This window comes from Cryptomeria japonica, chromosome 9, assembly GCF_030272615.1.
Source record: "Cryptomeria japonica chromosome 9, Sugi_1.0, whole genome shotgun sequence".
Lineage (NCBI taxonomy): Eukaryota > Viridiplantae > Streptophyta > Pinopsida > Cupressales > Cupressaceae > Cryptomeria > Cryptomeria japonica.
Window position 1 is genome coordinate 713,272,081 of NC_081413.1, and position 288,358 is coordinate 713,560,438.

The 288,358-nt window shown below is 36.8% G+C and overlaps 1 protein-coding gene across 13 annotated transcripts; it reads left to right on the plus strand.

The window, feature by feature from the left end:
- Nucleotides 1-99,920: 99,920 nt before the first annotated feature.
- Nucleotides 99,921-232,969, plus strand: LOC131048540 (protein ANTI-SILENCING 1). Of its 13 annotated transcripts, none has more exons than XM_057982520.2 (12): nucleotides 99,922-100,116; nucleotides 123,134-123,571; nucleotides 161,249-161,417; nucleotides 161,522-162,633; nucleotides 162,724-162,750; nucleotides 162,875-162,967; nucleotides 183,544-183,622; nucleotides 206,537-206,642; nucleotides 231,564-231,684; nucleotides 231,886-232,002; nucleotides 232,148-232,245; nucleotides 232,446-232,969. In XM_057982520.2, the coding sequence occupies exons 2-11, from the start codon at nucleotides 123,170-123,172 to the stop codon at nucleotides 232,220-232,222; spliced, it is 2,301 nt and encodes a 766-aa protein (XP_057838503.2). In that variant the 5' UTR covers nucleotides 99,922-100,116; nucleotides 123,134-123,169; the 3' UTR covers nucleotides 232,223-232,245; nucleotides 232,446-232,969. The 13 variants fall into 13 exon arrangements, 10 of the variants coding, with proteins under 10 accessions (XP_057838510.2, XP_057838503.2, XP_057838506.2 ...); XM_057982523.2 differs by having other exon boundaries at nucleotides 232,503-232,969; XM_057982522.2 differs by having other exon boundaries at nucleotides 232,148-232,238.
- The last annotated feature ends 55,389 nt before the right edge of the window (nucleotides 232,970-288,358 follow it).

A 288,358-nucleotide genomic window follows, 5' to 3' on the forward strand; every position in this document is an offset into this window, starting at 1 on the left:
CCTTTATTGGTTAGCATGAGGAAATAATTTTACTTATCTAACTCTATAAGCCATTCCATGAGTTTTTGGAAAGAGGCACTCTCTTGACATTTTTGGATGAGCTCTTCGATGATATTTGTTTCCCCCACATTCTCATATTCATCAAAAGGATTAGACTCCATTTGTCATGTACTTGATTATGGTGGTGGATCCTTTCCTTTGTTTCTCTGAGATCGAGTGACAATGGGCATCAATATATCTCTATAGTAGTGAATTCTTCTTCTTCTATTGGGGTTCTTCATGGAGTTGGAGGCTTAGGTCGAGCTTTGTTGTATGTGATGCAAAACTTTGGAAATAAGGTAGTATTGATCCTTCCTCCACTGTTAAGGTGTTGGTTGAAGGCTGCCTTTTGAATGTAAGCCCTGCTTCTCAAAGGTTCTTTGTCAAATTCGTTGGTTTTTCCTTGGAGATACAACCACATATGACGTAAGAAAATGTGATGTGATTTAAAGAGTTGAGGGTTGATGTAGAGAAATTTACTCATATTGGCAAGGACCTTAGGACTAGGTTGTTTCTTCTTCAACTTAGTCTTTTGATGAAGACTTCTTCTTCTCAAAATACGGGGAGTGGTCATACAAAATGATCAATGTTGATGTTTATGGTTGATATGGATACTTTTTTTTGGATACTCAATTTTACTTGTCAAGTAGAGGTTTAGTTTGATTTGCCCCCACGACAAAGTGTGCTAAATGATATGAATCAAGTTTCACGATGTAGAAACTTAATTTCGCAACTTGAGAACCTAACTAAGTATTGTTTTGATAATATTTGTTGGATGATGGAACCCTTGATCACTCTATTTGATACTCCTTAATCTTGTTGGATGAAGTTTGATCTTAAGATAGTTGAAGATTTGATTCCCCTTCCAAGGATGCTTAGTTGGATTTGGAAATTTTCTCTCACTTATGCTCCTTCCTTATTTGCTATAATTTTTTCTATCTGTGTTGGATTTGTTAGAAGACCTAAATGGGTGTCTGAAACTGGTTATAAATTTTTCAACAGGTTGATGGATTGCTCTCTATTTTTTGCCAATTTTAATCATGCGCTAAGACAGAACCTTGAAGCGCTAAAAGATAACCCCAATGTGCTACAAAGTTTTCCAGATGCGCTATGATGTCCCTCAAATGTGTCATCTATCTCAGTCAGATAACACAAATGTTGATTCTATTATGCGCTAATATGTCCTTCATAAGCGCTAATATTTGATCTGTATGCACTATCTTATGGTCTCTAAGCGCTATACTGATTCTCTTATGCGCTAAAAGGGTGATTGCATGTGCTATCTGATTTTTTACCAGTGTTATGTTACTCATGCACTAATTTGAAATGTATAAGCGCTAAGTTTTGGTTTGAATGCCTTATTTTATGGTTGAGATGCCCTATACTGATGCTCTGACGCGCTAACTATCTGAATTTCTCTGTTCTGATGATTTTGTTGAAAGTTTGAGAAATGATCTTTGTGCTTGATGGATGATTTTCTGATAAAATGATTTGAAGAAACATTAGACATAAGTACTAAAAGTTTTGCCTCTACTAACAAATAGTGTATGTTCTTTTGAGGATGTGTTCAAATCCCCGATGTTTTCAGTGGTTTTGATACAAAGAAGACATATCAAACAGACTCTTTATTCAAGGGTCATTGATAATATCATATCCCACTAGTCTCGATACCTCATTAGCTCAAACAACCTTGTCACCCCCTAGAGGGCGCCTGTTTTTTTGCCTTTTTCTAGAAATTAACCCAAAGTGAATTGCTTCACAATTAGGTAGTTATCTTGGGAGATATATGGTGAGTAATCTTGAGGGCGGATTCTTCCCCACCCTTGCACTATGATATTGCCAATGTATGGCAACTGACTCAGCTCAAAGCTTCTACTTCTATGGTTTTTAATCAGTCTTTCATTCAGTCTTCAGTGATAAACTCCCTCGGGAGGCTTCCCAACCTTTAGAACAAAGGCTTTACGTATCTTAAAGATACTGGGGGAAGGCTAATTGCTGAGCAAAACCGTTGGAGGGTATTTTCACCAGCCTCCATATTTGATTATAGTGGGTTAGAATGCTTGGCAATAAAGTCATTTCCCACTTGGGTCGTACCTTTCTCACTAGCCCCCTCAAGGCTTTGGGAAGGCAGACCCTCTGAAGTTTGTATTTGCTAAATTGGAAGAAAGATTTTTAAAATGGTGTATTTGGCTTTTTGATCACCCAATTAAGGGGAGAGCATATACCTAACACCTTCAAAACACAGAATATACACTTTCTTTTTATCCAATATCGCAGTTATTTTCTAAAAAATCTATCTTGGAGATGTTGCTCCAAAATACTTGTGGTTCTTTTTAACCCGAATAGCAATGTGTGAAGGTAGTAAAACTTTGAAATTTTGAAAGTAAACCCTTGTCAACAAAATGAGTTGCCAATTTAAACAACAACGATCTCAATTTTGAAAGATTTTGAAATGGTAAAGTGAAGGTTCTTTTTAAGCTTCCAAAACAAAGGTGAAGTTCATTTTAATGAGCACCAAAGTAAAGTGATGTTCAATTTTAACTTTGTGCAAAAAATGGAAAGTTTGTTTTGTTCTTTTTAGAGCCCAAAGGAATGTGATTCATAACTTGTATAAAAGAAAGATTTGAGTTTGTGGTTTTTTTATCCTTGCAAGAAAGAAAAGATTGAGTTTTGTTTTAAGCACAAAAAGGAAAGCATGAAGTTCATTTTATGCATCCAAAAGAAACCATGAGGTTCATTTTAAGCTTTTTATAAGAAAAAGAAAGATGATTTCTTTTTACTAACGTTGAAAGAAACCAAAGAAAACCAAACTGATTCCTTCTATTCCCATACAAAACTTGTTAGAACCTGAACACAGTCAGTTAGCAAAAATCCAATTTTGATGGTGGGCTTCACAAGCTTAAATTATGTTTTTGTTACAAAGTTTTGCTCTCTATCTGGTTATGCGCTAAAAGATGGGACTGATGCACTAAACAATGGTGCCTATGTGCTATTCTAATGCTTGGAAGTGTTAATCTGATACTCCTACACATTGAGATATCATAAAAGGTTATGCACTAAAAAGAAGATTAAACACACTGAAAGATGGTTCCCATGTGCTGAAAGATAAAATGGATGCGCTAAAGTTGACTGCATACATGCTACAAAATGTCTCAAATGCGCTAAAAGAGTGTTCTGGCATGATTGCAATCTTCAACCTGCACAAAAAATGATGTTATTTTGGGGGACATGCCCCACAGTGGGCGCCAAAGATGTATGCGGGAAATTGTGGTGATCAAAACATCAAGTTTGAGATCAAAAGACCTACATACCAATGAGACTCTTGAGTGCAAATATGAACTAATTTAAACTAGTCTAACTTCCCAAGGTATGTCCCATTGTTCTCTATCTCATAGGATCCCTAAAGTCAATGTTTTGCTCTCAGATCATTGAGAAAATGACTTAGGAATGACAACTCCAAGAAGGAGTGATATTGTGATCTATATGCATGAATGCATTCTAAGGTCTATATGATATGTTCAAACTATGATGTTTAAGCTAATATGAAGATAATGATATGATAAAGATATCGGTAAATTATCCTAACATGATATACTAGCATGGATATACTATGATCTGAAATGCTTCTAAATGCTTAGATGCTATTCTAACAAAGAGAGGCTAAAATGCTTGATACAATTAGACTATAATGTAGATGCATGAAACTTGGATATGGAGAATGAGGAATGTGAGCTCTATTTATAGATAAAATAGGGCAATGGATGGTTAAGATTGAATAATCTTAACAATGGCTAGGATTGAAAGTTACTCGATCCATGTTTACAATTTTCACCAATGAAATGGTGACAATTGTCAACAAGAGGTGGCTTGAGAGGAGATGCAAAAGGCATTAAATGCCTGAGAAGACATGAAGGTTACCTCAGGAGGTTGGGTGAAGGTTAGGTTAGGGTCATCCATTGGATAAAGCTTTTACCCAAGGGGTAAACTCTTGTGCAAAGGTTAGATAAGACAACAAGGGTCAAAGCCATGCGTGTTTGATGAGACCCTTGGGTTAGATAAGGGTTAAGTTAGAGAGAAAGTCTCTAACCATGAAGGGAGGTTGAATTAACCATTAATGGTTTGGAAGACTTTGGCGACAAAAATCGTAAGAGTCCTTCCATATTTGGAGGAACTCAACAAGTTAGCTTGTTGAAGAAATAAAGTCTTTAATACATTTGGAAGACTTTCTTCCAAATTTGAGAAGTGACCTCCTCAAACTTAGGGAAATGATATGATTAGAGGGATTAAAGCTAATTGATTAAGATTAGATGGGTTCTAGAAGAATGATTAGGAGGCAAGTGGGAAATGTAGGAGAGGGCAAGTGGGAGAAAAAGAATTTTAAGTAAAATAAAATATTTTATTTCAACTAAAATAGATGCAACTTGCATAAATAAATGTGGGTTTTTTTTATAAATAAATTAGATTTATTTATATGCAAGGGTCAATTTAATTAAAAGGAAGAAAGGGGAATTAATTAAATAAAGTGATTTATTTAATTAAAGGATAGAAAAGGTTTAGATGAATTTAATTAAATAAATTGAGTAATTCATTTAATCAAATAGATGAAAATGAAGAACTAAATTAAATAAGATTTAATTAATAGGGGGGATGGGGTTAAAGTAAATATTTATATTTATTTAAGAAGGTGGTCAGATTTATATGTCTACAATACATTATATAAAATATAATAATAAAACAAGTGCACGTAGTGGCAAGAACTTGTTGTCATAGTATTGTAATAAAAATATTTGTTCTAACTTTTAATTTTTTATAATTTTGAATTGTAATAAAAATATTTGTTTTAATTTTTTAATCTTTATAATTCTGAATCATTGTTACTTTAAAATTATATTAGTATAATTATATTTATGTTATATTATCTATAACTCTTTAAAAAATCCATGGTGCGACGAGAGCCTCTGCAACAGAGGCCATGAAGCGGAAAAATGATGAATCAACAACAACTTCCATGGTATGGGCTTGGGTCTGGGAAGAAGTAGATTACTAGGGCTGGCAGTGTTGGGTCGGGCCTCAATTGTGTGTCACAGGTTGCTGGGGTTGCAATAGGGGTGAACTTAATTCCAATTGGGGTTAGTAGATTCATCTTATATCAAGAACGGAAAAAAAAAACCCTAACGACTTTCAATGAGGATATGGTAGGAATGGAGACCGATTTCAAGATTATGGATAATTCAGAACCCAACCAGGAAGTCAAGAGGAGATTGGAAGATATCTACTAAATTGTAAGGGCATGTTTTGGGGTGAAGGGATTTATAAAATCAACAGAGGCATTGGGGGGGATAAGATGAGCCCCTAATATGTTAAAAAATTGGGGAACAAAACTATAGCTCTCCCCCCAAATCTAATCAAGATGTCTGTATGATGACTTAAGAAGTAGGCACTATTTGTTAGATGGAACGGGTTTAACGGGGCATAGGAGGAGATCTTAGCATGGTGGAGAGAAACATTTCCAAGCAAGTTAAGCATTATACCTTTACAAAAATGATTACTTACTAATAGAATGTATTGATGGAAAGATGAAAATGGATTCAATGTATGGATCTCCTATTTTTTTCAAATGATGTAGTTTTAGTAGGATTGATTGGAATCCTAGTTTTGATGCTATAAATCATTTCATAGATGAATATCCTCAAAAATTCAAATGAAAATGGATTGGACAGGGAGAATACATAAAAAATCAAGGCAATTCCTACGTCAGATAATGAGATGAGGATATAAGAAACTATTGAAGCAGTGTAGGAGACAATCCCTAAAACATGTTGGGTGCCCCCAAAGGTGGATCCGATTCTTACAAAGAACCCTACAAAGTTAGAAGCGGTTTGTAATTTTCTTGGTCTATCCCCCTCAGCTAAGTTCAATTAGGAGGAATTGAGGGAAGCTAATTTTAAATTGATTCAGAATGTCTTAGAAAGTGAAGGAATAGAAGACATAGAATAAGATAGTCCCCAAGAATTAGCAGATCATGAATTAACATGTCAAGAGGAGGATGAGAAAGAATGTATGGGGTTATTCTTATATTTCCCTCAGAGGGACAAAATAGACTGTGGTATAATAGGTAGAAAAAGAGAGGGAGAAAGTCCTTAGCTGAATTAAGATTAAAGGATGGCTTTTCTCTAGATCAGAACAAGATAACAACTATGGTAAATGCAGGGAAGGGGAAGATCCTTCCCAAGGAGATATGAAAATCCTAACGTGGAATGTGAGGGGTCTCAATTCCCCTAACAAGAAGATGTTAATCAAGTGCAAGTTAAAGAAAGGTTAAGAAGAGATAGTGCTCCTGCAAGAAACTAAAATGAGTAAGGAGGAAATGGAAATCTTTAAAAAGGGGTTAGGCTTTCGGAGTGGTGTAGCTGTCCAACCTATTGGAGCTTCAGGAGGATTAGCTATTCTATGGAATCCCAAAAAGTGGACGTGGATGTGATACTGGAAAGTGATAATTGGATTGTTCGGTTAGTCAGAAGTTTGAGAGGGGAAACAAAATTTAGAATTATTAATGTGCATGGTCCTACACAAACAAGAGAGAAAAAAGAACTTTGTGATAACATAGAGGAACATTTGGTAAATATGAAATATCCTCACACTATAATAGGGGGGATTTCAATGCTATTCTTCACTTATCCAAAAAAAATGGTGAGATTTAGAGGGAGCTTCAAACACAAGTTGATTTCAGGGAGTGGGTCAATAAGAACAATCTGATAGATATCAAATGTGGGAGTGGAACCTTCACATGGACCATCATCGGAGAGGTTTTAGTAGTATAACAAAGAAACTAGACAAAAAAAAAATTCAAAGTGGATCTGCTATCTTTTAAAGGAGAAATGGCCTCTACAATTTAGGCACAGGTTGGGTCAGACCATTATCCAGTTGTTCTAGACATAGCTGAGGAACATAGACCTTTATGTAGCCCTTTCAAATTTGAAAACATGTGGATAAAACAAGAAGGTTTTTTTGACCTCATTGATAATTGGTGGAAAGAAGAAACTTTTATAGGATCATTTTTTTTTTAATTTTGTTTCCAAAATAAATGCTATAAAAGAAATATTACTCAATTGGAATAGAGAGAAATTCCAAACTATCTTCACAAAAAAGAAGGATGTGGAGGAAGAGCTAAGGTTGATCTCTAAAGAGGTCACTAAACGTGGTGATAAGTCCGTGTATTGACATGTTTTTTTATCAGGACTCTTAGGTTTTTGGTATCTTTTGGGTTGCATTGTGATAGTAAAATATTGTGAATTGACTATATGTAATCCATGTTTTAAAACTGAACTTAAGAAATCATGTTTGAACCTTGTCTGTTAATTCCTGTAGCCATGCCAATTTATTCCTGCAGCCAAATGGTTTGTCCCTGTGATATGCGGATTATTTAGGATGATTTCATATGTGAATTAATGAATGTATTAGTTAAGTAAGACACATATGCATGTCCTTGTATATTGTTTCTGTTTTAGTGCAAATAATAATTGATGTTGCGGTGGAGAATTCTCTCTCACGCCTAATGACTGGGGAATCACGTCAGATAGCTGGAGGTCAAATTGAAGAAGATTCAAGCGAGCGCGATCTATGGCATAATCAGAGTAGTTGTACTTCGCCATGGGAGTTTAACTCCGGTGCATGTTTAATCTACAAAATATCTCTTTGGCGTGCAAAGACTGTGGTTCGATTTCAGATCCATAGTTCTTGCAGCCAAACTCTCTGTTATCCCCTTCATCTGACAACGATCTGCCTTTTCTTCTGGGCGTAATTGGAGTTATCCATTGTAGTTTGTCTTTTCTTTATAATAAGCTCTTCCTTCTTTTCTAAGAGTTAGATAGAATGGAAAGGGATTGAGCAGAGTTTTTGTCAAGTATTCTGAATTTTTCTCTTTTTGAATATGTAATCATTCTTCAGGAAGAAATGAATAAAAATATCTTATTCTGATCTATTAAGAGTTCTTTGCTGAGAGTTTGATATCACTCATCTAAGGGGGTCCACTTGGTGAGTGATCCCGTGTTTATGATTATTGAAGTTAGTTTTTACTTAATTGCAGTAGAAGTTCATGACTGGGTTGTTCCTGTAGCCATTGGAAATAGATCCTTTGACTGTTCCTGTAGCCAAGGCAGAACGGTGTGATTTCTGTTATTTCCATTAGTTCATTTCAGCAGAGTTTTGAAAAGCTTTCATTTAGTCTTTATGATTTCCATTCCTACCTTTCTTACAGTAATTAAGAATAATCATTTAAGGAGCTTAGTGCATATATATTGTAGACCCATTTCAAGTTTTACGTTCCTAGATTGACAATTAAATGAACACCAGCCATGAGAATAGTAAACTTTACCATATGAATGTCCAAACTTTGGATTGAGATTTCAATTAGAGGTATTATTGTCATTATAGTTGGGGTAGACACGTGGTATGAATACAAATGTATTTGATAAAGAGCGTGTGCTCTTGGCTGAGTATCAGGACCTTTTATCTAAGGAGGAATTTTTTTGGAGGTAGAAGTCCAGAGAAACATGGTTAGAGGCAGGAGACAACAATGCAAAAATTTTCCAAGCGAGTACTAAGGCTAGGAGGGGTGTGAATAGGATTTTAACACTAAGTCATTTGGGTGCATTTTCCGACGAACTATGGAATTTCTTTTGCTTTGTCAAATTTTACAACGCAATTTGTGTCAGATTTCCTTTTCTTTTTTTAAACCTTGCCCACGTTTGTCGAAATTCTGACACTAGTACATTTGGAGCGGTTTTTCGATGATATTTTCCAACGAGCTATGGGATTTCTTTTGCTTTGTCAGATTAATTTAATTTTTTTTAAATTACCTCGTGTTCATCAGAATTCCGACGTGTTAAAATTTCATGGATTTTACTTGTTGATCAGTATATGTTGGTCCAATTATTTTCATATCCTCTTGATTTTTCTTACTCATCGAGATAACATAAGTCGTGACCTCTCTTCCTGTTGATCGGTGCGAGTTATCCCGCTAGTCTCATCGGGCATCAAGATAGCTTAAAATGTGTTCAGGCGATGGGCATAATTTCCCCAATGTCTTTTCCCTTGGTGTAGCTCCTCCTGATATGTTATGTCTCCTCAGCATAAGCTTTGACCCTTTATTGTTGTAACCTTTGCCGATGCATTTTACTTTTGCCAGTGTCTATCAGGATAAGTCTTACCGATAGCATCATCGACTATCGACAATACAAGATTTCTCTATTGCCGCTAGTGTGCATTCTATCGATGGACTTCATCGATGTATTCTATCCTGATCACATGCTTCTACTTGTTTGTTACCATCGGGATGACTTTTGTCGATAGTGCAGATTTTGTATTTCACGTCGGAATTCCGCCGAACACGCGGTATTTTAAAAAAAAAGTAATTACGCGTCATCATTATACGCGAGCTCAAGGTGCAAAAATTGGGAGGAAGCAGGCACAATTACTACAGATAGATGCTCGACAACAACTATACAAGAGGTTGGTCCTTTCGTTCTTGCCATCAAGATTGTTTTGCAAGTTCCTTTGCTTTCCTTGCATTCTCTTGTTCACTTTGTTTAATTGTATCCGCTTTGGCAAAATATGGATCCTCAACCTCCTTAACCTCTCCATTTTGTGGTTGCCAGTTATAAAGACAACTTGCTTCATAGCTTCTAGAAGGGTCAAAAATTCTCTGCAACTATAAACCCTTCGAGCCCTCAAAATAGCCCTTTATATGGAAGCAAATTTTTGAGGTCCAAGGCTAGCTACAAATTGTAGAGGAGAAAACATCCATTCATGTGATGCTGCTAGGTTTCTGTCAACACCAACTTGGTTACTATAACCATTACCTGTTCGACGACTTCATACTTGTCATCTGGACTAAGGAAATGTTCCAGTGAATGAAGCTTCAATGATAATATCTCTTTGCTAGGGCCACATAATGTTACAACCATGGCCAATGGATTCAGAAGATATAGACCAAGAGCCACAACCCGCCTCACAATCCCTGCTGTAGATGTTCTTCACAATCCCTGCTGTAGATGTTCTTCTCCCAGAAGCATTGATTGATCTATTTTTGATATTTTAAAATTATCATTTATCCATCAAGAGATCCTTACTAAAGTGTTAAAAGATTCCCATGTGCCTACTAACATTCATCCTACCCAATTCCAAGCACTAGTATGCCATCTACTGCTTTGGCAAAATATGGATCCTCAACCTCATGAACCTCTCCACTCTACGGTTGACAGTTATAAAGACAAGTCGCTTCATAGCTTCTAGAGGGGTCGACAATTCTTTGCGACTGTAAACCCTTCCAGCCCTCAAATAGCCCTTTGTATGAAAGCAAATTTTCTAGGTCCAAGGCCAGCTACAAATTGCAAAGGAGAAAACATCCATTCATGTGATGTTGCTAGGTTTATGTCAACACAAACTTGGTTGGTTACTATAACCATTACCTATTCAACAACTTCATACTTGTCATCTGGACTAAAGAAATGTTCCAGTGAATGAAGCTTCAATGATAATTGTTGTGTGTGTGTATTAGGATACCTGTAGCTTCAACACAAACACTCAATAGATTATTACAAGCATGGTTAGCAAATTGAAATCAAATGAAAGATAAACCATGAAAAAGTGACTTATCGCTTCCTAAGAGATGTGAGTGTGGATTTGCTCTCAGATCTAGATGAGAAATCCCAATGACTTGACTACACCAAAACGGAGGATTTAAAATGATATGATGTGCAAGCTAGATGAATGCATGATTAAACTAGATTGATCCAAGAAGCTCATTAAGCTAATGATATGCATTGATTATGTTAAATGATAGATTCAATTAAGCTAGATGAGAGATTGATTATGCTATATGATTAAAGAATTATGCTAGAAGATGATCAAATTAAGCTAGATCTAAGATGCAATTGCCTATAATAACAATGCTTCAAATGAGATGAGATGGGATCCTCTGTGCTCCAAAATGGGGGATATTTATAGGATTTACAAGGCCAGGGTAAGGTGGAAGTAATAAATGGTCAAGATTGAGTCTGAAAATATTAAGGGTCAAATTGGAGGAGGTTGGATAAGAGGTTGGAGGGAGGGACACTTGTCATCTTTGTGGTGACAAGTGTCAAGGAATCTTGCTCACAAGAGGGCTAGTGTCCAAGGGAGGAGACATGTGACATAAGTGCCATGTGTCTCAAGGGGAGAATATCAAATCCATGGGAGGTTAGGATAAGGAGGCTAGGATGAGGAGGATAAGGTTAGTTAAACCGAGGATTAGTTGGAATGGATTAGGTTAGGGGGTGGTTAGGTTAGGTGGTTAGAAGTTAGGAGGCATGTGGTAAATTTGAATTTAAAAATTCAAATAATAGGAAAAGGCTAATTAACTTTCAACAACTCATAAATTGATTTGTTTTAATTAATTAGGGGAATAGAACAAATGAATTAGATGGGGGGAGGATTAATTTTTTCAGTTTAATTATTCAAAGGGGACTATTGAAATGAACTTATTAAATAAATCCTTAGATTTATTAATAAGTAGGTGAATGAGGAAATTCAATAAAATTACCAGTGAATTCAATTAAATTGGAAAGGGGGATTAATTAAATAATTGTTTATTTAATTAATTATCTTCGGACTATTTTTGGGTGTATACATATTGCCCCTCTTTGAAGCGAGGTGTGATGACGCATTGATTCAAAGAATAATCTCATTTTGATGATGTTGATGTGATATTGGTTCAATAGGATGCACCATACATTGATTGATAAATTGTGATACAATGATGCCCCCTTGGGAGATCAATTGAGATAATTGACCTTTGGAGTGTTTGAATCTTTGCGAAATTGATTTCTCGATTAGAAATGATTTGATTTTTGCAACGTTGATTGATGAAAGTGCGAGTTCTTCGATCACTATGATGTGGTTCTCGATGTGATGATTGGTAGAGCTTGATTGAATTGATAAGAGTGATTAGATTGATGAGATCGAGATCTAGTCTGGTTTCAGGAATGACACCTCATGTATAAGAAAAAGATGATCACAACGTCTGGTTTCAGGAATGATATATCCTGTATAAGACTTGATCAAAACATCTGGTTCTAGGAAAGATGCATCTTGTATAAGACATGATAGAATGGATCAGATGAGATGGATTGATAGAATTGATAAGATTGATTGGATAAAAAACTGACATTTTGTTGATATCCTATTGTAGGAAGATTCATATATACTGATGTTGGCATATTTGAGGGAGTAGCATAAGATTCACATTGGGTTGACAATATTTGGAGAGAGATGAGTCATCGTTCTAATTATGTATACACCTATGATGATACATGAACGATTCCTACAATAGATTTGGCCTTGGATAAGATGAGATTTTATGATCCTATGCAAGAATGAAATGCAAGCCAAATGCAAAGCTGCGATCGGACCAGTCATTGGGTTATTGCGTTTTGTCATCATTGAGATTTTTAAAATGTGGGAAGTGAGTGCAAACATCGATGGTATAATTGAACCATGATGACTTGAGCACTAAGTTCTTGGATTTTGATATTGCAAGTTAGCACAAGCATCAAGGTATAATTAAACCAAGATGACCTGAGTGTTGCTTGCGTAAAAGAGGTAGTATCAACCATTTCTATATGCAAATCGGAAATGTCCTCGATGATACTCCGATGATCATGTCCTAAGACAAATTTGCACATATTAATGATTAATTTATAAACAACAGACAAGAAAAATATCATGTTCCTTCCTTGTTCCTCTAGTTAGAGACATCCTGGAGTCATTGAGAAATCATGAGAGCGAAAATCAAGATATAAAGTTGAACCAAAGTGTTAAAATCACAAGTCAAAAGATATCATCCATTGAAAAGTGTGTGATGTGCTTAGACTAACATGTGATAGCTTGATGATTGATAATTTGATCATGTGTTCAACGTTGGATGTGCCTCAGTTTTTTGCTTGACAAGAGATGTCTAACTATTGCTCTACCTGTTTAATTAAGCTCAAAACGATCGAAAATTTTGCCCCCAACTAGGTGCAGGATTTTGCCCCAAGCCTAGAAACAAATTTATTATGATATACCCAATGATCCAAACCATGGTGAGAAATCAGCTACGATGTTTGCGTATGTACAAAGACTTATTGGTGGATATGAACAATGCTGATGGGAATTAATGCAAGCAGATAGATGCGTGAACTAATAGATGGAAGAGCTAGCTGACAGATAACGCCTGTTGTCAGGTTTTCACCATCTGTTTTTACTGCACTTTTTCTCATATTTGATATTTTTTAATTTTATTTTTCTCTGTTTTTGTTGTTTTTGTTGTTTTTGTATTTTATGCTTTTCCACTATTTTTTTTCCATTGTTTTTTATTTTTTTTGCTTTTTCTCTTTTAATTTTTAATTTTTCTACTTTTTCACTGTTTTTGGATTTTTCTGCTTTTTTACTTTTTTGGGGATTTTTCTATTTTTTCAAACATAAAACTTCTTCAGATGCATGCTATTGATGGGTTCTTCAAGTTGATCCTCGTCTAGCGTTGATAGCTAATAGGCTCCTGACTCGAATATTGTTTTGACCACAAATGGACCTAACCAATTTGGTTCAAACTTCCCTTTCTTTTCTCGAATTGCCCGGTTGCGTGTATTTTCCTTTAGTACTAGTTCTCCAACTTGAAAGGCTTGTGGTTTGACCTTGTGATTATAACTCTGACACATTCTTTGTTGATACACCTTTAAATGATCAAAGGCATTTTGTCTTCATTCATGGATCAATTCTAACTCTTGCAATCTAGATACTCTTTGTTTTTCATCTGGGATAAGGCCTTTTATGATACTCGTAGAGAATGTATCTCTACTTCTATTCGCAGTATTGCTTCTGATCTATAGATAAGAGAGAAAGGTGTGACACCTGTTGGTGTGCAGATACTGGTACGATAGGCCCATAAAGCAGGGTTCAATTGAATATGCCAATCTTTGCCCGCATCATTTACTGTGTTTTTGAGGATTTTCAGAATAGTTTTCTTTGATGCTTTTTCTTTCCCATTCCCTTGTGGATAGTAGGGTGTGGAGAATCTGTGTTGGATCTTGAATTTTTCACATAGCTCTTGTACATCCTGGTTCTTGAATGGTCGCCCATTATCAATGATAATGGTCATGGGTATGCTATAGCGACATATGATGTAGTTCAAGATAAATGTAGCAATTTTTTTACCTGTGATATATATGAGAGGTACTGCCTCAATCAATTATGTGAAATATTTTGTAGCCACAAGATTGAATTTGTGACCATTGGATGAAGCAGGATTTATCTTTCCTACTAGACCAAGACCCCATTGGCAGAATGACCAAGATGTTGCCAAAGCTTGAAATTCTTGTGCTGGTGCATGAATTAAATTTCCATGGATCTCATATTGTTTGCATGTTTTAGCTACCTGAAAAGAATCTCGGTCCATAGTTGGCCAATAATAGCCCAAGTGTATGCATTTTTTCAAAAGGGTAAGACCATTTGAATGAGTGCCACAAATGTCGTTATGGACTTCATTTAAGGCCTTCTCAGATTCTTCTTGCTCGAGACATCTTAAGAGAGTACCGCCTAGACCTCGTTTAAAAAAGGGTATCCATGACAAAAGTATAATGGGAGGATTGGCGAATAAAGTTTCTCTTTTGGTCCTTTGATAAGTCAGGAGGGAGGATATTAACTTTCAGGTATGTATAAGTTTGGCCATAGCGGGAGGAATCATTCCCAACAAGGTGACAGATAATTTGGGAATTAGGACAATTATGAGCCGGGTAAAACAACTCTTCCACCAGGAATTCATAACGCTCTTGATTTTCCTGTGTCTGAAGTAGAGAAGCAAGTGTTGCCATAGCATTTGCTACTTTGTTGTCATTCCTCGAAATCTGCTCAAAACTTATTTTGACAAAGTATTTATTGACATCGTCAACCATCTTCTTATAATGCATTAGATTTTCATCCTTTGTTTGATAATCATCATTGATTTGATTGATGATGAGCTGAGAGTCTCCAAAGACTTGAAGCTATGTAATGTTCCATTCTATGGCCATTTTGATTCTTGTGACCAAAGCTTCATATTCTGTTGTGTTATTAGTACATGAAAAGCTTAATTTGTATGCTTTTAAAATTGTATGACCTTATGGTGTGATGAATAGAATGCCTGCTCTTAATCCATGTTGTGTATATGAACCATCAAAGTACAATTGCCATGTCTTTGTGGTGACCATTAGGATATCAGGATCGAGAAATTCAATGTGTAAAGGACGATCATCTTGAAGCGATGCCTCTGCTAGTTGGTCTGTAATGACTTGCCTCTTGATAGATTTTATGTCCACATATTCAATATAAAACTCGCTTAGGATCATGATCCATTTTTCTAATCTTCCTATTAATGTCGCCTTACTGAGCAAATACTTCAATGGATCGATTTTAGCAATCACCTTGATGGAGTGAGATAGTAGATAGTGTCTCAATTTTTGAGAAGCAAACACTACCGCCAAGCATGCTTTTTCTGTTGGTGAATAGTTGAGCTCGTATACCACTAATTTTCTACTGATGTAGTAGATGGCTTGTTCTTTTCCTTCATTATCCTATTGTGTGAGCATAACTCCTAATGATACTTCTATGGTTGATACATATAGTAACAATGACTTTCTTGGAATTGGTGACATTAGGACGGGTGGTTGCATGAGATAGGCCTTGATCTTGTTGAATGCATCCTCACATTGATGGTCCCACTTGTTTTTAAAAACAAAAAAATATTTGCATGGACGAATTGTAATGATTTTAAAACCAGAAAAAATATTTGCATTGGAAATTTCAACCTATTTTCAAACCATAAAAAAAAATATTGGCGATTTCAACCTATTTTCAAACCATTAAAAAAAAATATTGGCGATTTCAACCTATTTTCAAACCATAAAAAAAAAATATTAGTGATTTCTAGATATTTTCAAACCATAAAAAAAAAAATATTGGTGATTTCAATCTTTTTCCAAAACGTAAGAAAATTATATTTGCACCTCAGCAATCCCCATCAAGTCATTAAAACACGTGGCACACAGTCGTCAACTCTCTGCCTGAAAGACTGCCCATTAGAAAATCTCGCGACCTAGCGACAAGCCCTTACGACTCTATCTCCAACTCGCAAGCTGAAAATGCTAATCCTTCATAACCTCGAGATCTAGCGACTGAGAGGAACTGAACCACCACTCGCCAATTCTCGACCACAAAATTTTAAGTCCTCATCACCACAACAACTTTGAGATAGTGCTAATGTTAACCCTTGTTGCATACTCGCCAACATAAAATTGTTTTTCTCTTAACCGCTAGCACTTCACTCGCAAGCTCGCGGCTTGATCAGGTCTTCAGACATTTAACTTCGCGAGATAGCGATAAGCATAAAACTTAACCATAAACTGTCTAGTTGCTAGCTCGTGACCTAAAAATGTTAACATTAAACAAACATGAGAGCTAGCGACAACTGTATGAAATGAGTTACTCGCTAACTCTTGTGGCTATAATGTATGACATCAGACCAACTCGATACCTTGCGACCAAAGTAATTTCATTAACAATCTCCATCTCGGTAACATAAAATGCTAACACTCAAATAGCTAGAGACCTCACGATGTAAACCCAAACCAACACCTTCAGACATTTTACCTCGCGAGATGGCGATAGCCATAAAACTTAACCACAAACTATCTGGTCGCTAGCTCGCGACGTAAAAATGCTAACATTAAACAAACATGAGGGCTAGCGACAACTATGGTGGCAAGCTAATATGTACGAGGGATTTTTAAGGCTTGGATACCGACTCATTCCTGAGGGACTAGTTTGAAGGTTTCTCCTGAGTCAAGGTTGATTAGACAAGTGAGGACGATGGTTTCAGAGGCATAAAAGGATTGGATAGCTTCTGAGTTAGAGATGGGACATCATGGATTTCTCTGAGAAATTAGAGGTTGCTTTTTGTCACGGATTCTGAAGTAGAATTTGTACAATCAAGGAGGAATAAAATCAGAACAAAATCGTTCACATAAGATGAGCCTTAGCATAATGCAATGGACTTGATAGGCATGACTTCTAGAATCTAGAGTCATGTTGAAAAGCACCAAAATGATGATTTTTTACGTGAATGAGCATCACCAGATGAAGTGTTAAAAAGTTATAAATACAATGGAGTGGTGACTTAATTGGTAGAAGAGAAAAGAAACCTTTTTCATTTTCTGAGAGTGGTTTTTATCTTAGAAAAAGGAAGATTATGTTTGAGCAGGATCGTGCATGGAGTTGTTGTGTGCTTTGTGATTCCGGATGGGTGTTTTTTGTTTTCTCCTGTGTGAGTTTGTTTATTGTCAGAGGGGTTGTGAAAGTGAGAAGGATTGCCAGAGGGGGTGTGAAAGCCTTTTCTTATCAAGAAAGGCCACGCATGGCACATCCTATGCTTCTACTCTACCACAGGATGGCAAGGGGTTTAAAGAAGGAGCCCGCAGAGGAATGAAAGAAGGATTTGTTTGCGTGGGGAGTGGCAGCTAGTCATCTTTGTGACGACATGAAAGTTGTGACCCCTCCCCAACATATTACGTTTACCCTAAAGCTCTTGTTTCCACTTTCCCTGATCCTGTGCATGAAGGCTTGAGCTCCTCTTTCCATTTTCTCCGTTCCTAGGCATGAAGGTTGAAGCTTCTCCTCTATTTTAATTTTTAGGGGTGACTTTAATTCTTGCTAGGTCCCAGTATCCCTTCCGAGGAGGGAAACGATCTATTGGACAAAACGTAAATCATGGTGATAATGGAATGGCTCAAGTAGTTTTGCTTCTGAAAATCTTGATTCACGGCCAACGCATGGATAAAGAATATTTTGTAACAGAATTTTGCATATGGCCTTTTAGGCCTAATTGCTGAGAGTAAATGTTTTTTTGACATGAGTCTCTTGGCCTGAATCTTGTTGCTCCTTTTTCTTCTATAAAAAGGGAAATCAAGGCCATTATAAGGGTTCCTTTTGGGGGGGTCTCTTGAGGGTTCCAAAATTCTGGTGCCTTTGGGGTTCCTTTTCTAGTTCGAGTAGTGATTCTAGACTCTAGGTGAAGGCACTGAAGGGAGCAAGTTGTATAGTCATTTACAAAGCAAATGAAAAGCATTTAGTGTCAAGTTTTTTGCAGGTTCTTGAAGGAGTTATATATAAATTTATTTTGTGATGAAAGTAGTAATTTTATTCAATATAAATTAAATTTTGATCTATTTCTCTCCAGTGTATAATTTTATCTCTTTCAAATGATCAGAATCGTGCATTTTTTCATTTGTTGCATTGTTATGGCGTATGTAATTTTTCATTTAATGCTTCCTATTATGCCCAGGAATGCATAATTTTTGTTAGTCTAGAATCATATTAAGGATTCACCTGAATCACCTCATTGTAATTGGTGGGTGGAATACTTAAGGGAAGAGGGTTTTGAGGTCCCAGAAAACTTGTCAAACATACCGATCGATAAGATACAGGAAATCTTTAATGTTCATAGCAGAATAATGGCAAGGATACAAAGGTAGAGATACATGTTGATTATAGGTATGAGGAAATGCCAACTTTATAATTATGGAGGAGGGAAAACATGTACATGGTAGTCTTAGAACACCTCCATATATATTACATAAACATCCATAGCATATAAAATCATAAGAGTATTAATAATGAAAGTATCAAACACCACAATAGATAAGAATACAACATAATTAGTAAAACATGCATGCAACTCAATTAAAGGGAATATCTTTTGAGGATCCAATTCCATGATAGATGTTATAGACAAATCACACTTTCATAATCAAAGGCAAACAAGAAAACATATTCACCCACAATGAATCAACTATTATAATTGGAAGGTCACTTCACCAAGACAACATCAAGACAATTGACCATTGCCTTATCCTAGGGCATAGAGTCACTTACAATTCAAAGACAACTTGATAATAAACTTCAATAAGATTCATTTGCAAATAAATAGGAATGAATATGCCATTACATACACAACCCAGATTCATACAAATGATATAATCATCAGATTTGTATTTAAAAAAATGATTCATACAAATGATTTAATCATCAGATTTGTATTCCATAATCTGCCTTGCAGACACATAAATTGAAAAACCCTTGACCATTCAATTCACAATGAAAACATAAGTTCAACACAAAGACAATTATAAGAAGATCTTAAACTACAAATGATATTGATATTATATTCATAATGATATCATAAAGTAAATTCAAAATGTGATTCAGCTATGCACTTATCAAATTCTTGTACAGTTGAACTATTAATATATTACAACTATATCAGAGTTTTCAACATCAATAAAAGTGGCCAACTGGCCCATCCCTCTCAAATTAATCTTGGAATCCTTTTATAAGATGAGGATGCAACAAGATTAGAATTACTTTGAGGAATCTTGGGTAGCAACCTGACATTTCTTCTTTTGCTTTAGCATGGCTTGGCACCTGTCCACCTCTTTGTCTGTTGGCCAACTGAATGCCTTTACCTCTTCCAACTTTGCAACTGAATATGTCCATTTGGCATCTGTAACTGCCTTGGCCTCAACAATAAACTTTGCATGGTCAACCTCAACCTTGAGCAATGAATCAAGCATACCATTAAGGAAATTAGCATCAACCTAATCATCTATATGCTTGATTATTTCTTCTTCCTCCAGAATCAAATCAAATTTGTTGGTCCAATCAAAAACAGATTTCAATTCTCCATTACTACCATAAATTGAAGGCACCAATTTACTATAACGTTCCCCAAATGTCTGCAATTTTTCATTTATAAGCACATCCTTCCATGTGAAAAATGCATAAGCTGCATTCATTACCTCCACCATGTATTTAGTGTCACTGATCTTGGGAGGGAACTCATCACTATACAACATTGCAGTATCTAGCTTATCCATTAATGTGCTTCTTCCTAACCAAACATTGAACAAAGGTCCAAGAAAACCAACAACCTCAGAGGATGTTTTACTTGCCTCTTTCAAAGAAATGTGTAAATTGTATGTGGGAAAATTGGTTCAATGAAACTTATATTGTGAAAATATTCATAGACTTCCCCACACACCCATGGGACTCTTGATGCAAGTTATGGAGCCATGAGGAATAGCTCAACTTCCCAAGGAGTGTTCCATGGCTCTCTATCTCACAAGGTCCCTCAAGCCAATGCCTTTGCTCTCAGATCACTGAGCAAAGTGACTTAGGGATGACAAATGCAAGAATGAGGGATGCTTTAGATCAAATTTAGTATGAATGCATCCTATTTATGCACGATTATAACAAATTAACTAAATTAGATGATAAGATGACAAGGTTAGTAAAAATACTATCCTAATATGATATACTAGTTATATGATTTAATCTAAGATGATAGAAATGCTTCTAAAGTGATTATTAGATTTATTTCTATTACAAAGAGAGGCTAGATGCTTGCTAAAATTGAGTATAAGTATGATGCTAAAGACTTGGATGATAGAAATTGAGGGATGAGGGCTCTATTTATAGAAGAAATAGGGCAATGGATGGTCAGGATTAAATGATCTAATCAAGGGTCAGGATTGAAAGTTATCAATCCATGTTTGCAAATCTCAACAATGAAATGGTGACAATTGCCAACATAAGACTGCTTGAGAGGAGAAGTAAGAAGCATTAAATGCTTGAGAAGACCTCATGGTTACCTTAGGAGGTAAGGGTTAGGGTTAGGTTAGGGTTATCCATTGGATAAAGCTTTTGCCCAAGGGTTAAACTCTTGTGCAAGCGTTAAAGGGATAACCATGGTCAAAGCAATGAATGCTTGATGAGACCCCTAGGTTAGATGAGGGTTGAGTTAGGTAAAAAGTCTCTAACTATGCCACTAAGAGTTAGTTAACCATTAATGGTTTGAAAGACTTTGGGGACAAATTTGTAAGAGTCCTTCCAAATTTGGGGGTATTCAACAAGTTAGCTTGTTGAAGGCATAAAGGCTTTAATGCCTTTGGAAGAATTTACTCCAAATTTCAGAAGTGACCTCCTCAAATTTAGGGAAAGGGGATAATTGAAGGGTTTAGGTTAATTGATTAGGATTAGAGGGATTCTAGAAGAATTTAGGAAGAGGGTTAGGAGGCAAGTGGGAGATGCAGGAAAATGCAAGTGGGTGAGGGATAATAGGATTTAATTAAAATAAATTGCTTTATTTCAATTTGATTGCAAGTGAGGGATTAAATAAATTAGATTTATTTATTTGGGGTGAACTATTTAATTAAATGTAAATTTAATTAAAAGTAGAGAGAAGGGATTTAATTAAATAAAATAATTTTTTTGATTAAATGATATAAAGGGCTTAAGTGAATTTAAATAAATAAATTAAATAATTTATTTTATTTAAATAGAGTAATGTGGATGATTTAATAAAATTAGATTTAACTAAATAGAGGAATGAGATTAAAATGAATATTAAATATTCATTTGGGAATATGGGCATTTTTATACGTCTACACAAATCATGCACTACCATCAATTTTCCTTTCAATACATTAATCCTGTGTTTCAAAATTCCTGACACAATAGAGATAGCCTTGAAATTTTGTTCCTTTTCAAGATTTTCAATTTTCTCTGTGTATTCCTCCATTTTTGTTGTCACATCAGCTGGTATTTCTTGTACTTGTTCTGTAATCTGTATTGGAGAGGGCTCATTTGCAATTTTTTCTTTCAACTCCACTAACTCTTCCTCTAGAGCGCCCTTCTTCATCAGTGTCTCTTCATATTTTTTTTAAAATGTGATCAATTGGTTATATGTTTTTGTTTATCTTCTTGACAAATCCTCTATTTTTGATAAATTCATGAAAGAAACTTGAGTAAAAAATGAGGCAATCTCCGTGTCACTTGTGTTCTGCAAATTCCAGATCATTCTGTCAGCTTTCTTTTCTACTTGGATATTTAGAAGGTGGGGCTTTTGAGTGGAAGGGGGCAAAGACCAAGCAGCAAGTGTCTTTGACTTAGGATTAAATCACGATCCTCTTATTACATCTCCAATTTCAAATTCAGTTTTAAACATTGGGTCCTCTTGCTTCCTAATCTGATCAATAATAAAAATAGATTGGATATTGCAGTCAGGCATCATAATCATACCAGTACTCTTAATCAATTGTCTTGCCTATTCCACATATATTTGCTCCCTATCAGGATCATATTCCTGCGGTGCCTTGATGATCTCCTCTTTCTTTTCTACATTTCCTTCCTCTATGATCAGATTTTATCTTAATTGATTTTGTTTCAACCTTGTCAAGAAAAATTTAAATTCATTTGACTTAATAAAGTCACCATCTTTCATGAACTCATTTGACAACATCACACACTCATCAAAGCCTTGAGCAAGGGCTTCATTTGTTTCTCCATGTTCTTCATTCTGCCTTGCTTCTTTGAGATGTGTCCTTATTTGATGAAAGTAGTGTTCGTGTTCTGTAACAATTGCTCTAGCAGGGTCTCTCCTCACAATTGCATCAACCTCTTTGGTTTTTTGTTTCTTTGCAGGTGGCACTCAGATAGATTGAACTTCATCCCCACTCTCTACATCATCAGTAGACACAATAAGTGGCCTCTTGCCATGTGAAGATTGTCCATCTTGGGGGTCTTGCTATTGAGCAGCCACTTCTGGAATTTTAGGCATTTGTTCCATTAGAGTTTCATATAAACTCAACATTTTGTTAATCCTTTCCAGGTACCAGTTATCAAGGTAAAAACCTAAGAAACTAGGGTCAAAAACCTTCAATTCTGCTTCAACTCTCATCATTTTTTTCCATTTTCTTCTCCTTTCTTGTACTTCCTCTTTTCTCAGCATCATCGAATGGTTCATGGTCCTTTATTGTGGCCCAAGGTGTCATTTTTGGCAATGCACGTTTAATAAATTATTCAGGATCACAGAATCCAGACACAACATTAACCAGCCTATACTGTTTAAGGAAATTGTTTACTTCATCAAAGGAATTCCTACCAATGGTAAAATCAGACACAACCCAAAGCCTAGGAAGAAAAGAATCCTTCCTGTGTCTGTCAAAGTATTCTTTTTCAATTAGGGTCAATTGCCAAATAAACTCCATAAAAGCAATCCTAATTGGAACAAATTTTGGTAAAATATGGGGAGACTAACAGTAAAGTTATCAAAAAAGAAAAAGTCCCCCCAGTTATGTGAAATAGACAAGTTTGGAACATACTGGTAAGGTCTCAAAACTCTCCTAACATTAATTGACAATCTTTCCCTATTTATTCCTAGCATTTCCATAATTGGCAAAACAATGCAATTTTCAAAGAAAAGGAAAGAAGAATGGGGAGAACTACTTTCCCAAACCTGGGTCCATCTTTGTATTAGCATTGAGACACCCAATTCTTCTTTGAAAAGCTCCAATTCTTTATCCACTAACTCAACATTATAGAACAAGATTAAATGCATCAACAATGAATAATGCTTAAATGTAGGGTTGGGTGCACCACTCTGAATTTCAACTAGAGCACTATGAATGTGTTCAACCACATAGCCCACATAATCATAATATTTGTTAACATCTAGGTGTTGAATGTCCATAGCCATCATCACTAATTCAGTTGACACTGTTGAATCTCCATCAAAACCCAACACTCTGCATAATCCATAGATTGTACAATGCATATAATGGTGGAAAGGTGTGATGTCAAATGGTGGTTCGATACTATCTGGAATTATAACCGGTTTCCTATTCACCCTAGGCATGTATTTGGGAATTGCATGCTTCTTGATAACACCTTTGTATTTGTCATAATCCTCTGCAATCTGCTCCAAAACTATTTATGTACATGCAACACCAGTAATCTAGAAAGCTTCAATGAAGCTATCCCTATTAATTGAAACTAGGGGGGACTGGTTCTTTCTTTTGATTACCTCAGATACTGGGCAATAACATTTGTCCAAATCTTTGATCAAATCCACATCAACATACACATCTGGCACAATCAACTTTGCCATATTTAAATCCCAACGGTTTGACATCGGGACACCCTTAACCCTATTATTCCAGAAATAATGAAACAAAGCAGTACCAGTCATATGAAGTGTGGTCAGGTTTCTACATTGGCTCCATAAATATTTCCATGCCAAATCATTTGTATTCAAAGCAATGGAAGTCCCTGGCAGCAAATCTATAAATTCTTCTTTGTATTTCTTATCCTTCTTTTCCTCGATGACCTTGGGCTTGGAACCTCCAATTCCACTCGCCGCCTTGCTCATTTTAGCTGCAGGAGAAAAAATTAACCATTTTTCTAAAAAATTTCCACACCCAACACTCTGAATTCTCCAACGTTGCTATAGAGCTCAATTCACTGGATTACCTCGAAGATAGAATGCATTAATGCAAATATACAAATTCTTGGCTCGATGATGCAATTTATGGTATTTGGGCGCCATCACTTCTCTCATTAATTGGAACACTTGCATGAACTAGCTACCGTGGCATTAATTCAAAGCTAAAGTACTGGAGCGAAATTTGAATTCATGCCCTTCTATTTGATTGGCAATTGCCATTCAAAACTTTTACAAAACTTGGCAAACAAGTCCACGTGTCAATCCCCATCTTTAATCGCACACTTGCAACTAGTTATAACAATTTGGAAAGTAACCGGTGAGTCATTGACAATGCTACCAAATCCTCCTAATCACAAGCTCACAACCCCTTTTATGAATCCTCAAAGAATCTCGCGAGTGAGCGACAACCATTGATCTTCATCAAGCCCTTTAGTCGCAACCTCGCAACAACATTTGTAATATTCTTTCTTTACCTGCGAGCTTGCGACCACTGCAAATCTAACAAAATAACTTATTTCATCACAAGCTCGCAACTCAAAACTTAACTTGACTTAAACCCTTGCGAGCGCACGACAACAAGACACTTAACCGCCATCGCATGCTCGCAACACTTTTTGACTTAAGACTTATAGACCCGTGAGCATGCGATGGCCACAAAATCAGACCAAAACTTACCTGTCACCAGATCACAACATAAAATGCTAAACAACTTCAAAACCTGTGAGCAAGTGACAAAACCAACTAATTTGTGATACCAACCACATCGCATGATCGCAAATTAAAATGACTTAACCGTGAACACCTCGCGACCTTGCGATAACATAAAATCACACCCAGTCACAACCTCGCAACATAAAATGGTCAAGTGCAAAACATCTTGCGAGGTAGCAACAACTAAAATCTCCCAATACTTGCAAGCTCGTAACTTAAATTGACTTGATGATAAAGGACCCGCGAGCTAGCGATAACCATAAAATCTCAAACTATTTATCACTTTACTGTAACGACCCAACGAGTACCAACAAAAATTGATGTTTTATGTTAATTAACTTCATAGACAGGCGCGAGCAGTGGCACACATAGCATTAATGACTTACCCGCTAACTCTCATGGCTATAATGCATGGAATCAAACTAATTTGAGACCTTACGACCAAAGCAATTTCACTAACAATCTCCAGCTCGCTAACATAAAATGCTAACACCCAACAAAATAGAGACCTCGTAATTTAAACCCAAACCAACACTCGCTAACTTGCCACTTAAATTGTTAAACATGAAATTTATCTACAAGTTAGAGATGAAACATTAAACATGTCTCATTGTCTTACCAACCATTTGACCATACTTGACGTTGACATGGACAAATAAAAAGAGGACAACTTGGATTTTCAACGCACGACAACTTTGGTTTACTAGCCAACTAAGACCAAAAACAAACACAAAACCCTAATCACCATGAACATCATGTTAAGCATTTAATGTAGAACAATAGAAAGGTTCTAACAATTATGCAATATGAATAATTTTATGGATCTTGTGACACAAATTGTTGCATTTCATGCTCAACATAATGTGGAACCAATTTACTACTAATTCAATTGTTTACTAATAATTCAGAAAATAAATTCTAATTGTTTACTAATAATTCAAATTCACAATTAAAAATATGAAATAAGTATTCGTTCTGATTGACAAATTCAAGGAATACAATATCAAAAATCATCAATGACAACTATAGTATTGCAAATTGTAATTACTAATATGACTCAAGAACTATAGTCTCTATAAACTGACTGCTAATTCGCTTCAGTGACTCAATTCGAGGCTTCTATATCCCAAATGGACTCAAGATCCAGAAACTGACTAGTACTAACACGTTCATCTTCATTCTGAGTCGAGTATTCAAAAATTTCTTCGTCTTCATGCTGACTCTGAGTCTGTGATCCATCATTTGTCTCAGCACTGCCACTAGCAGTAGCACCACCAGCTTTTAAAGTGTTGCACAACCCTCGTCTTTCACGCATGGAATTCCGGATTGTCAGTGCCCTATCATATGTAAAATCTCTAACATTATACTGAGTTACAAACAACCTCAAGCAAGTTTCCAAATTTTTGTCTAATTTGTTTCTGATCTTTGATTTCAAAACCCCTAATGCACTGAAAACTCTCTCATCTTCCACCGACCCCAATATCATTGTTAGACATAAATCAACAAGTTTGAAATATTCTGGTATTGCAATACACAATAATTCACTTTGATCTATCATTTTCCAAAGCCTTGTGATTTATCCAGGTTCAAATGGATTCTCCAAGTCAACCAACTGTTGTTTCATACACAATGCAAAGCGTTTACATTGTTTTTTAAGATGATCTGAATTTAAAATTCCTTCTATTGGTTGTCCATTGCAATATGCATCTTTTGAAAATGTCAATATCAATTCCTCTAGTTTTTTATGAAACACCTTTGCGTCATTTGGATTATTTCCAATTGAATGCCAAAATTGAGGATACTCACAACCCATTGTTTCAAGTATTTCTTCTTGAGGGAATATTTCACGAATCTTAGTTGAAAGTTCATATGCAACAGACTTCAAATTATCACTAACAGATTTAACAATCCTGTCAAAATCTTCCTTTTTAATTGGTAGTGCTCTGCCTCGCTTGCCCGTCTAAGATTGGTGCATTGGTATTTGAAATCCTTTTACAAAGACACAACTCATTTTTTGTATTGAAATGTAAAAAAAAGTTAGCATGATTCAAATCTGTAATTATTTGCCACCTAAAAAAAATTGGGCTTTTCTCTGTTAGATTTGAATATAGACCATCCAGGCCCAAGCATGTCATTTTATGTAGAGTGTTATACTCATTGATATACATAGTTTTGTCTTGGGCTTTCTTAACAAGTTTTTTCATTGAATCCAGCATGGGGAGAAGACTAGCTAAAGTTAACATAGTCTCTATATCACTTAACTTATGTAAGAGATCAGGAGCTTTGTCTATTGTGAGGTGTTGCTCATACATTAGTCTGATCAAGGATTGATATTCTATTAGAACTCATTCTCCTGGTCCATGCAAGGAGATCCATCTGGTCTCAACATCCCTGAGAAGCTTATTTCCTATTATTACTCCCTCAACAAAAAAATTGAAATTCTACAAAACGTTTAGGACTTTGGCAGAAGTATGAGTGGAGCTCGTGGACCAGATCTTCAACTTTTGACACTGTAGAGAAATTGCTTACAATTCTATATGCTAAGTTCATTCGATTGGCCATGCAGTGAATGCCAACCATGTATGGTGCAATACTAGTTTGTAAGCTTGCGCAAAGACTGGTCCTTTGACCTTGCATTACTACAGCTCCAACACACACCAACTTCTTGGCAATTGTCAAGTCATCCATACTAGCAATTTCATTCAAAGCTTTCTTAACTTCCAAATATAAATTTCCTGATGTTGAATTTCCCCTTATTTTACGAACACAGAGTAGATGAGCTCGATGGACGTGTTCTTTTACGATATACACATGCATACAGACCCAAGCAGTGTTATCTACCACATTAACTTCATCTATGGATAATGAAATGAATTTTGACTCTTTTACACTTTCTTGTAAATTTTTCTTTTCCACCTCAACAAGACAATTTGCCATTTCCCATCCAACATTTATTGACCAATGTGACATAGGATAGTGAGGAACATTCAAAAAAGATAATAAATTACTATATTCTGGGAAATCTTTCATAGGATTCCCTCTCGACAGAATATGAAATATAACACTCATTTGAATAGTCATTGCCAGGTTTGCATCTTTCGCTGCATGTTCAAGCCCAACCTTGATTGTATTTCCAAATCTACTATTAACAATCAATGTCATTTTGTGGTTATACTCTTTATATTTCACAGCATACTTAACATCAAGACACTCTTCCTTTGATTTCCATCTTACTACTGGTGTTTCCTTTCTGTCTATGATCTATTTTTCATAAACATTACCAATATGATTTTCTCTGGTGTCAAGCTTTAGCTGCATCTTCTTCTCTCTTTTAATTTTCTAGCTACAAATCTTACACCTACATTCTATTGGTTGTTCGTCATTGTTTGGGACCGGTTCAATGAATGGGTACTTTTCTACCCAATCAATCTTAAAACTCCTTGTCATCTCCCACTCCTGCCCCAGTTTTACTTTCCTTTTTCTTTTCTTCCTACCAACATCATCTTCAGTACTAGCATTTGCATCTGAGTGAATTATCTCATTGTGTGCATCCCTTAGAACATCTTCTGTCGTGTTGGTATTCTCATCCTCATTTGATGCATTTAACTCAATGACAATCCCACCTTGTGGTGGTGGTGAGCTACTGTGAATGGTTTCTGCAACTACAAAAGTTAATGGAGCAAAAACTTTGCCAATTCCAAAGTAAGACTTTATGGTAGTATCTCTAAGTTTTGGGTGTTTTGATGGCCTCCCAATCCCTTTAGTTTCACTGCCCTGAGGAGTCTTACCCTTCTCTAACATCCCAATTTCTTCACCACCCTGAGGAGTCTCAGTCTCACTCTTGTCTGACATCTCAATCCCTTCACCACCCTGAGGAGTCTCTCCCATGTCTGTCTGTGATTTCTTGAGTCTTGACCTCTCACTACAAATTAAAAGTTAAAACTAATGCTATCAAGTATGAAGAAATGATTACTCACCTTTATGCCTTCTCAATTCTCTGAATCAGGAATCAGGAATGCCTGGGCCTGTGTTGCAGGATTGTAACTCTGGCCCTCCACCCTACAATGAACTTCGACGTTCCAACTCAAATTGCGGAATGTGAATCGAGAGCTCCCAAATTTACTAATCAGACATGAACAAATTGTAAGAAAGAGTGTTTCAAACTTTCAATTGTATTTATATCAATCCATGCTTGCATTTTTGGCAAATTGCGTGGGCGTTTCAAAATGCATCTTGATTTAAGCAGGGTAAAATGGGTCCTCGAATGCTTATAATATTTTAATTGATATTGTAAAATTTTCCCAATGCGTGCAATGAATGTTTAATTTACCGTTGGCGAATTAGGTCTTGGTTACATGGTCGTTTTACTATTTCTGGTGAATAACAGATGTGATCTAATACCCACGTCCGAGTGATTCCAAGCAAATATTACGGGCATGCACGTCAAACGGTGTGTAGTCAATGGCAAAGCCATAATACAGTGGACCGCTAACCCCAAAATTTTGGGCGATTTGACCACTATGTTGCCACAGACTATTCACCATTTCCTAAAAAAAAACGTGGAATTCGCCAATTGGCGAAGATTCACCACTAAAAAACTCTCTGGATCTAAGTTGACTGATATTCAAGGGAGATGTCATTAAAATGATTGCTTTGACCTTAGCTGGATCTACTTCGATACCCCTAGCTGAAACAATGTATCCCAATAGTTTACCTGAAGTAACACCAAAGACACATTTCTTGGGATTGAGCCATAACTTGTATTGTTCTAACCGGTCAAAGATCTTTTCTAGTTTCCTATATCATTTTCTCTATTGTATGATTTGGCCAATATGTCATCCACATAATCTTCCATGAATGTATGCATCATGTCATGGAATATCGTTGTCATGGCTCTCTGATATGTAGCACCTGCATTCTTTAGTCCAAATGGCATGACGTTCTAGCAGAAAGTACCCCATGGGCATGTGAAAGTTGTTTTTTCTTGATCTTCATATGCTATTTTAATCTGGTCATATCCTGAGAAACCATCCATTAGAGAAAACATGGAGTGTCCAACAGTTAAATCCACAATGATGTCAATGTTAGGCAAAGGAAAGTCATCCTTTGTACATGCATTATTGATATCTCTTAAGTTTGTGCATACTCTGATACTTTTATCTGGCTTGGAAACAAGAACTATATTTGATACCCAATGAGGATATGCTACAGGTCTGATGAATCCTACATCTAGTAATTTCTTTAGTTCTTGTTTGACAAGAAGAGCGATATGAGGATGCATCTTACTTTATTTTTTTTTAACTGGTTTGGCTCCTGGACTGACATTTAAGTGGTGCATAATAAGATCTGGAGCCAACCCTGGCATGTCTGCATATGACCAGGCGAAATTGATTTGTCATCATTTGAAGAAGTCCATATATTGTTGCATTTCTTGTTCTGATAGAGAATTTGTTGGATGTAGAATCTTTGGTTGCTCTGTTGTCCCAATATTAACTGCCTCTGTTGGTTCGATAAAAATGGATGAACTTTCTTGATAGTATTTAGGTAAGGTGTCAAATCTCCCATCTTTCGACGCCTCGAGGAGATTTTCACTATTAGATGTGTCCCTTCTTTTTACTTTTTCTCAATCTAATGTTGCCAATAAATGGTTTTCAGCATTAGACTTGATATTGTTTTCTTTATTTTTACTTTTGCGACTGGGAAATTTGGCACCCACTTGACTAGAAGATGCGTTGTTGAAATTCCTGGTGAAATTTTTTTGTGGGTTTGATTGCATTAAGATATAAGGATATGACATGGTCATTAGGAAAGGTATCAATGGCAGTATGTCTTTCATTTTCCCAGTCAATAAGTTCAGGATGAGTTAGAGGTAAGGGGTCCTCAGGTTGAGATACTTTGAGGGTATTAAGGGTCATGATAGAGATGTCAAAGTTTTCAATATGTATTTCAATGTCTAGAATGATACTCATCAGAATGATCCCTCCCAAGTAGCTCTTGATTATCTTTGATTAAGTCCAAGTCAATCGAATGTGATTCTAGTTCAAGTGGGCTAGTTCCTAACGTTTGTCCCGCATACGCATGAACTACATCGACACCAAAATCTTACTCTAAGAAAGTTTCTTCCGCTAATTGTTCATAATGATATGAATCCCATTCCCATTCATTAGAATCTATCTCACTTGCAGCTTGCAATCTGCAGATTTTTTCAAATAGCATTTGATTTGTTTCTTCTATTTTTCTTGCTATATCTTTTCTTCTCTCATATTGAGCTTCCCCTGGGCTGATATTGAGTTATGTCAACCTTGCTATCATCTCTCCTTGATTTGTACTAGTTTCTTGTTTGTTTTGATTAGGAGTTAACGCTTCTTGGGAGGTGCCTTTAATTTGTTTTTCATGCTGATTAGCAGCTTTCTTCTTTTCCCATTTCATGTTTTTTTATTCTCATTGCTTGGCAGATGTTTCTTCCCTTTCAATTGCAAGTTGTTCTTGTCTTTTTTCATGTTTATCTTGTTGTTGGCTAGAATTTGTGTCCTCTTGTAGAGTAACTTGCCTAATCAAACCCTGCAACTGCAAAATGTCATGTGTGTGAGGTAGGATACCTGCAGCTGCAACACAAACACTCAATAGATCATTACAAGCATGGTTAGAAAATTGAAATTAAATGAATAATAAACCATGACAAAGCGACCTATCGCCTCCTAAGAGATGTGAGTGTGGATTTACTCTCAGATCTAGATGAGCAATCCCAATGACTTGACTACACCATGACGAAGGATTTAAAATGATATGATGTGTAAGCTAGATGAATGCATGATTAAACTAGATTGATCGAAGAAGCTAATTAAGCTAATGATATGCATTGATTATTCTAAATGATAGATGCAATTAAGATAGATGAGATATTGATTATGCTATATGATTAAACAATTATGCTAGAAGAAGATCAAATTAAGCTAGATCTAAGATGCAATTGCCTATAATAACAATGCTTGAAATGAGATGAGATGGGATCTGCCTATTAACAATGCTTGAAATGAGATAATATGGGATATACCTATAATAACAATGCTTGAAATGAGATGAGATGGGATCCTTTGTGCTCCAAAATAGGGGATATTTATAGGATTTCCAAGGCCAGGGGTGAGGTGGCAGGATTGAGTCTGAAGATATCAAGGGTCAAATTGGAGGAGGTTGGAGGGACGGACACTAGTCATCTCTGTAGTGACAAGTGTCAAGCAATATTTTTCACAAGAGGGCAAGTGTCCAAGGGAGGAGACATGTGGCATAAGTGCCACATGTCTCAAGGGGAGAATATCCAACCCATAGGAGGTTAGGATGAGGAGGATAGGTTTAGTTAAACCCAAGATTAGGTGGAATGGGTTAGGTTAGGTGGTTAGAAGTTAGGTGGCATGTGGGAAATTTGAATTTAAAAATTCAAATAGTAGGAAAAGGCTAATTAACTTTCAACAACTCATAAATTGATTTGTTTTAATTAATTATGGGATTAGAAGAAATCAATTAGATGGGGGGAGGATTAATTAACTCAGATTAATTAATCAAAGGGGACTATTGAAATGAAATTATTAAATAAATCCTTAGATTTATTAATAAGTAGGTGAATGGGGAAATTCAATCAAATTACTAGTGAATTCAATTATATTGGAAAGGGGAATTAATTAAATAATTGCTAATTTAATTCATTATCTTCAGACCATTTTTAGGTGTATACAATAATATCTCTTTGCCGGGACCACATAATGTTGCAACCATGGTCAATTGATTCAGAAGATATCGACCAAGAGCCACAACACACCTCACAATCCTTGTTGTAGATGTTCTTCTCCCATAAGGATTGATTGATCTATTTTTTATATTTTAAAATTATCATCTATCCATCAAGAGATCCTTACTAAAGTGTTAAAAGATGCCCATGTGCCTACTAACATTCATCCTACCCAATTCCAAGCACCAGTATGTCATTTATCATCCTCTTATCAACTAGCCTTAGATCAAAATGATATGCTACCGAGTGATCCAACCCATAAATTTTTCCCTACACATTGAATTCATCATCATAAAACACAAGGTGAAACAAGTCCTAATGGATATTGGTTCTATCATGCATAATCGTTTTGAGTTGGAAGCTTGAAATATGAATAATTTATCTCATTTTATTTGTTAGTTGCGTATTTTATTATGGGTTAATAGAAATCTAGGTATTATATAAAAATTTAGAAGAAAGTAGAATCTAATCAAACACTATATTTCATTTGATGTTATCAAGAATTTTGACTAGTTTTCTTCATAATGTGTATCTTGTATAGTTTATCTTAATATTGTCTTTCTTGTATCCTATAGTAGTTTTGGAAGAATTATCATAACTTTCATTTGAACCGTTGGATCTTTCTATAAATTAGAGGATAAGTATGATATCAAGAGATTAACTTAAGTGATTGTCTTCATTACAAGGTAAGGGCATCCTTTGTCATGTTTGTCTTCCTCAAAGTATGGTTGGTGTCTATTAAGTTGTTGTCTTGTAAGGGTTTTTGAAGATTGAGAAGAGACTTTTGATGTGTATTAATCCTATTGTTGTCAAGTATGCCTAATTGGAATTGAATGTTTCCAAGGTTTATGTGCATTAGAGGGCAAATGATTCCCGAGATTGTCACTTCAATTAAATAATTACTGAAAACTTTGAATTGCTTGCTTGTAAATGAATGCTTTAAATAAAAGGTTACTTTATTGTAAGTCTGATTTCTGAATTGAGATTACTCTGAAAATACTTGATTAAATTATCTTCAAACAATAGTAGACCAGTCTCTTCACCCCTGACATAATGTTGCAATTAGTCTTACTGAATTTAACTTTGCTCTGAAAGACCAATACGACAGAATGAAGCTTGACATCCAATCCTTCAACCTGATAATCAAACTGAAACTTAACCCAAACTATAATAACATCTACGATAGCACATTGAAACAATCTAAATGAATAGATTTATCACAGGGACCTAATCAAACAATCAAAAAGATAAATACCATCCGAGATGAAAAACACTTGATCTTTGTATTGAAATAAACATAAGATAATCAATTGATTACATATAGCACAATGTCTTTTCACCAGTTTGGCATTTCCATAAAATAAACCCCGAGAGTATTGTATATAATTGCATCTCCGAATCTATCTCTCATTTCATCAAAAGATCCTCTATATATATAGATGAAGATTCAATTTCAAAATGAAAGGGCATACCCCTTCATTCAGAATTACACTAACTAATATCTTAACTAAAAAAAACCAACTAACTGACCCTAACACAACTACCAACATAACAAACATATTACATAAGAATTTAAAAGACAACAATTTGAAACATTCAGAACAAGAGCTAATTGTCAAGCACTTCGCCACAGTTCTTAATATGCTCCAAATAATTTTCCAACTTATAGGTATTTGCATCACAAATCATGTCCTTGACAATGATCTCCAATGTGACAAATCGCTCCATCTGTGCAGTGGTTTCCTTTAACTCTATTCTATTTGTCCGGGCAGCATCAAGAGCAACACCGAGGAGACTCTAGCATTCAATAATCCATTTATCCTTATCCTTAATTTTACCTTTATGGTCAACTAACATAGGAATACCATGTTGGATTACATCTTTACACTCACCATATTCGTTTTGTAATTCTACATCGAATTTATCATGCTTTGCAAGTAGCCTTTCAATTTTCTCAATCTCTTTGGCATCTGCTCCCTCCAAATTATTCTCATTTAGCTAGACCCCAAGTCTATTTTTATCTTGTTATGTGATACTTCATTGTCCACATTTTTCTGAAACAGAACCCAAAAGTCTTCCGAGTGACCCTGCAACTTTTCAAATCTTTTTTATTCAATAAGAAAGAAGCAGTATCAATTCTTACACTTTGCATATGTTTGAGAATTCTTTGATTTTCTTGTTGTAATTCCTCACATTTCTTCTTCCATTTTGAATAATCTAGAGAAACCAACATGGGTTTAGACTATCCACTTCTTTTGATGGCCTCCTCATACATAGCTTTGTATTGATTCCTTTCCCTTACCACTCTAACCGTCTGCACCTTATTGAATTTGGAAATATCTACTCCTATATCTGCTGAGACAATAGGATCAATTTCTCCCACCTTTAATTTCATCATGTGTCCAAAAGCCCTATCCACATCAATGATTGTTGGTCTCTTGTTTGGTGGATACATTGCCCATAGCATTAGTTCTTCCTCATCTAGATCAAACCTTGACCCAATAAAAATGTCATTAACTCCCTGAATATCCAATTTGAATTCCTTATTATCAGAGTACAATAAACTATCAAAAAAAAAAGAATTACTCTCGCCTTTATCAATAATTGTCTCCCTCTCTACGGAGTCATTTTCACCAATTCTTCTTCTATATCCTCTTTTAGTTTCTTCAATAATTCTGCCTTGTTTTCAGGTGTCGTATTTGGGATAGACTCACTCAACCTTTTGCCTTTGAAATTATAAAGAAAAGACTTAAATTCTTTGGATTTAACAAATACATCACCTGCCACAAAAGCAGCATGTCCATCCAAACTTGCATCTTTATAAATTTATATTTTACTTACAATTTGGTCATCTTCATTTAACTCTTCTTCCACATCTTTTGCCCATGACCTAGAAATGGCTTCAGTGTCTTCTGGTTCATTTTTGACATTTCTTCTTCTGACTCCTTCTCCATTAACCTCTGCCTTTTCTCCTCCAATTGTTTGTTTAGGTTATCAATCACTTCTTGAGCCTCTGCATCTTTCATGTTCCTAAATGTATCTTCCGCTTCTAGACTCACATGCAAATAATCACCTAGATTTTGCCCTTTCTTGCAGTAGTGGATATATCCTTCTGGATCATAATTTTTCCTTGCAAAATATTTTAATAAATTAAACTCTTCCATTAATTTCTTTTCAATTACATCATAGGATTTTGTTGAAACAATTGTGAAATCTCCAAAGCTGAGAGTACCTTGCAAGAAAGCTTGCTTACACAGATCCCCAAAGTTTTTAGCATTTGAGACACTCAATTGTCTGACAATCTCCAAGTATGCTATTCAGTCGGGAACACATTTTGGCAACATATATGGATTTTATTCAAACCCATATATCCTGAAACATGTGAAGTCCTTATGGACATACCAATCTTCCTAGTTATGATTCACCATCTTTCTGTCATCAAAATATTTAGGTCTTAAAAATCTTTTAATATCATCTGAGATTGATCCATCAAAAGGAAATCCATACATCCGATAAATTGGATTTACTATCCATTCCTCAAATTTGATATAATTTTATCTTGTGTAACGAATATCCCAAACAGAAGTCCATAATTGAACAAGTTGCTCCTCCCCTTGCATGTTTCTGACATTAAGCCTCAATTCCTCAAGCCACATACCCCTAAAACATCCATAGAATAAGATTAAATGCATCAATAATGAGTAAAACTTAAAATTAGGGCAATTATTATCCCCAAGGTTCAAAAAACCCTCATGCAATCTCTCCACCAAATATGACACATAATCAAATGATCTGGGTTCATACATTTGAATGTTTGAAGCTAAAACTAATAGCCTGATACTCATGAGGTTTGGAACCTCAACGCCTCCTAACTGCCCACAAGACATATAGGTGTATTGGAGGTAATGTCTGAACAAATCAATGTTAAATGGTTGCCTGTCCTATTTTGTAAGTTCTCTCATTTCTTCTTTATGGACAACTAGTTTCCACCCAAGGTATGTAGTGTCCATTCTTTGATATTCCTCTTCCAATTCCCCAAAAGATAGAGGTTTATCAAAGCCAGAATCTAGGTTGAACACTTCATTTATAGTGTTTACTGAAAACCTTATGAAGGCTTCTCCATTTGAAGTCTGAATGTATATGCTCGTAGAATTATAATTTCTCACTAGAATCTCTAAAACTTTTAAATTTACAAAAACATTAGGGACAATTAGCTTACCCATATTTGTAACCCGGGGGTTGTAGAGTGTCACCTCCCTATTTCTCCTCAAGTAATGAAATAAAAACAATTCATAGCCCCTTACCCTAGTCCAAACATCCTCGACATCCTTGTATCTATCTTCCAATTTATCTCGACTAGGTAGATGTTGTTTCGATCTTCTAGACTTAGGGTCAGGCGCTTGCATTTGATCAATCATATCCTAGTTCAATTTTCTAACTGGGGTTTCTTCTCCTATTTTGGATTTCTTGGCTCCTAACTCTGAACTCTTGGCTTATCTCTTTTTCCCTGTAGAACCAGATGCCTCCATTTCTACAACTGTAATTTCTTACTCTACCCTTTACAAATTAGAAGTCTCTATTCTACCAATTTCCTTCAGTGTGTGAGATTTATGTTAGGCAACTTCAATTATATAACAAATGTATTCAATGCCAAACTCGCAATGATTAGCATCCCATAAATTGGCTTCGTGTGAACCTGATGCAAGTATTTAATAAGAGTCATATGCTTTAGTTTTGAAATTTGATTTGACAACGGCTCATAGGCACAGGTCTCCCTGATGTAATTTTATTTTGCCACCATCGGCATAACTCTCTCTCTTTCTTCAATACATTGAGATTACCTATTGATCGACATATGGTCTGATGATATTCATAGCCTCTTGATGTCTTCTTACTCATTGGGATAACATAAGCCGATGACCTCTCTTCCTGCTGATTGGTGCGAGTTATCTCGCTAGTCTCAGAAGGCATCGAGATAGCTTAAAATGTGTTCAAGCAATGGGCATAACTTCCCTGATGTCTTTTCCCTTGGTGTAGCTCCTCCCGATACATTATCTCTCCTCAGCATAAGCTTTGCCAACATTCTCATCGAGAATAGTCTTTCCGATAGCCTCATCGGCTATTGGCAAGACAAGATTTCTCCATTGCCTCTTGTGAGTGTTCTGCTGATGGACTTCATTAGTGTATTATATCCTGATCACGTGCTTCTACTTGTCTTGAGTGTTACCATCAAGTTGACTTTTGCCGATAGTGCAGATTTCAATTTTTTTGTAACTTTTTCTTTTCCTTATGAATACAAATGTTTATAATCTACGCAATGGGTTCAATATAAACTGAACAAAACCTCTAATACAAAAATGGACTACACTATTCTTAGTTAATATTTAAGTTACTTTTGAAGCATACATTTTGGCAAAAATTGTCAAATTGAAAGCTCATCCATATCTACCATATGATAACAACACATGTTTTTGCTTCAAAGGAATCTTGAAAACCATTTGATAAGTATCCACAATCACATATGCATTTTTTATCACTCCAAGAAATGTCTGATAAGATTTCTATCCTCCAATCTGCACCTTAGGAGGATCTCTGTCTCCCTTGCCTCATCTTAGTGCCACCTTCAAGCTGCCCAACTGATGGTTGGTTTACAAGAGACAAATCACAGATGGATGGGAGTTGGTCACCTTAAAGCTCCTTTAAATGTAGCTACTATTGACTTACTACTTGGCCTAGTTTGCAAAGTCTAGAGAATCCTAGTGATGTAGAGAGGCTATGGGATCCCTCAAATCTTTGTGAACCTTTCTAACCTTATCACTACTTTGACATTATTTTAATATAGTTGTTGCTCTTGTGATATGTCAATGACTGTTGTTCATGATGTTACTATGTTGAATGTTTAATGGTTTTGGTTCATTTTGCAGTTTTTATATGTTTAAGTATTTCAATTTGGTATATTATACTGAAACATCATTTCATAACTAACATTTCAAGTTCTTTATAACCAGTTCTAAGAAGACTTCCATACTTGCGACATCGTTTTGCTTAGTTTGTGAAGGTTATAGACCGAAGTTTCCATAGCCCGATTTTTTTTGCCTCTAAAGAAAGATCATGTCAGATAATATCAGCACAAAACAAAAGAAGGAGACAATTGCTAGATTGTGGTCTAGCTTGAAAAGAAAAGGTGATGCAAAATGTTGTTGTCCCTGCAAAATTTGTAAGGGCTTAAAGACTAGAAGAATTATAATCACAACAATTGAGAAACATTGTAGGCAACATGGCTACATTGAAGGGGGGTATGATTATCTTCCATTGGTAAGTTGTTCATTATATCGTTTTAACAAAAAAAAAAATTGATAGGTAATGGGCCAAAGCCAATGAGGTGTACATACCTTACCCCCTTTGGGATTTGAACTTGTGACATCTCTTTTAAGAACACAAGTTCTCTACCACTAAGCCAACTTAGGTTGTACATCGTTTTAATGATTTATATACAGAAGAAATCACTTGATGATGAGATCATGATCATGGTTTATTTATGTCGATCATTTTTATGTAGGTGGAGCGCCCTAGGGCACATGATATGGACTGCCACAACCAGAGAATGTGGTTTTCAAAGTGGAGGAACATGGAGGTGTGAATATCGAAGCTAGAGATAATAATCCTATGGAAGAAGATGATCATGCGCTAGAAAACATAATTGAAGATGATGGTACAAATACATTGACCCATGACACATTTAGTGCTAGTGCAACTGATCATGATTATCAAGATGAATTTGATGTTGTTCATGATGTACCTCTACTTGAGAAGGCATACGAGCCCCTTTACGAAGGCTCCCAAACAACTCTTCTCTCCAATGTATTGTTGTTGGTGAACTTGAAGGCTATGAACAATTTATCCAACATAACAATCTCACGTATGTTAACGTATGTCATATATGTCATCTTTTTTCATCTATTTTTGTTGTTATTTCATTATAGTTAATAAAGGGTGAAAACATGCACCATTAAGATTCTTTATATTAACAAATTATATTTTTGGTTGTAAATTGATAGGTGAGTTTTTGTTACCACTATCAAATATTCTACCTCCCTCATACTGAGAATTATTTTCCATTATGAAAGATATTGGAAAGGAGTATCAAGCAATAGATGCATGTCCCAATGATCATATTATATCTCATAAACAACATGAATTTGCAACACAATGCCCTGAATGTCCTATGAGTAGATATCAAACATATCAACTAATAAAAAAGGTGCCTTGCAAGGTTGTTCGTTATATTCCCATTATTTCACGTTTGCAATGATTATTTAGGTGTGAAAGCTTGGCGCAATTTGTTCGAGGTATTTTTTCATTTAATAGTCATCCACATTAAACTATAACTATTGCAGCAAAATAGTCATAATAATTATGTAATGTTTTTGTTCATTCAACTAGGTAAGTACCAAGTTAAAGATATGAATGTATATATTGAGCCTCTTATTGACGAGTTGTTGGAGTTATGGAATGGTATCACTATGTATGACTTCTCTAGACCAATAGGACAAAGAAAATTTCAATTCCATGCAATGCTTGTATGGACAATTCATGATGCCCTAGGGCTAACACATTTTTGTGGTATGTTATAATGATCAACTTGTGCATAATTATTGTAGTCACATAAATCTGTCCACTTAATTAAATGAATATTTTCTTTTTATTTGATTATTTAACCATCAATAATCAGTTAATTAAATTAATATTTAATTAATTTCATCCTCAAACTCTTATCTTATTAATTAAATAAATTATTCAATTTATTTAAATTAATTCATTAAGTCACACTCTAAATCAATTAAATGAATAAAACACATTTATTTAGGTTTAACCCCCTTTCCTCATTTAAATAAATAAATAAATTTTTAATTAAATCCCTAAACTACCCCCCACTTGCATTCTCCTACAAATGCAAGTTGCACTTATTTAGTTGAAATAAAGTAATTTTATTTTAATTAAAATCCTATTTTCTCTCACCCACCAAACCCACTAGACTCTTCTAACCCATTCTAGATTCTTCTAAACCATTCGTAATTAGCCTAATCACCCTCCCTAATTATTGTCACATTCCTAAGCAACTTGAAGTCACTTCTCAAAGCCTCCAAAGTCTTTGAAAAGCATTAAAGGCTTTATGTCTTCAACAAGTTAACCCTCAAAGTCTTCCAAAGCATTAATGGTTCTTACATAACCATTTATGGCTATTACATAACCATTAATGGATAAACCCAACTCACCCACATGGTTAGAGACTTCCCCTCTAACTCAACCCTCATTTAACTCATGGGTCTCTTCAAGCATTCATTGCTTTGACCATGGTTATCCCCACTAACTCTTGCACAAGAGTTTGTCCATTGGATAAAGGCATTATTCATTGGATAAAGGCTTTATTCATCAACTCAAGCCTAACCTTACCTCCCAAGGTAACCTTCATGTCATCTCAAACATTTAATGTTTCTTCCCTCTCCTCTCAAGCCATCTCATGTTGACATTTGTCATCCTGGGATTGGGTTGAAAGCTCTCACATGGATCATAAACCTATCAATCCTAACCCTTGTTGAGACTACTCAATCTCAACCATCCATTGCCCCGTTTTTCCTATAAATAGAGTCCATTCCTTCTACATCCAAATCTAGAAATCTTGTATGCATCAAACTTATACCAATTTAAAAAGAGCATTTAGAAGCACTTTTCTTTGTTATTTAGGCTAAAATTAACATAAATTAATTAGATACTTTTTCATATTTAGCTTGTTTAAATTTGTATAATCTTTTATCTTCATTTTCATAATCTTGAATCTCCATAAGATATCCATAATAGTGCAAAAAGTTGAGGGCTACACTCATGTGGAACTTGGAGAGGAGAGGAGCAAGGAAGGAGCAACTATGAGCATGTTGGAGGGAATCTTGGAGGGTTTTGTGTCTTTCCTCCGTTTTTGTGTGCTTTCCATAATCTGTTTTATATCTCTTGATATGCATGCTTAGAATTGTAGTTTCACTCATCTTTCATTTTTTATTGCCACTAACAACACTAACGTTTGAATCTTATGTTTCTTGCATCCTTTTCAACGTGCATCAATTATAAATATAAAAATTATCATATTTAATCCAATTATACACGATCTTGTAGGTCTTCAAACAAAGGGAAAATTTGCATGTCCAGTTTGTGGTGCAAAGATTAAATCTCGTTATTCAAAAAGTTTAGGAAAGTAGGTGTTTGATGAGTATAGGCACTTCCTCCACAAAAATCATGTATCGAAATACTGAAAAATATCTTTTCAATGGGAAAGAAGAGACTACATCAAAGCCACGAAGAATGACACCTCGCCTATGGAAGTTGGAATATAATAGAATTAATAGTCAAGGTAATGTCATTCCATCTAATGGTTTATGTTTGGAATTTATATTTTTATATTGTGTTTTGTTTACTGATGATGTAATTGATGATGATCGTCATTTTTTACCTTTTTAACATATTATTGATAGTTCTGATACTTAATGTAAGTACAGATGCCAAGCTAATAAGATGAGAGGGGGGGGTGAATCATACAAACTTAATCTTCCATAAAAACATTAGATTCAACCTTGGTAACATATATTTCAGTAATATATCCAAAACTGCTAAACATGCAAACTCAAAAGCATATAAACATCATAACACTCATAACACCAGATTTAACGTGGAAACCCAAATAAGGAAAAACCACTGTGGGATTTCGGACCCACTAAGAAATATACTCTTCTAGAGTATGCTCGGTTAAAAACTGTTGGTGTAAATAATTATTCATCATGGATATTATTACACTTTACTTAAGTTTACTTAGGAAATGCATTTCATAGTAGTTTGGGTATGAGACACTTGGGTGTTTGTGCCACATTGGGATAGTGTGTGTAGGAAAATTTCCACCTTTTATGGTGTGATCTTATTGTTACACTCCCCATTTAGTGGGTGATCCACCTCATGTGGAATATTATATTGTTTCTCCTACCTACCCATACCTATTTCCTACTTACCATTGTTTCTTATTGAGCCACATGTTATGTTTGTGTGCTCACATATCCATATAGCCTTGCCTATATAAGCAGGCTCATATTAATTGTATGTAACGATTGATGATCCAGTTGATAAGTGTTTTCATCTTGATAAAATACAGCTTATTTCTATCATATATTTTGTCTCTCTTATTTGTGCTTTCCATTGCCTCTTGATCTTGGCAAAATTTCACATGGTATCAGAGCCATTAGAGTGTCATTGGTTTGCTAATTGAGAGAAATTTGGTGCTATTTGTGGTTTGCATTTTGGATTTTTCTATTGTATGTTATTATTGAAGCTTGATGGATCAAATCTAAGGTTACCATTGGATTGAGGAGGTCCAAGAAAGTCAGTTTTGCCTTTTGTTTCATCCAAATCGGACTTCGGAGGCCAAATCTAGAGGCATTTGAAGTTTGAAGCCGCGACATGAATTTTCCAGAAATTATAATTTTGCAGGTGATTTTCAAATAGCTATCTCACTCATCCGAACTCCTTTTTTCAAGCAATTTTTTTTGTTTTGGGGTAGAATTGCATGATCTGTACAATGGTGTAGGATTTTTCTGTTTCTCGGATACAGGTTTTTCGAAAATCATGAAATCTCGATTTTTACAACTTTGGAGGCTTCATTTGGGCTCATATGGACTCCTTTTCAGGTGCCATTTTTTTTGAAAGTGCATATTTTTTCATCTACTTTCATAATATACCATTTGTTTGTAGTAATTTTAAGTAGAAATTGTACTTTAATTATTTGGCCATTTTTGGCATATTTGGTACTTGCATTTTGCTTGGATCTCAGTTTAGATCACTAGCAGTATTTGTTGAAGTCTCTTAGATCTCATTTTGAGAAGTTGTAAATTGAAATCAGAAGTCCACTTAGCCTTATTTTGCAAGTGGCCTATTGTACACGCACTACATATAAAGTGACAAAATCATCATTTTGGGGGGGGGGGGGTACTTTGATTGAGTTAATTTGGGGGGGGTGTCTCTTGTGCTTTTGTGCTCTTGTGTTCCTTCATTTTTCCTGCTATGGGTTCTTCTAAGTTTCCTCTCTTAACTCCTCATAAGTATGCTACTTGGAAAATCGATGTATGGTGTAAACTTATAGAAAAAGGACTAACTCATTACATTGATGGAACTATTGTTGCTCCTGCTGATCCTAAGGTTGATCCAGTTGGTCACTTGGATTGGCTCACTAAAAATATCATGACAATTGGTATCTTAAGAAAGTATGTATCAAAGGATCTCATTTTTCATATTGAGAAGTGTACTCTAATCAAGGATGCTTGGAAAAAGTTTCAAGACTTGTATGGTCAAGTTGATGAGATTAGGGGATATCAAACTGATAATGATCTCACCATGTTGGATCCCAAGAATTTTGATACTATACAATATTATGTCACTAAGGCAAATGAGTTGAGGGCACAACTCAAAGATTGTGGCATTGATAAGAAGGATACTCAATTGATATTCAACTTGATAGGCAAGCTTCCACAAGAATATGCAACATTTGTTTCTAGTTTCCAAACCCATAGGATGATAATGGGTTCAAGCTCCACAATGCCTACATTTAATGCTTTCAATGAAATGTTGATGATGGAACAAACTAAGTTGATAAGCATGGGCATTCTTAAGGCTTCTAAGTCTCAAGCATTAGTGGAAAATCAAGGGAACAAAGGAAATCAAGGAAATGACAACTCAAACAAGAAGAAATGGCAATCAAAGCCTAAGGACAAAGCACCATCTTCTCCACAACAAGGAGATTCATCCTCTTCCAAGAGGGATAACTCACCAAAGAGGAAGAGACCTACTTGTTCCTATTGTAAAAAGTTTGGTCATGAGGAGCGTCATTGCCATTTTAAGAAGATTGATGAGCTCACACATATCATCAAAAAGCATAACATTGATTTGCCTAATGTCTACAAGAAGGACAATTCATCAACTTCCACTTCCTCACATTCAAAAGGAAAAGGGCAAGCATTCATGGCTTCTACAAGTGGGAAGACTCACTCTTTTGGGACAAGAAAAGGAAAATCTTTATGTGCTACTATCAATCATGATTTAGAGAGATGGCTTCTAGATTCAAGGGCTTCTCATCATATGGAATCTTCGCAGTCTATGTTCTCTACATTTGAGCCTTGCACCATGCCATAGATTTTGATGGGCAATCATACATACATGGATATGATTGGGAAAGGATCTATTGACATTGGGGATAACTCCTTCAATGATGTGTTGTGTGTACCCCACTTGACAAACAATATCCTTTCTATCTATCAAATCACACATGGCACAACTAAGAGAGTTGTGGAGTTCACACCTAAGTCAGTTTTCATTAGAGACTTGGAGACTAGAGCTATCATTGCAACTGGGGTGGTTGATCATGCATCTTGGTTATACTCCTTTTCAGATTTTGTTGATGATGATGATTTCACATTTGATGATTCTACACATGATGATCACACTTCTTGTGATGGGTCAGATTTTGAGGAGAACTTTGGGCACTTGAACAAGGGGATTCTCACATGTGACCCTATTCTTGAACCTTGTATTTCATCTCCTCATATTGATATCACATCACCTATTGCACCTGATGATGTGGATAGTGCGACAGTTTTGCCTTCATGTGATTCAGTGTAGCAGGATATTCATTGTCTTCTAGCTTCAGATTCATGGGATGATTACTTGACAGACATTGTAGGTTTATTTATGGAATCCTACATTGCATATTTGGGAGACATCATTGATGACATTCATCTTCTCTTTGATGAAGGTGATCTTTCTTCGATTGTTCCGAGGGAACACTTTGACCCTCTTGTTGATTCTCTACATGATCATTATTTTGAGGTTGACATGATTGTGGATACTTATGTACAACAGTTGGAGGAGGTCTTTGTATCTTTTGAGGAGACATGTGAGTCTTTGGGACATGTTCTACATCCATCTGCACTAGATCTTGGAGTGCCTTTTTCAGCAGTGTGGTACAGTTTACCACCTTTGGAGGGGGTATCTTTTAGCATCAACATGGGGACACTTGAGAATTTTTCAGAGATTCCTTTCATCATGAGTTTTCTTCATACATCTTCCCTTCATGATTGGGAAGACTTCATGAATACACCTTTGGTTTTGTTTCTTCCTAAGGGGAGGAATGTTGTTCGACGATCGTGGAGTAGTTTCTTCATACATAGAGCTTCTATCATTGGTGTAGATTCCACATTGAGGGGGGGCTTCCTAGTCTCTCTTCTTCTTCTTCTTCTTCTTCTCTCATATGGGGGGGGGACTTTTTCCCCTCACATGGGGTTTTGTCCTTCACATACTTCTATGAGAGTTCTTTGTATCTAGTTTTTCATCTCTCTTTTGGGGGAGGGTTTTTTTCCCATTGGGTTTTTCTCTCTTTCCCCGCTTTGTGAGAGATTTCATTGCATTGGTTTTCATGCATTTTCATTTGTACATGGGTACCTAACATGGCCTCGTAGCCGGGACCCATCTTGCATTGCTTAGTTGCATTGTAGACTTAAGTGCATTCCCCTAAGTTGCACTTAAGGGGGGGTGTTGGTGTAAATAATTATTCATCATGGATATTATTACACTTTACTTAATTTTACTTAGGAAATACATTTCATAGTAGTTTGGGTATGAGACACTTGGGTGTTTGTGCCACATTGGGATAGTGTGTGTAGGAGAATTTCCACCTTTTATGGTGTGATCTTGTTGTTACACTCCACATTCAGTGTGTGATCCACCTCATGTGGAATATTATATTGTTTCTCCTACCTACCCACACCTATTTCCTACCTACCCTTGTTTCTTATTGAGCCACATGTCATGTTTGTGTGCTCACATATCCATATAGCCTTGCCTATATAAGCAGGCTCATATTAATTGTATGTAACGATTGATGATCCAGTTGATCAGTATATTCATCTTGATAGAATACAGTTTATTTCTATCATATATTTTGTCTCTCTTATTTGTGCTTTCCATTGCCTCTTGATCTTGGCAAAATCTCACAAAAGCAATTCCTGTTAAAGATTACAAACACATTGCTAGATGTGACCCGGTTAAGGGATTTCCCTCAGATCTGTTAGGATCTTCACCTTGTTAGAAGTGACCTTGTTAAAGGATTTCAAACACTCAATTAGAATGTCACCTTGCTAGAGGGTTTTACAAATAAGACTATTAAGTCCACTCGGTTAAGAGATTTTCTGTCACTTCACAAAATAACAATAATAAAAATCTATCTGCAACTTCACATCTAAAATGCTAAAGAAGATTCTTATTTGCTCAATACAATATAGGACTCATCTTGTCCATCTGCTGGGCTCTATACTCTGTTATACATAATAGGTCTTCAAGCTTCAGTGCTTGGTAATCACTATGTAGCATCCCTGTGCATACACTTGCCCGCATACATTGTTTATCAACAGTTCCCTATTTATAAACAATTTGCCAATCGCTTAATCTCCTTGATCACATTTCCCATGATCAATCATAGCCATCAGATCTTCAAACTTTGTCCAGGTTCAATGTATTCGCCGATCTGAAAATGTGTTACCCCACCTTGGAACTTGCATACATTTCTTGGAACTTGTGCTAGGGTATTGCGGTTCAATCTAAGCTATAGATCTTCCTGCCGATTTTCCTTTGCCATAGATTCTTTAAAGAACTTCATTCATGGCATATGAATCATTTAATCATAGCCAGCTCATCAACTTCCTTCATTAAATAATGCATGTAACCATTTAATGCATTCTGTTATTACTCAGTTGCAACTTGGTAAATACTAAACTTCACTCGGTAGACATTTCACCTTCATTAACCGATAGCAATAACCTTAGGGTTTACCGACTAGGTCCTTTGCTCGGTAACATAGCATAGTATTAACCTTACAATCAATAACATATGTATGATATCAAAACAATCTAAACATCATGATCTCATCATTGTCTAACTCGGTAATAGTTGCCCATTGAATAACTTATTTCTCCCTTTATTCATCATATTCTTTCTTTGTCTTTTACCGACATCTTTATATTCATCAAATCATACTTCTTAAGATATGGCAACATCATACTGAATTAGAAAATCAATTTCTTGACATCAATGACAAAATAATAATATTAAGACAGTAAAACATCCTTGATCAATTTTATCCATAATCATCAACAACCTTCTCAATATCCTTATTGAAATGCCAACAATCTCTCCTGGTCTGTTATAATGTCAACAATTATATGCCTCATGAAGGTCGTCAAGGCATTAATGACCACCTTCCAAAGGGACTAAAGGGTTATCCCAGACAATTCAGTAGGTTGCCCTACTATGAGCAGCTACAAATTGTGCATTTGATTGATACTATGCATATTGGAAAGAATATAACAGAGACATTATGAAAAATATTGGATGAAAGGTGTGACAAAGAAAAAATTGTCAAAATTGGTAGTGACATTTAGGAATCCAATCATGCAATGAAAAATGTCATTCAATCAAATAGCAATGGAGACTAGATTAATATAAGTGCCCTTCCTTGGTTATTAATGGAGTAGCAAAGCAATGCTATAAAAGAAGTCATGTGAAAAGTTCGATTTCCCACAGTATTTGTTGCAAACATAAACAATCTCAAAACAATGAAAAGTGAATTTGGGCCAGGAATGAAAATGAATGATTGGTATACTTCATTAAGGTAATTCATGTTCTTGTGTATTTACTATATATTTGTATACTGCATGTACTTTTCATTGTATTATGTTAGAAAACAATGAAAAATATCATTTTATAATTGTTGCAGTACATTCTACCTCTATCTCTCCCAAACCACTTTGACAATAATGTCAAGCAAGTTATATATGATCTTGGAAAATACACGAGGTAAGTAGTGATATTTGTTCAATTTGTAGTGATATTACTTATTATGTAATATATTATATATTATTTTATAAAGTCTTGTTAATATATTTGTGTCTTTAATCTCTTGTAGGTGGTTGTCATCTAAAGAAATCCATAAAGAAGATATAAAATATTGGAAGAGAAAAAATCCACGTCTAATGTGTCAAATGCAAAAGTGTCCACCTTCAACTTTTTTCAATGCACAAGAACACTACCTCATAGACCAAGTTGAGGACATTGGATTGTGTGGACCTATACACACAAGGTCAATGTGGATGGTTGAGAAACACTTGAAATTTTTTAAGTCTTTGGTTCGAAAAAGAGCACATCTTGAGGGTTCTATGGTGGAGAGATATATGGTATACCAGACTATGGTGTACATTACTGAATACCTTCCTAAACTCGCGGCAAAGATTCATGTAGATCATATTTGGGATCCCAACTCCATTAACAAATTTGAAGGGGAGAACCTGATGGGGAAAGGTACTGTAGACGTATAAATCTGACCACTTTCCTAAGTGAATATTTAATATTCATTTTAACCCCATTCCTCTATTTAATTAAATTCTTCACATTCATCTATTTGATTAAATAAATTAATCAATTTATTTAATTAAATTCACCTAAGCCTTTTCTAACCTTTGATTAAATAAATCACTTTATTTAATTAATTCCCCTTTCTTCCTTTTTAATTAAATTTACATTTAATTAAATTGATCCTTGCAAATAAATAAATCTAATTTATTTATTTAAATTCCCCACTTGTATTTATGTAATTTGCATCTATTTGATTAAAATAAGTAATTTTATTTTAATTAAAATCCTTTTCCCTCCACTTGCATTTTCCTACATCTCCTACTTGCCTCCTTAACCCCTTCTAGATTCTTCTACTCACTTTCAATTTAGCCTAATCCATCTCCTAATTATTGTCACAATCCTAAACAAAGAGAAGTCACTTCTCAAAGCCTCCAAACTCTTTGAAAACCATTAAAGGCTTTATGTCCTCAACAAGTTAACCCTCAAAGTCTTCCAAACCATTTAAGGCTCTTACATAATCATTAATGGTTAACTCAACCTTCTTGCGTGATTAGAGACTTTCTCTCTAACTCAACCCTCATCTAACCCAAGGGTCTCATCAAGCATTCATGGCTTTAACCTTGGTTATCCCTTTAACCCTTGCACAAGAGTTTACCCCTTGGGTAAAAGCTTTATCCATTGGATAACCCTTGTCTAACCTTAACCCTTACCTCCTAAGGTAACCTCCATGTCTTCTCAAGCATTTAATGCTTCTTTCATCTCCTCTCAAGCAACCTCTTGTTGACAATTGTCACCATTTCATTGGTGAGAATTGTAATCATGGATTGATTAACTTTCAATCCTGGCCCTTGTTAAGGTTATCCAATCTTGACCATCCATTACCCTATTTTTCCTATAAATAGAGCTCTCATTCGCTCATTTTGATATAGAAATCTTTTTTGTATCAAACTTATAGTCATTTTGCTAATCATAGATCCCAGTCTTCATGTATCAAACTTATAGTCTAATTAACTAAGCATTTTAGCCTCTCTTTGATAAATCATCATAAAAGCATTTAGAAGCATTCTAATATCATAGAATATCCATGTTAGACTATTATATCATTGCTAGGATAATTAATTAATCTTATCATCATCTTTATGCTAGCTTAATCATCATAGATTCAATAGCATGTATATCTAGGAATGTATTCGTGCTTATAATCAAACATCACTCATTCTTGGAGTTGTCATTCCTAAGTCACTTTGCTCAGTGATCTGAGAGAAAAGGCAGGATTTTGTGAGATAGAGAACAATGGGACACCCTTTAGGAAGTTGAGCTATTCAATATAGTTCCTATAAATTGCACCAAGAGTTTCATTGGTGTGTGGGCCCTTTGAAACTGACTTTTACATTTATGTCACCCTCATTTCCCCTCCACATTTATGGTGCCCACCATGGGGCTTGACCTCATTAATCATATCATTTTTGATGCAGGAGCAAGATTGCAAACAAGCGGGAATGTTGTTTTAGCGTGTTAGAACCTTTCTTTAGCACATTCAGAGCAAACAATAACACATTCGACATGCTATTTAGCACATAAGACCCATTCCCTAGTGCATTTAAACTCTCTATTAGCGCATAACATTTTGATTTCTTTCCTGCATATTGGAGCAACAGTGTAGCGCATTCGGTAACCAGTGTACCGCGTTCAGTAAACATTGTAGGGCATTAGTAACTTTCTATAGCGCATCTGTGCAGCAGTCAAGTGCGTGACTCTGACAGAGAAAAGGCAAAATTGTAACCAAAGTGAAGAAAAATTAGGTTTGTGTAAGCCCACCATGGATTCTTATAGTTTTCACTGACTTTCTTCTTGCAGGTCACTAACAATTTCTTGCCGGTTTAGAAGAAGTTAAAGTAGGAATTTTAATTCTTTCTAGCTTTTTTTTAGTTGGAGAAAAAGAATTCACTTTCCTTTAAGTTTAAAAAGAATCTCATCTTTTCTTTTGGATTTAAAATTTACTACATCTTCATTTGGGTTTTAAAAGGAATTCCATTGTCAGATAAAAAGAACAACGAAACAAACTTTTTATTTTTGCAAGTTAGGCAAAACACTTCATTTGGGTTTAAAAAGAACAACAAATTTGCTTTTCAGTTTGCAAAAGGTAAAAAGAATCACATTTTCCTTTGGTGCATAAAAAGAATTCATTTTCATTTGGCAAAGGATAAAAAGAACCTCACTTTATTTTGTGCAAAGCAAAGAAGTTTTTCATTTCACGACTTTCCTTTTGCTGACCAACATCACGATTTATTTTGTTGACCAGGATTTCACTTTCTTAGATAGAAAACATTTTGCTAGGAAGAGTTAAAAATAACACCATGCCTTTTTTGGAGCAACATCTCTAAATAGAAGTTAGCAAATCATTGCTTTGAAGGATAAAAAGATCTTTGTTTGCTTTGTCTCGAAAGTGGAAGGTATATGCTCTCCCCTTAACTGGGTGACCAAAAAGCCAAACCACTCTTAAAAACTTTCTTTACTTCAAGCATTTTAAATCCTTTAGCAGGTTTGCCCTCCCCAGTTGCTCTTAGAGCACCATTAATGGCCGGTGAGAGGGGAACGACCTAAGTGGGAAATGACTTTATCGCTAAGTGTTCCAACCCACTATAATCAAATGTGGAGGCTGACGAAAGTCCCCTTCAACATTTTTTCTCAGCGATTAGCCTTCCCCCAATATCTTTAAGATACGTAAAGCCTTTGTTCTGAAGGTTGAGAAGCCTCATGAGGTATTTTATCACTGAAGACCAAATGAAAGCCTGATTAAAAACCTTAGCATTAGAAAATTTGAGCCGAGTCAGTAACCAGATATCTTCAATATCATAGTGCAAGGGTGGGCAAGAATCTGCCCCCAAGATCACTCACCATATATCTCCCAAGATAACTACTCAATTATGAAGCAATTCACTTTGAGTTAATTTATGGTAAAAGGCAAAAAAATGGGCGCCCTCTAGGGGGTGACAAGGTTGTTTGAGCTGACAAAGTATCAAGACTAGTGGGCTATAATGTTGTTAATGACCCTTGAATATAGAGTTTGCTTGATTTGTCTTATTTGTTATCTAAACCAGTGAAAAACATCAAGGATTTGAACACATCCTCATAGAACATACACTACTTATTTAGCATAGGCAAAATTGTTATCTCTTTTATGTGTTGTGTTTTTAAGTCCTTTTTCAAAAACCCATCCATCAAAATCCAAGTGTTAAAATTCAAAACTGTAGAAACAAAGAAATCAGGACAATAGTGCATAGGAGCAACATCCTAGTGCGTAGCAATTATTTTGTAGTGCATCTGAACCAAACCTTAGTGCTTTCATCAATCAAATTAGTGCATAACCAGTATCATACTAGTGAAATTTCCAGTAGCGTTTTCCAGCATCAGTCTAGCGCATTTAGACATCAACATAGCACGTTCAAGCCATATCACAACGCTTTCAGTTCAAAAAATTGCGCGTAATCAAGACATATTAGGGCATAACCCATCTAGAACAATCATTTGTAAACAGTTTGAACTACCGCGTAGGAGAGGCAGCGTAGTGCATAGAGAGTTTTCTGTAATACTTCTTAAATATTCTTTAGCACATTCAGTCTCTGTCTTAGCGCATGATCAAAACTTGGAAAAACAGAGAGCAAATCAGGCACCTTGAGAAAATTTTATCGACAAATTTCACATACCATTTCAGGTCCTTTAGCAAACTTAGCAGCAAAACTTTGAATCCAATCATTAGTGAGAAAAATTCTAACCTCAACAAGGCACTTTTAGAACAAGTTTTTCAAATCATCAACTAGCTTGAGATAAGACTTCATCCAACAAAATTAGGAAGTATCAGAAACAGTGATCAAAAGTTTCACCATCCAACGGATTCTATCAAAACAACATACCTAGTTTAATTCTTAAGTTGTCAAATCAATTTTCCATATCAGGAGACTTTATCCATATCATTTGACACACTTTGTCATGGAGGTGAATCTAACTAAAACTCTACTTGATAAAGTAAACTTGAGTATTCAAACTAAGTATCCAAATCCAACATCAACGTCAACCTTTGATCATTCGTGTATGACCACTCCTCATATTTTGAGAAGAACAAGTCTTCATCACAAAACTAAGTTGAAAAAGAGGCAACCTATCTCTAAGGCACTTGCAAGAAGGAATAAATTTCTCTATATCAATCGTCAACTATTTGCATCACATCACACATTCTTGCATCACATGCGATTGTATATCCAAGGCAAAACAAACGAGTTTGGAAAAGAACCTTTGAGAAGTAGAGCTTACATTCAGAAAGCAATATTCAACCAACGCCTAAATCATGGAGGAAGGATTAACCCCGCTTTATTCCCACAGTTATGTATCACATATAATGAAGCTCGACCTGAACCACCAACACCACCCAGAACTCCCACAGAAGACAAAGAATTCATCACGATAGAAATTAACTAAATGCCCGCTGTCACTCGATCTCAGAGAAAAAAACAAAGAGAATTACAACCAGAATCAAGTATGGGTCGTAGATTATCCAACCCTTTTGATGAGTATACAAATATGGGTGAAATAGAGATCACCGAGGAACTTCTCCAAGAGTGTCAATAAAACCCATCATTCCAAAGGCTCATGGAAAGACTTATTGAAGCAGACAAGGAAAAATATCTACTCATGCTAACTAGCAAAGGAGTTAAACTTCCTAAATAATTCGATACCAAAAACTTAAGGAATATAGATGAAAGAATTTTATGAACAAGGTCTAAAAATTATGCCTATAAAGACCAACAAAGAGAAGAAGAAACACATGACCTGGAAAACACACACGAACAAGACAATACCCATGAACACAACCATGCCCGCAATCGGGACAATCTTAATGAGAGAGAGGAAGCTCTCCCTCAAAGTACAAATGTGCCCATGGTCGCTCTTACACAACAAATCCAAATGTTGCAAAGACAAATGCAGGACATGCAACAAGGAACCACGGTGTGATACTCCTTGGATGAGATTTGTCCTTATCCTTTTGACATGAGATTGAACATGGTACCTTTTCCCCCAAATTCAGATATACCAATGTATGACAAGTACGATGGTAAAAGTGATCCCCGTGATCACGTTCGAGAATTTTGTACCATAAGCCTAGAGTTTGCTCATGATGACACTTACTTAATGAGACTATTCCCAAGAAGATTGGGAGGGCAAACCATAGAGTGGTTGTCTAAACTCACACCTCCCATCGGATCATTTGATGAGTTGGTAAACAAATTTACCACGCAATACTCCTATAACGTTTAACACGTAATCACCATGTTGGATGTATGTAACACCAAACAAAAGAACAATGAAACATTCATGGTGTTTCTTCAGCAGTGGAGACGCATGGTTTTGAGATATACTTGAGATGTGCCTAAAAAGAAGAAGATGGAGATATTTATCAATAATCTAAATAGTTAGATGAGTTATCAACTCAAACTCCAATGCATACCATCTTTTGCCAAGTTGATAGAAAATGAAATCCAAGTGGAGGAAGCCTGGATCAAGAAAGGAACATTGAAGTTCTTTAAGGAAGGATTTAACTCGTCAAACACTAACCCCTTTAACAATCCAAACAACAACAACACTTTAGACAAATCCAGATTTTGGAAAAGGAACAAAAATGTTGTTAATGATGGGGTAGTCGATGCTAATAATGTGAAGTCCAAACAACCAGTGTTGGCTTTATTAGGTAATCCACCATCTAACAAAAATAAAAAAAGTGTTAATCAAGCAACTAACACTTATCCACAAAATACCAATCAAGGAACTTCAACATCAAACACCTATAACACTAACCAAGGAAATAACACTAACAAAGGCAACACCACTAACCAAGGCAACAACACTAACATAGGGAATAATGCAAAGCAGAGAGGTAACACCAACACTTTCTCGTATAGACGCATCTACACACCATTAGAGAAAACCTTAGAATCAACATTTCGAGAACTCTTGGTGAATAAGATTATCACATTGCCAGCCATAAACAACTTTGAACCCCAGGTCAAACCACCTTGGTGGAATGACTCACATTTCTGTGATTTTCATCGAAACAAAGGACATCACACAAATGATTGCATGAGGCTTAAAAACATTGTTCAAGACATGATCGATAGAGGCGATTTAATAGTTTATGGTCTCAAAATAAATGGTGACCATGATGCCTTTAAAAAACCTCTTATGAATTGTAACAAGGGAGGAGCTTCCACATCAAATGATACCGAAGGAGCTCGTATATAGGTAACACCATAAATCACATATCAACATATGAAAAACAAATAAATGTCATAAAAATCAAGGACAAACAAGAACATGCATCGATTAATGTGACAATCAGAGCATGAAAATACATCTTGAAAGGGAATACATCAACATCCACAACTATCCCCAAGACTCAATAGAATTTGGTTGATCAATTACGGAGAACTCTCGCTCAAATATCCATACTCAAGTTACTCAAACTCTTGCCAAAACACAAAGATATCTTAGAGCAAGCACTTATCGAGACAAACATTCCTAAAGATCTAGACATTGATATTCCAAGCCATGGTGGCTCATATGATAGGGCCTCATAACGTCACCTTTTCTGAATATGATGATGTTTCCTTGAATGATCTGCATAACACTCTACTCCATTTTCAACTCTTAGTCTATAAACATTGAGTTAAAAGAGTGTTAATAGATGGAGGAGCTGGTCTCAATATCTGTACTTTAAAGCTTATCCATGCATTGAGCTTCTCTAAGCAATCTATTGATCCAAACAAGAAGATCACCATCAAGGCCTATGATGATGAAGAAAGGTCATCCAAAGGAACAATGATACTACCTATTCAGGTAGGACCAATACAAAAGGACACCATGTGCCAAGTCTTAGACACAGACTTAACATACAATATTCTATTGGGTCCTCCTTAGATACATGAAATGCAAGCAGCGCCTGCGACATACCATCAGTGTATCAAATTCTCATACAATGGACAAATTTTTTCCATATCTATAGATAATAACCCTTTTCAACATTGCAATGCTATGGGGGTAGCTCAAGATAGCCTGGTTCCACACAACAAGGAGGCCCAAGCTTCCTCAATATTCAATCATTATCAAGAAAAAATCAAGTCTTTATCCATAGACTTCAAACAAAAGATGAAAATCAAAGATCAAGGCATGGGGGAATACTATTTTGAACCCATGTGTCTATCAAAATTGCCAACATCGCCAAAATCTTATGGACAACCTTCTGCATCAACACATCAGGCAACACAACCCATCACCAAATTTGATGGCAAATTTATCCAATTGGGCACACTAGCAAATGAATCAGAAGAGAAAGGCATCCTTAGTTGGATATACAAGGATGAAGAAGAAGTTAGAGCTGCTACCCTAGAGGTGGCCATACCGACACATCAATATGGAAAGGGATTATAGATCATGCAATAGATGGGATACAACGACAAATGACCTATAGGCAAGCGTCAGGAAGGCATAATAGAACCCTTACAACCTCCTTCACAATTTGCACGAGACAAAACAGGACTGGGATATGGACAACATGTACCACCTAGGCAAAAACAAAATAAGTATAAAAAACCTCAGTGGAGAACAAATAAGAAATATAATGAAAACTCATGGCAAGAGGAACTACACCAAGAAACATAAACAACAAGGAAAGAGCAAGAAAATAAGAAACGACAAGAGGAACTGACCATTCAAAGGGAAGAAGCATCTTATAAGAAAGTGAATCATGTGCAAGAACCTAATCAAACCAAGGCAGACCCACAACCCGAAGAAATTACTACACCTCGAGGAGAAACAGTATATGAACAAATGAAAGGGGTACAAGCAGGCTTCGATTCTGAATCAAAAAAAGCTACAAAACTGTATCAATTGTTCGAGATATTTTCTCACCCTACAACATACCTGTTAGAAGCAGTGAGAGACTCTGGGACAATAATTCTAAAACTGAATCTAATGAATATGAATGGGTAGCTATTCAGATGTTAGTAAAGATATCGAGGAAGATACCATCCATTCACACACACCCGTTTCTCAGGAGGGACAAGGCGCATAATATTGACCACTTGAATTCGGACCATGACATATCTACGAGGCTAATGAGAACGAGCAGAAGCAATACGAACAAGGCTACATCGAAGACAATACCATCGAAGACCTTGACAATATCATAAACCTAACCTGTATCCCATATAACTATAACGATGCCTATATCATCACACTTACCACAACTAATCTCAACCCACCAAATGACTCCTTACCGCTCGTATTTCTTGATCTCATAGACTTGGAAGAACTTGAACACCATGATATACCAATTTTCCCAAATGATGAATCCATTGTCCAGTATCTATGTTCAATCAACCCAGAAACGTGCCCTACCAGCGAACAAAATAACGATCTCTGCAATCATGGGAGTGCCAAGTCTCTTAGTCGCAAAAATGAAAGAAACAAAGGATCTAATGCTGAAAACCAGTCAATGGCAGTATTAGATCACAAAAAAAAAGTAAAAATAAAGGACACATATGTAGGTGAAAACCTTTTTGAGGCACCTAAAGATGGGAGAATTGACATTATTCCTGAACATTATCAAGAGAGGTCACCCATATTAATTGAGACAACTCAATCAATAAACATTGGTACTGAAGCAGCAGTCAAAGCCATACACCTAGCAGAATCACTGACAAAAGAAGAGCAACCGGATTTTATCAAATTCTTCAAGGAAAAGCAAAATAATTTTGCTTGGTCCTATGCTGATATGCACAGAATAGATCCGAACCTGATCATGCATCATTTATCCATCTCTCCAGGAGCTAAGTCGGTCAAACAAAAATTAAGAAAGATGAATCTACATGTAGCATTATTGGTCAAAGTTGAACTAAAGAAGTTATTAGATGTTAGATTCATTCAACCTATAGACTATACTGAATGGATTTCAAACATTGTACTAGTTTCAAAGCTTGACGGAGGCATCAAAATATGCACAAATTTTAGAGATGTCAACAAAGCATGTCTGAAGGATGACTTTCCTTTGCCAAGAATCGACATAATTGTGGATCTAACAACAGGCCACACAATGTTATCATTAATGGACGGTTTCTCTAGCTATAATCAAATCAAAATTGCCCCAGAGGATCAAGATAAAACTGCATTCACCTATTCATGGGGAACACATTGTTGGAACGTCATGCCTTTCAGCTTGAAGAATGTTGGGGCAACTTATCAAAGAGCCATGATGACAATCTTCCACGATATGATGCATACTTTCATGGAGGACTATGTGGATGATTTACTGGCAAAATCATTCACCCGGGCAGAACATCTGGGCATATTAGATTATTTTTTTCAAAAATTGGAGCAATTCAAGGTTAGACTAAACCCTAAGAAGTGTGTCTTCAGGGTCACATCAGGCAAACTATTAGGCTACATCATGTCAGAAAAGGGCATTGAATTAGATCCAGCGAAGGTACAGGCCATCATGGAGATGCCACCTCCCAGGAACATCGGCCAACTTAGATCTCTACAAGGATGGTTGCAATCTATCGGGCGATTCATAGCCCAACTAGCGGATAAATGTCTCCCTTTCAATCATCCGCTCCACAAGAACATACCTTTCAGATGAGAAGACAAGTGTGCAAAATCATTTCACTAGCTCAAGCAATATCTAATGAATCTGCCAGTTTTGGTACCACCAATAGCAAGCAAGTCACTCATTCTCTACATATCAACAACTGAAGTATCATTGGGAGCATTGCTAGCACAAGAAGATTTGAAAGGCAAGGAATGAGCTATATATTACATCAACATATCATTAAAAGGATATGAGCTAAATTATACATTCATTGAGAAGGCTTGCTTAGCCATGGTGTTCGCCTCTCAAAAGTTCCATCACTACATGCTAGCTCACTCAATCAAGCTAGTAGCAAAAACTGATCCTCTCAAGTATTTACTCAGCAAAGCAGCTCTTACAAGACGATTGGCTAAGTGGGTCACGATTCTCAGTGAGTTTGATATCCAGTACACAGAACGTCGGGCTATCAAAGGACGGGTAATTGCAGATCAATTGGCTGAAACACTGCTACCAGATCAACAACCAATACATGTGGAATTTCCCGACATGGATGTACTCACTGTCACATCCAAACAATAGACCCTGTACTTTGATGGATCCTATACCCAACATGGATCGGGTGTCAGCATCTTGTTCGTCACTCCAGAAGGGCACACAATTCCACGATCTTATAGACTAATGTTTCCATGCACCAACAACATCATTGAATATGAAGCTCTAGTAACAGGAATCAAAATGGTTGTGGAATGGAGAATCACATAATTGAGAGTCTATGGGGATTCTCAATTAGTCATCAATCAAATCAATGATGAACATCAGACAAAGGATGATAAGTTGTTACCATATAAGAGAATGGTGGATGATTTCAAATAGTACTTTGTACTTATCACCTTTGAGAAAATACCAAGATTGGACAACAGAGCTACTGATGCAATGGCCACTATTGCTTCACCGCTGCAAATTCCAGAGAAACAAAGTTGTTACGAGTTTCTGGTAGGGCAATTGTTTTCCCCAGGCTATGACAATTCCACATCCCAAGTCATCTATGCCTTAATCAGTTCAGACTCCCCTCTATATGAGACAATCTATGATTATCTTAAGAACAATACCCTTCCACTTGACCTATCTCATAACCAAAAATGCAGCTTCATCTGGCAAGTTGCCCATTATACCTTAACTGCTGACACCCTTTACCATCGAGGTCTATATGGTACTCTTCTTTGATGCCTCGATCGTAACAAATAATACTCTGCCTTACACGAGCTTCAGGAGGGTATCTGTGGTACGCATTCAAGTGGACCTACTCTCGCCAAGAAACTTTTGAGAATGGGATATTACTGGCTGACAATGGAGAAAGAGTCTTATCAATTTGCAAAGAAATGTCCTAAGTGCCAAATTCATGGCAATCTTATCCATGCACCAACATAGGAGCTGCAGCTGTTTACTGCATCTTGGCCTTTCTGTTAGTGGGGACTTAATTTAGTAGCGAAATTTCATCCTTCTTCTTCCAATGGACATAAGTTCATTATCACTGCAACAGAGTATTTCACCAAGTGGATTGAAGCAATCTCAATGACCACTATAACTGGAAAACAAATCGCCTCATTTATTCTTAATTATCTCATTTGTAGATATGGCATTCCTAGATCCATCATTACCAACAACGATCATCCTTTCAAAAAATCAAGACGTATGAGAACTATGTGAAAGATTCAAAATCCAACATCGCTTCTCCACACCTTATAACCCACAAGGGAATGATCAAGCAGAGGCATCAAATAAAACAATCTTGAAAATCCTTAAGAAAACAGTAAATGATGAGGGTAAGGATTGGCATGTACAACTCAATCCGACACTTTGGTCATACATGACTAGTATTTAGACACCTACAGAAGCTACGCCATATTCATTGGTGTATGGATTAGAAGCAATTCTACCTCTTGAGGTAGAAATTCCATCTTTCAAAGTATCTTTGAAGGGCCTCATACCAGATGAGGAATATTAGGTAAACAGGTTGCATGAAATAGAGCTTCTTGATGAAAAATGACAAAATTCCTATGACTATCTCAAGGCATACCAGCAACGAATGTGCATAAGCTATAATAATAGAGTCATCCCTAGGGCTTTCAAGGTTGGTAATCTCGTACTAAAAGAAAATCCGAGAAATCAATAGGATCAAGAACCTAACTAGTTAGGTCCTTTTGTTATCAGCCTATGGATCAGGCGCCTATCAGTTAACAACTTCAGAAGGGGACATTCTTGACGAATCAACCAACAACATCCATCTGAATAAATTTTACACTTGAGTCGTCCAATGCACAGAAAAAGTGAAAAATACAAAAAAATTCAAAAAAATACAAAAAAACCAAAATATCAAAATAGTGCAATAAAAACAAGTAGTGAAAACTTGGCAACAGGCACTATTTGTGAGAGAACAACTCCTCTATCTATCAATACTTATATCATTTACATGCATCCAAGTATCAGCTAATGGCCATCGCCCAACACTTATTCACGCAACATTATCCCGGACATACTTAGCGTAGTCACTGTCCTTGATTATCCAAATATGCTTATCCATATCATATCCCACCATGGCTTGGTGATCAACGTATATATCCACATTGATATATATCTATGAATAGGGGCAGCATTCCTCTCACTTTCAACATTTTTGATAACAAACGAAAAGGATCACAACACGCTAAGGAAACAATGTCAACAACTGCTCATCAGGCTAGAAAACAAGACCATTATCCAACTGAAAAACTTTAACACACACATGATGGATGATTTTTTGAATTATGATTTGTTTACATATAGCATGATGTTTTGACTATTTTGAATCTTAAGTTTTTGAATCATTAGATCCCCTTAGCTACTTGAGGATGCATTAAGCTAGAGAAGCAACGAAGGAATCTGATATTTTTTTGGATTTTTGTCTGTGAGGAGATCATTCATATGGTGCAAATTTGTCTCGAGACATGATTGGAAACATATCATTGAAGACATTTTCTACTTTGCACATGCAAATGGTTAACTTTTGTCTATTTTATGCAAGCAACACTCAGGTTATCTTGGTTCAATTATACCTCGATGCTTGTGTTGCCTTGCAATATCAAACATCCATGTAAGTTTTACTCAGGTCATTATGGTTCAATTATACCATTATGCTTGTATAAACTTTCAACATATCAAAATCTCAATGATGACATACAAAAATAGAGCACAAACAAGTGACTAAACAGGAATGGCAACAACATAATTAAAGTGAGCATTTAGTTGCATATCATTCTTCAACTTGCATTAGTTGCATATCATTATTAAATCATGCATTTAGTTGCATATCATTCTTAAGCTTGCATTAGTTGCATATCATTCTTAAATCATGCATTTAGTTGCATATCATTCTTAAGCTTGCATTACTTGCATATCATTTTAAATCTTGCATTAATCATTATCATACATCTCATTTTCAAGATACATCTCACATCATTATCATTATCATACATCTCCTTTTCAAGATACATCTCACATCATTATCATACATTTTCAAGATACATCTCATAAATCAAAGTAATCAATGCAAATACATCATCACATTCTCATCTCATCATGAATCATACATCATCATCAAAATCAAGAGCATTATTATCTAAGCATCACATCCTCATCATCAAATCATCATATCAATGCATATCATCAATCATCATCAATAACACATGTGGATCAAATAAAATCAGTGCCATATATATCTAAAAAAAAATGGTCGAAATGTATAAGGAATATCATGCTTGTCAAAACACAACACAATGATCAAAATACAACAGAGACAGGTCTCTCAGGTATGACTATCTCTTGAGGCTGACGGTCTCACAGTAGATGTCTCAGTCCCTGGATCTCCACCAGGTGGATCACGTTGAGCAGGCCCCATAATACCTCTTCACTATGTCCTTGTATGACTGCGACCGGATCGAGTGGTTGCATAGCTAGGAGCTCTACAATCTCTAGGGACCACCTCCTCATATAAATGCCCATAATACTCGGCCTTCTTGGCCATGTACCGTATCTCCCTCAACATGTCCCGCATCGGGGCACCAACTGTCGCTCTCTCCAATCTCTTAGCAAGATCCTCTGCTCGACCCCAACACTCTCTCTCTATATCCCGCTCTGCCATAATCTACTTAATTTGGCACCATTGTGCTAACACCTGTGCCTACAGCTCCTGCACTGTGACCTATAGAGCTCTAATTTGTGAATCTTGTCGATGGGTGGGTACCCTAATCTGAACAAGTACCTGTGTCATGGTCCCACCTGCACCTATCCCTGTCTGAGGCGTCGGTAGAGGTAGAACATCAGATCTCCTCCTCTAGGCAGGTCGCCTAACATCCTCTATCCCACCCACCGCCACTAGCACTACACCTACCCTACCAACCCCACCAACACCAAGAACGAGCCCTCATCCTCTATCTAATCCACCACCTCCTCTATCTAATCCATCACCTCCTCTATTTCCTCCTCTCCCTCTATCTCCTCCTCCACCACCTCCTCCATCATCTCCGCCTCCCTCTCCTACCTCCTCTCCCTCCTCATCTCTTTGTCTGGCTCCCACTCGCCTCTGTGGCTTCTCATCCTCATCATCAAAGGCAGATAACGTCTTTATCAGATCAAATATTCCTACCACTACATGTGCCACAAAGTATGCTGCAAACTCCTTTGTCATCTTAGCATCCACAACCCCAGCCCCATAATCCCAGATCTATCCTGCCAGTGTCATGTACTCCTCCATCGCTGCTACGCTATCTAAAGTGGGTCCCCAATCTAGCACATCCTATGACCGACGACCATATAAACAAGCTTCTTGTGGCATCCATTGTTGTCTACCATACTGCCACTGAACATGGCTATGCAAGAATTGCTCAATAATAAAGGGCATCCGCCCGATCAGGTACTTCGACATATACACATAGGTCATCTCTAGCCCTTCCTTTGCCCACACCTCACAATCCATATATGGTCTCCAAATGATCATATCGATATCATTCAGTTCTCTCCGCCAATGCTCTAGTTTGCCCATCTTACGTTGGACAACTACACCTATATAACCATAAACATAAGTCCGACCCACTGGCCTATCCCTATCTGCAAGTGGTCTCGACACAGGAATGTGCTCGTAGGCCCACACCTATAATAATGTCACCCCAGCTGATAAACTTGTGTATCCTAGATACACCACTTGATGAAGCTCTCTGTAAATATGGGCCAACATACAAGACCCCCATGCAAACCTACGCCCATGCGTCACCATATCCTCCAACACCAATCCCCATCCCATAGCTAGTCCCTTCGACCTACGACCGAGACGCTCATACCCGCTAATATGATCATCTTGGAAGATGTGACGGAGAGCCTATGTCCCACCCTCCTCAGTCTGCTCGTACGACAACAAGGCCCCGACTATAAGAATCTGCAGAATCCACTAACAGTCCTCCGGTGTGACTGTTATCTCACTCGTAGCCAAGTGGAATGTGTTCGTGTCACTATGCCACCTTTCTGCCAAAGCTATCAACAAACCCCAGTTAATGATATACCGATGCATATCTAATAAAGAGGACAACCCACATCTCTCAATCACATCTCTATCAACCTGTGATAAGCGCGGAATCAATGACCATGGTCTCGGAAACCGCTCTTGAGACTGAAGCACGCCAAGCTCTGCTTGCAAAACAACAAGTGTCCATCATCAGTTACCAAATCTATCTGATATATCTAATAAAAGGAAAATCAACTTGAAACAATGAAACATCTCAAGAACACATCATACACATATTCACATCAATCCATGAATAAATCAAATCAAAGAACCATATTGAAAATCTAACCCATATCGCCAGCATCAATTCAGACCCATATCAAGAAATCATAAATCTGACCCATATCGAAAACCAAGACCCAGATCAAGAAATCACAAATCTGAACCATATCAAAAATCAAGACCCATATCGAAAAAGCAACCGAGACTCATAATGCAAGCATCAAATCAAGACTCATAACGCAAGCAATCAAATCAAAAATCCATATTAGAAATCAAAGTAGGACTCATAACGCAAGCAACATCAAGACTCATAACTCAAGCATCATATCAGGATTCATATCAAAAATTACAATAGGACTCATATCGGACATTAACTCAAAAGGCAAACATCAAAGATCCATATCAAACTCAAAATCAGGATCCACATCAAAAAACACTCAACTTAGCACTCCATATCGACAACAAGACTCAGAACATCCTACAACAACATATCAGAAATTGAACATCATCACAAAGCAGGACAAACATTGTCTCAAAACCCATAGCAGAACAATCATCAGACACATATCGACATATACGACATCTATCTAATCTATTCGACTCACGACGATTTCTTCCATCCCCTTTTCATCAATTTTGGACCCTATGTGCTAAACCAAGGCTCCTACGCGCTAAGCTACTACTTATGCGCTATCCTTTTCCACCAATGTTCTAGACACTTTACTCTACGCGCTAAAACCCCCAATGCACTAATTGGTCACTCCACTGTGCTACCCTGCTAACCGCATGCACTAGCCTACCCAACGTGCTACTCCATCTACCCCATGCGCCTTTCTGCTAACCCTATGCACTAGAACTCTCTACGCGCTAGCCTATCCTCCTTGTGTGCTATGAAAAGTTACTCAGGCGCTAACCTACCTAGGTTAACCCTATGTGCTAACATGTCTATTGTATGCGTTGCGCGACCTAACCTACGTGTTAAATCGCCAAATTTTGACCAAAAAATTCAAAAACGTGATCAAAACAGACAAAATAAATCAAAAACATGGAGAGATTTCGACCACTTACAGGTCGGCCATAGGAAATGGGTCTCCGGTGTTGCCTGACGCGCCTAAATCTGTGTGAAACATATGGAATCGACATCTTCGTCAGAGCTCAAATGTCACAATCGCAGAGAGACAAGTGTACAAATGATATTTTTACAAGTCACTTTTTACCTTTTTATAGGGCAAAATCAACGAGGTTAATAAGTGGGGCATGTATTTTCCTCACTTTTTTCATTTTTAACCTTATCAATATCATTATTGGAAGAGGAATCAATTATGTGCATTCAACACAGTCAAAATTTTCAAAATGCAATTAATTAAAAAACGCTCATCAAATTGACATTTTTTTCAAAATCCTTGATTCATCTCCCGAGGGGGCATCATCAATATCGTTCAACAAATCTGGAGCATCATACCAACATCTCGACACACAACATCATATCGATCAAATTTTGACATCATATCCAACAAATTTTCTTTGAATCAACATGTGTACACAAGTCACTTCAAAGAGGGGCAAAATGTAGACGTATAAATCTGACCACTTTCCTAAGTGAATATTTAATATTCATTTTAACCCCATTCCTCTATTTAATTAAATTCTTCACATTCATCTATTTGATTGAATAAATTACTCAATTTATTTAATTAAATTCACCTAAGCCTTTTCTAACCTTTGATTAAATAAATCACTTTATTTAATTAATTCCTCTTTCTCCCTTTTAATTCAATTTACATTTAATTAAATTGATCCTTGCAAATAAATAAATCTAATTTATTTATTTAAATCCCCCACTTGTATTTATGCAAGTTGCATCTATTTGATTGAAATAAGTAATTTTATTTTAATTAAAACCCTTTTCCCTCCACTTGCATTTTTCTACATCTCCGACTTGCCTCCTTAACCCCTTCTAGATTCTTCTAATCACCTCCAATTTAGCCTAATCCATCTCCTAAATATTGTCACAATCCTAAACAAAGAGAAGTCACTTCTCAAAGCCTCCAAACTCTTTGAAAACCATTAAAGGCTTTATGTCCTCAACAAGTTAACCCTTAAAGTCTTCCAAACCAGTTAAGGCTCTTATATAATCGTTAATGGTTAACTCAACCTTCTTGCATGATTAGAGACTTTCTCTCTAACTCAACCCTCATCTAACCAAAGGGTCTCATCAAGCATTCATGACTTCAACCTTGGTTATCCCTTTAACCCTTGCACAAGAGTTTACCCCTTGGGTAAAAGCTTTATCCATTGGATAACCCTAGTCTAACCTTAACCCTTACCTCCTAAGGTAACCTCCATGTCTTCTCAAGCATTTAATGCTTCTTTCATCTCCTCTCAAGCAACCTCTTGTTGACAATTGTCACCATTTCATTGGTGAGAATTGTAATCATGGATTGATTAACTTTCAATCCCAGCCCTTGTTAAGATTATCCAATCTTGACCATCCATTGCCCTATTTTTCTTATAAATAGAGCTCTCATTCTCTCATTTTGATATAGAAATCTTTTGTGTATCAAACTTATAGTCATTTTGCTAATCATAGATCCCAGTCTTCATGTATCAAACTTATAGTCTAATTAACTAAGCATTTTAGCCTCTCTTTGATAAATCATCATAAAAGCATTTAGAAGCATTCTAATATCATAGAATATCCATGTTAGACTAGTATATCATTGCTAGGATAATTAGTTAATATTATCATCATCTTTATGCTAGCTTAATCATCATAGATTCAATAACATGTATATCTAGGAATGCATTCATGCTTATAATCAAACATAACTTGTTCTTGGAGCTGTCATTCCTAAGTCACTTTGCTCAGTGATCTGAGAGCAAAGGAACTGACTTCAGGGATCCTGTGAGATAGAGAATAATGGGACACCCCTTGGGAAGTTGAGATATTTAATATAGCTCCTATAACTTGCACCAAGAGTCTCACTTGTGTGTGGGCCCTTTGAAACTGACTTTTACATTTTTGTCGCCCTCATTTCCTGCACATAGGTCCAATGAGGAAAGTGAGAGGTAATTATTCGATATTGTAGTTATTTTTATATATATTGCAGTTAATTTATTCATAATCTTTAATATACTTGAGTTATAAATTTCTAGTTATTTTTTGTACAGTTGCTCAAGAGTGGGATGGACTACATTTGTATGTTGCAAAAAATCTTGATTGGATGACGGTATGGATTCAACGATGTCAACAATTTGGTCGCGCATTAACATGAGAAGGTGTGGCTTCATTGGTTAAAGAAGCTCACTGTAATGGAGATTCCAATGTTACACAAAGGGAAATTGATTTAGCATATGGTTTAAGAGATAAACATATACGTATAAATATATTAATCACCCATATTATTCAATTTTCTTCCAATTGTAATGATGTACATATTATATATGTGTTGACATTTTGTAGGTGAAACACCACAAGGCTATGTGGTGCAAGGGTTATAAATTTTGTATCAAAAAGTTGGATGACACGAAGAAAACTTGTGATTCTGGAATAAGTGTAGTATTTCAGGTGACTAATGTTACGTCTAGAAGTGACATACATCTACGAGTCTCAAAAAATTGATACTATGGGATTTTGGATGATATAATTGAGTGCGACGTTAGGTCCTTCAAATTAGTTCTTTTTGTTGTTCAATAGTATAGGCTACGATTGAATGAAAACGATCCTGACAGAACTGTTATTGAACATGATAATGGATTTACAATGGTTAATACAAGGTCGTTTGAGCGAGATGGAAATGAGCCCTCTGTTCTTCCAAGCCAATGTGAGCAGGTATTTTATTCGAAGCTTCCTCATAAACTGGGTTGATCATTTGTTATTAGATATTGATCCAAGAGTAAGGCCAATAAAGTATAATGTGATGGAAGAAGAAGATATCGAAGAAGTAGAAGATGATGTAGATGATGTTCCTGACAAAAATGCTCATGAAGAAGAACAAGATGATGATGATGGTGATGATGTTGTTGTTGTTGATGATGATGATGATGATGATGGTGATGATGTTGTTACTGTTGATGATGATGATGATGGTGATGATGATGGTGATGATGATGGTGATGATGATGGTGATGATGATGGTGGTGGTGGTGGTGGTGGTGGTGATGATGATGATGATGATGATGATGATGATGATGATGATGATGATGATGATGATGATGATGATGAGTTGGATGAAGAAGAAGATCAATGACATAAATGAAATGTATTGGCATGCGATTAGAATAATATCTATTTGATATTGATTTCTTGATAAAAATTTATTTCACTTATATATATGGTCACATAATTAATTCATTGTGTTTTAAATTTTAATGTCATTACATAATTTCTTTCATGATGTCCTAATAGTAGAACCATGCCACCCATAGGAGATGGAGACAGATAGAGTGTCGCCTAGCCCTCATTTTGTGTGACATTTTTTGAAGTTTGTGTTTATTTATTGAATGTGGACTGTTTATTAGCTATGTGATAGATGGTGATTTATGATACATATGTGATGGATTACAACATCTTTATGATGATAAATATGTGATTTATGATACATATGTGATGGATTACAACATATATGATGGATAGAACATGTTTATGATGATACATATGTTTCTATTATTACTCATATATTTCATGTATTTATTGTTTATCAAATTGCAAATGTAATGCTTATGATGCTCAACCCTTTTGTTGAGGACCCTGCACTTTCTAGATAAACGAAAGGTAAGGAAAAAAATAAACAATGATATTTATGATGTCTGCATATTATTCATGTTGTCTACTATGTAATTTTTAGCATATGTATTATGTAATGCTTATGATGCTCAATTATTGGTGTTGATTATATGTATATATTTTGTCTGATTCTGTCATCTTTGGTGGAAATAGGTAATTGACTATAGATATCGTCAACCCTTTTTTTGAGGACCTTGCACTTTCTAGATAATGAAAGGTAAGGAAAAAAATATACAATGATTATGATGCCTGCATATTGTTCATGTTGTCTACTATGTAATTTTTAGCATACGTATCATGTAATTTTTACCTAACTTAAGATAAATGAATTACATATGTAGGAACCTGAACCCCTTTGACAAGGATCCTGCACAGTGTCATGGAACAACAGGTATAAGTCAATACACCCTATAAAAACCATTTATTAATTGCTTGCTTTCTCTTTAATAATAAGATATGTTTTAGCAACAATATTTTGTCAAAACTTTGATTTTTTTTTCTCATCGAAATCACATGTTATAGCTCATTCCACCTTCTTGGCCCTCCTATATGCAACAAATCTAATACAGTTATCAACACTTGAGGCCCCAGTTGGGCTTATTCAAATTTTAATCTCAACATCAACTTTAGGGCCGACTTCTTCATTTGATGGAGTTCAGGTACCACCAAATAGTTATTTGTCAGATCTATCTTCCTCAAGCAAGGGAAATTCAGGAACAGGAGACGAAAGTGAGACATGTAGTGCATCTAAAAAAGGGAGATCAACTAGAGGTCAAAAGATTAGGATAAAATTCAATAAACACATGCAATTTTTTCTTGCTCAAGGGGGGTCATGTTCCTATGATAATGAGAGCATAGGCGACATTGAGGTGCCCTTGAGGTACAAACATTTAGAGAAACAATGGGTACCCAAGGAACTTCCTCTAATAAACACTGATTTTTGTGTTAACGAGAGGATATATTGCATAGCACCATCGTCATTACATGGTTTGGGCTTATTTTCCATGGACGAACATAAATGTTTGTTACAACAAAGTTGTTTAATTGATGGAGTAGGTCGGACGTTGTTACAATTATAAAAATTGGATGCAGATTGTTTGATATAAAAAATTATGCGTAGGTATGCACTCTCAGCGAAATATATACAATGAAAATATATTGATCAAAGTAAAAGAGTGGCTATGTACATTGACGGAAGGCCAAAAGCAACAAGGAATATTGTAGGTTTTATAAATAGTACACGACTTGGATCAACTAATAAGCAACCCAATTGCAAATTTGAGGAGCGTGAAGGAAATCGTGTATTTGTATGTGCGATAAAATCAATAAGTGTTCCTTCTTGGGGGCATTTCATAGTGGATTCATTTTCTGCAGTAAGACATGTACATGAGGATGCAGAGGCCACTAGTGGTGATACCATAGCAACATTTTTTGGATCTTCCCGTATTTCTAGTATGGGAACGTTGTTGGTCACATATGTGGTGGTCGAAGATTTGCTTCCCATAAAGTTAGAGAAGGTTCCAGGTACTTTAAAATTATTATGCTATATAGAGTAATTGTAATTTACTTATTGATCACTCGTTTTGTACTAATCATCCCATGGTTTGTTTGCAGGAAATGATATTTTTTATAAAAATATTAATGAAATTACATTGGAGATCTTCGGGCCCACCATACGTAAACGGTGGAATGAGCAAGGAAAAAAGTTAAAAGATGAGCTCATAAACCGTTTGGTTGAGTTGTTCGGAAATGACACATTCGAGAAAAGTAAGGTCCTTGACCAAGCTGACAAACATCTAAAGTGTGTGAGGGACCAGTATATGACACATTTAGAGAAGAACAAAAAGTATGAGTGTCCCCCCATGATTCCAGAGAGGGAGTGGAAGGACCTGATTTTGGATGCAAAGGAGAGAGTTGCAAAGAAAAAAGGAAATACACCACCAGGTAGAAGAAGGTATGTGATACTATTAAGAATGTAATTATGTATTAATTACTCTTTATATTTATATAATCTAACATATTTCAAACTTTTCATAGACTGCTCGACACATCAAAGGGAAATAAGGCAAGACTAGAAAAGCACAGGCAACACAAACTCGACTCTAGTGGTTATATGAAATTTGTCGCTTGAATTGTAAGTATTAATAAATGAAATATTGCATCGAAATAATAAATTGCAAATAATTTTTTTAATCGTAAAATAATACAAGCAAAATTCATGATACTAAGAAAAAAATGCAAGGCTCTGAATTCAATAGAGTGCCCACAAAAGATGACATGAAAATTGCCTTCCGAGAGGGCTATAGAGCTATGCCTAAACATCTAAAAGGATTGAGTGCACAAATAGAAGAATCTGATGCATCTGTCAATCATGTAAATAAGCTAAATGAAAATTATTTAAAATTGAATACTTGAGCAATAATCTATTCGATGTTAATTTCCAACATAATGTGACTATATTTGTTTTAAATAATCAAACAATCATAACAATGCACATGGCATTGGAATGCAGGCTGCATAGGGTGGAACACAACCTGCACATGATGAAGGTTGTGGTGTGCATCCCAGTACTGGAGGTATTCACATGCTAAACAAATTTTTTTAATGTAAAGATTATTACAATTAAACATCTTTAATTTAAATTGGTGTAGTAATTAATGTAACCCTTTTTTTTTAGAGCATGTAGACCCTGGTGAGCAAGTTGAGCATGATCCAGGTAGACAACATCAAGAACATGATGGGGGCCCACTAGGTAAAGAGGACCACTGTTATTCCTTTAAACAAATTTAATTTCAATTGGTGTATTGATTAATGTAACCTTTCATGTTTCAACTCTAGAGGATTTAGAGGGTGTTCAGGATGTTGAGGATGAGGCTAGACAAAATGATCAGGAAGATGATGTGGCCCCATCAGGTAAAGAGCACCCCTATAATTTTCTTTTAATTAATGGAATACTTGTAACAATAATAATAAAAGTCATGAATTTAACCCATTTATTTGTTATTGTAGCGGACCCCCCTTTGCATACACGTCCTCATCATGTGTACAAGACTAGGCATACATTAACTAGATCACGAGCACAGGGCAGAAGAACTGAATAGGGGACAAATGATGATGACATCGATGGTCCAATTAGTCTTTACCTCCAAGCTTCAAAAAGAAAGAAAGAAAAAATGATTGTAATCTTATTATATGTTAACAACTGGATTTTATGTGTTAATGAATTTAATTATGTGTTAATGAATGTTAATGAATGATATGTGTTAATGAATGTTACTTGTTAATGGATGTTAATGAATGTTGATGAATGTTATGTGTTAATGAATGTTACGTGATAATGAATGAATGTTATGTTTCATTAATGGATGAAAGAATGTTAGACACTAACGGGGAATCTAGAGTGATATTAGGGGGGGGGGGGGGACCAAATGAGCTTCCACCTTCGCATGGTTGGCCCTGTTAAGTAGAAAATATTAAACTTTTCTTGAAACAAAGAGAACATCAATAAAGTAACACACTTTTCAATATTTTATTATGCTCCACTGTTAATCTTATTAATGCTAAGCATCTTGTTTGCGAGTTACATATTCAGTGTTGTAGGTTGTGAACATGCTTCTACGAGACAGTTCCCCATTACAAGTGAATGCATGCCTCATTGGTTTTGTGAGTTTATTTTGTTCTACAATAGACATACTTTCTCTATTCATTCCTTAACATTTGTTCATTTTGTTTTAGAATAGACACATTGCCTCATTTTGAGTTTATTTTGGGTCAAATTTGAAGAAAGAGCATGCATAAAAGGAGGTGGAACTGCTGGAAACTGATTGTTAAACTAAGTTACTGATTCTTCATTAAAACTCCTGGATCCTAATTCTAATTCTATCTGGGTCTTGGTCCGAGCCTGATTCCCCTTGGATTCCTCCAAGGTCCTTCTTAGGTGGTTGGGTCCTAAGTGATTATTCATCATCTACTGTGCCTAATTTTGGAGCAAATTAATAAAGTAGTGTTGGTTGTAAAGTGTACAATTTAAATTGCTATCTCATATACGCTGCAACCTTTTGTAAGGGGTGTGATCTGACCCAAACTACTATTCAAATTGCAATTGTCATAAATAGACAACCTGTCATTATTGGTGCTATCTGATATTTATTTCTATTTTTGTTGATTTCTTCATACTGCCATAAGGATGTGAAACTGCTATTAGTGATTTCTTATTGGTCAACTGGTTATCATATTGATTAGTAATCAGCTCTGAGATCTTCCAATAGTTATAGTGGCATTATTTATCACTAGATTTTGTCGTCCTACTATCTTGATGACTAGATATGGTATTATCAATATTTTTCTGAGGGTTTCAAGAGCTAATTGAGCATCATTAATCAAATCAGTTTCTACATCTATGCAATTCACTGTATGAGTGTTTACTTTTATTTCATTTTAGTCTGTCATAAACTAAATAAATTCAAGATTACATTTGCTCTCAACTGTTTTTATATCATTGGAGTAGATTTTATGTCATATATATATATATATATGTGTGTGTGTGTGTGTGTGTACGGATGTACCCATACCCATACCCAAGGATTTTTTTTTTTTCGATTTCGTGAATCCGTACCCGATTTTGTATCCGTATGCATACACAAATCGATAACTTTGTTGTTAAATTATCTAAAAGTCATCTTGTCTCATGTATAACCTATGAGGGGCTTCTAATTGATTTAGAACTTATGAAATTGTCCTCAAAACTCCACCTTTTCAAGCCTCAAACTGATGATGAACTTAGAAATCCACATTTTCTCTAAAAACTAATCCCTGAACTGATGAATGATTCTAAGAACTTGCATTCTAACTTGAAGTTTACTTAAATGAAACTCCCACCCTTTAGTCATTTCCATGTGTATGTTTATTATAGTCCAATCTACTAAAAAATACTATCATGACTGCACTTTCATTTCTCATAGAAGGTGATCAAATCTCCATGTTGCATTGTCTAATCTCAAACTTACTGTCATGTGCCTCTGTATTTAAAACTTGATTTTTATCACAATTCTTATTCTTCACTCTTGATTACTAGTCTGCAACACTGTATCACCATTTTACTGAGCCTCTGTGCATGCCTTATGACTATTACATCTTTGAATGCCTTTGAGTTCTTTTTTTTCTTTGATAGACTAGATCTTCTTATCTCTCTATGACTGTACTTTGATTTGCTTTGCAACAAGGCTTTTATGGACTACAATTGGCATTGATGGAATCTCCTTGTATTGCCCTTAAGTTGGAGCCTTGAAATGGAGTGTATGCCTTATGATGGCATTGTCTACTTTGTGTTCTACAATATTCTCATGTCTCCAACTCAGATGATTATCTTTTATGACTAGTATATCTTTGTAAGTGCTTTCTTTGTTAATCATTATCTCCTTGTGATGTGTATGCCTAAGATTGAAATATTGTTCTTGATAGTCTTGTTGCTCACTATTTTGTAGAGTTTTCCTTAGGCACATGCACTATCACATGTTGCCCTTTAAACAAGGTCTAGGACTATACCTAACCCTACACGGTTATCCATGACTGCATACTGAGTTCTAGGTCTTTATCTTTATAATATCCTTCTTTGATAGTATTTTTAAACAACAATATGACTATCTGCATGACTATTTATGAATGCTTTATGTATTGGCTGCAAGACATTTTTGGCATTTACTATTATGACTCCTTATGATAAGTCTTCTCATGCATTCTTGTAGATATTTTATCTTTATCTTCCTGATAATGAAGTACCTACTATGCTTAATCCTTTGTAAGCTCACTGATATTAATCCTTTGTAATCGGCATAAGTCAACCCGATGGTAACAACGACAAGTAGAAGCATGTGATTAGGATAGAATACACCATTTAAGTCCATTGATAAAACACACACTAGCGGCAATGGAGAAATATTGTCTTGTCAATAGCCGATGAGGCTATCGATACAACTTATCTTGATAGACACTTCAAAAAGTAAAATGCATCAACAAAGGTTATGGCGATAAAGGGTCATCAGTGTAGACAAAAGCAGTCGGGATTTTTTAATTTATTTTTTAAATATTGGGGAAGGTCGGAATTTTGACAAACACCACAAGACAACCGATGATGTTTCCATACCTGTGACGACAACAACGTCACAGGGTGCAGCCTCGTTTGTTGTCGTAATCGTCAAAATTTTGATATCTCCTTGAAGATGGTTCATTGACAGAACACACACTGGCGGCAATGGAGAAATCATGTCTTGTCGATAGCCGATGAGGCTATTAGTAAGACTTATCTCGATGGAAACTGGCAAAAGTAAAATGCATCCGCAAAGGTTATGACATTAAAGGGTCATTGACAAAGGTTACGATGATAAAGGATGCAATGAGGTCAGAATTTCGACGTCTCCTCGTCAAACAAACATGTCGCCTAGTGGCAATTGAGAAATCTTGTCTTGCCGATAGCCGATGAGGCTATCGGTAAGACTTATCCCAATGGACACTGCCAAAGTAAAATGCATCGACAAAGGTTATGACGATAAATAAAGGGTCATCGACAAAGGTTACAACGATAAAGGATGCAACGAGGTTGGAATTTTGACGTCTCCTCGTCAAAAAAACATGTTGCAGGTGCATAGAAACTTCCTTCGTGGTGTTGTCTGAATTTCAACGTGAATCCCGTTGTCAGAATCACTGATGAAAAAATAGTGATGAAAAAATACGTTAGAATTCCGACGTTTAGTTGATTGAGTTCTGACAAACGGTCGTCGGAAAACCGCTCCAAATGTACTAGTGTATAAGCATCACTAAAGAGGGAGGAGTGATAGATAAATCAAAAAATATATCAAATGAAAGTGTCAAATACTTTACAACATTACTCAATAATTGGGAAGGTTCCAATTGGGAGGATCAAGTGGAAATGCTCTCTAACAACCCTAATATGGTATATGAGATCCAAAACCAAAAACTAAATTCTAAGTTTTCAGAGGCAGAAATTCATACAACACTTTTTTTCAGCTACACCCAGATAAAGCTCCAAGCTCGAATGGTTGTCCAACAAGGTTCTATTAGAAATATTGACATATCTTTGGGCATGAAATGGTGGAAGCTTTAGAGGCAGCTAGAAATGGGGGGAAATTTTTAAAGGAGATTAATAATACATTTATCGTTATGATACCTAAGAAGGAAAACATTAGAGATTTTGCAAATTTCAAACCAATCTTGCTTCGCAATACTATTTATAAGGTTATGGTCAAATCATTGGCAAGCAGACTGAAAATAGTCCTTCCACAAATCATTTCTGAGGAGAAATCAGGTTTTGTTCTCGGGAGATCCATCTTATATGGTATTATTATAGCACAAGAAGCAATTCATTCTATCCAAACTAAGAAAGTTTTGAGTATGCTCATTAAATTTGATATCAAGAAGGCATATGACAAGGTAGACTGGAGGTTTCTTTGTAAGTGTTTAGAAGCATTTGGCTTTAGCAAACAATGGATAGATCTTATTTTCGATTGCATAACTACCCCAAAATTTTTAGTTATCACATGGAACTCCAATGGGGTATTTTGAGGCTTCTAGGGGGCTCAGATAGGAAGATCCAATATCCCCCTTCCCGTTTATTATTATAGCAGAGGATTTGGGTATAAATATCCAACATGCTCAACAGGTTTGGAAGATTAGAGGGATAAGTATTGCTAGGGATATTGCTGTGGTAACCCACCAACAATTTGTAGATGACACCATGTTAATAGGCGAAGGAAACCTACAGGAAGCATCCAATTTTAAACTCATTTTGGATAAATACTTTAGGGTTTTAGGTCAACAAATAAGTATAGAGAAATCAAAAGTGTTCTTCTTCTTTCTTAAGCCCTCGGACGAGGCCCAGATTATAAGAATTCTAAATTTTCATAAAGGTAAACTTCCTTGCACATATCTTGGTCTCCCCCTTTAGAGTGGCATCGAGCCAATTAACTTGTGGGAGCCCTTTAAAGAGAAATTGGATAAAAAACTCTCCTCCTGGAAGGGTAGATGGTTGACATGGGCAGGGCGAGTAGTCATGTTAAAGACAGTGTTTTCAACATTATATATTTATCTGACTTCATGTTTAGTACTACCAGTAGGGGTGGCTGAGAAGATTAACAAATGCTTGAGGCAGTTCTATTGGCAAGGTTTAAAGGAGAATAAGAAGATGGCTATGATAGCATGGGGTTCTATTTGTAAACCCAAAGTATTTGGAGGTGTGGGTCTTAGGAATCAAGTCTGGTAGAAAAAGGATTTAGGAGCTAAACTAGTGTGGAAACTTTGTGAACAACCGCATCTCAAATGGGTTAAAATTCTTAAGAGGAAAAACCTTATGGTGGAGGATTAGACTGCTATCTTTAGGATAGAATTTCCTCCGAAAGGTTCTAGAATTTGGAACTTTATCCTATGATGTAGGGACCTAATTATGAAAATCTCACTTGGGATGTAGTAGATGGAGCTAAGCCCATATTCTAGGATGACTCATGGGGTGGATATCCCCTAGATAAATCCATGATGAACTCTGAAAGACTTCAAGAAACTTTGGAACAAAGGTGGGGTCTTTATGTGAAGAACTATGTGAATTTTGACACTAAAGGGCAAGCAGTTGGATGGGTCTCGAAAGTCCTATGAGATAGGGCAGACTTCAGAGCTGACATTAGTCAACAAAATGATATATTGAAGAGCAAACATTTGACTATTATAGCTTCCCAAGACAAATTGGTTTGGTGGAGAGAAAATTCAAGAGTATACTCGGCTAAAGGTGGATATAGGGCCCTAATTGGTCAACAAGAGTGGAGACTCTTCGATTTACCTATGAAACTATGCTAGAACAGTGATTGTCTACCGAAAGCAGGCATTTTTACACAGGCAATGCTAAAGGGAAGAGTCCTTACAGCTTAATGGTTTAAGAAAATTGGGTTTAGTAGACCTTCAAAATGTGTGTTATACGTGAAAGAAGAGGAAACCATTGATCAATTATTTTTACAGTGTCCATATACCATCAAATTTTGGCAATGACTCTGTGCAAAGCTAGGGTGGTCAACTATCCTCCCAATAGACTTTTTAAATCTTTTCAAGAGCTGGCCTACCTTGAATAAGATCAAACTTTTCAGTGGATTATGGATAGCCATCCCTTCACTTCTGACATGGGAAGTGTTGAAAGAAAGAAACAGAAGGATATTCAAAGAAGAAAGAATGGTTGAAGGTGCTCTGCTCAATAAGATTGAATTAACTACTATAGAAGTAGTGAGCAACAAGAATGCAAGACAAAATGTAAGAAAAAGAGTTTTTCCAATTGGGATGGTCAAGTGAGAGGAAAGTGGAGGGGTCTTAAAACTCCAAAATTATTGGAATAGGTGGAGAAGATAGTATGCAAGAAAGACTCAGATGTGTTTGGATGCCTCCTCAAGAGGGTTGCTTTAAATTAAATTTTGATGGAACTACTAGGGGGAACCCAAGAATCTCGGGGGCAGGGTGTGTTATTCATTGTTGGGATGGGAGGAAGATTGCTAGTTTGGATATGCCACTGGACATTGGTTCTAATAATCAAGCAGAATTCCAAGCATTACTAATTGGACTGATAAAGTGCAAAGATCTAGGAATCTGAAGACTAGAGATTCAAGGGGATTCAGCTATAACAATCAATGCACCGAGAAGAGAGGAAACCCCTAATTGGAAGTTAAATGCATTGCTTGGAAGAGCTTTGAATATAATTTTTTTTTTTTAAGTTGTCACTTTTAACCATATATATAGAGAAGGTAATTAGATGGCTAATGATCTCGCCATTAGGGCAACTAATGGGCTTAAGTTAGATGACTGTATTATCATTTAACAATTTTCCTACATTTTTGTGTGTATTAATGATCAATGGTTTTATAAGAGGTGCCTCCAGCTCTATGTAATATTGTCTACTTGTTTAGGTAAAAAAAATTTTAAAACTGTTTTATGAGTGGTGGGTCAAGATAGTCCACGAGGGCAGTGTTGGTTATAAATGTCAGCATTCACAAAAGATGTGTTGGATGGTAGGCCTGGCAAGATTAATGCTATCGTCCAATGGAGGAATAAATGTTTCTCTAAGTGTTAATGAAGAGGATATGAGTTCAAATTTAGTGGTAGATATTATTAGATTTAGCACGTAGGTGGAGCTATGAGCATTTATGAGGCTTAGTGGAAACTTATTGAGCAAGCAAAAAATATGATTATATATCTAGAAACCCCAACTAAAAGTCCCAACTTAGGCCCTGTTCAAAATTACTTTTAATTCCTCGTCTTGTAGGCGGTAGCAGATTTTTCTGCGGTAAATGGATTCCAACATCAGATTGGTGGTGGCTAAAAGGAAAATTGCCTACTTGCGGGTCATAATAGATAAAAGGCTACTAGTAGTCACTAAGTTTTCACATGCTTTGTTTATTCATGCTTTGCAGGAAATTCTGGGCATAGAATTTCTTATTTCTACGCATCGGTATCGGGTTAATATTGATATACCAACTTAGTTTCTTGCCACAATATTGATGATTGTGGAACTGAAGATTGAAAGTCATATTTTATGCAAGAGAATATTTCGAGAAGAGTTCCTAGGAGATTTGGACTTAGTTCTGCAGGAGATTGATATCAACCGCACGATACTTCATCCAAAAGATTATGGTGTGATTGAGAGAGACGAGAAGCCGATAAGTCGCCTCCAGATTCTTGTTATTGGAAATGAAGATTTCTGGGAGATTAGAAAGCTCCATATTTGCACAAACTTGGACTTTCTCAAACACCTTATGGGTTTTGTCGAGGATGGGTATCTGGTGGCTCCGATTGGTGATGTGGTGAATGAGCAAAATGGGTGGGTGAAATACTACAAGAGGATCCAAGGACTCAGAGCCGATGATAACGTCTCCGACAATGAGAGTCCATCCTTAGAGAAGGATTGGTATTCTTTGGAATGATCTCTCTTTAGTAACTATGTATACCTTAGTTGGTTTTTGGCTACATTTTGTTGTCGATAGAGAGATAGTAGTGATGTAATTTCCATACTTTATAATGGATATAGTCATGATAGAATTTCAATGTTTTGGGGTTTTTTTTTGCAGAGGATGGCTCTAAAATTCCAGTCCTAGATATGTTTAAATATTATGTCCATTAGGGCAGGTGGGGTCCTTGGAGATTTAGGAATGTGGTCGAAATATGGAGTTCTTCTGGTCATGTATGTGTTTTATGGGATTATTTGTAATCGGGATCGGCATAGCTGGTTTTTGATACATGAAAGCTATATATATTATTTTCAAATATTTTAATATAATCCTTGGCTTAGGCCTTTTAATGAGCAAAAAAAATATTAACTATAACTCTTATTTTAATAAAATAACTATAATATAATACAAATTTTATAGTGAATATATATATTTTACTTAAAAACATAATCCTAATTTAATTTTAAAAATTCTATAATTATAATTGTAATAATAAAATTAATCTCAATTTAATTATTAATTTGTAGTGAAATATTATATTTTTTTTTTATATTTATGTAATATTAATTATAATTAACCTTAATAAAATAACTATCAATAATTATAAAAGTGAAAATAGACATTTTTTGTATAACTTAATGAAAAATACTTAAATTTATGATTAAAAGTTATAAAAGTATTTTTTATATGTTAAATGATTAAAACATTTATGAATTTCAAAAAGTATTTAAAAATAGAATGATTTCAAAAAGATATATATAATATAACTATAAAGAATACATATAATAATAATAATAATTTTTTTAAATAGAAATACTTGTATTTAATTTTTCATTTAATTTAATTTAGAGTGAATCAAATCCCTATAATTAGTTTTATTATTATCTATATTTTGAAATAAAAAAGAATTATTAAAATTTATATATCTATTTAGTAGAAATATTTTATTTACAATATTATAAATAATAAAAAAATGTAAAAAAAAATTAAAAAAATATTTCTTTTTTTAAAATAAAAAGAAATCTTTAAAAAACCTTAAAAAACTATTATTCCTAAAATTTTGCTCATATAACACCAAACTTTTTAAACCAATCATAGTGTAGATAAATAATTTTTATAATATCTTAAATTAAAAAATATAAATCTGAACTTTTCAAAAACCAAGTTTATTTGGAAAGCAAAAATAATAATCACTAGTGGTTGGTGCAAACTAATTGATTAATTGGGCTTCATGAATGGAATAGTATTGCCTACCACAAGTACTAATAAATATAAAATATATTAAATAATATATAAATATTATATATATTATCCTTTATATCTTTGTCAAACTAATAATTCCTTAGTTGAAAATGTATTTGTGTAGATTTGAAAGATATTATTGGTAATATATTTGTTGATATTATTTTTTAACATGAACTTTGTTCTATAATGTAAGCATTTTTATTTAGCGAAAAGTAAGTTAGTGGGATAATAAACATAAATGTTTTATGTCCTAGCACTTATAAAGCTAATTAGCTAATTAAGATATGATTATATATTTTTTTTATCGATAAAAGGCCGAAGCCAAAATTTTATTATAAAATGAGTAATACACCTCCATTCTGCGTGGGCACCGATAGGAAAGAATGGAGGGAAGAAAACCTCCAGTCTAGCCCAGATCCTATAATGGATTAGAAAATCCAATTCATATTTTACTTAAACTAATGCTTACTTTCCAAGAGACATGCATTCCTGTTTACATATATTTCCAAGATAAAATGGAATTATCTTAAGATCAACCTTTATCCAATGAGGATCAGACCTCTTAAGATTTCTTTGCTAAGGTAAACCATGCCATATGTTTCATAGAGTATGGGATTATGCCAGTGCCAGGGCCTGTTGCTCCTTCTAGCTCTTTTTAGAAGCAGTCGAGTTCCTTAGTTCTGCAAAATAGAGCACCTTACCACACCTTACAACCAAGACCATTGTTAGTAGTTCTAGAAAGCCTTGCTAATAAATAAAATGTAAATAATTAAATTTAAATTTCCATACTAAGTAGCTGAAATCCCCTTCCCATTAAGGATATTGTACCTTGATTCATCTCTTATTTTGGGACAATACATCACTGTTGTTATAATACCAATATAAGAGATTATCAAGGGTACAACAACCTGAAGGAAGGGTGAAATAACCAGATATTTTAGAGTAGAAAGACATCATGATTATAATATCAGAACCAGTATCAAAGACATCTTTTTCTCTTATATGCCATCGAACCTTTACAATGCCTGCATAGATCATGATGTTAAATCTAGTGTATTAATAGAAAAAGATGCCCCTGTCCTCCTCCATAACCTAGAAGGACGGAGCATATAACAACAATGACATATTCATATCAGAAAAATAGTCAATTGCCATGCTATTTTAAGCCTAACACAAAAGACCGAATCTACAAAGCTTCAGTCAAAGTAAAGAGTAGCACCAAAGGTCTACCATTAACCCGACCAGAGATCTTAGCAAAGAAACAAAAACATCACACGGTTCCCAGCCCTTCTGATGATTTGGGATCCTTGCCTTATAAATGCATGCTTTTATCTATATAACAAAATTCAGAACAAACCGAATAACTATAAACGTAGATATAAATATATATAGACAAAAGAGGCAAAACACCATCTGACCCTAACATTCTAGTCTTCATTCTAAAGGGGGGTAGCATGGCTCACAGAAAGAACCCCAAAGAGGTACCAAGATCCTAACTCACAAAGAACAGTAAACCTAAGAAATCTAAACCTGAAAACAAGCTCTTAGGACTATTTGAAGGGCCCTATCAGCCCCTGCATTGGCTAATTCATCCGCCCTAGAGTTTCCTTCTCTGTAGATATGATTGAAGGTAGCTTTCTTGAATACCTTTAGAAGGCTTAGAGCCCTTGATAAAATCACATTTAGGTTCCAATTAGGAAGAAAACCCTTTCTTAGGCCATTGATAATAATAGTCGAGTCGCCTTCTATGGCAGGCTTACTAATACCCATGTTTTGACATACGAGAAGGCCTTCAACTAAAGCTAAAAGTTCTACTTTATTATTGGATTCAATACCTATAGGCTTGACTAGCTTATGTAATTCCATCCCAACATCATCATGCAGACAACATCCTATCCCTACTGGACCCGGATTCCCATGAGATGCTCCATCAAAGTTAAGCTTAGCCCACCCCTTTTTTGGGACCTTCCATTTACAAGCTTCTCTTAACTCCTTTTTATTAGATTTTCTCACTCCTACAAAGGGAGGAATCTTCAGACCTGACCATCTACCTCTCATTTTCTCATCCCAGTATGTCATCTAAGAAAGTTTACTAGGAAATTTAGATGTCCAGTTATTAAGAGTTTCTACTACTAAGGCCTCAATTTTATTCACTAGTTGAAGCCAAACCATTTTATTTTCCTTAAAGAGTCTCCTATTGTGTTCCTTCTAGAGTTCCCAAATTACCACAAAAGGGGCCAATTTCCATAGACCTCCAAAGAGGGAACTTTGATGAAGAATGGGCCATGCCTGGAACATACCTAGAATGGAATTAGGGAAAGATGAGCGCCATCCTAATTTTTTACATAACCATAGCCAGCATTGAGAGGCATAATTACAATTGAGGAGGATATGATCCTTATCTTCTTCTACCTTCTCACATAAAGGGCATTTGTAGGGACCCTCAAAGCCTATCTTCCTGAATCTATCCGCAATAAGAATCTTATTTTGGGGGGAAAACCAAGAGAACAGCCTTGCCTTTGGCAAACACATCTTGTCCCAACACAAAACTGAGGGGACATAAGTGTGTAAGGAGAGTTGCTGACTAAGAAGAAGATTATAACCATCTTTAGAGATGTATTCTCCCGACTTCGATCCATCCCAAACAAAAGTATCCAACCCCAAGTTGAAGGAGACCTTTCTATTCTTCAGGATGTCTTGAAGCTTAAGTTTCTCCATTTCTGAGATATCCAATTGATCCAGGGATTTCCACTCCCAACCTTGGTGGAGCACCTAGTGAAGCTAATGGAGCACTTCATCAAATTTTGGTTTGAAATGGCCCATGTTGGTCACAATTGAATAATGAAATTTTTTATTTCCAAAGGGTGTGTTTAGTGTGTTTAAGTTTCCTTTTTGTCTTAGTTTTGTTGTTTGTTGAGTTTTTGGTCTATTTTTGACCTTTTATGCTTTGTAAGCCTATAATGGGGAAAATCTAGAAATATGGTCAAAACTCCTCATAAAGCCTTGCTAGGAATTGAAATATGTTTGTGTGGTTCTAGGAAACCATTTCACATGGTGGAGTTCAGTCTATTTGGCTCACAAGTCAAAAATGCTCATTGTACCAAAAAGTGTCAATGTTGTCAAGCAACATTTTGACAATATTTGGAAAAAATTGAAGGCGGTTATTGGTTTGTACCTGGGCATGATTTAGGTGGTGAGTGACTATTTAAAGCCTCCCACAACTTTGTATCTGGTTGGCATTCAAAGAAAAGAAGAACTCAATACAAAAACTCAAAATTTTGTCCTTTTTCTTGCACTTTTGGCTCCATATGGTATAGCAGTTTGTACTTCCTGTGCATTTGGCCATACTGTTTTCATTTGGGAAGTTGTGTCATTTTTTATTGAATATATTTCACTTAGGTTTGTGTGTTGGTGTGGAGTTTTAGCATTGTAGCAAAATTATTTTGTTTTGACCCTGTTCTCGGTTAAGTAAGGGTTTGGCTTCAATAATGGAAGCAACTTGATTTTCTTTGGCTCTTTCTCCATGAACTCTGAAAGTAAAGTTTTTGCACATATCATTTTTGTACATACAAGTTTTTTTTGGTTGGAAATGACAAAGAAAGTGGTTTTTGTTGCTAACTAGGCGAGCTCCTATAGCCCGACTAGTGAACCTTCATGGTGAAAAATAAAGTTACTTTACAAACCCTCACCAAGTGAACCTTATTTTGGTTTCCAAAGGTGGATTGAAGTTTGGAAAAATCTTTTAAACTATATGGAAGAGCGTGTTTGTGAAAAATCAGTTGGGAAATGTATTTTGAGTAGTCAAAGTATAGTAAGATAATGGTTTTTGAGCATTTTTCCTCTTGAAACTTGGTTGCACATAAAGTGTTTGACTTTATGCTTGCAGGAAAGGAAGTTGGAAAGATTCATAATGATGTTACAAACCTTCTCAAGATATTTGGTGGTTTGAAGAATTGTTTGGAATGGTGTTAAGGTTTTAGAAGACTTAAAACCCTTGAAAACCCTTGTTTTTAGGCACCTACATAGGACAGTGATTGTACGGACTTGTCAGACCTCCTCGTAGAAAAAAATTGAAAGATCTCCATAAAAGGGATCTATAAATGCAAAGTTTTTATGGGGTGTTTTGGCAGTTTGTGGAGTTATAAGCATTTTTGCAGTTTCAGAGGGCTAATTAGGGCTCTTTTCTTGTAGCCCTGTTTTGAGCTTTTCTTCAAATCGGGTAAGAAGACAATTGGAAAGACCGCCAAACCAAGTTGAAATAAGCCTAAGAGGATTTTAGTTAATTTCCTAGACCTCGTCAAGAGGATTGAAATAATCCTAAGAGGATTTTCAAGAGGATTTTTGAGTATCTCCCTATCAAACCCTTAGCTTGATCCTTGTCAATTGGCTTTATGTAACCCCTGATATACTTACCTCGAGAGGATTCAAGAACTGCTCTAGTAGTCTCTAGATTAGAAATCTTATGTAGTGCCTTGAATCCTCCCCAAGAATCGGTCCAAAAAAGGGCTTCCTCACCATTACCCAAGTTCCAAGATAATTGATCTAAGATTATTTTTCTGCAATCAAGCATAAAGTTCCAAATGCGAGATCCTTTTGGAGGAGAAATTTCCCTAAAGATGCTAGTGTGGTCCCTAGCACTAGAATATTTGTGGAATAAGATCTAATCCCACTTGAGGTGGGGAAATCTAAACATTCTGCAGACTAATTTTGCCCCTAGTGCTCTACTCTGGTCCTTAATATTCTTAATCCCTATGCCACCTTTTGACCTTGGCCTAGAAATCTTATTGTTAGGGTTTCAAGCAGACCCGAAGCAAATATGAACTAACAATTATATGCAGATTTAAATACAAAAGATAAAGAAATAAAACAGGACACAAATAACACAGAGATTTAACGTGGTTCACCCAGAATGGGTTACGTCCACCATACACAGCCGTCCAATCTTTCTTATTATCCAGCAAAAACAGTACATCAACCTTACAATGCCTTAAGCATCCCAGCCGCTTATAACATGCGTTTTTAGGGCAACAAACAAAGTCGGCCTTTTTAGGGTTTTATTACAATGTCAGTTTTCATCAATGAAAAATGGCAAAAAAAATTTTCTCGAGGACTGCCGCCCCTGAACCCCTGCTTTTCTCGGGGGCTACCGCCCCCAAACCCTTGCCCGGGGCCCGGCCCTGGACCCCAACGAGGATACGTGCTGAGTGTACAGTACTTTGTTGATTAGTCACCACATTTCAACAATCTCCCACTTGGAGACTGATCAGGCTCCACACCGAACAATCTCCCACTTGGAGACTGATACTACATGACACCACTGTACATGCAACATCCGCTGGATAAAACACTAGGACTTGACTGGTATAAATTCCACAATTATCAATCAAGAAGACCAACAAAAACTGATGAAGAAATCAGCTTCTCCTATGTAATTGCCTTTGTGAACATATCGACAGGATTCTCACTTGTGTGAATCTTCTCAAGCCGTAACTGACCCTCCTCCAAAACAGTCCGGATGAAGTGGTACCTGAGCTGAATGTGTTTTGTCCTTGAATGAAAAGCAGAGTTCTTTGCAAGATGAATGACACTCTGGCTATTAGTATACAATGGGCTATCCTCTTGTGTCAGACCCCGACGAGGATACGTGCTGAGTGTACAGTACTTTGCTGATCAGTCGCCACATTTCAACACTTATCCCAAGCCATGAAGGAGATGTTCCTCTTATCCCCAGTACCCTGCCGGAAGAAAGACCTTAGATGTTTACTCAACTCTTCCTTTTTGGACTGTGGGAGGTTAATAATTGATAATTGATGGATTGACATTGATGCCAAAACCGTTTTAACCATAGTCGCTCTATCTGCAGAGGATAGCCACTTATGTTTCTAGGTTGCTACCTTCTTCTTAATCCTGTCTATCACTGAATCCCACAACTTTGAAGATCGATTACCCTTATGTAAGGGAAAACCTAGATATTTGCAGGGGAGCCTACCCATATGAAAATTCAAAACTTTGCAGGTGTCTTTTTGTAAGCACTCCTTAGTGTTGAAGACCTCAAATTTAGTTGGATTAATTTATTTTCTTGAAGCCTTAGAGTAGGAATCTAGGATCTTCTTATAAGACATGGCTTCCCCTATATTACTAAGTCCATATAGCATAGTATCATCTACAAATTGTTGATGCATAGTAGGATCTAAGTTGCTAGTTATCCTTATTCTTGAGATTTGACTGCTTTCCCTAGCTCTAGAAATAGCTCTGCCCAGTGATTCTGCCATGATGATGAAAAGGAAAGGGGATATAGGATCTCCTTGTCTTAGACCCCTGGATGAGTTGAAAAAGCCCTCTGGAGTACCATTAACTAACATTGAGAATTTATGCGTCAAAATGCATTCAAATATCAAGTTAATCCATGAAGAGGGGAACCCAAAGGCTTCTAGGCATTTGCACAAGAATCTCTAGTCCACCTTGTCATAGGCCTTTCTAACGTCTAATTTTAAAAGCATGCTAGGGGTTCCATTCTTCTGAACATAATGAATGACTTCTTGAGCTATAATAAACCCATCATAAATAGACCTTCTAGGAACAAAACCCGTTTGTTCCTCACTAATCAAAAGAGGAAGGAGTTTCTGAAGCCTATTAGCTAAGGTCTTAGTAAAAAGCTTATAGATGGTGTTACACAGTACAATTGGTCTAAACTCATCAAAATAGTCAAGCTTTTCCTTCTTTGGGATGAGGGCCAAGAAAGTATTGTTGATTTCTTTGAGAATATTACCTGAATTCCTCATACCTTCAAGAGCATCCGTCACCTTCTCCCCTATGAAGGACCAACATTTCTGAAAAAAGCGAGTCGGAAAGCCATCTGGACTAGGGGATTTATCTGGATTCACCTGCATTAGAGTTGCTTCTACTTCTGATAAAGAGAATTTTGTAGTAAGACCATGGGTTTGTTCCTTACTTAGTAATTTGGGTATAAATTTTAGAAACTTGTCTTGGTCTAAATGATGAGGACTCAAATATATGTTGAGGATATTGGAAAAAAAATCTACTGCTTCCTTGGAGATGAGCTTGGGATCTTCCAGCTCTGAGCCATTGGTGATCTTAATCTTAGAGATTCTATTAATGACTCTCTTAAGTTTGACACTATTGTGAAATAATTTAGTGTTCTTATCTCCCTCATCCAGCCATGTTTCCCTGGATTTTTGTTTCCAAAAGACCTCCTCTTTTGCTAGAATGTTTTCTTGTTCAAGAAGTAGTTCCTTTTCTCTAAGAAACAGAGCTTCATCCTTCTCTTTCAATATGACAACTTCATTTACTTCCACTAACTCTGCTTCCACCTGTGATTTCTTGTCATATATATTCCCAAAGTGTTCCCTATTCCATATTATGAGCTTATGCTTAATTATCTTAAGCTTATTGACTACCTTAAAGATCTTGGACCTAGAGACCTCTGCCTCCTTCCACCATACCTCTAAAAGCCTAAGAATATTATCATCTTTCAACAACATTTGTTCAAATTTGAAAGGACATCTTCTCGGTCCTGAGTCCAAAAGAATGTTAAGTTGAATTGGGAAATGATCCGAGCCCAAAAAAGGTAAGATTGAGGCTTCTAAGGTATAAGGAAAATTGATGAGACTGCCTGTTAAAAAGAATCTATCTATTTTTTCTGCAATATTACTAAAACCTAACATTCTGTTATTCCAGGTAAAGGCATCCTTAACCATGTTAATCTCTACCAATCCACTACGATGAATCCAATCTATAAAATATAAAGTAGCTCTAGAGGTTTTGTCTTTGCCTCCTTGTTTCTCGGATTGATTAATAATATCATTGAAGTTGCCTCCTATGATACAAGTTTGTTCCTGGGTACTACTTATGAATTCCTCAATTTCCTTCCAAACCCTTCTTTTGTCCTCATTTTGTGTTGATCCATAAACATTAATGATGAGAAAATCAAGTTTATGTTTAAAACTGGTGACTCTGCCACTGATCCAATTGTCATGAGATTCCAATAATGAGAAATCAATATTGCAAGGATCCCAAATCATAGCCAGACCCCCAGAGGCTCCGATGGCTGGTACTCCTGTAATTTGTTTGAAGCCTAATCGTTTTCCAAAAGAGGCTAAGTCAACTTTCTCTAGTTTGGTTTCCTAAATCAAAACTATAGGTAGAAAGACAACGTTTAACAATCTGTTGCTTGTTAGGGGCATTTAAACCCCTAACATTCCATGATATCATGGTGCTATGGGAAGGACCTTCCCTTTCCCAGCATGGAACATATCCGTAAGTTTAACCTAACCCTCTGATATTCCATCATTAGCTCTTAACTTAGATAGGGACTTCCTGCCTCTCTTCTTACAATGTTTTGCACAATCAGGTGTAACCTTTTCCCCAACCCATTGTTCAAGAGCTAATGTTTCAAAAGTATCACCATTTTCTTTGTCATTTAATTCCACTATAAGGGCCTCTCTATCCGTGACCTTTGGAGGATCGATAAAATTCGTAATTCCTTTCATTAAAACCCTTCATTGTAATTCTACCTCTTCTATATCAACTATTTCATCCAATAAATTCTCCAAGACGTCCTTAGAACCGAGTCACATAAATCGTTGATAATGCAATTCACCTCCTTTTCTTTACGATCCAAACCCTCCACTTGTTCAACCTCATCCAATTTGTCGGGAGCCACCATCGTTTGGGGGGAACCGACTGCTTCCCGACTTCCCAAGGCTTTCACACCAACATCCTGATCAGGAATAGGATTCAAATCCCCCACCACAACAGAAATCCGACAAGCACTGTCATGATTGAGTCCATCCTTATTATCTATAGATAAATTCTTGAACCTTTCTTTTCCTACTTCCACTAGAGCACAAATGCTCTCCTCCTCCTTTGTGTCAATATCCCTTCCCTCGCCATCCATCAAAATGACCACATGGGATAGCAAGGGAGAAGAATTCACCCCCTTAGCAATGCTCTGATCTCCCACAATTTCACCATCCTCTACCTCTTCAAACTGCCTTGCTGGAGGGAAGCTATCCTTAATTACAAACCCACCCTTTTCCATATTGAAACAAATATCCAACTTTGGGTCTCCCCTAGGGTTCTTTTGAAAGGGCATAACCTCTGAGATCGGTTTATCTGCTAAATCTAAATCTAAAGCCCCTCTATAAATTTCAGGGCAAATTAAGAAAGTGGACTCCCTAGTTCTAATTTCAATAGGCATGAGTGAATTAACATTAATATCCATATTAACTATCAATACACAGTCTGAATACATCCATCCTTTATCACTAGTCTCTATTAATTTTCCTAAATGATTATCTATTTTCCTAATAATTTCTTTATCCATTAATTTTATTGGTAAGTTAGGGATCAAAATCGGTCTGTCTACTTTAAATGATTCCAATTTACATGGATTGAAAGAAGGTTGTCAATCTAAAAATTTAAAATCACATCCTTTAAAAGTCAGAGATTTACTTGTTAAGAATTCATTCTTATGCTTGGCATTTCCACAATCAATATAAAGAAAGGCTTTAGACAAGATAGCAATACTTGCTATCTAGTTGAAGGAAGATTTGAACCAATCAGTGATGACCTCTATCGGGACTCCAAGTCCACACCATCTAGCAAAAACCCCGAAAGTCTTGCATGTTTGTTGAAGCCTTTCCACCAAATTGTCATTGATTTCCTATACATCCTTATTTTCTGATTTAGGGTTTATTTCCAAAGTCAGCTTCAACTTTGTGGATTTGGAAGGAAGCAGAGATTTGGGTATCTGACATCCCTCCTTAGATATCCGAGGTCTAGTATTATTAACACCAGATCTCCGGCTATCCAAAAGATTAAATATTTTTTTTGGGCTTGTTCCAGGGAACTGGTTTTGAACAACCTCCCTCAAGATTCTCCAAATGGGTGAATCTATTGGAGATGGCAGGCCTACAGGAGCCTTCCAGGCGGAGGGTATTTTGTTTACCTCTGAAACCTCTTCCTACCCTAGATTTAATCGGTAAGCCCTTTCTCTCTGCCTTCTGAAATCTCCTAGATTTCACCGTCTGCCATTCTAATTTCAGCTGAGGGAGGGGAGCCTAGTTCCCCAAATTACAAGCAAATACAACATATTTTGTCTGCCCAAAGAGCCATTTATGTCGCTCGATATCTGGAAATTTTCGCGAGTATATGCGCAGATCCATTTTTTTAATTAAGATATGATTATATTATTATGTTTAAGTACATTCTTATTTTTATAGTTTTATATTTCCATTAAACTATTTACAAAAGTTAAAAATATTTTAGTACCAAATTATTATTATATTAGTATGTCGACAATCCCTATATGAAATGAACCACCTACTTTTTTAAGTCAATGGTTAAAAATTAAAGAGAAGGATGCAAGAGTATAGAGTTAATCTCAATTGTATACTTAAAATTATATTAATTTATAAAAATATTATGATAAAAAATTTAAAAAAATATATTTTGATATTATTACATAAAAAAATATACATAACAAAAAAATATATCTTTTATTATTATCTTCGTTTGATAAAAAATCTTTTAATATCATTTCTTTTATTAAGATGCTCTATCTTTTTTTCTTATGTTTCTATAAAGAAAAATAAAAATATATTAAAAAAGAAAGAGTCGGCTATATTATGATTTTTCTTCTTCTTGTTTAAAATTTATTTTAATTATTTATGTCTTAATCACAAATAATTCTTCTACTTCTTCTTCTTTTAATAACTAATTTTTATTAAGTAAGAATTTTATTTTAATAATTTATGTCTTCTTATGGAATTATAAATAATAATTAAAAGATATTAGAATTAATTTAATTTAATTTGTTGTCTTATTAAAATTTTATTTATTGTAGAATAATTATATTTGAATTTTATTTTGATTTTTGAAATAAACAATTTTCAATTTAAAATCCAAATTAAATGTTTAGAGTAAGAGAGCAAGAGAGAGAAACCAACTTTTGATTACTAATTTCATTCTAATAATTTAAGGATAGCATGTGTTTTGGGGGAGTTATATTGAGGGTGGCATATCATTTGATTCTTATCTTCATCTCTATCTCTTTCCCCTATCTATATCTCCTCACCTCTCTCTATATCTCTCTCTCATTTCCCCTTGTATCCTTCCCACTCTATTTCTCTCCCTCTCCCTTTCCCTCCCTCTTTTTGTATCTCTCTACTTCTATATCCTCTCTCTCCCTCTCTCCCCTTCTCTATCTATTTGTATATTTTTCTTCCTCTTTATACCTATCTCCACATCTCTTTCACTCACACACACTTTCCTTGTTTCTCCCTCCTTATCTCAATCTCTATATGTCTCTCACTCACACAAACACACACTCCCTATTTCTCCTTCCCTATCTCTATATCTTATACACTCTTCTTCCTTCATCTCTCCTACTCTCTCTATATCCCTGTCTACCTCTTCATATATCACTTTATATATCTTTGTCTTTCTATCACTCTATCTCCCCCTCTCTCATTGTCATTCTCTATCTCTATTTCTCTCTCCATCTTTTTCTCTCCTTCCGTCTCTCCCTCTCTTTCACCCCTTTATATTTTCCAAGGTATATCTACTCTCTCCCCTTTTCATCCCCATCTCTATCTCTTTCTACCCCTATTTATCCCTCTCTTTTTCTCTACCTCTTCCTATCTTATATGTCCCTCACTCTCTCCATCACTCCCTCTTTTTATATCTCTCTACTTCTACTTGTTGCAAATGTGAAGTTGCTTGATGTATTAGTGTGGTTGTCATTGATGTCAACGTACTGATTCTATGTTTCAGTATTTGGTTTTGCTCAACATTTTTTATTTGTTGTAGATATTCTCATGATGTGGTGACATGTCGTTGGATATTGCCTTGAGATTCTACTCTCATGTTTTGGTGGTTCAGAAGCTGTGCTCCAGAAGTCTATGCAGCGATGATGATGATTGTCTGGTAGAGTTTGTAGAGTTCCGCATTGCTCCACATTTGTAGTTCTCTTGTTGCGGTTTTGAATTTATGTTATTCATGCATGGATCTTTGTTAATATGATTCGACAAATGTTGGTGTGCTCCAGAAATGTGTTTTTGGCTGTGTTCTTTCCTAGTCCGATTGACCTCGAATGCTCTATCTTTTAGTCCGATGGTTGCAGCATTTGGATAACATGTCATTGCATTGTGGTAGGGTCCACTTCTCATTCCTTTCCATCACGAGAATGCTTAGTGAAGACCTTTTTTGAATTGTGTTTTATTATCTCCTTGGCCGACTTGGAAAATTCTATTTTGTAGATTTGTATATAAAGAATGGTTTTAATGAAATAAATATATATAAGGATTCACAAAAGGAAGTTGATTGTAAAAGGAAGGCCTATCTTTGTTGATGCAAAGTGGCTGATTAGTATGGTTGTCTACTGATGCTATTTGGTGCTAGTGGCAGTGAGCCTAAGGTTTCTTTTGACATTACAATTGTGTGGCAGTTGTGCCTATGTGGCAGATTCTTTCTTTCTTCCTCGGGGCAATGATTTCTCCTTTTTCTGGCAGTTTTTACCAGGTAGTGAGCCCACCTGCAGTGAGCATTCTGGCAGTGAGCCATCTTTGTAAAAATCACCTTAACTAGTGTCACCCTAACATGTGTTTTCATATTGAGAACTAACATTCTCTGTGGTTTTTCCCTTCTTGGGTTTTCCACGTCATATCTGGTGTTTTATGTGTGTGTTCTTTCATGTTCATATTTGTTTATGGTTAAGTAATCTAAGTTTTAAGTTGTCGAATTTGTTTCTATGGGAAAAATAATACACTTTATTAAACAACTAATTCAGCCCCCCCACTTAGCTGTTCAAAACATTCAACAACTGGTATTAGAGCTTTGGTTCCTAAAAAGTGAGTCTAACTGCTTGAGGAGATCCGATGGTACATAAATTGACTATTCCTACTTTTGAAGGATTCGACTACAGTTTCTGGAGAGTAAAGATGCGAGGTTATTTGATTTCTCTGAGTTACAAAACCTGGAAAGCTGTTGAGACCAAGTATTCGCTATTGGCAAATGGACCTACTACACCAGATGAGATTGAAGTCTATGAAGAAAATGAGCGAGCAAGGTATGTTATTTTTAGTGCTTTATCTAAAATTGATTTGGCGAAGGTTGTTGCATTAGATACTGCTTATGAGGTTTGAGAAACATTGAAAAGTATCTATGAAGAAAATGAAAGAGTCAAGCTATCTAAGATGCAAATTGCTAAAGGCACCTATGAGAATTTGAGAATGGAAGAAGGTGAAGGTGTTGCAAGCTACTTTCAAAAGGTTGATAGTGTTGTAAATGAGATTAGAGATCATGGTGGTGTCTTGGATGAGAAGGATGTGATGCTGATGATCATGAGAATTTTACTAGAGTGTTACAATGACAAGATTTTAGCTATTGAGGAAACCTTCGACCCATCAAAATTCACTAGAGGATAGTTGTTTGGGATTCTAATTGCATTTGAGATGAGAAATTTTGGTAGGGACAAAACAAAATCATAAACAACCTTTAAAGCATCAAAAGCTATAGATGAAGATTCAAATGAAGATGAGAGCCTGGATGAAATGGAAGAAAACTTTGTAAGAAAGCTGAAGAGAGGAATTGTCAAGTACAAAGGTATGTTACCCCTTAAATGTTTTAAATGTGGAAAGATAGGTCATTATCCATCTAGATGTCCAGAAAGAGGATCAAAACAAAAGTTTAAGGAAGACAAATGAAAGTTCAATAAGAAAGCCTACTATGTTAGAGGTGATGTTGGTATTTCAGATGATGAGTCAGATTATGGGAATGGTGATTATTTATTCTTGGTAGAGAAAGATGGACCTAAACCTAATAATTCTAAAATTGTTGAGACTATTGCTTCAACATTACATCTTAGGAGAGATAGAAATAAATGGTTGATTGATAGTGGTTGTTCAAATTAGATGACTGGTGACAAAAGTAAGTTTGTAAAATTTAAAAAATATGATGGTGGTTTAGTTAGAATTGGAGATGATCAAACTGCTGTAATTTCATTAACTCATCTAGAACTAACAACAAACTTAATTTTATGTTTCTTCTCAACTAACCTTTGTGAATCTTCTTTAATGCAACCTTGGTTTTATATAAATTTGGGTGTTGAAAAGTCTTCAAACGAAGTTTATTCGCCAAAATTTATCCAATCAAGTTATTTTCAAGTGTAAATTGTTGATGATCTAAGTTGTAAATCCCAAATCCCTAAGGCTTGGTAATCTCTCAAGTGTTAGGGGTGCCAAACTTGAGAAAAATACCACAAACTTGTCTTCAGGCTGCACAACTAAGAACTAATGATTAAGGTGGGTAAGACCTTCTTTACTTATGGCTTTGCAGGACCAAGGGGGTGTCCATAAGATGTTGGATTAATGACAAATAGAGTGAACATTTCCTTAATGCAAACTGTATACCTAAAGCATAATGTATCCTGATATTGGTGTCACAATATACTTATGTGCTATTTTGGACATGTAAGGATAAGCATCTAATTTAAATATAGTCTATCATATGAACATTTGAAAATGCATTTTATGATGACTCCTAAGGCTATTTTGCATATTCAAGCATTGGAGTAAAACACACTAAACTAATGGAACTAGAGAATGTTTAAATTTATGAATTTGAGTGTGTTGAGGAATATTGGAAAGAGAAAGAAAAAATCATACTGATTCCTATATTGAGTTGGGAAAAAAGTCTATGGAATCACACAAAGCATGTAACAACGAGACCAAGGTGATAGCTTAATCAAGATATCACAAAATACTATGTTGTTTTGAACATACAAGCAAGCTAAGCTCCACACATATCCAAGAAAACAATACATATTTGCAGAATATTAAGTGAATCTACTTAGTAATCCTAAAACATTCGAATTGAATTCTTTTATCATGTTGAAAAGATACCATACAATGTCATTGCATAAATTTTACACACATCTAGCTGAAAAAATAATCAACATGCATAACAATTGAACATGCAAGAGATATTCAACTAAGGTTGATTCTTCCTTCAATTAACCAGACTACAATGATTATACAAATCTATCACAATTTTTGGGAACATCCAGACCATTAGAATACCTAAATGTCTCTACTAAGAACCGGAGATTGCAACCTTACGACCTCCTGTGAATAATTCTCTCTTTGTTCTGGCTACAACTCTCTCTTCTGCTATCTTCTTCTCTTTTTAATCTCAGCCTCTCTCTTCTTTAAATTAACCTCTTTTAACATTCAACCTGGGCGTCAAGAAGAGTTAGGAACCTATGCCATTTCTGCCAACAATATTATGGAGGCATTTGGATTGATCAAATTCAAATTTAAACATACAAAATAGAATGACTAGACATCTCCGCATTGAAAGCTTATGCGAGACTGCTCTATAGGAGAAAAATGCCAGCAAAATCAGCCATTTGGAGAGTGTTTCTGAGGGAATCGTGCCTGTAAACAATAACTATAGTATGAAAGCCGCTTCAACCCTTGGAAGTCCTAACAAGAGTACTTAAATTCCTTCTACAACACTCATGATTTGAAATATGTTTGTTGGGAAGCAACTGAGTATTAATGGCATCCATAGTGTTTGTCGAGGTGGAAGGAACACCATTGGGCAAAAAGAATAGCAATGTCAATGGAACTTCAGAAAGATCCACGCTTGTCGGGTGTCGGTCATATAGTCAGCCTGTAGAATGGAGAAAGTGGGATGTGGAAAAGCTTGACAGGCTGAAGCATTCGTACTTAGTCAAATTTTTAGAAATTTGTAATGAAGAGACATTTGACCATGGCATGGAGGATAGGACGACATATACAAGGGAGTTCATAAAAGATTTCTCATATGAGTTACTATTAGTGGACTACTAAATGGAACAATGTGAACAACAATATTATAAAAAAATAAAGAGGACCAAGGCACATAGAATTTGAGGTTCCAACATAAATCAAATCGAATAATTTACAAACCTTAACAAAATTGACATGAATCTTAAAAGTTAAAAAATATTCTTTTATTCATCAAATCAGTATTCTTGGCAATGTAAAATGGTTTAGAATTAACATCAAAAGTGTGCAATTAATTACATTTATCTCTTTATAAATTTTCAAGTGAGATATTAACACATTTTTTTCTATTTTTCTTATATGGATTCATTTTGGATGATTCTTGTAGCAAGATGGTTCCTCATGACCATCCTTACCACAATGATCACGATGTGTAAATTTATTTTTAATGTTAGTGGAATTCACCTTTTCATCATTTTTATTGACTTTAACTTCACAATACTTGGGTGAGGAAGGATAGACATACATCTCAAGATATTAAGCATGTGAATATGCTTCATTTATGTCCATTAATTTGAAAAGCAATAGAAGTATATGAAGATGACTATAAAGATCCATCCGTATTTCACTAGTACTCCATCATCTAACACATCTTTTGTTGTTTGAATAGCCATATGAAATTCACTAGTATATTCTTGTACACTTCATCCCTATTTTTGTTATAAAAATTATAATTCCATACTCTTTTCCTCTTTGTGACATATTAGGAAGAACCACTTCTGAATTAATTGCTTAGAATGTTCCCAATCCAGTTATAGAAGTAAATTTTGTAAACATGGAATAGAAGGAGAATTTGAAGCAAAGTTAAAGCATTTTGGTTGACCTCAGCGTAGTAAATAAGATCTTTTGATCTAACTTGTGAGTATGAATATTGAACTATGCCTCAAGGCTTCATGTATTCCAATTGTCAATTTTTTTGCATCCACAACTCCTTTGAGTAGTGATATGTCATTTGTGGTCTTCATCTTTAATATAGGTTTACGTGAAAGGCTCTTCTCCATATTGGGTGTTTCATCTTCCTTATTGGAACTCTTGTCTTTGTCCAATCTCCCCACTATGGATCCCATAAGGCTTTTCATGGTCTCCATGAACTAAGAAAAACTTTCAATTTATTCTCAATTTGGGAGAACCTTTCTTTGTGAGATTTTGATGTAGTCAATGATGGAGGGTCTGGAATGGACTATCCAAACTTGTAGCAGAATTCAACACAAAACTGAAAAAAAAATTAAAACATGAATTTTATTGACCAAAATAGAGTTCATACATGCCCTCTAGGCCTTGATATGCCAATTACATCAGGGCCATTGGTCCCAGATTTTGGTGTACAGGCTACCATGGCTTATTACAATGAAAAATGCAGAAAAGTCTTCAGGATCCTATCTCCCTAACTCCTAACCCCCTAACTATGGATGTTTCTTTCCAACTATCATTGAAGGTGTTTATATACTAGCTCCAAGCACCCTGAGTGATATGTGTTGGCCTCCGTTAGGTCGCAAGCCCTATCTTTAGTGAAATGTGTAGGTTGGCTTCAAATAGTTGAAGAAGACACAAAGCTCGATGCAGGTGGGTGCGAATCCATCTGAAGGCTGCCTTGCCTCGTCTCTGTCATGTGACATGTCGTGCAGGCTTCGTAAGGTTTGGAGAAGCTCCACATGCTATCTCTATTAGGGCATAGACCTACTAGGATTTTCAACCATGTTTGTATAGGTTTACTTCACCTTTTTTTCTTCTTAAGCATATGGTTGTAACAATTGATTGCAAGGTCATTTACAAAACAAACAAATTAAGAAACAATAAAAAAGTCTAAAAAAGTCAAACATTCCTTTGTCTACTAGTGAAGTTAAATGACTCATAAAGAGCTCATAATCATCAAATCATGCCAAGCTCAAATGCCTTACTATTTAAGAAGACAAGATCAAGATTATAATTGATGCTCTCAACTCTTGAATTTAATCCATACTAAGCAAAAAATTATTCGTACACTTAAAATATTTGATACCAACACAAAAAATCATTCTTAAACTTCCTAATTTGACAAATAAAACTAACACTAATAAATCAAAAAATAAATTTTAATATTAAATTATAATAAATTTAACTTTAAAAAAATATAAATTTTTTAAAAATGATGAAAGCTTTATTAATCTAGAACGAAACCGCAGCATATCAAAATTACCTCTCATCAATTGTACACAAGGAATTTGTAAGCTTTAGGTTTAGGAATTTTGATACAAAGCCTAACATTCAAAAAACAAAAAACAAAGAAAAACTCATCTTGATATGTTTCCACCAAAAAGGAAATAATCAATAGCAATATGCGCAGAAGACTTCCCACAGGGTGCATCCCATTGTTTGGCCAAAGCCCACTTCAATTTACTTCAGGTGAGTTATCTCCTGTTTCATCCAAAAACTTCTTTTCAAGTAAATTTTCGCAGGTTCAAGCCTTCTGTCGATGCTTACAACTTTATAATCGATGACAAACCGAAGTCAAATTTGTGTCCTTTTGAAAACTAATTTTCTTCCCGTTCTTAATTTTACATATGGTACACCTTAAATTTTTCAGCTTCCCTCTAATTCATATGAAAACAACAGATCAGATATTAGCAATTTAAGATTTTTTTTTTTATAAATTTCAATCTTTAGGATAACCTTCAGCTTAGATGCCACAATGGATGGGTATTTATTCTGGTCAAATTTCGTCAATGATTTTGTTTAAGTTATACCAGACCGAGAGATGCATATTTGCTTGATTTTAAGCTGGGGCATGCTGTTTGCTGATAATGGAGTGAGGGTGCATTCCTTTAAGGGATATCTATTTAATCAATCTTGCCCATGACTTACACTCGATCTCAACAGTTAAGGTAGGTCGTATCCAACTGAGGGGCATGTAGTTGATCAAATTCACAAAGGGACATTTGAAGTACGTTTTTCTCAATTGAGAGATATATTTTCCTCAATTGGGTGATACATATTCTGTTTGATTCACTCAGGACTTACACGTGATTGTGTCAGTTGAAGTATGCCGCAGCCAGAGGGATATCTATTCAGTCAAGTTCACCCCGGGATTTACTTGGCCTTGCTGGTTAAAGTAGATGGCACCCAATTAAATTCCAATCGGGAATCAGTATATTGGTTTAGATCTCGTTGGTTTCAAACACAGAAGTTGGACTTGGAGCAGTTAGACCAATGTACAACAGCCTTGCAGAGTAGAGAAAATCATAAAATAGAGGAAAGAATTTTCCCTTCTCTTCGCTTAACAAGAATTTTACTTCATAGACATTTAAGTATAAAAAAATTAATGGGAACGTGTGTACTAAATAAGATGTATAGGGAAGAAATAAATTTTTATACTAGATTTGGCTTTGATTGTGTACAGTGGAGCTTTAGTGATTTTTGAAGGATGTGGAGTCTTTTACCCATTAGGACACAATTATAGACATAGGTGCTTTCTTTCTTTGCCCATGTGGGGGAGGTCTTCCATGTAATCGTACCTCTCAGTTGATGCACTGTTCTCTAGAGTAAATAAAAGGTGCATTATTCCCCCCCCCAAAAAGTTTAATCCAATTGCATTGTAAACCCTTGCCCATAGTTGAAATATGCTTGCAAACTTGTAAAAAACATTAAGATTTTGATTTATTTTCCTTAAATCACTTGTCCGCTCATTTGTTGATTTTCTGGATTGTATAAACTTTTAGAACATTTTGACGTTGGCCGACTCTGTCTAAGTTTTAGTCTGTCTGTTGGGACCTGTTTTGGGCCACTCAGAAGTTAGACTCGCAGATTGCAAATTTTGCAAACACTTGGGGCCTCATGCTACATAAATTTCAAAGCTTCTGAATACGTTCTTTCCTTTCATATTCAGTCTAAGCAATTATTTTCGGGTGTTCCCTGGCAACGTGTCCCTGAAGGTCAAGGTGATGTTCTTGATTGTGAGACATGGACCAGCTCTGATACCATGTGAGATTTTGCCAAGATCAAGAGGCAATGGAAAGCACAAATAAGAGAGAAAAAATATATGATAGAAATAAACTGTATTCTATCAAGATGAAAAATACTGATCAATTGGATCATCAATCGATGTTACATACAATGAATATGAGCCTCCTTATATAGGTAAGGCTATATGGATATGTGAGCACACAAACATGACATGTGGCTCAATAAGAAACAAGGGCAGGTAGGAAATAGGTGTGGGTAGGTAGGAGAAACAATATAATATTCCACATGAGGTGGATCACCCACCGGAGGTGGAATTATCACTCCACAATAAGTGGATATGATAAAGTAGTAACAAGATCAACACCATAAAAGGTGGAAATTCTCCTACACACACTATCCCAATGTGGCACAAACACCCAAGTGTCTCATATCCAAACTACTATGAAATGCATGTACCTAAGTAAACTTAAGTAAGGTGTAATAATATCCAAGATGAATAATTATTTACACCAACACCCCCCCTTAAGTGCAACTTAGGGGAACGCACTAAAGTCTACAATGCAACTAAGCAATGCAAGATGGGTCCCAGCTACGAGGCCATGTTAGGTACCCATGTACAAATGCAAATGCAATCTCCCATAAAGTGGGGAAAGAGAGAAAAACCCAATGGGAAAAAACCCTCCCCCAAAAGAGAGATGAAAACCATGTATAAAGAACTCTCATAGAATTATGTGAAGGACAAAACCCCATGTGAGGAAAAAGTCCCCCCCATATGAGAGAAGAAGAAGAAGAGAGACTAGGAAGCCCCCCCTCAATGTGGAATCTGCACCAATGATAGAAGCTCGAAGATGAATGAAGAAACTGCTCCACGAACGTCGAACAATATTCCTCCCCTTAGGAAGAAACAAAACCAAAGGTGTATCCATGAAGTCTCCCCAATCATGAAGGGAAGATGTATGAAGAAAACTCATGATGAAAGGAATCTCTGAAAACTGCTCAAGTGTCCCCATGTCGATGCTGAAAGATACCCCCTCCAAAGGTGGTAAACTGTGCCACACTGCTGAAAAAGGCACTCCAAGATCTAGTGGAGATGGATGTAGAACATGTCCCAAAGACTCACATGTCTCCTCAAAAGATAAAGAGACCTCCTCCAAGTGTTGTACAAAAGTATCCACAATCATGTCAACCTCTAAAGATTGATCATGTAGAGAATGCACAAGAGGGTCAGAGTGATCCCTCGCAACAATCGAAGAAGGATCATCTTCATCAAAGAGAAGATGAATATCATCAATGGTGTCTCCCAAATCTGCAATGTAGGAGTCCAAAAACAAACCTGCAATGTCTGTCAAGTAGGCATCCCAATCAACTGAAGCTGGAAGACATGAAATATCCTGTTGCACTGAATCATAAGAAGGCAAAACTGTCGCACTAGCTGCATCATCAAGTGCAATAGGTGGTGTGATATCAATAGAAGGAGATGAAATGCAAGGCTCAAGAACGGGGTCACATGTGAGAATCCCCAAGTTCAAATGCCCAAAGTTCTCCTCAAAATTTGAATCATCAACATAGGAAGAACCAACCTTATCAATAGGACCAAAATCTGAAAAAGAGTACAACTGAGATGCATGATCAACCACCCCAGTCGCAATGATAGCTCCACTCTCCAAGTCTCTAATGATAACTGAATCAGGTGTGAACTCCACAGTTTTCTTAGTTGCCCCATGTATGATTTGATAGATGGAAAGAAGATTATTTGTCAAGTGGGGTACACACAACACATCATTGAAGGAGTTATCCCCAATGGCAATAGATCCTTTCCCAATCACATCCATGTATGTATGATTGCCCATCAAAATATGCGGCATGTGGCAAGGCTCAAATGTAGAAAACATAGACTGCGAAGATGTCATATGATGAGAAGCCCCTGAATCTAGAAGCCATCTCCCTGAATCATGACTTGTAGTAGCACAAAGACCTTGTCCCTTTCCTTTATCTGTCCCAAAAGAGTGATCCTTTCCTTTATCCTTGGAAGAAGAAGCCGATGTAGACATTCTAGAGGGTAGGTTGATTCTATTCTACTCAAGAAGATTCTTCAACTCATCAATATCCTTCTTATAGCAATGATGTTCATCATGTCCCGACTTCTTGCAATATTCGCAAAACAAATTGTCCTTATATGATTTCCTCTTAGGTGAGAATGGTGAATCACCTTGTTGTGGAGAGGAAGATTGTGCTCCATCTTGTTGTGGTTTTGACTTAGGTTGCTTTTGATTCTTGCCTTTTCCTTGATTACTTTGATTCCCTTTATTAGCCATCAAAGCTTGTGACTTTGAAGATTTGAGAATCCCCATCGTGGTCAACTTAGATTGCTCAAGTATCAACATCTCCATGAATGAATCAAATGAGGGAGAAGTGTATGAGGAACCTTGAGATAACCTATGGGTGTGAAAGCTAGATACAAAGGCTGCATACTTTGAAGGAAGCTTGTCCAACAAGTTATAAACCAATTGAGCATCCTTTTTGTCAATTCCACAATCCTTTAGCTTTGCTCTTAGCTCAGTTGCTTTTGTGACATAATCTTGGATTGTATCAAAATCCTTGGGATCCAAAGTTGTGAGTTCACTATCAAGCTTGTAGCCCTTAATCTCATCAACTTGACCATACAATTTCTTAAAAATATCCCAAGCCTCTTTAATTGTTGTATGCTTATCAATGTGAAAAATGAGGTCATCTGATACATACTTTCTAAGAGTTCCAAGTGCCATAGCATTCTTAGTAAGCCATTCAATTTGAGCATTAGGATCAAGTGGTGCTGTAATAGTTTCATTTACATAATGAATGAGTCCTTTTTCCATTAGTTTACTCCATGGCTTAATTTTCCATGATGCATAATTATGAGGAGTTAAAAGTGGAAATTTAGGAGAACCCATAGCACCAAAATGAAAAAACACAAGATAGAGAGAGGCACAATCACACAAGACACCCCCCAAAAATATTCAATCAAGAAATCCCCCCAAAATAGTGATTTTGGCACTTTATACTTAGTGCGTATACAATGGGCCACCTGCAAAACAAGGCAAAGTGGACTTTTGATTTCAATTTACAACTTCTCAGAATGAGATCTAAGAGACTTCAACAAATACTGCTAGTGATCTAAACTGAGATCCAAGCAAAATGCAAGTACCAAATATGCCAAAAATGGCCAAATACTGAAAGTACAATTTTTACTTAAAATCACTGCAAATAGATGGTAGATTATGAAAGTAGATGAAAAAATATGCACTAAAAAAAAAAACCGCACCTGAGAAGGAGTCCATATGAGCCCAAACGAAGCCTCCAAAGTTGTAAAAACCGGGATTTCATGATTTCTAAAAAATCTGTATCCGAAAATCAGAAAACTCCTGCACCACTGTACAGATCACGAAATTCTTCCCCAAAACAAAAAAAATTGCTCGAAAAAACGAGTCTGGATGAGTGAGATATCGCTGTTTGAAAATTGCTTGCAAAATTATAATTTCTGGAAAATTTCCACCGCAGCGTCAAACTTCAAATGCCTCTAGATATGGCCTCCGAAGTCCGATTTGGATGAAACAAAAGGCAAAACTGACTTTCTTGGACCTCCTAAATCCAATGGTAACCTCAGATTTGACCCATCAAGCTTTAATAATAACCCGCAATAGAAAACTCCAAAATGCACAACCCCAAATAGCATCAAATTTCTCTCAATTAACAAACCAATGACACTCTAATGGCTCTGATACCATGTGAGACATGGACCAGCTCTGATACCATGTGAGATTTTGCCAAGATCAAGAGGCAATGGAAAGCACAAATAAGAGAGAAAAAATATATGATAGAAATAAACTGTATTCTATCAAGATGAAAAATGCTGATCAATTGGATCATCAATCGATGTTACATACAATGAATATGAGCCTCCTTATATAGGTAAGGCTATATGGATATGTGAGCACACAAACATGACATGTGGCTCAATAAGAAACAAGGATAGGTAGGAAATAGGTGTGGGTAGGTAGGAGAAACAATATAATATTCCACATGAGGTGGATCACCCACCGGAGGTGGAATTATCACTCCACAATAAGTGGATATGATAAAGTAGTAACAAGATCAACACCATAAAAGGTGGAAATTCTCCTACACACACTATCCCAATGTGGCACAAACACCCAAGTGTCTCATATCCAAACTACTATGAAATGCATGTACCTAAGTAAACTTAAGTAATATGTAATAATATCCAAGATGAATAATTATTTACACCAACACTGATGTCTGGGATGTCTGAGGACTTGGTAACTTGGATACTATGCTCCACTTTTTCGGAACTGGAGCCTGCTCCATCTGGTGCATAAAAATGGAAAAAAGGTAACTATAAGGAAACAAGGCAAAGGTGGGGTAGAGGACCAGGGATTGTCAATGATCATTGCAAATTCAGCAAATTGCATTTACTTTTAAAAAAATTAGCTGATTTTATTTTGTTTATGATAGAAAAATATAAGCTATATAAAATTATATATCATAGAATAATATGCTTCTATTTTATATTTCATTCGATAACACATTACATATTTATAGGAGTGTTGTCTCCTAAATTATAGGAGAACTATTATAACTTCCTCTAACCATTTCTTTCTATAGACAAGACAAGTTATTCTAACAACTTGAATATTACAATACCAAACAATGATTCTTCACACACAATATTTTAATATTTAAATTAACAAACCATAAGAAATATAATATTTCTAGATGGAATTAGTTTTCCACAGTCCATAAATTTGAATGCAAGTTTTTTAGATTAAACTGTGTATATATTTTTAATTGACAATTCAAATCACACCCAAGGATTCATCATCAGGATGATTATTTCCTCATCCTGATGATGAATCAGTGGGCGTGATTCAAAGTGTTGATAAAAAATATATACACAGTATAATCTAAAAAACTTGCATTCAAACATAATATTTCTAACATCCACAATTATGTGAGTTTTTACTATAACTCACTTAATCTCACACATTATTATTCTAATGTGAGCACTAACATTAATTTCTAACACCCTCCCTTAGTGTGAACATGGAAAGAAAGCACATCACATGAATTGTAAACTAAATCATATTCTTATGCACTACATACAAGAACTTATCTCGCTTTCACTTCTAGTGAACTTATCACTGGCCGACACTACTTCCAAGAAGTCTTGCAGTCAAAGGTTCTCTATAGCCAGCTGCTCTCCTATACAATTGTTTACAATATCGATGATGTCAATATTCTTTGCCTTTCAAACTTAACAAGGGAATGTTCTCAATTGTGGTCACTGTTGTTGATTGTTGCCACTTGATCTGTAACAACATAGGAAACTAGCACTGCCACTAGAAGTACGAGTGACTTTAGTTGATTTGGCACAAATAGTTTTGTAACATACAATTTTGCTGCCTCATCGCTAGTGACTAGTGAGAGGACACTAAATGCCCTATAACCTCATGTGTCTCCATTCTCTAGTGAGATTGCTACTTAGAAACTTTGGCTTTGAGGTTCAATTTTATAATGTCCCTGCACAAGATGGACGTCCCGTACAAACCATAATGCATCCAAGTACAATTGAGGCCTTCATTATTTTTTATTTCAACATTGTTGCATTTTATCTTGATAGTTAACAACTCCTGAAAATGGATCCTATTCTAAACAAATCAATACAATTTCACTTTTACACCATGACATCAAATATCTCTTGATACTACATTTTAAGATACTAAACTAACAATAAATTATAATAACAAATATCCAACTATCCAATGAAAATGAAATTGCCAAAGCAGCTAACAAAGGCAACCAAGGACACTTAGAATGCATCTAATATATTGGGGACCCTTTATGTGGTTGGCAGTTTTTTTCACCATTTATTTGTTCTTCAAATGCATTGTCCACAAACTTCTCAATTCTTGATTGCAATGATAAACTACTCAATCTAACATGCTCTTCCAAAGCACAATGCTTTTCTTGCAAAATAATTTTTAAAAATGATTCTTTCTCATCTGTTGGCAATGGTGTTGGCCATCCAATCCTCTCGAACAACAAAAATATCATTCTTTCATCATCTCCATCTATAACTACCAGCCATTAGTTTGCACATTTCTACAGGTGAGTCCTTGCTTCTTATGCTTGTCACATAACCGTCGCTTTTGCAACAAATCATTAAATCCTGTTATCACTTTATTTAAATGACCATAACTGGAAAGATGCCTCTTACTAAGAGCTTCTCATTATTTTTGAACGTTGATAGTAGTTGCGAGCTTTCTTTTATACCATGTTGGAGCAGCCAAAATCTACTTGCAAACTCAAAACAATGCACAAATGAGCAATATGCAAATATGACATTAACACTCTTATGAAATGTACAAATGAGCCTTGCTTATAAAGGCAAGGATGAAGAGGTGAGAACCGAGTTATTGGGTTCGACACTCTTGTACCCCGTGCTCGGATTGGGTCCACTTGGGTTCGGGTTGGCACTTGGGTTTGGGTCGGGTTTGCTATTCGCCGCCAAAATTTTTCATTCGACAATATAATGAATAAAAAATTATATATAGATTCAATGAAAGTTTTTGGTTAAAGTTTTTAAATTAATTTATTGATAATTATATATATAATATAATATCATATAATAGATATTATATTATATAATAATATTGTATATATATATGGACAAACCCAACTCACGAACCCAAAGGGCAAAAAAAATTTGCTCGAACCCATGAACTGGGTTCGCGTCCCCGAACCGGTAACTTAGGGTGAGAAGGTAGGAGTCAAACTTTGGCTACCCCTCCAAGTATGAAACAAGTTGAGGACTTGTTGAACACAAAATAAAATTCCTAAGGTATCTTATCCTCTCTTGAACAAAGTCTCTCAAATGCTATGCTTCGTGATCAAATGAGACAACTCCAAGGTTACGAAATGTCAGGTCTTGACTTGTGGATAAGCTCAATGGTTGATGTGATGATGCTGGAATCACAAGGGGACTTATGTTGTACATGAATGCTTGAATACTTGGATGTTGCTAGAACTCGAGACTAACTCATTTAACAAAGAAAGATCAAAAGGAAAGGTTTTAGAGAGTCTAATCTAAAGCCTAGAATCCAAGAAAAGGGTGAATGATTCAATGGAATCCTATTCGGCAAGGTCTTGCCATCAAATCAAACAATTTGACACAAGCTTAGTGGAATCATCTAAGGTATATTTCAAAGATGTTCAAATTATTACCATAAAAAATTGATACCATTCAAAGCAATGCATAACAATGGACGCATAACAATTGAAATTTAGTTTGCATAAAATTCTAGTTTACCACACAAGGCACACTTACAATCAGCGAGAGGCTAGTGGTATGGATTAGATGGATTCCACACAAATGCATTCAACAATTTTTTTGATTCAATCTAAAATACTTGAAAATAAATTCTAATCTAACTTGGAGGCAATGTGAACCACAAATGCATGCAACACTTAAACAAAATCACCATGAATAAAACAATGACTTGTATTAAAATTTGCAGCATATAACCAACAATTCACAAAAATCTCTCCCTTACAAATGAGAGGCAATGGGGTTTATATTGAGCTTCAAAAGAAATGAATGACTCAAATCGATTCAAGATCTATGGCCAAGATCAAATGATAAAACCCTAATTAGGGTTTGTTACAACCACCATTACACTGACCAATGATAGATGAGGGTAGGTAAGATAAATAATATTTGATATAGCGCCATGAGTCACCTATTCCCTCTTTGAATGAATGTTGACTTGGTACCCTTTGATTGAACGAATGGTGACTGCAATGCCACCTCAGCCTGCCTTGTAGACTTAATCATTTGCCTTGAACATTATTCATGATGCTTGGAATTCCTTGTGATACTTTGCATTTCATCCTCATGTTAGGGAATTCTCCATGAACTATTTCCTCCTTAACATTCTATGACTTTGAAATTTCTTGATTTTGTTCTTGATTTCTTGATGTGAGATCCTTTGTGCTCATGTCCTGAACTTGCTTTTCTTCATTTGTTCATCATGAAGGTGAAGTCTTCTTCATGTTAGATCTAGTCCACATCTTTGCCTTTGGAAATCCTTGTCTTGAAGTCCTCTTTTAATCTTTGAAGTGTTGATCTTCCTTATCCGCATTATTTGAGTTCCCTTGCAATATGCATCCTCCTTCACCTCAAGCCTTTATCATTGTGCTTTCCTTCCTTGTAGCGAACCTGCAAAACAAACAAATACAAAATTAAACACCTATGGGATAACTTGATTTTAACCTTGGCGGGAAATCCATCCGCATACAGATGGATCAGTTCTCAAAACATCTGCATTATCCTTGTCCATTCCTCCACTTGGTGAAAATTTGATGCCCATCTGGACAACTTTGAATTGATTTATCCCTTCTTTTGTAATTTTGCCCTCAAGGGGAAATCCAATCCTCATCAGGACTCATTGTCCTTGAAATTTTGTTTGACTTGATCACTATTCGATGGAGTGGAAATCCGAACCTCATAGGGACTTTATTCCCAACATTTGTCCCAACTTGTGATAGGTAGTCTGAACAATTAATTTAACTCAGGTTCCGATTAGAGAATTTTAACACCAATTCTGTAAAATGTGAAGGTTTGGATTGAAATTTGGAAAATTACCTGATTTTCAGACTTAGGATATGTCTGATTTCAATAAATAAGTCTGAAGACACCTGTAAACTCAGAAAATGTATGTTTTGGTGCCCCAAAAATGAATGTCCAAGTCCGGAAATATCACTTGGAGGTCTGAAAACACTCAGAAAATGACTGATTTTTGATATCAAAACTGTAATAAAAGTTTGATTTTATGAAGACCGAGTCTGAATACGCCCTCCAATGTCTGAAAATACTCAGAAAATGGTGTATTGAAGTCTGATTTTCTGATTCTTAAGTCTGAATACACCCTCTAAAAGTCTGAAAATGGCTCCAAAAAGTCTAAAGACAACCTCGCCAAGGCCAAAATGGCCAAATCTGGGTGCAAGTAGAGGGTTGGTAATAAAAATTTAATTCTGAAGACAAGTTTGAAAATGGAGTTTCAGACTTATATTAACAATGGAAGCTTCACCAAATGTTTCCAAAACTCGCCAAAATGAGTGCACAAGTGAAATCGCCCAAGCGTGGAGGAGTTGGAAATGGAAGTTAGTCTAAGGATAGCTTGCAACAATGGAGTTTCAGATTTATAGCAGCAATAGTGAACCTTAGAAAATGCTCCAAAATGACCCTTCAATCAAATTGCCTAAGTGTGGGATGGTTGGTAAGTTGAAAATGAAGTCTGAAAATGGAGTTTCCAGCCAACCATGAGGTCAAAGTAACCTCCAGCATTAGTCAAAGTAACCTCCAGCAATAGTCAAAGTAACCTCCAGCAATGGCGCCCAGCTGTGATCTGAATAAAATGACAGCCCCTTAGCATCAATGGTGCTTAGCAATATCATCTAAAATTGCCGCAAAGTCTGAAATTTGCACCTTCTATCAAAATTGTGATCTCTCCAATGGTGGTGCTACTTCTCAAAATTGACAAATATGGCTCAATCAGCAACAAAAGCTTGCTGTAGTCTCCTCCAATGGCAGCGCCTAGGTGGAATTATCCTTCAATCTGCAACTCCAGCTCAAGAATGGTGTCCAATGGACACTTAGTCAAAATCGCCTAATTGGGAAACCGCTAACTTGCCTTCAATCTGCCACTTAACTGTCACAATCAGCACTTATTATATTATTTTAGTGCTGGGCAGACTCTTTTAAACTAGTTTTCACCTTGTCAACTCACCACACAAGCAATGTAGGATAAAAATTTGCCCTTTTAAACTTGTTTGGGGAAAATAGATTTGTATTAAGAAAATATTTAATCATTAATAACTGTTGCAAATCATTATGTAGGTGTAAACAGACTGTGATGACTTTCAAAACAATCAGAATTCTGAGACAATGAATTTATATTGTTATTGTTTGATATGAAGAAATATAAAACTGATTTTAATATTTATCAGTTTGCCTCTGTAGATATGAAGATCAACTAATTATATCTGTTCTCCCTTTACTGTATGTATCGTACATATCTTCTTATTATGGGAGGTGGATGTATATCTTATGTCTTCAATGGATCGTGCCTGTTGACGGGAATAATCATTATGTTATGTTGGTATATTATGTTTATGTTGTCGTCGGTAATAATGAGTTACGGCAGTCAGTTAGTTAGCCGACGGGTAGGTAGTTGGAGTTGCGACGGTTGTGTCGCACCCCTTCGGCTGTCATATATTGTACCACCTCCGGGTGTTGGAGGACATGTAATGTTGGCGACACATTATAATATGAACATCTTTTGACATTAATGGCAAGCTTATTCTGGTACTTCTTTTGTATTTGCATTGTGCATTGCTGTTCGATTTCTGTATTCTTCCTGTTTACCCAGTGAGGTAAACATTTGGCGCCGTTGCCGAAATTATTTCGGGAGGGACGGGAATATACTACATGGCACAGGGATAATGGGACAACCATTGCCCGAGGGGACGAGCAGTAACCCTGACGAGGATCACCAAGAACTGTTCGAAGGAGAACGAGCACTCACAAAAGATTTCTCTTGCATCCTTCAAGCGGCCATCGAAACACACATACGGAGGGAAGCCACCATTGAGGCTGTTCCAGAGGATGCTGTGTGGAGCGCGCTTGGTGTAAGCCCGGCGGTGAATCGGTTAATGAGCAGTTTGCCTAACCTTCTGGCTCAAGCATTTTTGGCTCTTCAAAACCGCAGAGAAGACACCTACCGTGAGAACCGACGACAACAAATCTTACGAGAATTTCATGAGCGCCAGGATGACGGACGTAGGGAAGACCGACGAAGGACAAATAATCCTTAAATTGTGAAGGGAGAGAAATAAAGAACACTGTTAGAAGCAGAAGAATTATGTTGATTGTATACAAAAGAATGAATTAATAAAGACGTGTGGTGTTTTGGTTTATGTGTTGTGAAACATGAAATTGTACCACAATTAATGCCCAATTTATTGAATAAAGACAGAAATAAGAAATTAGAAACCGACGAGTGGGAGGCTGCGCAGAAGGCTTTGATTTTGGAACAACGTGTAGAACGTAGACGGAGGCTGAGGCAACTTGCCGAAGGACGACCTGCCGAAGGGTTGCCCGAAGGGAACCAAGGAGGTGTCACGGAAGGTGCAGAAGCCGAGGGGAATTTCTACGCGTCGCCAGACTACTGTAGAGCGAGAAGCCTCGAAGAGTTTCTGGAGGAAACTAGGTTACGGAGAGAACTAGTTGAAGAGACTCGAGATCGGTTCAAAAACTTATCTCTCACGCCACAAAGGGAGGATCACCGAAGGGAGCCGGGCACGGGTGACGGCGAAGGGGAAGCTAACCGCACGGTAGTCGCTCTCACGCCACAAAGGGAGGATCACCGAAGGGAGCCGGGCACGGGTGACGGCGAAGGGGAAGCTAACCGCACGGTAGGTACAAGACAGAACACCGTACCTTTGGTCACCACCACAAGAGACATCAGCGGCATCGGAGGGAGCAGGGCCGGAGGGCAGACACGGCCACAACCACCTCCAAGTGGACGACTTCCATCAATGGCGACCAAACAGAAGTTGCCCAAATTCAACGGGGATAGCAAAGATGATCCCGCACGGCATTGCCGTACCTGCGAAACCATCTGGACAGCCAACGGGGTGACTGACCAGGATGAATGGATGAAGCAGTTCCCCGCCACACTGAGAGGAGTGGCTATTGACTGGTATTCAGACTTGGATAAAACCGGGGTAACTACGTGGGATGAATTGAAGAAAGCATTCGAGAAGGAATTTCGGCTTCTCCTAGATGATAATGAGATAGTCTCGGAAATCTATGGAACAAAGCAAGGAAAGAAGGAGACCGTGCGGGCATATGGCCGCCGGCTAAAGGAATTAGTCGGAAAGATGGAAAGCCAACCGGCTGATGGCTTAAAGAAGCGGTGGTTTGTCGAGGGTCTGAACCCTAAGCTACGACGAAAGATGAAAATTGTGCCTCCGACATCCTACGATGATGCATACAACCGGGCCATGGACTTGGAAAGTGAAAATAAGACGGCCAAAAAGAAGAAGAATAGATCTTCGTCATCCTCTGAAGATGATACGTCGGAAGAAGAGAGTAGCAGTGATGAGAAGCCGAAGAAGAAAGTCACGGCCCTTCAGAAGGATATGGAACGGATGTTAAAAGAGTTTAAGACAATGAAGGGGGCCACAAGCAAGGATGATGAACTGTGGTGCACGGATTGTAAGGAGAGCGGCCACACAAAGGGTGCCTGTCCCAAGAAGGCATTCTGTGACATCTGCCAGATCATGGGACATTCTACGAAGGAATGCCCATACGATCTGAAGGCACGTAACCAGCAAGTGCTCTTTGCACATGAGCAGCCCTCCACATCGGATTCAAACAATAATGCATCTTCCGGAGGCTACCGAGGAAACCGACGAGGCGGACAGGGGAATAATAATAATTCCACCAGAAACAAGGTCCAATACGATGCGAAGGGACGCCCGATGATTCAATGTAGGGCTTGCAATCAATGGGGTCATTACGCACGAGAGTGTAATAACAATGACACCGCTCAAAAGCTATGTCGGTGGTGTGGCCCCGGTGACCATGAAGATGCCGATTGTCCGAAGTCTGGCGTAGGGGCCAATCTGATTGATATCGAAGGCAACACACGAGGTAAAGAAGCCATCCTTGCTCTTACCCGAGGGCAGGCAAAGGAAGCCCGATACCCCCATCCCCGCACGGAGAAGCAGAGAATGACGGAGGCAAGGGAGGAAATAGAAAGGGCCATGAAAGCCCAACGGGGAGAGACATGGACGCTCCCATACTAGGAAGCTCGGCAACAAGTCCAGTTGTACTTCCCGTCAACAGTGCCTCCACAGGGGGTCACGATCATATGTGGAACCACGTGGTTCCACATAGGGTTGTGACCCCTGTGTGGAGCCACGATCCTTCTACACCGGTGGATATACTTTAAACCAAACATCACAATTAGCAAATTAATATGTTAGTTTTTAATACTTACTTAATTAAATCCCAATAAATCACAAGTGACATAAAATTGAATTCTGGGTGCTAATTATTAGATTACGATTGTTTACGACTGAGACTAATTTTAACACTCCCTCTTAGTCTTAGGAGTATAGATCTAAAACTTAATTTAGCTCAACACTAATCTCATGATAATTACATCACCTAGGTGTGAAGAATCATCCTGTGATTCTAAGGATATACTCACTTTGATATCTAATTTTAAGTATCAGCTTGTGATACTAAGGATATACTCACTTTGATATCCAATTTTAAGTATCAGCTTGTGATACTAAGGATATACTCACTTTAATATCCAATTTTTAGTATCAACTTGTGATACTAAGGATATACTCACTTTGATATCCTTGTTATAGTATGTGCACTGACATTAATCTGCTTACATAATGTCTACTATAACTTATCATATTACTGATATTCAAATTGTTTGATTTTTAGTTTATATGATCTTCCAAACATTTATAAGATCGTCACCTTACAATGTTAAAATACAAGTGTTTATTAACTAAAGAATCGTCATCCTTTAGGAATGAATACAGGGAAAGGTTATATACTTCATATACTCAAATATATGACCATGAAGTTTACATAATTTTAGACATCAATTACATTTTAACCATACCAAGATACCTCCTGAAGTGATCAATTTTCACTCTTGCTAGGGGTTTGGTGAGAATGTCAGTTGTCTGATCTCCTGTATTGACATATTCTAGTCTTATTACCTTTCTCTCTGTCATGTCTCTTACATAGTGATATGGGATCTCAATGTGCTTGGATCTATCATGGAAAATTGGATTCACTGAAAGTTTAATGCAGCTTTGATTGTCATAATGAATGATAGTAGACTTTAGACTTTCACCAAATAGTCCTACTATCAATTTTCTCAACCATACGGCTTCCTTAGCTGCCATGGATGCAGCTATATATTCAGCTTTTGTGGAGCTCTGAGCTACAAATGATTGTTTTCTGCAGATCCAAGATACCATAGCTGATCCTAAGCTGAAACAACATCCTGAAGTGCTCTTCCTGTCTATCACGCTTCCAGCCCAGTCTGAATTAGAGTATCCATGTAGGTTCAATGCAGTGTGTTCATAATGCAGTCCATAGTCCAAGGTACCTTGTAGATATCTCAATATATGCTTTACGACAACCAAATGTATTTCTTTGGGTTCAACCATGTGTTGGCTGAGTGCATTTACTGCATAACATATATTAGGTCTGGTAATGACTAGGTGCATTAATGATCCAATAATCTGTCTGTGTAATGTTGAATCTGCAAATTTGGAATCTGCTATAGCTTCTTTTAGTTTATGTAGGTTTGTTTCCATAGGAGATGACATTGGCTTACAATTCATCATTCCAAATCTCTTCAGAATGTCAATGGTATATTTACCTTGATTTAGATAAATACCATCTGGTTTTTGCCATACTTCTAATCCAAGGAAATAATGGAGTAGACCTAAATCCTTCATCTCAAACTCTGAAGCTAGTTCCTGTTTGCATTTTGCAATGAGATGATCTTCGCCTGTAATTAATAAGTCATCTACATATAATATGAGTATCAACATTTCACCTTTGATTATTTTGAAATACAGATTTGGATCAGCAATGTTCTTAGAGAAACCTATCTCTAATAAGTAACTGTCAATTCTTTTGTACCATGCTTTGGGAGCTTGTTTTAATCCATACAGTGCTTTCTCTAACTTGCATACATGTGTTTTAGCATTATTTACCTCAAATCCCTCAGGTTGCTCTAGATATACTTCTTCTTCAATTGTTCCATTCAAAAATGTAGTTTTTACATCCATTTGATGAACTTTCCATCCTTTAGATGCTGCTATAGCCAAGATTGTTCTAACAGAAGTGTATCGTGCGACAGGTGCAAATGTTTCTTCATAGTCAATTCCTTCCTTTTGTGAGAAGCCTCGAGCAACAAATCTTGCCTTATGTTTTTCTATACTGCCATCAACAACATGCTTAATTTTAAAGAGCCATTTAGAAGATACAACTGATTTTCCTTTAGGTCTAGGCACAATTTTCCACACATCATTCTTTAAGATAGATTGATATTCCTCTACCATGGCATCCTTCCATACTTGTTGTTTAAGAGCCTCTTCGGCACTTGAAGGTTCAGCATTTATGAGGTCTGTCATTAGAGTAACATAGCTAGAAAACTTTGAAGGTCTTTTGCTTTCTCTAACTGTTCCTCTAGGTGCTGCAAAGGATTCTGCTTCCTGTACTGTTTTAGTGGCCCATAGTGGTCTCTTTCTGGGATTCTTTGTTGTAGTGTTCTCAAGTTCCAAGGTGTTATCCTCAGGATGCTCCCTTTGAGTTTCAGAAAGAGAATCTTCTTCGAAATTAATGGAATTAGTTGGGATTTCAGGTGTGATGGAACTCCTTGTTTTGTTAATAGCTATATCTTTTTCAAATATGACATCTCTGCTTAATTCTATTTGTCTTTGACCAGGGATGAATATTCGGTAGGCTTTAGATGTTTCACTATATCCTACAAAAATCCCTTTCTGTCCAGTAGGTTCTAATTTAGTTCTTTTCTCCTTAGGTACATGAATATAAACAGGACATCCAAATATTTTGAGATGGCTAATATCAGGTTTAATTCCAGTAAAGACTTCTTCAGGAGTTTTGTCACCAATATGAGAGTGAGGACATCTGTTTTGAATGTATACAGCAGTATTGGTGGCTTCTCCCCAAAGTGCAGTTTCTAGGTTTTGATCTAACAACATAGCTCTTGCCGCTTCTACTATTGTTCTATTTTTTCTTTCAGCAACTCCGTTTTGTTGAGGATTGTAAGGTACAGTGAACTCCCTCTTAATCCCAGCATCTTTACAAAACTCTTTAAACACTTTTGATGTGTATTCCCTACCATTGTCAATCCTAAGAGTTTTGATTTTCCTACTAGAGTGATTTTCTATAATAGATTTGAACTCTTTAAATTTCCTAAGAATATCTTCAGATTCTTTACTTTTAAGAAAATAAATCCAAGTTTTCCTAGAAAAATTGTCTACAAAGATCACATAGTATAATGTGTTTCCTAGTGATGGTTCAGACATAGGTCCACATAAGTCAGAGTGAACTAGTTCTAGTACCCCTTTAGTTTTCTAGAATTGCAAGGAAAAGAGCTTTTAGTGTTTTTCCCTAGTGCACATCCTTTACAAACATCTGAATGAATTGGCTTTAGTTTAGGTAGTCTTGTGACTAATTTCTCCATAGAGGGTAGAGCGCGAAAATGTAAGTGCCGTAGTCTTCTATGCCAAATTTCTGCTTGATCTATGACTTCATGAAGTAAGGTTTGATTTGGCTCATTACACAATTCATATAGGTGCCCTTGTCTGTAACCAATCACTTGTGCTCTTTTGAAGGTGGCTGTTTTTGGCCATGCCATTACCTTTCCTTCTATGAATGAGACTCTATATTCGTTGTCCTCAAGTGCAGAGATAGAGACTAAGTTCCTTTTGATGCTTGGTACAAATAGTACCCCGGTGAGTTGGATTGAGATTCCAGACTTTAGTTTGATTGTACATGTCCCGACACCCTTTACAGGATGTGCAGAGTCATCCCCTATTGTTACCTCTTCATTTGATCCCTTTTCCATTGAGTCTAGTAATTCTCTGAATCCGGTGACATGTCTTGACGATCCACTGTCTATCACCCAAGTGTTAGACTTGTTTGAAGCTTGACTTGATAATGTTGAATATAATACAAACTTCTCAGATTCAAGTTCTGTGTTCCTCTCTACTTTGGCGAATGATGCTTGCTGTTTTACTTTATCAGGACAGTTAAATGACATATGTCCGTATTGATCACATCTATGACATTGGATTTTTGACATGTCTTTCTTATGAAAGCTTTTCCCATGATGGGATTTTCTCTTCTTGAAGTTTCTCTTCTTGCCTTTCTTACGGGAGTCGGTATTCAGAATGTGGAGGTCTTCATCTTTAGTTTTGTGATTTCCCCCTTTCATTTGCCTTGATTCTTCAAGGAGACAGTCATCCCTTAGTTGATCAAATTCTGTGAATTTATCCCTTGCATTTATGCCTTGTTTGAATGATTCCCAGGATTCAGGTAATCCGTCTAGGGTAATCATTGATAGTTCTTGCTTCTCGACATGATAATCAAGTTTTTGTAGTTGATCTCTGAGTGAACCTATCCTCATGAAGTATGAGTTTATTGTTTCACCTTTATTTATACTTATGTGGTTCAACTGTCTTTTTAGAGCTAGGGTTTTGCTTGGATTGTTTATTTCATACGTCCTTTCAAGGGTTTTGAACATTTCATATGCATTGTCATGTTTTAATATAAGTGGTATTATGTGATCCCTTACTGCATCTATCATGATTTTTACAGCTTTATCATTTCCTTCATTCCATATAGTTTTCTCAGGTTCGTCTACAGGTTCGGGCTTGTCCTCTTTTATGAATTTGATTACTTTGTTCTCTTTTAACACTATCATAATTCTGACTTTCCAAGCCAGAAAGTTTGCTGCTCCTTCGAGTCTGTCCTCAAATCTGATTGTGTTCGCCATTTTAGAACTCTTTAATTTTGTAAATTTCGCTTTCAGTCTATTCAGATCTTTAAGTAGTTAGGCTCTGATACCATGTAGGTGTAAACAGACTGTGATGACTTTCAGAACAATCAGAATTCTGAGACAATGAATTTATATTGTTATTGTTTGATATGAAGAAATATAAAACTGATTTTAATATTTATTAGTGTGCCTCTGTAGATATGAAGATCAACTAATTATATCTTTTCTCCCTTTACCGTATGTATCATACATATCTTCTTATTCGATAATGGGAGGCGGATGTATATCTTATGTCTTCAATGGATCATGCCTCCACAGGGGGTCATGATCCTATGTGGAACCACGTGGTTCCACATAGGGTCGTGACCCCTGTGTGGAGCCACGATCCTTCTACACCGGCGGATACGTGGTTCCACATAGGGTCGTGACCCCTGTGTGGAGCCATGATCCTTCTACACCGGCGGATATACTTTAAACCAAACATCACAATTAGCAAATTAATATGTTAGTTTTTAATACTAACTTAATTAAATCCCAATAAATCACAAGTGACATAAAATCGAATTCTGGGTGCTAATTATTAGATTACGATTGTTTACGACTGAGACTAATTTTAACACATTAAATAATTGGTTTTTATTATTAAATAATCATTTGTCAAAACAAAAACAATTAAATTTGGGCACACTTTATCAAATTTAATTCACTTTCACCAAAATTGAATCAATTGGGGAAAATCACCCCATATCTGGATAAAAATCCAGATGAAAATTCATCGTTAATCACCTTAATTGCGCTTTGGGGGAAAATCGACCTCTTTTGGGATAAAATTCCTTATCAAAATTCATCAAACTTGTCAAAAATATCACTGGAGGAAAATCGAATTCCCATTTGGACTCTAAAAATCAATTCATTTTTTCCTTAAGTCCAAAAATCCACTTTGGGGGGAAATCGATCCTCATCTGGATGAAAATCCAGATCAAAACTCATCAAAAATCATACTTGGGGAAATTCGCCATCGTTTGCATAAAAATCCATCAAACTTGTTCACAAACTGTCCTGGGGAAAATCGATCTTCATCAGGATAAGAAATTCCATCTGGATCAAATCATCTTCCTTCCAGGGGAAAAATGTAGGTCATCAGGATAATTTGGGGGAAATTCATCTCCCATCAGGATTTTGAGTAGGGTAATACCATGGGTCATCGGAAATGTGGGGGGAAAAGCCCTCCCATCAGGGTTTTTGACCTTTAGACCACTAAAACATAAATTTTCATCGGGAATTCAATGGTTTCTCCACTCAAAAACATCTGGATACTTCAAATTTCATTATAACGCATTAGGACTTAGCCAAATTCATCAAATTTTGAGCAAGAAAATGGAAATTCCATCGGGATAGAGTGCAAATTCGACATGAATTACCTCCTAGGAGCAAGAAAATAACCCCTAAAGGACCTTTTAACACTTGGGCACAAAAAATATCTCCGACTTGGACACACTAGACATATTTACGCTCAAATTTCAAGGCAAAATTGAGACTCAACACTTAGCAAGAATAAGTCAAAACTCTTAGGCAACCTGACACTTAGGACCAATTTAACAATTTTAACATCCCTTCAACATTCTGACTGACATCCTCTCATAAGCAAAGGCTAAAACTAGGAAACTAGGCAAAAATCTACCCTAAAAGGCGAAAAAGTGGGGGTCCCCATTTGCAATGGGGCGATGTGTGAAAACATCACAATAGGACTCAATGGACAAGTGTCCGGGACACTTGGTGAGTCTATATGCGGTTAGACAAAAGTCTAAACAATGTTTAAGTGAGCTTAAGTGTAGTGTGAATATGAATCTACTAAGTAAGCTAAAAGCTAACTATTTTGATAATTCCTTTTAGCATACTGACAACAAGGACATAAACCCTTGGAAATTTCATATAGAGATTGGGGACGAAAACCCTCAGCCTTCCAGTTGGTGTTTCTAGTTTAGGAATTGCACAGCCTCAGAGTTTAAATTTTTTAGAATAGTCCAGTTTTGCAGTTTCAGTGTTGTCCTAGTTTGCAGGTGAGCATCAGCACTTATCTTGTCCCAGACAGCAATTAACTCCAATGCTCTCTTAGTCTCAGTACAGCAGTTCAGTTACATTTAGTTTCAGCACCTCAGTACAGCTGTTCAGTTACAGTTAGTTTCAGCATTTCGGTATAGTATTTTGGCTACAGTTTGTTCCGGCACCTTCCAGGCAACGATACAACAAAAATGACTTATAGGACCTGAAGGGCGAGACTGCAATCTACAGCACGAACAACAGCATTTTCAGTCTTCAGAATCCTTGTCATAGGAAGACCTCCATCAGGTTGCAGCAGCAAGCCTGTCCTAAACTTCTTGCCCAGTTTCACATCAGCAGTTCATTCTCTTGTAAGACCAGCAGTAGAATTCAAGGTTGGATTATCATAATTAATTCAGTTGTAAACTCATGTTGCTTCTATTATCATAATTAATTAAGTTGTAACCTCATGTTGCTTCTAGAGTTGAAGCAAAGCTTCCACTATTTCATTATAAAGTGGTGCTATTAGATTTTGAAAAGCTGTTATACTCGTTTGTAACTAAATTATTCAAACAAATATTGTTCATTATTAAGTTGACATGACATGATGTGCCCACAGAAGTACTACAAGGCTGCTAAATAAAACCAAAAATTTAGATTGTGGAGAAGCAAACATTATCAACACTGTCGTTGAATCAATGATGAGATGCCAGAGAAGAAAGGACAATTTGATGGCAGTGAGAAAAAAATGAGGGTATATAATGAAAATTTAAGTGGGGACGATCATCATTAAGAAAAAGTTCCAAATTGGAGTACATGCCACTACAAATGCCAACAAAAACCAAGAAAGGGACTTAATCAAGATCACAGCTATGAAAAAATCGACCACTTTAATACCTTCATAGAAGCAATGAATCAAGGTTATGTCGCTAAATCTCTTACATGGATTGACCATCTCATCAAGATAATTGTCCAACTTACAATTTTCTGGAGATCAATAATCACATTCAAAGAAACACCTTCTGTTGCAAGACTTTTACAACCAAAGCCCAAAGCCAAATCAAGCCTAGAAACTGTTGCTTCCCATTCTGCTTTGTTATTGGATTTGTGGCCCAAGAAGAAAGAGCTCCTTGAATGAGATTGCCATGTGTTATCCCGAGGAACCACCCCACTTCAGCCTCACTAGGGTTCCCTCTAGCAGCTCCGTTGAAATTATGTTTTAGGAAGCCTTAAAGAGGAGGCTGCCAAACAACCTTATCATGGACACCAAACTTATAATCACTTTTCAATTGATTTATTACTGATCATTGTTGGTTCCTTAAGTCACCCTGTAAATTGCTTTATTCTGCATAATGCAGTAAACGATTTACTACACGAGTCTCTAGATGAAGGATATCCCTGAAAATTGCCCTGTAAGGAGTTGCAGGTGCAGCCATGTGAGTGTATTTGTAAATCTCAATATCGTATAAGGAGAAGAAATTACAGTCAATACAGACTTTTGAAATAAGCGCATATTAGAATGGAATTCTATCCTTAGCTTCTGTTATACCATATTCTTAAAATTGAAGACTGCCAAATTGATCTCCGTCTTTAGCTCTTTTGTCATCTTTCAAGGTCAATATTTATTTTGCTTGATTTATATATTCTTTTTTAAATTCCATTTCATTCATATTGATTAGTTTGTCCTTTTGTTTGTGCACTTATCTCTGTTATGTTTTCTGTAGCTTATAAGTCTACAAAAATACAACTGCCTAGTAAACATGCTAGATAGAGCTTCTCCTGGAGGAGGATTGGCAGCATCAGTATACTGTCAGGATCAGGAACTTGAACTAATTGAGAATGAATTTCGCTGGGGGCCAAAAGCTAGGATGACACAGGAAAATAATTTAGTATACTATGAATCATTCTTTTTTGAAGGTACAGAATATTCCTGCTTTGACTCTATATACCTTTACAAAGAAGGAGAACCAGAACCATATATTGGGAAGATATTAGAAGTCTGGGAGGATCAGTTGGAGAATAGAAACAAAATGAAGGTCCTATGGTTCTTTCGTCCAATTGAAATTCCAAAATGGCTGGAAGATGAAAGTAAGCCCGCACATAAGGAAATATTCTTGGCATCTGGGAAAGGAAAAGGGGTCACCAATGTTATAAATACACTGGTAAGCTAAAAACTCTAAATGATTTCATTATTGCATGAAGTGTAGTTAAGTTTGATAAAAAATATGTGTTCTCTGCTTTTGTGTATTATTCTTGCAGTCTTTCTGAGCTTAATTTATTTGTTAATTCTCTAAGATTTAAGTAATTTCTCTTGATGTTGTGTCTTTCAGTTGCTTTTTAAATTTTACAGCTTCTCAGCCTTACAGGAAACAGTTGATTTTTTCATTAATTAATACTTCTAAATAAAAATGGTTATTATACTTATCTTTAGCAACATAGTTTTTTTTTTGAACAAAACTTAAAATAGAGTATGCTCTATGAGAAAACGGAATTTACATAAAGGTTTCCTTGAGCTACTAAAGTATACTTTTCAAAAGAACTCACTAAATCAATCATAGATCTTGTTGACCTTGCCTTATAATTCTAAGGTATTCAATAATGCTCTGCATTTTTGAAGGCAAAAGTTCTTAAATATTCAGGAATTTACTATCCTGCAAGTGATTGTTTTTGAATTTCACCTGGATTTGAGCTAAATTTTCCTCATTCACACATGGAATATTATTTAAACTTAAAGTTTGTAAACATCACATCACACTATGAGAACATGACATAGTGGACAAAGTATCTTCATTATGATACTCAAGGTGCAAGTCCCCAATCTGTAAGGCCTTACGTTAAGAACCTCCATGGGTTATGGGTCGAGGTACCTGATCCATCACTCAATTAGGCAACTTGTAGATATACAAGATATTGAGGGAATAGGTACCCGTACAATAGTTGACCCCAATGGCCCCTGTCTGCAACTATGTCTAGACAAAAATTAAATTTGTTGTACCGATTTGAAAAAATTGTAGTATGTCAAATTTACAACCAAAATTTTGTTGTTCTCAGCAGATGTGTTTCAGATTTTGGTCCATTGGTCTATGTTGTTTTTCTTTGTCGTTTTTATCATGTCATGGCAGGAATAATGATCAGGGATTTTCAAGTGAGTGAATTCCAAATGAGATAGTTGAAGAGAAATGCATATTCGAAGCCACAGGGTGCAGTTAGAGTCATATAGGCATTCCTTGAAGGAGATAAATCATGTAAATCCTTATAGGGAAGTTTACCTATTAGTGGAAACTGCCAGGGGATAATGAAAATTCACAATTGTGTTCAAAGGTGTGCACTGCCATGCATAGAAGATAAGTTTCAAGGAAAAACTTACGTGTAGAGATGGTTGGAAGTGCATCTGATAAGTTGAGAGCTCTTTTACCAGGTACAGGTTTGGGAGCCCAGGTGCGGGGATGGGTTTGATCTAGGTCCAAGTCTAGTCTTGGTGTGGCCCTGGGTTCGACTCGGATTCGGCGGACTGTGTGCCGATAATTTTAAAAATAAAAATAAAATTAATCATGTCTCGCCTTTGCCTCCATGCCTCCATTGACTGTCCTCCTCCAGCTGCAAAAGCTTCAGCTTTCAAATATAATTTATTTTGAAGTCTTGTATAATTAGGTTGGAAAATGTAGGATAGCAAAATATTTTATTACTTTAGATGATTAAAATTTAATATTAATATACAATAGCAATAATATATTTTATGTGCTACCAAAACTATAAAGTTGCAAAATATATGATAATATATTAATAGTTTAATGCTGGAAAATGTTTGAAGGCTTTTCAAATATAAATTATTTAATTTTGCTATCGTATATTTTTATTCAATGTTAAAATTTAATATTTTAAAATATTTAAATTAAACTTATATTATAATTTATTTATTTTTATATTATTATATATTACGATTATTTCAAATTAAACTTTTAAACATATTTAATTATTTATTTTGTTTAGAGTTTAACTTTATCAAATATTCAAACATATTAGTATATTAATATTATTGTATTACTCATTTTAAATTTATTACTTATAAATTAAATATATATATATACTATAGCTGTACCTGTATCCGTACCCAAGGAATTTTTCTTTTCTTTTCGCTGTACCTGTGTACCCGAATCCGAATCCTTATCTGTACCTGTACCTGAATCAGCAACTAAAACTATGCAATTCTGTGTCCTCACGCATGCGTATGAGTGCAAATTTCAATCAAAGTCAAAAAACAGGTGACAAGATGGTTGGGACGCATGCCTAAAAGTAGTTGGTTGGAGTTCAGTGATAAAGACATGACAAATTCACATCTCATCACTGTGCACCTGGTAATGGTAATGCAAATTGAAACACAAACAGTCAAAATTTCACATTCTAATGACTTGGTGTGAGCCTTGGAGTTGTCCATGAGAAAAAAACATTAAACAATTGCTGTCAAGAATGCTGGTAAGATAAATAATCTGAAGCAAATGGTGATATGAGAGAAAACACTACTGAAACACCTTAGTGCAATGCCAATATGAAGGAAAATATCACCCAACTTAAATAGCAATGATATACCTTGAAAATAGGTGCTGGAATGATCAGTGGAAAGTCTGGAAACCACTTTGCAATGCTGGTAACTCAATTGTAGGTCTGATATATCAGTGAATACTGCTGTTGAAGGTCAAAACATCCAAAAAGATTTCCAAAATGCCATCTAAACTAGCAAAGAACATCTCTCCAATGACAAACAGCATCAAACACATCCTATGCCACCAAACAGAAACCAAAGACCAAGAAAGGATAGGTGAATCATGCCCAACACCTCACCCCAGGCTACAAGTGGTACAGCCTATACTTGGGCCGTACTATTGTAAAGTCTCTTTAATCCCTAAAATCACCCACAACTTTGCAGGAAATGACCTTCAAGGGGAGCAGCTAGTACAAACTGAGCAACACCTTCAATCTTAGCAGCCAAACAAGGGATAGAAATTTCCAACATTCAAGGTAAAAACTGAGCTGCTAGGACAAGTATGGCCCAACAAGGAAAAACCTTTAATTACCTCAAACACACCAAAAAGTCTGCAAACTGAACTCTGAAAATGTGGCAGCAACTTTCCAAAATCTGCAAATTAAAAACACATAAAAAACCTTCATGATTGGAAACAACAAACTGAAACTCCAATTTGCACGATGGTGATTCCTGAATGAAAACATATTAGTCTAGCTAGGGATTATCTCACAAATCCGAAACTAGAAATCTTAATAGGGTTTCCATCCTCAGAAGATTGTGGAGAACTCTCAGATTCAATTCGACGGCTTAATAGTATCAATCAATAACATATCTGCAAATGAGACCCCCTCAACCTCCTTTTATAGCTTTTGGAGGGAAAATAACAAATTTGAAATAATAAAATAATTCACTTTTCCTACCCAAATCACCTGTTAAAAAATTAATAATATTTTCATGTGAAGGCTCCTTATTTCTCCTATGCGTCCAACTTGAGGGATAAAACACTTTTAAAATGAAAGAAATAATAAATGAAATAAGGAAAGTACTAATTCAAGAGCAATTGTTTGAAGGGAAAGATTACCATAGAATACGAAAACCAAGAAATCCAAGAGCATGCACACCAAATAACCAATAGGGAGACAAGATTTTGTAAGCGGAAAAAGCAAAGAAAAAATCCCCAATATTATGAAAGATGGCATAAATCGTAAGAATGATACAATGTGTGTGTGTGTGTGTGTGTGAGAGAGAGAGAGAGAGAGAGCTCACCTTATAAAAAATTAATAAAATTTTTGTGTGAAGGCTCCTTATTTCTCCTATTCGTCCAACTTCAGGGATAAAGCACTTTAAAAACGAAAGAAATAATAAATGAAATAAGGAAAATACTAATTCAAGAGAAATTGTTTGAAGGGAAAGATTACCATAGAATACAAAAACCAAGAAATCCAAGAGCATGCACACCAAATAACCAATAGGAGACACAAGATTTTGTAAGGGGAAAAAAGCAAAGAAAAAATCCCCAATATTATGAAGATGGCATAAATTGTAACAATGATATAATGAGAGAAAGAGAGAGAGAGCTCAAGCATTGAATGCTTCATGTGAAGATTGAGAGAAGCACCTCAAATAAATAAAGGTGAGAGAGGAGCTGCTTAAGTAACTCCAAAGTCTATACATGCCACTTTTCATCCTATGTGTGTACAAGATGTCAAAATCATCATAAGGAGCTACTACACCTAAGCTTTAATATTCCACAAAATAGGAATAATAGAAATGAGTCATTCTCACACATGTATGAGAATACTCAAACATGACAAACGAGTTGTAGGGCTTCCTTTGGAATATTCCTACTAGTAACTAAGTAAAAGAAACAACCTTTACCAAGTAAAGAATTCCTAACAAAGTTTTCAAATAATAAAAAAACATTAGAACTTAAGTGATAATTAAAATATTTCACCAGAGTTGCCAAAAGCATTGCATTGACTTCAAAATTTGATTTTGATCATACCATGAATAACTAAAGCAGTGGGATGATGATTGGAACTAATTCAGTGACATTAAAAATAGACATGCTCTCCAATAAGTTTGGAGAACACCCTAGGAGTCAGAAATCACTTTTGAAATTGCCAATGTGACTTGTACTACCAATTGGGCTTATTGCCATAAATAGAAACCAGGTATAACTAAAGCAGTGGGATGATGGTTGGAACTAATTTGGTGACTTACTAAAAATAGATGTGATTCCAAGAAGTTTGGAGAACACCTAGGAGTCATAAAACACTTTTGAAAGTATCAATGCAATCTGTACTACCAATTGGGCTCATTAACATAAATAGAAACTAAGAAACCCGAACTTGTGCTCTCCAAGATCTTTGGAGTCCCTTTTTCCTTACCAATAAGCCTTCAAGACCTTAAATAGGCTAATTGTTGCCAAAGTGATTAGGCCTGAGAAAGGGACATTACAATTTGTCGAAGCACTTGGCATTTTTTCTTCATTTTCTTTCTTTTGACTTTTTGAATGGACGGATTGCTGCCTCTTTGCTTTCCTTTTTCTCCTCTCCTTTCTTTTCTATTATTTAAAGTATATTCTTGATTAGGATTCCCTTGAAAGGGAGGATTGGCATAGTCTAAAATAGCTTCTTGCCTCTTCTCCTAACCTACAATGACCAGATCACACATTGCCCCATTGCAAATGGGGACCCTCTCTTTTTTTTGGTTTGCTTTTAGTTTAGGGGTTTGTCTTGGGTTTGTAGCCTTTGGAGATGAGTCAAATTTGTGAAATTTGGAGGAGTCATTTGAGTCAGAAAATGAAGCAATGGTCGAAACAATGCTTTGATGCTACAAATGGGCTCAAAAGGGTCAAAGGAGTAAAATTTCAATTTCTCGGGGTCAATTCTGACAACTTTCTTTTTTAGGAAATTTTGCTTTTTCTTTTTCTAAATTTAGAAAGTTTTGTTTTCGGCTTTTTGGGGCCAATCTGGGAACATGCTTTTTTGGCTTGCTTTTTTCTAAAAATAGAAATCTGTTTTTTTGGAAAGTTGCTTTTTCGCTTTTTCTGAGGTCTTGGATTGTTTCAGGTTTAGGAGAAGTGTCAAGTCAGAAGCATTCATCTAGAATACACCAAGTATGAAATAACTTTCGAATCCAGAGGATGATTTCTAAAAAGCTGATTGAAGATCACAAGAAATTGACTAAGTCTGGAACTTGGGTCGAGAAAAATTTCTTGTTTCCTTGGAATGTTTTTTGAATTCCTCGGAAAAATTCCTTGTTTCCTTTGAGAAATTCATAATTTCCTAAATTCCTTAAAAAAAATTCCTTGTTTCCACAAAAGAATTCCAAGAGCACAAAGTCAGTCCACCTAAGCAAAAAATTAAAAAAAAAAAAAAAAAAATTTCCAAAAGAAAAGCTAAGTACAAGGAGAAATTCGCCCAACTCATGAAAGAAAGGAGTTTGAACTTGGCTAAATTGAAAAGGAAATAAAGAAAAAAGGTTTCTAAAAGGAAGCAAAGAGAGTAAATTGCACAAAGTTCTAAAATAAAAAAAGACAAATAAAAACAAGGAAAGTTCAAATTGGAAGCCTATTTGTGTCTATTGAGACGTGGACCAGCTAGGACTCGAACCTAGGACCTTCCATACGCTGCTGGAGTGCTCTACCATTGAGCTACTGGCCCCTCTTGGACCAGTCCATCGTTGGTCCGGGTGTGGCTTATTTCCAACACCAACACCCCCCTTAAGCCACACTCCTCGTGTGCTTGGGGCTCCTAGCCTGGACCTGGCTTTGATACTATGTTGAGACATGGACCAGCTAGGACTCGAACCTAGGACCTTCCATACGCTGCTGGAGTGCTCTACCACTGAGCTACTGGCCTCTCTTGGACTAGCCCATCGTCGGTCTGGGTGTGGCTTATTTCCAACACCAACAGTGTCCACATTCATTATCCTTCAAAAATTGAAAAAAAAACAAAAAAATTCCAAGGAAAGAATTCCAATTTTCTATAAGTATAGGCCTTGGCCTTTCATTATTAAAAATTCTTTCCAGGAATTTGAACTTTCTAAGTCTCTCCAAGTTTCTTCTTAGGCAATTTAGGAGTTTAATTGCAAGTTTCAAGAAGAATTCAAGACATTCAAGGGCCAACCATCAACATTATCTGAGATTTTTTCTCTATTTATTGCAGGTCTGGAGCACTTCTAAGGAATTTTTTTGAGGTTTTGGCCTCCAAATTCTCTCCTTTCTTTCTAAATTCTTATTGTTAGACCAATGTTTGGCTGTTCTACACCTAATTTTTGAATTTCATTAGGAGGATAGGGGTGCTTTTTGTGATTTTGATGCAGGGATGACCTAAATCAGACATAGTTTTTACAAAGTTTTGACTCCTAAGCTTGAATTTGATTGCTTAATCTAATTCTCATCTCAGAAATTTCTCCAAATCAGGCTCTGATCTTCAAATTCCAGAATGTTTATAAGGTCTGATTTCAAGTTCTAGGATCTTTTTCCAGGTCTGATTAGACCTAAAATTTGAAATTTTCTGAGTCTAATTTTGATTTTCAGAACCTTCATTGATCTGATTTCCACTACTGGAGTCTCAAATTAGACTATAGTTTTCTGAGTCTGATGTCAAGTTTCCAGAGCATTCCTAGGCCTGATTTTCGATTCAAAGTTCAAAATCAGACTCAATTTCATAATTTCAACAATTTTTCCAAGTCTGATTTCAATTTCCAAAACGCTCCTAAAGTCTGATTTTCATTTCTAAATTCATAATCAGACATTAATTCCATAATTTCCAAGATTACTAACTCTGATTTTTCAGTTTCAGACTTGATTAAGTCTGATTTTGAGTTTAATTTCAAGAATCTAGTCAGAAAATCAGTGTTATTTTTTTTGAAAATCTGTCAAGTAGACATCAAGTTTAACTTAGAAACTTTTCATATTTCCAAGAGATTGATGTCAGCTCAAGAAGAGCTTTCGAGAAAGATGAAGATGAAACAAAGGAACCAGTTGGAAAGATGATGGAAGGACAACATTCACACTTCAAGGTGGAATCCAAGGATCAAGGGAACGAAGGACTTACACTTCATCAAGACATTCAAGAAGATTAAGTCATTTGAGGATGAAAGGTTCTACATCTACTTTGGATTTCTTTGGTAGATTTCTTTGGAAAATCCAAAATCAAAAGATTCCACACCAAGGAGTAATAAGTTCAAGACACAATGAGATGAAGAAAATGTTCTAATCATCTTGAATTTCCTTCGGATCAAAAGATATTGCCGAAGCATCAACACTTCTTCATGATGAGGAATCAAATTTGCAAGGCAAGCTGAGGTGGCATCCCAGTCATCAATCAACCAATCCAAGGGTTCCAAGTCAGACGTGTCTAGGCGTAATGAACCAAAGTCAACAAGTGGCTCCTATTTTCTCATTGGTTACCCAAAGTGTTGTAATTTTTCCATTGGCCGAAAGAAGATTTTTTGCAATTAACCCTAATTTGGGTTTTATTTGTTTAATCTTGGCCATTGACCCTAAATCAATTTGGGTCGTTTCTTTGTATGGGGTGCCTATATCGCCATAAAATCGCTAGACTCCAAGTTTCTGTAAAACACACAACGGTTTGGAGGAAATACTTGCAAAATCTCGCGGGTTAAACCCTATTTCTCGAGAAAAACTTGTCAGGAATTATAGGATGCGCGAGGGTTTTCATTTGGTTTTTGAGCTCGAATCTAGGGCACAATGATGGTGCGACTCCAAGGCACAACGATAGGCATGACTCCAGGGCAGACAATGGCACAACTCCTCCCATTTTCGACGATTCCTTGCATTTAGTCAAAATGCCTTTCATTTTATTTTTCAATAATATTTCAGATTTCCTTTAATCTTTGATCGATGTCCAAACCAGATATGATAGAAGATTAAATTAATTGATAACTGGCTTTTAAAAAAAAAAAAAAGATAAAAAACTATAAAGTAAAAATATTAGAATTTAATAATTATTAATTTTTTAAAATATATTTTAAAATTAAAAATTATTATAAAATTTTAAATAGCATTTCATTAATATATGTTTATCTCAATATAATTAAAAAAATAAATTTAATGACATTCGTTTTATATAAATGTGTATTTTTGAAGAATATTTAAAAAAAAGTATTTTCAAATGTTCGATAAAGTTACCGAGTTATTGCCGAGTTTTTTCCCGAGTTTTTTAAGATTTTTGGACTTGCCGAGACATTGCTGAGTTCGATATTTTCAACCATGGTTGGTAAATCTTGTCTACTTTTGCAATTTAGCATGGTTTCTTGGCTCTCCATAGAATAGATTTCATTTTCAAGTTGCTAGATTGAATGAAGGATCTGATAGAGATTGCTCAATGTGGAATGGATGTGTCTTTACTTTTTATAATTGGATGATTTTCAATTATTTTGCAAAGTTAGTCTGGGCTAGTTAATGCAAACTTAACTTCTATTGCTATATTCATTGTTCAATATGTTGGTGAATATAAGTGATATGAAAATCTTGTGAATTCCTCAGAAGATTGCACCGTTCTTGCATAGTTGTTGAATTTGGCGAAGCAAGGATTGGTTTTGGATTCCACTTTTTCAATTTCCATCTCTAGAGTTCATAGGATTAGCTTAGGATTATGTAACATGCTGAAATGAAATAAAACAAATATGCAACATGCTGATACGATTATAACTGTTAACAAGAACATTGCAACATAACATATAAAGGATGAGAATTTTTTGAGTTGAACAAATATCTGGAAGTAACTAGCTCTAACTACCTTTCAACTAAGAATTGCATCACAATGATTTAAACCAAAAACATGAACGGAAGATATGAATGTAATTAACACAATGCATTAAAATGAAAAAGAGAAGGTTTAGAGAGTACATTTCATCTGATGCTAACATTTTGAACTTCAAATCAACATACTAGTGAGGAGGGAAAGTATCATTAGGGCACTTTTCCGACCAACCATGGACTTACTAGTCCCTCATGTCATATCCGACTGGATTGATCCGACCCTTCGCAGGGAGGTAACAAGAAGTGGAATTCATGCCATCTGAGACTTGGTGTTTAGGACCTACACAAGCTAGTCGGCCATACACTATGGTTAACCCCCAACTAGTATGACACTCCTCACTAGAGATGTATCTGGTACTAATGATCTGACGATAGCTTGCAATATGCAGCACCACCTTGGCCAAGGTTTAAACACTGCAAGCACTACTAGACATGCTGTTAATGATCACCACCCTTCTCGAAATAGGTCTAGGGTCAAGTAGGTTCAACTGAACTCATTTAGGTACTATAACCAAACAATTGTTTAATATTCTTTGTTATCAACACTACTGCTCTTAAAAGTTACTGTTAAATTTCTTCTCATTCATCATTGCAAAGACTTGTAATGATCCAACTAATTCCCTGGAATGGCAAAGTAAAGGGCATAAGAGCCGCCAACTGTCCGTTCAACCCTTAAGTTTAGATGGTTCCACCATGCCTGACATGACTCTGCTGTCAAGGCAATTTTGAAGGTGTTCTCTTAAATGGTGATGCTATCTGCATCAGGGTACAATTGTGTCCTTCTACCCACTACCTTCCTAGGGTAGGGTATTAGTTTAATTCATAATCTAGGGATGTGTTGTGACCATTTCACACATCGCCCCATCGCAAATGGGGACCCCCTCTTTTTGCTTGTCTTTCGCTCGCTTTTGCTTTCGTTTTTAGGATTTTGCTAGTTAGTTAGTCGTCTGGATTTAGGGTCAAGCCTTAGGGTTTTAAATTTTGTCTTTTCAAGCCAAAATCCAGTCGTTTTTGAGAGCTTTTGAGCTTCCTTTTCTAGGATGCAAATTTTGAATGCAATGAATTCGCCAAAATGGTCTAATTTTCAATTGGAATGTTGATGCAGAGCTTAAATTTGTCTAAGTGTTGACAATCAAATGTGAATTTTTGTCCGATTGAATATTTTGACCAAATTTTGACTTTTTTGATTTTTGATCCTGGGCATTGGAATTGATTTGTTTTCGCCTCGTGAAGTGTTAAAATGTGAAAAATCATGTTATCTTGGCTTGTAGGAGCAAAATCGCTCCTGTCCCTCAGTGAAGGACAGGAGCTCATTTTCAAATATCTCATCATCCCCGCAGAGTCCAGACAAATTTCGAGTTGGAAGTGATGGAGAACGGCGATATCTTTCCATTGAATATAAATTGAAGATTTTCATGAGCACAGAAATGCCTCCAGGAGGAAAATCGCTCCTGTCCCTCAGTGAAGGACCGGAGCTACAAATCAAATTTCGCCTTGTCCTTGCAAGATTTCGATGACTTAACAATTTGAAAGGGTCCGAAGGAAGATGCTTTGCCAAATGAATATAATTTGAGATACAAAAACGAAGGAGAATGACCTATATTGACCAAATCGCTGACCAGGGCGAAATACCTTATAGCTCCTGTCCCTCTCCAAGGGACCAGGGCGAAATACCTTATAGCTCCTGTCCCTCTCCAAGGGACCAGAGCGATTTCCTTCATTATGCAAAATCTAGACAAAGGTCAAGGCAAGTTTACGTTCAAAAACAAGGAAAAACATGAGATGAAAGCGTTGAATATAAATTGAAGATTTTGAGACGTTCATAACAGTGCTAAATGCCTAGTTCGCTCCTGTCCCTCAGGAAGGGACCAGAGCGATTTTTGTTATAATTGCTTTTCTGGCCAAGTTACAGACGATGTCAAGGCATGGACGAATAGAGTAGAGCGTGACGAATCCATTGAATATAAATTTGGAAGGTGACAAAGTGAAATAAAGGTCACAAAAGGAAGATCGCTCCTGTCCCTCTCCAAGGGACCAGGGCGATGTTGAATGCATTGGCCATTTCATGCAAAATTTACGTAAGGACAAGACTTCGCAATGTTTTAGAGGGTCCAAGGCATCGTATGAAGATAATTCGCAAGAGTTTTTCAACGTCCAAACATTGCCAATCAAGGTGAAAAGCTCCCATCGCTCCTGTCCTTTGGACAAGGACCAGGGCGATCTTATCAAAACACTTACGTTCCTTCAAGATCAAAGCAAAGCGAAGTTAGGTAAGGTGAAGGACGGCGTCTAGAAGACATTGCAAAGGGGATCAAAGTGTAAAGTTGCCAAGGTTAAGGAGAAAACATGGATCGCTCCTGTCCCTCTCCAAGGGACAAGGGCGATGATCCCTTTAATACGCTCAAAACTTCATGCGAGCAAATGGAATAAGCGCAAAAGACACGAACAAAGGATGTTATTCGCCAACAATGAAAGATCGAAGTTAAAAGATGCAAGATGGATGTGGAAACAAGAAGATCGCTCCTGTCCTTTGGACAAGGACCAGGGCGATGTACACTCAAAAGGCACTTAAGCACACACGCAAGATGATCAAATGCGAAGAACCCATCGAGATGATCGATTTTCAACGTGGAGATGAAGAAGTTGGACGTAAGAAATGCAAAAATCGAGACCAAAATGTGGATCGCTCCTGTCCCTCTCCAAGGGACCAGAGCGATGAGGTACGTCCCTTTGTCTTCCAATTTTGGTGCCAAATAAACAAATTTAAATTTCCTTAAATGCTAAATCGATTAAAAAATTGAAAATCCAGTTTTATTTAGCATTTAATATGGCGTTATCTTTTATTAATTATTTTTTTTGCCTTTATTTAAAAATCGAAATTCACATTTAAAAAACGCAAGGCATTAATAATTAATTAATTAATTAATAAAAATCGATTTGGAGCGCTCAATTAAGCAAGTCGGCCTTGTTATTTTATTGCAAATCATTTAAAATCATTTTTAAAAATGGTTTTATTTATCAAGTCGGCCTAGGGGATGAAAAGGTGTGAGCGCTATATATAAGGGGAGTGGAAATTTTCATTTTCACATAATCATTTTTACCTTTCTTCGTGCGAATTGAGGAGAGGCGAATATAGTGCGAAGTGTGTTCAAAGGTGGTGCGAATTCAAACCAAGGGTGGCGCTTAGTTATCAAAGTTTGGAGTGCGAATTGCGTTGAAGACCAAAGGTGGTGCGAATTTCATTCATCCAAAGGGTGGCGCTTTATACATCAAGGGTGGTGCGAATTTGAAGACCACACCAAATGCGAACTTGAGGATACATTAAGGCGAATTTGCTAAAGACTTGGAGGATTTGTTTGAGCGATTTGTCAAGGGCAAATTTGAAGATCATTTAAGACCACGTCTAAGGCGATACTTGAAGATCACGTTCACTCCAAAGGTGGCAAAGTCAATTTTGAGGAGATCATATTGAAGATTATTTTATACCTCAATTTTGCCTAGGCGAATTTTGTTTTTGCATTCTAGAGTTAGCTCTCTATCGAGGTATGGCGATTTTAATTATTATTGCTTTATTCATTCATCGTCATATTTCAAGTTTTGAAATTTTGATTTTTGAATTTCTCTTAGCTCAATCGTTTATTTTAGGAAATGATAACTCTAGAGACTTATCATGATGTTTCCTAAAAAATTTATCTCTCTTATTTACGCTATTTATTGCAAAATCTAGTTCTTATAATGAAATGTTGTGTAGGTATGGCGACCCCAAAGGCGGGAGCATCCACCAGCCGCTCAGCTCTCATGAAAGAAGATCAGAAGACCGAAGAAGTGGAGACCAAGATCGTGTCTAAGTGGAGCAACATTGGAGATACCAATTTGGGGAACTTTAGCACGACGAAGTTTCGAGAGGTCCCTTACATCGGCAAGCCATCACCTGTCGCTCGGAGAATAATAGAGAGTGGCATCATTAAGGCGGCCGGTTTTCCTCCAGCTATTCAGTGCCACGAGTTGATGATCGAGTGTGCCCGTCACTACAATCCACAGTCCAGGACAATTGTGTCCAATGAGGGAAACACTTTGGCGTACCTTTCAGAGGAAGCCATAAGTGAAGCCTTCCATCTTCCAGAGCACAGGGACATGATATACAAGAGCATTGAAGGAGCCAGATCAGTGTACGATGATGATCCAGATGCTTGCCTAAGCATAATCAACAAGAACTGGCTACTTAAGAGTCGTCCCCGTCTAAGCAAGGTACCGAACACACCGCATCGGATTGATTTCCAGGAGGAATACAGAGATTTGATTACTATGCTCAACAGAGTTACAGGAGCACCTCATGCCTTCTATTTTGAGAAGTGGATGTTTTACTTCATCCAGGTGATTGTTCAAGGAAAGGGTACGATACATTGGGCTAGAATAATTAGCCATTGCTTAGACGTACAGTTGAGAAGACTCAGGGCTACTAAGTCCTTCCACATGAGTTCATACGTCATCTATGCCTTAATCAGGAGTGTTGAGTACCTAGGACTACCCCACAGAGGAGTGATTGGAAGAGGACCCGGCGAGGTCAGAGCTTGTGAATCCTATACCTACTTGCATCATCCGCCAGGGAAAAACTACAAGTTAGTCAATGATACTTTCACGATGAACATCACAAGGACGTTGCAAGGAGGGATTCACAACAGATTATCTCAGGATGCCCAGGAGTTCATCAAGAGGTACGGTGCTTGGTTCATTCAGTTTCCCAAGTTCACTTACATTAGAGTGCATGGATGTCCTTTACCCCCATACATGTTGCCGAGGTATCCGACAGACAGAATTGTGTTACTTGAAGTAACAAGGCAATTGGCAGCATATGTGAAGGCATTCAGACACAGACACCAGAATGGAGTTCAGGTACCTATTATTTTGGGTAATTCAGTTGAGGTATGTCCTAATGTCTTAGCCATGGATGACGCAGAGAAGGAGTTAGCCTTGTATTCTTTTTCATCTTTTGCTTGGAGAAATAGTTTTGATCCACATGGACATTTAGAGGAGACAGTCGGTAGAAGATTTAAACATGAGCACCAAATTGAAGATTTTATGATGAATCTCCTAGATGATCTCGAAGTGAAACGAAAGATACATTCTAGATTGCCTTTGGATTTCATCAGGAAATGCAGGATTTACAGAGTGGCCGACCAAGCTCAGGACAATGGCAGGCACATCCAGTCTTCATATGATAGAGAAAGCAAAACAATAAGTTTGAATTGGAATGAGCCCGAGGTCGTGGATTTAGATGATTTGATGGCACCAGTCTTGTCTTGTACTCGCAGATGGGTAGACGTTCAGCATCAGAAGTTGAGAGAACAAGGCATAGCTATGTCTTTTACTTTGGAAGAAAAACCAGCCGAAGGTGGAGCAAGTGTTAGTGAAGGCAATCCTAATCCTAGGAATTCAGGTGAAGATAACCTTCGATGTGCCAGTGAGGGCAATCTCCATTCGAGAGGTTCGAAGAGAAAAGAAAGATCAGAAAAGAAAGAGCCTTCCAAGAAAAAGCAAGGTGCCAACAAAGATCAAGCACCAGGTACTTCTTCTAGACCAGAGAATAGAACAATTCGAGTGGAAGAGTCCATGGAGTCGATGGTACAGAATGACAGACAGGAGGAAGGACAGGCACAACATGTTTCGTCAGATGGATCTCTCCAAGATTATGAGTTAGAAGAGGATAATGAAGTAACATCTCCTCCCAGACAAGAAGAAATAGTACACAAAGAAATTCAAGTTCAAGAGACAAGATCGAATATCCCAGATTGGTTGAAGGAAAGATTGACCAAGGTGATCGTAATTGAGGATGAGGACAGTGCAATTGATTTGGAGAGCCTTGTTGGACGTTCACATGTGATAACAGAGAAGAAGAAGGCTACAAAGATGTCCAAGATGATTCGAGATGAGACTGGATCTAGAAAACTACAGATAGCTACACCGGCAGCAGATAAATATGAGGGTGAGATCCTAGCAGAGGATTATGATATACAGACTTTTGAGTTAGGACCATCCACAGCAGAGCAGACTTTAGATGATGCCACCGACACATTTGAGGCATTGAAGGACAAGTTTAGAGAAGAAGTAGAAAAGAATAGAAAGCTGGAGAGAGAGGTCAGTGCATGGAGGGCATATTTCAGTCACATCAATGAACCTTTGGGACGTCAGGATCCAGTTAGATCACCAGTGCAGGCATTGCCCCTTCAATCGATCAATGAAGCAGAAGGATTCAGGAACCTGGTCCAGCGTACATGTAGTTGGATGGATAGATCTCATACAGTGGCCATAGAATTTGTTACAAGGATGTCGAAGATCATTCATCAGGCTATCCAAGTTCTTGAGATAATCCACAGATTGATGGCAACAGTAGCTGCATTTGCCCACACCAAGGATGTTGTCATCCCTGTCTTGAAAGTAATAAGACATACATCCAGAAGAATTTTAGCGCAGGAGAGGATCTTAGAAGGTGATTCTCACAGTTTGTTTCAGTGGTCAACCTTACTCCATATAAAGAGTGTTCTCTTCGAGGACATCAGTGTTAGATGTGGTCAAGTTGAGGAGGTGATCAATCCGATCCAGGACAGAGTATTTGAGGTACTTCGTACCATTCTTGGCAGAAGGATCGAGGTCGAGACAGATGTGGATATACAAGAATTTGAGGATAGAATCAAGATCATCTTTCGCAAGGACGCAGATGTTACAGATGAGCAGTATGATCAGATGTATGCCACCATGCTCCTGATTGATAGAACGAAGGAACTTGAACCTACTTGGGACGCAGCTCTTCTAGATGCATTCGATCAAGTCATCCACTTAGAAGAGAGTATCAAGAATCTTCCCGAGATTCCAATCACAGAAATCGAAGGAATCGTGACAAAATTCATTGCATATGCTAAGAAAGAGAATTGGAAAGGGAATAAGATTCTAGATGAAAGGTTGTTACAGATGACATGACATCTTATTTCTCATTGGTTGATACCTCCTAGATTTTTGTGCCAAATTTAATATTTGGCTATGTATTTAATATTGTTCAGTAAAAAGGAGGTCATTTGTAACAAACCCTAATTAGGGTTTAGGTGTCATGATCTTGTCCGTTGATTTATTTTCAATCTGGACCTTTCATTGTAACTGGGGATGCTATTTATACCCCCATTTTTCATTTCATTTGGTAATAGTTAATAGTCGAATAGTCAGATAAGAGTGAAATAGAGAGATTAGAGTTAGAAGCAATTCTTATTTTGTAGCAAGATTGAGTCTTGAAGAGAGAAACTCAAGCAATTGTTGTATATGATGACTTGGAAATCAATAAAATATTGAAGTTATGGTGTTTTGTTGCAAATTTCTTAAGTTATCTTCATGGTTGTTGGATGTACTCGAATCACGCTCAATCAAAGTAGTTTGTTAATTTGAAAGACTAAGTGTGAGATTTGATATTTGGTAGGATTCGCAATCCAAACCACTAGCTTCTTGTTGATTGTAGGAACGCCTTGCGTGGTCGACTGGAGAACATTTTGAGTCCTTAACCTTCAAGCATTTTCGTGTCTTGGATATGTACCTTCGTAGTAGTGTCCTTGGTCTTTGATGCATTGAACATCATTATTACCTTAGAAGATCGCACTAATTTCAATTGAGTTGTTATCTTATGGCAAAATTGAAGTTGGTTGAGTCTTGCCAAATCTCATTCATGCTAAGTCATTCATAGGGTTAGGCTAGATTAGACCTCTTAAACCCTATCTTTTGCTTTTTTTTAAAAGTCCTTTAGTTTAGTAAAATCTTTGAGCTTTGAATACGTAAGACCCCTTGGAGGAAACAGCAAATCACATCATACCACTAAAAAGCTTGTCCACACGTGGAGACCCCACTAAAAGAACCTTGGAGTCCATCTAACTGATCCTTTTTGCAGATCTTCAGCAGTTAGAGACTATTTTCTCAAGAGAGGATAAGATACCTATTGGTATTTTATTCTGTGTATGATTGTGTATAAAATACACGTCAACAGGATGGTAATCTCAATCGGATAGTTTATCCTCATTGCTGTTTGACTTTTCAGACAGAGACAATTCTGAAATAACTCAATAAGGAGGTAAGAAATCTTCTTATTTCAGGTCTTAGGAAGAGCACCCTCTCTAATCTGAGAGGTATGGTTTGAAAAATCTTTACTAATTTACTCTACTAATTACCAGTTTTAAACCATACTGATATACACTCACAGGTATATGTTAAAGTACATATACAAGTTTACATAAGTAATAAGTACCTTCACACATACGTATAAGTATTATCAGTTGCTTCAGATAACAGACTTTTTTTTAAAACGACAAGATACATATTGTTCTTATTCAAGGGTTTCCATTTAAATTTACTCAATATCATAAGACTGTTGCTACAGTCTAAGGATTTATAACAGTGAAAATTTATTACACAACTAAACATAGAGATATATGCTGAATAGGAGTCCTATTTAAGAACTCAGATAACTACAGATTGCCCTCTAATTTTATGAAGAAACAGAGGTTCTGCTATACAAGGAGGAGCTGACAGCAGAACCATAACAGAAAATAAGATTTATATTTTCTTTTTATTTGCAGACAACTCAAACCCTTTTCCGAAAATCAGAAGTGCAGGTACTTTAATACTTTTTCTCTCTTTCTAAATCAGAATTGCAGGGACAGATTAGTTATCCTTAGATGTATATATATATATATAAAATTCATCTTTCATGGTATGAGAAAATACATTCAATAACTATATAAACCCTTCTTCATCGATTAAAAGCAGATTAGGAAGAATAAGAATAACTTCCTATTTTTAAAATGCACATAGTAAAATGGAAGAACAGTAAGCTACATTATATTTCTGAGTATCCCATTTTCTAATTATCCAAGCTGAATGTAATTGAAGAAATATACTAAGGTGTTAGGGTTTAAGCCTTTACATGCCCTGTCTAAAGAAGTCCAAACGGTTCAGTGATAGCTGCACGACGATTTGACAGTCACCTTCTCCAATTCCTCAAACTTGCTGAGAGAAATATATGCTTCCAGCGACCTAAGATGAGAGTGCAAAATAAAAATGATGTTCCCAGCAGAAGAAGTGAATCGTTCAATGCATAAACCCACTAATATATTCCCAAAAACGGTTTCCCTCCTCATTCCGCCCTAATACCAGATATTTTCTTCAAATCAGCTAGGAGGAATCGCGCCACAATCGTGCCTCATGCTTCTTGGAGAAGAGTCGACATATCACGCTAAAAGCCCTCTCCCATATTTGAAGCTTATTATTTCAATATATGCCCAAACCATTTACCTCAAATTGCCCATAAAAATATATCAAGGTTATGTGATTTTAATCGTTTCATATGCATTACGTTTTTTTTTGCAAACTTCATTAATAACCCTGTAGAATTATAAATCTATCATAACCAAATAACCAAAAGAACTTTAATGTATTTTGCGATAGGAAGGGAGGGTAAAATGTTTATTTTATATCTTGCCATGCCAATACACTTAGCTTAGCAATATTACCAAAAGGAATTTGACCCATGGTATATATATATATATATATATATCATAGTTTAAAAACTTGTGGACTCGCCATGGACTCGCGAGTCCGTGGGAGCCATGAGTCGACTCGCCATGGACTCGCGAGGCGAGCCGAGTCCATTTGAAAGACTCGCGAGTCTTTTGCACGGACTTGCGAGTCTTTCAGATGGACTCGCGCGACCCAGAAAAACCATCAGGCAAGCTTTAAAAACGAGTTTTTTTTCGTTTTTTTTGCCTTCATTTGGCGTAACTCCCCCCCCTTTTTGACTTTTTTGGGGGTTAAGGGGTAACCCTAATTGGACGTGGGCCAATAGAAAAATAACACATGACGCCTTTATTAAATAATAAAAGTATTTTTGGCCTCGTGGGGCGCTGCCCCTCGACCCCGCCCTGTATCGCAACAGGGAGCGCTGCCCCTTGACCTCGCAAGGGGCGATGCCCCTTGACCCCAACTTGGGGGCGCTGCCCCCAAACCCCCATCAAAAAATATAGGGGGAAATTGCGCTGATGGAAGTAGGGAAAATTTAACCTCCGAGTCTGATTAGGTTCCATATAACAACATAATTAGCATTGAAGAAATCTTGGTATTATACATTTTAGAGTTGAAAGTTTGAAACTATCAGTATGAAATTTCAAATATTGCGCATTTGTTGATCATATGACATGTGTAATGTTTCAATTATGGCTCTTATGTTCTCTAAATGCATTAATTTCTTTATGTTTTTTTGTAAAACCGGTTTTTTTTTTTGCCGAGTCTTTCGCGAGTCTTTCACGAGTCCGAGTCCGAGTCCAAATTTTTGGTTTGCCGAGTCCGTGGCGAGTCTGAGTTTTTGAACTTTGATATATATATATATGTTTCTTTTTATAGATTTTTTTAAAAATTGAACTTTACCCTTTTTGCTAGAATTTTTGTATAATATATTCATATATATAAATATATGAATATATACGCCTTATGTATGCGTGCCTATGGGAGCACGTATACTGTCGAGTATATGTACTCTCATATACATGCTATGCATAAGATATTGTTGTGACGTTTTCACACATCGCCCCATTGCAAATGGGGACCCATGTTTTTTTGCTCGTTTTGCTCGTTTTCGCTTTGCTTTTTCTAGGGTTTTGTTAGTTTGTTAGTTGTCTGGATTTAGGGTCAAGCCTTAGGGTTCTAATTACCGTCTTTTCGGACCAAAATCCAGTCGGTTTTGGGAGCTTTTTGATTTTCCTTTTCTAGAATGCAAATTTTGAATGCAATGAATTCGCCAGAATGGTCTAATTTTCAATTGGAATGTTGATGCAGAGCTTAAATTTGTCTAAGTGTTGAAGATGAAATGTGAATTTTTGTCCAATTGAATATTTTTGACCAAATTTTGACTTTTTTGAATTTTGATCCTAGGCATTTCAAATGATTTGTTTTCGCCTTGTGAAGTGATAAAATGTGTAAAATCATGATATTTTGGCCTGTAGGAGCAAAATCGCTCCTGTCCCTCAGTGAAGGACGGGAGCTCGTTTTCAAATATCTTACTATTCCTGCAGGGTCAAGATGAATTACGAATTGGAAGTGATGGAGAAAGGCGAGATCTTTCCATTGAATATAAATTGAAGATTTTCATGAGCACAGAAATGCCTCCAGGGGAAAAATCGCTCTTGTCCCTCAGTGAAGGACGGGAGCTCGTTTTCAAATATCTTACTATTCCTGCAGGGTCAAGATGAATTACGAATTGGAAGTGATGGAGAAAGGCGAGATCTTTCCATTGAATATAAATTGAAGATTTTCATGAGCACAGAAATGCCTCCAGGGGAAAAATCGCTCCTGTCCCTTAGTGAAGGATCGGAGCTACAAATCCAATTTTGCTTTGTCCTTGCAAGATTTTAACGTCTTGACGATGTGAGAAGGTCCAAAGAGGTACATTTTATCAAATGAATATAACTTGAAGTGCTGTCGGGGAGATCACATGGATAAGCAAGTCCGGATTGAGTGAGGTCCTGATCCTGAAATTTGGCTAAGTCTGGAATGTCCTGACCCTGAAATTTGACTAAGTCTGGAAACTGAAAAAACCTCCAAAAACTAGATTTTGCAATATAACTCCTGGAGGTTTGAAACCACTCTCAAACATCTTGAAAGTATATATGGAATATAACTTAAAGTATAAGAAAGAAGAAACATAAAGGGAAATGTCACTTATACTTTAATGTTATATTCCATTAAAATTGTCCTGATCGAGAGTGCGAAAAGTCAAATTTCGCTCGTGTCCTTCTCCAAGGGTCCAGAGCGAAAAGCGCTCCTGTCCCTCTCCAAGGGACCAAGGCGAATCGCTCGTGTCCCTCACCAAGGGTCCAGAGCGAAAATGCTTAGTTGAGCCATTCCTGACCTTGTTTGGACGAATCGAGACATCAAAGGCATGGTGAAGGACGAAATGAGCATGATAGAACATCCAGACTTGATCAAAAACAATGAAATGATGAAGTTTTGCCTAGAGGGTCAAATTCGCTCCTGTCCCTCACTGAAGGACCAGAGCGAAGTTCTTCATAAGGTACGTCCTGAACAAAGACCAAGCAAATTTTATGTTCGAAGGCAAGAAAGGAGGTCAATCGAACCCGTTGAAGACAAATTGAAGATTATCAAACGTCAACGAAGGACCAAAATGCTTAAGTTCGCTCCTGTCCCTCAGGAAGGGACCAGAGCGATTTTTGTTGTAGATGATTTTCTCACCAAATTTCAACCGATCTCAAGGCATGATTGAATGAAAGGAGGCATTGCGAATCCGTTGAATATAATTTTCGAAGGTGATGAAGTGAAATGAGGCCCATAAGAGCAAAATCGCTCCTGTCCCTCTCCAAGGGACCAGAGCGATGAGGTACGTCCCTTTCATTTTTATAATTTTGGCGCCAAATAAACATTTCAAATTTTCCTTAAATGCTAAGTTCGATAAAATTGAAAATCTAATTTAATTAGCATTTAATATGGCGTTTGACATTTATTAATTATTTTGCCTTTATTAAAAATCGAAATTTACAAATTAAAAAACGAAAGGCATTTAATTAATTAATTAATTAATAGAAAAAATCGAATTGAAGCGCTATACTTGGAGGTCGGCCTTGCTAAATCATTTAAAAATCATTTAAAAAATTGTTTTATATCCTCAAGTCGGCCTAAGGGATGAATGCAATGCAAGCGCTATATATGGAGGGTGAAAAACAATCATTTTCACATAATCATTTTTAACCCTCTACATGCGATCTTGAGGAGAAGCGAAGATAGTGCGAAGTATTTCATGTGTGGTGCGAATTCCATCCAAGGTGGCGCTAGTCTATCAAAGGGTGGTGCGATACTTGAAGATCTATTTGAGCGAATTTGCCAAGGCATTAGAGATCACGTCCAAGACTTGAAGGGTGGCGAAGTTGATATGAGGAACGTTCTTTTGAAGATCACATCAAGACTATCGAATTTCAATTTTGCCTAGGCGATTTTATTCATTTTGCATTCTAGAGTTAGCTCTCTAGTGAGGTATGGCGATATGGATTTATTGTTTTGATTTTGATTGTTGATCGTCATAGCTTAGATTTTGAAATTTTGAAATTTTGTTTTCCATTAGCTCAATCATTTTTAGGAAATGATTAATAAAGGACTTATCATTAAGTTTCCTAAAAATTTGCTCTCTAATTTATATTGCAAAATCATGTTACTAATTTTGAAATGTTGTGTAGGCCTCAAATGGAGATCTCATCAAGGAAAATCAAGCCGGATCAAGGACGGTCTTCGCCAGAACGATCAAGCCAGGACATGGGCGACCCCTTTCAATCCAGCGTTCCAAGGCGAGGTACATCGTCATCCTGCACATCAAGGACAAAAGGAGTTAGGACAAGAGTTAATTAAAGATAGCCTCTCAACGACATCAAATTGAATATCTAGCAAGCTACAAGTGTCAGATGAGGTGGCATCCCAGTCATCACTCCTCCAGTCAGTGTGGTCCACCTCAGCATGTCCAGATTCAATGTACTTAACTCATGGAAGGTGGCACAAACTCCGATGTACCTACCCTGGCTATCCATTGGTCAATTTTTCTAAAAGGGACATGTGTCCAAGCAATACAATTTTATCATTGGTCAAACATTAAATGTTATGTAATGGTTGTAACAAACCCTAATTAGGGTTTTCATTGTAAAATCTTGGCCATTGATCTTGAATTGATCTAAGCCATCAGATTGTATTGTGGGCACTATATAAGCCCAAACATTTCATTTGTAAAAGGGAATTAGCAATAAATTTAGAATTAGAGAGAGATAGTATAGAAATAGTTGAAAGTAGTTAGTGGATAGAGAGTAGAATAGGAGGACAAGGCAAGAAATTGTTGCCATTGATTGTAAACAAACTCCATTTTCATTGAACTAATGGTGAAATATGTCGTTTTCTTGCAATTTGCATGGTTTCTTGTTGAGTCTTCAATCTTAGATGGTAGATAATTAGATGAATGGAGGAAATGTGCTTGATTGATGGTGAAATTCGTATATCCATACTACTAGCAGTTTGTTGATTGCAGACTTGCCTTGCGTAGTCAACTGGAATCGTTCAACCTAAGCTCAATTTCGATTTGTCGCCTCTTCATTGATATGCATCAACTTGGATGGTATCTATGCCTGCGGTGATGATTTGAACATCATAAAGCTTCCCATAGAAGATCGCACTAGTCTTGTGTAGATGTTCCATTGATGTCAAAACAAGACCTAGTTAGAGTTTCATCAAAAATCAATCATTGCTCCTACATTCTTAGTATTAGGATTAGATCCTCTCTTCGCCCTTATCCTTTTTTCCATTTTTTTAATCTAAGTCAGTAAGAGCCTGTGTCCAGCAAAGCAGATCGGAAGTTCAATGTAAGTCCCCTTGTGATTCCAGCAAATCACATCATACCACTGGAGCTTGTCCACACGTAGAGACCCTACATCAAAGAACCTTGGAGTCTACCTAACTGATCCTTTACGCGAATCTTCAGCAGTTAGAGACTATTTTCTCAAGAGAGGATAAGATGCCTTTAGGTATTTTATTCTGTGTATGATGGTGTACAAAATACACGTCAACAGATATATATATTGATATATGTACATATATAAATATATTTACACGATAAGACATGAGCCTCTGCGAAATTTAAATAATAATTAATTAAAAATTCAATAATAATAATAGTAGCGAATTACCATGAAAACACAATCAATATCCTAGGGTTGTGAATCCTAAAATCTCTACACGACCAACCAGGGTTACCTAATGCGACGACAAACGTAATTTGACAAGGTCAATCATGAGACTACCTGACTCAGGGTTAGGGTTTCAGATGGCATAAGTTCATCCTTCTCTTTACCTCCCGACTTGATGATACTTTCCCTCCCTTCGCGGAGGACGCCGATCTCCTGCACACGCTTGGCCAATTCAACTAGTTAGATCAAAATCTTGTCCTATTCTGACATTTCATGAATCCTTAACAAAGGTAAAACATCATGTCATTATGTTAACTATCGAGTCATCAATCTATCGGTTATGATTCATCAAATCACCATTCTAAGCACAATTGACATCATTCAAATATGCATGAAAAACTAGGGCACATTCATTCTATTTAAACATGAAAAACTAGGGCACATTCATTCAATTTAAACATGAGAAACTAGGGCACATTCATTCTATTTAAACATGAAAAACTAGGGCACATTCATTCAATTTAAACATGAGAAACTAGGGCACGTTAAACATCTTGCAAATATAGCATAAATACGGTAATCATTGCATATTAACAACTAGGGTACACATGGGATGTAACATATTACAATTATCTTTCTAAACCCTTCCCCTTTTTCCTTTTTTTCCATGATGTAGAATTGAAAAGAGCTTATCGCAAAATCAGTTTTACAAGTGTTTGGAATCAGCACAATCCTTTGATTGATTCACTGCTCGAACAATTACGTAAGCCCCCCTTGAGATTACCAACAATATCACAACGAATCAACTGTGACTATCTGCATGAATCTGGAACCTTGGAGTTGTCCTTGTGATCACACAAGCCATCTGTTTAGTACTTAGAGGATTTTGACCAAGAGAGAGTAGGATATCTCAGAGGTATTTTATTTTGAGTTGCGGCAGTGCATAAAAAACGCACCAATAAAATTGGTGCTAGAAGGAGGGCTTGAAGTTAAATCAGGATTATCAAGTGGATTCGCGAAAGAAGCTGAAGCAAATTGAGCTTTCAAGTTACATTCGACATATGCTAGATCTCTCATATATCAAAAATAAAAATAAAAGAAAGTGAAAATTTGAAAGTACAAGAAAAAGGTTTTCTTAATGGACGAGGAACAGGATTGTGCCTCAATTGATATTCTCAATCGTTGGTGGAATTTGAATGCACAATTACATCCACGAAGTTTGTCTGAATTCGCATCAAGGAATATTTGTAGAATCCATAACACTAGTGGACACAGTGAGATGCATTGTTTAACATTTTTGTCAAGGATGGAATCAGGCTTGCAAGGGAAAATTTCCTTTTCAAAATTACATGAGCCCGTTGTGTTGGTCTAGGCAGAACTTGAGCCTTCGATTGGTGAAGATGAAGTTTTCATGAGGTTCAAGGAGATGGTCAAGAAGGGGTTAAGTATTGAGTAGGACTTGTCCGTAGAAGACATCTTGCTCCCGTGTTGGTGTAGGATCCATAATACTACCGATTTCGAAGTCACATGTCCATCACGCAGGGAAGCTATTCACGAAGCTAAGGTACAGGTGAGGTTGGAAGAATCGTCAAAGATGTATGCTTGTAATGTCCCCTTCTCATTGATGTCTTTCCAATGGTCCATTAGCCTTTTCCTGAGACCCGTAGGCTATGTGGAATGAAGAATGAGGGTCAAGCATTGATGAGGCGAGAACTTACTATTTTTAGTAAGTCAGGGGTTGGCCGTTTTGGCGATACTGTCCTATTGAGCTCTCCATGCTTTGTCACTGAGTGCAAAGATAATGCTTTTTGGAGCATTAGTTCATGACTTACTATTTTTAGTAAGTGGCAGTATGACATATTTCTATTTTTGGCAGTGGACAGGGTCCTGATCCTGCAGCAGTTCAGTGGTCTTCCTTGCTCAGCTTCATCCTGGTTTTGACAATAATCAGTATTGGAGTCATAAGTGATATAATTAAATATTATTTCCTTATCCTAAGGTTTAATATTTAATTAATTTGATTATTTTTACTATTGATTAATGACTATGGAAATTGCGCATAATGTCTCCTAAGTGTTAGGCAAATTATTATGTCTAGAAAGGGATGCCAATTTTATAATGGGAGATATTATTTTATTCACCACAAATGTTTGCTAAGTCAAAATCGTGGTCTTGTGCTTACTTGGCGTAATTCTTTGACTTATGGTTTGGGCGCCATCCTTGGGTCCACTTGGTAAAGGAAATGCAAATGGAGAAGTTGAATTTGGGTGAATTTGTGAGCATTTGCATTTAGTTTTGGGGAGTTAGAAGTTATAAATAAGAGCCTTGGGCTCCCATTTTGGTTATCATATGAATTTGCATCGTTATGCTGCCGAATTGATGATTGAAAAATCTGAGCTTCTAAGTGTGGCTTCCTAGCTAAGTCTCAATTTCATACTTGCAATATAGTACGTAGCTGTGTCCATGTATTTCCAGTGCTATTGGTGAGTGAGTTGCAGATTGCGGAGTGTTTTGTGTGAGATTGGAGTGTTTTCTGGTTGCTGGTCGCGGAACTGCTGAAACTGTATTTTGCTCATACCTCTTGGCCAGGCGATTCCATCATTCTGGGTACCGGCTCATCCATCTTTCCTGCCACTGGCAATGCATCTTGTAAGTTTTTAGCACCTTATGTTGAGTGTGGAATTTTATAATGAAAATTGAACTTCCCAGATTAGGCGCTGGGTTTAGTGAGTGCACTGGGAAGTGTGCAAAATAAATTTGGGTGTTTTGATAGCTTCCTTTGGGTTTGTTTTCATTGTGGCTGGTGTAGCATTGGTTTAGAACTGATTTTGGGTGAATTGGGTGAGTAATGAGAGAGTTATGAGTGTTTTAGTGAATCCATAGGCTGCTGGTTTTGCATTTCCAGCCTGCAGATTTTGATGTTAGCAGAAATTTCATGCTTATTATTTGGATGTTCAACATTACTCTTCTTCTCTCACTATCTTGATTATTGTAAGGTTAAGTAGTAGTACTTCTAACCAATTCTGGCTTGTAAACTCTCATCCCGTTGAAAAGTGGAAGAGGCTGGCTTGCCGCCTATTTCAATTGAATTGTAATTCAGTCCTCCTGTTGCATAAGTGGTTGAGTTGAGTTTGTTTGTAATTTCAGTCCTCCCACTGAAATATTGCGGTCGAGTGATTTGTGTTTTTTGTGTTTCTCTTGGCTGGCTCACCGCCAAGTTTCTTGCTTTCTTGCTGGATAAGCGGAAGGGGTTGGCTTGCCGCCCAGTATTGTATTCCACTTCATCTTTCAGTAGATTTGAGATCTAACGATCCCTTATTCACTGTATGCTCTCACCTTCCCACATTGGGCACTTGGTGATCAGAAAGTGGAAGGGTTGCATTTTTCAGCAAGTTTTCAGTTTATGCTTTCTAACCTTAACGGGTTATTTGTTTGTGGATGATTATTATTGGTCTAAAAACAAAAATAAAATATCTGGGATATTACAGCGCTATATAAAAGTTGTGGAATGATCACCTTCAACCAATCAACTTAGCATTAGAAGAAGTTATTACTACAACATTTTGTAGTGAAGAAAGCACAATTGAGCAGGACAATCAACTCAATTTAGTCAAGAACAAATTAGCCTACCTTATACCAAGGAAAGAAACACCCATTGAAGTAGAAGTTGAAAAAGTGGTGGAAGATGTTCAAACAAATGCAGCTAATGATCCAACAATCAAGCAAGAAGAGGAAGCCGTCGATGGTACTCATTCATGCTACAAAATGAGATCATAAAAAAAGAATCGCAAGAAACTTCAAGCGTCCTTGGAAAAGAAGAGAAACAAATGGATGTATTGAATGAAGAGTTACAAGTTGTCCCCAACGAATCTAAATATGAAGAACAATTCGAGGGGGCGTTGAATGATATTATGGAAGAAGTGCAAATGGGATCACTGCCAAAATTTTTCAAGACAAACAAGTTTCGGTGAGTGGTATGATCCATCATCAACTTTGGCCTCCTGAGATATTACTTGATGATAAAATTCCACTAGATACTATATTTGAGGATCAATTAGAAGACATTTTTGAAGCTCAACTTTTCGAGGAGACTTTCATTTTTGAAGATATGCTCACAAAGGTTCATAAGGATGCGTGGTTTATGCAAATTGAAGAGCAATTCAAGGTTGTGCTAAGTCCACTTCCAAGAACTGAAGAAAAACCAGTAAGTGAAAATTTGCATGTTATAGATGCAAGTGGAATGATACACGACCGGTGGAGACTTCCTAAAGCGATCGACAACCTCTCTACCTACAACACAACAGTGAACGGTAAACAATGTCCACTTGAGCATGGAGATCCCTAGGCTATCTATTTCCTTCTAATTTTGAAAGTTATTATGAATTTGATTTTGGAGATTTAGGAAGAACAACTTGCATTTGGATTGATCACTGTCTCAATGGATCTCCCCAATTGATAATTTTGCATGAGGTCTTGATTGAATATAAGAGTTGCAAAGTGAGAGATTGTCTCTTCGAATTTAAGGACAAGTTTGCAAGACTTCAAACTGTGACCAATGCCTTGTTACTCTTGCATAGTTTGAGAAATCATCTTAGATCATGTATATACTTAAGTCTTTTGTGTCATGTCTATCTTAGGAGTCTTTTACATAGATTAGTTATAGAATAGGTTTTCTTTTTGTGTGTTTTATTCTAGTAGTTAGTCTTTTGTTTGGTTTGCTTTAGGTTTAGTTCCTTAGTTTGGTTTTGAATAAAGGGATTCCCATTTGTGAGAAAAATGATGTTGCTTCAGTGCACACTTCGACATATCCTACTAAGTTATGTCCGAGGTATTCCTTTGATAAATATTTATGAACCACCTGCGAATTCTAGTTTAACTATTTCTAAATTATCTCAAAGTTAAGATTTGTACTTGGCTAGGAAGGGAATCATCTATCGTGTCTTGACATTGAATTTTATGGTCATTATATCTTACACAATTAGATTCTCTGAGTCATTGTGGTTTCTTAGGTGAAGTCGTGGCTATGAAAAAAATTAAAGTCTTACTTCAGTGCCACCGTAATTCTCAAGTCCATGTGAGCTTCATTGCTCGTAAGCCAAAGTGTGGAAATATGTGAAAAGAAAAGATGTGAAAAGAAAGAAAACAAAATGCAATATCAAGATACTTGGCTTTGGGTGTGCGGAAATCTCCATAGGTGTAAAAGAAAGAAGATAAATCGCCGGAAGTGGAGCAATCTCCGTGAGATTACAATGATAACCTCGCCGGGGCTATGGATGCCTGCTGGCAGCAAGGCTCTATCCAGGATGCTTTTGGAGTTAAGACAAAATTGCACAACTTGTCAAGGTGGAACCAAAGGGTCACCTTGGTCTCATGAGACGGAAATGAACTCATTTGCACACACTTGTGATTGGAAGATGAAGTGTCTTGATGTAGTTAAGGATTCTTCTTCCTTTTTGAGTACCCTTCTTAGCCAATAGGTACGTTAGTTACAATTAATCTAAGATTTCGGCCTTGGAACGGGTTTTTATCTTTGGAATGTTCATAAACATTTATTCAAGGTGGCGCTAGATGTTGTGACGTAATCACACATCGCCCCATTACAAATGGGGAACCCCTCTCTTTTTTTGTTTTGCTTTTAGTTTAGGTGTTTGTCTCGAGTCTCTAGCCTGTGCAAATGAGTCAAATTTTGTGAAATTTGGAGGAGTCACCTGAGTCAAAAAATGAAGCAATGGTCGAAACAATGTTTTGATGCTATGGATGGGCTCAGAAGGGTTGAAGGAGTAAAATCACAATTTCTCGGGGTCAATTTTGACAACTTGCCTTTTTAAGGAAATTTTGCTTTTTGCTTCTTTCTAAATTTAGAAAGTTTTGTTTTTGGCATTTTAGGGCCAATCCGGGAACTTGCTTTTTCGGTCTACTTTTTTCTAAAAAATAGAAAGTTGCTTTTTTGCTTTTTTCTGAGGTCTTGGATTGTTTCAGGTTCAAGAGAAGTGTCAAGTCAGAAGATATCATCTAGAATGCACCAAGTATGAAATAAATTTCGAATACGGAGGATAATTCCTAAAACGCTGATTGAAGATCACTAGAAAATGACTAAGTTTGGAACTTGGTTCGAGAAAAATTCCCAAATTCTTACATTCCCTAGAAAAATTCTTAAATTCCTTAGAAAAAATTCCTCGTTTCCATAGAAGAATTCCAAGAGCACAAGCAAAGTTCGGCTAGGCAAAAAATTTCAAAAAAAAAACAAGAAGCTGAGTACAAGGAGAAATTCGCTCAACTCATGAAAGGAAGGAGTTTGAACTTGGCTAAATTGAAAAGGAAATAAAGCAAAAAGGTTTCTAGAAGGAAGCAAAGAAAGTAAATTGCAAAAAGTTCTAAAATCAAAAAACAAATAAAAACAAGGAAAGTTCAAATTGGAAGCCTAATCGTGTCCACATTCATTATCCTTCAAAAATTCAAAAAAAACAAAAAACCATCCAAGGAAAGAATTCCAATTCTCTATAAGTATAGGCCTTGGCCTTTCATTATTCACACTTCTTTCCAGGAATTCGAACTTTCTAAGTCTCTCCAAGTTTCTTTTTAGGCAATTTAGGAGTTCTATTGCAGGTTTTAAGAAGAATTTGAGACTATAGGAGTTGAGAAAATACAACACCACAGGAGCCCAAATAATCTCTGCAAGCTGAAAAACCTGTTACAAGGAGAAGCAATTAAGCAAATCACAGAAGGAAAGAATACACAGGAAAAATAAGCTCAAAAAGATGAGAGCTCAATAATCTCCAAAATGTATTGACAATAATAATCCTTCTTCATCCAATGAAAAGAAAGAACTCAACCTTTAATAGGTCAAGAAACCCTAAAAGCGAAAACCTAGGTTTGCACATAATAGTTAATTAAAATAATTAATTATATGCACCTAAAGTTAGCTTAAGTGTAAAAGAGATAAAGGGAACTTAAATAATTAAACAAATAATGTTTAATTAATCAAGTAAATACCCGAATACTCTAACACCCCCCCTTAAGCTAGACTTAGGGAGAAGCTAAAACCTAGAACAACTACTGAAAGCAATAAAGATGGGTCCCGGCAACAAGGCCTGATCACGTACCCAAATACAATGAAATCTCTATGAACTGGAGAAATAGAGAAAACCACGTGGGAACAAAACTCTACTCCAAAAAGAGATGAAAAAGAATATCACTGAAGCATGAAGAACCTGCAAACTCTGTCGAAGAATAACTGCTGATCTGAAGAACATCCACTGAACTAGAACATGACTAGGTAGAGAAGACTGTAATCTGCATGAGTGCCTTCAAATGACACTACTCGAATCAAGAGGCAAACAAGGCAAAAACAACTGAAATCGAAGATACAGATGGCATGAGAAACCAAAGCCTGAAGAGTTGATCAATCGAACCACGGAAGCAGTAGAACCAACAGGATAAATCTCCCCATAATGCGGAAGTGGGAGAGGGACAGGAACACTGAAAAGGACAGCAAAAAACAACTGCATGACGAAGAACCAAGAACATCAAAGGTGCTGAGACACATCATCATGAGGCGAATGTCGTGGAAGGAACACTCACTGGACAAAGGAAGATGGCAAAAACAGGCAAACATCAACCCCCTCATGGCACTTGATCAATAGTGTATGTACAACAAGACACAAGATATGGAAGATTCCAAGTAAACAATGCATGATGGCACTTTATCTCAGTGCGTTTGCATAAATACAAGCTACAATGATAAGAAGACTGGAAATAGAAACGTGAATCAAAACAGAGACACCCTACTCAGAAAAGAGATCCCAGGACCTGAAACAACCACAATATCCACCAGAGTGCTGAAAAGCAAAAAACTGAATAAAATGTGCATGGAGTAGAATCTGAAAATAAAACTCGTATTTCTGGAAAGTACACAGCACAAGCTTTTCGAAAATATAAAGTTTTTGAAAAACGGAGTTCGGATGCTCATTCTACGTCTCCCGGAGTGCAAAAACTAGACCTCACTTTGACTGGAAAAAAAAACAGTCAAACAGCAAAATTGGAAAAAATTACCAACACCATGAGGTCGGCCTCGGAACTAGCTTTCCGACGCCTATTCGTTTTCGAAAAAATGACTCCGTATGCCCAAGATAGAGCCAAAAAACCAAACCCCCCTGAAAGAGCCAAAAAAGGGGTCTGGTGGCCAGTGGGTGGTCCGATGGGTGGCGGCCGGGTGGCTGGGTGGAGCAGGGAGGCTGCGGGCGGCGGTTCTGGGCAGCGGCGGCCGGAGGTGAGTGGAGGCCGGGGTGCAGGGAGGTTTCCGGCGGGGGCCAGGGAGGAGGCCGCATGGCGGTGGATCTGGTTGAGCGGGCCGGGAGCTGCAGGGCCGAGCGGTGCAGGGAGGTTGCGGGTGGCGGCGTTGAGGTTTTGCAGAAGCCGGCGGTGGCGCTGCCAGCGGGGGCTGGAGGCCGATAGGGGCCGGCAGGGAGAGGTCGACGGGGTCCAAGAGTGCAGGGGAGCTGGAGGAAATACGTCGGTGGGGGCTGGAGGAAACACGCCGGCGGGGGCCGGAGGGAGCGGGGCCCGAGGTCTGCAGGACTGCAGCAGGGGCAGGGGCCCATGGTACCCTGCGTACCATGGGAACCCCTGCCCCAAATTTTTTTTTTCAAAACAAACAAATTTTTTTTGCAAACCCTATTTCTCCTTCTTTTGATTTTTTTTTTGAATTTTTTTTTTTTAATTAAAAAATCAAAATCCGGCTTGCATGCCGTAAAAAGGCAAAATATTTATTTTTTTTTCAAATTTTTTTTCTCGATCTGCCTGTCAGGGCCGTACAGCCTGGATTTGAGAAAAAAAATTCACCCAGAGGCTCAGAAACCAAAATAGGTCGAATTTTATATGACCATAGGGGTTTTCGGGCCTTCTGAGCATGACGGTGAGGTCCGTTTAGGCCCAAAGTGCTCAGAAAAAAAAGTCAAACCCCAGGTACATAAAAAATTTCTGAAACCCCAGATCTGCTTCCAAAGCAAAAATTCTCAAAACAAGAACAAGCAGCTGCAGATCTGAAGCTCTGATACCATATAGGAGTTGAGAAAATACAACACCATAGGAGCCCAAATAATCTCTGCAAGCTGAAAAACCTGTTACAAGGAGAAGCAATGAAGCAAATCACAGAAGGAAAGAATACACAGGAAAAATATGCTCCAAAAGATGAGAGCTCAATAATCTCCAAAATGTATTGACAATAATAATCCTTCTTCATCCAATGAAAAGAAAGAATTCAACCTTTAATAGGTCAAGAAACCCTAAAAGGGAAAACCTAGGTTTGCACATAATAATTAATTATATGCACTTAAAGTTAGCTTAAGTGTAAAAGAGATAAAGGGAACTTAAATAATTAAACAAATAATGTTTAATTAATCAAGTAAATACCCGAATACTCTAACAGAGACATTCAAGGGTCAACCATCAGCATTCTCTGAGATTTTTTCTCTATTTCTTGCAGGTCTGGAGCACTTTTCTTAGGCAAAATTTTGAGATTTTGGCCTTCAAATTCTCTCCTTTCTTTCTATATTCTCATTATCAGACTAATGTTTGGTTGTTCTACACCTAATTTTCAAATTTCATGTGGAGAATAGGGGTGCTTTTTGTGTTTTTGATGCAGGGATGACCTAAATCAGACATAGTTTTTACAAATTTATGACTCCTAAGCCTGAATTGGATTGCCTAATCTAATTATCATCTCAGAAATTTCCCTTAATCAGGCTTTGTTCTTCAAATTTTAGAATTTTCTGAGTCTAAATTTGGAATTCCAGAATGTTTATAAGGTCTGATTTCAAGTTCTGGGACCTTTTTCCAGGTCTGATTAGACCTAAAATTTGAAATTTTCTGAGTCTAATTTTGATTTCCAGAACCTCCATTGGTCTGATTTCCACCACTGGAGTCTCAAAACAGACTAAATTTCAAGATTTTTCATAGTTTTCTGAGTCTGATTTCAAGTTTCCAGAGCATTCCTAGCCCTGATTTTCGATTCAAAGTTCAAATCAGACTCAATTTCGTAATTTCAACAATTTTTCCAAGTCTAATATTAATTTCCAAAACGTTCCTAAAGTCTGATTTTCATTTCTAAATTCATAATCAGACATTAATTCCATAATTTTCAAGTTTACTAACTCCGATTTTTCAGTTTCAGATTTGATTAAGTCTGATTTTGAGTTTAATTTCAAAAATCTAGTTAGAAAATCAGAGTTTTTTTTTTTGAAAATTCGTCAAGTAGACATCAAGTTTAACTTAGAAACTTTTCATTTTCCAGGAGATCAATAGATCGATGTCAGTTCAGGAAGAGATTTTGAGAAAGATGAAGATGAAACAAAGGAACCAGTTGGAAAGATGATGGAAGGACAACATTCACACTTCAAGGTGGAATCCAAGGATCAAGGAAACAAAGAAGGACTTACACTTCATCAAGACATTCAAGAAGATTAAGTCATCCGAGGATGAAAGGTTCTACATCTACCTTGGATTTCTTTGGAAAATCCAAAATCAAAAGATTCCACACCAAGGAGTGATAAGTTCAAGACACGATTAGATGAATAAAATTTTCTAATCATCTTGAATTTCCTTTGGATCAAAAGATATTGCCTAAGGCATCAACACTTCTTCATGATGAGGAATCAAATCTGCAAGGCAAGCTGAGCTAGCATCCCAGTTATCAGCCAACCAATCCAAGGGTTCTAAGTCAGATGTGTCTAGGTTCAATGAACCAGACTCAATAAGTGGCTCCTATTTTCTCATTGGTTACCCAAAGTGTTGTAATTTTTGCATTGGCCGAAAGGAGATTTTTTGCAATTAACTCTAATTAGGGTTTTATTTGTTTAATCTTGGCCATTGACCCTAAATCAATTTATGTCGTTGCTTTGTAATGGGTTGCCTATATAAACCCCCTTCCCCTCTTTTGTAAAGAGAGATTTTTGAGAAATTATTGTAATAGTACTTCTTAAGTGCTAAGACATAATTCATTGTTCAATTGTTGGTGATAGCATTGCAAAACTAGCCATAAAATCGCTAGACTCGTGAGTACTCGCGGGTCGAAACCTTAGCCGAGTCACTCGCCATGAAACTCGGTTCCGAGTTTCTGTAAAAACGTGCAATGCTTTTGAGGAAATACTTGTGAAATCTTGCGGGTTAAACCCTAATTCTTGAAAAAAACTCGTCAAGAATTACAAGATGCACGAGGGTTTTCATCTGGTTTTTGGATGCGACTGCAAGGCAGGACAATGGTGCAACTCCTCCCATTTTAGACGATTCCTTGCATTTAGTCAAAATGCCTTTAATTTTATTTTTCAATAATATTTTGGATTTCCTTTATTCTTTGATCGATGTCCATACCAGATATGATAGAAGATTAAATTAATTGATAATTGGCAAAAAATAAAAATGTTCAAAAACTATAAAGTATAAATATTAGAATTTAATAATAATAATTATTTTTAAAATTAAAAATTATTATAAAATTTTAAATAGTATTTCATTAATATATGTTTATTTCAATATAATTAAAAAAATAAATTAAATGACATTCGTTTTATATAAATGTGTATTTGTGAAGAATATTTAAAAAAAAGTATTTTCAAATGTTTGATAAATTTACTAAGTTATTGCCGAGTCCAAGTTTTCCAACTATGGTTGGTGAATCTTGTCTACTTTTGCAAGTTAGCATGGTTTCTTAGCTCTCCATAGAATAGATTTCATTTTCCAGTTGCTAGATTGAATGGAGGATTTGATAGAGAGTGCTCACTGTGGAATGGATGTGTCCATACTTTTTATAATTGGATGATTTTCAATTATTTGGCGAAGTTAGCCTAGGCCAGTTAATGCAAACTTAACTTCTATTGCTATATTCATTGTTCAATATGTTGGTGAATATAAGTGATATGAAAATCTTTTGAATTCCTTTGAAGATTGCACCTTTTTTGCATAGTTGTTGAATTTAGCGAAGCAAGGATTGGTTTTGGATTCCACTTTTTCAATTTCCATCTCTAGAGTTCATAGGATTAGCTTATGATTAGAATTATCTTTCTAAAACCTTCCCCTCATTCTTTTTTTCCATGAAGTAGGATTGAAAAGAGCTTATTGCAAAATCAGTTTTACAAGTAATTGGAATCAGCAGAATCCTTTGATTGATTCACTCCTCGAACAATTACATAAGTCCCTCTTGAGATTACCAGCAATATCACAACGAACCAACTTAGAATATCTGCATGAATCTGGAACCTTGGAGTTGTCTTTGTGATCACACAGGCCATTTGTTTAGCACTTAGAGGATTTTGATCAAGAGAGAGTAGGATATCTCAAAGGTATTTTATTCTGAGTTGCATGTGCATAAAAAACTCACCAACAGGTAGTTCCATTGGAGTCCTCCAAACTGTTAGAAGCATTGGCAGCATAGGGGTCTTAGAGGCTTGTGCAAGTTTTCTTGCTATTATTCTCTCCTTTAATTTATTAAAAACAAATTCTTGTGCTTTTTTCTTTTTATTAAGAGGTATGGGGAGTGATGTACAATTGCTGAAAAGAGCATCTTCTCTATTACACTTCTGCCTATCTAGACCAATGTTATAATCATTCTCCATATGAATAGTTTCATTGTTGTTTAATATTTGTTCTTTAGAGTTCTCTTTGTTAATCATTTCAATATCACCATCTTTGTTAATAGCAAGTTTTCTTGCTATTATTCTCTCCTTTAATTTATTAAAAACAAATTCTTGTGCTTTTTTCTTTTTATTAAGAGGTATGGGGAGTGATGTACAATTACTGATAAGAGCATCTTCTCTATTACACTTCTGCCTATCTAGACCAATGTTATAATCATTCTCCATATGAATAGTTTCATTGTTGTTTAATATTTGTTCTTTAGAGTTCTCTTTGTTAATCATTTCAATATCACCATCTTTACCATATATCATCTAAGATGAGTCAACTCAATACCCTTTGTGGTTATTTTTGTCATAGTTACCAACTCGGACTCAGTTAGCTGATTGCTGATTTGGATTAGGAAATTTCGACACAGAATCGACACTTTCAGAAAAGTGCAAATAATCTTTTTTTTTTTTTTTTTAATGTGAACATTTGGAATTTTCTACCTAGATTCGGCTAAACTTGCCAAGTGTCTGAAATTGGTCTGCAGGCCTGGTTTAGGTATGCTCAACCTGCAACTCAGGGGATCGTGCCAAGTTCGGTGTCTATGACTTATCATTTATGTAATGAATCAGTTTGTCATGTAATTAACTGTCCTGACTACAGAAAAAGGTGTGATCCATCACACTTATACCTTTTTAAAATCTGTATAAGGATGCTTTCTGTATTGCTGTAACATCATCCTATACAACTTTAGTACAGTATAATACATTCTCATACATACCATCCCTTCCCTGTACCAGGCTACTAGACAAAAGCTTAATTTGTTTTACCCTTACCGGCTGTTATATTTTATGTATTAATTTAATAATGTTTTTTCTTGAAAGAAAAACTGTTGAGAATTGAAGGAAACTACAGTTTACAGGAAGAAGCTCTGGGTGGACCTGATATTATGGACACAAGTATGCATAACTTGTCTGCATTGATGGAATTGTTAATTCTTTTGCTCCATATTTGTTTTGAGAAAGCAGTGCTTGAAAGTTGAATGTATTGCTGATCTTCTCTGGATTCCAATTAGCTTTTCATGTCATGGATTCTTTTCTTAGTATTTATAATCTGAAATTCATAATTTCTAATGTTTTATGTACTAAAGAATGTCATTGTAGGGAAATGCAAGGTTCTTTGCACATCTGTGGATAATCGAAATCCACAGCCTTCAGAGGAAGACTTAGAAGCTACACATTACTACTTCTATCGAAGATTTGATGTTGAGAATTATACAATTTCAGAAGATATGGATCTTATAATAAAGGACTTTGGAGGTAAATTACAGAATTTTGTATTCATATGCGCTCAACAAAAGCAACCATATTTGATGTTAGTAAAAAATCCTTCTTGTCATATAATTGAAATGCTTTTATTGCAGTTGAGTCAATTTTCAACATTCAAAGTTTACAAAAAACTAATTCTGCTGCTGGTCTATCTGAGGAACATCAAACAAATGAAGGTGAAAGAATTCATCATACTGATACTCAATCCAATAGGGCTCCTATATTGGATGCACATCAAGACATTGCAATGGGAGATGTTCTAAAAGAAGGTTTTCATGAGAAAGCAGATGCAGTGATGCTGTTGAATAATGAAGACATAATATATGATGGAGATGGTATCAGAGCAAATACAGGAGTTGATGACATGGTAATCAAAAGGAAAGAAACTCCTAAAATGGACTGTGTCAATGAGGAAAAGAAAGTCTATAAAAGATTGAAATCCACACCCGACATTGTTGGCAGCTATGATATGGTGAATGGATTTTCTGCAGGAGCACCATTAGTTACCAAGGACACTGTTGAAAGTGAAAGTTTAGATTCTGAAACTGTACCCTTAAGTAAAGTCAACTTTATTGATGGTTCACCAAGAGTTTCTGAAGGGCAAAAATTTGAAGAGTTAAATACCAGACTTACAACAATTGAAGTCTCACACACATGTCAAATGATAAAAGAAAATCCGCAGATAGAGGAAGAAAAATCTAATGAGAATGATTCACCCAAAGGGGAATCAATTGAAGTAATGAAATCCACAAAGACTCCACAATTGATAGTCAACTTAAGTCAGGACTCAGTCAAGAAAGTGGATGACTTAGTAAAGAAAGTGGAAGACTCGGTGAAGAAATTAGACAAACTGAAGAAAAAAGGGACAAATTCTAAAAAATTACCTGACAAGAAACCCAGCCCAACTGAAAATTCTTTAAAAGCTTCAAAAAAATCAACTAATCTGGTATTGCAGCCAGATGGTGCAAAGAATGACAAAGAACCATTTAAAGTAACTCAAAACAAAAGAGATGGTAGGGGTCTCATAAAGCGAAAGATTGACTCTACTAATGAGACATCAAATCTTATGTCTATCAAGTCAAAGCTGGGTGATGATTCTCCTAAGGCTTTTGAGGATTTGATTTTTGTGTCGATTGAGGAAACAGGTATGAAGAAGGAAAATATTTCTGCACATAAGATAATTGAAGTTACAAAGAGGTCAGAATTGGTGAGTTTCTCTTCACCATTTTAGGTTTTCTTGTTGACATGCTTGTAAGGTTATACACTAAAAATGTTTATGCACCGACTTTTTTTCCAGGAGAGTAACAAATGTTTTAAGGGACATGTGAGTATTTACCACCCTTAGAATATTGGCACTCTTGAATTTGAAATAAACTAGATGATTTTTTTAATGGGTGGATGGAAGCATGTCCATTGTGATTAAGAATCAATTTTATTTCTTTTTTCAGCCCTGGGATGAGCATCTTCAAAGGGGTTATGAACAAGGATCAGTGGTACTGATAGAAAATATTGACCCCTCATATACTTCAACAGAAGTAGAAGTGAGTAATTCTAAAAATGGTTTCAATGGCATGGATTGCTTCCTTTACTTTCTGAAATTTGTTTCATATACTTGATAAACCTGTTTGCTCAGATTTTGGAATTTATGAGTAATTGCTGTCATTATAGGATCTGTTTCAAGCAAATCTGGCATGAAAAAATGTGAATTGGAGAATTTTTTTACTGTTCTATTTGCTGCTAGAAAAACATAAGGCTTAAAACTTACTTCCTATGTTCTATGGGGATGCTCCCCACCTTTTGGTTGATGTTGCCATCCCTTGTTCCTGTTCCTATTTCTTTCCCCGTTCTTATACCTTCTCCAATTCCTATTTCAGTTCCAAGTACTTTTTTCTTACTCATATCATTTCTAGGATTTTGAATGTACTTATAGGCTATGTCACCGCATTCGCCAAATTTTCCACTTGAAATTCGAAATATGGCGAACTTATAAAAGGCATATGAAATTTGTCGAATTTCGCCCTAAATTCGGAGGAGAATGGGCATAGGTTTTTCCCATCGATGAATCACCTCTTGACAGGTGCCATTTTGAGGTATGAGGGCCGCCGCTGAATTCTTTGGGGGCTGCAGGCAAACACGATGCTGGAAAGGTTGCCACCGGTAGGGTTTGTGGACAGCCGCGTCGGGAAAGGCTACTGCCGCTGCTTTTCAAAAAAAACATTGTAGTTGCCTTTACTCGTAGAAAACAAATTTTATTCCTTGCCCTCAATTAAACTCTTCAAACTTCGCAAGAGGACATTATTAAATATATTATATATTTAGTATAATATAATTTTATTTTAATATTTTTAATATATTGAAAATTTAATATATTCAAAATCTAATATTTTAGAATATTTAATTTAGATTTTTAATTATTAACATATAAAATTTAATAAATTTAAATTAAAATAAACAAATTTAATATTATTATTTCTGATAATTTTGTAGATATATTATTTATATTTAAAAAAAAAAACAAATTTATATAAAGCGAATTTAATGACGATTTTTTTTCGAATATTTTGCTCCTCTCGCATTTCATCTGAATTTTATTGTTGGTGAATTCGAACTCGAACTTGAACCTGGTGACTTAGCTTATAGGCATCTTTTGTTTTCAAATTTCCACATTTCCTTATACTCCACAAAAGGTTGTTCTGTTGATGTCTTCTCTTTATGTAGGAATTTTTTCACAACGGCTAGATAAATCGAATTTTATCTTTTGCAATTATGCTTTCTAAGTTATCATCTTTATTACTATTTTTTACACAGTGTTTTGTGGAGCTTTTAGTGAAACTTACAATTCTTTTCTGTAATACCTTGCCAAGCATAATTTTCTTATTTATTTTGTTTTCTAAAGGTATTGAACTTTAAATCTGAAAAATGGGTACTTGAGGGGGTCAGGCGACCCTTGGGGGAGGAGGCAGTGCACTTTCCCTAGATACTCCTGTGTCATCTAAGGCTGATAAACCAAATGGCAGGAAAAGACTAGTATTGTATGCCTGCCCTGGTGACCTGGGCTATAGGCAATGTGGACTAGAAGTTTAAGAATATAGTGCTTATGTTCATTTTAATTCAGTATTTCTCCTTGGACAAGAAGTTTAGAATTTTTGAAGTCGTTAATACACTTCAGTTTTTGTCATTTGGGAGAAAGATCCAAGTGAATTATGATATATTCATAAACTAGTTGATTATGGATCAAAATTGTAAAAAACCAATGGTTTTGAATTCAAAAAGCTTTTGTATCTTTCACAACATGAGGGAAAACATAAACGTGATTCACATTGAGATAAAAACTCAAACCATTTTTATAGATCTGCCTAATTTTGGTTAATGTAGGAGTACCATGAATCCAAAAACTTTGTTTATTTCTTTTACAAAAGAATTGGAAATCTCTCATGATTATTAGTTGGAAAAATTACAATTTTTCTTCTCTGTTCAAATTCTCTAGTCTTTTAACTTTATCTTTATGTCTTATATGGGGTATCAACAATATCTTTTTTGACAAAGTTTACATGTATACGAGGAAAGGAGATATTTAATGTCCGTAAATGACCAAAGTAGGTCGGTGGGGCTTGAAAGTTTACCTTGTCACATCAGAAAAAAATAGCAGGGTTAAAAAGGGGAATTTATGAAAAATAAATAAACTCTAGTCACTAAAGTAGATAACATATAACGAGAATGTCCTAAGCCTAACATGGCTAAGCCTCCAAATCATATGATCTAAATAAAGGCAAAGGGCAGTTTTTAAAGGTCATAACCAAATGAGACACCAATTTGGTGTAGGAGGCCCACCTTGTGAAAGCCCACAAGGGGATTGTTTTTTCGTTTACCTTATCTGTTGTTTAAACTTATAATATATTACCAATCTTATTGTAAACCAGGTATTACCAATGCCTTTAAAGCTGGAGGTATAAATAGCCTTGTAAGGTGCTACATACCTGATTAAGCCTGATTATTCCTTAACAGTTACATTTCTTGATAGCCAAAGAAAACCAAAGAAAGGCAACCAAGAGAAATGAAAATCAAAACTATCTGTAGGCTAGAAAGAAAAGCTCAGATACTCCTACATCAAAATTGCAATGAAATTTTACAGCAGATGAATTTGGAGAGAAAATTGAAGGTCATGATCAATAAAGATCTTGTTTTGATGGTGCAACAGAGAAAAATGACTGGATTTTTATCCAAAGCATGGATGTATGAAAAAAATGACACAGGAATTGCGAAAAGGGCATGGGAAGTTGTCAATTTACAGTGTTTGGAGAAAATTCATCACAGCTAAAGCAGATGGGTCACAGCTTGGGCATGTGACAAGGTAGCATTAGTATTTTAGGATATATTCCAATTTTTCTTAATTCTTTTGTAGTCTAAAACCTAAACGATATCCATTTTTAGTCTATGCAAGAAAGATAATTGTATATTATTTTAAAGATAAGGACTTCGGTGATTTTTTTTTTCAAATTAATAAAGGGCTGGAAATTTTTAGGATCAAAGTTGAATTTTTTTGGGAAAAGTTTAATTTTTGGGGTTGCTAGGAAAATGACAAATATACAGGTCTCAGTATTACCAGAGACATAAACATTTGCTGGAAAAGAATTTAATAGTTTAGGAGTCACAAGGTACTAGCTATTTCAGAGTATCGTGAATGTGACAGAGTCCTGTAAAGCACAAAAACTAGACTTACCAATTACTTAGGTGACTTTGATAGACGTCATAGGGAAGCCTTATTGATTCTCAAGTTGTTAGTTTTAGATGATTTAACCCCTAAAGTTCGAAGTGCTACCTCTACACAAAACTTGTGGGATAGTTTGAAAGATAAATATTGTCTCCAAGAAAGAGCAGAGCCCTGTATTTAAAGAATTTGTTATTTTCTACCAAATTGCATGAGGGAGGGTCTTTGTTAAAGCATCTTCTAAAAGTCAATGTATAAAGAATGAAAAAGATCTAATCAAGAATGTTTGCTTTGCTCTGTAAATTAAATGTTTTTTCCTATGCTACTCTAGGATTAATTTAAATTGTTTTAACAGAAGATAGCAAAAAGCAATTAGACTATCCATTAAATTATTTTAAACTAGGAAAATAAATTTTACCAATCTAAAACAATATGGAGTTGATTGAAAACTGTTTAACTGCTAGCTGAAAAAGAATTCTAATAAACTGATACCAAAATAGAAAACAACAAATAAAATGGAACTTGGAGTTGAATGCTGGAGCTTCTAGTGAGAATGCCTGCACAGTGCACAGACATCTGTTCATTGTGTTGTCCATACGACTGCTACAATGTTGGTAAAATCACGTCTCAGATAAAAAATTGCACCTGATTGCACACAAAACAAGAAAGAAACACAACTCCCATTTATGATATAAATTAATAAAAGCTAGATTAAACTATATATTTAAAGAAATGAAATAATAAATGGAGAGGGAAAAGAGAGTGCAAACCCTCATATGATGAAGAATCATTTTATTTTAAGTGTGTTGGGGAAGGTAAAAGCAGTGACAAATCTATGAATGCCACTTCAAGATTTAACTGCACTAGAAATAAAAATGAGAAGGTAAGAGCACAATAACAAGAACAATATCACCTCAAAATGTTTGGAGAAACCAAAATGGACAAATGTTGCTTGTAGAATGCTGCAACCACCATTAAGGAGAGTGTTATAGAATGTTGAAGTGCTCACATTAGGAGTTGTAATGCCAAAGAGTGCTGAAACAGTGCTGGAGGAAGCTTGAAAATTTTTGGTAAGAGTTTGAGAGTGAAAATTGATAGATTGCAAGACTGTGTGTGAGATTTCAAAAATGGGAAGATAGGAGGGAAAACTGGGTGAGTCTATGGGCCAGGGAGCTGTTCTATTCACTGAAAGAAGTTACCAGTTACCTGGGGAGGCAGTAACTAATAAAACACGTAGAAATGGTTATTGAGTGACACACTGTGGTGGGATGCTAGTGTTCGGATAGCCTTAGCTCTTGGAAAAGCCAAACACTTGGAAATAACAAAGTTGACACATTTGGAACACAAGTTTATACAAAAAAGACCATGGGAAGTATGAACTTGGCACCATGAGTGGGAAAAGGATAAGGCAAGGTCCAAATGAGCCTAATGTTATGGGAGATAGACATCCCAAGTGATGTGAAATTACAAGGTTATGCAATTTTCAACGTTACATATTGTGCTCAATTTAATGGGCTTATGACATTGGGTGTTATGCTATGCTTAAATACATAAATGAATTTTTGAAAGTAAATATCATCATAACACCCAAAAAGATATTGTAAAGGATGCAACAAATTCTTCAAGTTGAGTAATTGTGCTCCTAGGCCGAGAACTTGCAAAACATATATGTTGATAAACAAAAAATTCTATGGCAAACAATTTTAGAACAACATATAAAACCTGCAAAAAAAAGAGAGGTCAAAATAATATGCAAAACAACAAAACTGGCAAATCATATAGCCTAATAAATACTTAACATACATAAAAGAAGGAAAAACACTAACAAATATACAAAAAGAGAGATAAACGAAGAGAGAGGCATGATCTAACATGCTTTATAGTGAGGAACCATACAATACCTTCATGGATCACATGCACTAGCAAAATGCGTTGTAGACTGACTTGTGGGAGGTATAAAAAGGTAGTCTGTATCGAGCACACAAGTTAGCATAAAAAGTATTGTTAAGAAGTAGTTTTTAAGAGGTGGTTCATTAAGATTAATCAAGAGATTCCAAAGCAAGCGAAAAGATAGTGGTCAAGATAGGGAAGGGATGCCCCTCCTATAAACAGTTGCAACTGTAGGAGTCATGACCCTTCCACCACTGATGGAGGGATAGCATCCAAGGAGGGACATCGAAGGACAAATCTGGTATAAGTGAATCAAATTTAGGCTAAGATGCAGGGTTTGCCGGGTTTAGGGCTTGATACTGGTCTAGTTCATTTTGGGTCGGGTCTTGGTCCGGTTCACCTTTGGGTTCGGCTAGGGTTTGTACCCGGGCAAGCTGGTTCATCTAGGGCGAACCCGAGGCAAACCCAAGGTGATCCTGGACACCTAGGTGTCCAAATTTACATTTGTTTTGCAAAATTTTATAAAATTTATAGCAATGAGTTCAAACTTGTAGATTCATGTGATTGTTTTGCAAGTTATCATGTAGGTTTAAGACTTAAAATTATTAAGAACAACAACAGACAATTGATAGATTTATTCAAATTTTTTATGTCTGAAGTAAGATAAAACAAAGCAGCAAACAATTGAGTTTTGACCTCTTACTTGTTAACCTTATACAATGTACTAGAGCAATGCTCAATCACAACAGCAAAATATCCATGCATAACTCATTTTGATTTACAATCCTCGGCTTATGAAAAGAAACAAAAATATTAAGTGTCTTGAGCTCACTTTCTTGACTGCTCATTCTTCTTCATCATCTTCAATGGCATTAGTCGTTTCCATGAAAGAGTTTTGGTGTTATTCTTGACTGCTATTGCAAGAAGAAGAAACCATTAGATGATTTAAACTCAGTATAAAGTTCCAATTGTTGCAAGTTGAATTTTGAAACAATGATACTTGAACTTGATGTTATCATTTTAATATTTTGATGTTGAACTTGAAGTATATGATGCTATGATGGTATGAACTGTGATCATGATGCTATGATTACAAGTTTATGGTGTTTTTGTTGTTTATATGATATTATGTTGCATTCTAATCTTAATTCATGCTTGTAGGCTTCATATATATATATATATATATATTACATGTTTTTGTGCTAATGAACCCAAACACCATTTCAAAATTTTGCTGTACCGACAAACTGGTTCTTCGAACCCGAACCGACAACTTAGGATTCAGGCATACAACCATTGTGCATTACATTAGTGGTTTGGTATGAAGTCTAAATATTTTATACAATCAATCTTTCTATTTACATTTATAAATATTGATTTCTAAGTATTTTATACAATCAATCTTCCTATAAGCATTTATAGATATTGATTATAATAAGATCAATACTTATAGTATATTTATACATATATACATGTATTTATCCCATAATCAATCAAATGTAAAGTTTGAGGAAATAAGCTAGGAAGATACAGTTTACTGGCTCCCCCAAACTAAGCAGATCACCCCAATGGATGGAATTGGTCATAGTTTGATGTTCCTGGTACTTGTGGGCCGAGAGGCGATTAGATTACTACAAGGGATGGAACTGGTCATAGTGGGACATTCCTGCCTCTTGTGGGACAAGAGGCGAGTTGTCATGATTGAATGTTGCGTGCTCTCAGGGTTAGTTGGGTTGGGTAGTTTACTAGTGCCCTTTTGAGTTTTCCTACCAAACTAAGCTATGATTGGTTATAGATAGTTAGCTAGTTATAATGTTTATCATAATATACTCGTTCACTAATCTATGTATTTGTTCATTATCTCTTATTATTAATGATTAAATGAATTTACTTTAATATATTATTGTTAAAGGATAAATTATATTGTTGGAATTGTTAATTTTGGGTAAACAGGGTAATTCCAATTTGGGGACTCTACAAAGAAGGTGAACAACCCTTAGGAAGCATATGGATATGTTCCTAAAGTCACCAAAGGAGAATAATATTCCCCCAAGGAGAGACATAAAAGGAGATCTTGCAAGCATGAAAAATCTGAAATTGTGCGCATGGAAACAAGCTACTTTGCTTGAAGGCACACAAAGGGATTTGCAAGCATAGGGTTAATATGTATGAGGATAGTAATCATTAGGGAGGGAATGCATTGTCATCATCCCTCAAGCTTGTCTAACTCTGAGTAGAAAAGAGGAATAGCACATTGCAATCAAATGAAAATAATTATTTTTGGGTCAACATTGAAGAGACTTAAATGTCTCAATGCTTTGTACCATCCCCAAAATATTAGAAAACCAAAGTAAACAACAAATAGAGAAGAAAGATATATATAGAAGAATGTCACAACATGTTGTTCCTCCTAATCTATGTGCTGTTGGAAGTATATGTTGCCGTGGTTGTCATTGATGTCAAACTTGTTGTTCCGGATAAATGTTAGTTCGGAAAGTCTGTGGTGTAGAGTTATCTTGCTGTGTTGATGATGCAGGTGTTCATTGGTTGTTCCGAAAGTGCTCTAGTCCAAAAAGTGTTGCTGCTGTTGTTTGTCAGTGTTATATTCTTTGGATATAGTTTTCGTATCATGGATATGATAATTCCGTGTTTCGGAAATATTTGTCTTCTTCGAATGTTGTGGCATTGCAAATAGATGGTTGTGATATTCTATGTTCGACCTATCTTTGGGTTCAAATATATTTTGTGGAAGATGGTTTGATGTGTTATGGGTCTCACTGTAGTGTGTGGAGATTTGGATTAGAGTTATTTGCATTGGAGAATATGTTTTGATCGTTAATTGCTCATAAAGATGCATTGTGTGTTGATAGTTATGTTCGGGTGATTGCGGATTAGTGAATTGATCTTTGGAAGATCTATTTTTGTCCCCTCTTTCTCTTGGAGTGGATTAGTGTGTGTGTTTTGGTTCGGAAGGTATATTTTGTTTCAGGTCGACTTGGTTCAAGCTTTGATGACCTATCGTGTATATAAGGAATGTATATGATTGAGTTGAGTAGAGAGCAAAAAAGTATAGTACAAAGAATGTGAGAGGAAGTGTGTGAAATCCAATGAAGACCAGATAAGAAGAGTTGTGTTCGAATGATGTGCAAGCTGTTTTGAGATTGTGATAGAGATATGAAATAGAGTGTTGATAGCTGAGGTCTAAGTTGTGTGTGCTGATATTGGTCGCTTGATGCAGAGTTCAAGGACAACTTCATGATTAGGAGATCCTTCTTTGTAGATCATTTTTGTATCTTGCCTAGTTGCAGTTAGCTTCAGGTTTCGAAAGTCCTCTTTTGTATCTTGCCCCAAGAGAAGTTAGCTTTGGTTTACAAGTCCATAGCAGTGAACTCTTTTCATTGTAATATGGTATACATAGTGGATATATTTTGTGGGCAACTGCTTATGGTGGTTTTTCCCTGTTTGGGTTTTCCATGTAGAAAATCTTGGTGTTAATGTGTTGGATGTGTATTGTTGATTAATTGTTTATGTGCTTCATTAATTTCTCTTTAGATTGATTCACCCACCCCGCCCCCCCCCCGCCGCTCAGTCCAGCCTTGGGTTCAACAATTGGTATTAGAGCAAGGTTTCTTTTGAGTAAGCTTAACCACTTGAGGTAGATTCGGTATGGCGTAGGACGTGCATTACAAAGTTCTGATCTTTGATGTTACAAACTTTCTGTATTGGAAGGAGAGAATGGAATCACATTTGGAGACATTGCAAAATGGAATTTGGGAAATCATTCAGACCAGATATATACCTACGCAGGGTGGCCCTCAGACTCCAAATGAGATAAAGCTAAAGGAGACTAATGCTAAGGCTAGAGCTATAGTTTTCAATTGTATAAGTGATTCAGTGTTTGGAAGAGTGAAAGGCTTGAAAGAAGCTAAAGTTGTATGGAACAAGCTGTGTTTGGCATATGAGGGAGATTTGAAGACAAAATAGGCTAGGTTGATGAATTTGAAGTAGAAGTATCAATATTTGAGAATGCTTGAAGATGAAGGTGCTGAGAACTATATTCATAGAGTGACTGATCTTGTTGATGGTTTTAGAGCTGCCAGTGGACATTTAGATGAATGTGATGTTCAATAGATCTTTTTGACCTTGCCTAAATTCTACAAACCAACAAGGTGTGCCGTACGAGAAAGCAATAACTTGAGCAAGTATACTATTGATTAGCTTACTGGTACCTTCGCAGCTTTTGAAATTTTAGAAATGGAGGAAGAGAAGAGAGAAAAGAAAGAAGCAACACTTAATGTTTCAAGACATGAGGATCTGAAATGCAGTGGAGATATAGATGAAGCTGAAGCAAACTTTGTGAGAAGATTGTAGCGAGGCATTGGAAAATACAAAGGTAAGTTACCTTTGAAATGTTTTTCTTGTGGTAGGATTGGACATTATGCTTCTAATTTCATTTACATAGAAGACTATAAGAGAGAGCGAATGATGATGAGAAGAAAAATAGAACTAGGAAACACAATTTTAACAGAAAAGAGAAGAAGGGCTTATGTTATATTGAGGACATACATTTGAATATGAAGTTGATGATGAATCGAATGAAGAATCCTTGTTTCTAGCAATTGAAGATAAGGAGAATGCCTTGGAGAAATCGAAAGAAGAGAGAACAGTCAAAACTACATTGCATGCTAAGATAGAACCAAATCCATGGATTATTGACTCCAAATGTTCAAATCATATGACCGGTGATAAAGACAGGTTTATTAATTTCAAGAAATATGATGGTGGATTAGTGAAATTTACCGGAGAAGATGGTGCAGCTATTCGAGGTATTTGAAGTGTTTCTATTGATGGTAAGCATAAAACTGATGATGTTGATTATGTTGAAGGATTCAAACATAGTTTGTTTAAGTGTTAGTCAAATGTGTAGAAAAGGATATGAAGTTTTGTTTAGTAGCACCGAATGTGTGATCACAAAAGAGAAGACTGGTAAAAGGGTCATAGGAGTGAGAACAAGTGGAAATGTATACTACATCAAGGATAGAAAGGAGAGTAAATGTTTTTTAGCATAGAAGGTTGAGATTGTTCCATCAATTACAGAATAGACAAGTGATTCAAAAGATAACAAAGAGAAGGAAACAAATGAAGAAGAAGAAGAAGAAGAAGAAGAAGAAGAAGACTCAACAAAAGTTCTTGCTAAGCATGTTCAGAAGCATCATTCAAAAAGCTATGTAATTGGAGATAAGAGAAAAGGTGTTTAGACAGGAAGGAAGATTGCAGAAGCTCAAGAACAAGCCAATAATTGTTTTCTATCAATGACTAAGCCGAAGACATATGAGGAAGCAAGTAAAGATGAAAGATGGGTAATAGCAATGGAAGAAGAACTAAATAAGATCCAAAAGAACAAGACTTGGGAGCTAGTACCTAGACTGGTGGACAAAAATGTAATAGGAACTAAATGGATATTGAGAAACAAGCTAAATGAGCAAGGACAAGTTGCAAGGAACAAAACAAGATTGGTATGTAAAGGATACTCTTAGGTGGAAGGCATAGACTTTGAAGAAACTTTTGCTCTAGTAGCAAGGATGGAAGCTATACGTATGTTTCTTGCATTTTCTGCTTACAAGAACTTTAGAGTTTATCAAATGGATGTCAAATTAGCATTTTTGAATGGAGATCTAGAAGAGGAAGTATACTTAGAGCAACCAAATGGATTTAGACTGTCAAAAGATCCGGATATGGTGTGCAGATTGAAGAAAGGGTTCTATGGACTCAAACAGGGACCTAGAGCCTGGTATGCAAGATTAGACATGTATTTGTTTTGACAAAATTTTAGGAAAAGTACAACAGATAGTAATCTTTATTTCAAGATTGATGGAGATAAGTTGTTCATTGTTATAGTTTATGTTGATCACATTATATTAAGAGTAAATGATTGTTTATGCAAAGAGTTTGCTAAAGAGATGTAGAAAGAATTTGAAATATTGATGATCGGTGAGTTTTTTTTTCTTGGTTTGCAAGTTATTCAATTTGAAAATAGAATTTTTATCTCACAAAGCAAGTATGTGAAAGAGATGTTGAAGAAATTTGGTTTTGATGATTGCAAATCGGTTACAACTCCTTTAATTGTTGGATGTAAGCCGAGCAAAGATGATGAGTCTCTGGAGGTTGAACAGAAGAAGTACAGGTCAATGATTGGTAGATTTTTGTATTTGACTGCATCCAGAGCAAATATCATGCAGGTTGTTTGTCTAGTGGCTAGATTTCAGGCAAATCCAAAGGTGACACATGAGCAAGTTGTGGAAAGAATTTTTAGATATTTGAAAGGTACCGTGGACTTTGGATTTGGTACAAAAAGGGTGGAGATTTCATGTTGAAAGCTTACATTGATGCAGATTGGGCTGAAAGAGTTGATGATTGGATGAGTACTAGTGGTGTTGCTGACTTTCTGGGTTTGTGTCAGCATGTTCTAGGGGGGTAATTTGGTGTTGCCAATGAGCTCAGTTGGTTTAGAGGAGTCATATGACACTTTCAGATTGTTGACTTGGTCAGCACCTCCTTTGGGATTCGCGACATGTGCTTCCTCCCGCCTCCCATGGATCCTTGTCTCTGGCCGCTCTCCCGTTCGTTGACAGCTCGAGCTTTTGGCGTAACAGCAGCGGTGATTCCAACATTTGGTATCAGAGCGCTGGGTTACGGGTTCGAATCCCAGGAGGCCTCCTTCATTTTGTTGGTGCGGAACCCATAGTCGATGCTGAGAGGGAGATTGTTGACTTGGTCAACACCTCCTTTGGGATTCGCGATATGTGCTTCCTCCCGCCTCCCATGGATCCTTGCCTCTGGCCTCTCTCCCGTTTGTTGACAGCTCGAGCTTTTGGCGTAACGACAACGGTGATTCCAACACAAATGTTATTTCTAGCTTTCGGTTTGGGCCGCAAGATTCTTGGAGGGAGCGCCTATTTATAATAAGTCACCTGATTGGCTCCATTTGTCATTGTTCTTCATTAGGGTCACTCTAGTATGATCAGATTTTGATTCTGATGCTTTTCGACAATTCTTGTCAAATTGGTGCATTAATAGTTTATTTTAAAGTATTTTACTAAGGTCGCAAAAAGTAATTAAAATATTTAAAATGTACCCTAGTGTGATAGCTCGTTGGAACTAGGGGAAGGAGTTTTAAATCTTGGAAGCACAAAGCAAGGACCTTGCATATCAAATTTTTGTTATTTTAATGTAGAGATAATTTTTGGAGCTAAAAAAGAAGTTTAATTTATTAAGTTATTTTATAAAGGGGTACTTGGGAGACATAAGTTAACGGTTCTTTATATTTATTGAAGAGTCTCTTAAGTGGGTGACTAAAAAGGGGAAATAAAATATAGAAAAATTTATTTATCCCACATTCGCAAGGCGGATGGGCAACTTCCAAGATGAAGTTATAAAATGAATTGAAGAGCTCATTCTTGAGCATGCTTGGATATATGTTATTGTGATGCTGTTGGACTTCTTGGAGGTCTGATTTCTTGGGTCTGGAGGATGAAATCCCTTTATACCAGTATACCAGCATCCTTTTTGTTGTTGGAAGACACAGTGAGGAGGATCTTTATACCAGTATACCAGCATCCTTTTCGTTGTTGGAAGACACAGTGAGGAGATGGAAACAACCCAGGGTCTGAGCCGCACCAGTTAGAGGATTTGCTGAGTTCGTATAAGGCTGTGAACTCATACATACAAGCTGTTTTCTGTATACAATCCATCAGTACCAATTCGTACCAATCTGAAACACATCTGGACAGGGACGTACAAGTTAAGGGAGAGCCAAAGAGGTTCGTACAGGAATGCAGCTAACTCGTGTGCTGGGGGTGATGTACCAGTGCTGGAAACAGTGACTTGGGGCAGCATTTATGGAGAATATCTCTGTTGATTTGGCATCATCATTGCTAGAAAGGACTGTAGCTTCTTTGTTCATCATTATACATTGGAAAACATTTCCAGGTCTGCTATTTTGTTAAATCTGATTGTAATGTTTGACAACTCTTATGTTGTGTGAATGAAACAAGTATGAACAGCATGTATAAATATATTTGTTATAGTTGATTTGTATGGTTTCTTCCATTGAATGAAATCTGAAAAATACTCTGCAAATATAAGTGAACCAACATATACCTTGGCAAACTGAGAATCAAATCAAAATATGGTAATCCCCTTGCAAGCAAACTGTTTGTCATAATTATAGTGTGTGGAAAAGGAAGAAGGAGAATCAGCAAAGGGCATATTACTATGGTAACAGAGTATACAACCAGTTCATAGTATGCTTGTCAATTGTTTGACAGAATTCCTAAGCAACACAAACAAGGGAAAGCAAGAAAAAATTGACACTAAAGGGATGTGGTTATTACAGATTAGTCTCCTTGTTCAGTAAGAAACAAGATTCAGTTTCCCTATCTACCGCTGAAGCAAAGTATATTGCAACGACATCTAGTGTTACTTAGGTAATGTGGATGAGACAGACTCTTAAAGATATCAAGGTAACATATGATGAAGCAATTCCTATTATACGTGACAATACAATTGCAATAAACATTTTGAAAAATCAAGTTATGAATTCAAGAACAAAGCATATTTCAATCAGATATCGCTACTCAAGGGAGAAAGTTGCTGAGAAGGAAGTTCGATCGGAGTACATTTCTACAAAAGAGCAGGTTGCAGATATTTTCATGAAGGCATTGACAAAGGATACATTTCAGTTTCATCAGGAGAAGCTTGGGGTTATTGCCCCTCCTCCTAGTTAGGTGCATTGTGGAGATGCATCTTTTCAGGGGGAGCTTTCATGCCTATTTCTTTGAAGGAACACAATAGGTCACTGAGAGGGGAGTGAATCAGTGATATTCTAAATCTTTAAGCTAATGAGTGCAAATGCAAATAGATTAGGAATCATACCCACATAAGACACACCACATAACACACGTATTTACGAGGAAAACCCAATGTGGGACAAACTTTGGTGAGAATAACTGCTGGAGTCTAATGCTCCAATCCAACCTCACAATGAAAACTGATTACAACGTTTAGGGCATCAACCCCTACAGTTTATGGGCACCAACCCAAAGGAGCACCAACCCCTAGTTCTGAGCACCCATTTAGAGACTTACACTAAACATGTAAACAAATACAATTTATGTACCTTGTTACACAAGAGATTTTGTAACACCTTACTGATTGTCTTCTGCTTTCAAACTTAATCCTTTGCACTTTGATCTCTGCTCTTGTTCTTTGCTCTCCGCACTTGTCTTCTTTTTCTCTCTGCAAACAACTCTCTGCTTTCTGCTCTGTTCTCTGCCTTTTATCCTCTGTAGTTATCTCTCTGACTTTTGCTCTGGTTCTTCGCTCTAGTTCACCCCTACAACTCTTTCTTCTCCTTAGTCCAGCACAACTCTGTAACTCTCTCTCTTCGCCTAGGTCAACTGTAATCTCATCCTACACATCTTCATTAGCTTGGTCGGTCGACATACCATATCTTTATACAACCTGCATTCACCTCCAAAAGGTCGGCCGATTATAGATCACCATAGGCGGTTTGCATCGTTATCGTGCAACGTTATCTGTTCAATTTCCTACGCTACACCAAATTCGTCCATTAAGTTGGTTTATATGTTCTCCAGTTGGCAATTCAAGTTCCCAGATGCACAAAATTGCACCAACTTGTATTCTTCAAAGACTTTAAATCTGGACCGTCGATCTTCTAGATATGACCAAAAAGACTTGGTCAAATATGCCACGGTGTCGATGTGCTGAACTGGCATATTCCGCAATTTGAATAACACTTCGTGTTATGCACATTTCACGAAAGCTTTCCTTCCTATGGGCTGGCAGGATAGCGCATCTTCTTCTTCTTAACTCGCCTCGCAAGTTTATTTCTCATTCATCTTCTGCACTATGGGATGGCAGGACTATTCATCCTTCACTTCGCCTCATCACCCTGTGGGACCAAACTACTTTGGTCAAACTCGCTGCAGGATGGCAGGATGCATCAAACAACATTCTTCTTGATGCCCTGCAAACTCCTTCACCTCCATTCTTCCCATTCGCGGGCTGGCGGTATGCTGTGTTACATCGTGAAGACTTTCTTCTTCGTTCTTCAGACCGCAGGATAGCGGGGGAGCCTTAGCCATCTCTTGTTCTTTCTACCCTACATGGTCATCTCCCTTAAGTTTTCCCCATCGCGAGATAGCGGAGTCCATTTCTCCCTTCACCTAGTGTTACCCCGCAGGGTCACATTTCTTCTTTTGTTCTTTTCAGCGTGGGATGGTTGGAGCTACTTGCTTCATCTTGGTCTTTTGTCTCCTCGTGCAAACTTTCACAACTTCTAACTAAGGCGCGGGATAGTGGGGGCTGCCTCCTCCTACATGCTTATGTTGCCCCGCACGATTGTCACTCATCCATGTTAACTGGCACTGGATAGCAGGATACATTGTTTTCCTTCATCTTCAGTCTCCTCGCCAGACCATCGCACTACCTTCTTGCATGGTGTAGGATAGCAAGATGCACCATATGCTATGCCTCTTTTGTTTCCCCGCAGGTCATGCTTGACTTCATCTTTTAAACATCGCGGGATGATGATGCAACTAACTTCTTGTGTTATTGACTTCTGTTGCATAACAATCATGTTATTGACATCTCCAGGTCACTTTCTACAGTTTCGTAGATTGCAATAACCCACGTGTTATGCACACTGCTTGTAACATTTGTGTAACTAACACGATGTGTTATATACAACTGCGACTGATACTCCCTTTAAGTGCATGCAATTAACATGGTGTGTCATACACAACTGCAGCTATACTTTTTTTGAGTCAGACCAAATTGCACAAATGCATTTCCAACTCAATTGCCTGTGTCTTCCTTGTCCTTTTTTCACGTCCCAATGACTCACTTCCTGCTTTCCCTTGTGTGGCTAACACGATGTGTTATATGATAATGCAACAACACTTACTTGATCTTTATGCCATCACCAAGTCTCTGCATCTCTGTCCAATCAGAACCTCTATCCAGTTAGATCCTCATTCAGGGACATGCATCATTTCCTGCATCTTCTCAATTGTTGACATCAATGACAACTTAATGCCAACTTTCTTTTTCCTGGATTGATGTTGTGGTTGCTCTCAGGGGGAGCAATGGTGTGTGTAGTGTTGTTGTGGCCTTTGTCCTTGATGGCAAAGGGGGAGAGATAGAGTAGTCCGAGAGAGATAGAGTAGTATTTGTAGTGTTTTCGCTAGAGTAGTATTGTTTTACAGATTGATCAAGCTTTGGTTGTATATTGAGTTTAGTCAAGTGTTGTCAAGTGTTGCCATCAATGACAAGGGGGGAGATTGTCGGAAGTATATGTTGCTGTGGTTGTCATTGATGTCAAACTTGTTTCCAATAGATGTTGGTCTGGAAAGTCTGTGGTGCAGAGTTATCTTGCTGTGTTGATGATGTAGGTATTCACTGGTTGTAGTGTTGCTGATGTTGTTTGTTAGTGTTATATTCTTTGGATATAGTTTTGGTATCATTACAAGCTACAAATGCATGGCAAATTCAATTGGACATTGTTGGTATGTGCCTCCTTCAGGTTGGGTAAAAATTAACTTTGATGGGGCGACGAAGGGTAATCCGGGACCAGTTGGGTGTGGGGGAGTGATCAGGGATAGTAATGGCACTTGTATTTCGGCAGTGGCACTCCTCTTGGGCTGCCAAACAAACCATATTGCTGAAGCCATTGGAGCCTACCGGTCCTTTTGATTGCTAAACATACAAATTGTACAAGGGTGTGGATTGAAGGGGACTCTAAAAAAATAATTCAATGTCTCAAGAAAGAAGTGAATCCTTCATGGAACATTGCGAATTGGATTAGCTTATCTCATAAAATCATTGACTCTTTTGATAAGTGTCAAATTTCCCATATATTTAGGGAAAGTAATAAAGTGTTAGACTATTTTGCCAACCTTGGAGTTAAAGCCTATGATAAAATAATTTGGCAAAAAGGGGACCAATTGGATTATGAATCGAAGGGGGCTATTAAGGTTGGACAGCCTAACCAACCGAGAAGTTAATTTGCCATGATTTATACTGCAATGAGAATTAGTGGTGTGTGTTGTGCAAGGGACACGTAATGGGTTTTCTGCATTTATTTCTATTCCAGAGTCTTCCCCTCGCACGTTTTCTAGGTGCAAGTGGAGTTATTTTGTGTTCATTCTTAGTTTGGGGCTGTTTCCCATTCGAAAAACTCCAAAGCTTCAGCCAAACTGCTGGACTAGTGCTGGTTCTGGTTCTGCTGATCTTTTTGTTGTCCGGTTTCATCTGCTGGTTTCTATTTGTTGTTATTTTGGTATGTTTAGCATATGCCCCTTTGTCGTATTGAGGCTTAATGATTTTCTATGGGTCTGTTTGGATTTTGTGGTCTTTTTGGCTTAATGCCTTGTTAAGTCTGGACTACTCAGTGCTTTATTGTTAGAGGGTTTCGGGTCCCTTCAAAACCTGTTTTTGCCTTAATAAAAAACAAACAAACTTAGGGCTGAGTTGTACCTGCAAGTAGTCATTTGGCTTCTGAACGTGTCAATACTCCTGTAGGTACTTATTTGGCTTTTGGATGTTTGAGTACTTGCAAAGTCTTGCAACTCTGGTGTTGGGCATTGAGTAATTGTATTAGGAGCTCTACCTATTGACCATTTACTTTCTTTATTGTTTTAATCTCATCTTAGTTCCATCTGATCATGTGGGTTGTAGTATGGTAATCCCTTGATTTTGAAAAATAAATTGAATGAATGATTCAATAATTGGATAATCTATTCAACAATATACAAGCGTATATATAAAGATTACAAGACGACGTTCTAAATTAAGAACAAGTCGTTTAAAGTGAACTACCAAAAAGCTAAACGTTAAATAAAGCTTAAAAGCTAATTAACTAAAAAGAAAAAGCTAAATGCTAAATAAAGCTTAAAAGCTAATTAACTAAAAAGCTAAATGACCATTAAACAAGGAACTAAATATAGGTGACTAAAATATAATTAAATATTCTAATACCCTCCCTTAATGGTCATTCTATCTACTAACTACCCTACAGAAGACACTGTAGGTCTTTTGATCATAAATGAAAAGAACACTCTGCTGCAGTGGAGACCCTCCTTGGATTTGAAAAGTGTTAATGACCAAGAATGCCAAAATCCATCCAACCTGACATTGGGTAACCAAACTGAAACCTGAAACCATGATTTTGAGGAAAAATCGGCAAACCCTCCAAAACTGAAGATACAAATCATCATTTTTGTGGAAAAAAATGGTAAAAACCCTTGAAACGGTTTTTGTGGAAAAAATCGAACAAAACCCTGAAACTTTGCATGGCAGGACCCAAAACACCACGTGGTAAGACACCAAACATCACGCGGTAAAACATCAGACATCATGCAGGAAAACACCAGACAACATCACGTGGTAAAATACTAGACATCACGTGGTAAAACAACAAACCTCACGCGGCAAAATAGCAGACATCACGTGGTAAAATAACACTCCCTGATTTTTGAGGAAAAATCAAGCAAAACCCTCCCATGATTTTTTGTGGAGAAAAATAAGAAAACCCATCCAATGACAAAATCAAAAAGCATAGAAGGCTGACTCCTTCTCTTTAGAATGTTCTGCAACATGAGCCTGTACCTGCTCCTGAGACCCTCCCTGGTTGGACTTTTGATCATCCAACCTCTTTCTGCAGAATTTCTGGATATGCCCAGATCTACCACAATAGTGACATGTGAATCTCTGCGTGAACCCCTCCTTAGAGTTGTGCTGCCCTTTCTGCTGTGAGTAATCACCTTTGCCCTTTTCCTTGGTAGTAAAAGCTTGTTCCGCATTGACATTGTTACTACCAAACTGTTGCTTCCATCTATCTTGTTGTAGAAGCTTGGTGCAAAGATCGGGAAACTTCAAATCAACACTAGTAGAAGAGATATTGAGTGTGTCAATGAAATGCTCGCAAGAGAGGTGAAGACTTTTCAGTGTGATCACTACCATATCCTCTTCCACCATGGTACGACCAATAGCTTCCAACTGGTCACGGATCTCCTTGATCTTCGTAAGATGTGCCTGGATAGATGTCTTGTCATCCATCATGATAGAAAACAACATATTCTTCAAGAAGAAAGCTCAGCTCTTGTTACACGTTTCATGAAGAACCTTTAAGAGATCCCAGATCTCTTTAGCTGTTTTACCTGAAGGCACCTGAGGGAGTTGATCATCTGTGACGGATAACTTGATAAGCATGACAGCCTCTTGATTCTTCACATCATGTTTGTCTTGATCATCACCTCCTGTTGTAGGACGAGATTCCTTGCCCAAAACAATCTGATCAAGACAACGATACTCAAAAATTGAGAGCATCCGCTGCTTCCAGGTATTATAGTTTTGCCCATTGAACTTCTGATTGCTCTCCAACATGATGTTGGTTAATGATGCCATCACGGAAATCGAGGCTGATTAAGGTCAACTAAGTGAAAGCAAGAGACAAAAGAATCTGATTTTTTTTTTTAAAATCAAAATAGAAGCAGCTGCTGAAAAAAACTGAAACCCTTTAGGAGAATTTTGGCACGAATTCCAAGGCACAAATTTCGAGGTTTGGAAAACGAGGCACCCACAAAAATCTGAAACCAACCCAAAAAAGCTCTCGAAAAACCCACGAAGAATCTGAAAACATAATGCAAATTCGACGGCTCAAAAATCAAGGCATGGAAAACGAAGCACCCAGAAAAATCTGACAACGACCTAGTTGAGCTTTCGAAAAACCCACCAAGAATCTGCAAGCAAAATAAAATTTCGACTTGAACTGAAGGGTCAAAACCCTAGTCAAAAATTGCAGAAACCCTAGGAAAATTTTCAATCTGCAAAAAAAAATCTAAGTTGCAGGCTCGAAAATCTCCAGAACACTAAAAAAAACATGAACTGTTGCCCCAGCACAAAGAAATTCGCCCACGAACCAGAAAACCTCGAAACCTTAAAAAAGCCTTAAAAAAAGCAAAATCGTTTTTTTTTTAAAAACAATTAAAAAAAATCTGGAAAATATTCCAGAAAGAAGGCCATGAATTTTTATTAAAAAAATTGCCAAACTTTAAAGAATCCCATCGACCCGCTCTGATACCATGAAAAATAAATTGAATGAATGATTCAATAATCGGATAATCTATTCAACAATATACAAGCGTATATATAGAGATTACAAGATGATGTTCTAAATTAAGAACAAGTCGTTTAAAGTGAACTACCAAAAAGCTAAACGTTAAATAAAGCTTAAAAGCTAATTAACTAAAAAGAAAAAGCTAAATGCTAAATAAAGCTTAAAAGCTAATTAACTAAAAAGCTAAATGACCATTAAACAAGGAACTAAATATAGGTGACTAAAATATAATTAAATATTCTAATAGATTTTACATGTTTTGCTGTAATTCATTTATTGGTAAATCTTTAGTAATTCTTATGTTGCATGATATTTTGCAGGATATTATATGGAATGTATTTGCAGAGCATTGTACTGCAAAGGTCATACCACAAACTGCTGTGTCCATCCCAGGAGTGGGTAAGAATCCTATTTGTTTGTTTAACATCACACATATAATACTGGACGATAATTAATACTAAAATGATCTCATTTGGATTGTTTATTTTGATAGCTTAGTGGGCTATTTTAGTAGATATTCAAGATTTTGGCAGTTTAGTTTTTTGTGTCTGAAGTATGATTGGGAACATCTATGAGAAGTTTGCTATAATTGTAAGGTTCTTATGTGCATTTTCTAGATTACTCATACAAGCTATATAGGCTAAGCTAGTGAACATTAATGGGAGACAATAACTTGGACATTTTGAAATAGGTCAAGCGCTGCTTGTTTTCAAAACCAAACAAGGTGCAGAGGTTATTCTGAAGAAATTGGAGGAAGGTTGCCTAATGTTATCAAATGAAAGGTTTACATAATTTTCTGATACTTACTTGTGGTTGTACCCTGTTGTATTTTTATGTCTTTATTTTGTCAAAATCTCTCATATGTGTCGGTACTTATTTACAGCAATGTAAAGAGACTCCCCTTATCATTCACGCCATCATCTTTTCAGGTAATCCTCCAAGTATTCAAGAGTAATATACACACCATGTAAAATTAAGATGAACAATACACACATGCCAGTGGCACCAGCTCACATTCCCTTTCTAGGCTCATTTTTCTCTAAAGATAGTGTCTTCAATTAACTTGAGTGAAATGGAAATTTTGGTTTCTCTGGGTTTTTTTTCTTGTTGCAATCTGTGATTGGGGGGTTGGTCTACTAGGAGTAGGGTTACACAACTATGGATGGTTGATTTAGCATAGAAGTATAAGGAGACAGCATATGAAGGTTTCAATGGAGCCATTTTGCCAAAAATTTCTCATGATATTTGAAGTTGCTTGGTAAGGCTACAGTTCTTTTAAACTGTACAACACAAGACATCAACTCATAGTCCAATTTGTGCACATTTTTCATGATAAATTTTAGCCTTATTACTTTAAAACAGTGTCTTCAAATTTTGTTTTGGCATAGATGCCTTCTCTTACAAATTTTACTCAGATGTATGACAATCTCTATTTGGCTGGCATTAAATATTCTTGTAAATATGATCTTTTATGTCTCAAAGTCAAAAGAATCATACCCTTTTTAATTAAGAGGAAAACAAAACGTAATTTATACTAAAAAATGTATGAATATCTAGAGATGTTTTATGATTAGTTATTTTAAGTTTAAACAAAACAAGTACTTAGCGTTAAACTAAGTACTATTTGTAAAAATGAAAACTAAGTAAGAACCAGAATATATATTTGAATATGTGTCTAGCTGATACGTCAGGCAGTTTCTTGCCTGTCAAACTCATCCTGCATCGAACATTAGGAAGCCATCATCAGGAATTTGTACAGAGAAAGAACTGTACAAAAACGGACGAAATGTAATGTCCCCTTTCTGAAATAGGATTTGATAATAAATAATATATATATATATAAAAGTTAAGTTCAATGAATGGCCAAGAGGTATGCAATTAGGAGTTATGACTCCCTCAAACATGAGATAGAAAAGGGAGAGCAGTTCATTTGAAAGGGCATATGGAGGAAGGAAGAAAGGATGGAGCATGGGAATCAAGGAAGGATTAGTGGGAGAAGAAAGTAATGACAAGAAAATAAGGAAGTGACTATTTCAAAGGGTAGAAATAATGAAGGGTTGTACTCTTTCAAAGGGTGCTAATTGTGAATGGTTGTGATCGTTGCACAGGGCAGACATAAGGAAGATGTGTGACTCTCCCTCACATTGGAAGATATAAAAAGGAAAAGGTTTCATTCGAGGAGGACATGCAAGAGGGATCAATTCAGAAAATATTTTATCTTTCTCAAAGGGCAGCAATGGAGGGTGCTGACTCAAGTTTTATGAAAGGTGGTGACCGTCTCACCAATGAAGTATAAAAGAGATAATTCCAATCATCCAAGGATTGCTTATTGATCATCATTCATGAATCTACAAAGCAATCATCAATTATCAAATCAAGCAAACAATCAATCAATCAGCAAACCACTCTATCAAATCGGCTTTCATTCAATCATCATTCATCAATACATCAAACCAACATTCATTACATCATCACTCATCAATCATCTAATTAAAAATCACCTAATCATCACTCACCAATGTCTCAAATCATATAATCAAAGGAATTCATTCAATCAATCATTCAACAACAATTGAATGATCAAGTCTAATTTAAATAGAATTCAGAAAAAGTACAAAAATCTAAAATATTAAGGAAAGTGATTGGTATGGAATATTATTGTATTTACTATATTTATTTATAAATCTGTTAGGAATACGTAGCAGTACTGGTTTTCCCTCATCAAGCACACCACCCTGAGTTGGATGGATTGGAGGTCCTATCAGGGGCCGAATGACTTGGAGGCTCATTCTATGCCTTTGGACTTGGTTGAGGAAGATAATCTCCTGATGTCCTAACAAGAAATATGAGATTAGTAATTATTTATCTGATTTTCATCAACAATCATATCTGGAATCAATATGAAACTTATGATAAGGAGATGCAGTAGTACTGGTTCCCTCATCACATATGCCAAACCCAAGATGGATGTGCCAATACTTGGGGCCAAGGGGCCGAATGACTCGAAGGCTCATTCCGTGCCCTTGGACTTGATTGAGGAGGACTGGTTCCTGACGCCCTATCATGCTTTCCCATTGAATTTCATAATATGGATGGCTGTTGGGAATAACTATGAAATGGATCCAAAATTTGGGATATTTTGTATTCTACAGGGATTATCTATGATCATAATATTTGATGTTAATTAATTACAATTTTCTCTAAGTTTTGTAGCAATTGCGTAATTTATTTATAGAATATTCCTTGTAAATGAATTGTATTGTTGGAATTGCTATTCTCGAGCAAAAATTAGGTATATCCCAAAAGGGTACATTACACAAAATAATAGACTTTATAGGGTTCAAGGAAGCTGATGTGTACAACTTTTGAGGTGCAAGTAAATCTTCTTGATTAAATGTTTTGGGAGTTGTAGCATGTATGTGTAGTGTAGGAGAGGGTGTTGGAGCCAAGTTGCATTGTGTGGCAAGTTGTGAGAAGACTTTTTGATATGCTATTGGTGTACTTGGAAATTGGCTTGTAAAGTTGCAACCAAAGATGAAAAACTTACTCGGCAATAAATCTTTTGGCCCAAAATTTAAAAAAATTGGGGACTCAACGAAAAATTGGAAAAAAATCGGTAAATTTATTGAACATATGAAAATATATAATTTCTTGATAAAATATTTTTGTAAACATTTTGAGAAATAGTAACAATGATTTATATTATTTTTTTTAGTAAGGAAAATCTCATCTTTACATCTTACGTTTATGTTAACTGGGTGGGTTGGTGCGTGCTTTTTAACGAGTTCCTTATCTGTATACAGCGGCCTTGAAAATTAGCTGTATTTGTATCTGTTATTGTATTTGTTGCTATTACTGTATTTGTATCTGTTATGATTTGAAAGAAAACTAATCTTTCCACTGGAAAGTGGAATCTACGAAAAACAATAAGGAAAAATCAAAAACCTGTTCTGAATGTTGTCAGCGATTGGGTGAGGAGTTGCGTGTTTAGGAAAAAATGAAATAGACGAAATCACTATTTTCTTTTTCTCCCGTGTGTTCTAAATAGCGACTGTTTTTACTTTTTAGGGTTGCATTAAAAAACGAATCGCTTTTTTAAAACACGATTTTTTAAAATTTTACTCGCGATTTTTATTTGCGAACATTGCGATTTTTTACGAAATATCGTCTGCGATTTTTTGGCAGATTAAATCCCTGGGACAAATGACTCGTGATAAATCATGATTTGGATGATTTTTAACCGATTTTTTCATCCATGGTTGCAATTGATCATGGCAAGAGAAGGCCTTCACTGTTTTTGGAGTTTTCTAATGCTCTAGGGTAATGACATTTGACATGAGCTCTATTTTTTATGCGTTTCAATTCATGACTTGTTTCTTCTATTCATGCAGCTACCTTCATTTATTCACAGTACTTGTATAACTCATTTTAAGCACATTTATGGTTGTAAGATAGTTTTCTGGATTAAACTATGCAATAATTTTTCTCATCAAAGTTTCAAATCACACTAGTGATCCATCATTGGGATGTAGAGAGTAGGAGAAGAGAATTTAAAATGTTAAATTGCAGACTATGATCAACTAAATAGGAAAGAAGTGATGCAGAAGCCAACTAAATAGTTGGACATGGTTTGCAATTGACCATTTCACATTCTTTTCTCCTGCTTTCTCTCTACATCTTGATGAGGGATCTTGTGATCCAAAACATTGATGAGAAAAATTCTTACACAATTTAATTCAAAAAACTATCTTACAATATTATGGACTGTGGAAATTTGAAGTCTTCAATTCACATTTATGGTTTCCTAAACAAGTTACTAAGAGGAGAGGACATTAATCAATTAAGTTGTTTTATCATAAAATAAGATTCATCTTGGTGAGTTAACTATGGAATATCTATGTTAGTTCCATATTAGATTGATATTAGAAGAGTTTGTAGTCAGCAATAAATAAAATAAGTTAAAAATGTAATTATGTTTAGTTCTTAATGGTTTGCAGTTACTTGGTAGTTGTTGATGGTTGGCATTCTCACCTAATGTTAGTTCTCCAATATATTTCTTGTTGGACATGTAGTTGGGGACCACACCTACGAGTTCCTATACACATTGCATATTTGATACATGAGAATAAAACCATTTCTTTTTTGGAATATGTTTGCATTGAATTAATAGTTCCATTATGTATCCAGTTATTTCCGTTATACTCTGAAATTGTTCAAGTAGAATACCCGAGTAAACATTTAGCACTATTGCTGATTCGAACTTTGGCATACTATAACTCACGAACGGGAATCATGGCGATCTAATGGGATAGTCTGTCGACGAACTAGTCAAGCCAATGAAGAATGAGTGGACCAATTATACATAGGACTTGGTAAATTCGTGGGACATCTCGTTAAAGGAATATGTTATGAGGGAAGTTCTCTCTCTCTCTCTCTCTCTCTTGGTCCCTTAGGATGGCAATCTCATCGCCAATGAAGAAGTTGATCGTCTACTGCACAAGTTGCCAAGGCTTATTGCACGTCACTTCATCATCCTTCAAGACCTTATGGAGAGAGGGATCAAGAGCAGCAAAGGCAACAAATACTGCAATGGTATGAAGGAATCGGTGGAAAGAGGAAGAGTGTGACACTAGTAGGAGATGTGTCTCCAGGAATTAATGCTTATGTAACCTAACAAAGACAGGTCACAAATTCCAAGTGGTCACAAAGCAATAGAAGGATCGATAAGAAGATCCCTTCGATTGAGGAACAAGGAGAATGACAAAGGCGATTGAGAAGAATTACTGAAGAAACAAAAGGATTCCTGACGCAAAGCCCAAGCTCGCTAAGAGGTAAAAGGCAAAGTGTTAGCTGGAGTCATAGTTGGGAAGAAAGGAAGACCTTTAGTGGAGAACACACAGAGCGAGTGGTAGGAAATAGCCAAACACCTACTCCTCCTTGATGAAGTATACCAAGACCTTGTTGACCAAGCAGGCAATCCGTCCATATAGTAAACAGTGAAAAGAACGAAGAAAGGAACCTCATAAACGAATTAATTGAGATGTTTGAGAATAACATATGCTGCATCAAGAAGATATTCATCTCGGAGGAATCGATAATTGGAGGAATCGAACCAAAGATCCATGGACGAAGGTAGGGCAAGAATGAGTTCGAAGATAATTAGAGTGCAAGAGATGTTGAAGGACGTGTAGAGGAATCATACATGGTTAGGAGTTCAAGGAAGGCATTAAAACGTAGAGGTTAGGATAGTCCACCTAGGTCCAATGCACAAGGACAAAATCAGGCAAGGAGAATGCTGACTCCTTTGGTGAGTTCGAATGGAAATATAGAAACATCTGAAGTTCACAAGTAACGGGTTTGAAGATCCTATGAAACACTACAAGACATGTGGAAATGTACGGATAGGGAGTGGCCAGGAAGAGAAAGACTATTGGTTGAGAGTGTTTCCAACAATGCTCTAGGGTATAGCTGTAGGTTGGTTTGTGAAACTTTAAGCGTAATCGACAAGCTCATGGAACACATTGAAGAAAGCATTTGAGGAAGAGTTCAAATTGCAATGGGATGACGATGAGATCATGGTAGAGATCTACAATACCAAACAAGGGGAAACACGTCAACGACTGAGCTTACAACCGTAGGCACAAGGAATTGCCGGTGAAGTTGGAGATCCAATTGGCCGATGGATTGAAGAAGTGATGATTCATCAAGGGATTGATCCCATTGATCCCATCACTATGTAAAAAGATGAAAGCAGTGCCTCCATACTCATACGTTGATGCTTACAATCAGGCAATGGACATTGAGAGTGAGGACAAAATATCCTTCTAAGGGAAGTAGGAGACAAACGATGATGAGAGCATAGAAGATAGCAATGATGATGAATCAAAGACAGTCCAAGCTCTACGATGGGTCATGATGCGAATGATGAAAGAAGTAAAAATTGAGAAGGAAAATTGCAAATGTTTGCCACATATGGGTAAACGATTAAATGCAGAAAGTAAATGCACAGAACATAATTGAAAGATATTAAAGAACCAGTTTTTGTATTAATTCAACAGTCCATGTACATCAAGTGCTTATAACATTATACCCTGATACGACAATGATGATGATACTTTGAAGGAAAGGTATGCAATATATAATACCCGAAGGGGTGCGACCAACCGTTGTGTCCAACTGCCCTTCGGGACGACTAACTAACTGACTGTCGTAACTCATTATTACCGATGACAACATAAACATAATATGACAACATAACATAATGATTATTCCTGGCAACAAAAATCAAAAGGAACTAAAGAATTATCGTACACTAAGTGTAAGGTTGAAGGTCACACTAAGGCAAATTGCTCAGAAAAATTGTTCTGCGACGTCTGCCAAGTGATGAGACATTCCATCAAGGAATTCACAGACAAGAAGCACACAAGTGTTCTTCACTCAGGTGGAACAATCAACCCCTCCGACCACACCTCCTAAACCACAAAACAATAACAATAACGCATCTCCTGATGGGTTCCTCAACAAATGAGGAAATAACAATCGGTACAACAACAATGGGTTTAGAAGCAAAATCTAGTACAAATCCAAAGAAAGACCGATGATCTAGTGCCAAAAATGTAGCAAACTGGGTCACTTCGCCAGGGAATGCCAAAACAATCAAAACAAAGGAGGAATGTTGTGTAAATGGTATTGACCAAACAATCATGAAGCCATTGACTGCCCAAAGCAAAAAGGCATTAACATGCTGGATGTGGAGGGACAAGATGAGGAAGTTCTTGCAATTACCTGATCACAAACAAAGAAAGCAGTCTATTTAAGCCCTTGTATGGAGAAAGAATAACTTGAGGAGGCCAAAATAGAAGTAGAACATGCAATGGCTAAAGAAAGAAGAAACTCCAACGAAGCGGCAAGTACCTCATTGCAGTCGAAGTTAGAGAAGAACATTGTATGACAGATGTTGTAGACAACCACACCGATCAAGTGGATAGATTTCCTTCAAACCATGTTGCAACTGAGAGGCAGTCACTAACAGGGTTGGTGACAACCAAATTTGGCGACAAGAAAGCCCATGTAAAGACATGATAGTAGAGCCACCACCTGAGGGTGAACAAGTCATTGACCTGATGTTGTTGATGGTGAAGATAGGGAAGAAGCTGGCTTTTGTTCAAATGGAAACCATGGGGAAGAACCTGACAAACACCATCGTCGATGGAGGCTCAAGAGTCAAGATACTGCCTAAAGACACGTGGAAGATCCTTGGGAAACCAACCCTCTAGCCACCAACATTTCACGTAGTAGGCACCATCTAGTATGTTGTCAAGCCGTTAGGAATTTTGATGAAAAAAAAGGTGATAATTGGGACACAATAGTTTCTATTAAACTTTGTGTTGATCCCACTGCAAAGAAGAGCGTACAAAGCATATCTCGGGAGAAGATGGCTGATTGTGGTGAAGGTAAATCATGATTGGAAACAGAACGTAGTCTCCATAGAGAACAATGGGAGAAAGCATATCATTGACTTGAGGAATCAAGTGGTGAATGAAGAAATGGCATCTCTTGACTTAGAGTTCGAGGAGAATTTGGAACAGAAGAAGAAATAAAGTTTATGGAACAAAAGGATGAAGGTATCCTAGACCTCCAGAATTGCTCCAAAGACAAAACAAGCTCTCTCAATGGGCTCTTCCATGGGCAAATGGAAGACTATAAAGTGTTCCAACCCGATTACAACATGTTGTAGATCAAGGGGATTGAAGAAGAAGACAAAGCCACAATCAGCTGGATATTTTCTTTAGAGTACGAAGAATACAAGGAGTAGCAAGGCTGGATGACACGGGGAGCCATAACTTAAAACATTGTACAATTATTAAATGCAAGGATCCGGGAATGAAGAAGGTGAACCTAGGAGATGAAGGCAACTCGTGAACAATAACGATTGGCGATAATTGGGACCTAGTAGTGAAAGCGACAACATTCAAAGTCTTCATGGAATATAAGGACACGTTTGCTTGGACATACAAAGACTTCAAGGGGATATCATTAGAACTATGTGTTCATCGGATTCCCCTCATACCAAGAGCACAAACTGTATGGATGAGACTATAGGATTAAGAAAAACTATGCTACCAAAGTCTAAGAGAAGATAGAGAAAATGCTTGAAGCAGGCATCATCTTTGAGGTCAAGACTAGTGAATGGGTCTCTTTGATAGTAATCTCCCTAAAGAAAGACTTATTGTAGATCCAAATATGTGTGGACTTCAGAAGTCTGAATGCTGTAACTTGTAAGAACACATTCCCGATTCCCTTCATAGACTCAATTCTCAAAGAGGTCGCGAGTCACGAGATCTACTCATTTATGGATGCGTTCTTTGGGTATAATTAGATAAGCATAGTTGAGGAGGATAAGTTGAAGACTACGTTCATTGTAGAAGATAGGGTGTATGCTTATAATTGGATGTTGTTTGATTTGTGCAATGCTCCAACATCTTTTCAATGAATTATCCTATAGATCTTCGACAAAATGTCTGTTGACAACTTCAAATCATTCCGGGATGAATGGTCAATCTACAATGATCAACAAACTCATTTGAAAGCACTCAAAGACTGTATGGAACAATGAAGAGTAGCAAGGCTAGTGTTGAATCCAAAGAAGTGTTGATTAATGTTACCCATAGAGCAAATTATTGGGTCACATAGTTTGCAAAGTGTGACTAAAGACTAACCCTGATAAGATAAGAGTGATGGTAATGGTATAGACGAAAGCCTCTTAGAACATCATAGGAGTGAAATCATCTCTTGGTCATGTTGGCTATTATAGAGGATTCATCAAAAACTTTGCCCAATTATCTTACCCATTGGACGTACTGGCAAAGAAGGGCCGACAATTCACATGGACTGACGACTAGGAGAAGGCATTCAACAAAATCCTTGCATATATTGACTGGAGTAAAGTGTTCCATGTACATGTAGACACTTCAAACTATACCATTGAAGCAATAGTTACACAAGTGGGACCCCAAGGATTGAACCATCTAGTCTTCTTTGCCAGCCAATTGTTGTTGAAGGCAGAAAAGAATTATAATATGATGGAGAGAGAAGCACTTGGGATGGTGTACTTAGTGCTAAAGTTTAGACACTATTTGTTGGCAACACCGTTCATCTTCTACGTTGATGACCAGGCCTTAATGTACTTGGTAAACAAGTCCATCATCCAAGGTTGGGTAAGTAGGTGGATTTTATTGTTGCAAGAATTCACTTTTACTATCATTGTTTGGCTAGGGAAATGCCATATCAATGTTGATCAGTATTCGAGAATTAAGTCAGGTGAACCACTTGAGGGAGTGATTGAAGACTTTTTGGATGCCCACTTGTTTCAAATTGTAGCACTACCTTCATGGTAAGAGAGTATCAGAGAATATTTGTCCACCTCCATCTTCCCAAAGGAAAAACAACCAGGAGAGAGAAGGAAGCTAGTTCTAAAGAGTAAAAATTTCCAGCTTATTAATGGATTACTATATAAAATGGGGTTTGACTATGTCCTACGGAAATGTGTCATTTGGGAAGAGATACTAGGATTATTGAATGAACCACATGAAGGCCTAATTGGAGGACATATGGGATTGGATGCCACAACTCAAAAAGTTTTGTTGGCAAGTTTGTGGTGGCCGACTGTACACACTGATGCTCGAGAGTGGATGATGGGATTTGAGACGCACCAAAGAATTGGCAAACCTCTCAAAAGAGACTACATGCCATTGTTCCCATCTCAACCATAATAACTTTTTGAGAGGTGGGGATTGCATTTAATCGGTCACTCAAGGTCATCCAATTACATTGATGCAGATATATTGTTGTAGCCACTGAGTACTTGACAAAATACGTAGAGGCCAGAGCACTTCCAAACAACACAATAGCCAGTATGGCAAGGTTCATTTATGAACAAATTGTCTCCTGATACAACATTCCCATTCAAGTTACGTGTGACCAAGGAGGACACTTTGTGAACCACATCATTTGCTTAATGATGACGAAGTTCTATATCTTTCACAATTTATCAAGCCCATACTATCTGAGAGAAAATTGTTAGGTAGAGTCGATGAGCAAAGTACTTGTCTCAATTATTCATAAGCCATGAAGTAGTGTCATTCATGTATCATACGACCTTGTCATATTGCTAGACTTGGTTAGAGTAGACAACATTGGGCATCCCTTTGTAGTGTATAGCTTGTCATTTTGCAACATCATCTCCTGCAACCACTTCTTCATGGCATAGGACACCATCTCCTCACCCTATGGCCCCTCAAGAGATAGTGTATTTGCATCATACAATTGGCTGGCAAGATTGCTTGACATCTCTCATTCTACACCATACAATGTCCATTTCAAGTGACGATGTTAAGAAATTTGTTGTGATGAGTGGTACAACAACTAAAAGTTGCTCCTGTAAGACCAATATAAAGGTTTGTATTGGCCTATATTGCATGATAATCAACTATTCTACAACAACTTTCTTCCTTGGTCGACATCATATGTTGGTTGAACATTCCAAAATCTCTATATATTTTGGCTTCATCAACATTGTTTTTTACCTCTTAAAAATCACAAAAAATGATGTGCACCATGAAGGTTTGTGTGGTTTTAAAGGTCTTAATTTGAGCTTGGCAATAGGGGCTCTACCCCTCAACCTTGCATTGTATTGCGACAGGGAGCACACCCAAAGTGGCGCCCTTCGATCTCGCTATGGGCATTGCTTTTAGACCTCTATAAGTGGTGTTGCACCTTGATCCCAATGGGGGCAATTGCTCCTAGATCCTTGCAAGGGGCATTATCTCTTGACCCCAATGAGGGCGTTGCCCCCAAACCTCAACTGCTCTCATTTGATTTGCCACAAGTTTGAGTTTTCAAAGCGCACTTCCAATTTAATTACAGGTTCTTGTTTACAATATTGTTATCAATTTGGAAAGTCTTCCCTAATGTTGCTTGTTTTCTTGTCATTTTGAAGATGACTTTTGCCATGGACAAGAGTGCAAGAGAAGAATTGGAATGCTCAAATAAAAAATCTAGAGCAAGCAAATTCCAGATGCTATGTTTGCATCAGAATAAAACCATGGCAAGCCCTAGTGAAGAAAAGTAAAAGTTGCCCAAGTTTACAAGCAATGGATTGGAAGATCTCATTAGGCATTGTCAGACTTGTGAAACAATCTGGACAACAAATGGGCAAGATGATGTAGCAATTCGAGTACGATCTTTTTGAGCCATCTTGCAAGGTGTAGCTATTGATTGGTATATAGAAATTGCCAAACCTCTTACACATGAGAGGGATTAGAGAAGGCTTTCAAAGAAGAGTTTGAATTTCTTCGTGATGATAATGAAATAGTAGCAGAAATTCACATCACAAAACAAGGTAAGCACAAAAATGTACGATCTTAAAATTGTAGACATAAAGAATTGCTGGTAAAATTGGGAAGAGAACTGGCTAATGGTCTAAAAAAGCAGCAGTTCATTGAAGGTCTGCTTCCATCATTAACAAAACAGTTGAAGGTAATACCACCCTTGTCCTATTCTGAAGCCTACAGTCGGGCAATGGGTATAGAAAGTGGATAAAATATACCTGTGCATTAAAAGAAAAATAGAGGAAGATGGAAGCTCGAATAACAATAGTGACAATGAATCAGAAAGGACACAAACACTCTGGAGGGACATGCTTCAAATGATTAGAGAATTGAAGGTAGAGAAAGTAACAAAGTATGGTGTATTTAGTGGAAAAATGAGGGGCACACAAAAGGTAACTGCCCTAGAAAGCTGTTTTGTGAGATTTTCCCAGGGTTTTGGTCATTCAGTAAGGAGTTCCCATACAATTTGAAGAGTACACAAGTACTCTTTACACAAGGAGAGCAGTACACTCCATACAAAATACATCAGTACTCTTTACACAAGGAGAGCAGTACACTCCATACAAAATACATCTCTAGGTGGTTATTGAAATCAATGAGGGTGGTGAAATTAAATATAGTACGACTCCCAAGGATATCTAATCATACTGTAAGAACCCCTACTGATTTTTGACCAAAATCTTGCGATTTTCCTTTGAGTAATTTCATCAAACAGTTTGCTTGGAAGTGCAAATATATTGTTCCAGATTTGTAATAGTATCAGGATATGTTTTTGTGTGTGTTTAGATATATTTCTTTTCTCAGGAATGAATGCACATAAATATTTTAAAGTTTAAACAATACCAGTTATAGCCTTCCAAAAAGACAATGAGACTGAGTCACTGAAGTAATAGTATTTCATTTATTGCAAGGTCTGATACAAGATAGTAGAGATGTTCCTGACCTTTTTCACATGAACAATTCTGAAATTTTTTATAGCAGCATTAATAAAAAATACAGAAGCAATCAGGAATCATATTAATTCAGAATTTAGAAATCACTCAACACCCAGGTATGAGATGTTGCTCCTTCCCACATCCCCTTCACAAGTCTACTCACTAGGGAAAAGCACGTTAAAAGCAAGATTATTTGAAGATGTTACTACTGCTGAACCCAAGCAAGAGCCGCATTCAGATAAGAGTCCAGCGATGCCTGTATTTCTGTCCAAATCGCCTATTTAACTTGCTCATTAATTGCTGCACTCTAAATGGGAAAATAAACACAGTCAAACATCCCTTAAGAGGCCATGATGTGGCTTAGGAACCTCATGTATGTGACTAGGAATGTGAATAGATGAATTTGCACAGCAAATGCAACTGGCTTGAAGCAATTCAACCCTTCTCAAACTCACACGAACTGGAATCTTTCTCCATGCCTTGCTCAAGTCTCAAGGAGAATTCATGACCTCATTGTGAAGCCTCATGCTCCTGGGAAAGTTCCTACATCCAGCACCATGGATTCCAAATCTGTTTAAATGAGAAGAGGCAGCTAATGATGGTGATTGCTTTCAGTTTTGACCCCTTCACACCAGCACACACATCCTTGGCATCAACCTGCCTTCAGTTCGCGTGCCTTCAAAGCCACACCCCAGCAACAAAGACTCATGCCAAGCCAAAATCACTCCCCATCAACCAGCATTAATCTCCAATGATATTTCTGTAGCTGCATGCCAGAACTGAAGGTTGTCTCACGCTATCAAGAAATTCCCAAAATCAGATGAGACAACAATTGATATGTCAATATGCTAAGTCAAGAGCTCATGTCTTGCTAAAATACTTAGCTGCAATTAGAGTGAAAGCTATCAACTAGGCAACAACCATACATTCAAGTTTCAACAATATTGGGCTTATTTTATTTCTGTGTCCAAACAAGCAATGTTATTGTCTTCATTCATTAATAAATCCATTCAAGCTTTTCACTAGCAAAAAGGAGTTAAAACCATATCCTTTCTTATTAAGTTTGCCAATAAATTCAAAACCTGCAAATTTGTTTTTGAAAGGGACTACACAAATTTGATAAACTTATCTGTAAAATCCTCTATGAGATCCTTGGATGAAACCTCCAACAATTGGCTAGGGCAAATAGTTCCACTACCTAAACTAGTGATCCCTTAGGGTTTTCTTTGTAGGGTTTCTAACTTTTCAAGGTCGTCTCCAAATCCAAATACGAGAAAACAACCAAAAGCATGGCCCAATGACCCAATGAGTTCCCAAAAATGTCCATTTATAATAACCTAAAGAAATTTCTAGAAGGCCTTTTCGAATGCCCGCATTTAATATTTCATTAAGCTCAATAATAAAGTGAACCTTTTTAATATTCATTTGACATAAAATAAAATCAGTTTATTAAAAACCATATTTCAACAATTTAATTAATGAATTATTTTTATTACCCTTTTAAATAATTAAAGTTAGTCGTCTTTTAATATATTTATTTGTTGACAACTGAATTTTAATCATTTAATTATGTTCTAAGGTCAAATAAAAGGGGACATTACACATACAATGTCAACATTGTAGTGACACTTTGCAAGATATTGCCAAAACAAGCCGGTATGAAGTAAAATTATTGTACAAATGGGGTGGACCTAGAGACCATGAAGACAAGGGATGTCCAAAGAAAAAGGCTAGCATCAACCTAATTGATGTTGACAAGAAAAATGAAGTATTGACCATTACTTGTGTCAAGCAAAGAAGGCTATGTACCTAGACCTATGTATAGAAAAAGAAAAGCTTCATGAAGCAAGGTCAAAGTGGAGAATGCTATGGATAATGAACATCGCCACTCAAATGCAAATGCAACTACAAGTATGGTAACAAATCAATTACAATCCAAGAAAAATAATAAAAGTACTTCAAACTGTTGTCCCAGTTGAAGTGGATTTATTACAAGGTATTCCTGAACTTCGAAATGCTTTTGTATCGAGGGAGAATGAGACGGTGCATGCTACGAGCCAATTGGAATCTAGCGAGAATGAAGATCCAATAATCAAACCTCTATTATCAGGCAACCAAGTGATTGATCCAGGGAACATGACAAAGAAGCCAGTAGTGGTGAATATGGAGATCCTTGGAAGGAATCTCACCAATACAATTGTTGATGGGTGTTCTGTCTTGAATTTACTTCTGGAAGAAACTTGGAGAAGATTGGGCAGGCCAACCCTTTAGCCATCAACTTTTCAACTGGTGGGTGCAAATCAACAAGGTAATAAGGTACTTGGAGTTTCCTGAGCATTTTTGGTGAACTATGTATCCCTTGACAATCTGACCCTGTTTTGCTGATTTGAGCTCCAAGGAATATTGTCAAACACTTGGCTTGCAATGTCTGTACTTGCAGTTGTAGTTCCTTCTTTTGGTGTTTTGGTTTGTTTTGATGAATGTTTGTGATATATTGGCAATGTTTGATACAACAATTTAATGCAGAAAAAATAGATGTTGCAATAATAATTTTTAACTCAAAACTGAAATTGCATTGTGAATACACAGCTGAAAATTCCAGATTTTTATACTAGCTTAAATACTCAGTATTTTCACAATATATTGACAACCCAGTTCATAAAATAACCCCTATTATCTAAAACAACAATACCAAGAAAATCTAGGAGTTACAATTCATGAACTCGCAGGTAAACATGCCTTGAAACCTTCTGAAAATGGAAGCCAGAATAAAGTATAAAGTTGCAGCAGTCATACAGCAGAGGGAATAATCCTCATGCTACTGAAAATGGAGTCTTTGATCAGCTATTTTAGAACCCCTGCTAGTTCCAGAGATAAATACTCTAAATCTTCACCAGTATGATTCCCACGTGCCAAACGAAGAAAGCTCTAATAGCTGGAAATGTAACAGCAGCGTATATCTCAGTTGTTCCAGTAATTAATCTTCAAACCCTTGTACAATCTTTCCAATCTGCACAACAACGACTCCTATGTGCTAATGAAAAGGGCACAACCAGCAATAGAGATTTACCAAATAAGATTAACCTTCAATTATTTCGGATCTGCAAATAGATGTTATTTAAACCCTTCACAACTTCTAGATCTTTCACCAATGAAGCTCAGTGTTGACTCTTGGATGAAGCCAATCTTACAGGCAATCCTTCGGAAGATCTTTCACAACCTTAGGTATGCAAATCAATGAGAGTTTTCGTTATCAATGATCAAAGAAGTGCAGAAACCCTAGGTTTCCTTCTCCGAGAGAGGAGCTCTCCAAACACACAAGTATGAAAATGATCTAATGATTCCTTTTTTCATTTCTTTTGGTACCTTTTATATTCATCTCCAATTAGGTCGATTTCTCTAGAAGGCTCTTTTAATTCATTTAAATGATATTTAATATTTGCCTTCCACTTTAATAAATGCTTTAATAAATGGGCGCACAAATAATAATATTTAATGTACTTTAAGTGACCTTTTTGAGGTTCATGGTCCCATTGGACATAAAGTGAATTTAAAACTTTATAATTGCACTTTATAATTAATTATTAATAAAGTAATCACTTTATTAATAATTAAATAACATAACTCCACAAATAATCATTATTTCTCAATTCCATCTCAACCTGGGAGTTACCATTGTATCCTCTGTGCAACCAACTACTTTACTAAAAATAGTAAGGGTCCCTCTCTGACATCCACTGACTTACTATAAATAGTAAGTCCCTCAAAACCAAACCAAAGACCTTTGAATATCAATGCCTCAGAACATATGAAGGGTCTGGAGATGAAAACACCAACAACTGTCCTCTGGAGAACCAAAAAAACTCCACAATAGGGTCCTCTAATCACTAGTATTAGCCTACAAGTCCCAATGATAGGCTAAATCCATTAACTCTGATGCATGCTCAAAATGGGGACATTACAAAAAAAAGTGTATGATGTATTATTGGGTTAGGGTTGGGTAGTAGTAGCCAAAGCCGATCACAACTAGAAAAAGCATACAATCTCGACTGGATTGAGAACAAGGGTTAGAAATATATAATTGATTTGAAGAATCAAGTAGTCAACAAGGAAGTAGCTTCCTTGGATTCATCATATTCGGATCCTATAGAAGAATGGACAAAGAATTAGGATCCAATGGAACCAAATGACAAAGGAATTTTTTCAAGGACTATATGTATGTATGTATGTGTGTATGCATGCATGCATGTAATGCATGATTGCATGGATGTATGCATGTATGTATGTAGGGATGTATGTATGCATGCATGCATGCATGTATGTATGCATGCATGTATGTATGTATGTATGCATGGATGTATGGATGTACATGTATGCATGCATGCATGCATGTATGTATGTATGTATGTATGCATGCATGTATGTGTGTATGTACACGCACACACATATACACATATATACATTATATAACTGAACCTTCGTTATCAAGTGAGCAAGTGATCTATCCAATGTTGTTTACAGTTAACATAGCAAAGAAACCAGCTAACCTTAGCTCAAAGGGGACCCACCACCTTCGCCTTTGTAAAATTCCGTACTAGATCTGACTTCTATTAGATGTATTTGCCCAGTTTGTACAGAAATATAGCTCTAAACTTAATCGGTTGATAAGTATATTTAATGATATAGCCATGCAATTCCAAATTGATTCCCAAATTTATTGAACTTCATAGCATTTATTAATAGACTTAATATAATATTAACGAGAGTGTTTCATGAAGAACCTGTTGTTTTCGTTGAAGCTTGTCTGTGTCCATTCACTTGGCTGCTGACTTCTCATAGATTGCGAGTATCGAGCATACTGAATGAGAAATGCGACAATCATCAATGGATGTCCCGTAGTGTAAGTACGTGCCAAAGGAGATATACGATATCCTTCCTACGCAGATGCCTGCATTTGCTTTGTAAAATTCCGGTGCCGAGAACTCTCCTTCGTCGCTTTACTAGGTTCTACCTTCGTTTACACTGTGTGATATCTGCACGAACTGTGTGGTGTCTATCAAATATCTCTCAGCTTCTCCTTTGCAATGATTTCCCATTGCCTTGCAAACGCACTGGTTTCTCTGTTCCATACCACCATCTCCGCATTACCGCGTCTGCTGCAAATATTACTTTGCTTCCCGATATCGGGTTAGGAGTCACGTTGAAGATCTTCGTTAGAGGGTGGAATGACTTGTCAACTCTGTCTCATGCATTGGCTGTTGTTCGCGAACACCCGAGAACACGGTGAAAGTCGCGTACTCCCGTTTAGAGGGCGGGTTGGATTTACAACACCAACTCACGCGATAGTTGCTATTTCCGAGTCTGTGTGTTGCAATACCTCCTGAACCTGCACCCCAGGATTTGCTTGTTTGAAGTATCTTCAAAAGACTATCACCAATAGGCCAGTTAATTACTGATGAAAGGTTGACATCTACAGGTGAGCGATAACTCGCACACATAGGAATTGGAATCCTTTCTCTTTCTCAGAAAATTGTGTTATCTAATCTGATTCCCTTCTTGGATGCTACCATCCTTTTATTTTCAACAATTGGTTAGGAATCTCGTACTAGTTAGGACTAGTTACGGTGTTAAAAAAAATTAAATACATTCTTAAATATTAATTTATTTATATAAATGAAAGGAGAATTTATATAAAATAATTAATACATTTTCATACTTTCCTGTTAATGTTTATTAGGGGACATGACAGTCTCCCCTGCCTCGTGTTGCATGCCCTCAAGCAACTCCAAAACTCTTTCATTTTCCCAGGTAGCATCATCCTGAGGCATATTTTTCCATTTGATGAGGTATTCTCTGATAATTCTGTTTCGCAGTTGCCTGTCTCGTGTTTCCAAAATTACTTCGGGTATCATTTTGAGCTTTCCTTCATCATTCAAAGGAGGTAAATCGCTGGATACTAATACTTGCTGTCCCAGAGCTTTCTTGAGACAAGACACATGAAATACATTGTGTATCTTACTATCCTGTGGTAGATCAATTTCATAAGCAACTGCACCAACCTTCTGTATTACATGATAGGGACCATAGAATCGTGGTTTTAACTTTTCAGACTCACTCCTTTTGAGAGAAGTTTGCCTATAAGGTTGCAACTTGAGGAATGCCAAATCCCCCACTTCAAAATGACGTTCAACTCGCTTTTTATCCGCATTGATTTTCTGTTGATTCTGAGCACATTGCAAATTCTCCTTAAGAGCTGATAGAATGTCTTGGTTTTCTTGAAGCCAGTCACGAGTTTTAGGTACATTGCTCTGTTCAAAAGCAAGGTCAAGAAAAGAGAGTACATCGTAACCATATAATGCTTTAAAAGGAGACATACCAATTGACATATGAAAGGTAGTATTATAATAATATTCACCCAAATATAACCAACGAACCCAGGCCTTCTGATGACCGGCTACATAGTTACGAAGATACCCTTCGATCCACTTATTCACTATTTCCGTCTGTCCATCGGTTTGCAGATGATAGCTGGTGCTATGATTCAACTCTATACCTGTCAATCTGAAAAGTTCCCCCCAAAATATGCTCAAAAATCTGCTATCTCTATCATTGATTATAGTTTTCGGTAAACCATGTAAACGGAAAACTTCTTGGAAAAATACCTCTGCAATATGAACTGCTGTAATTCTGTAGTGATAGAAAAGAAGTGTGCAAATTTAGTTAATCTTTCAACCACAACAAATATACAATCTTTACCTTGGGATTTCGGTAAACTTGTGATGAAATCCATGGATATACTCTCCCATTTCTGATCTGGTATAGGTAGTGGCTGTAATAAACCGGTAGGATATGTTTGTTCTGCTTTATTTTGCTGGCAGGTGGTGCATTCTTTGACATAGCGTAGGACATCGTTTTTTAAGCCTTTCCAAGTGAACCTTTCTCGTACCTGACAATATGTTTTGAAGTATCTAGGATGCCTTGCTAGAGGAATATCATGCATAGATTGGAGAATTTTCTCTTTTAACTTCGATCCTGAAGTTAAATAAATCTTGTCTTTGTAATAAATAACATCATTAACAACTTTATATTTATCATCCTGTATATTACCATCCATCAAATCACATGCAAAAGAATCCTTTGAATACTCGGCCAGCAATAAAGATTTCCAATCAGCTGTTACGACAGATAGTGCATTGATTTCAGGCCTTCTAGATAAAGCATCAACAACAACATTATTTTTACCTTTTACATATTCAATCTCAAAGTCATAAGCTTGAATTTTACTGATCCACTTCTGTTGCTTGTCATTTAAATCTTTTTGTCCCAAAAAATATCTCAAACTGTTATGGTCAGTTTTCACCACGAATCTGCTACCAACCAAATCTTGTCTAAATTTTGTCAATGCATGCATGATTGCCAACATTTCTTTATCATAGATAGAATATAATTTCTCAAGTTTATTAAGTTTCCTGCTTTCATATACTATAGGATGTTTGTTTTGCATTAAAACTGCCCCTATTCCATCACCATAAGCATCACATTCCAACACAAAAGGCTGATTAAAATCTGGAAGAGCAAGTACTGGACAAGAACTCATTACCTCTTTAAGTTTCTCAAATACCTGTTGAGCTTCCTCAGTCCATCTGAATGCCCCCTTTTCGGTAAGATCTGTCAAGGGTGCCCCAAGCTATGAAAAACCTTTGACAAACCTCCTGTAATAACTGCATAAACCAAAGAATCCCCTTAACTCTGTAAGATTCTGTGGTGGTGTCCACTCCAAAATGGCTCTTATTTTCTCTTGATGAACCTGTACCCCTGTTGCACTAATCATATGCCCTAAATACAAAATTTCATTCACTAAAACAGCCAATTTTTCAAATTCCGAAATATATTGTTCAATAGTTCCAGTCTGCTTAAGCTGAGTCAATTCTTTAAGATGTAATTCAGGGTCTTTAGAATTAAACCTATCGATAAGTTTCTCAGTGAATTCAACATAAGTACCTATCAAATTATGTCCCAAAGTTATTTGTCCGTGATGCCACCATTCATGTGCTACATCGTCAAGATGTAACGCAGCATATTTAATTGCTTCTTCTCCAACACAGGGTTTAATTGGAAGTAAGTATCTAATTTTTGCACCCAAGCTCGAGCAGTTGTCTTACCTGAACCATCAAAATAAGGAATGGACATCTTTCCAATTTTTCTCTGTAATTCATTGTTATTTCCGCGTTGACCTCTTGGGCTATGTTCCATTCTGACATCTAAATATTCTCTAAATGTCATTGATGATCTGAATTCTTCACCGGAACCTAACCAGTCTTGATGTATTTCTCTTATTGTAGGTTCATTTTCAGGTGGCTGGTTTCTAGCAGTAAATGTAGGCATAAATGGTCTGGCTGTTCCTGTTCTTTTTGGCTGACTATTAACTGACTGTTCATCTCTACCCCCATCGTTTCCCCCATTATTGTGATGTTGATTATTCTGTTTTCCATTATTTTGGTGCTGATTTATATTATTGGCCATAAACTGGGTCATCAAGTTGGTCATTCTATTAACGTTATTTTGCATATCTTGTTGACTTCTGATCAATGCAGCCAATAAATCCCTATTGTTATCTGGGTCTCCCATGTTGGTTTCAAAGATAATTTCTTCATCAGTTTTTGCGTGGCTATCCTCAATTCCAAACGGAATAGACATGCTACTTTGTGTTAAAGGAGAGTTTGTAAATCTGTTTTGATGGGCCCTAGTACTTTGGAAATTATAATTTCCTTGGTGCATACTCAACTGTGCATTAAGTTTTTCTGAAAGTACGCTATAGGCTGGCAGGATTCAATGCTCTAATACCACTCTAAAATTCCGTACTAGATCTGACTGCTATTAGATGTATTTGCCTAGTTTGTACAAAAATATAGCTCTAAACTTAATCGGTTGATAAGTATATTTAATGATATAGCCATGCAATTCCAAATTGATTCCCAAATTTATTGAACTTCATAGCATTTATTAACAGACTTAATATAATATTAACGAGAGTGTTTCATGAAGAACCTGTTGTTTTCGTTGAAGCTTGTCTGTGTCCATTCACTCGGCTGCTAACTTCTCATAGACTGCGGGTACCGAGCATACTGAATGAGAAATGCGACAATCATCAATGGACGTCCCGTAGTGTAAGTACGTGCCAAAGGAGATATACGATATCCTTGCTACGCAGATGCTCGCATTAACTCTCCTCCGTCGCATTACCAGGTTCTACCTTCGTTTACACTGTGTGATATCCTCACGAACTGTGTGGTGTCTAGCAAATATCTCTCAGCTTCTCCTTTGTGATGATTTCCCACTGCCTTGCAAACGCACCGGTTTCTCTGTTCCATACCACCATCTTTGCATTACCGCGTCTGCCGCAAATATTACTTTTCTTCCCGATATCGGGTTAGGACTTAGGAGTCACGTTGAAGATACAATCTTCGTTAGAGGGCAGAATGACTTGTCAACTCTGTCTCACGCATTGGCTGTTGTTCGCAAACACTCGAGAACACAGTGAAAGTCGCGTACTCCCGTTTAGAGGGCGGGTTGGATTTAAAGCACCAACTCACACGATAGTTGCTATTTCTGAGTCTGCGTGTTGCAATACCTCCTGAACTTGCACCCCAGGATTTGCTTGTCTGAAGTATCTTCAAAAGACTATCACCAATAGGTCAGTTAATTACTGACGAAAGGTTGACATCTACATGTGAGCGATAACTCGCACACATAGGAATTGGAATCCTTTCTCTTTCTCAGGAAATTGTGTTATCTAATCTGATTCCCTTCTTGGATGCTACCATCCTTTTATTTTCAACAATTGGTTAGGAATCCTGTACTAGTTAGGACTAGTTACGGTGTTAAAAATATTAAATACATTCTTAAATATTAATTTATTTATATAAATGAAAGGAGAATTTATATAAAATAATTAATACATTTTCATACTTCCTTTTAATGTTTATTAGGGGACATGACAGCCTTGGTCAGGACAGCATTTACAGTTCGTATTTTATACAAGTTTCCTTCAACACCCAAATGTTTTTTCTCTATGAAAACTGGGTATGCTCTCTGGTATGTATTTCGGGGATTCCTGTTCACTCATATATGTTAACATCCTCTCAACACATATATTTATTATGCTCGTAAACTATGAATAACATAGTTGGTGAAAGCTTTTGCTAGAAGTTGGTGTTCATATTTGTACATAGCAGGATTGGCAACTTGTATTTGTTTAAAGCTCTCATTTTCACAATCCAGAGTTTGAAGGTTTGAGTCCTCAACTTGCAAATCGTATTTTACACACCAAATTTGAAATTTCATTAAAAAATCAGGACTTTTCAGAGCAAAGCTGACTACAACTTTTGCCACTGGACTTGGAGGAATTTTTCATTAATATTAATTTGTTTGGAAACAAGATTCACATAGCTTTCTAGTGAATGGCTGTAAGGTAGATTACATGCATCTCAAATGAATTTCTTTTAAGTTTGAAACTGTGATGGAATTCTGAATTTAAATCTGTGAAGGAAAATTCGTCTTTTTACACACGAAAACTTCTTAAATTTTTCGTTCTGAAGCCAAATGCTTAATCATTAATGTTATCACTCATCTTCATTTAAAAGGTGCTAATCCGAATTCACTAATGTTAGATTTGTATCATAGGTTCCAGTTGAGCATATGAGCTTGTGTAATCCATTAAATTGCATAGAAAAAGGTGAAGAAGTTCTCAATAGTAGGCACCTTTGAATGTAAAAACTAAAAACATGATGGAAATAAAATAAAGAGGCTCAAAAAATCTAGTAGAAAGGTTCAAAAACTGTGTGTCAAAGAGAGTTGAAGAGTTTGTCTGCATTCAAGCATTCTCAATGGTGCCCAATCCAAATTGAAAAATGTGGTCGGTGTTGGTACTTTTCTTTTGATTGTTATTGAAAATCATGGGGTCTACAATGTATTTTGATGGCACTTACCTTTACATATTCAAGTGAGAGCAAGTGATGCAGCCGACATGATAGCTGAATCTCTAAGGCTATTTAAGCCCACTTTCTTTCACCTTATTTGGCGACACTCTCATTGAGAGCCAATTTTGATAGGCTACTGTAATGTCCCCTACTAGGTATAGGCCTCTTTAACAATAATTAATCTATTTCAATACACTTATGACTTAAACTAAATTAATTAGGAGACAATTCCATTCTTAGTTCTTTCTTAACATAAATCAAATCTGTAATGTTCCCTATTTGAAGCTGTCATAATTCAATAATTTATCAATCATTAAGGAATAAATTGTCGATTTATCATACTAGATAATTAATTCTATCATCCCTAATCCATAGTTCTTAATTGCAATGTTCAACCCTTGTTACTACCCAGTCCTAAGGAAGAAGGAGATGATCATGTTGCCAAAGCGCTTAGATACCAAAACACAATAGGCTCCCTCAAAGTTTACAGATGCAGGCCCTTACTCTATCTTGGGACCATGCCCTCAAAGTTTAGGGGACGCCAATCCTTACCCTATCTTGGTAATCATCCTAGGGGCTGGATTTAGACTGCCCCTCTTTGGAAACAAGTCAGTCCCTTCTTAGATACTGACTGTAGTAGCAAGAATGAAATCATATATAATATATATATTCTTCTTAATGTTTGCTACTTCAAGAGTTCTTTGCTGAGTTCTTTTACTGAATATTTAAGAGTGTTTAGTATTCTTTAGAGTTCAATTACTTTAGTAATAATATTTTCTTTCATTCATTTTACTGACTTAATTATGCAGATTTCAGTTGCAACATTGATCAGAAAGAGTAAACAGTATTGTCACAATGAGTAGTTCAGCGTACCAGGCTGTAAGGACCAGACTTGATTTATAATTCATCTCCACAAATATCTTTTCACATTCGATGCCCTTCCTTCATCTCCAGATTCGTATTTATTTTGCCAAAGAGTCATACCCTTTGACTCTTGATGAGACGTGCCCCTCATTGCTTGCTTTCCTTAACTAAAACTGCAGCTTGTTACATATAATTACTTGATTCGCACCCTTTGCGTATTGGTTTGGTAATTGTTTTAATGTTTATTCCTTAACATAATGCAATTGTTCCTTAAAAATCCTTCTTATCAATTGCTTTGTGATTATTTCTAGATGCAAACCGAAATGAATTGCTCATAAAAAATATATTAGGAGTATTCTCACAATACTGTTTATATATTCGAACATCAAAATATTAAATGTAAGGAAGAGAAAAATAATAATAACATTATAAGAACAGTATTCACTTAACATTAATGAGGGGGATATTGCAGTCTGCCCTTCCCTAAGATTGCTTGTCCTCAAGAAATGATAGTTTAACCGAGTCCCTTAAATGGAAGGATCCCTAAACTAATCCCTTAGGTCCTCAATGTATATATAATGTCTTTAATTCACTATGGGTTATCTTGACTAATGATTGGGAATTTACAAGGTTTGTAATCTTAAGACAAGTTTCCTCTAATCTTTCCTTCCTCATCACTTGAAAATGTAAACATTTGCACAATATCATAGATGTCTCTTACGTTAAGGTAAGAACTTATGTATGAGGATTAGAAGCATGACACACATCTATGACCTCAAATGCAATGTTCTCTAGATAAAGTCATATCATATTTGATTCCTTCTTGATATTCATATATTCTAGATTAACTGAAATAATAGAGCCAACACGGAGTATACACTTGAAAACACGGAGTATACACATGGATATATGCAAACACAAAGCATGCATATTGAGACATGTATTATTTAGATTCCTCCTCATTGCCTAGAATGATTTATTGATTCATATTTACTCTGCAATGTCTAATGAAAAGGTTGTTCTTTATTTGACAAGGAAACCTTCAAGTTGACATATTACAATTTTTATTATGGAGATTTTGCTTCTAGATCTTGGATAGGATGGCGTCATGATTACTGGGATTGTTCTTCCATAAAGCTCCATCTGTTTGTCATCCCTTCTTCTTTTGATTGTATGTTCTTAAGATCTCCTTCATCATACCTTGTTTTCTTGCTAGGATTCGCTTCACCCTCTTCGTCAGAAGTTGTCTCTATTTGATGGGCTTGGCTTTTACATTTATGACCAGGTTCCCATCTTTCCTTACATCTATAGCATGATCTTTTTCAGTCCGATCCACCTTTATTATTAATCTATTTCAATACACTTATGACTTAAACTAAATTAATTAGGAGACAATTCTATTCTTAGTTCTTTCTTAACATAAATCAAATCTGTGATGTTCCCTATTTGAAGCTGTCATAGTTCAAATAATTTATCAATCAGTAATTAATAAATTGCCAATTTGTCATACTTGATAATAAATTCTATCATCCCTAATTCATAGTTCTTAATTGCAATGTTCAACCCTTGTTACTACCCAGTCCTAAGGAAGAAGGAGATGATCATGTTGCCAAAGCGCTTAGATACCAAAGCACAATAGGCTCCCTCAAAGTTTACGGATGCAGGCCCTTACCCTATCTTGGGACCATGCCCTCAAAGTTTACGGAACGCTGATCCTTACCCTATCTTGGGAATCATCCTAGGGGCTGGATTTAGACTGCCCCTCTTTGGAAACGATTCAGTCTCTTCTTCTTAGATACTGACAGTAGTTGCAAGACTGGAATCATATGTATATTCTTCTTAATGTTTACTACTTTAAGAGTTCTTTGCTGAGTTTTTTTACTGAATATTTAAGAGTATTCAGTATTCTTAAGAGTTCAATTACTTTAGCAATAATATTTTCTTTCATTCATTTTACTGACTTAACTATGCAGATTTCTGTTGTAACGTTTATCAGAAAGAGTAAACAGTATTGTCACAATGAGTAGTTCAGCATAACAGGCTGTAAGGACCAGACTTGATTTATAATTGATCTCCACAAATATCTTTTCACATTCGATGCCCTTCCTTCATCTACAGATTCGTATTTATTCTGTCAAAGAGTCATACCCTTTGACTCTTGATGAGACGTGTCCCTCATTGCTTACTTTCCTTAACTCAAACCGCAGCTTGTTACATATAATTACTTGATTCGCACCCTTTGCGTATTGGTTTGGTAATTGTTTTAATTTTTATCCTTATCATAATGCAGTCATTCCTTAAAATTTTTTCTTATCGATTGCTTTGTGATTATTTCCAGATGCAAACCGAAATGAATTGCTCATAAAGAATATATTAGGAGTATTCTCACAATACTGTTTATATATTCGAACATCAAAATATTAAATGTAAGGAAGAGAAAAATAATAATAATATTATAAGAACATTATTTACTTAACATTAATGAAGGGAATATTACAGCTACAACCAAAAATTGATCTTTAGGATAAGCAAGTGGTGAAGGGAGGTTGTCTTCCTTACCAAATATAAGAGATTGTGCCACTAATTCATCACCCTTGGAATGTATTTCAAATCATGAAGTTTTTTGTGACATGTGTATCTACATATAGTTTTGAGGTTTTCAAATTTATTTTGTTCATTGATTTGGTTGAGTCGTTGTGAGTCATTTTTTTTGTGCATTAGAGGATGTTCAAAGAACCTAATTAATTGCTTTGATAGCATATTGTGAATCATAGTTGTTTTATGATAGGGGATACAACGCTATGTTGTATATACTTGTTGAGTTGTTAGATGTTTGTCAGCTTATTGAGGGGATGTTTTGTTTCTTGTGGACTCTTTCATACTTATGTGAGCAAGAAAATATTGAGTTTTGATTAGGTTGATGTTTTTGTCTACGTTCAATAGGGCATTTTTCTTTCAAAATTGATGTTAAAAATAGTGTTGAGGCTTGGAATTGTCATAGACAAAGTAAGCCCTTTTTTTGCCTTTAACTTGAATTCAGCAGCAAAGGTTATACACAACAAAACCCAGCAAATTGAAAACATAATGAAAAATAATGATTTTTAAAGGAAAAAATAATCATTGTGTATCTCACACCAAAATAACTTCAAATACATGCATAACTTAATCTGTTACATATACCATACATGTGTAGACAATTAAATAAGTAAAACATGTCGTAAAGTTCATACTTAAACTTTGATACAAAAGAAAATTCAACTTTTAATGCCCTTCAAATTGTTTTCTCCATACCCAAACAATGGATTTAGAAATCCTTGTCCATGGTACTAGAAAAAAAAAATATAGAAACATCAAACTAAGGTACCTCAAAAAAGGCTACGAGAATTAACCTAAATCATGCTTTACTTTTTTTGGATATGTTTGCTGTGTTTTAGGTTAATCCTCATAGCCTTTTTTGACATACCTCATTTTGTAATCCAACTTTTTTTCCTCCCCACTTCTATTTGGTGAGCATTGGTCTGCAGTCTACCATTCTTTTCTCTTCATCCTAATGATAGATCATAGAGTATGATTCAAAATAATGATATCAAAACTCTCACAATTGCATCCAGAACAATTTGCTATTTCAAGTTCAACAATAGGTCTTCTCGAAAATCAATGATGCAATGTATTGTTGAGAGCATAAATGCAAAAAACAAAGCCATTAGGAAGCACGATCATAATCAAGATATCTATGAGCAAACAAAAGAGTGAAGACTGATTCTTTGAGACAAAGTCTTTTAGAGGTAAAAAAAAGAGCCTTTTACAGATTAAAAACAGAGAAAGAGTGATCCCTTTCGACTTGTGTATGTTTAAATCCTATGCCATTTTAACCAGGATTTGTGTACTATGGCCTTTTGTAGCAAGCAAGATGGGAACAAACCTTGGGTTATTAATGTCCAACAACACATAATTATCGAATTACATGATCACACACATTGGCAACTGTAGCTTTGAGTACCTTGATGGTAGATTATGTTCTTTATTGTATCAAGTTCTCCATTAGCTAGCCAACGTCAGTCCACAAATTGCACACCAATACTATGTGTGGGCTAACACAAACTAGAACCTCTTTATCAAAATGATCGTCAACATCATGTGATTTTGTATGTCATGCATTTGTAAACACACCATGCACAATTGGTGTGGTTAATTACTTTAACATTCTCTTATTGTGGTGCATGACCATTTTATTTGTGTCATATAAATGCACAAATGAATTAAATAGCGATACTCTTCAACACTAACTAAAAAATTTATTTGGTCCATGAGGACTTGTCAATCCTGAATTGCATTCCTAATATTTGTTAACATTTCTCTGAATCTAAGTGTTTTTCCACAGAAAATTGTCTCCAAGATGAGAATTATTTAAAATGTAGTCTACGATGCTTTACCAAAAGTGTTTCCTACAAACACTTACCACAAAATTTTCATCTTGAAATGTTATATAGTTACAAAAATGTCATACGTACATCAACAAATTGATATATATATATCACATGGGAGGTATTTTAGTGACACTTTCAACGAGGATAATCTACCTTCCACCAAAATCTTTCATGCCATATGGTAGAAGTAGTTCCTTCAAGTACCTATTCATATCAAGAAATAACTTGGGACCTGTAAAACTCAAGTATTTCACAAGCATCATAATTTAAGAGATTTTCAATGATTTAATAAGAAGAAGCAACTTAAAAGGTATTTTAATTTATTAACATTGATGATGATTTCCAAAGGTTTTCAATAGTGACATAATAAGAATTAACAATGAGGACTAATTAAAAATTTCCTTTTTAAGGTGTGTATCTTTCCAATAACACTAAAGGTTTTTTTTTAAATACATTATGTAATAAGCCATGTTAAAATTTCAATATTCTTAGAAATTAAAAGAAATCATTTACTTGTCTATTTTTGTGGTATATATATTGCTTGGTGCATCGAATCACTTGTTGAATGCTTAATGTTTTCTTTTCATCACAATCCATTTTTATACAATTGCAATGTGTTGTGTAGAATACAAACATTGGATACATAAAGGTTGACCAAGACATTCAAATAAATAACGAATTATGTATTGTAACATGGATGCAATGCAGACTTACTGTCAGCTATTATTGCTTCACTGATGCAGTGCCTTCATGATGTGCCCATTTACCAAACTAGAACTATTTTTTGCCTTATTGAACCAGGAAATTTACATTCTGTGGTACTGCTCTTGCTATAGCTCTTATTTGCTTTTTCCCACCTGATAGTTATATTCCCTCGCTCTCCAACATGGGTATTGTAAGAAGCAAAGGTAAATCAGAATTTTAATGTCATAAATATAGCAGTGTCCAAACTGTGTAATTGTAAAGACCACCCCTATTTTTCCAATGAAAGAGACGTGCAAACTACTATGTGATATCAATTAAATTGCTTAATAATCAACATGGCATTTTATCAAACACTTGACAAACATACAACAATATATGCAAAACCTGAAACTTCTTATTTGTTGTTAAATCTGATTTGCAATATAAATGTGCACATTCAACTGCCTTATGGGCTGCGACAATTATTCAGGTTTGTATTCAACAATTACAATGCTTAGTTATGAAAATATGATAGAAAAAACCTGGAATTGAATGTTGTAGTGGTCTGCAGATGTAATGGTAGCCTTCCAAACTTCTAATCAGCAGGAAAAACAAGTAAACTTCATACCAACATTGTTCATGCACTATAGCAGCACTATTCATGGCACTGTAGCATTTTTACTATTCACACTCACTGTAGCAAAACACTATTCACGCAGCACTGTAGCAAAAACACTATTCACGCAGTACTGTAGCAAAATCACTATCTTCAAATCTGCACTTTCAAACCCTTGTAAAAACTTCATGCGAGAGCATCAGATGAAGCCCAATGTGTTTCCTGAATGAAAACACCATTAATCCTCCTGACTGTGTCTTTCAACAGCGAAGAGAATGCTAGCAAAGAGGGATTCCGTCCTCCAAGCCCAATAATCAGATCTCTATGAAATCCAACAGCATAACATTAATCTCATCCAAGCATATCCCAAAAGAGAGCTCTCAACCTCAATTTATATCTTCTTCCTGGATGCAAACACGTCATTTCTTAAATGTGGGATAATACATTTTAGAATAAAATATTATTTCCCACAATGTACACATTAAAAGGAACTTTTAATATTTTAAACATTACTTTATATTCCCAACCTTATAATATAACGATAAAGTTAAATATTTAATTTAACTTTACACTTTATCGTTAAATATTAAAACATTGTTGATAATCCCTTTAAATCAATGTCACCTTCAAATATTTTTTACTGATAATTATGCCAACCAGGGAAACGCTAAAAATTTCAAGTCACTGCTTGGAGACTAACTTACTATAAATAGTAAGTGTCTAGAAACCCTGTCAGAGCAGCACCGATTGGCCTGAAACTGAAAATATCTAGGCCACAACACCTCAGGATCCCACCAATGTCCTTGTTAGTCTTCGGGACCGTGTCAGAATAGGCTAACGACACCCCATATCATGTTGCGCTAAAAAGGGGACATTACAGTAATCAAGAAATGCATCATTCTTACCTTTGTCCTAAAACCCTTTAAGATCCTTTATAATGTCATTGATGAAAAAGTGAAATAGAATTAGGAAGGCAAGGCACCTTGCATCCAAGTTTCTCTTAAGTGGGATGAGGGTGGATAAGGTTTTCAAACCTCACCTGTTTTGTGGAACCATTTAACAAAGACTTTCCCTCTTTAGTGAGATGAAAGAAGATTTGGGTTTCAAACCTCATCTATATTGCTGACCCATTGTACAATGACTGAATTATATACACATGGTTTTAGATTGTTCCATATGTTTTATCTCCCATTCATATTTTGAGTCTATTGCAATACCTCTTCAGTTCTAAGTAACATATCAACATAGATTAGTTCACAATGTTTTATCAAACTTCATTTGTATTGCCAAGCCATTGTACAATGACTGGATTAAGCGTTATGTTTTACTGGGTCATATCACCATACATACGCAGTTTTAGATTGTTCTTATTGTTTACTCTTCCATTCATCCTTGAATCTATTGCAAAACCTCTTCAATTCTAACAATTCAAACTATCAACATAGATGAGTTCACAATGTTCATCAAGCATAGTTTGGGAAAATTGAGTATAGGAAAAACATTTGCAGATCTATCATGTAAAGGCTATTAAATTAATAAAACCATGAATAAATACATTGATTGTCACAATAGATTGGTCAATCGACACTCAAAAACCAAACAAATCACAACAATGCCTGGGAAAAAGTTTTGAAGTATCATACAAAATGATTGCGGAAGCATCAAATTAAAGTTGACTTGACTCCCATCTGCTCATTTAACATCATCTACAATCAGAAAAACTCATATTGCAACACATAGTTCTGCCTTGCTGAGGAAACGTACATCACAGGAAATATTGATTATGTAGCAAAATATTTGCAGATCATTCCACACAAAGCTAAGAAATAAAAGAAAAGTCTTCAATCTATCATCACAAATAAACTTGGTCATCTAATTAATAATACCATAACCAAAATACAGCTCTCGAATCCCATGCAGTCATTGAAAGAGCTAAATTATTGTCAAAGAATCGATTCAAATAATTGAATCTAGACTGTCCATCTGCCCTCAACACTAAATTGGCAAAATCTCTGGAAATATATGAAAAGTCATACATGGCAAGGTAGTCAACACTTGCAGATGTTGACAATGATAAAAATATAAAAATAACCAAATTTTGTTTCGAGCAAAGCTTTAGCAGTGCAGTTCTAAGTACAAATGATAATTAACATTAATGTTCATAAAAATGTCTAGCAAGCCCCACAAACCTCCTTTCATAAACAACGCTATACCTGTAAAATTGTTTTTGCTATTCCCATTTCAAGAGACCCATTGAATGGTTTTCCCACTGCTTTTGCCCAAACACAATACACATTTGCTAGAAGCAGTTTGATCCTCTTAAAATTTAGGAAGTTCAAGGGGACATTGTTGAACTTGAGGTTAAGCCATTGTGAAAGTGCAAAACACTTGATTGCTGATGGCCACTTCAGCACCAACTCTAATCTTCAACAATTGTCAAGCCCCTTGCTTGCATAATGACTGCAGTTGTCCATTCTGTTGGAAGCTGTAAATCATCATCCAAATTATAAATGTGTACTTGATTTATAAGGTGAAAGAGTGTTAAAAAATTGAAAGCATAGATATTAATTTATCCCTTTTACAGTTGTAAATAATTCAAGCAAAAGCAATTTAAGATTAATTGGGAAATACTCTTGTTAATGAATATTTCTACTAGCAGATGTTATATGCATGATGCATATGAAAAGGAATTATGCAAAAGACTGTAATGCACCAGCCGGAAAGTTGTTCTCATCCCAAAGCACTTATAATCTGTGGATTTGCCGCTTCCTGTAAATGATAGAGGCCAGATCAATTACTTTATGACCTTGCATAGCAAGGACAGAATGACAATTTGATCTAAGAATCATTACAATGCTAGACATGATGTAAATATACATGTATCGCAGCATGACTGCAGAAATAAAAGTCAAATTCTGTAGGATGGCAAATTTTGGAATGGCAGGAGGGTGACTTGGAGCCTTGAGAAAGTGCAGGCTCACCTCTTTCAAATAAGTGGATGGATAGGGTAGCTGATCACTCAGAGGGAAGTAGAGGGGATTGCAATTGTGAATCAAGTGGCCAGATTGCTTATGATTTCATATTCCATGACTATATACTTGGTCAATGGTGGAGATTCTGGAGAACAGAGAACTTCATTCTAGTGGTGGGGAGTGAAGAGAGGTAATTAGCTGGGGACTAATTGAACTAGGTGAAATCTCTTTCTTGCTGGCCAATCCTTACATTATATCCCAACCAACCCAGAGCCCCTACCTATTGTTCCTACATTCCAAGATGTCAACAATACACTGGAAGGAATTGTTTGAAGATTAAGGTTGATCTGAAATTGGTTCGGTGGCTCTTCTATAACATATAGTAAGAGCCCTATTGTGTTTGAGAGCACTCTTGAGAAGCTTGGGTCCAATTTGTCTGTGGAAGCATCTCAAACTCCCAAAAGATTTGCCACTGAATCTATAATGCTACCTAGGAAGGTTATTGATGCTATGGGTAACCTTTGTATTAATCTGGTCCTATGTAGTATTGTTCTGCTCTATCCATGTGTATGTTCAGGTGGAATGCTGAGGTGTGTTTACTTATATAACGCTGAGCTGATGAATTTATAGCACATATTTGAGATGATTATGTCAAAATGATATGTTATTGTGTTTGGATATTTTTCTGATTTGAGTAGGATGAGCAGTCCAGTTTGATGTCTATCATGTAAAATTGTGCATTTTCTTATGCATCATCTACTTGTCTGTCTTTTTTATTTATAGTTGAGGCTACGGTGATTGGTATTTTGTGCCATATTTGATTATTTGGTAGGGAAAATGGGAGAGGCTCATGTCTTGCACAATATTTCTAAGTTGAATATCTAAAAGGATGGCTTATAGAATCTTCCCATTAAATTGAAGAGCCAAAAGAGCAGCTCATTGGAGATGTTTGCTTTTCTATTTAATGAAATCAATGCTTGAATTAATAACGAAAATAACAATCCATACTAGATAGAGTAAAAGTATATCTATATTCGCGTATGATGCTATTATAGAATTAGACAAAAAATGGTCAACTGAGGATCAGATTGCCTTTCCTGACTACACAAAGGCTATTCAAATGACTTAACAATTGTCAAGAAAAACACAACCATCTATCAATTGACTCCTATAACCACTTGAAAATGGATAAATGATTAATACATAGTCAAATATAATCATATAAGCAAAACAAAATTGTATGTTGAGAACATCCCCCCAAGGAAAAATTCTTATAGATAACAAAGATGACAAGTGAGCATCAAGTAAAACTAGGTAAGACTTCCTAAACCTGTGATGGTGTTGTACATGAAAGCGAACCATGATGTTGACACTTCCCATTACTAGAGAACTAATGGGGAAAACTGGAAGTACACACAAAGCATAAGTATAACCAACATATTTGAAACATATGTGAATGTAAGGAGAATGCATTTGCCAATGGCCATATAATTTAAACAATTGTGGCTGAGGGCCAAACAAACAAGGAACCCAATCTAATTGCACAATGGAGACAGAAAATGCTTCATCCAATGCATCATTGAAACCAGATGAGACTATAGACACTAGTCGCTATAATATCATCCTCATCAAGATAATTTTGTTCAATATCTTCAATGTACTTTTGCCCAATTTTCTAGCTTGCTGGAAGGATTTGTTGCTGTCACCAAAGTCATATTCTGAGAAAACCAACTATGGAAGAGTAAACAAATGTAGCAGATTAGAATTGATAGGTTGTACAGTGAACAAGGACCAATTCCTTTCAGCTATGCAATCAATGGCAGAGCAATGAAGGTCGATGCTAGAGCAACCAACTTCAAGTGCACAATTAGGGAAGCCATATGGTAAAAGGGTGAAGTGAAATTGAGATTGGCTCGACCATATGGTAAGAAAGAACTCACCAAAGCATACGATAGACAATGGAAGAGTTGTATGGGGCTAGTTTGTTGCCTTGATCATACAATGAAAGGAAGCCAATGTCGGTTGTATGGTGGGTAATGAAATAGCATGTTATATTGTGATGGAGCTCTCAGGTCATATGGTGGTGAGGAAAAACCCAGTCAAATTGTATGGTGCAGACTATACAAAGAAATTAAATGAAATCCACTTTCTAGTCCTTGTAATGCTAGCAAGAAACCGTATGGTAATAAGAAATTTCAAGCATACAACAGGATTAGGAAAATAAAATTGCAAAGGGAAGGACAACATATGGTAATGGCAAAATTAAGTCATACAATGAGGGGAGACACAAGTTGTGTAGTGGTATTAGGGGATCTTTAATATTTAGCTTTTCGATCCACGCAACCTTGAACTTCTATTATTATTTTTGTTGGTGTAATTATTTATTCTTATAGGATATAATTACACTTTACTTAAGTTGACTTAGGATAATGCATCTCATCGTAGTTTGGATATGAGACACTTAGGGAAGTGTGCACATAGGGATGATGCTTGTAGGAGAAATTCCACCTTTTGTGGTTTTATCTTGCTGTTACATTCCACATTCGGTGGGTGATCCACCTCTTGTGGAATATTATATTATTTCTCCTACCTACCTGTTGTGACGTATTCACACATCGCCCCATTGCAAATGGGGACCCCCACTTTTTGCTTTCTGGGGTTAGCCCTTTTGGTTTTGTTGTTAGTCGTTTTAGTGTCTTAGCCTTTGCATTGAAGGGATTGAGTCGGGTGGATCTCCTCAAGAGTTCAGGTCAATTGAGTGATTAGGGGTTATTTAGATCATTCCTAGGGTGTTTTTTGTGTACTATCTGGTCGCACTTCAAGTTGCTAAATCAAACCTTGGTTGAATGCATAATGTGCTCCTAGATCCCATCCCTTACATCACGAACAGAGCGAATTCGCCTTAAGGAGTCAGGAATGTCATCCTGATCCTGAAATTTGATTGTTTGGAAAATTGAAGAATCCTCCAAAAACTAGATTTTGCATTATAACTCTTGGAGGTCCGAAACCACTCTCAAACATCTTGACAATATATATGGAATATAACTTAAAGTATAAGTAAGAATGTTATATTCCATATATGAATCCTGACGGAGAGACTAACATGTCAAATTTCGCTCCTGACCCTTCCAAAGGGTCTAGAGCGAATTTCCTAATATCTCCCTTCCTGGTCTTAATTTGCCTCATAAACCTTGTCCTTATGACGTTATGAAGAGAGAATTGATGTGTGAAACAAAGTGAAGTGATGGAAAGTGAAGGATTTGAGCATAATAGCAAAATTCGCTCCTGACCCTTCCAAAAGGTCCAGAGCGAAATTTTTTTAAGCTCTTGACCCTTCCAAAGGGTCCAGAGTGAAATCCTCCAAATGGCTTATTTCTTCACTAGGGACGTCAAATGGTGATCATACATGGCAAGGAAAGGTTTCAAAGAGGACAAGTCTAAAGCAAGATGAGTGAAAATGAGGAAGAATTGAGCCTAAAAGAGCAAATTCCCTCCTGACCCTTCCAAAGGGTCCAGAGCGAATTTCTCAAAAAACATGGATTTTCCTCACAATTTTAAAGCAAATTGCCCTCAAGGTATTTTCCTAAGATGGTTTGAAGCTAAACAAGCAAGCTAGGAGAAAGCTTTCTCAAGGACAAGCCCTATTTTGCAAATTTCGCTCCTGACCCTTCCAAAGGGTCCAGAGAGAAATCCTTGTGATAGCCTACATCCTTGCCAAAACGTTGAAATAGACACCACTTTGAGAGTAAGTTAGCTTAAATATGATAAGATAAAGGGGAATGGGCAAGTTCAAGGCAAGTTGGATGTGGATTGAGCCTTATAAGGAATTTCGCTCCTGACCCTTCCAAAGGGTCCAGAGTGAAATTCCTTATAGGTCCTATCCTTGGCCAAGGTCCAAAGCGAAATCCTTCTTTTTGGTCTTTTTTGGGATCAAATCAATGATGTCTTCAGGAGAAAGGGATTCAAAGGTCAAGTGAAGTTCAAGCCTAAGGAATGTGAATTAAGCCTAAAATGCAAAATTTCGCTCCTGACCCTTCCAAAGGGTCCAAAGTGAAATTCCTAGGAAGTCTAATATTTTGCCTAGGTCCTTGAGCAAAACCTATTCCTAGGCAATTTTGGAGGCGAATGACTTGATCTTGGTAAGGTAATGTTGAAAATGAGGTCTAATTGAGCAACTTTGTCAAATTTCACTCCTAACCCTTCTAAAGGGTCATGAGCGAATTTTATTATAGGGCCTGTCCCTGGAGAGGGTCCTGAGCGAATTTTATTATAGGGTCTGACCCTGGAGAGGGTCCAAAGCAAGTTGATCTTAATGCCTTCTTGTTGATGATTTATGGTGAGAAATATCATGTTAGAATGAATATATCATGTATACTTAATCATCCTTTGTTTGTTTTGCAAATCAACAAAATCAAGATGGAGGAGGATCAGGCCAGGACAAGGAGGACCTATTCAAGTTTCGCCATCACTAAGGACGCCTTGGATGCATGAGAAGGTACTCAAGGTGCTACTAAATTGAAGGACTTCGAATGATCAACAATTGCACGCAATGTGTTAGAACTATTCTCAAGGAGATCATAGGATGACAGAAAAGAAGGATCTTGTAAACATTTCAAGGCAAGATGAGCTACTAGAGAAGGCGTGACTTGACTAGAAGGAGGCATCATCAAACACAGGAGGGTCAAGGAAAGGTGCGCCACTCATCAAGTGCATCAAGGACAAAGGAGGATCGACCAAGGTCATCATAGAGCAAGTACCAGACAAGGTGGCATCCCAGTCATTGTTCCTCCAGTCAGATAGCTCCACCTCAGCATGTCCAGATTCAATGTACCTGACTCACCAGTGATGGCACAAACTTCAAGGCACGTACCCCTGCTTCCTATTGCTTCTCAAATTTTGAATGTAATTTTCTCATTGGCCAAGGGAGTTTGTTGTAACAAACCCTAATTAGGGTTTTCATCTTGTAATCCTAGCCATTGATTGTAAATCAATCAGAGCCATTGAATTGTAAAGAGCTCCTTATATAAAGCTCTAGCTCTTCATTTGCAGAGGTTAATAGTTAGCTAATAGAGAATAGTGAATAGTTAGAGATTAGTCAATAGTGAATAGTCAGTAAAAATAGAATAGTAATTAGAGTAGATTAGGAAGAGAAGGCAAGGAATTGTTGCCTTGGTTGTAAATGAACTCCATTTTCATTGAAGTTATGGTGAAATGTGTCGTTTCTTTGCAATATGCATGGTCTCTTGTTGAATCTTCATTTAGATGATGGTTAATTAGATTGAATGAAAGAAGTTACTGAATACACTCGCATGGAATTTGCCTAGTCCAAACCACTAGCCTCTTGCTGATTGTAAGGGTGCCCTGCGTGGTCAACTGGCATAAAATAAGCTTAATCTTGAGTTGTTACACATCTATTTTTCATGCATCAACTTGAATGGTGATCAGTGTCTGATGGTGTAATAATTTGAACATCTTCAAAATTCCCTTAGAAGATCGCACTGAGTTGGTGTGGGATTGTTCAATCTGATGGTGAGACCCAGCCCAGTAGGACTCCACCTAGTTATTCATCCATCTTCTTGCATTCTAGGTCTTAGATTAGTTTCTCCAAACCCTGTATCTTTTGATAATTCTTTATCTTCTAGCCAATAGATAAGATTCAAGTTCTAGCAGATTAGACGCTCAGGTGTTCGAATGTAAGTCCCCTTGTGATTCCAGCATAATCACATTAAACCAAATTGAGCTTATCCATGCGTAGAGAACCTACACATTAGAACCTTGGAGTTGCCTCGATTGATCCTTAGGCGAAATCTTCAGCATTCAAGGAAACTTTGTTCAAGAGAGGATAAGATACTTTGGTATTTTATTCTGTGTTCGCATGTGCATAAAAAACACATCAACACTACCCCTACTTTTTCTTACCTACCCTTGAGTCTCATTGGGCCGCATGTCATAATTGTGTGCTTACATATCCATTTGGCCTTGCCTATATAAGAAGGCCCATATTCATTGTATTGGTTAATCTAGCTGATCACTTTGCATATTGATGAGAATACAGTTTATTCTTGTCAAACTATTGTCTCTCTTTTGTGTGCTTTTCATTGTGCCCTTGATCTTGGCAAAATCTCATATGGTATCAGAGCCATTGGCGATTCATTGATTGGTTTTGGGAGACATATTGGAAGGCTTCTAATTTCGGATTTGAGGTACTGTGCATTTTGGAGGCATCCTAGAGTGTTTTCGACCTTACCATTGCGTCCGGGAGGCCGTTTCCATAAAAATTGAGTATAAACTCGTCCATATTTGGTGAAAGTCGAATTTTGAGTGTTGGAGGATTTTTTTACCCAATTTGGGTAGTAAAGTACGGATTTTCAAAAAATATTTTTTTTAATTTCCTTTATTTAAAATTCGCAGATTTTTTTTGTATTGAAAAAGTTTCAAAAAAATAAATAAATTTCAAAACATATATATTTTAGGGGGCTACCTCCGACCCCCCCGATCCCATACTGCAACATTCATTTTTTGCAGGGGCTGTACCACCTGCCAGATCCTTGCATCCTCCCTTCCTCCCGCTGGCACATTCCCCGGCCACCCAGACACCCGACGACCTCCGATAGCATCCATCTTCCTCCCGGCCGCTGTACAACTCCATTGCATCCGACCCCGGCCAGCCTCTTGCTGGCCCCCGCCGCCGCTTCTCCTGGCCCCCGACACAGCGACTGCCAGCCACCGCCAGTCACCGCCTGCCGGCCCTGGCCACCGTTGTTGCTTCCCGCCGGTGACCTACGACAAATCCCACCAGCAACTGCATAACCGCCAACTGTCCATGCAGAGCCACGTCATCCGTACGTATCTCGCCACGACAATTGTACGGATAGACATGTCAGCGGCCCAGTCACCTGCCACATAAGCGTCCATACAGTACGGAATACACAGTCAGCACGCTAGTTAGCCTACCACGTCACCCTATCCGTACAGTCAGCAGGGAGGTGCGACGGTTTTTTGACGAGCATACGACTGTCAAATTTAACACAGTGAAGTGCTGACGTCAACACCTTTTTGAAAATTTTAGATCCCCCTCCATTGAGCTGTTTTGATTTTTGGGTCAACTTTGGAGGCTCATAATTTGGTCAATTTTGCTCCCCTTTGGGTGCAATTTTTTTTGATTTGGGCTAATTTTACGTGCTCTCTGCAATGGTGTGGTTATTTTCTGATTTTGGTGAATAGGTTTTTTAGAATTTTCAGATTCTCTCAGCAGTACCTGTCCAATCCTAAATTTTGCAACTTCAAAGGCTTTGTTTGGGCTCATGCAACCTTTTCAGGTGCCGTTTTTTTTGAAAGTGCATATTTTTTCGTCTACTTTCATAATCTGTCATTACTTTGCAGATATTTTGAGTGGATATTGTACTTTCAGAAATTAGTCTTTTGTGGCTTACTTGGTACTTGTAATTTGCTTGGATCTTAGTTTAGATCTCTTGTATTATCAGTTTGAGTCTCCTTTGGCCTCTTTGAGGTAGTTGTAAATTTGAAATCACAAGTCCACTTTGCCATTTTTTGCAAGTGGCCCATTGTACACGCACTAAGTATAAAGTGCCAAATCATCATTTTTGGGGGGGTTCTTTGATTGAGTGAATTTGGGGGGGTGTCTTGTGTGATTGTGCCTCTCTTTCTTTGTGCTCTTTCATTTTTGTTGCTATGGGTCCGCATAAATTTCCACCTTTGACTCCACATAACTATGCATCTTGAAAAATAAAAACATGGAGCAAACTAATGGAAAAAGGACTCACGCATTTCATAGATGGAACAATAGTAGCGCCAGTAGATCCTAAGGCTGATCCCAATGCTCAATTAGAATGGCTCACTAAAAATTGCATGGCTCTTGGAACTTTGCGTAAGTATGTATCAGATGACCTCATTTTTCACATTGAGAGTGTTCTACAATCAAAGAGGCTTGGGATATCTTTCAGAAATTGTATGGTCAAGTTGATGAAATCAGAGGTTACAAGATTGACAATGAGCTCACCAACTTGGATCCCAAGAGTTTTGATACAATCCAAGATTATTTCACCAAAGCAAATTAGCTAAGAGCAAAGCTTAAGGATTGTGGAATTGACAAAAAATATGCTCAATTGATATTCAACTTGTTGGACAAGCTTTCACCTGAATATGCAGCATTTGTTTCTAGCTTCCAAACCCATCGCTTGATAGTGGGGAGTTCCTACACTATGTCTTCATTTGATGCTTTCACAAAAATGTTGATGTTGGAACAATCTAAGTTGTTGAACACGGGGATTCTCAAGTCTTCAAAGTCCAAGGCTTTAGTGGCTAATCAAGGGAGTTAAGAAGAAGAAGCAATCTAAGTCAAAACCACAACAGGAAAAAGGACAATCATCCTCTTCATCATAAGGCGATTCTTCATCCTCTTCCAAGAAGGGGAATCCACCTAAGAAGGAAAAACCAACTTGTGCTTATTGCAAGAAGTATGGTCATGATGAGCATCGATGCCACACCAAGCAAGTTAATGAGTTGACAAATCTCCTTAAGAAGAACAACATCAATTTGCCATCCGCCTACAACAAGAAGGAATCATCTCTTTCCACTTCCTCACAGTCTAAGGGAAAAGGGCAAGCATTTGTGGCTACAACAGGTTCTTCACAGCAGTGGATACTTGACTTGGGTGCCTCTTATCACACGGGTTCTACAAAGGAGCAGTTTTCTTCATTGGAGCCATCTAAGGTACCTCACATTTACATAGGTGATGATACTCAAGTTGAGGTTGAAGGGAAAGGTTCTGTTGCCATGGATAATGGAACATTTGAGGATGTTCTTTATGTTCCTAACTTGTCTACCAATCTTCTCTCTATCTACCAAATCACTCACTATGGGAATGGGAAAAAGGTTGAGTTTACACCGGATTCAGTTGTGGTAAAAGAACTTGATAATAATGCCTTGGTAGCAGTGGGACAAGTCAATGACAACTCAAGGCTTTATTCATTCTCGTACTTTGTGCCAAGTTCTCCTTTTATGGCCTTGCGTACTCATTCAAATTCGGAAAGTAAGCTATGGCATGTGCGGTTTGGTCACCTCAACTTCCACTATCTTTAGTAGCTTAGCACTAAAGACATGGTCACAGGTCTACCTCGAATCAGTTTTTCAAAGAGTGTATGTTCAGGATGTTCCATGGGCAAGCATCCCGAGGAGACATTTGATAAGGGGAAAGCTTGGAGAGCTTTGGAAGTTCTTCAACTTGTTCACAACGATGTCTCAGGTCCATTTCCATCACCTTCATTTAGTAGGGCCCGCTATTTCCTCACCTTCATTGATGACTACTCTTGCTTCACTTGGGTCTATTTTCTTGTTCATAAGAGTGAAGTGTTTGACAGATTTCTAGACTTCAAGGCTCATGTGGAGAAGCAATCAAGGAAAGTGGTCAAGATCCTTTGCACAGATAATGGAAGGGAATATGTGAACAAAAGACTTGAGGATTTTTGTACATTTGAGGGGATTGATCTTCAACATTCAGTTGCCTACACTCCACAAGAGAATAGAGTTGCAGAACGTAAGAATAGAACTCTCAAGGAAATGGCTAGCTGTATGATACATGCACATTCTCTTGATCCCTTCTTTTGGGCAAAGGCTATCGGTTGTGCCACACACATCCAAAATCGGGTTCCTCACAAAGCTTTGACCGGTATTACTCCTTTTGAGGCTTGGGCTGGTAGGAAACCGACTGTGAGACATTTCAAAGTCTTTGGGTGTCTAGCATGGGCTCGCATTCCTCCACAAAAGCGCAAGGCATTGGAACCTTAGAGTAGGCCTTGTATTTTTGTTGGATATCCCGAGGGTGTTAAGGCATATCGATTGATGGATCCAGAGACACATGAGGTGTTTATTGAGAGGAATGTTCATTTTGAGGAAAGCTCTCCTAGCTTAGCCTCCCTTCCTCCTCTACCTTCCTCCATTGTGGATAGTGATGAGAGTGATTCAGATGATGAGACTCCTTCAACTCCGACTCGCAGGGTTCACTAAGACTTTGTTGGGCTCGACAGACACTTGAGTCAGCGGGTTCTCTTGTTGGGGATCCTTCGGATACTCGGAGGACTCGATCACAGCATCAAGACCTTCCACATGCATACATTGCTACCGCTTTCGATCCACAGACATTTTAGGAAGCATCGGGGGTTCCCGAGTGAGACCAAGCTATGGAGGAAGAGTATAGTTCCTTGATGAGGAACAACGCTTGGGAGTTAGTCCCTCTCCCTAAGGGGAGAAAGATGCTTTGATGTAAGTGGATCTATCGGACCAAGTTTGTAGCGGATGGTAGTGTGGATAAGTATAAGGCTCGACTTGTTGCGAAAGGTTTCTCACAGGTTCCTGATGTTGACTATACTAAGACCTTTGCGCCCGTAGCCAAGATGAACTCCATTCGCTTGACACTTGCTATTGCAGCAGCTCATGGTTGGGCTGTCCATCAGATGGATGTGAAGAGTGCTTTTTTCATGGGGATCTTGATGAGGAGATATATATGGAGTAGTCACAGGGTTTCATCCAGGATTCTTCATGGGTTTGGCGACTGCGGAAATCTCTCTATGGCCTTAAGCAGGCCCCTAGGGCTTGGTACGCCAAGATGGATTCCTTCCTTCTCTCAGCAGGTTCACCAGGTGTCATTCCGATCCAAATGTCTACATTTTGCGATAGGATGACTCACACTTGATACTTGTACTCTATGTTGATGATTTGATCATTACCAGGAGCACCTCATCCATCATTAGCAGTGTCAAATCTGCTTTGCATGACAGATTTGCTATGACTGATTTGGGTCTTTTGCACTACTTTCTCGAGATAGAGATTTCACAGTCACCTTCCAAGATTACACTTTCGTAGCCCAAGTATGCTCTTGATCTACTTGCACGCTTTCATATGGTTGATTGTAAGCCTGCATCGACTCCCTTTCTTTCAGGAGTCAATTTTGAGGCTAAGTGCTCTTCTCCACCAGTTGATGCCACGTTGTATTGTTAGCTTGTGGGTAGTCTCATCTACTTGACTTGCACATGCCCTGACATTTCATTTGCAGTTGGCATGGTTTCCCGCTTCATGCAGGAACCACATGAGCTTCATTGGAAAGCCACCAAACTCATCCTACACTACATCCAGGGTACACATCATTATGGGATTCACTATGCAACAAGGACAGGACTTCTCTTGGTTGGACTCCGATTGGGCTAGCGATCTTGATGATCGTATGTCTACTTCTGGTTACAGCTTCCACCTTGGTTCGGGCCCCATTTGTTGGTAGAGCAAGAAGCAGCATGCTATTGCTCTCTCTTCGACTGAGGCTTAGTATCGAGGGGCTGTTAACACAACGACTGAGACTATTTGGCTTCAGCATATTCTCACAGAGTTTGGGTTCTCCACTCCACAATCGACAGTTCTGCATTGTGACAATCAAAGTGCTATTGCAATCTCAAAGAACCCGGTTCAACATCAGCGGACCAAACACATCGAGATTCATATGCACTACATTCAAGAGCTGATTCAGGAGCAAGTCATTGATTTGCAGTATTGTCCTACAGCGGAGCAGGTTGCATACATATTCACCAAACCCTTCACTGAGAGTAAGTTCCAGCAATTGTGAGCTCTCTTGGGGGTGCGGGATGTTTCATTAAGGGGGGTCAACTGACTTCTCCTTCCTCTCTTATGGGGGGGACTTTTTCCTCTTTGAGGTTTTGTCCTTCTTTGAGAGTCTCTTTGTACATTTATCTCTCTTTTGGGGGGGAGTTTTTTCCCACTGGGTTTTCTCCCTTTCTCAGTTTGTGAGAGATTGCATTGCATAGGTTTGCTTGCATTTGCATATTGTACATGGGTACCTATCCCGGCCTCGTTGTCGGGACCCATCTTGCATTGTTGACTTGAGTCTTCATTCCCCTAAGTTGCACTTAAGGGGGGGTGTTGGTGTAATTATTTATTCTTATAGGATATAATTACACTTTACTTAAGTTGACTTAGGATAATGCATCTCATCATAGTTTGGATATGAGACACTTAGGGAAGTGTGCACATAGGGATGATGCTCCTAAAGATGCATTATTATTCTATTGCTAAAATGGATTGTTGGGTGGAGTGGATTGCTCTTCTTGTGTGCTTCTCCTCAAATTGTATGGGCATTCTTTGATCAAATGAACACTGCAACTTGACAAATATCACAACACATTTTTCTAGGACAATCATCTTTAATGTGACCATCTTTACATTCCGTGCACCAAAGTTATTTGCTTTCTTTACTAGTTTTTCTTTTGCTTTTGTTCCTTCATCTTAAACATTATATTCTTCTCAAGGCTTGCATGGTTCTAAATTCATTCTTCTTGTTATCATTTGAACTTTCATCTTCCTTTTTTGTTTTGCCATGGGAGGACATTTTGTTCTTACTCTCTATGTCCATTACCCAATAGTAGACTTCTGCATAGAAAGAGGGCGATACTACCTTCATCTTTTTTCCATAGTGAAAGAATGAGTCCTTCATCTCTTCTTGAGGCCATCAACTAGTTCCTTGAGCCTACAATCATAGGTTCTAACATTCTCGTGTTTGCTTTGCTTCATATAATTTATTTCAACTATGATCTCATTATTGTCCCATGGTAGCTTGAATTCCTATTCAAAAGCTTTCTTTAATCTTTCCCAAGTAGTTTTGGAGGCCAATTTAATATTGTGTACTAGTTGATTGCTATGCCCCATAGGTTGGCTCTGAAGGATCAAAGCTATTATGCTCTATCATCCTGTTCGTTTGTTGCCCATATTGTTTCATGGGTCTTGGAATGCTTCATTGCATCATCTAATCCATTTATAGTGAATTTGGGCACTTTATGTCTCTCAATGCTAGGACTTGATAAGTCACCATTTGCCTATTTTAATGCAACCTCAATGCTTGGAACCTACTCACAAGGGTTTTTGATTTAGACACTATGGTGCTTCTCTCACAATCTTAGCTGCCTAAAAATCCTCAACTTGTCCTACTTCATTGTTTTGTACCCTTGAATTGCCATTAGGTTCTCTCTTGTACACCCTTAGCCCAAGAATTTTTGGCCTGGTTCCTTCAATCACCGATTCTTCTTTGATCAACAATCCTTCTATGCCTTGAAGGTTATTCTCATAGGCTTTTGACAATGAATCTTTATATTATATCTCTTACTCTTCCTCATCTAAAGGTGGTTGTATTGACTTTCACACGTGGTTACTTATATTGACTCATGCTTTGTTGAGTAGTGGTAAGTGCCATCCGCTCTCGCTTTATACATTCTCTTGTAGTGGAAGTGTTTTTATTTTTTCAACTACATCTTCAACTTCGTTCTCCAGATGGCCTTCAAATTTGGATTTGTGTGGCTAGGGTTTCTTCAAATTTTTTCATTGTCATCTCCTTTCTCTTTGTTCTATGATCCTTTAGGAACATCTAATCTCTTAATCTTGACCACATTGTGGTCTCTTCCCACCGTTATTGGGATCTAAGGGCACGAATCTCTTAAAGCTTACCCGATTTCTTTTAAGGCAACAATGCAAATGTTTGCTCTTCTATTGATAAAGATCATTGCTTGAATTAATAACACAAATAACAATGCATACCAGACAGGGGAGTGAAAGTATATCTTTATATGCACATGAAGTTATCACAGTAGTAGACCAAAGATGGTCAGCCAAGGATCAGACTGCCTTTTCCTGATAGAGAACCTAAGGGCAATTCGAGGGTACAAAATGTTTTGAGCATAGGTGGAGCATGGATAACAATTGCTGCATGTTCTTAATCCCAATTAGCTTTCATAATAGTCCAAAAGGTTGAGCTTAATTTGTTAAAGCATTAAGTTCTCATTGTGGAGACCTAAGTTCAAATCTCAAAAGGACATCTAATATGGAATTCTAAGTTGTGACTCTTGGTCTTCCATAGTTGGTTTATAATATGTAAGTCGTTTCTAAATAAGTGGATTTCTATGTTGTGACTCTTGGTCTTCCATATGTGGTTTCTAGTGTGGTTGCTTGAAAGGATTTGACATTAGTCTCATCATGGTCATACTCACAAGAGCTTGTGTTGCTCTCAGGTTGATGCTCTCGTGTCGAGCAGAATATTTGTAAACACTCAACAATATATAAAATAATAGCTTTAACAAGAGGAATTTATTCTATCACCAAGCTTTGGAAGATGGGGTATGGAATTTATTTGCAGCAGAGAATGACATTATTATTGCAGAGTTACTTCTGAGTCTTAATTGTGAAACTCTCAAAGAACCTCAATGAATGGTATCAGCCTTTCGTATCAATAGGAAAATGTATATAGTTTTAGTGGGTAGATCCGAGTAAACTCTGTGTATTCTGTATGCAATGCTATTGTATTTATTTTTGCTTTATGCCCGATGAGTTATAGATGCTATAGAGTTGCACAAGTTTGGTTGTTTACAACCTAATTCCTCTGACCACTTTCCAATTGGTTACAGGCCTCTTATTGCAACTAAAGCAAATCTTGTCCATTCCACAAAGTCAATCAAATTTGCTGGCCATTTGTCAGTTGAAAAGCATAATTTACAAATGCAGCCGATATGTCAGACAGAGGATATGGTTTGTTAAATATCTCTTTCTTTTTTATTTAATGCCTAATCCAGAGATGCTAGAGAATGCAATGTCATTTAACATATGATAAAAATCTTCCAGCGTTTTTGCACATTAATACAGCTTAATAATAACATTAGGTGTCCTACTGCTTTAATTACGATTATCACTCTGTATTTTTTTTCTGAGCATTAATTTTCTAATGACTAGATAAAAGCAGTACCATCTCCACATTGTTCTCAGCCACATACAATTGAATATGCAATGGCCATGGAGTGGGCACTTATGCAAGAGAAGTCTGATAGATGGTGGACTGAACTATACAAGGTGGAATTCTTGCCTCATCTTGGACAATGTGTTTAAATTTGAAGTATGAAATGGCACATTTCTTTGTTATGTTTCCCTTTTCAAGCATTCTGGAAACATGAACTTGTCTAATGATCACAAATTGCAATCGATTGTTGGTTGTTAGAAGCAAGAAGAAGAGATTAAATTAGCGAAGCGAAAGCTATGTATATTGAACCCAGAGATGTATCCAGGCAGTTGATTGCAGGCTGCACAAGGTAAATAGTAAATACAAGCATTATTTTCACTTGCGGCTATAACCATGTCTGTCATTGGCATCTGATATCCTTGCTTTTTAAGTTGATGATGAAATCAATTATGCTGTGTTGTATTTGATAGATTTTCAAAACCTACTTGAAATGTCCATTCTAAATAATTTGTCAATATTTATATAAATATCAGCTGAATCTTATTGAGGATTTTAGACAGGTACATTGCAGATATTCATTCAGTACCACTGTAAATTTGTACTGCATGCACAGGAACAAGAAGTGATCAATTCTTGGATGTTAAAAGCATCAAGATGTATTCATAGATATTGCATTAAGGCATCCTGCTCAGATTTTATGCAAGCAATGAAGATGTTGATGAGACCAAGATTATATGATCTAGAGTTTGAGCAGTACCATGCTTAGTCATCTCATTCCGTGTTCCTCTGTCTGTTTGGTATGCACAATTTTCTAAACCGATACAGACTAAAAAAAAATTAGTTGAGAGATGCTGCAAAGGAAGATGAACATAAGCACATTATGAAATACCCAGCATGGTCATTTGGTGTGGATTTTAAATATTCAAGAAAAGTGACAGGTTCAATTATCATTTGTGGCATGGCAGTCTAGAGATGATCAAACCTAGTGTTTCTTATATACTTATACTACAGAAGCAAGACCCATTGTGATTCTGTCCCTTCAATAAAGCAAAAGAAAATTGGAAATGAAATATTTATGAATAGGTTTGATTATGTTGCAATGCCTTCCTTTACAGAAAAAATTATACCACAGGGTTAGCAAACGCATGTTATGAAATTTACTAGATATCTTCATTAGCACATTTCTCTTCAACAATCATTATTGTCCTTAATGTAAAAATATACAAGGCTAGATCATCTTTCTGTAATTGAACCTGTGAGAAGGTTTACAAATGCAAATGAATCACACGTGCTTATAACATAAGGCAGGACAAAGATCAAGGTGTGGCACTCACTATGAAATCTCGTAATAATAATATGGAGAAGATAGGAACAGTTGTGCTTCTATATGAGAGTATTTTCTGTCTATGCTAGAAACAATGTTTATTTCATACCCTATATTTTTTTTTCTTTTTTGGCTGACCATACTACATGCACGTTTTTTTTTGAATTTCCATGTATTTACGTAAGAGAAGTGTAATAGAGTCTGCTCAAAATATATTTTACTTAGTTTCTTCTTCTGCACATTAGGATTCACGCATAATTAAGTGTAGCTCCTTGTGATGTGTTATTTTATCTCATATTTGCTTTCCGGGTATCTACTGAAATCTACGTAAGTGAATGGTCTCCTTCAAACATATTTTACAGTTTTTTCTCCTTTATATATGTAGATTCACACAGAAATTAGTTAACTCCTTGTGATGCGTCATTTACTTGCTAGGTATCTACAGGAAAGATTGAGATATTTGAGCAGTCATATCTCCTACTTTTCATTTTTTTTTTGAATTGATAATAGATTTACTAAAAGGAGAGCTGCAGGCGGTTACAGTTCCAGTTCACATAAAAATATCTCAGTTACAAATCAGATCTAAAACACAATAAAAACTACTGTGATCCATGCACTGCCATTGCAAAAAAGGACAATAGAAGAGAGCTAGAAGTTACAACTTTCACTATACATATCTAGGTTGTTCCATCCAATAGGGTGGATCAATTTCAGAATTTTTTTAGTTGGATCTCACTGTTAAGTTCTTTCAAAATTCTGTGATTAAAATAGAAGAGATGGAGATATGATCTGAAAGTTGTATTTTATCTGCTATAGTGTGTTTTAAAGATGCACCACACTTATCAATTTCGGTGTGTACATCCTCCTCAATGTAAGCATGCTATATAAGTGGATGAGGGGTTACGTAGTGAAGAGATATATCTTCCCACGTGGGAAGACACATCTCTTCCCTACATACCTCTCACCACAGTATATAAACTAGTCACCGTTTACTTACCCGATCGGAAGGAGTGCGACTTGTTTGAGAATTGCTTTACCACCTGATACCATGAACGGTGTAACCGTTGGTGAAATGCGATAAGTTAACTTTGGTTTTATTTATCATTAGTTAACGTTAACATATTAGTATATGTAATCAAATATATATATATATCGGAAGCATAAAATAGTACGACCGACGTTACAAAATTAACACTCCCTCTTAACTAGGGAGGACACATTTCATGTTAGAGAAAACATCACAATTCATCCATTGATTGTGAAGAGAGGAGATATCACACCATAGTGATATTCAGAGATATGGTTCAACAATGAATATCAAGTCTCATGATACTCACTCCAACTCATAGTTATCAAGTAAGGTATGTGCACTGGCATCAAGTCACATGATGCCTACCATACTGATAATGATTTCATGGCATGTCCACGAATATTATGTTCATAATATTCACCATGAAGATCTCTATCATAATTATGGTTTATTTAATGATATCAACCAACAGATATCTACCATAATGTCTCAGAGATATATATACTATCATGACATGTCCACAGATATCAAGTCACATGATATCCATCAAAATAGTTAAATTGATAATTGTAAAATTGTCACCTTACAATATCAATTTGAAACTAGTGTTCGTTATTGAAAAGTCGTCACCCTTCAATAATGTTCACAAAAGGCCCATGCAGTCATGGAGTCACACACATGACAAATAAAAGAGTTTACACACTAAACATCTTTAAATATATTAGTATATCAGAATAAATGAGACTCTATCTCAAAATTAAATAAGATTTTCAACCATACCAAGTTTATCTCTAAAGTGTTCAATCTTGATTCTGGAGAGAGGCTTGGTAAGAATATCTGCAATTTGATCACCTGTACTAATATAATTCAGTCGGATCACATTCCTTTCCACCATATCTCGAATATAGTGATAAGGAATCTCAATGTGTTTAGACCTGTCATGAAATATTGGATTCATTGAAAGCTTGATGCAACTTTGATTGTCACAGTAGATGACAGTAGGATTTAAGGGTTGACCAAACAATCCTACAAGCAATTCCAGAGCCATACAACTTCTCTTGCTCCCATGGAGGCTGCAATGTATTCAGCTTCTATAGAACTCTGAGCAACTGAAGACTGTTTTCTACATATCCATGAGATCATTCTTGATCCTAAACTGAAGCAACATCCTGATGTGCTTTTCCTGTCAACTATGCTTCCAACCCAATCAGAATCAGTGAATCCATGTAGGTCAAGTTCTACATGTTTATATTTCAAACCAAAACCAATAGTTCCTCGAAGATATCTCAGAATCCAATAATCTGTCTGTAGAGTGTAGGATCCGCAAACTCTAATTCTGTTAGCTTGTGCAGATTTGTAATATCCCTTGGCTAATCTGACCCTATTTTGCTTATATGAACACCAAGGAATATTGTCAAACATTTGGCATACAATGTTTGAAGCCGCTATAGTGAATTCTTTATTTGTCTTCTTTGGGTTTGTAGGCTGCAAATGAAGTTATGGAAAGCTTCTAACAATGCAAAGTTGTTATAGAAATGATATACTAGCTGTTTTAGACCTTTCCACACATATGTAATGACTGAAATTAACTAGTACAGCTAGTTGACATTAAGACAAACACTTGTCATGCATCCGAAAGTACACCTACAGCCATTAGGCATTTAAGCAAACAATTGGCATGAAAGCTAAATGGCTGATCAACGTAGAATGTTACCATGAATGTGGACTATGCAAATTATATTTCCATTAAACATATGCAACCTCCAAATATTTTATGATATAATCATAATAGAAAATGATGCAATGAAGTAATGATTTTCTAATACAATGACCATAGATAGAAAACCTGGTATTTCAATGGTTGCCTTAATATATTGGTTTGATTCTCCTCATGCAAATCCCTTGTCAAATATATATAGCTGTTCAACCTTTCTAAATCCCCTTCTATAGAACTCTAACTACTGTAGCGCACTGTTCACGCGCACTGTTCACGGCACTGTAGTGCACTGTTCATGCGCACTGTTCACGGCACTGTAGTGCACTGTTCATGCGCACTGTTCATGCACACTGTAGCAGCAAGAACAAACTTGCAATCTGCTCTTAAAACCTTGAATAATTTGTTGATAATCTCTCCTAACAAGAATGATATAACTCCATGTGCCAAAGAAGGATGATTCACAACCAATTATAAATGTTCTCCAACAATAAACTCAAACCCTTGTAGAAAACTTCACCAATTTGCACAAATGAAAGAACTGAAGTATTCTTTCCCACAACTGCAATAATTCAGGTGTTATTTCACACCTTCAAAATTGCTTTCAATAGGAAGTTTTCGTTTCCTATGATCAAAGAAGAAAATTGCGAAAGCCCTAGGCTCCACAATAAAAATCAATCAAAATACTATTCATCAACTGGATGCCGAGAATGAACTCTTGCCTTTCCTTTTATTCTTTCCTTAAGAGAGCTCAAACACCTTCCTGGCCAATGTGGGATAAAAGATTTATTCCCACATTAAATTATTCACTTAATGCACTTTATTATATTAAAGTGACTTTATTATTATAAAGTTACTTTAGAACTTTATAATAATATTAAAATATTAAATAAATCACTTAAGTCACTTAAACTTTAATATCTCTTGATGTACTTGTCTGATTGCTAAGCCGTCTGAGCCAGGAGTCGACTCTCCCTATTCTCCATGTGATTGGATGCCTGTCTAAAAATAGAAACCCTGAATAGTGACTTACTATAAATAGTAAGTATGTGGAACTGAGTCTAGAAATAGCTGCAAAGGCCCAATCAAGGTTGACACTGCCAATAAGCTCTGCTCAGGTGTCTTTCTATTAATAGGAACCCTGACTCTCCCAAAATAGTAACTTACTATAAATAGTAAGTGTGCCAATCTGAGTCAAAAAACCTGTGCAAAGGCCAAAACCTGAATCCAGCTGAAGAGTAATGTCTCTAATCACCAAGTAACTGCCACACGAGGCCCTCTATCAATAATTATTAGCCTACGAGGGTCAAATGATAGGCTAATTCTTACAAACTCTGATGCTCGCAAAATGGGGACATTACAGTCCGCCCACCCTGAAATTGCTTGTCCCCAAGCAATCTCCACTGCAAAGAAACTCCAATCCTCGGGAGGCCCAAAAGAAGAATTGTGAAATGTCCCACACATCCTTAACCGACTCCTGTAGCACCAACATAAACATAGTTGCGCACAATATTCCTGGATCCCAAACCCGGAATGGAAGTCTGCCAAGCCTAATATCCTCTGACTTGCTCTGCGCTACTCTGATCTCAACTTCACCATGCCAGAAGTGGTGAAGCAAACCAATGGGACCCATCCAATACACTGTGCCAAACCTGTCGCCTCCTGGATCCCAAAACAACTGAACCCCACATCCATTCGCCATATAGAGATAAAAATATCTGGAAGCGTCTATAACACAATATCTCTCTACAGCTCTCGGTAAACTCCCATGGATGTGATAACCAACCAAACCATCATGCCCACTGACACCATAGTCATCCTGTAACCATGTACCCATAAGAAAACTTTGTGACATAGAAGTAGCAAACCCTGTTGGATACATATCAGCATGATGTATAACTGACAGCTGTCCCTGCAAGTAATCCCCCATAAACTGCTGAGTCGGGCGCTCGCAACTGCTAATCCCATCTTCTAAAGATGATGAATACCCATCCCACAAAGGATGGCATCTCGGAGCCAATCCACACGGATGCATCATCAAGTCCTCTGTGTGTGGATCAAAAGAAAAATGATGAGCACTCCTCACTGTGTAGTCGCGGTAAAATGCTCCAACCTCTGTCAATGGCTCATCACTAACAACACTTGAATCGAGCAGCTGATCCCTTTGATTCTAAAAAACAACAAGCTGGCATCCAAAATCAGCTGCATGGGATGAAGTGACAGATTTGCTTCCAGGAGATGGAAACAAATCAACATGGGAGCCATACTCCCAACTAGATGACACTCTGCAAATGCCCTGTGAGGACGGAGTAGCGTTGTGTACTACCACACAACTCTCAAGAGAATCCACCATAGTGACACGAGCTACCAGTAAACTGTCCTGCATCAACTGTCACAGTACTGACCTCAAGAGAACTTGATGCAACTAGCGGTTCTCTACTGCTCTCAACCAAGGTACTCATCCCAGCTGAAACTTTCGTACCTATATCTGTGATAGATGTAACCACATCCTCACTACAACCAGTGGATAGAAAATCCTCATCAACTGCCTCTGTATATAACTGTACTATATCTGCAGTTGGTGGAGACTGTGCCAAACTCAACTCCTCAGTAAGCTTCTCAATCTGTAACTGTGACTCTTGAAGAGCCAACTCGGCACTCTGCAATGAGTCCATAGTCACCTCAAGCTCATGAGTGAGCTCATCGACCTGCTCCTCCTTTCCCTTCAATGCATCATAACAAATGCAATCCCACTCGAGAAGAAAATCCCTATCCGCAAGTAGTTTTAGGTAATTTTGTTTCATCATTCCAATTGCTTCTCGAAGTGCATGTATCTCTGCAAGGGAAAAACCACTATCACCATGCTCATCTGTCAAAGGAGTACTCCAACCATAGGTAGCCAACATCTGACGAGCAACATTAAAATGCTCAATGGTTGTGGCAATCATATTGTCATTCACTTTTAGTTGCCCAACCAAATGATGAGGATTTTGTAGCTTATGACCCCCATACAAGTTTTCCGGTTCACAATATGCACTATGATATGAGGCTGATTCGTCATCACTCACTACATGATAAGCAACATCATGTGTGCTTTCATCCATGCACACCTCAACATCTAAGGTACTGCTGCTTTGTACCTCAAAGGATGGCTCAACTGATAAGGTAGAAGTTGCTGGTATGACAGTATCTTCACACACCTCCACTCTCAAAGTAACTGCATGCCCATCCAAAGCACGATCTTGGGATTCCGTATCAACATATGAATCTTCTAGCTTGTTTTCAAAGGTCTGATCTGGAAAATCAGACTCACCATGACATGAATCCTCCACATACAATGCATCATTAGTACCCAATTTTTGAGTACTTTCATGTGACAATTCAATAGGATCATTTTGCACATGTGAAAACACTGCTGTCTCATGCTCATGCAAAGTTTCATCATCGCTGTCATGAAAATCAGAAGTAGCCTCTATATTAGAAACTTCTTGAGTCACCTCTTGCAAGGATGATGTAGATAAATCATTACCCAAAGCTGTGCTAGTGTCTTCTTGAATCAAATCAGCATGTCTATCAAATTCATCATATAAATTTCTGCATACTTCATAGGAATTTGAAGATACCAAATCATTTTGATGAAGAGTTGTATCATCCTCATGTGTAGATTCTCTATCCATTTCATGTGTAAACAATTCATGAGCTATAGTGTGATATTTCTTCCTTGCAAACTCTGTCTTATGGCAAAGACTCGGGTGCAAATCCATGTAACTCATGAAAGGAAGTTCTTTCTTAATTTTTTGAGGAAGAGTGCTATACTCCTTAAACATGCTAATCACTTCTTCTTCTTTGTTTTGTGGTGTTCGACCTTTGCTGGTAGGAAGTGAATTGAATCTTTTAGGCAACCCAAACTTTGAAAGCGTTTGCTCTAAACACAACAACTCTCGGCTGAGCTTGTATTGTGATTGTTCAAGTTCTTTCAGTGCCTGTTTATCGCTGAACAATGTTGTCATGTAGCCCATTTTCACTACCCAACTGAAAATCAAATCAAAACTGATTTGTACACGGATGATTTTCCCACCAATTGAATGCAACCATCACCCAACAGGTTGGCAGGAAACCGCTCTGATACCACTGTAATATCCCTTGGCTAATCTGACCCTGTTTTGCTTATATGAACACCAAGGAATATTGTCAAACATTTGGCATACAATGTTTGAAGCCGCTATAGTGAATTCTTTATTTGTCTTCTTTGGGTTTGTAGGCTGCAAATGATGTTATGGAAAGCTTCTAACAATGCAAAGTTGTTATAGAAATGATATACTAGCTGTTTTAGACCTTTCCACACATATGTAATGACTGAAATTAACTAGTACAGCTAGTTGACATTAAGACAAACACTTGTCATGCATCCGAAAGTACACCTACAGCCATTAGGCATTTAAGCAAACAATTGGCATGAAAGCTAAATGGCTGATCAACGTAGAATGTTACCATGAATGTGGAATATGCAAATTATATTTCCATTAAACATATGCAACCTCCAAATATTTCATGATATAATCATAATAGAAAATGATGCAATGAAGTAATGATTTTCTAATACAATGACCATAGATAGAAAACCTGGTATTTCAATGGCTGCCTTAATATATTGGTTTGATTCTCCTCATATGCAAATCCCTTGTCAAATATATATAGCTGTTCAACCTTTCTAAATCCCCTTCTATAGAACTCCAACTACTGTAGCGCACTGTTCACGGCACTGTAGCGCACTGTTCATGCGCACTGTTCACGCGCACTGTTCATGCGCACTGTAGCAGCAAGAACAAACTTGCAATCTGCTCTTAAAACCTTGAATAATTTGTTGATAATCTCTCCCAACAAGAATGATATAACTCCATGTGCCAAAGAAGGATGATTCACAACCAATTATAAATGTTCTCCAACAATAAACTCAAACCCTTGTAGAAAACTTCACCAATTTGCACAAATGAAAGAACTGAAGTATTCTTTCCCACAACTGCAATAATTCAGGTGTTATTTCACACCTTCAAAATTGCTATCAATAGGAAGTTTTCGTTTCCTATGATCAAAGAAGAAAATTGCGAAAGCCCTAGGCTCCACAATAAAAATCAATCAAAATACTATTCATCAACTGGATGCCGAGAATGAACTCTTGCCTTTCCTTTTATTCTTTCCTTAAGAGAGCTCAAACACCTTCCTGGCCAATGTGGGATAAAAGATTTATTCCCACATTAAATTATTCACTTAATGCACTTTATTATATTAAAGTGACTTTATTATTATAAAGTTACTTTAGAACTTTATAATAATATTAAAATATTAAATAAATCACTTAAGTCACTTAAACTTTAATATCTCTTGATGTACTTGTCTGATTGCTAAGCCGTCTGAGCCAGGAGTCGACTCTCTCTATTCTCCATGTGATTGGATGCCTGTCTAAAAATAGAAACCCTGAATAGTGACTTACTATAAATAGTAAGTATGTGGAACTGAGTCTAGAAATAGCTGCAACGGCCCAATCAAGGTTGACACTGCCAATAAGCTCTGCTCAGGTGTCTTTCTATTAATAGGAACCCTGACTCTCCCAAAATAGTAACTTACTATAAATAGTAAGTGTGCCAATCTGAGTCAAAAAACCTGTGCAAAGGCCAAAACCTGAATCCAGCTGAAGAGTAATGTCTCTAATCACCAAGTAACTGCCACACGAGGCCCTCTATCAATAATTATTAGCCTACGAGGGTCAAATGATAGGCTAATTCTTACAAACTCTGATGCTCGCAAAATAGGGACATTACAAGATTTGTTTCCATAGGTGTGGTCATGGATCTACAATCCAACATTCTAAATCTCTTGAGTATATCAATGGTGTATTTTCCTTGATTAAGGATTATACCATCTGCCTGCTGCCAAACTTCCAATCCAAGGAAGTAGTGAAGAATTCCTAAATCTTTCATGTCAAACTCAAAGGCTAATTCTTTCTTAGATCGAGAAATACAATTATCCTCTCCTGTGATTAGTAGATCATCAACATAAAGAATAAGAATTAATAATTCACCATTGATTACCTTGTAGTAGAGATTTGGATATGCTTCATTCTTGAAAAACCCTAATTCCAAGAGATAGTGATCAATTCTTTCATACCATGCTCTGGGAGCCTGTTTCAGTTCATAAAGAGCTTTCTTTAATTTGCAGACATGTGATTCAGCCTTATGAATCACAAAACCTTCAGGTTGCTCCAAATAAACTTCTTCAATCTTACCATTCAGAAAAGCAGTCTTGACATCCATTTGATGGACTTTCCATCCTTTAGATGCTGCAATAACCAAAACTGCTCGGACAGAAGTGTATCTGGCAACAAGAGCAAATGTCTCTTCATAGTGTTGTGACCATTTCACACATCGCCCCATTGCAAATGGGGACCCCTGCTTTTTGCTTTCTAGGGTTTGTTTTTTAGGTCTTTTAGGGTTTTGTCTGTTAGCCTTTAGCTTTCGAGTGTCGCCAGGGGGATTACCTGGATAGCAGGTTCTGCTTGAGTTAGGTCAAGTTGATGAGTGATGAAGTCTGGAATGTCCTGATCTTGAGAAGAAGTCTGGGATGTCCTGATCCTAAAATTTGGCCAAGTCTGGAATGTCTTGATCCTGAAATTTGACTAAGTCTGGAAAATTGAAGAAACCTCCAAAAACTAGATTTTGCAATATAACTCCTGGAGGTCTGAAACCACTCTCAAACATCCTGAAAGTATATATGGAATATAACTTAAAGTATAAGCTCTTATACTTAAATGTTATATTCCATAAAATTATCCTGATGGAGAGTTCAAAAAGTAAAATTTGGCTCCTGACTCTTCCAGAGGGTCCAAAGCGAATCTCGCCCCTGACCCTTCCAGAGGGTCCAGGGCGAAAATCAACCTAGGACTCGTTTCTTGCCTTAGTTGACCAAATTTTGACTTGCAAGGCATTTTGAAGGGAAAATTGGAAATGTTTGAAAACCTTAAAGAAATGATGGATTCTATAGCCTGGAAGAGGAATTTCGCTCCTGACCCTTCCAGAGGGTCCAGAGCGAAATTCATTATAAAATTCATTTGCCACCTTGTTTGAGCTTGAAAACTTGTTCCTAACTTGGTAAACCATCTAATTTTGCCTTGTGAAGTGGTTTGAAACTTGAACATTGAGCAGTTTAGCCTGGGATGAAGATTTCGCTCTTGACCCTTCTAGAGGGTCTAGAGCGAAAATCTTATTTGAGCTTATTTGTCACTAATTTTGGCTAACTTGTTTTGTGCAGGGTCTCTCGAAAGGAAGATTGGACGTCACTTGATGCAATTGAGGGTTTGAAAGCATGAAAATTGATGAATTTTGGGCAACAAGGGCAAATTCACTCCTGACCCTTGCTGAGGGCCCAGGGCGAAATTTTGAACTTTCCTTATTTTGCAGTGAAAAAAGATCAAGTTTTGAACATGAGTGAAATAAAGGCATCTCCCTTTACCCGCCTGAGAAAGTTTCAACTCGAAAAGATGAAGGACTTTGTTGAAAACCTAAAATTCGCTCCTGACCCTTGCTGAGGGTCCAGGGCGAAAATCTTGTGGGAGATGTTTTTTCCTCAGTTTTGGTTGAATTGAAATGCCAAAGGTATGATGAATAGTGAGATGAACTTAATAGAGCCCCTAATTCCCTTGAAGATGAAGGAATTTTGCCCAGAAGAGGAAATTTGTTCCTGACCCTTACTGAGGGTCCAGGGCGAAATTCTTTATAAGCACAGTATTTTACCTCTCTTGGACATGAAATCATATTCATAGCATATCATAGGGTGAGATCTTACTTGACAAAGAGGTTTCAAATTGAAAAGTGGAACATTTTGGTTAAAATTGCAAAATTCGCTCCTGACCCTCTCAGGAGGCCCAGAGCGAAATTCTCAAAAACACCTCTTTCTTGCAAAGACAAAATGATTTTTATGGTTGGAGTGAAGGTGAAAAGGTATGTTTTATCCTGTGAAGACAATTTGGATGGCCAACAAAGGAGCAATCAAGCTAAATAAGGAAAATCGCCCCTGACCCTTGCTGAAGGCCCAGGGCAAAAAACCTGAAATTGGACTTTTCCTCCAGAATTGAGTGAAGTTAGGCCTAAGGATAAGCTTGAAACGATGTTTGAATTGATTTAAAGTGAAAAGGGATTGTTAAGAATGAAGGTTTTAAGGATAAGGAGGAATATCGCTCCTGACCCTTCCTGAGGGTCCAGGGCGAAATTTCCAAGTTCTCCCCTTTTTTTTGCAAAATTAAGACAAGATCTTGCTATTCATGATTTGGATGGGAGGGAGGCATGATGTTCTTTGCCTTAGAAGTGATGTCAAGTTAAAAGCATGAAGAAATATGCCTAAAACTCAAAATTCGCTCCTGACCCTTCCAAAGGGTCTAGGGCGAAAATCCTAAAATCTCCCATTTTGCCTTGCAAAACGAAATCAAACTTGGATTGGGAGAAAGAAAAAAGATATTTCCTAGCATTGAGAGGTGGGCTGAAGTTGGAATGATAAAAAATGAGCTACAAAAAGCAAAAATCGCTCCTGACCCTTCCAGAGGGTCCAGGGCGAAAATATCAAAAAATCTATTATTCAACCTTGTTTGATTGAGTCTAAGGCAAATTACAAGATTGAGAATACAAAGGCATGGAAATTTGCAAATATTGGTTGAGAAAATTTCAATTTTATCTAGTGAGCAAGTCTAGACAAGGGGTTCAAACCATCATTGTGGATATCTTGATGCTTAAGGAGTCTTGATCAAGCTTTAACATTCCTAAGCTAGCCTATAACCTTTCATTAAATTTGCCTATTTCAAGACATTTGGAAAACTAAAGCAAGTTCACATAAATTAAGGCATTCATAATTTGATTAATTAACTTCTAAGCCTTAAAACAAATGAAAAAAACCCACCTTTGAAGCCTTGAAATTAATTTTCAAATTTTAAATGAAGGTGAGCGCTCAAATACATTATTTGCTTTTACAAGCAAGTCGGCCTCCTTTTAAGGGGGATTTTATCTTATTTTAAAGCTAATTTGCCAAGTCAGCTATCCTTCAAAAAGGGGGGTTTTATTTCATTTTTATTTCCTTTTGTCAAGTCGGCCTCAACAAGAATCAAGGTGAGCGCTCTATCTAATGGGAGAGGTTCTTTAGCAAATTCAAATCATTCTTGCATTATCTCTCATGTGAATTTAAAGAGCATATTTGGAGGTATGAAATTGGGCAAGCTGAAGGATAATTTCCAGATTTTGGAAGGTGTTGGAAGGCGATTTTTTGCTAAGTGTGGAGACTAAAGAAGGTGAAATTCATTTTGAAGGCTAATGGAGGCGTAATTCATCCAAGGGAGGACTATAATCTAAGCCTTGTCCATCAAAATCCGGTCTTCTTTCATCATTTTTCAAGGTTTTATAGTTAGGCTTTCAAAGGAGGAGGCATGAAGAATCATTTTGAAGTTCTTATTTAAGATTTATTTTGATTTCATTGCCATTAATTTAGAAAAATGAAGAATTCTGGATTTATCATGACATTTTCAAATTAATATCTTGAATCTTCCCTTTGGAGAGTCTTAATTTCATGCTTTAGGGTTTGATGCTCAAATACTAACTTTAATCTTTTGTAGGCATCAAATGGAGACCCCGGAGTTGGAAGATCAACCACTTTGCGGACTTTCATCAAGGAAGATCAAGGCATCGACAAGGGCGACCTCCTCCAATCCAGTTTCATTAAGGACGACCTTCTCCATCTATCTTCCAATCTAGCATTCCAAGGCGAGGTACATCATCATCCTACACGTGAAAGACAAAAGAAGTCAGAGCAAGGGTTCGTTGAAGAAGCAAACAATTTCAGCATCGAATTGGACATCTACCAAGTTGCAAGTATCAGACAAGGTGGCATCCTAGTCATCACTCCTCCAGTTGGGTTGGTCCACCTCAGCATGTCCAGATTCAATGTACCTGACTCATTAAAAGTGGCACAAACTTCGATGTACCTACCCTGACTATCCATTGGTCGAATATTTCAAAGAAGACATGTGTCCAATTAATACAATTATTTCATTGGTCAGAATTGAGTTTGTTGTAACAAACCCTAGTTAGGGTTTTTATTTTAGAATCTTGGCCATTGATCTCAAATTGATCTTAGCCATTGAATTGTATTATGGGCACTATATAAGCCCCGACTCTTCATTTGTAAAGGCTAATAGAAGGTAGTCAGTCAATAGTTGATATTAGGTGAGTAGTTAGCTAATAGTGAATAGTCAGTTGATAGAATAGTAATTAGAGTAGAATAGCAAGAGAAGGCAAAGATTGTTGCCAAGATGTTGTTGTAAAAGACTTGTAAAACTTTATTGAAGAAATGGTGAAATTGTTGTAAAAGACTTGTAAAACTTTATTGAAGAAATGGTGAAATCTATGGGTCGATTCAACAATTTGCATGGTCTCTATACTTCTCAGTTTTGATTTCATGTTAGTAGATGAGTGGAAGAAATGTGTTTGATTGATGGTGAAATTCGTATATCCATACTACTAGCAGTTTGTTGATTGCAGACTTGCCTTGTGTAGTCAACTGGAATCATTCAGCTTAAGCTTAACTTCAATTGTCGCTTCTTCATTGATATGCATCAGCTTGATGGTGTCTATGCCTATAGTGATGATTTGAACATCATAAAGCTTTCCTTCGAAGATCGCACTAACCTTGTGGAGATGGTCCTGAGATGTCAAGACAAGACTTAGTTAGAATTTTCACCAAAGATTATTCATTGCTCCCACATTCTTAGTGTCAGAATTAGATCCTTTCCTCAACCTCGTCCTTTTTCTTTTTAAAAAAAATAAAATAAAAAATCTAAGCCAATAAAATCTTGTGATTCCAACAAATCAGACGTTTAGGTCATCAAGTGTAAGTCCCCTTGTGATTCCAGCAAATCACATCATACCACAGAGAGCTTATCCACACGTAGAGATCCTACATACAAAGAACCTTGAAGTCATCCCGATTGATCCTTTTCGCGACATCTTCAGCATTCGGAGACTTTATTCAAGAGAGGATAAGGTACCCTTTAGGTATTTTATTCTGTGTTTGCATGTGCATAAAAAACACATCAACACATAGTCAATACCTTCTTTCTGTGAGAAACCTCTGGCAACAAACCTTGCTTTGTGCTTCTTAATGCTGCCATCTGTTGCATGTTTGATTTTGAAGAGCCATTTAGAAGATACCACAGATTTGCCTTTAGGCCTAGGCACAATATTCCAGACATTATTTTTCAGAATTGACTGATACTCTTCTGACATAGCATCTTTCCAAACTTGATGCTTGAGCGCATCTCCAATACAGGAAGGTTCTGCATCAATGATCTCACTCATCAAGGTAGTATAATTGGAAAATAGGTTAGGTCTCTTACTTTCTCTGAAGGTTCCCTTTGGAGCAGCATAATTTTCAGCTTCTTGAAGCATCTTTTTAGCCCAAAGTGGTCTCTTCCTAGTTTTGGGATAATTTTCTTCTAAAGGTAAGCCTTGAACTTCATGCTTAGCATCTTCAGGGGTCTCGCTCTGAATCTCAAGGGTGGAATCCTCATCCAAGCTTGTAGGAGGATCTTGGTGTTCTAATTCATTAGAGCTTTTGGACCTCCTGAATGCTATGTCTTCCTCAAAGATGACATCTCTGCTCAGTTCAATTTGTCTTTGACCAGGAATGTATATTCTGTAGGCTTTAGAGGTTTCACTATACCCAACAAATACTCCTTTCTTTCCAGAAGGTTCTAACTTTGAGCTCTTTTCTTTGGGGACATGAATATAGATTGGACACCCAAAGATCCGGAAATGGCTTATGTCAGGTTTGTTGCCAGTAAGGTTTTATTGTCAAGAAGAGAATGAGGACATCTATTTTGAATGTATATAGCTGTCCTAGATGCTTCGGCCCAAAATGAGGTTTCTATATTTTGGTCAAACAACATAGCCCTAGTAGCTTCTACTATAGTCCTATTCTTTCTTTCAGCTACCCCATTTTGTTGTGGGTTATAAGGTACAGGTAACTCCCTCTTAATCCTGACATTTATACAATAATCTTTAAACATATCAGAAGTGTATTCCCCCCCATTGTTTGTTCTTAAGGTTATGATTTTCTTACCTGTCATATTTTCTACAAGAGCTTTGAATTCCTTAAATTTAGAAAGGATTTCTTTAGACTCTTTGTACCTCAAAAAATATATCCAGGTCTTCCTAGAATAATCATCTACAAATATTACATAATATAAAAATCCCCCTAATGAGGGTACATACATGGGTTCACATAAATCAAAATGAACTAATTCTAATACATTTTTGGATTTACTATTGCTAGAATTAAAAGACCCTTTAGTATTCTTTCCCAAGGCACACCCTTTGCAGGCTCCTTCAGATTTTGACTTAGCTTGGGTAAGCCGATCACCATTTTCTCTATCTTACGTAGGGCATGGAAATGAAGGTGCCCTAATCTTCTGTGCCAAAGTTCATTCGAATCTGGAGTCTCATGAATCAAGGCTAGAGGTGGAGTGGTGCAAAGTCTGTAGAGGCTCCCTTGTCTTACTCCAATGGTGTGGGCTTTCTTGATGGTGGAGTTCTTTGGCCAAGCAAGTACCTTTCCTTCCATAAAGGTTAATCTGTAACCCTTATCTTCAAGTGCAGAAACTGAGACAAGGTTTCTCTTTATACCCGGTACAAATAGAACTCCAGTCAGTTGTAGGGATATGCCTGACTTTAGGTTGATATTGCAGGTTCCTATTCCCATAACTGGATAATTTGAGTCATCACCAATTGTCACTTCTTCATTTGAACTTTCCACAAGTGTATCTAGGTTCTCATGAAATCCAATGATGTGTCGAGATGCTTTGCTTTCAATCACCCATGTGTTGAAACTGGAGGTGACTTGACTAGAGAGGGCTGAGTAGAAGACTAGCTTCTCGGAATTACTCCCTTTCTTAATTTCGGCCATTGAAGCTTGTTGTTTGATCCTGTCTAGACACTTCATTGCATAGTGCCCATATTGGTCACATCTGAAGCATTGTACTTCAGAAATGTCTCGCTTCTTCTTTGAAGACCTCTTCCCATTTGAGTTGTTGTCCCTTTTTCTCTTAAAGTTCTTCTTCTTTCCTTTCTTGTGGGAATTAGAGTTTAGAACTTGAATGTCTTCATTACCATTGTTTTGTTTTATTCCTCTTGTGACAAGCCGAGATTCCTCTTGAATGTAATCGGTTTTCAATCTATCAAACTTAGGAAATTTAGAACGAGCACTGATTCTTTGAATGAACGATTCCCATGAGGTAGGAAGTCCATTTGGGGCCATCATAGCAAGTTCGTTGTTGTCTACTAGATGACCAATAGTGGATAGTTGATCCCTAAGCTTAGTAATCCTCAAGAAATAGGATGTAATTGTTTCTCCTTTATTCATCTTTATATGGTGTAGTTGATTCTTTAGGGTGAGAGCCCTGCTAGTGTTGTTGATTTCATAAATGTCAACTAGTGCTTTGAACATCTGAAAGGCCGTCTCATATTTAGAAATAACTGGTACAATGTGGTCTCTTATTGAATCCACAATTATCTTAAGGGCCTTCTCACTGTCCTTGCTCCCCTGAATTTTCTTTGTATCATCAGAGGGTTCAGGAATTTCACTTTTGATATGGGAGTCAATTTTATTTTCTTTCAAAACAAGTATGATCTTGAATTTCCAAGATACAAAATTTGATGCTCCATCTAATCTATCTTCAAACCTAACTCGGGTTGCCATTAGGATTATGGGAATGTGATCTTAGTAAGAGCTTGGTGAAAGTTTATGAGATCGTTACAGAATTTTAATATGATCTTCCTTAACTTCGTTTTGATACCATGTTAAGTTCTTTCAAAATTCTGTGATCAAAATAGAAGAGATGGAGATATGATCTGAAAGTTGTATTTTATCTGCTATAGCGTGTTTTAAAGATGCACCACACTTATCAATTTCGGTGTGTACATCCTCCTCAATGTAAGCATGCTATATAAGTGGATGAGGGGTTACGTAGTGAAGAGATATGTCTTCCCACGTGGGAAGACACATCTCTTCCCTACGTACCTCTCACCACAGTATATAAACTAGTCACCGTTTACTTACCCGATCGGAAGGAGTGTGACTTGTTTGAGAATCGCATTACCACCCGATACCATGAACGGTGTAACTGTTGGTCAAACACGATAAGTTAACTTTGGTTTTATTTATCATTAGTTAACGTTAACATATTAGTATATGTAATCAAATTAATATATATATATCGGAAGCATGAAATAGTACGACCGACGTTACAAAATTAACACTCACCACCTCCAGCACAAAGTCATCATCATGCACAAGCTGGTTGTCCTTGAATTTGTCTTTGAATCCCAGGTCTTCAATTAAGGTCTCTTGAGGGTACTTTTTGTTAAACTTCTTCTGGAACTCTAGATAGTTTCTCAAAAATCTTCATTACCCTGGCAAAAAGCCAATGTCTGGCATATTTAAGTTCAGATCTGTTAACTTTGGTCTGCCCTGTGTCAATCAGCTCCTGGAACCTCTCTTTAGAGATCTCCATAGTAATGGTAACTTGCACAACAATAAAGTGAAAAATGTTTCTTCTAGAAGACTCAGTAAGCAACCTTTTTCTTACCTTGAAACCAATCCTCGTTATTACATTTACACAAAAGTCAAAATATTTCAATAGATAACACAAGCCAAAAAAGGTTACAGGCTTTGTTCAAACCATCAATGAAACCAAACAAGATTTCAAACTTGAGCTGATTACCATTAACCCCCCAAGAACCCAGCCCAAGAAACAAAAGGGAGCAGACCTCTCTAGCAAAAAAACAATCAAAAAATATGTTCAATACTTCCAGGTTCCCTGCAGGTAGGACAGAGATTATCATTGGGATTAGAAGAAGTAGAGGGTAGTTTCCTCAAAAGAAGCAGCCATTTGAAGCATGACTTTTTAGGTTCCAAGACATTAGACCACAGCAGGTTAAAAACTTTAGACCAGTGATTAGGACTGAGGTTCAAATTCCAGCACACATTGAGATGCCTGATCGCATCTTGGAACTTCATAAGAGTGTTATAAATCAATTTGGAGTCAACTCTGTGCAAAACAGTAATGTCGCACCACTTGGCATTGTTTATCATGATTGCATCAGCTTCAAATTGAACAGGAAAATGAAGGATCTTATAGGCTTCCCTAATCATAGACTAAGTTCTCCAACGGGAGATGGGGAACTCAAAATCTGTGTTCAAGTCAGACCAAGACCTCAACTGATTGTTCTCAAGAATGTCATTAAAATCTTTAATGCCTCTTTTGTTCCACAATTTGGAAGAGCAGCTCCGTAGCAATGCAAGAGGTTTATCTTTGTGATACAAATTCAACCAAACAGATATAGACTAGAAACTCTTATTAACATCCTTATTGTAAAATTCATAGCCAATCACCAAGTTTTTAACAAGTTCCTGAGCTCTCCAAATACTTCTGAACACATTAGAACTAGTGGGGGTGATAGAGAATTCGCCACATAAGGAATCATAGATGTGAATGCCTTTCCAAATTTTGGCATGTTTACGAGAAGCCATCTGAATATTGTGAGAAACACACAACAAATACTGAGAGGGCGGGGGGAGCATGAATCAACATTTGAAGAAATTAAAAACTTTAAAATCAAGATGTTGTCAAAATAGATTCAGAGAACAACCAGCAAAAAGATAACACAGGTGTTTCTCGTCGAAAACCCTTTCAGGTAAAAAACCATGGCATCAAAGAATTCTATTCGCTTCAAAATAAAGGGCTACAACCCAGGTTACATAAATGAGTTACAACTCACTGCAAGCATCCACTTTCCTAGAGCACCAACTCTTCACAACAGAGGCACCAACCTCTGTAAGAGCACCAACTCTAAATTGATAAGGCACCAACCTTTAAAGCAAAACTTCAGAAAAATACTGAAACTGAATATAATAACTCCACATTAATATTTTCTTTTTATACCCAGCTGCTCCACTTTAAAACAAAAAGGACTAAAATGAAATACCAAGACTCGGAAAATGTGGATCTCACAGCTCCTTCACAATTCAAAACTCGAAAGCATATGTTCAAAACTACGTTACCCCAAGTTTCCGGGACGGCAATTTTTTTTTGCCAAATTTGGGGACGGGGGGGGACGGCAAAGGGGACGGCTATATAAAATATAGGGAAAATTTAAAATATATAGGAAAATTCTAAATGTTCATATGAAAACATGGATAAAGCATGCATCTATACATTATATTCATATTAAAACATGGATATAGCATGTGTATGATACTATGAAAACATTTTAGAATGCAAACATCGAACATACAACATTATCAATAGACTCAATACTCAATATGCACTCATAATTCAGAATTTCAATTCATTCACATTGTCAATATGCATATCATAATAGATATTAAAGAAATAACATACATAATGGAGCCTAATCAGAGTCGGAGGTTAAAATTTCACTACTTCCATCAACGCAGTTTCCCCCAATATTTTTCGATGGGGGTTTGGGGGCAGCGCCCCCAAGTTGGGGTCAAGGGGCAGCGCCCCTTGTGTGCTCCCTGTCGCGATACAGGGCGGGGTCGAGAGGCAGCGCCCCACGAAGCCAAAAATACTTCTATTATTTTATTTAGGCGTCAGGTGTTATTTTTCTATTGGCAAAAAACCCTTCATGAGATATTTCACTCCCTCAATTACGCAAAAAACATCATTAAAAAAAAAATGAAAATACGACTTTTTTTATTTTAATATTTTTTCCTAGCCCTAGAAGTGGGGGACGTCTAGCCATCCCCGGGACGGCTGGGACGTCCCCAATCTGTCCCCAGCCGTCCCCGGGACGTACGGACGTCCCCCACAGCTAGGGAAGCCGTCCCCCCGTTTCGGGGTCGTCCCCTCAAAATTCTGGCAATTTGGGGACCGGGGGGGGGGACGTCCCCTGGCCGTCCCCAAGTCCCCGAAACGTCCCCGGGACTGGGACAGGGGTTTTCAGGTAGGGGACGCGTCCCCGGGTTTCGTAGGTTCAAAATGATCTTGCTTATACTCCCTCGACCACGATACCACAAAGAATGATTTGGCTCATGCTCATTCAAATTTTTTTCAGAAGTTACAATTACATCTATAGTCACTCCAAGTCTGCAATCAGGTATGGAAACTCAATTTGCTTCATCACCTTGTAGATAACTATGCACAAGAACCTCACTTTTCCAAAAATCACTCTTTTTCTTGATATCACAGAACCATTCTTATATATAATTATGCTGAGAGGCATCTACAATGACATCAAAATGTCCGTAAACAAAAATCTATTTTTGAAACAATTTGACATGCAAATGACGGGTAAATGCATGAAATATGCCATGTTTCAGCTTTTGTGGAGGTGTTATTTTATTACTCCAAATAAAATAGAGCCCTCACCACTTGTCTCTAGCTAGATTCACAACTTTTTGCATGCAGGACTTTACAGATGATTCTCTTCTATTATAAGATATCTCTTGGCATATTTTGCATATATTTTTTAATTATGCCGAGAGGCATCTACAATGACATCAAAATGTCCGTAACAAAAATCATATTTGAAACAATTTGACATGCAAATGACGGGTAAATGCATGAAATATGCCATGTTTTAGCTTTTGTGGAGGTGTTGTTTTATTACCCCAAATAAATTAGAACCCTCCCTTGTCTCCAGCTAGATTCACGGTTTTTTGCATGCGGGACTTTATAGATGATTTTCTTATATTATAAGATATCTCTTTGCATATTTTGCATAAATTTTTAAATATAGGTAAGTGCATGAAATATGTCATGTTTCAGCTTTTGTGGATGTGTTATTTTATTCAGTTTGCAGGACTTTAATGGATTTGTATTCTTGGTGTTTAGTATTTTAGAAAAAAACATTTATTTTACAGACGATTCTCTTCAATTATAAGAGATCTGTTGACATATTTTACACATATTTTTAAAATATAGATATACTAGTTTAAAAATGTTACATCTTCATAATCTCCTAAAACAATATCATAAATTTCATAATATCTTCACCGTATAAAAATCGACAACATAGTGAAAAAAAAATAAAAAAAAATTCCTTCAAAGTCCTCTTCCCAAGATATATATTACTAATCAACTACGCTCTTGAAAAAATACTCTTTTTTTTCAAATTTTCTTGATTCACACCTGCGGAGGAATCAAAACATATACACTTCTAAAAACAGGAAGCAGAACATACACACTGTGAACGTCGGGTTTTGACACGCGTCCTCTATCTTTATCTGTTGTATAGTGCAAGTCTACACGGAATATGCAGGGAGCAGGTATAAGCAGGTCACGTGAATGCAACAGAGGCTTTGTGGGACAGGTACAAGCACACAAATAAGGGCTTTTGTCGGCTTTGATCATTTTGTGGGATTTGTACAAGGTTGTGTTGGTTCTGGGTCCCATTTGGCTGCATCCCATCAGGTTAGATTCTTCTTTGTCTTTTCTAAATTGTTTTTGTTGCCTTTTCTGTCTCTTTCCTGGCAATGGAAAAACAAACTCCTTCAATTTCAGAGAATATTCTTGAACTTCCAGAACTTTTTGAAACAAATCATTTGGGGCAAGTGAAAATTGCCTCAACTACTAAAACTGGTAAATGGATCTGGGTTAATGCCAAACAGTTTAGGGGTATCTTGAAACGTAGACGTGCTCGGTTAAGATATGCACGGGAGAGAAAAAAACAATATCATAAGAACAGTAATCAGAGTCTTAGTTGCAAAGGTCACACCAAGAAATCCCCTTGGTTAGGTAGAGGGAATTACATGCCCTTTCGCAGCAGCGACCTTGGCGACTCTAACGTTTATAGCCCTATTTCCACTCCTCTAACTTGGTCATCTAAATTATATGTGCAAGAACTATTAAATGCCAAAAGGAGGTTGGAGGCTTTGGAGGCTTTGGAGGCTAAAGAACAACAAAAAGAGATTAAAATACAGGTGTTGACGGCAGCTTATAAGTCCTTAGCAGACAACAATAAAGCATTAAAAGAACAAATATCATTTCTGCAGGATGCGCTTGCTGTTGGGAAATCTAAGTGGCAAAACATGAAGGATGGATGGCAAAATGTGAAAGATGAATGGCGAATTTTAAAGGTTTTAGTAGCAGCACATAGTGAGGGGCTTAATGCCAAGGCATTCCATGGTGGGATGGAGGAATCTTTGGATCAAACACGCCTAAATAAGAAGGCAAAAAGCATAGAAGGTAAAAACAGTTTCTCAGAAGTTACCAAAACTTGGGCCAACATCAGCAAAGAGACTACAAACATGGGTAAGGAAAAAAAATTTCGGGTAGACGAAACACAAGATAAAGAGCTCAAAGAAAGGCAAAGAAGAGAAACAAACGTAATCATCAAGGGGGTGAGGGATTATGGGAAAAATGAACACACTCTTGACCTTGCAAGAGACTTCTTAAGAGATATGCTACTTTGGCAAGGGCAAATCACTAAATCTTGGAGAGTTGGCAAATTATGTGAAGGGAAAAATAGGCCTATAAAGGTTATCTTACCAAGTGTTCACGACAAGCAAAATTTGTTAAGTAAGAAGCAACTTCTAAAGGGTACTCATTTTTTCTTGGATGAAGATCTAACTATGAGACCACTAGAAGAAAGAAGGGCTGAAATGGCAAAGATTAGGGCAGCTAGAGATGAAGGAAAAAGAACGTGGTTGTTCAATGGCAAAGCAGTAATTGCATATTTTGGTCCCCAAAATAGGACAGAGCAACAAGAGAGCAACAAAACAACAACAACAAATGGAGCTGGGTACATTGCAACAAAAACCTTTCAGCCACATAGAGATGAAGACTTAGCACCGAGTCTTGCATCCCAAGGCAAATAGCAATCAAGATCTACCCAGGCCTCTTTGAGTCTAGTTTGTTGGAACTGTAGAGGCTACCCTTGGAGACGTGGGCCTGGGTTAGGGCCTATTGCGGAAGGTAGAGACGTTATTTGTCTTGTTGAGACTCATGAACATGAAGGTTGTAAAACTCCGACGTTCGAAGGTTATTCAAAAATGACAGTGTGGAACAAAGCAGCTAGCAATGGCAAGGCTCATGGTGGGATATTGGTGTTAGTGAAAGAAAAAGAAGGGCATCTCATTCAGCTTGAAAAAGAGGACTCCAATAAACAGTTTTTATGGTTTAAGATCTCAGAAAATTACAATTTTATTAGGATTGCAGCATGTTATTTTGCTCCGCAGGTCTCCAAAACTTACAAGAAATGTGGTCTTGACAACAAAGACCCCTTTGCTGCCCTAAAAAAAGATATTGATGTGTTCTCTCAGCTTGGCGAGGTCCTCCTTGTGGGGGATTTCAATGCTAGAACTACAAGTGAACAGGCTTGCATCTTTAGCTGTAAAGATGATTGTAATCCTATTTGGCTCCTAGAAGATGAAAAACATCAATGGGAGAGAGTGTCAGAAGACACCAAAGATTGCAACCAATTTGGGGAAGAGTTGCTTACTCTCTGTGGCATGTTTGACTTAATTATCTGTAATGGTCTGATTAGATGGACAAATTCCAGCAATTTCACTTGCAACACTTACAATGGGGCGAGTGTGGTTGACTACGTTGTTTGTTCGCATAGCCTATGTGAAAAAATCGAAGATATGGTGATTGGTGAACATTTATGGGACCTCAAATCAGATCACAAATCGATCGATTTAAGTATTGTTTGGGCAGAAAAGAGGTATTATGTGGAAAAAAATCAACCTTCCCTACAACATTCAAAGGGCAAAATTTTTTTGACGCAAGAAAATGCTTGTATCTTCCAAGCTGCTTTGGAGAGACTTCTTAAATGGGAGAAAAAGACATTTCATGATCTCAACAGTCATAAGTTAACAAATCTGATCCATGTGGCCCTCTCAAAATGCAAAAGAACAAAAAACAAAAAATCTGAGACAAATTGTTTCCTGGTGAATGCTTGGTTTGATGAGAAATGCAAAATGGCTAGAAGAGGTTTAAGAAAGTCAAATAATAAAGAGACTCACATCAAAGCTTACAAACAGATTTTAAAGAAAAAGAAAGCTGATTTTATGTGTACTAGGAGGGAAGAGTTAATTTTTCTTAGCAAATATAATCCCAAACTTTTTTGGAAAGCGCTGCAATAAAAAAATAAACAGATTGACAATAGTATCACAGCCACTCAATGGTTTGATTATGCTAGGCAACTTTATGAACATGATTTGGAGGTGGCTCCCCCACCCTTGGTCAACATTTCTACTAATCTTTTCACCGTGCAAGAAATTGAATTGGATATTAAGAAATTGGGTGTTGGTAAAGCTAAAGACTTAGGTGAACTTCAAGCAGAGTTTCTCAAGTGGGGCATGAAAGTCCTTGCCCCTCATATTGCAAAAATATTCAATAACATCATTCCTCATGGGTTTCCTAAAGATTGGACTACAAGTCTTGCTATACCTCTTTTCAAAAGTGGAGATGTCAATAACCCCTCCAACTATAGGACTATAATGATCAATCCTTTGTTTGTAAGTTATTTGGCAGCATGATAGAAAATAGAATCAGCAAATGGGCAGAAGAAAATCATAAACGTGTAAAAGGCCAAGCTGGTTTCAGATCTAAACATTCCACAGTTGATTATGGTATTACTTTGAGACACATCATCGAAAAAACCTGGGAGAAAAAGGAAGACGTCTTCTATTGCTTTGTTGATTTCAAAAAAGCTTTTGACACAGTCCCACGTGACAAATTGTGGCACATAATGGAAGAGCTTGGTATCCCGACTCATCTTAGGGCTATTGTTCATAGGCTTTATGAGGAGGTTAAAGTGAAAATCAGAACTCTTGATGGCATTTCAACTAGTTTTAGGAGTGATATTGGTGTCAAACAAGGGTGTCCTCTTTCTCCTACCTTGTTTGGCTTATACATTGACAAACTTGAAGAATGGTTAAACATGCAGAATGGTGATGGTATTCAATTGGGTGAATTTGTGATAAGGCTGCTCCTTTATGCTGATGACCTCATTTTGCTTGCTAATTCTGCCCTTGGTTTGCAAGAGCACTTATTTGCCCTTGAGCGCTTTTGCAATATTGTGGGAATGCAAGTTAATATCAGCAAGACGAAAATCATGGTTTTCTCAAGTAGAAGGAAACAAGAGCAACATAAGTTTTACTTTGAAGGTAGCATTCTTGAAGAAGTTGTAGATTACAAATACCTTGGAATTGATTTCAACAAGAGTCTTAGTTGGGAAGGTTGCAGGAAGAAGAGAACTCTAGGTGGCTGGAAGGCACTCTATGCACTTCAAAATAGATGCAGAGAGGCTGAGCTTTGGGATTGGAAAACCATCCAAACACTTTTGAGGCTTTTGGTGTTGCCGGTTATTCTATATGGTTGTGAAGTTTGGGCCAGCAGTACCTTAGATTCTCAATGGAAGCAAATTGAGAGAATTCAAAAACGTTTGATCACAAGCAAGTTCAAAATTAAAAGCACGGTCCCATATGATATCATGTTAAGTGAAATGGGTGCTCCCCCTATTGAGGTAGCTGCTATGGTGCGTCTCATTAGCTATTTAAAAAGAATCGAGCAAATGGGAAAAGATAGATGGCCTAAGGTTGTTGTCAACGACACTTTGTGCAAAAGGAAGAAGACGTGGATGAAACAAAACATCAAATGGTTGAAAAAATGGGATATTTATTTGAACTCATGCCCCACAAACAGCAAGGAGATAAAGGTCTTCGTTATGGAAAAGTTTTACAAGAAAAATTGGAGTATTGGGTTAGGAAGGAAGAAACAATACTATATTAATGAGTTCAACCCCAATTATGATCATCTTCAAAAAGCCTATATAGGGGCTAATATATCATGAAAGGCTAAAATTCTAATCGCACAACTTAGAACCAACTCTCACCAACTTCGGTGTGAGACAGGGTGGTGGAAAAGGCCAAAAGAGATTTGGGAAGAAAGAGTTTGCCCATTTTGCGTCAGCGGGAGTGTGGAAACTGAAAAACATTTTATCTTGGAGTGTGAAGCACTTAAAGTCAGTCGAGAGAAGTTTGCCAATTTCCTAACTGCCAGCACATGGTATAACCTGTTCAGCGAGGAGCATATCGTGAAGATGGGTGCTCTCATCATCAGCCTGAACAAGCAGATATCAGACCTTAAAAAACTGATTCAGCTTGATCAGATTGTCCCATAGGCTATTCTTAGCCTCGTGGACGTTAAAATTCTTTCTTCTTCTTCTTCTTCTTCTTCTTCTTCTATAGCGCTTACAAATTTCTGACAAAAAACGGCTCAATTAAAATCACATCCAACCACAAACATAGCACGAACATCAAAAGATAGGCATCACATAAATGAGAAGACTTCATCGTGCTAAAGCCACCACTCCCAAAGGTAAGGCGTCTGGAAAGAATTAATAAAGTATCGATTTCACATAATTGGCATGACACTCATTTAGCTTAAACGCATAGGCTTTTAAAAAACAAAAATTGAATACCACGACTCCACCATAAATAAGTAAGACGTTTTTAAAATAAAGTCACCTTCAGAATTAGTCGACATATTTCATGTATCTTAAATAATGAATGAATGAATGATTTTACTGACGTCTACGAGACTAATCAATCTATGGGACCAAGAAAATCACAACACTGGACCCTTTGAATTCCTTTCCATGTTTGATCTCCTACTATGAATCTTGACTAGATAGCTAGCAGTTTGGTTGATCTTGTCATCATCGAATAAATGATACATGTTGTCGGCTTTCAAGATAAACTCATATTGATCACATATATCATCATATGCAGTGCACTCAATGAGAAAGTGTCGTTCAGTCTCTATAGCATCCGCCTTGTAGAACAAGCAAGTTCTCTCCTCCCAAACCTCTTAATTGGGCCCCATAGAATATTCAAACCATAACATGGCATAGGGTTTGATTTGGCACGAGTAGAGACAAGCAGCCAAACCAGACACATAGACAGCTAAAGCAAGCACACACTGCTCAACCAAGCAACTAAGTAGCTCCAACATGCATACAAGCACCCCCAAAAAGCAAGCAAACAACTCAAGTTGCTCGACTAGATAGACAAGAAGATAGCTCAACCAACATTCATAAACAAACTCAATTCTTTTAAGATCCATTTAATAGGCAATGAAACACCACGGTATTTTAGATCTTTAAGACCTAGACCACCTTCAAATTTACTCAAGCAACACCAATCCCATTGCACAACATGCCTCTTCTTTTGAGCTCTACCATTTGATTAGAGAAAAGCTCTAATTTTCTTTTGGATATCATTAAGTTGATAATTGTAGAACAACCACACTAAAGAATAACATAGGTTATAAGAAGAAAGTATTTTATGGCAAACTTGGAATCTCCCAAACAAAGACAAATATTGTTTATTCTATTTAGCAATCTTGGTTTCAATTTTGTCCTCGATCCAATTCAATGCCTTTAAGACAAGGGTTAAGAGCAAAAAGAATTGCCAAATGCCTACCCTATTTGTTGGGGCCTCCCCACTATGGATTAAGCTTACTAAACCAATCAAGGGGATTTTCTTTCTAACCAAGAACCATTGATTTAGCATTGGATAGTTTGGCACCAAAAACATTGCAAAAACTATCAAGTTTGTTCATTAAATTACTAAAGTTATCTTCTTCCAAGAGCACAACATTGCAGTATCATCGACAAATTGAATATAGGGTAGATCATCTTGATTGGACAAGGTCACCCCTTTAACCTTGGGACCCAAACATGAGTCAATCGATATATAAAAGATAGCACTAGAGGCTATACCAAACAAAGCAAGGGTAAGGGGATACCTTGTTGGATAGATCTTAGAAGAACAGGTTCAGGCAAGGTGCCAATTACATCAACTTGAGCAACTGCATCACTAAAAAATCTTTTGACCATTTGGTAGAATCTCTAAAGAAATCCAAAAGCTTTAAGAGTCATAAGGATATAGGACCATTCAACTCTATCATAGGCATTTTCAAAGTCTAGAAGGAACATACCAACTCCCCACCTAAAGCCTTAGCCCATCCATTTCTTCCCAATTGGTTATCAAGTTTTCTAGAATGCATTTCCCTTTTATAAATCCAGTTTGTATATTTCTGATCAATGTTGGAAGGATGTCATTTGATCTTAAAGATAAAATATTAGTTGGTGTCTTTTATGAAACATTGAGGAGGGTAATGAGCCTCAAATTTTTGATCAAGGACTTGTCTCCATCTTTAGGCAGGACCCCAATGATGCTTTTATTAATACTGCTATGCAAGAGACCATTAGTAATAACTTCAAAGTAGAGCTGCAAGGAATTTTCACTGATCCACTAACAATTCATTTTATAAGATTCTGCTAGATAGGCCATCGGTACTATGAGATTTATCATTTTTTAGAGTATGAATGGTTCTAAACAAATTCATCTTTGGAAATGTCTATGCTTAACATTTCAGATTTATTTTTAGTTTTCTTTGAAATTGTAATGATGTAAATTAGGGTTTCCACAATCAGATGTATCCTCTAATTTTGAGCTTAGGGGCCATTACATTAAAAGAGGGGTAAACCCAATAGATCTAGCTATAAATCAGAAAGGATAGGGCTGAGAATCCTTATTAGGTTTACTGGATTTGAATTGAGTGCCCTCTTTTAAGTTGAATTGTAAAATGATGAAATTAGGGTAAATGAGCTGGAATTGAAGTAATTATGTATGAACAATGAGCTATAGTCGTCAAATCGAGCCACAAACCCAGATCTGAGGGATGTAAGAGTATTTAGACCTATTCCCAGAAGGAGCTCCTGAAATGTCAGGGCCGGTATGCTCGTTGCACTGGTCTACCACACTCTTCGTCATCTAAAGGGGAACCAGTCGTCTATGTAAATAAAGCTAAGTTTGAAGACTGCAGCTCCGTACCTCCTTCCTACACAGAAAGAAGGCGAAATAGGTTGGGAATAGGGTTTACCTAAGGCAAACCCTGGTTCAGGAATTAACCTTGAATGAAATATTGCAAATACTGAAATAAACAATGGAATTATATACCTTAGATTTGCAATTGTTGATAATGATGATTTGCTTCTTGAATGTAATCACATATGTTGTATGAAATGACATGAACATGTCAAAACCCTAATCACATACACATGCTTGCATATAAATGATGTAATTTTGCTCCACAATGAATGAATAAAGACTATACAACCTTGAAGACCTCTGAAAATGCTTGATGATGAATGCCTTAATGTTTTTTGGTCGAATACTTGAATGGGTAGATGCTTAGGTTGGATTAGATTAAAATGAGTTGAGAAGGATGCCTTAATAAGGATTTCATAATTGAATAGGTTGACTTAGAATTAATATATTTTCTCACAGAGCTAAATTTGAATGGGATAAGATTGCCCAATCATCCTCCCGAAATTCAAGGAAGAAAGCATGACACCGGTGTGTCGGGTGCCCTGGTCCTGACCACTTTTTTCCAAATTTCTAGGGATGTGAGCTATCGTGATTCTAATGCTAAATCCAACTCAGTGGCTCAAGTCAACATGTGTAGATATGCAAAATATGTTTTGAGAGTTGAAATTAGCTCAAGATTAAGGAAAAATTAGGATAAAATGATAAAGGGCAAACCTAGAATTAAGGGCTCAACTAAGAGTGTGATGATGTAATAAAGTAAAATGAGACCCATAATATTAAATTAAATATTGATTTATTACAATAAAAGGTTCTATAATGCATAGAGGAAAGGGAAATACTAAAATAGGTGCTAGGAGAGAGTGAAATTGGACACACTAATATAGGGTGTACAATTTACGACGCTACAAGAATGACCCTTTTACAATAGTTTATGGTCATCTCACATTCACTACCATTATCCTTAGAAGAGAAGAGAGACTAATAAAACAAGAAAAAATGATTCTCGACTTTCCTAGGGTCATTCAGTGAAACACTATCAGCCCAAACACAACCAACTTTTTCTCTAATGTTATTTTGTTTAATGTACTTAAAAGAAAAAACTAGAGCCTCTATCACCATTGTTAAGACAATTCAACTTAGACCTTAAGTTTTCTTAGTTTGAAGAACTCTAAGATTATGCTTTGCAGAAATTGTTTCATCATCCAATCCTTCATTAAAAGGGCCTGCCTATAAGCAATTCTCCAAGGAGAAAAGTTTGTTTTGTAGTTCATTTTCTTCTCTTCTCTCATCAATAGCATAATAGTTTCTCAATGAGATTCTATTAATCTCTCTAAGAGTAGAGATAGCATCATTACAATACTCAAGATTAAGAAAAGAAGTATTAAGCATAAAAAAATATTTTTCTTAACTTATCTAGGCCTATCATTACACATTTGAATTCTGACTTCAATAGGATGATGGTCAGAGAGGGAGCATAGGTGAAATTTCACTTTGCAATCATCTTCAATTTGATCAAAATTAAAAAAGTCTCTATTTGCATAGAATTTGTCAAACCTGCAATAGATTCTCTTAGAACTTTATTTAGAGTTGCACCAAGTAAACCATTTGCACTTGTTATCTTTCTTTAATTCTTCCCATGGGTAAAAAAAAATAGCCTATTCTTCATCTTAAACCAAAAGTACTTCTCATTACCTTTCCACCCCATATCAAGGCCATCAACTATATTTTTATTATTTTCTGTCATATTAAAGTCCCCTTCAACAGTCCAAGGGATGTTAGGAAGGTTATAGAATTCAATTCTATCACTATAATGATTGGGAGCGTATATTGAGAAAATACCAACTTTTTTGCTATCAGCTCAAGAATAATCCATAGAGCTCTATTACAAGGAGAAACCCCATACCCAGTAATAAATTGGGATTTGTTGTTTAGTAAGATAACAATGCCTCCTCTACCCTTTTCACAATTAGGACAAAATTGGATTGAATTTGAACAAAAAAACTTCAAGCTAATATCAAGGGTGGAGCCTACTACTTCAACCTTATTAAGGAGAATGATATCAATACTGCCAAACTATTGTAAGATTCTTTTGATAATGTTTTACTGTTAGGGGATTCAAGTCCCCTAACATTCCACTAATGTAGTTCAAGGCCATCACAATTTAGGGTTTTTTACCCATTTTGGAATTCCTAAACTTCTCAAAACATATAGGCATCCTATCTTCCAGTTGGGTGAAAATTTTGTAAACTGGTGAAGGTTTATGAAATGTGAGTTTCATGACAGTACACGAGATAATACTTCTCAAAAGGCAAAGTACAAGCTCTCCTAATTATAAGGGAAGGCTCCCCCTTTCCACTGCAATTTCCATTTATTCTAAATCTACTTGCTAACTTTATACTAATCAAGGATGATACGATAACTTAATCCTCTTCTTTCAGAACAAGTTTATGTCTAATTCTCTATTTAGAACAAATTTCTCCTTTTCTCAATAAAATAAAAAAATTGTAGTAATACGAAAAGTATGTTAATTAGGAAGTAAAGTGTCCATGAAAGAACATAGTCTTTTGTTACTTCCCTTTTCTAAAAATGATTTAGGGACGAGCCTTGTGTATACAAAAGAACTCAAAGTTTCTTTCAAATACCTAAGTCCTATCAACCACTATAACCCAAAATACCGATATATTGCTAACTCAAAGACTTTCAAATATATCATAAGATTTTCTACTGTAACAAGATAACTTAGTCTAGCACAAAGACTTTACCTGCTTATCTACTTAATATAAACTTCAGGGATGATAAACAAAAGCTCAAAGACTTTTCGATATTACCAACACCAATTTCCTATTCTTGAATTCTCAAAGTAACACAATGTCTACCTTTATAAACTCAATATTTTGTAGCATTAACCATACACAACTTAGATCTTTCAAGAACGTATGACACACATGACATAAGAACATCTATATCATACTCAAGGTTGATTCCAACACAAAGTTTGAAAGCGAAACTTGTCTTCTCTTTGATTAAACTTGCAAATTCACAATATGAGCACGAAGTCTTACTTTGCCTTTCACTTCGACAAAGTTTTGTTGCATAAAATAATAATGAAAAAAAATCCTTATTACAATAAAAACCCTCATATATATATAGAAGAGGGGTGATGCATAAAACTAGGAAATGCTACAACTAATTGTGACTAAGTCAATAGTAGAGACCTATTTGACTTAGGACAGGTGTAGTCATACATGTGTACTGGGGCATATACAAAATGACATTTAAGGTGTCGATAGTACGAAATGCCTCTAGAAAATCACAAAAATGACTAAGTATTATTTTCTTCATACTGATTCTCATTTCTGGAATTTTTTAAATTTTTGCAAGGCATTCTTCATCTGAGCTCTATTGGGTCTTTGGGTATGGCTGGTGATACTATTGACCCACATGATAGAATCTTCTAAATCAACATAGCATTTCTTATGTTGTTTCAAAAGTGAATCTAGAAAGTCTAGGATGAATTGTAGATCAACCAATTTATCAACAAAGGACAAGAAATCCTCTCTATCAATTTTAGTAGTCACCAACAAACTGAATTCTTTAATGACCACATCCACATCAAGAACCTTTTGATTTTCATCCAGGAAAGTACATGGGATCTCGAAGATTTTATCAACAATCTCCTCCTTTTGTCTGCACATTCCTTTTGGGATTTCCTCATGTCCTTGCTATGACACTCTAGAATATTCATTTGATGTTCTAGCACCTCTCTTTGTTCAACATACATATGCCAAGAGGAAATAACACTATTCTGCACAAGATCATCTGAATCACATTCTTCAAGCTTCAACCATGCCTCAAAATCCTTCTCCTGTGCTTCCAATTTATGAGTGAAGATTTCCATGGTGTTATCCACTTCTATCCTTACAACATCAAGATTGTTGATTATAGTGAAAGTTGAACTCAAGAGCCATGTACCTTGACTAAGCATCATGTCCATTCATTCTCCCACTGCTCTACTTTGTGATGTTGCTTGCTCAACCCTTTTTATACATTTTTCATCTAGTGATGAAGTGACTAGCTCAATGGCTTCCGAAGGCTCGGTAACCTTAATTAACACAATGGTGAGTTTCTCAACCCATGCCTTGAGTTTATCTTTTTATTACCTTGTCTTCATCATACCTAGCAACAAGAGCATCTAAAGGTTATTGAACATCACCTGAAGAAAAATCATGAGTCTGTTTGTCTAATTCGATCTTGTTGATTACATAATTTGATTCTTGAATCTAAACAATATCTTTATCAAGAGAAGGGACGACAATCTCCACATACTTGTTTCTTGCTTTGTCTACCTTTATCCTTGACAAGGTTTTGGCTCTCTTGGTGATCTTGGGTTCGGTGGGGACAAGATGACTAAAATCAAAGTCATTAGGAGAAACAACTTGTTCTTTATCTTAGTAGCATTGGAAAATTACCATGGTGTCAAGGAAGAGTCATCATCATCACCTGTGGTTAAAGCTTGAGATGGATTTATTGATTATTGAGGGGTAGTAGTCACAATAGGTGACATTATGGTAACAACACTAGAAGGATTTTCAAGGGATGATTCATTGGGTCTCAGACCCGTGTTTGTCATAAACTTGTCAAAATCATCTAACATAGTGGCAGAAACTTCAGACAAACTTGGAAAAGGGGAGAAAACATTCTCAATATTATCCTGTGATGTATCTAGAGCCGACTCACTAGTACTAGTGGAAGAAATGTGAATAATTGTCCTAGGGGAGATGCATGTGACAACAAAAGGTTCAAACTTAGAAGTAGAAATAGGAGCTTGCATTATAGTAGAAGAAAGAGATACCTAGGGTAATGATTTTCGAGACTTATTTGGTTGTGGTAATCCTTCTTCATCATATTATTCATGCTCTTCATTTCTCTCATGATCACCTTCAAGTTGATCAACATCAATAGGCTCTAAATTAGGATCACCCAAATGTTCGTCTTGTATGCTCATCACCCAAATGTTCATCTTGTATCCTAGACTTTGTTGTCTCTCGAAGATTTGAGGTAGATGGCTCTCCTTGAGCCTTTCCTTTACAAGCCCCAACTATGAATTCAAACTTAGAAGCTTTAGTGGGAGTGGAGGAATCTTGTTTATTCTTCATTCTAATATCTAATCTCCTCCCAACAAGTTCAACTGTATCATCATTGGATCATGAGGAGAAGGGCTTCAACTGCATTCCCTTGTTTGAAAGCCATACATTACTATTCACAAGAATACTTTGAAATTTGTCTTTGATGGCGATTCACTCCTTCTATGACCATTGAATGAGGGGTAGAGGTGTAGATGAGACTTTCTTTTCAACATAGGTAAGGTCTAGGACATTACCATATTCTTCTAAGTCATCAAGGATATCAGCAAGATCAAACTCCTGAATTTGATCAATTGTCAGCCGACAATAATCAAGCTTCCTAATATCATATTTCTTTCTGCAATCAACCCATACATCTTCAATATGATGAATGTGAAAATAGGCTTTTTTCAATTTGTTCCTCATTCCTATGTAATCAAAGTCTCTTTGTTCCTTGAAGAACCTCATGGTTACTCTCCTCATCTCTTCCTCCATTGCCCTAACTTTGAAGATTGAAGTGATGGAATATCTACTAATGGTGAAAATGAATTTCAAACCTATCTGTGAGAACCTGATTGTGCCTCATGAACTGCCATCATTTGACAGGCTAATTCCATCATAACAATTTTATGTAATGGGTACCTCGGGAGCATAAAGGGTTCACCATTGAAACACCCTACTCTGAGATATGTGAAAGTGATATCCAAGAAGGCATCATTTACCCTTTGAAAATGATTACAACTATTCTTTAACACCAATTGGGAGTAATATTCATGTACAACAACTTGCCTTCTATCTCTTGTTGTAGACAGTCTTGGAAAATGCCTCATTGAAGTTGTTGCATATACTAAGTAGGAAGTCGTGTAGAGATTAAGAGTAGTGGGTACTTTAGTAAGTTGTTCACGTACTGCATCATTGATTTTCTTACCCCATAACATCCTCTCCTTGTTCTGTCTGATGACATGGATGTATTGATACATCCATTAATAATAGGTGTTAGAGGTAGGAAGTCCTTTTACCCTACTCAAAAGAGAGTAAATCATTCACCTCTTCAATGAGACCACTTTTGGAAAAATTCTTTGGCCATCTGGAAATTGTAGGCCTTGGGGTCTTCAACCATTTATCATTCATATTCCTCCTACATTTGTCGAAATTCCTGTCATAGTAGGCTTGAGTTGATTGCATAGTTATATTTGAGTACTTTTCAATATTAGGACACTTGAAAATAGTATCAAAGAAATCTTCATCCAGTTTGATCAAGTTCTTACTAGTAGTGTTCTTAACACTTTTGCTAACAAGGTCAAAGTGACTCACAACTGCTATGACAAATTTAGGGTCTTGAGTAGACATGAGAAAAGATGCAACTAAGTGGATAGCACTGTCGATGATGGACTCCATTTTGTAGTATGAAGAAGGACTCTCAACTGTCCTGAGAAAGTCAACTACGTCAACATGACCTATCTCAGTATCGCTTATCTGATCTATGTTTGATGAAATTGATGAAGGCGGGAAGACTGGATATGGGTCTTGATTTTTGAACCTCATGACCTTCTTTCTTGGAGATGCCTCTGTCATTTGTACAATAACAACACTGTAACATGGGACAACCATTAGTATTGTATAAGTGAAAATATCAACCATTTTGTTTGTTCTAAATTGAATAGATCCTGAATAAGATGCATTTGAAGTCATTAGGGTTTCAAAAACCCTCCTTGTATCATACTAATTCTAAGGTAAATCAGGCCTATGAACCCTTTGTTTGTGTGTGCAATTTGGCATAATTTGTCCATAGGCCCAAATTACACTTTTGGCAAAGTGTAGTTCATAGGTGTAGTTCGGGTTCATAGGCCCAAATCACACCTTTGGAAAAAGCTAAAAATAGGTGTAGTTTGGATCTATAGACTTGAACTACTGTTATTGAGTGTAATTCAAAATTAGGTGTAAATCAGACCTATTGGTCCACCATACACCAAAATGGGTGGATCAAAGTTTAAGGCAGGTTTATAAACACACCATACACTTGAAAAGGAAGAACTCAAAACTTTGCATAAAGCGGGTTTATAAACCCGTCATACACCATGGCAAGATTGTTAGTGTAAGGTGGGTTTACAAACTTGCCATACACTATGGTAAAACATAAAGGGTGTGAGGTGCAGGTCGAGTTCATAGACCTTCCATGCACCAAGCAATGGCTTACGATGCATGGTGGGCATATGGCCCCACCCTGCACCATTCAAAGGTTTAAAGCAATGGTAAGAGAGTGGAGTGTGGGTTCATGGACCTTAACTCCACCAAAGACTAGTGTAGTTTGGGTTCACAAACTCAAACTCCACTAAAAAGAAGGGTAATACAAAATACTATGCTAAAAGGAAAGATAGTGATGCTCGGGTTCATAGACCCGAGCATCAACTTGTTGGCATTGTGTTGTCATTGGTGTCAACCGGTATAGAAGGACAACTGGTATGTGAGTATTGTTGACATGCAATTATTGATGTCAACTAGTGTTGCAGGTCATCGGTAAAGAAGAGAATGTCATTCAGGGGAATGACCACTGGAGTCACTAGTACACAAGTTAGTGCTTGACTTGTGTGAATGATATGAACAAGTTACCAGTATAGTCTATCACTGGTAAGGAGAATATGTCAACTGGTAAGTGATGAGTTGACATGAAGAAGATAAATCAACCAAGTGAGTGGTTGTCAACCGGAAAGCTTATGACCAGTGTAAAAGTAGGATGAGCGAGGTGCTTGAGTTGTTGTTTGTGATGAAGAGGCAAAATGTTACCTACATCACATCAACACAGGAGGAGAAGAATGTACAGGTCACCGGTACATTGTGTGGATGCAGAACAACATGACTCCCACTAGATAGAGATGCAGTCACTATGTGAAGAGATGACTAACAGTGAATGTGCCCCAACTGGATCACATGTGCTTGTTTGAAGATATGCTACACAAACATGGAAGCCACATGAGTGCATTGCAGGATGCAGATGACAAGGATCTACTACCACTAGTAAGTGTAGCTTATCTCCTATTATGCATAGTGTGCATCATAGTTCTGTGAGATAAGAAAGCAGAGGTAAAGGCAAGTGTTTGAAGGATGACATCGGATCTACTCGTGAATCAAAGGAATGCCTCAAGTGCGAAATCAGGGATATGCACTGGACCGACAAAGAAGGCATGTTGAGTTGCTAGAACAAATGAAGAGTGATAGGTTTGTCACCTTGACAAACCTACTAAGATGATGTCCAATCTAATGATGAAGAAGGAAAAGTGGAGCAACTACAGATAAAGAGTGCAACTGGCATGTAGATGCCTCAAATGGAAACAACTGAAGGTTAATGACATGGTGTCATCAAGTTGCCTACCGATAAGTATTAAAACTGGTAAGAGAGAAAAGAGGCTAAGTGATGAGCTCCTACCTGATGAGAATGTGCATGCTATGGATAGGCATGTCTAGTGACTGGTTAAGGTGTTCCACCAACAATTAAGCAAAGTGCAGACATGATGGTTAACTGGTAAAGTGTGAGATACCGACAGGGTTAGAGAACTGAGAGAAAAGAAGGACCAGTTGTGTGTTAATTATCGGTGACCGAGTCTAGCCGACACAAAGATATTTGCTGAGTGGATATCGACATGGATGCCACATGGAGTTGAAGTGGCAAGTTCACAGAGGTCAATGAAGTGTAGTGTAGGGGTAGGTGTTTTTACAGTTGTAAATTTAATATGGAGCCTGTGATTTGCGGATCGGATCAGAGGAGTGCGACTCGAGGAAGAATGAACGACAGAGAAAGATCAGGGAGTTGTTGGTGCCCGAAACAAAGTGAGGAAATCAGATTGGAGGAGGACCTCAAGAAGGAAACAACTGGGTCATGAATGTGTCAACATATTTTAAGGTCGAAAAACATGCTACAAACAGAGAAAGAGAGAAGACGTGTTTCGTAGGGTAGACAGATGGGCAATGCTCATTGATTGAGTGTTGAACATAGATCAAGGACATGATATCATATTGGATTTGATATGTCCCGATGATCAGAGATCAGATCGGATGTAGATTCAGTGCATTGCAAAAACCCTAACTATTCCAATGTTCAAACTCACGTCTTGGTGGGAAAATCTAGCTATAAGTATGCGAGCCAAAGATATTGTTTGTGTTGTTGAATGAGAGGGTGTTGTTGCATGTGAGAAGAAATCAGTCAATTACTGAACAAGTATTAGAAGAGAGATTGAGTGTGAGAGAGACTAGGGTTGAAGAGTTCAACCAACAACAATGAGGTAACCGGTGGTGACCAAACCGACAGTGAAGTGTGGCAGAAGAATGCAGAGTAGGCAAGCGAAGAACTGGCAGAAGATAGTACCGGTGGAGAGCAACAGAGCAATTGAGAGAAGAGAGAATGAGAGGAGAGTTGAACCGAAAGACAAAGAACCGACAATGAACTGGATAGAAGATCCAGTAGAGAGTTTTGAGGAAGAGTTACAAAATCCATTTGTAACAAGAAGATAACTTTGGTGTGAAAATATGTTTTTGTATTCACCGAGTTGGTGCTTGGTGCAGGGGTTGTAGTTCCTTTGGGTTGCATCTCATACATCAATCAGGGGTTGGTGCTCCTTGGGTTGGTGCGCTAAACATTGTAATCAAAGATTCATTGTGAGACTAGATTGGAGCAATATAATCCAACAACATTTCTCACCAAGGTTTTTCTCATCTTGGGTTTTCCTCGTATATGCTGGTGTTATGTGATGTCTCTTTATGTGTGAATGCATTTTTTATTAGTCTCCCCTCTAACCAGTAAGTCTGTATTGAGTTAGATCTGATAACCAGTATACACACATAGGATAGTTAAAGGGAAAAGATTGAGAACCACTGATTCACCCCCCTCAGTGGTGCATTGTGTCTAACACACCTCAAATGTGGTGTTTTTTGGGCCTTCGAACCCGAACATCAACATGGTTGTCGATGCTGCTAACTGTGAAAGTGATGCAAAAGCGGTGGTAGTTTAGGTTGACAGGCCCGAACACCACCATATTTGGTGTTTGATTTTATTAACCCAAACATGCCAAAATGAGGTCTTTAGTAGGAAACACTAACAATGATAAGAAAATAGGGTTTCCAAAAAACCCTAACAATGCAAATCAACATATCTAAAGAAAAATACCAAAACACAAATGATAAGAAGACTTACTTGCTATAAAAGAAAATTGTGAATCCCCAAGGTTAAGCTCCTTCTCATGCACTGCTCAACTTGGAAAGCAAAGTCACTAAACCAAATGCAAAGGAAAAGACTTTAAAATAATAGTGAAAAAGACTAAACGATTACAAACAAGGATCAATTACTAAACTCAAAGTGCCATAAATGAGTGCAAGTCGGGTTTGTAAACCCAATTTGCACTTGCCAAGGTGCATTTCGGGTTTACAAACCCAATTTGCACTTAAGAGCAAAAGGGACTTAAAGAGGTTCATATCAGATCTATATGCCCGACTTGCACCTTGAATTCAAGGTTGGTGTAAATTGGGTTTATAGACTCGATTTGCACCTTGAACTCAAAGTTAGATAAATAATAGTGGAAAAACCAAGAACGGTCATGCACGAGACAATGAAGTTATCTTGAAAAGCATGCATAGAGATAGAAAACCACAAATAAGCCAAAAATTTGTGGGGTTACCCCAATTTTACTATGAATTCAAAATTGAGGATAACACTTCCTTACTCTTTTTTAAAGTTTTGGGTTCACTTTCCCCTCTACTTAAATGTTTCCTTTTCTTCTTTTCACCATTCTTATCTATGGAGCAAGGACCTTTATCAATCTCTTTCAATGTGTCTTCATCACTTGACAATGGAGAATTGTCCAAAATAGAGTAATCAACATCCATCTCTAAATACTCGATCATGTCTTGCACAATTTTCTTTTTAGCTTCATAAATTATTGTTCTTAGCATTATTTTTATGTCAGGGGGTGGTACTAGGGATTGCAGCTAAGTTTCTCGAAGTAATATTTTTCGGGGCAATTCCATAGTGATTATTGCTAAATTTCTAAGCCCGCTTTCTTCTTTTTTCAAGGCACTTAACATATCATCATTTGGAACCACAACTTAAGTATGAAGGCCAAAAGAGGTAGGGTTAACTTCCTCTCTTCTAGCATCTCAACTATCTCTAAGCCTTCCATGGACCAACCACACTTAAAACCTAGCAGAGACTAGAATTGCCACAGTTTCGCTACTTGCAACAACCTCTTTAAAAGTCTTACAACAAAAATTAATACCATCCTACTTTTTTTGTTCTTAGAGTGGATCCCCCAACCTCACACCACCTTTGAGCATTAATTAAGATGTCACCAGGTACCCGAGTGGCTGGTAAGTTTGATTTTTAATTCAAAATTTTTTAAATTGAAAACAAGCATGAGTGGGAAAACAAATATGAAAAGAGGAAACAAAAACTAGCCAACCCAAAACCATCCAAGAGAACAAGAATTGGTCCACAAGGTAGACACATGGCATGAAGAAGCCTCAACAGGTGAGAGAAAGAGCATAGTAGATCAATAATGGAAGATGATCATTCATCTCCTAGCTAGCCTAAGAGCTCACTCCAGTCTCTAATATTGTGTAGGATGAAAATGGAATCAAGCAAACAAGGACCTAATCCCACTCTCATTCACACATTGGAATATAAAAGAGCCTAAGGAGATGATTCACTTTGACTACTTCTTGCAAGAAAGAGAGAGAGTCAAGTAATATCTTTAGGGTTTCTATTCCTTTGCTTCTATGAAGAGGAGATGAGCAAAATGTAACAAAATGACCAACTATGCTAAGACAGATGAGCAAGAATGCATATGTAAATTGAAATGCTAAAAATTACGTATCTGAAACTGAGACACTAAGTACGAAGCAGAAGAGGGAATTCAAGTTCACATTTGTCATCAAAATTTGAGGTTGACTGAGCAGGACCAGATGACACACACTAGTCTCTAATACTGCACAAAGCTATCCTTTTGGAAATCAGGTCCTGAAATCCTACACTATTGAACTGCCACAAAAAGTTACAAAACATAGAGGACTAGGGTGCCACGCCTTGGTCCTAGACCAAGGAGCCATGCCTTGGTCTCAAAAAACTGAGATCTTCTTCTGATGCCAAGTCTGCACCTATGTTCTATTTGTCTTGAAGATCGTGCGTCTGTCAAATCTCTGTACCTGCTTCTGCAACTCAAAAAATGGTGTCAGCTAGGTGACAATATAGGGTTTTTCCTTAGTCAAACCCCTTGTTTTGGTGATTTCCACGTCCACAAATAACCAATAATGTACTGAAAATGTGTTAGCTAGAATCTTGTGTGTGTACAAGATCCTAAAATGAACAAGAAAGTAAATCTAGAGTTCTACCCTATGCTTGGAGAGTAAACCCTAAATGAATAAAAATGCTTCAAATCACAAATGCAATAATGGATCGAAAGCATGAATCTAAATCTGAAAATGATTATTATGAAGCTCATACAAAGATATGAAAATAACATGAAACCATACCAAACCCTAAGGATGAGGTACAAGCCAATCAATAGTCGGTGATCTCCTATTACTCTTCAATATATTCAAAGCTCCAAATGATGATGAAAATGGTTGATATAGACTTGACAAATGCTTGATTTTCTGATTGAAAGACTTCACATAAATTTGCACTTTCACTTCATAAGTGGCTCCTTCAAAAATGCTAGATAGATCCTTCAAATGAGGAAAGGAAAGGCTATATGTATGAAACCCTAACTTTGTTTTTGATCATAGACCGACCTAGAATCAATATAATTTCGTAAGCCTTTGGATTTAAACATAAAAATACCGCCAAAACATGTTCCCAAAATTCAAGGAGAAAAAGTAGGGACCAAGAGGCATCACATCGATCCGACCAATTTTTTCCCAAATTTATAGGGAAGCAAGATATCATGATCCCAAAGTCAATTCCAGAAGGATGCAATGATTCAAGGTGTTTAGATATGCGAAATTGGGCCTTGAAGGTTGAAATAGGACATAATTAGGGCTTTTTATGAATTGATTAATTGAAAGAATAAAATAAAAAGGGGCACACTTAGGGTAATGGGCCCAATTTCATGATGTGTGAAGTGATAAAAGAAGACTTAGATTTAATTAAATTAATTAATTAAATGCTTAAAGAGAATTTGAAATGCAAGATGCAAACACACTAAGGTAGGTTCTAACCTAAGCGTGGAATTGTACCACCCAATTAAGGGTGTACAATTTACGATGCTACATTTAGCCCCCACTTTAGCGGTCATATGACACTACGCACATATACAAGATAAAGTACAAAAAATCAAACATTTCATGAAAAAGGATATATTCATAAGGTGTTGAATGAAGCCCCCAACGGTATATGTAGTACATTGTTAGGAACTACACCCTACAAAGCCAAATTGTTAGATAAAATAAAAAAATCACCTTAATGCTTACTAGGAAAGTGATGGAATTCATGGTAGCCATATGCCCCTATTTTGGCTTGCTAATTAGTGAGGTGGAACATGGTATCATGTTAACCACGATGAATTGTGAGAAAAAGTGATGACAAATACTCTCAATGAAGCTTGATACAAGATCAAAGAACATCATGGAACATCTGGTAAGAAAGAGGACTGAAACACGATTCCAAGGCAACCAATGATGTAGAAATTAAAGTTCTCTAGTTCAACATATGAATGATTGAGTAGAAGAAAAGAAGAATTAGGGTTTTGAAAAGCATATACCTCTTAAATAGTGAAAATGACACTTTCATTTGTCACTTTCACACTTTTTGTCTCATTTGTAGTAGAGGGGCCCACTTAGCACCCAAAATGCGATGACGATGACTTGAGACACCCACACAGATAGAGATCCTGCAACAGTCTGATCGCAGATCGCCCACTTAATGAGGTGAGTGCATTGAACGACTTGCATACTTTTCATTGACTTTTGGTTGAGTGAGTTTGACTTTTTAGTATGTAGGAAAGTATGATTTCACATGTGCCCCCAACACGGTACCATGGTCCCATTTGGGCGTCATAGTCCTTGTTGGGCACCTTGGCCCTTCCAGGGCACCATGGTCCCTCTAGGGTTCCCTAGTCCTCCCATAGTGCCCTGTTCCTTGCATGGTGCCCTGGTTCCTAGACATGGTGACCAAGGGCAGTCATGGGATTAGGCTTTAGAAGCTAAGTTGCTTGAATGAATTGTGCAGGCACAATATTGATTTTTTATTGTTGATTTGCAGAGGTTGTCATACATGCCAGAGCATTTTTGCTAGACATACATATTAGAATCTGCGGAACCAAATTCCATGGTTGTCATAGGAAGACAAAGAGCTACTTTAGGTAGTAGGCTTGTGGTACATATGTAACATGCCATCCATTAGGTTCCATCCAACAATGCTTATGGAACTTACGGAGAGATGGGATGGAGATACCTCCACATTTATCCTACCTGTGGTGGAGATGACAACCACCTTAGAGGATGTGTACCACATACTGAGACTTCCCATTAGAAGAGAGATAGTGAGATATCAAATGGATCGCTCGCCATCATCACTTAGGAGAGAGAAGATGTACCATATCGGATGAGTGATGTGTGGAGAGACGAGAGGTAGGATATTGATCCATTGGTTACTACATCCCACTGGCGTCATTTTGCTTGTGAGGAGATTAATGATAGCCATAGTGGGGCTAGCCATATGCCCTGATGCATGAGGCAGTCACATGCATGGGGGCCTCACATCTGCTATCCAAGTAATGGAGGAGTGGTAGACATTATTCTCATGGGGACAGAGCATTCTAGCCCATCTCTACTATGATCTAGGAGAGTATGTATATGGAAAGGGGAGTAGTTTGATGACATGCACCCTTTTATAGATCTGGATATTTGAGCACATCACATGTACCAGGTTAGCACGATTATCAACTGATGTGGATATCGATGTGCCTAGATCTTATACTTACCCACTAAGCAGACCATGACAAAATGGCAATTTGTTGTATTGGAGGGTTATCATAGAGAAATTGAGGTTAGATGACATTGTTTGGAGACCATATCAGTGGATGGCCACTTGGCCAGACCAATGTAGATAGCTTCTCCTAATGCAAAGGAGCCACCTCTTAGAGGGTCACCACAATTATATCATAGTCCCATTCTACTTCGATCGAGTTAGGCAGCAGTTTGGGCTAGAGCAGGGCATTCCTCTAGATATACCGATCTACATTCGAAACTCTCGATTTGTTGTGAGACTGAGAGTAGTTCCTAGGCCTACCAGTGATGATGTAGAGCTGATAGATTCAAATGATGAGAGAGATGTCGAGGTCCCTTTTAATGATGATGTAGGAGTTCATCACAGGTACATCACATGGTGGGACATGACTTAACCCAAAGCTGTATTTACTTTAGACTATATGACGGGTAACCCTAGTCCATGGATGAGAGAAATTGACTCCACTAACGAGGACCATGAGATATTTGAGGATCCAAGTGGTGCAAATGCATAGGATCACCAAGATGAGGGAGAGGAGGAGGAGGGAGAGAAACAAGAGATAGGGGATGATGATGATGATAACAATGATGACAAATATATAGGTGGGGAAGGAGGCCAGGGGGAGGAGGATGAGGAGGATGAGGATTATGATGCTCCCCATCACTTAGGAGATAAAACTATAGTCATGGATCCACCAACAGCGGAGGCCAGAGGAGAGGAGGCAGACCCAATGAGGCCCGTCTTGAGCTTGCACCAATCATCTCCAATAGTACCATATTTTGAGTTACAAAGACACTATGAGCGTGGAGAGGGTTGTGGCTCTACACCACAGATGGGCATAACACATGATCCACACTAGTAGGAGGGAGATCTAGGTAAAGACTCTTTATTTTATTCTTAGATAATTCTTTGATTTGAAAATAATGTTTATGTGATTGATCCTTATTCTCTCTTCTACAATCGGCATGTAGGAGTGGCGATCCCTTATCCAGTAGACCCTATCTGATATCATCAGTGTCTCACCCATACCTCAATCTTCGCATATCATGCATAGACCCCAGTGGAGTGTCAAACGACATGAGGATCTATTCAATTCAGTTCGGATATAGCTAGAGATCGGACGAGAGGAGAGGGAGTAGCTACAACGCGAGTTATCAGAGTCTTGGGCAGAGTCAACCAGTACTGAGGCATATTAATGGATCGAGATCAGAGGATATCTTCTAGGAGTCACTCATGATCCACTTGTCTCTATACACCCATGGGACCACCATGGTAGGGATCGGAGGGCTCGGGTAGCCACCATCCATAGATGGTGATGATATAGCAGAGGCCACATTTCGTATCTAGTGGTCAATTTTGTATATGATGTACCACTCTTTTGATGATACACACACATATACATATATATACATATATGTATATGTATACATATATGTATATATATATATATATATGTATATATATGTATGTATGTATGTATGTATGTATGCATACATACATATATACATACATACATATATATACATATATATGTGTGTGTGTGTGTGTGTGTGTGTGTGTGTATGTATTGTGTAGGGGAAAAAGTAAGACTAGGCAAGTAAACCCTAATCCCACTCTTACATACACACTCATAGAATACGAAAGAGCCTAGGGAAGTAACACACTTCAGCTACTTCTTGTGAGGAAGAGAGGGTCGAGGATTACCTCTTAGGGTTTATATTCCCTTGTTGTGAATGAGAAATAGGAAAGATATAAGTATGCACTAGTAACCCTAATCTGAAAAATGCAGAACTGAGAATGACTGATATATTTCTGAAGAGTATAGATTAAGAGACAAATCCAAAAGTGCACCTTTGTTTGAAATCTGAGCCAAAATTTTCGAGACCAAGGTGCCACGCCCCTATCCTGATTCTGTGACCTGAAGCTATACCTATGAAACTAGAATCTAAGACTTTAAACCTGCTGTTTTTCCAAATATTTATGAAAATAGGGAGGACCAGGGCATAACACCCCTATCCCAAAGGTTTTTGATGAATTTTGCCCTCCAGAATAGTCTATGTGCACTCTTCCACTCCTGAAACTTGCAGCGACGCTCAAATCCGAATCTGCACCTGTAGTTGAAAAATAGGGTTTTGGGTTGCTATATAGGGTTTTTCCTTAGTCAAACCCCCATTTTGGTGACTTCCACCTCAATGAATAGTCGATTTGTAAAGTAAAATAGTGTGTGCAAGAACCTTGTGTGTGTGCAAGATCTTAGGATAAGAGAAAACAATCTAGAGCAACCCTAAAGAGTAAACCCTAATTGCTTGTAATTGACAATAGAAATGCCCTAAATCAATGATGAAAAGTGATCTAAATCATAAATGTGAATCAAATTAATGTAATGAAGCTCATACAAAGACTTGGAAACAACATGAAACCATACCCAACCCCAAGAGAGAGGTACAAGCCAATCTTCAGTTGATGATCTCCTATTGCTTTCCTACGTCTTCAAAAGCCCCCAAATGATGAAAGAATGCTTGGTGAATGCTTGATAAGTGTTGTTGAATGTTGTTGAATACTTCACAAGATCTTCTCTTTCATTACATAGAAGGTTGCTCCAAAAGCTCTTTTCTAAATTCCCTTAGATTCCTTTAAAATTAAAGAAAGAGCTCATATGTATGAAACCCTACATCTTAATTTCAACTTTAGGCCGACCTAAGATTTGAATTTCCTGCCAATCTTTTGGGGTTAAGCATTATAATATCATAGGATTATGCTCCCGAAATTTCGGGAAAAATGTCGGAGACCTTGTGCAAAGTGCACATGGTCCGACCAACTTTTCACCAAATTTTTGAGGCCATTAGATATGATGATATTAGAGTGAATCCCAAAGTTACAACTGATTTCAAGATGTTTTGATATGCGAAATCGGACCTTAAAGGTTGAAATAGGACATCTTTAGGGTTTACGATTTAATGATTTTATTGAAAGAGTAAAATGAAAAGGGGCACACTTAGGGTAAAGGGCCCAACTTTATAACATGTGAAGAGGTGAAATATGAATTTAGATTTAATTAAATTAATTAATTAAATATTTAAAGAAGATGAGAAATGCAAGATGCAAAACACACTAAGGCAGGTGCTAAACCAAACGTGAAATTGTACCACCCTAGCAAGGGTGTACAATTTACGACGCTATATATATATATATATGTATGTATATGTATATGTATATGTATATGTGTGTATATGTACATATATGTATATGTACATATATATACATATATTGATGTAGCTAGTTAAAACATAATCAATATAACAAATAATAATAAGAAATTAACACAAGTCTGGATCAAATGTTCTTCATTATCCTTCCCTGCGAACTCCAACCATCTTGCTATTACAATGAAAAAGTCCCTATTTTAAACAACAACCAAAAATTTCTTTTTTGGGCAGATTTATACAAAATCCAAAATTTGCCTTTTATGAAAATTTTCAAATCTATCCCAAAAATCACAAAATCTTTTGGAAATCTAAAAAACATTCCTACGGCACAAATTGCCAACTTTCTAACCCCATAATATTACGAGTTCAAAATTAACTAAAAAACCAACTTTCTAAAAACTCAAATAAGAAAGTAAAAGCCAATTTTGAGATCTTAGATGAAGGAATCTGGCCCTGAAAATTTAAATTTTTTGATGCCCTACCAAACTAGGTTCTATTGGCAATCCAATACACTCCTCAAGATACATGTCCATGTAAAATTTCAGCCCAATTGGACAACCGAGTCAAAAGTTATGACCCCACGAAGTCCCTGCATCATATATAGATACATATATATACATATATACATATATATTGTTGGATTGTTGGCGACAAAACCGGTCAATCCAGAGAACCGATATATGCACTAAGATTTGTCATTGATGTCCAACACTTACCGGTGAAGACACTAACCAGTGAAGTGGTATAGGTAGAGTGGTGTTTTGCAGTAAGCAAAAGTGATGACTTACAAACACATGGAAACAACATTGGTAATGAATGATCAAAGGTTCAATCAGCTCAAGGAAAGATAGACAGCCAACCAGTTTGTCATTCAGGAAGATCGGTCACTCTGATGATGATGAAGTCACAAAAGGTGACTTAGGCAAGAAAACTTGAAGTTGTATGCAAACCAAAACCTCATTGGCAAACAAGGGAAGACACTTGTTGCTAGCACAACAAACTGGCAATCAAAGGATGAACCAGTAATATAGAAGTGCAGTGGCATACCGATACACCAGTATGACAGAAGAAAGACAGGTGATCACCATATATCTCAAAGCGGTGATCGGTTATTCAGTAGCGGTGGTAAAAGATGAGTTGCTGAGCTTGTGTCTACGCCAAATCACATGTTGGTAAGGTCAAATTCAGTTATCATGCAGTCAAGCATGCTTACTTGCAGATTTTTTTGGTTTGCACTTAACTGACTGAACACGACCCAAAAGTTACTATCTTTGGGAGATGGGTGGCAAAATTCGTTGAACACTTGGCAAAAATTTTGTGAGGCACATAGAGAAAGAGTGGGAAATTTTTAATTTGAAATCTTCCAAAATCCATGATTGCTTTGATTGAGGGAACACCTGAAAGTGTTAGCAGAAAATGTATATAAGTGTTCTTGAGTTCATTCAGAAAGTTTTGATCGTGAAATTTGCAACAAGCAGATCTTTTTGAATGTGATCCAAAGTGAAGAGCAGAGAGAGAGGAAGTGCTAAGAGGTTTAAGCATATTAGAATGTGTTTGAGGTAGATCGACTAAGTGCAGAGTCGAGAGATAAAGAACCAGCAGAGTGCAGAGCTGAAGGTCAGAAGACCAACAAAGTGTAGAGCCGAAGGAAAAAGAACCGACAAAGTGCAGAGCCAAAGGTCAGATGACTGACAGAGTGCAGAGCTGAAGGACAAAGAACCGACAAAGTGCAGAGCCAAAGGTAAGAGGATCGACAGAGTGTAGTGCCGAGGGACAAGCGACCGACTAAGTGAAGAGTCGAAGGTGTAAGATGAAAACCGGTGTTGTGCAGAGAAGACACAACCGGTGTGGATTGAGTGTGATGCATATTGAGATCTGATCAAGCTATCAATAGATAATTCAGCAGGTCATCCATCTGTTGCTTTCTAACCACTGCAACATAAATCCCTTAACTAGGTGGAATTTAACAGGTCCCTTTTATAAAATCCCTTAACTGGGTGACATCTTAATTCATGTTCTTAAGTCCTTTAACAGGGTAAAGGCACTAACCGACCTTGAACAAAATCCTTTAATTGGGTGACACCTAACAATGTCTTTGTAATCTCCTAACAGGGATGGCTCCTCATCGGGCGTACCTCAGAAGAGTACAATTTTTGTGAGTTCCTACTCACACCATGGTTTTCTCCCATTTGGGTTTCCACGAGATAACTTCTTGGTGTCATTGTCAACTTTTCATGCTTGCATATTTTACTTCAATGATTAAGTATATTGTTGGATATTAGATGAATGCAAATTTAAGTGAAAAGTTTAAAGAGGAAGTTTGATCAAGTGTCGATTCACCCCTCCCCTCTCAGCACCTATTGAGACTAACAATTGGTATCAGAGCATCGGGTCCTTAGAATCATAGGAAGCTTAATCAACTTAAGGAAATATCCAAGATGATGTGAAAGGAGGGTCCTAAGTTCTCTAAGGATAATTACACCTTATGGTGTGGAAGAATGAAACTTTATCTAAGATCCCTAGGAGAACATTACTGGAAACACGTAATTACAGAGTACATTGAACCTTCAGGGGCTCTCACTCCCGAACAGATCAAGGAAAGGCAAGATAATACTGTTGCTATGGATCTAATTGTCAACACTCTTTCTGATAATGAATTTGCAGAGGTTCAAGATTTGAAAACAACTTTTCATATATGGAATAAGCTGAAGACAGACTTTGGGGGAGATCCTCATGTCCAAAAAGCAAAATTAGACAGCCTAAGAGGAAAATATGATGAGATGAGGATGCAGGAAGGAGAATACATAAAGCAGTATAGCAAGAGAATAAAATATGTAGTAAACTCCATTAAAAGTGTTGGAGGAAATCTTGAGGAGGATGATGTGGTTAGAAAAATCCCGAGAACCCTGCTATAACAATATGCCATAAGGGTCTCTGCTATCCAGGAACTTAGATCCTTGGGAACAGTTAATGTATCTCTTGACTCACTGATCGATAAGTTGTCTATTTTTGAATTGAGCAATTATGACAACAATGTACCAAATATTGATGTTGCTTTCAAGGCCTCCATGATGCATGCACCAACAAGGAGAAGGAAAGAAACCAAAAGTAGTTCAACTACTAGAACCGGTCATTCCCATGAAAATGACAATCTGCTATCTAAGGAACAAGAGCAAAATGAAATTGAAGCTCTATTGGCAAGAAGATTGCCAAGAGGAAAAGGAAAATATTAAGGTAAATTACCCTTAAAGTGCTTCTCTTGTAATAAGATAGGTCATATTGCTTCAAGATGTCCTGATAATGATAGAGACAAGAAGGATAATTTTAGAGGCTACGGGGACAAGAGAAAGAAGGAGTGTTATCTTGCAAAAGAAGGAGTCACTGATGAAGAATCATAAGTATTTGATGGAGATGGAATTACATTTGTGGTAGTCACAGAGGATAACACAGAGGAAGGAGATATGGCATTGATTTCTAGCACAAACCGGTGTGGAGAATGGGTGATTGACAGTGATTGCACTCACCACATGACCGGTGACAGAAACAAATTCCTCAACATAGAGGATTGCAATGGACGAACTTTGAGATTCCAAAATGATGCTCCTTGTGCAGTAAAAGGTAAGGGGTCTATAGCCCTGAATGATAAGACAAATTGTGATGATGTCTATTGGGTAGAAGGGTTAATATATAGTTTGTTAAGTGTTGTAAAACTTAACAATAAGGGTTACCAGTTAAAATTCAATGAAGGAATATGTAAAATAAATGACAAATCAGGAAGTTTGATTGCCACTGGTAAACAATCAAGAGGCAATCTGTTTCACCTAGACACCACCATAGGTAGTTGTCTAATGTCTAAAGTAGAAGACAGTTGGTTGTGGCACAAAATATTGTGTCATGTTAACTTTTATAGCATAGCAAAAGTTAGTAAGGCAAAATCTATTAGAGGTATGCCTAACATAGTGAAACCTGAATATGTTATGTGCAAAGAGTGTCAACTAGGAAAGTTGACCAGGTCTAGTTTCAGTAGTAAAACCTTTTCATCTGAAAATGTGCTAGACTTAGTTCATATAGACCTGTGCGGTCCCATGAGAACCAAGAGTTTCTATGACCATTATTTTATTCTGTTTGTGGACGACTTCTCAAGAATGATGTGGGTTGTATTCTTGAAAGAAAAATCTGAAGTTTTTCATATGTTTAAAGTTTTTAAGGCTTGAGTAGAGAGAGGAACTAGTAAAAATATGAAGTGTCTAAGATCAAATAGAGGAGGAGAGTTCACTTCTCAGGAGTTTATGAATTATTGCGCGGAATAGGGGATTATGAGACAAATGTCTGCACCCATAACACCTTAGCAGAATGAGGTTGTTGAAAGAAGAAATAGAACTCTTATGGAATTTGCAAGGACTCTAATGATACAAAAGGAAATTCCACATATTTTTTGGAGAGAAGCAATAAGCACTACTGTATACACATTGAACCGAATACAGGTAAAGAAAGAGACAAATAAAACTCCTTATGAATTATGGTGTGGATACTCACCTAATGTTTGTTATTTCAAAGTATTTGGAAGCAGGTGCTATATCAAGAGGGATGAGTACACTGGAAATTTTGATCCTAAGAGTGATGAAAGAACCTTCTTAGGTTACTCCACAAAGAGTAAGGCATACCGGTGTTTGAATAAAAAGACCAGTAAGATTGTAGAAAGTGCAAATGTTAGGGTAGATAAGTACTTTGAGAAGAATGACCAAGACAGTAAGAGTGAACTGAAGGACTACAAATGGTTTGAGTACAATATACTAGTGGAATCTACTGAATAAGATCCTGTTGAAGTGGCAAATGAAGAAGCATGTAAAGTAGAACCTGCACAATTAGTTGAAAAAGCTCGAAGAAGTGAACTGGTATTGGCCAAGTATGTTAGAAACAATCACTCTACATAAAATATCATCGGTGACAAAGATATAGGGTTTCTAACCAGAAGAAGAGCAAGAGAGAATGGTTGTATGCTCTCTATATTTGAGCCCAAAACAACAAAGGAGGCTCTAAAAGACGATGACTGGGTCAAAGCCATGGTAGAAGAACTGGAGAAAATTGAGAAAATTGATACATGGACTCTAGTGCCTAGACTGGAAAATAAAAATGTGATAGGCACTAAGTGGGTGTTTGATGGGATGGGGTTTGGGATAAACTAGCCTAGTCTATGCTCTTGGATCCTTCCCTTGGATCACTTGGTGTTTTCTTCACAGCCTAGGGTATCTAGGACTTCCCTTTCTTGAGGAATCCCCTGACCTTGCCCAATCCACCCACCAATGAGTTGCAATGTTGCTCCTAAGGTCTCACCTACTCATGAGACTCAAAACCCCTTACTATGGCTAATAAGAGCTTGTTCCACACCTTCCTAGGTCTTAGCAAGGTTAGGTCAGGTCAATTTCATGGTTTTTCCACCCATACATGTGCCCCCAAGAGGTTTCAAGATTCCAACCCCTTACCGATTTCACTATTTTGTGTTTTTGCTTACAAAATAGGGCTACAAGGATTTTGACAAATTAGGCCTCCTAGCCAGGCCTATAGGGCTCCCTCTCACAAACGATGCACAAAAAACCCAAACTCCCAAAATGGAATACCATTCATTTGGAAAGGGCTCAAGGATTTTCTAGGTTTTAGGCCTCCAAGTGGCCGTACAGTGCCCTAGGTAGATTTTAAGGTTTTTAAGGGTTTTTTAGGAGGGTTTTTTTAGGACTGCCAGGGTCACAGTGTGGGTTTGTTGCTTTTTCCACCTTGTCTGGATTGGTGAAAGCTTCTCCTTCACACCAATGGTTCTTCACTCACCCCTCTCCAACTCCTCCAAAGGGTGCTATCTTCTCTGACCAACCTTGCTTTCGAAGACCTCTGCAACTTAACCCTTCCTAGCCGGGCACTATTCAGTCTCCCCTAGGATTGGGTAACTTGATGGCCTCGCTGAATTTTCAAGGGCCCTACTTGCTTTGTAGTATGGTAAAAGGTCTTCACTCTCATTCCCCATGGTTTCATGGTGGTTCCACAATGGGGAATGGAGTTATGCAGCCATTTACACAATCCTGTCCAAAACTGGGTAGTAAGAAGACAATTTACAAACTATTTACAAACACACTCAATCTGCAAATAAAAACCTAATCTAATTTCTCACAATGAAATGATTTACACCATAGAAGACATTCCACACTATTTTGCATGCAAATCAATCCATTAACTTGCTTGGTTGCTTCATTCAAACTAACTGGTAACCAACAAACAGTCACAGTCATGTCACTTTGCTTGGGTCGTACAATGTCTGACATCCAACCCATTAATTTAGGGTTTGGAAATACTTATACTACCCTCTCCTTGGTTTGTGTTCCCATATTAGGGTTTTCCATGCTAACCTAAAGAATTTGACCTCTAGGTGGAAAAGTTGCTTGACAACTTTTAAAAGTTGTCATGCAACTTTTGCAACTTTTTGAGCAACTTTCCCAATGTTGATTTTCTTGACTCCTAGACCCACATTGGGCTAACTTAAGGATACCATCATGCTATGAAGGACCCCTAAACACCTCAAAGACACACATACCCTCTATTTTCAATAAAATCTCAATTTTGGCTTATGACCCCTAAGACCTCAACTAGGACCTTAACTATGACCAATGAGCACATGGCTCTTTATTTTCTATACAATGGCTTCAAAAGAAGCATAACGCAAACAAAAAAAAGGAGGAAGAGATTGGAAGGGTGCTCCTACACCATACTCTCCCTCTGCACACAACTAAGAAATAGAAAAAGAGATGAGAGTCGGGTCTATGCCAAGTGTCTTGAACTTGCTCTTCTCCACCCAAGTAGCTTCCGAATCAGGCTGACCTGCCCACTTCACTAGGTGTTCCATGTAGACCTGGTGTCTGGTGTACTTATTCACTCTTGATTCCAAGATCTCCTCTGCTATAGGCTTCTTCACCTGTGGTAAGACATTAACATCTAGGTCCTGCAGTACCTTGGCTTGGGTCTCGTTTTGCCCTGCTATTTCACCCTTGTACATGATCAGGTCAGCTACATTAAAGACAGGTGATATAGCCAAATTAAAGCATTTTGACAATATTTTGACAGGATTCTACAAGGCCCTACCCTCTTCATCTGCAATTTAGTAGGCTTGCCACTTTGCATCCTAGCTTTGCTCAAATGGACCATCACAAAGTCACCCACCTTGAACTGAACCTCTCTCCTTTTCTCATCCATTTTTGCCTTCAATTTTTGAGTGGATTCAAGGATGGCCTTCTTAACTTTTTCTTGAACTTCCTTGATGGTTTGAGTGAAGTCCTCTGCTTGCCCACTCTTCATTTCCAAACTACCAAGGTCTCTTAACTCACATACTCCTCTTGGATGTCTGCCATAGAAAACCTCAAAAGGACTTCTACCAGTGGTCCTATTCACACTGTCATTATATGCATACTCTGCTTGAGGAATGATTAGGTCCCATGTTTGCCCATATTCCTTAGTTAAACACCTCAACAAGTTGCCTAACACCCTATTGATGACTTCAATTTGACCATCAGTTTGTGGATGGTAAGCTGAGCTAAATGACAAGTTAGTTCCTAGTCTCCTCCACAATGTTTGGCAAAAATGGCCCATAAACTTGTTGTCCCTGTCTGAAACAATGCTTAAAGGGAGTCCATGAATTCTAACAATCTCTTTGAAGAAGAGATGTGCAACATAGCTTGCATCATGTGTAGTCTTACATGGGATAAAATGGCTCATCTTGGAAATTCTATCTACAACCACATAGATGTTGTCCATACCTGTCTTTGTCTTGGGAAGTCCTACTACAAAGTCCATGCTTATATATTCCCAATGTCTATTTAGGACCGGCGATGGTTGATAGAGACCAGCATTGCTTGATCCTCCTTTTGCTCTTTGGCATACACCACATTGCTCCACATACCTCTTCACATCTCTTGGCAACTTTGGCCAATAGTAGTACCTCTGTACTAAATCCAAGGTTTTGTTGACTCCAAAGTGTCCACTTAAACTGCCATTGTGTTTCTCTTGGATGAGGTTTTCCCTCATGGATCCTCTTGGCACGCACAGCTGATTACCTTTGAACAAGAGACCATTTTGGAGAGTG

What these genes read in the sequence shown, in the direction of transcription:
- LOC131048540 (XM_057982520.2), top strand. Translation starts at nt 123,170, where the DNA reads ATGCTAGATAGAGCTTCTCCTGGAGGAGGATTGGCAGCATCAGTATAC. An exon ending in ACAAATGTTTTAAGGGACAT is followed by an intron (nt 162,751 to 162,874) that starts GTGAGTATTTAC and finishes TTCTTTTTTCAG; the next exon opens with CCCTGGGATGAGCATCTTCA. An exon ending in TATGTCAGACAGAGGATATG is followed by an intron (nt 231,685 to 231,885) that starts GTTTGTTAAATA and finishes TCTAATGACTAG; the next exon opens with ATAAAAGCAGTACCATCTCC.